Consider the following 288,358-nt stretch of genomic DNA (forward strand, 5'->3'; position numbering starts at 1 on the left):
CTTCCTTTGCACAAGAATGCTAAATTGGGCGAGTTGGTGCAGTCGCATTTTAGGAAACGTAGCGCAAAGAAGACAAGGACGAAAAAGAAATATTTTAAACATCTGTCCTCATTTTAGGAATTATTCGCTGTCATAAAAAAATGTATTTTTTTTTTCGTTCTGTTGAAACTAAGTTCATTTCCTTTCATTTATTTGTCCCTTAAAGGCCCGGATGCGTTACATAAGGGGTTGGGGGGGGGGGGGGGGGGGTACATATAGGTAAAGAGTAATGCAAGGGAGTGCTTCAAACATATTGCAATCTATGCCGCCACCTTGTGGAAACTGCTGAAGCTTGTGCACACATCCGTGTTTTCAAACTGGCTTTCTGTCCCTTAATTGGCAGACCAACCGTGATCGTCTGTAAGGTTCCGTCATTGAACTTACGTGCTTTGACAGGAGCAGGAAGATAGTGTGCCACTAAGCGCTATAACGAGTAACAAGTTCCGTCTCAGAAATATAAAAATGAGAACAGCGCCTTCAGAATGCGGAACTTTGGTGACATAAGGACGGGTCTGCCAACAAGCATATTAGTACTGATTTCGAAGGGGCAGGAATATTATTCCTCCCTGGCAAAAAAAAAAAAAAAAGAAATATGCGTATATAGTAATAGAAATATTATTTGTACGGCGAGTTTGCAGTGAATAAGTATACAATTATTTGCGCAGAATAATCCAAATAAATATAGATTTGTACCGCCCGCGGCATACACATCAAAAAGCAATGAAACACGTTTGCTTTGCAGTTAGTGGTTTCTAGAGTTCCAACTCCAGGTACTATTACCTGGCCCACTCAATGACTTCTGTGCTTATAATTACTTTTTATGATTTATAATGCAAATTCAACTGGCATGCCATGTTTTCCCCAACAAGTATACAAGAATTTATTACCTGCCTCTATAAAAGAAGTACCTACCACGCATTTTCAAGTTTAGTTAGGAAGCAATTTTTCATCTACCCTGCTCCGTGCATCCAAGGCCAGCATTTTAGCGAGACCTATTTTTTTATTCATAATAAACACAACATTAGCATCCTCGCCGAATACGCGTCATTTTTCTAAGCAAACAGCATCGCGCACTGAAAGCGTGAGTCAAAAACATATAATCTTCATTTTGCATTGTGGTGCTGCCCCGTTGTTTGCGCTGCTTATGCTTCAAGAATTTCAAAACACCCCTGTTCTATCGATCCCGTAATGCAACGCATACTGCACCATTTGCTACCATTACACCGAAGAAAGGTTTGGACGTTTTCGGGCTACACCATATTTGTGTTTACTTCAGTGTTGGGTGTTCAGTAGCGGATTAAAATCAGAAAAATTAGTTTTCGCACGATTTATTATTATTTGCTGCAAGTCATAAGTGGCTCTCTATATAGGCGCTCGATGGTGGCGCTGCCCAACGCCCTCAATGATGAGTTACACACGCTATATAATACGGACAAAATGAGAAGAGCCAAAAACTGCTGTTGTGTACCGGTTGAGAGACTAAAGCAACCATGTGACATGCCAGAGATCATGGGTTCGGACCAGCAATGGGCTGGAGGTTGTTTCTGACGCGACAGCATGGTGAATTCAAAATGGAGACAATGCCTCTGGCACGTCATGGTTCATAAGTTACATGGCCGCGCACTAATTGTTCCGCCGGATATGTCAGCTCATGAAAACACATGACATGGCCCAGTTAGCAGGAGCATGCCACACGTTGGACAGCTCCTTTGATATAGGAGGGTGAGATGGGGATTTAGCCATCATGCTTCTTATGATTCCCAGTTACACAAGCTGCTCCTGGACAAATGAACAAGGGTTGAGGGGAAGCCTCAGTTAGTAAGCCAAGCCAACGTTTTGAAATGAGCACTTGTGTTCGTCTAGGCCCGGACGCAGACAAAGGCCCTTCTCGAAACGTTGGCTTGGCTTGCGAACTTGGGCTCCCCCTCAACCCTTGTTCGATTCTCTTTCATACTGTGCAGCCATCTTCATCTCCTCGTCCTACCCTGGAGCAACTCCTAGGCCAGGAAGAAGTTCGTAGGGCATGAAAGCGGGGCCTTTGTGTCTATGCCTTGCGGTCTTGCACATAATGTGGCAGCTTACGATTAGTTTTGAAGGAGTATGTCCCAAATTAAAGTGGCACGAACTAAAGGGTTATTCACTAAGCGAGTAGCACATTGTATATACTCGAATGAGGATCCACAAGATGGTTCCCTTTAAGCTGTCGTACTATTCCCTAAAGTGAAGGCATTAAGGCTCCCCAAATGACTAATTCGGTAGCATTAGAGTCACATTAAGCGCAAACGCCGGCGCCGTCATGTGTCATGAAAGTGCCCTTAGTGTGTAGCTAACTTCCGTGATTCGTCTAAAGAGGTTACGGGGTCTAGTGACTGAAAAATTCAGCTATCCATTAAGCGCTTGGGAAAGTCACCTGACACTGCAACGTCATCCCCTCTCCTAATCAGGGCACTTCTTAGTCAAGCTGTAGGAGTTCAGGCAAATGAAGTATGCCTCCCGAAAAAAAAAAATGCAGCAGTGCCATCTTGTGTCATGAAATTCCTTCATTGCTCGAGAGAGCTCACACTATCTCAAGATGTTACACACTTCATCGTCCAAACAGCTCTCGGCTAAGTCACGTGAACTTGTGGCACCGCCAAGCTCTCACCTAATCAGGGAATTTTCCCTATACTTTTCTCGGTCTCTGTAACTGTCGGGATTAATCCCACTGGTATGCAGCGAAAATGCTTTGCACGTTAAGGGCTCGGGATCTGTAGCGTTTGCATGCGTTATCTCCCCAGTTATGCCTCCTCTATGTCAAGCAACACCATAAAACAAATTATGCGCATGCGTAAATTATTATTTGCCAAAACAACACATTTTACACAAATTAATGTATTATTTAGACGATTCCGATTTCTCCAAAGGCATTCTTTCGTAATATGTCGAATGATGAATTTCGAAGCAATGAAGGCTGGAAGCGGATGGATGCTGATTCCGCTTTGATTAAAGCGAGCTGTATACCTGCATGTTTGTAAAGGCGCGTCCCCAAGTCGTCAAAGTGTCTCTACATTCCACGATGCTGAGTTCTGAAGTAAAGGTGTAGGTTAGAATTACCAATATGGTGCATTGAATACTTCGAGAGACAAAGGCTCTCTAAGGTGCATAACCACCTCGAAGGCAAACTCACTAGAAAAAGGTTGTGTTTATTTTATCTTAACTGGCCATGTCATGAATGGGAACCTGGATTTCTATGAAGTGGTCATAAACGTTTTCCGCATCCACAAGTATTTAGATCAATTTCAGGAAGAGTTAAATCAGTTTATTTGTTCGATGGAACTTGCATCAAGGGATGTCATACGATGTATGCTAACAATTTTCGATCCAGAATGACTGATTATGAGAATTGGCAGTCTCCGGCGTAGAGTGCCACCGGGAATCCAAATATTCCAAGTTTGAGCACAACACTGAATGCACCGCGACAGCTCGCGCTTTGCTAAGCCAAGAAGTGGTTTTGAGTCAGATCGAGGCACACTTGTCCGCCTCTTTTAGAAGACTATGCGGGAGCTACACTAGCCCTTCGACCTTGCTCACAAGCAAACACATCGGAGTGTACACAGCGACGAATAGCTAATTCCTTTGGAATTATGCAGCGGAATTGTTTGAAACAATGCCTTCGTTTGCTTCCGTAAGGAGAAATACAACTATGCAAAACACATGCCGCTCTTAGTCAGCCCGCCAACAAAGTTGCTAGTTTTCTTCTAGAAGGAAACAGCATAGAAGCTTGAAAAACAAATAATTACGAGGCATGTCTTCATTTTGCTCCTGCTGAGCAGTCTCCACCGTCGGTGCCCGCATACAAGGAATTGTTCTGCATTCCTCGGGAATGTGGCATTCCTGCGCACTCACTTTCATTTTTCCATAACCTCGCCGTTTCGTTACTTCCACGCAATGCCAGCCAAAAGCGGTCCGCCGAATTTCGCTTTACGCACGCTCCTCAGCAGACATAAAGCCAGAAACATTTTCCACTTACAAACGTGCCTTTGTTGCCGGTTTCTTTCTCTCTTCCACCTCCATCCATCCTCCTTTCCCCCTGCCCGTCAGCGCCTCCATCGGTCACAAAACCGCAAGGTTGAAGCGCAATGGCTGTCGGCCTGTTCGGCACGCAGGGTACACTCCACTCAAGCTCCTCGGTGGCTGCGGCGGCGCGACCATCCATGCGCCTTGACACTGACGGATGCGGTCAGAGGTGCCTTAAGAGCCGGGCCGGTTACCGCACTCCTCGGCCGATACTTAAATTGCGTCCGCGACCGTTTGCATGACTGCTCGCCTGTCCCTGCTGCATGTGCGACTCTGGTGCGTGCGGATGAGAGTCAGGATGCGCAGCCGTGTTTTCCCCCGTGCGCGCAGTGCGAAGGCGAGGCAATTACGAAGCGCACGCAATGAGACGAGGGCACTGCTGGCCAGTGTGCGTGCCAGGGCGGCTCAGCGATGCTTTCATTTCAGTGTTTTTATTTCCGAGCGAGCCGTGGTCTTTTACCAGGCTATGTTTGCAATGCGGTGTCTAGAGCTGTATTTATTCTCATAAAGGGTGTAGCCAAATGTAAAACATTTCCTCGTCGCCATGTCCGGAGACCGACTTCTACAGAACTATAAGTATTCTTAAAAGGGGTGTGAGCAAATGTAAAACAGTTGGCTGTCTCGAGGGCGCTGACTTCTTTCGTTCGGCTGAAGATCTGCACCTTTTGACTGGGGCACTTGTCGTTAGGGGATATTTGTCGCTTCCGTGTCTGCATAAAACGTAGTAGTATGAGAATCGTTTCCTTATTAAGCGAACTTTCATTCCTTCGTTTTTAATAAAGTCCAGCTTTATTCGACAACGCATGAAACTAGCAGGGAGCTGTGGCATATTATAAGATAGTGTTAGAGATTCATTCATGAATGTATCTGCTCTCCCAACAACTAAAAAAAGTCTTGCTTTTAGTCTTGTCCCGCAGTTGCACCGAGTAGCTGAGGCTGCCATAGAAAAGCAATGGGGCACGTTTTTACAATAAATGGCGCGAAACAAAAAGCGTCCCAACAGGGCCTTCGCGGCATATATTGGTTGCTGCGATGCAATCCAATAAAACGCGAAACGATATGTTCGTAAACAGCTTCCCTTGAAACACTCGCTCGTCCAGAATTTATCGGTATGTATTTGTCGCGCTGGACGCAATTTAGTAGCTCTAATCTTTCTATCATGGCTCCGCCGGGGTGGTGCAGTGGTTATGGGCTCTCGACTACTGTGTCCAAGGACGCGGGATCGAATCCCGGTCTTGGCTGCCGCTTTTCAATGGAGGCGAAAAGCTAGGCGCCCGTGTGCTGTGCGATGTCAGTGCACGTTAAAGAACCCCAGGTGGTCGAAATGTCCGGAGACCTCCACTACGGCGTCTCTCATAGCCTGAGTCACTTTGGGACGTTAAACCCCCAAAACCAAACCAAACCTTTCCACCAAGTTCTGATATACTTCCACTCATTCCAAACGTCCAGTCAGAACTGAGGTCCCAATGGAGTCAGGTGTTAAACTAACTTGTCCATAGCTTGTCGCCGCAAAACTTTCAGTCTCGCGTTAAGGTGCTTCATCGTTCATAATTGCGCATTCAACTCACATGGGCTCTAAACCATTCTTCAGCTCCAACAAGCTCATGCTTACAAGCCGGTTATACCAGCCTACTAAGTTCAAGCCTTCTATCAATTGCATTTACATAATGCATAAGCAAAGTGGAATCTCTTTTCGAAACCAACCGCATATCCCCCCCTACACACACACACACACACACACACACACACACACACACACACACACACACACACACACACACACACACACACACACACACACACACACACACACACACACACGCACACGCACACGCACACGCACACACACACACACACACACACACACACACACACACACACACACACACACACACACACACACACACACACACACACAACGTGAGTAGAACTGTTTGTCACTGTTATAATGCAAACATTTCTCACCCCTTTCAATCCCTTCGCTCTTTTTTTTTTAATCCCTGTAGCGAATATTTTCCTGAATAGCTAAGAACCGAAGGGCACACAAATAAAAAAAAATGCTATATAGCAATGGAATGCGATTTTTTGTGCGCGGTCTCATAAATAGTATACCACGGTGCCTTACAATCAAGCTCTGGCGCCAACCACTCAAGACCACTACTACCAAGAGGTCTAGACGGTCGCTTGTCAGAGAAGGAAGGACGCCTCGAAGACCGCGACGACGTGGTCTGACATCGGCGCTCGGCCCGTCCGTCACTTCGCACGCCGTGTCCTCACAGAGTCCGAGGAACGGCTCGAGCCGAGCAGAAATCTTTGACGCGCACGGCCCAGCTCGCATCGTCTTGCCGGCGACTCACGTGCGCGCGTCGGGCGGCGAACGCCGTCAGACTCTTGAAAAGAGCGGAGAGAGATATGGAAAGATGATGGATGGTGGCCCTTTGTGACGGCGACCGTTGTTGCCGCTTGGATGGTCGCCTCTGCTCCTCAGGCAGAGGCGCTTTGGGCGCTTGGCTTCTTGAGGCGCCTTCCGAGTGCGTCGTCTCCTTGTCGGTTTCCTTTCTTTTTTTTTTTTTTTTGCTTCTCTCATCCGTTGTTTTCTCTTTGTCTCTTCGTGCCATCACTGCCGGTTCGCTCGATTATTTCTTCCCATCATATCGTGGCCCAAGTGCTGCGCGGATTCCAGCCCGATAAGAAGAGACCCTGGTGGTCCCCCTCTCTCTCTCCCCTGTTTTGGTTCCGAGCTTCGCAAGAAGTAATTATTCTCCTCCAAGAGCAGCGCACGGGGCTGAGAGCGAGGTGGAAAAGAGGGTGATGGTGGTGGTTGGTCGGGAGGGGTGGATTTGCGGCGCGCTTCCCTTGCAAGCATGATACGCTTCATTTTGCGAAGATTATCGCGCGTCGACTGGGCGGCCGCTGTTCGCTCGGCCCACCACTTCCCTTCGTATGGAGTGCGTGCAGCCGCTCTTCTCGGCACACACAGGCGCACGGAGGCCATGGCGTTCTCGCAGCGCTGCCAGCAAAGGGCGATGGCGCGCAATGAAGTGTCACGCATCAGATGGTCTCGGTCAGTTCTATACACTGCTGGCGCGAGCAAGGCGGCTTAAGACCGTTTTTGCAATTGCCGACCATTCTCCTTCTCCTCCTCACATTTTTCATCCGAGCTGTTCGTCTATTGGGCATTGCTTTTCTTGCTGTCCAGACCTAGTATTCGAATACATCGAGCTATTCGATGTCAAGTGAACATTATGTCCGTCCCGTATACATTCGCGAGCAGAAGAATATGCTCCGGAAAATAAGTAATTCTGACGTGGTACCGAGCCTAACACATTGGATATTTGATACGAACGAATGTAATATTCCTTTTTACACTTTCCCACAAAAATCAGCAAACATATTTATTTCGGTTACGCATCGCGACAACAGAGTTTGGATTATGAAGCGTGGTGTATCAATTCCAATACACATATAGAGCAGCAAAAGACGAGGACACAAGAGACGAGAGACAAACACCACGAGCGCTACTTGACGGGTAAGTGTGCTGTATTGCAGGACGAACTTGTGTCAAGCACAGTATATAACCTTTGTCTTTTATGTACGTCATTTGGAAGCAATGGCATTCGTACTCATTTATTCGCTGACTCGCGTGAAACCTTCCTTTCGTTTCTTGCATATAACACCAGGGCTGAAGTAATATACGTCGTTACTATAGCGGTGTTTACAGTTTAAGTCAACCAAGAGAATCTTCATTTTGTTCAAATTTATATGAACGTGTATTTTGTGAACATGACAATGACACCGGATACTCCTTTCCTCCATAAGGTAAGTAGTCAGAATGGGGCCGAAGACATATTCGAAGCTCAATAAATCACGACTGCCACGCATATTACCCAATATTCGGAACATAATGCACATGCCAAATAATTACAAATAGAGAACAACTTTTACACTAAGTACTCAATACTCTAAAGAAAAAGCATTGAGGAAGCAATAATTAACTACGTAACAATACGGTCCTTATCACAGACATATTAAGGAAATAGGCAGAATTAATTTTTCAGACACTGCAACCATCGCAGTCATAAACCTGTATTGCAAATATAGCAAATCTAAGGCAGACAAGAGATTTAGTGAAACAGACTTTTAGAATCTATAATCTAGTAATTTTATCACCATCTAGGAAATGCCAATCACGAAACATTACTGGAGTTACATTGCTCTAATTCCATAACAGTAATCAATTAGCCTCTGCATATTTATAGCGTAAACTTTTATTCGCGAGAATATTTCGAGAGTAGTGGTAATTAACTGCTGTCGAGATTACTGCTATGAAGAATGCGTTCCTGCTCTTTGTTCCAGCAAAGGTTTGACTGCTCTTTTTCCATATCGATAGCCTGCAAAGCAGAAGCAACGCGCGGAAATCATGGACCAATAAGTTCAAAATGGCATAAGTGGGCTAGTGGCGAATGAGCGAGCAGCCGTCACATTTAAACTGGAGAAAGAAAAAGCTCCGACACATGATTTTATTTTATCTTTATTCAAGGTAGAGAAAAGTTTTATCACACACCGAGACGTACGTGTTACCCTAACATACATTAGTAGAACTGCTATTCAATATAGTGAAGGGCGTCCTATGCTTGCAATGGTAATAAATAATTACGAGACACTTTGGCGACTAAAAAGTTGAGAGGCGAATGCTTTTGCTTGGCATGCTGCTAAGCATTGCGAGTGATTGCTTACTGTTTGCGAGTGCTGGATTGCGAATAAAGTACGCAACAACTATTTCTGAGTGTGCTAATGCCTTATTGAAACGCATGTGTTAATAAGGCGCTGAAGGCCCCTGCTCTTTGGTGACTATGAAGCTCTAGAAACGACCATATGCCTGGTACTACACATTGGTACTGTGATAGCGCGTGTGCATGACGCGCCACTTGCGAACTGATAGCAGCAGCGGATAAGTAACCGCGCTGGCTATATAGGCGCGTCAAAGAACGAATAAACGTCATTCCTTATCCTGCACCTGGTCTGGGCTGTTTCTTCGAATACGGCCAGCTCGGCTGCCGCCGCTACTACAGGTACTGTACAATTTTGGTGCTAACAAATTAGTGATAATTGGTGTTAATTAGTATTCAGTCAGTGCTAACTAATTAACGTTGATTATTAAACAATTAGTGCTAGCAAATTAGTTTTAATTGTAAACAAATAGTTATAATCACCGTGGTGATGGCTAATTAGTGGTGGCTGGCACTCAATTAGAGTAATTCGCGTAAACTTGTACCAAATTAGCGTTAGCTGATTAATGTTATTAATGCCCAATTAGTGCTAATCACTTAGCGTTAATAAGTAATTCGTGTAACTAAGAAGTGTTGTGGTTACCCAAGTAAATAGTAACTGATAGCTAGTCAATGTTTAAGGCCACTTTTTGGCTCGCTGCCAAGGGCGTGAGAACCTCTACGAACGGACGACAGTAAACCATTAAAGGCTTTTCGCCTTAATATCGAGAGCCGCTTTTAAGCTCAGCTCCTCTTACGATGCAGCAAATTGGGAAAACTTATATAAATTTAGGATCTGCGTGCCGCATACTTCATATGAGTGAGCGCTTAACGCTGGTGAATCTACCTCTCTTTCTTTATATCTCGGTGAGCTGAGACCACCTGAGAACAAGCTAAGAACACAAGAACAGTGCGGAACCGAGAAAAGCAACGAACTAATATTATATAATTGTATCAATAAACATTTACCGTAAACATAAGTTCCATAAGAAAGGAATTCTAAGCTTTCCCCGTAAATAACAAAAATCAACCAAACTACACGCCGCTTGGCCACACCCTCCCCCACCCCCCACCCTGCCCTCTCAGCTGTGGATTCGCCGATGGTAGAAAACACTTTTTTTTTTCTTTTATTAACGTCTCCTCCTCATTTTCTTATATAATTATTTACGGGTTTAAGCCTGTTGTGTTAGCCGGTGGTTTGGGCTGCATGGGCACCTAATTTTCCCATCCACTCTAAATATTCCCCTCTTTCTCCCTGTCTCTCGCAGTTTGGTTCGGATGACATCTTTTCGCTCTTACCAACACACAACGCTTTCAAACTCTGTCCAAAGGTCAGCAGTGGGAACATTGCGTTGGGCTTGCCTTGCCAGTGTGTTTGCCTCAGCACATTCCAGGGCATTTAGAACACATTACTGTTCGGAGAGAGGTAGGTACGTATTAAGCTTTGCCTCCTATAGAGATCTCATGGGCGACATTTCTGGGCATTGAGATTAGACTCCATAGCAGTAGAACCCACTAACCCACTGCATGACTGCTTCAGATGGCACTGATACACCTAGGCTCTAGGGGCTGAAAAGTTTTATAGCGATCGCTAGATTGTGAACGGAAGTGCAGGCTCCACGAAGTCCTAGCTCGTCGTAAAGCCAAGACGGAGAGGGCAAATGTCAGCGCAGCGAGGTCATGGATGAAGCCGTGAGGAAGCGCCGGTGCGCTGTTCATGCACGTTTGTGCAGGGGCCTCAATGGATCACGGACGTGCTTGCAATGCTGGCCGCAAATGCGCGACGTACGACGCGACAAAGTCTCCCACAATTCGTGGTTCATGTGCCCATTGCTTCGTCGAATTACACTTTCGAAAATTCAAAAAATAGTTAGTTTGAAATAGAACAAAAAAATGCTTTCAGAAACCAACTCTAATGAGGGGAGGACACAGCGTGGTGATAAACTATTCCAATAATCCAGCTAATTGATTAAAAATCTCGCTAATTCAGTTTTAATTACTGAGTTTGAGTGGTTAGTCGGGGAGTTCCAAAGTGTGAACAAAGCGAAGCTATAATCATTCTTGAAACGAAGAAAAACTCGTTTTTGAAATGACGCTTTTTATTTATTTATTTATTTATTTATTTATTTATTTATTTATTTATTTATTTATTTATTTATTTATTTATTTATTTATTTATTTATTTATTTATTTATTTATTTATTTATTTATTTATTTATTTATTTATTTATTTATTTATTTATTTATTTATTTATTTATTTATTTATTTATTTATTTATTTATTTATTTATTACAGGTTCCTGCAGCACCCGAAGGCATTGTTGCAGGGGGGGAGATGACAAGTAATCTTGCTAGGAACACCAGTGATAAAATACATAAAAATGAAGAAAATAACACGACACAAGTGATAATGCAGAATGAGAAGCATGCATCTAAAGGGGGCAACTGCGCGACGAACAAAGTGATGAAAATACTCAGAAACAAAGTAATGAAGGAAACACACGCAAGAGAACTGGGCGCCACGTCACACATCCGCTAAAAAAGCCCGAAATAAATTTTCAGTGCAACACTCAGTGATGCCAGCTGGCAGCCGGTTCCACTCATTGATCGTCAGTGGAAAAAACGAGGTTTTATACACATCTGTCCGGCATTTTATTTCGCGGATCTTCCACTGATGATCAAGTCGTCTAGACAAAAAGTGAGGTTGAAGCAGGTACCGGTCTTTGTCAATGCTGAACTTTCCGAAATAAATGCGATACATGATCTGTAGTCTGAAATGTTTTCTGCGGTGAGCTAAAGATTCCCACCCAAGATGATGTTTAATAGACGTGACACTAAATGAAAAATTATAATTGTTAGACACAAATCTGGCAGCATTATTTTGGACGCGTTCGAGCATGTCTGATAAGTAAATAAACTGGGGATCCCATACAGGGCATGCATATTCAAGAATTGGCCTTATGTAAGTGAAATACAGGAGCTGCTTGACATTTGACTGCGCTTTGCTGAAATTACGCTTTAAAAAATTAAACATTCTGCAGGCTTTCGATGTAATATGCTCAACTTGTCTCGGCCACGTAAGGTTAGATGTGAAATATACGCCGAGATACTTATATTCAGAAACTTTTTGCAGGGGAACATTATTTATTGAGTAGCAGGTCGGTAGAGGGGAACGCTTACGAGTGAACGAGACAAGTTTGCATTCTGAAATGTTCAAAGACATTTGCCATTTTGAGCACCAGTACTGTATAAAATTTAAGTCTCGCTGAAGTTTTAATGCGTCAGAAGAACTTTCCACAACATGGTAAAGCACACAGTCGTCAGCATATAGCCGAACTTGGCAGGTGAGGTCAAGAACAATATCATTAATAAAAATTAGAAAAAGAAGGGGTCCAAGGACAGACCCCTGGGGCACACCTGAGGAGACGTTTACGGAATCGGAGTGATAGGTACAGGAAAAACCCATTCTAAAGCCATGCTGAACTGGCGTAAAGAAGTCATGAGAGTCAAGGTGTTTCATGACTGCACTGTAAATAATATGTTCCAATGTTTTACAACACACGCTAGTCAGAGAAATGGGTCGGTAATTAACAACAGACATTTTCGAACCGCTTTTATGCACTGGGACAACATTAGCATTTTTCCTGTCATTTGGCAAACATGCCAAGTTAAGCGATGTTTGGAACAATGTGACTAAATAATGAGCAATTTCATTCGCACATGATTTTAAAACAAAGGTAAGTACACCATCTGGGCCGCTGGCGGAGGCGGCCCTGATGTTATTAAGCAGTTTTAAAACACCCTGGTAAGTTAAAACAATTTCAGGCATGGTTTCGGTAATAGATTCACGAGTGTTCGGAAGTTCTCCGATGTACGCTGGCACAAAGGCACACTGAAAATATGCATTAAAGCGGCAAGCTTTGTCACCATTAGTACTAACAAGGTCACCATCGACGTCTAAGTTTGGGATTCCGACTGGTTCGCGTCCGTTGTGTTTCAGAAACGTCCACAATTCCTTGGGATTACTACGCAGTTTAGAACCCAGATTATTAAAGAAGTTATCCTTATGAGCTTTAATTTCAGTTTTTAGTGTACTGCCAAGGGCCCGAATTAACTGCAATACAGCAGGGCAACGATTCTTTTTATACGATCGTAATAATAAAGCGATCGTCGTAATAAAGCAAAACTGAGCGGGAGAAAAGCACGGGAAGCTTCGTACAGACGCGACATCCGGTGCGCGTCTGTACGACGCGCACCGGATGCAGTCACTACGGAGCCAAATTCAAACTGCCTGTTCTGCTAGGACCGTATCACGACTTTATTTCTTTCCGTCTCTGTCATAAGAAATGATCGTGCGTTTGGCAATAGCTCGCCTTTACCTTGCACCTGGCTGCGAGATAAAAACTGTACCTCGCGTGGCACAATGCCGGTTGCAGTTAGAAGTAGAGCGCCATTGTCGCTGCTGACGTCATCACCTGACGCAACTTCAGTACCGACATTTCCGCGCGTCCCTTTCGCTTGGCTTCGGTTTCGAAGAGAAAAAAAGCGTCAGAATTACTCGCGCTGCAGAGCTTTAAAAAACGCAGTTTCCAAAACTTATATAGCATCGTCTTTTCACAGCTTTGAGCTACCCATTGGGAATAACCACCCAACTGCGACAATTTAAAAGTTAATTAGAGGCTTCAATAGTTAGGTGAATAATTAGAAAAGTCCACCACGGCCGAGGGTTAATTTCTGCGAATAGACTTTTTTTTTTTTCTCTCTTTTTGAGCTCCCTATTTTGGCGACTTTTTAAACCTATCCGCTGAAACATCCGGTATATAAATGCAGTCAAAAATGTCCGGGCCAATTGGCCTGCATTTGAGCCGTGTAGTGGAATACACAGAGCACGCTCAAAGAGCAAACTGACTTGAAATGTTATGACAATATTTCTCACTTCACAGTGAGTTACAGCTTGACGGGCGGCTTTAATGGTTCGTTACGAGGCTGAAAGGCAAACCTCATAGGAAAGGCACCATGGTCGGAAGTGTTTTTATACCAGAGCCATTGGCACTGAAGGGAAAGATGTAGCCGGGAACATAGAGCACCACTTGTCGCCGATGGTATCACCGGAATTAGCACGGCAGGTCGCAACCCACGCAAACGTTTTCAGCTATCCTTTAGAAGCAGACTTAAACCTAACGCGTTTTCATGTGACTTAATATTTTGCATTAGCGGTGCAGTTTTAAAGCTCGAGAAATCGTGTGTGGCGGCGCAGCGATCATCTTACATTTAAGGTGACGGACATTCCACTATTCACGGCAGAACTTCAAAGGTAATAGAGAGATTTAGCTTACCGTGATCCGCGATCCGCCACCGTGACCCGCTACCGTGTGTGGGCGGGGCGCACAAGCTTATTGGTCCCGACGCGGCAGGTCTATGTGCCGGGTGGATGGAAGGATGGAATATAGGAGCGTCCCCTTTGCAACGGGGTGGTAGCAGTAGCTGCCATGCTCATTTTTCTCCCTATATCTTAATTATTGACTTAGATTTGTTAACTAAACCGTCATTCTATTTCTTAACTTTTTTGTTTCTACATTACTAACAATATGTCACTTCTCTGCTTTTAAGCCACCAATCTTCCAGTCGTTTTTTTGCTAGTTTCCACCGCCGGTTAATTCACCCGGCCACTGGTATCTCTAAACCCCAGAGCTTCAGGAACAGTTACTGCGCCTGCATCCACTTCCGGGTGGATACCATTACATTCGAGTAAATTGTTTCACTGGAGTTACCACATACAGCACATGCGTCATCTTCATTGTTAAATTTCTTTTTGTAGCTGCGTGTTCTAAGGCACCCTGATCTAGCTTCAAAACGTAGGGCACTGCCTCTTGAGTTATCAAAGAAAGCTTCCTTCCTGATCTGCATTTTCCACTTTCGGTATAATTCCACACTCTGTTTCTTCTCCATCGAATTTATCCAATTTTTACCTTCTGTGTTTTTCACCTGTTGCTTAATTCTCTTTATTTCTCCGTCCTTGTGACTAGCATACTTACTAGTTAGTTTCCTAGTTCTTTTCCTTTATTTTGAGTCAACGCTTTTTAAGTACAGGTATTTAAATACTTTAGCTGCCCATCTGTTATTGTCCAGTTTTCTCAGGCGTTCCTCATATAATATTTTACTCTCAGCTTCCCGTACTTCGAAAGATGCCCAGCCCATATCTCCCTGTACCGCCTCATTTGTGGTTTTGACGTGGGCACCTAGTGCTAATCGTCCAACGGCTCTCTGATTTATTTCTAATGTCGACTGTACCTCTGACTTTAGGCACAAAACCGCATTTCCGAAAGTCCGGGCACCATAATTCCTTTCCAAGTACCCCTCAAAACTTCATACCTGTTGTATCCCCACAATGCCCTATGCTTCATTATCCCGGCATTCCTTCGTCCTTTGGCCTTAAGTGATTGCGCATGCTTTCCAATGTATGCCAATCCTTGGTTTACCCAAACCCCAAGATATTTCTATTCTGCTACTCTGGGTATTTCATGGCCTTGTATTTTAAGACCCTGAACAGTTGAGCCATTGAAAATCATCAGACCCGACTTAACTGCGCTAAAACTGAAGCCTAGAGCGTCCCCTCCGTCTCCGCAATACTTAACTAGAGTTTGTAATTCTTCCAGACTCAGCTAGCAGCACAATATCGTCTGCATACATCAAACCGGGGAGGCGCTGCTCTATCGCCTCTCCACCTAATCAATATGACAGGTTAAAACCTAGGTTACGGTCTTGTATCCTCCGTTCCAGGTTTATCATATAAAGCATGCACAGCAGCGGTGATAGAGGACAGCCTTGTCTTAATCCTTTGCATACTTTGACATCTTCCGTACTTCTTATCCCTTCCCATGTAATTCCTACTGTGTTATTCCGGTATATTTCCTGTAGGAACTCTATTATCTCATAACCGATACCTTCTTCTTTTAATATGTTCCACAGGAGTTCCCTGTTTACGTTGTCGTACGCCCCGTTTATGTCCAGGAAGGCCAAATACAAAGGTCTATTTTCCACTCTAGATAATTCGATGAATTGGGTAAGCACGAACAGGCTATCATCTAAGCGCCTACCATTTCTAAAGCCGTTCTGAAGTTCTCCGAGTATCTTGTTACTTTCTACCCATGATTGCACCTTTAATTTCACCGCCTGCATGGCCAAACTGTACATAACAGATGTTATGGTAATCGGCCTGTAGGATTTTATGTGCATCCTTTCTCCTTTCCCTTTATAAATCAAATTCATTTTACTCGTCCGCCAGCTGTCCGGAATTTGCTTATTCGTTATGACTGTTTCCAGAGCTTTTAACAACGTTTCTTAATTTTGGACCAAGTTCATTAATCAGCTTGATCGGAATTCCATCTATTTCTGTAGATGTGTTTTTAGGAATATTTTTTTCTGCCTTTTTCCAGTTTGATTGGTCAGTTCTAAGCTGCTTTGTATTCTGCTACCTTGTGTTGCTTCCTGATTTGCGGAGATTACCCTATCGTCGCTTTTAAATGACTAGACTATAACTGATGTAATGTAGTTCACTTCGTTGTCCCCCTTTAAACAGTTTCCCTCGTTATCTTGAATCCGATCTTGCTTTCTTTGATTCCTTTTCTCTAGCCAGCTTATATGGTTCCAGAATTTTCTTGCTCCGCCTCTAGAGGCATCGTGTATGTCAGCCATCCAGCGATCAGTGGACTGTTTTATTTTACTTTGGACAAGGGCCTGTACCTCAAGTTTCTTTTGTCGATATGATTCCCATTTTTGGTCGATTTTCTCCTGAGATACCTGTGCTTTCTTTCCACTTGATGTTACCTTGAAGCAGTCCGTCGTTGTTCAATAGCTTCCCTGATTTCCTTATTCCACCAGCTCTGTAGCTTCCTCTTTCCATTCCAGCGGTTTGCTACTTTAACCTCCTGAATTTTCCTCCTTATGAGTTGGTTGGTTGGTTGGTTTGTGGGGTTTAACGTCCCAAAGCGACTCAGGCTATGAGAGACGCCGTAGTGGAGGACTCCGGAAATTTCGACCACCTGGGGTTCTTTAACGTGCACTGACATCGCACAGCACACGGGCGCCTTGCTTTTCGCCTCCACCGAAAAGCGGCCGCCGAGGCCGGGATTCGATCCCGCGTCCTTGGGCACAGTAGTCGAGCGCCGTAACCACTGCGCCACCCCGGCGGGGCTCCTTATGAGTAGTTCTACCTGTTCATAATCCCAGTCTTCCATGGGGCTTTTCTGTATTGCTTCCTCTATGTCTGCTGCTATCTGCGCTATTTGATCGTCGTTTAATTTTGCGTTTACTTTTTGTCTAAGTTCAATTTCTCTTTTCATCAAGGGTCCCATCTGCAGACTAATACGTTTATGATCACTTCCCAGACTACACTCCCCTTCTTCGTCTATTTCCATTTTTGTGACCTTGCTATAAATTTCTTGCGACATTAGACAGTAGTCAATGGTCGTCTGCCTGTTGCGGAATTCCCACGTGATTTGGCCTTCACATTTTGATTCTCTATTTACTATAACTAGATCGTGTCGCTCACAGAAATCTAGCATTAGCTTCCCGTTACAATCCGTGTATCCGTCCAGATCGTCGATGTGGCCGTTCATGTCCCCCAGCAGAATAATATTGGCCAAGTCTCCAAACTGGCTTATATCGTCATTGAGACATTCAACAAGATCTATGTTTTCTTGCCTGCATTGGTGTCCTGTTCTTAAATAAATTATCCCAAGCCATGTCGTTATGCCGGCAATTGTTCCTGACACCCAGATATGTTCTTTACAAGATGATTTAATTCTTTGCCAGTTTGTTCCCTGGTGTATCAACATACCTACCCCTCCACCCTTTTTTTCCGTTCTCGTTCTGTTGCACCCTTCCCAGACGTAGCCTTCTATAAACGGCGGATCTTCTAGATCCCTGAGATGAGTCTCGCAAAGAGCGTACACACCTATTTTGTCATCCTTCAACTGCTGTTCTATATCTCTAGCCATTTCGCTCTTTTTCTACCTCCTTGCATGTTTATGTACCTGATCCTAATGCTAAATTTCTTTTTTGTACTTTTCTTTCTCGACCTCCTCCTTGTCATTTTTGGGGCTCAGCCTCCGTTATTACACTTTCTTCTGCTTCACTTCTAACTACCTCTGTGCACGGAGTCATCGCGGTCCCCCTAAAAAAGCTACAGCCCTGCCTGCCAGGCGCCAGCCGATCTCTGCTCCCACCCTTCTGTTAAAATGAATGCCATCTCGCTGAAAAGCCCTACCAAAACCCCCTTTATGTACCTCCCTGTTTACCTCAACCACTTCGAAAATCTTCTCCAGGCTTAACTTTCTTATGTCCTGATTAACTGTCACCACGTCCTTTTCCAGCTTTCCGTTCAATCCTAGCACCTCCGGTATTGTGCATACAACTATCTGCGTTTGCTCTGCTATCTCCCTGATATCGTCAACTCCCTTAGCTAAACTTTCCACCACTCCTGCAGCTTCACCATTTAGGACATCGTTTAGCCCCGCGGCTACTATCACCATACTGCGCTCTGCGGAATTTTTAGGCAGCCTATTTTTACTCTCTTTCAGCACTGCCCTCATTGTGCTCCCTGGGAAGGCTCCAACTAACACTCTCTTATCACCCTTTACACGTTCCAAGATATCTCGCTTGCACCTGCTCATGTTAGAATTTCCGGCGATAAGCACCTGGGCCTTCTGTCTCCCTCTCCCAACTGTTGGCTCCTGCTTTCGGTTATCTGTGTCCTTATCTCTGGGATTTTCATTCTTCCTTACTTCCTTTTTTTCCAGCTTCTTAGTAGCTGCTTCTAAATAACTCTGTCGGTTCGGATCCGCCTGACCTACTTTGTTTATGCCTTCCATGCCAGTGCTGGTCCCAGCCACGTGGCCCGCACTGGAATGTTCGTCCTTGTTGGTTCCGAGATCCAGTATGTGGCGCCATCTATCGGCGTCAAGGTATCTATGCATGCGCAGTGGAACGCGCGGTGGCGGATCACGCTAGCGGATCGCGGATCACGGTAAGCTAAAACTCTCTAATAACTCGGTTCTTCTCTTGCCGCTGACACGTGGAGATAATTGGGTCGACAACTTGAGGTTCTTCGATGCCCAATAACTTTCATTTAATGTTCGTGCTTCGAAGGGTCGCTACGAACATCGACATTCAAAGTATTTTAAGGAAAGAATGAAAATGTTTTGAAAAACTGACACAACTGCCACCCCAGCGCAGTTAAAGTAGTTAAGAGATAACTGTAGCGCATGTGGGCGTCAACGTAAAATCGGCCGTCATGTTAAGATATACCTGTCTGTCCAAACAGATGGCGCGAGGTGTACTCAGGTTCCTCTTTAAGAATTGCCAAAGCGTGAAGATGTACAGCGCCTGCATGCGCATGTTTTCTTATGAGTCATTTCACCGGCGTCGTCATGGTGTGACAGGCGGTATATGTTGTCAACACGTCTCAACGTTTATTTATATGTTTGTTTGTTTGTTTTTCAGTTTTGTGGAGTTTTACGTCCCAAAGCGACTAGGCTTATGAGAGACGTGCATATCAATGGGGCCAAACTAAAAGTTTGTATGCTTCCCAGAATTTAGGCAGCGGATCACGTTGGTTCTGTATTCAGATTACTTCTAAGAGTAAAATGACATTCAGCTTTTCTCGGATAAGCCGTCTTATTATCCTTATAAGCCAAAAATCGAATGATATAACGCGAACAATCAATTCCCCCTCTCAAAAGGAGAACGGAAAGGCTAGACAATGACTAAAACGTAATTCGCAGCAACTCACCAAACGGGCAACATATGGTATACCTTTTAAACCAACGTTTAGGGGATTCCCAAAGTGCAGCAATATATAATAATCAAGCAATTACTGATTATCATTCACCCAGAAGCAGCCGTACGGGTGCAACGGAATATGCAGCCTTCACGGAGCCTTCGCAGCCGAAGAAAACATCCGGCACCTCCCTGGGCAGTCGCCCTACCAATTATGCTAACCGAAAGTGTTACCAGATGGTAGGGCGAGAGCGAATTGATTAACAACTCCGTGTGGAAACGTCCGGAGTCCAATGCTAGGGAATTCCCCCAAAATAAAGTAGTTTTTTGATAAAGCATAACTATTCTTGGCCATGCATCCAAGCGCAGCCATACGGCGACAAGGGAAACCTATACAGCTTTCACGGAGACTTCATAGTTTCGGAAGAATCCTTCCTGTTTCGAGGGTCGATCAAAGACCGCTACATGTTCGGGGCATTTGCCTAACTATGCAGCTTTGCTTGGGTGGATGATAATAAGTGATTATTCCATTATTGCAAATCTGCTTCCTCACGGGGGTTCCCCTAAAAGATGGACGAACAGAAATCCTGCTCCGAGTTCTCCATGAATTTGCTCTTGTTCACAATTCTAGGAGGAATTCCAGGAGCAAGGCTTTTTTAACCATATAGATTTATGTCGTAAATATGTACATTTGATTGAATGCGAGTGTTCAGTTACTCACATATTGCAATATCTTAAAATGGTATACCTCAACAGTCGATGAGTTAATCGAATTTACGCACAAAAACATCGGCGGTCGCATCACGACTGCAACCATGTTAGCCGTCGGTCTTTTGAAACGTTTTTAACAGTTGATACAAAAGGAACAGCTAAAACATAGAAGTTGTGGTAAACATCTGGAAGAGAAAAATATCGTCATGGAGCGAAGACGACGTTGTCGGAGAACAGAACATTGGAAAGGGCAACAAGGGAAAGTTGAGGCGGCTGAACGGCATCAGAAGCTGACTGTACGCCTTGCGCGAAGCGGCCTTCAGTAAATATTTTGCGCCCGTAGAAACTTGGTGGAGGCTTGCTGGGTACGTCCAAATCAACAAGTAATCGTTAGCCTGAGCTTCGCCGAATTCGACGTCATGCCGACAGCCGGCCTACCACCTCACGCGCCCAAGATGTCGGTCGACGGGGAAGCCACCCTTAGGCCTACGCCCAGCAGTTCGTGGCCGCATTTCCGAGAGCCCCGCTCCTTCGCTGGAGCAGCTGATGAGGACGTGCACGAGTGGCTCAGTCATTACGAACGAGTGAGCCGCTATAACAAGTAGGATTCAAACGACGAGTTGAATAACATCGTTTTCTCGCTCACAGATACGGTCCTAATATATTTAAAAATCATGAAAATACCTTGTCGTTCCGGTCACGCTTTGTGGACGAAGTTACCAAGTGATTTGGCGACTCCTACGCGAAGAAGAAGGCGGCCGAGCAGGCACTAACTCATTAGGCTCAGCTTCTCGGCGAGACTTTGACAGAATACATAAGGCTGTACTCCTGGTATGTCCGACGAGAACAAAGTCGGCCACTTGCTTAAGGACTTTGCAGAAGAAATCTATGCCTTTGTTATCAGCAGAGAAAGCCCGAACACCGTCACCGATGTGGTGCGGCACTGCCAAACATTTGTGAATTTGAAGATGCATCGATTAACACCAAAGTTCGGTCCGTTGGACACAGTCGCAACGTCTGCTGCAATTGACACGGCTTTCGGAAGTGATCTGGCCTCCACTATCAGCCAGATAGTTCGAGAGGAATTGTCTCGCTACCATGCACCCACTTGTGACCACACGTTCACGTCTTTGCAGAGGTCATAGGAGTCTTTCAATCAACACAAAGGTTGACACCAGTGCAACAGTTTCTTTGTGCAGTAGGAGAATTAAGCGCTTGCTAGGACGAAAAGTTATGCTCAAAGTTATGCTTACACCATAATACTTGAACGTTTTGTGGCGTGAGTGATAAGCCGTTGACAGTGTGTAATCTGGAAATTCAATTGGGTAGTGCTGATTTTCAAGTTGAATTCGTCGTCATTCCGACCTCTACCCATGACGTCATTTCAGGAGTGGGCTTTTTGAAGCTGTGCTAATCTACAGTCGACTGCGCAAGTCGCGAGGTGAGTTTTGAGCATATGAATGTGTCCAGCCTCTTGAAAAGTTCCTGCGATGCTAGAATGATATTTTGTGTATCTGGATATACTGTCGTGCCATCATGGGCTGGGTCAGTGTGCGTTCCGGTGTTTGTTGTCCCTAATAACTGCGAACTGTTTCAGGTGCTAGTGGAACCAGTGCATTAGACCTGCTTAAAGAGCAATATCATAGTGCCACACTGCCTGATATCCGTGGGTAACGGCAGCGCGTGGTTGTGGGTAATTCATAATCTCAACTCGCATGTGTGAACTCAATGCTGAAGCTTGCCCCGCTGAACTCGTCCAGTATAGTCCAGCGCTGAACGCACAATTCTTGGAATGGTGAACAAAACGCTGAGCACCACTCAACGCTGCTCGCTTGTACGCGTTCTGCAGCAGTACTAGGCTGTTTTAGACTTCTACCAACCTCGTGCACTCTCTTCCATTTCCACGTCTCGTAGCCGCCACAATATCCATATCGGTTCGTCTCGCTCTATACGTCAGCAGGCATATCGTGTTTCGCCATCGGAGCGCAAAGTAATTCACGAGCAAGTCGAAGAGATGATTGAGAAGGGGGCCATTCAGGAGTCGTCCAGCCCTTGGGCTCCTCCTGGGATTCTTGTCCCCAAAAAAGACGGCACGTGACGATGTTGTGTGGATTTCCGCCGGTGAAATGTCATCATCGAAAAGGATGCATGCATACCCTTTATCTTGCATTGATGACGTCATAGAATGGCGCTTCTTACATTTCCAGCGTATATCTGTGGTCAGGTAATAGAAAATTCCGATGCATGCGGCAAACAAACAAAGAATGGTGTTTGTAACGCCGGATGCCTTTTCGAATTTAATGTGAGGCTGTTTGACTTTGAAATGTGCCTGCGACTTTCGAGAGCTTTATGGACACAGTATTGCGCGGCATGAAATGGCCGATATATGTCTGTGTTATTTTGATGACGTAATTTTTGGCAAAGCATTCGGTGAGCATAACGACCCTTAGCTCCTGTGTAAGAATGCTTACATAAAGCAGGACTAGTCCTCACTTGGAAGAAGTGCAGCTTTTGCGAGCGTCAAGCGTTGGGCTCGGCCATCTCGTCGATGAACAGGGTGTGAGAACCAATCCTCAGAAAATGCGGAATCATCACAAGCACCACGGACAGTCAAAGAAGCCCGCAGTTCCATGGGGTTATGTTTCTATGCGCGATATTTTATTCACTCGTTTGCCGACATTACCTACCCACTGACGTGCCTTCTGCATTAAAGAGCTTTGTTTGAATGGACGCCCGAGTGCGATGCATTACTCCGCCATCTGAAGTTTATCTTGATATCACATCCCATCCCCCGGCATTTGATCCCTCCTCACCAATAGAAATTCATACCGATGCTTGTGGTGTCGGCATCGGCGCAGTTATGATTCAACGCAAAGATCACCGGGAGCCCATTTTACCCATTTTATTTGTCCTCTCGAACAATTAAATAAACATGAAAAAGGAGAGGGAGCCCGGACGACCAAAAGCTTTGCCGAGCTTGAAGCCAATTGAAAATTATTAAAAGAACAGTGAAATAAAAATATTCATAATAGCATTAAAAAAACAAGGTCCGAGACGCAAGGTGGTCCACGCTGGCGTAAAGAAGAAAAAAGGCAAAAAAAAAAAAAAAGAACCATCAGAAGGTAGCATCCAGACCTGCAAACAATACAAAAAAAGGAACAGAACCGGAAAAGAAGACAGCAGCAAAACAATAGATTTACAAAAAAAAATGGCAAAGAGCGGGCGGTGAGATAGACAGATGTACAGAACACAAAAAAAGAACATAGGGAAAAGGGAAGACTGGAGTAAAATAGTAAGCAGGATTGTCCACAACAAATATAAATGAAATAAAATAGGGTGGAAATAGAGATTCGTAGAACGTAACTATACACTGTCACCGAACAAGAATATCTTGCTGTGGTCTTAGCCGTGCAGAGGTTCCGATCTTACTTTTATGGTCACCCATTTACTATGGTGACTGACCATCACCCCATCTGCTAGCTTGTCAACCTTCAACATACATGCGGTCGCCTCGCGCGCTGGGCCCTCCGTCTGCAGGATTCTGACTTCAGTGCCATTACAAGAGCGGGCGGCGACACACCGATGCAGACTGTCTCTCGCGAATGCCGGTTTTCTGCAGAGTTTGGTATCGACAGTTTCGATCATTACATCTCAGCCATCATCCCAAAGTTTCTCGACGTTGAGTGTTCAAAACTGAGCAACGTGAAGATCTGGCTCACAGCCGTTCTTTCCTGCTGCACGGAACCAAGGAGTTGAAGGTTCTTTTTCTATCCGGGACGGTCTTTTGTAGAAAACAAACTACTCTCCTGTGGATGCACGATACCTGCTAGTTGTTCCAACGGCTTTAATAGCTCCTTCATTCTGTGTGTGACGCATGACGACCCCGCTTTCGAAGATGTGGGAACGGCTCGCACGCTCCATCGACGTCAAGAGCCGTTTTACGTCGACGAGAATGCTTTCTACGACGCCCACAGAACAATATATGAGCACTTGCACGCAGTGTCAGTGCCACAAACGCTCTACCTCCGCTCCACCTGGCCTGCTTCATCCGGTGACCCTCCCAGCAGTCCATTTGAGCAGGTCGGAATTGATCATGCTTGGTCCTTTCCATACTCTTCAAATGGCAGTCGGTGGATCTTGATATGAGCAGACAACCTTACTCGATACTGTGAAACAGCTGCCCTACCACCGGGTATCGCGCATCAAATGTCACTGCCCCTTCTGAACTCTGTCCTTTTGACCAGCACGAGTGGTAATCAGTGACCGAGGCCACCTTCACGGCCGATATTGTTAAGGAGCTACACAGAAACATACGTGCACTCAACGCCACATCAACCAGAAAAAAATAAAACGTTTTGACGGAACGCATAAACAGGACAATCATCAACATGCTTGCCATGTATATGGACTCTGAGCATGAGAACGGGACACCGTACTGACATACATCTCTTAGGCCCTCAATAGCGCTACCCATGAAACCGCCGGCTATATATACTCCATTTTACTTCTTGTGCGCTCTTCCGCCGCCCTACAGCCCGGACACACTCTTCCCATTTTTTACTAGTGACAACCTGTGTACCATTGAGGTACCATCCTTGGTGAAGAAGCTCGTCGGATTGGCCGCCTGTGATCCATTGCTTCACAAGAGCGTGTCAACGACCTCCACGATGCCCACCGCCGACATGTCTGCGCTTCGGGCGATATGGCCTGGCTTGGCGCCGAGGATTGTATCAGAAGCTACTGGCCCACAATGGTCCCTACATGATTGTGGCCAGAATTATTGATATCACGTATCAAATTGCAAGCGTCAACGCAACTGGGAACCGTTCCGTGAAAACTGAACTCTCAAAGGTCACTCGTCATAGGCTTTGCTACTCTCGGGGAACAACATAACTCTCCGGGTGGGCTTCAACTGCGCAGGGGAAGTATGTCACGGAGCGAAGATGACGTAGCCAAAGAACAGAAGGTTGGAAACTGAGTCGGCTTAACGGTATCGGAAGCTGACTATGCACTCCATGCGCGAATCAGCCTTGAGTAAAGAATTTGTCTGCGATCGTAACAATATTAAGGCGCGTGCAACTTTTAACAAAACTTTCTTTCACACTGAAATACTCATAGAATATAGCCCCGTAGCTCATATCGTATGAGCGTCAAAGTGTGACACGCAAGAACTCTGTTTTACCATGTTTGGACGAACTTCAAGCCTCTCTTCCAGTGCATGAACTGTACTTAAGAAAGAAAGACTTCTATTATAACTGTTTCTGGTATGATAGAGCAAAACATAATACTGCATAATTCGCAAATTATATCACTATAGTCCAACAGCAGTCTGCTGCTTTGAGTACAGCACGCAGGGCTAGGAATCATAGCAGATCAAATCACAAAAGATAAATTAGCAGCCGAAAACCCAGACGTGAGTAAAGAGATGTGATACAACTCGCTCAACAAACCACTTTGTGATACTGCAGTTTATCGCACTTACCATTAAGCTATGCTGTCAGCACTTCGCATGCAAACATTTTCTGTCGGTCGCTGTTTGACAGCGCCGAAGCATCAACCTCTATAGGCAGTCAATGAACTTTCCATTTCCATACATTTCCCACGTTTGCGAAAGCAGCTGGTTGAATTTCTTATTACGATGCTGGCTTCCTTGCCCCTCGCGAGACGCGGGATGATAGTCGAGATTTGTTGTGTAGAAATAAATCCTAGTTCCAAGGTCCCATTAATAAACTTTTTCACAAAGGTTATAAGCTATTTCGCTTCGTATTATGTTTAGACCTGTTTCAAATTCCAACAGACTTATGCTCCTGTAGAACCATAACCTTTTCTTCAATTATGATTAAAGCGAAGAGAGAAACTCTACAGCAAGATAGTCAGCACTGTGATGTAGGAAGTTGACAACCCTTTAGAGAAACGATACTCGACCATTTTAGTACCCTGTGGAGTGTGTCCAACAGGCCATGGTGACCAAGGGACTGAGAAAACATCAGACCACTCTACTACATCGAATTCGCACGGGCTCTGCTCGTACTCCTGCCTGGACGCATAAGACGGGCAAGGCATTGTCTGCGCTATGTTCTATATGTGGTGTGTGCGGGGATATAGAACATTATATTATGTGCTGTACAACTGTACAGCACATAGCATAATTCACAATTGTACAGGGAGATCCAAATGAAAAAAGCCGCATCCAGCAGGGCCCTTCAAAGTACCCACTGCCTTCTTCAGCCTCTACAGGCCTCCCTCAAGTTTTAGCCAGGGCTTCTTCCATCCTTCCTTGTCGACATTTCAAGGCGATGCGGGCAGCTGCACGACTCTCATGAGCTTGCTATGACAGTAACTGATGTCTAGTCATCACAGATCTAAGCCTTGAAAGGCAAAAAAGACGGAAATAAATATGGCGAAAGTACATTCTCTTGAGCTTGAGCATGTGAGCCGCGTCTATGGGGACGCCAGCGAGTATACGCCGATCGTTAATTCAGTCAGTAGAAATAAGGACCATACTCTATTGCATTTGTGGTGCCCGACCTAAGTATATCGAGGGGTGGTTGGATTCAAAGAGCAATGCCCTGTCCTGTGTAGTACATGCGATCATTGCAATACCACCTAAGCACCTCTAATAAGAAAAGCACCAAGTGCCGTCACTTTCCAATATTAGGTGTCACCGTCCAAAGTTTATGTGGCCTGTGATGTCACTTTGACTAGACCTCGTGCAAAGCGCGACCCTATCGGACTAACTATATGGTTCCGGTCAGTGACCTGGCTGAGCAACCTCCAGCGTAAAGTACAGGCGGCCGTCCAAAAAAGAGGATAATTTCATAAAGAAGCTAGACCCAGTACACCATATTTTTCACTTCTTCCGCCTCTGTATGCATCTCCCACGTATCGCAAGAGCAAGTGCCTGTCTGTTATCACCGATGCATTCAGTACAGTTTTTCGCGGCGAGCACCTTAAAGGGGTCACTGCAGAAACTGCTGTGGGAGAATGCGAAAGCATTAGCGCTGCTGCGACATTGTTGACTCCAATGACTTCCTGCGCCTTCCGATTCTGCCAACTGACAATGTGAAATTTTTTCGAGTCAGACGTCAATGTATCGCGGCATTCAGGGCAGAGTTTGACACGGCCTTCTGATAACTGGTTGCGTGACGTCAAACCACCAACGCCACTAGCAGGTGCATCACATACATTTGACGCTATCGACTTTTGACTTCACATGACTCATGACTTGTGGCGATGAAAAAGTGATGTCATTAAAACATTGACGTCACATGACCCATGACGCCACATGACTCATACTTATAACTAATTTATTTTTTGAGGGATGGGCATGACAGTTACGAGATGATGGCTCCGATCTTTTTCCTGAATTGGATGGGGTTGATTAGGTGCACTGCTTCCATTTGGAGATTGTTGCAGTCTCTACATTATTTGACAAAATATGATCGTAGATGTGCAGAGGTTCTACGCAGGGAGTGTATAGTTTGTCATGTGAAGATCAATCCTACTGTAAAGACGATGGGCTGGTGACATGACTGATGCTCCTAAAGATGAATGACAAAACTTATGAAACAGGCATAATCAAAACACTTTCCATCGTGACTAAGATTAGGTAAGCATGCTAGCAAATTTAAGGCAGGTGCGCTGGAATACTATGAGTAATCGGTGTGTATAAAGAGCGCATCGCGATTTTGAATTCTTTTAGGATTAGAGAAAGCTTTGACAGGTGAGGTTCCCATGCGGCTAAAGCGGACTCTAACTTAGGTAGGACAAAAGATAAATATGCTCACAATGCAATATAAGTAGCAAAACGAAGAATTTAACGTATGAAGCCCAGGGTACGGTTAGCCTCATCAGCGATGCCCATTATATGTGATGACCATGTTAAGCCATGATTAAGGGTAACGCCCAAATATTTACAGGTTGAGACGGTATGAAAAAGAACATATTGTCACATTAGGCGGTGCATACGCATAAGGAAAGAAGACGAAGACTCTCGTGAGTTTGAGAGAAGACGACGTTCAACAGCGTCGGCTGGTGCCTGCAGAAAACGTCTGTTTGAAAGCCTTGTCTTCCGTGTCCGCCCTCTGCTACAAGCTGAACTACCCCGTAACACCTTCGTGGAGGTACTTTCGATTCCCCTTGCCACAGCTCCTCGTACGTTCGCGCCAGAAACCTGGATTTGCGCAATGGACGTCATCTCATTGAGCTCACCCCACCGACTACCCCAGTAAGCATGGCATCCCAAGACGCATCACCCGCTACGGAAACTCCAGCTGCCCCCATGGTTTTAAAGGTGTTACGGGGTAGTTCAGCTTGTAGCAGAGGGCGGACACGGAAGACAAGGCTTTCAAACAGACGTTTCCTGCAGGCACCAGCCGACGCTGTTGAACGTCGTCTTCTCTCAAACTCACGAGAGTCTTCTTCTTTCCTTATGCGTATGCACCGCCTAATGTGACAATATTGATGGTGAGTGTATGATTGCCTGCGATGAGAAGTAACCGAATATGTTTAGCAATATTAATTGAGATTACCTAAACTTTGAGCACTGGAAATACGGGGATTGTAGTTGGTCTAGCGCAGGAAATGCTAGGCCGCTATACAACACGATTGTTCAACAGGTACAAGAGAACATGGGCGCGATGAGTAGTGTACTTGAAACCATCAAGCAAACACGTGGGCACGATCAGGGCAGAGCTCATTATTCAGGCGATCATGTTACACAAATGGAACGTTATCGTTGCGAGCCACCACCAACAGCTGGGTCAGGCTTCGATCATAGTACTGCCTCGAACCAGACTGGCGCGAGGGTAAACAACAATTGTAAGAATGTTTAAACTACGACTGTGACAGCACAGAGTGACTATCGGTTGTCAACAGCAGTGTGTCGATTGAGCTGTAGATATCAAACATTAGAAAGCTGCCGTGTAGCAATACGTGGAGTTTTTGGGCATTCGACCGGACACTAACTAGACTCGGCGTATCGCCCCCAAATTCGGTCGTCTTTCCAACGTCCCAACTATTGCCAGTGTCGAGAGGTACAGCCGTGATGGCATGTCGTGTTTCACCCGGCGTTTTGTCCAAGAAGAACTGGCCGAGAAGTATCAACAACGTATACCTCCCACACTGTTTCCCATGAATGTGCGCTCCAGCCGCCGAGTTTTGAATCACCGCTCTCCTGGGCCGGACCGAACTACAATCGTCCACGGCGTAGTAGCGGCAGCGATCCTGCCGCTGATCCCCTCCAGGGCCCGTTTTCAAGCCGTTTTGTGGGCGACCAAGTACCAGGGCCGCGAAGCTACTACCGCCCTTCAAACGACTTCGACGTAATTGAATCTCGCCGCTACTACCATCCCAACAGTGACTTTCCCGGACCAGCAACTCATCATGCGGCTTCGGTGTGTTACCTTTGTGGTCGTCGTGGGCACACTTCCGGGTACTGCCAGCGTAGGGAGAAACATGACCAACATCCACGTGCGTATGCAAGTCCTTCTGGCCACCCTTCGAAGGCATTCATGATTACCAGCCCTGGAACTAACCTTTTTCCCGGCCGCTGCGACAAGGAACACTCCGTAACGACTCACTCGCTTCCGATCGCGTTCCATGCCGCCTAATCAGTGACGCCGTTCACCGTCGCCACGCCGCCGCTGTGTACCGCCCCTTCTTGAAAACCAACTGCAGCGGTCGATGGAAGTGACTCCGCGGAACGGTCAGCGAACGGTAAGGTCCTAAGCCTGCTTGACTCCACGCTTCCACATCATCTTCATCCCACTGCTTCTGGGCGAAACGTATATATATATATATATATATATATATATATATATATATATATATATATATATATATATATATATATATATATATATATATATATATATATATATATAAAACGAGAGGCACGGGGATCGACACCCAGCACTTCCACTAAATTGTCACGTAGTTCTCTAAGACAGTCACACAGTCCTCGGAGAGGGACGGTCCAATACCTGGATCCAGGCAAGAGAGATGGCTCGTCCTGGCCTTGATGGGGCTGCGAAAGCTAGGTCAACGCCGCTTGCGGCAGGGGCTAGCCTGCCATCGAATTTTTATCTGTTGTAGGCCGTCATTGCGCCCGCCACCGCTTAGGTGGTGGACGACGGCTGTTGCGGCGCGCGTCTTTTTCTCCCTCTTCTTTTTCTTTCTTCTCGTTTCCCTCTTCTGTCCGCACGAGGCAGCGGAGGTGGCTCAGCTACAGAGCCTGTAGCATGCCCGTGCATTTTCTTTTCCTTCTTCCTACAGCCACAACAACAACAGTCAGCAAACGCGGCCAGAGAACGCTAGCACGAGTTATATATATATATACTCGCATCCACACTCGCATCCTATATATATATATATATATATATATATATATATATATATATATATATATATATATATATATATATATATATATAGAATGCGAGAACATTTAGCGTACTTGGCCGCTTAAAAATTATAGAGCGATGTGTACGCTTCATTTAAAGAAATATTTTATTGGACTCGACGTTTCGACCAGAAGCTGGCCTTTATCAGGAGTGCGAATGCAAGCGATGCAGGTAGGTTCTATAGGCGAAGAGCGGAAAAAGAAACAGGTGGCGCAGAGGCGTACAATGGCATTGCAGTGGTGGGTGGGGTAAAAAGCAGGTACAGGCGGGGAGTGAAAAAAAGGGCAGGTGGGGAGTGCGAGAAAAACAAATGCAGGTGGGGAGTACGAGAAAAAAATAATAATGACGGCACATGGAAGGAAGCACAGTAATAGGTATGGCCACAGGCGACGAAATCAGGAATTGTGTGACCTTCATTGTGTGTATGGTGGAGGAGGCTGACATTCCTTTGGTCTACTGGCAGTAAGCTTGACTTGGCAGTTTGGGTGAGTTTGCGGCAGGAATTCAGGGGGTAACTGCACTTTGAAGGGGAGAAAGAATACCAGGGCTCTCATTTATACCGGCCTGCAGGGCATTAAATTTAAATATAAAGTACGATGCTCGTTGTTCCCGTTCGCGGTTGCTATGGAAGCCGCTCTGGATCAGGAAAACTTCAAGTTGATCGAATTCGTGACTTTTATGTTGCAGGTGTTTGGACAAGGGAAGGTGGGGGAGAGATTTGGTGTGTGCGCGACGGTTGTTGAATCGAATTCGGAAGGGGTTCTCGGTCTGCCCTATGTATTGCATTTGACACTCGCCACACTCGAGCATATATACCACGTTCCTGGAGTCACGATTCAAGTTTCCGCGGATGGAGTGTTTAAAATCAGAGTATGTCCTCTTTGCCGGGGTCGTTGTTTGCATGTGTTTGCAAACTTGGCATCTATTCTTTCCGCACGGCATATAACCCACAAGATCTGCTTTATCGACAGTATAGTGTACCACATAATTTTGTAAATTTTTTGGTCGTCTGTATGTAACCCGCGGAACCGCAAAAAAAGCTTTTGGAGAGGCGATCACTTTGTTCGATGATGTTAAAGGTTTTTTTTAGTATTTTGTTGATGTTCGGAAGGTTGTTTGCAAAAGTTAAGATCTGATTTGAGTGGTGTTCATTTTGTGCTGCCGGCCGACCTTCCCCAAATGTTTCATTGCGATCAATTAATCCCGCTTTTCGGATGGCATCATCAATAATAGTTGGCGGATAGTGCTGGTGTTTCAGAATCTCCCGCATGCGGTTGGAATTTTCCTCAAAATCTTCCGAGCGTGAGCAGATTCGTTTGAGTTTAATTGCCTGAGAGTATGGAATTGATGTTTTGCAGTGGCGCGGGTGGCAGCTTTTAAAATGAAGGTATTGTTGTCTGTCCGTGGGTTTTCTGTAGACATTGGTGATTGGTGCCCCGTCTTCAAATTGAATTAATACGTCCGGGAAGTTCATTTTAGTGGAGGAGTAGGTCTTTGTGAAGGAGATGTTGGGATGTATGTTGTTAAATGAGGTAATGAATTGGATGACTTCATGCTTGTTTTCTATCCATATGATAAATATATCGTCAAGCAATCGTTTATAAAAAGCTGGGTTTTGGGGGTATGAGCGTAGTAAGTCAGATTCAATGTGATCCATGAATATGTTGGCATAGTTTGGCCCCATTTTCGTTCCCATGGCTGTACCACTGGTTTGTAGGTAATACGAGTTGTTGAATTCGAAGGAATTGAGTTTTAGAACCAGATTAGCGAGTGACGCGATGGCGGTTGGGCTAGGGGAGCTTGGGGCTTTGTGTTTTTTATATGATGTGATCTTGGATCCCATCCTCGTGCGGAATGTTCGTGTAAGGGGACACCACGTCAAGGGTCACTAAAAGGGCACCTTTGGGGACCGTAAATTTAACCAACTCTTTCAGGAAGTGATTAGTGTCGCGTATGTAAGATGTATGTTTGGGAGGGATATGTTTGATGAGGGAATCGATGTAGTTAGATATTGGTTCTGTGAGCGTGCCAATGCCGAATACGATTGGTCGACCGGGATGATTTTCTTTGTGCACTTTCGGGAGCATGTAGAAACGCCCTGGGGACGGATCTATTAATTGCTTCTAGTGCCTTATTTACTCGCGGTAGTACTTCCCATTTCTCGGTGAGTTGCTTTAGAGTTTGTGTTATAATTTCCTGGTGTTCGGCCGTGGGATCTGATGGGAGTAATTTATAGAAATTTGAGTTGTTGTGTTGGCGATATCCCTCGTTAATGTAATCGTCTTTGTTTAAAATTACTATACCACTTCAATTATCGGCAGGTTTCATGACGATTTCCGTTCACTGGCTAAGTGATGTTAAGGCGTTACGTTCTTTTTTCGAAATGTTAGAGGGTCCGGGCTTGTAGGTCTCGAAAGCGCGATGGATGTCCCGCTGTACAGCTTTTACCTTCAAGTCCAGATATTTTTTCCCTCCCAGATCTAGGGGTCCACTGTTCCTGAGACCGGGGAAGTGAGGCAGAATTACTGTTAGGTTTTTCGAAAAATTATTCCTGTAATCTTAGGGTTCGTGAAAAGTTGTCTGGATCCTTAAGTAATTTGTATTCGTCATATCGTCCCATATTTGGGCAGAATTTCAATCCACGGGATAGGAGTGCTGTTCCTTCCGGGGTAAGTGTTGCGTTTGAGAAGTTAAGAATGTTCTGCTGAAAATGTGGTCTATCCGGTGTTTGGTTAGAAGGGTTTAGGTGGGTTCTTGAATCGCTTGCTTTATGATTAGACTGATTTTAAAAATTACTCGGTTGTAGTGTCGCGCCATGCTCAAGGTTTATATAGGAAGGGACGTTATCTTATTGAAATATTTTACAATTCTTAGTCCAAATTTCTGTAGTTCTCCTGCACTGGAAGGCCTCAAGCTCGTTGCCCTCTGTTGTTGATAGTATCATGTTGTGACGAATGATAGTGTCATGTTGTTCTCGCACTTCCCACCTGCATTTTTTTTTCTCGCACTCCCCACCTGCACGTTTTTTCACTCCCCGCCTGCACCTGCTTTTTACCCCACCCACCACTACAATGCCAATTGTACGCCTCTGCGCCACCTGTTTCTTTTTCCGCGTCTTCGCCTATAGAACCTCCTCCTGCATTCGCACTCCTGATGAAGGCCAGCTTCTGGTCGAAACGTCGAGTCCAATATAAATGAAGCGTACACTTTGCTCTCTCTCTCTCTCTCTCTCTATATATATACATATATATATATATATATATATATATATATATATATATATATATATATATATATATATATATATATATATATGTGTGTGTGTGTGTGTGTGTGTGTGTGTGTGTGTGTGTGTGTGTGTGTGTGTGTGTGTGTGTGTGTGTGTGTGTGTGTGTGTGTGTGTGTGTGTGTGTGTGTGTGTGTGTGTGTGTGTGTGTGTGTGTGTGTGTGTGTGTGTGTGTGTGTGTGTGTGTGTGTGTGTGTGTGTGTGTGTGTGTGTGTGTGTGTGTGTGTGTGTGTGTGTGTGTGTGTGTGTGTGTGTGTGTGTGTGTGTGTGTGTGTGTGTGTGTGTGTGTGTGTGTGTGTGTGTGTGTGTGTGTGTGTGTGTGTGTGTGTGTGTGTGTGTGTGTGTGTGTGTGTGTGTGTGTGTGTGTGTGTGTGTGTGTGTGTGTGTGTGTGTGTGTGTGTGTGTGTGTATGTGTGTGTGTGTGTGTGTGTGTGTGTGTGTGTGTGTGTGTGTGTGTGTGTGTGTGTGTGTGTGTGTGTGTGTGTGTGTGTGTGTGTGTGTGTGTGTCAGTCAAAAAGAACTACGGGAGATTTTCTCTGTCACAACAGAATTGCTGTGCGGTTTTTGACAGTGAACCTGTTGTGAGAACAGAAATTTCTGTCGTTACGACAGAGAGGTACAACAGAAGTAACTTCAGACCTAAAGAAAAGTACTAAAGAACTACAGAAACTCCTGACGTTTACGACGGAACTACAGAATATTTTGTCGTATTTTTGACACAGTTATGGATTTTTCTTACTGGGATTTATTATCAATACATCGGACGTGTCCCAGAACGTTTAATTATTTTTGTACAGCAGACCTCTAAGCAAGTTCAAGAGGGAAAGTAAAGAATTGTTTAGAAACTCATATTAAGCTTTCAGCATATGCGGGGCCTAATTGACCAAGGCAAGACTTCGAGCTGTGCCGACGACAAGTGGCACTCCAGGAGAGGATTTAGACAAAGAGGAAGAAATATAGGGACTAGTCTCGGCGGCTGGGCAGAAGAAGGGGCGTTATATTTCTCGAATATAGAGCAAGGGAGATGAAAGAGAAAGGGTAAAAAGGCAAAAGAAAGTGGATTGTTGGGGAGGAATAATTAGAGCATTTGTTTGAATCATGCGTAGTATATGTGGTCGGGCAACCTTGAGACGTCGAGAGGAGCTGTGCACACCTAATTATGACGTTTCCAGTTGACTGAAGAGTTTCAAAATTATTGCGTTTATGGGTCTTTGTCACGTCCAACTTCGGAGGTCCTCACCAGGAGATTACAGGTGGCTGAAAGTTAAAATCGCAGGATAGCTGATGAGCCCTCTCTTATCCTAAGATCCCTGCTTGGTCAGGGATATATCGCGTACTAACCAAAGATGGAACTAAGCAGTACAGGGCGTCGATTTGTTGTGCTTTTAGGTCGGAAGTAAGGTGAAAGGCCGTCATGTGGTTGGTGTAAATGGTGCAGTGAACTGCGAGGAACCTTAGAGAAGGACATGATATCAGGAATGTTGGGTACAATGACTAAAGTACGCTATAGGAGGGGGATTTTTTGTATGAACAAGATGTATGAAGAGATGGGTCTGCTTGCCAAGCTGCGCAGATCACATAAGCCGCCGCACCTATGTGTCGACATCAGTGTATGCTTCAGTGTGCGCGAATAAGGAAGTTTTCCCAGCAACAATTATTCACACCAGGAAAAACATGACGGAGTAGAGTGAAGAAGTGCATGGTGGCGCGAAGAGGTGAAAATACAACGAAGTGGGTTGATACAAGACAGATTTCTATCGCCTATATGAGCCAACAATCCTACACAATGACGGACAGTTGAGACAGCTGTCCCTGTGAAGAGTAATGTGGGCTGAGAGCCCTGCCGTAGAGCCTCAGGATTGAAGTGTGGACATTGATGTTAAGGGTGGTTTAGCGAGACTATTTTGCTCCGACAAAGCGTTTTAATTTGCTGTTGTGTGAACTCAAAATATGGAAAACATAAAATTTTGTCTAGTACTATGTCGTGAAATAACTTAAAGCTTGGTTCTGTTGTAATTCGGCTTAGCATTACCAACAGACTTAACCTGGTAAGTGATGAAGCATCACGTGCAGAATTAACATTCAATTAGTGAGATTGGTGAGACCTTGCCTTAATGTGAAGGCTTGATGACCCTGCCAAGAAGGTGAAGAAATCAGTTGGAGCCCATCTGATTATGGCGGTATCATCAACGCGCAGAGTCGCGTGAGTATAGACCAGGGAACTTCGAAAGGAAAAAGCCATTCTGGAAGACGCAGAGGTGCAGACGCGAATCGGTAACAACATCTGCTGGGACACCAACCCTGGCGTGGCGCTGGTTAAATAGCAAGGCACAGAATGTGACAGAATACACGGCAGTGATCACGGCATAATCGAAATCTGAACAAGATGCAACATGAGTATAAAGAAGGCGGTTAACACAAATATCATTGACTGGACCAAATTAAGGGTGAACACAGCGAAGAAAAACTGCAGTCGACTCTTACGAAGGTTGGGGCCAAGGATCTCTAGGATGTGATGAAGTGTTTCTCTATTGCATGACTGACTGGCGAAAGGTATGGGACTCCTTTAAGGAAAACCTGGGGGTCGACAAGGCGTGGAGCTTTTTCACATGCATTTAGACCCCGTGATAACGCTGGTGAGGAATGAAGCAATCTCAGATGTGAGCTGCATGCCTCAAAGGCATGGAGAAAGAGATGGTGAAGGAATCGGCAATAATGCCAGGCGGGGAAAGCACTTGAAACCTATGAGAAGTAGGCAAGAGATATTAATATGCACAAGGATGGAGACTGCGCCCAAAGAAGTCAAAGCAGCGGTACAAGAAGACAAGAAACGTTGTATCGAGGCAAGACGGAATGAGAGCTCAAGATGATGGCCAACCTCGACGCTGGATCGTTAAAAGAAATCGTGGAAGGAAATCGTGACTTCCAGTGGGGACCTCTGCTTACAGCGAATGCTATATAGTGATATAAAGAGCCATATCATCGGTCTGATGTTGCCTCCCTACTCATCCTTCCCTCCCTTTCCTACGTCGACAGAGTAACACATCTTGCTTGTACATTTCCCTGCCCCACTGCTCCTCGTCACAGCTACGGTGTATTTCCCTCATTTTCAAATCTGCACACAGATGCGCCTCTCAAGCATGATAGTCAATTCGATTCCATTTGTCAGAGGTGAACATAAATATGTAGCCAGGAGGTAACACACACATGCGCAGACAAAGTAACCAATCAAAGAGCACCCACGGCGTCATCGGTGGTTTCCAGAGGGCGCCCGCGGCATTCCTTCTCACGCCCCGCGTGGCCGCAGCATCTGTGGGCAGCGCTCCGAGCTTTTGCTGTCAGCGGAGCGTCAGGGAGGCCGAGCCCCTCGTCGTACAGGGAACCCGCGTTACGCACTCTCGGTAGCCCGTCGCTGCCATATAAATGGCCGGCGCCACTTAGCACCCCTGTGCCCGGTGCGCCGCCGCCGCCGCTGATGCCCGACGCGGCCACACCTCGGCGACGGCGGCGGGTTGAGGTGGCGCCGCTACAATTTTCTTTTCGTTTGTTCTCTTTCACCTTTGTTTCGTTACTTCCCATCCATGATTTCCCTTCACTTCTTCTTCTTGTTCTTCTGCTGTCCCGCTGAAGCTGTGGCTGCCGCCACCGAACGGCCTGCGCCGATCTGGGCCACAGCTTCCGCGTGCGTTCAGTCTCGGGGACGAGACGCATGGTTTGGTACCGGAAAAAGAACCAACTGCTGGCGAGGAAGGTTTAATGAAAAGTATACAACCTTTCTGTAACAAAACTTATTTAGATTACACACACCTCTATTTTCGCGTTTTTGTTTCTTGCTTCCAATGCCAAGGGCAGGTATGTCCGCAGATTTCTTTAAGAGCCTGATTCGCAGCAAGCATTTGCCTAAAATTTTTCCTGCACTCCCAGCGAGCAGTTAAAACTGCCGTAGGAAACACTGCATTTTTTAAAACAATTATGCGGTAAGTGTGAAAAACTTTAAAAAAATTGTTAGAGGAATTTTATACATCTTAAGTGCGGTGAGGGGAAAGCCCTTATGACATTCTTTTACTCTTTGCCGCACTGTACTCATTTGTTTCCTCTCTGTTCGCGTTCATTTCATTTGTGGTCATTTTCTTTATCATTTCCATTTTCGATCGTTATACAGTTCGACATGAATCCGATGTTCTTACTCATTTTCAGAGATCTAAGACTGCCTGTACTACTTTCCACCGCGTCCATTTATTTCTGCCTGGCATAGACATGTAGACACAGGAGCTACAGAAAAGCTGTGAGACACCGCATGACGAAGCTGTAGCTCCCTTTCACTTCGCAGCGGCTATGCCGCACAATGGCAGGTCCTTTGATGATCTTAAATACTTATTGCTCGTGATTACACGTTCTTAATTTATTCTGAGACTAATATGCCGTTTATAACCCAATTTTGACGTTTTCTGTACTATTTTGACGTACGAGCTGTTTTCATGTCCTGTGACTGTATCGACATCAGGCGCTATTTCGACGCAAATTCGACATGTGTGGCTGTAATTAGTTACCTAATTACTTTACGGTCATCCAATTTGGCTTCTAGGTTCAATGTTTCATCCGTTATCTATAAAATTATTTTTTTTCTCCTATCTTTATTTGTTCAAGCTCTAGCAGAGATGGACGCCTCCCGTGGACGCACACTTTCTGCGCACACCTACGAGCCTACACCTTAATAGCATTTCATGAACGTGTTCATAGAGATGGCATAAGCTTCCCATGCGTAGATAAATTTTCGTGATTGAAGTTTCTTCTGTGCTCATAAAAAAATAAGAATCCATAGAAGACAATTGGGATGCCTTTCTGATAATTATTAATAAAATCCAGAAGCCTGCCGACTGAAGATCTGGATTTATATTGATTGTTATCGTAAAGTTTGCTGTGAGTGAAGAAAGAACTCTCCAAAAATGTCCAAAGAAAAAACAAATATGCCCAGGTATAACTTTTTCAATGCGCCTTGGAATCTGTGGTATCACTGTTTCCCGGCAGCTTTTGTGTTTTGCGTGATTTTCTTTAAGACCCGTAAAAGAAATGGCAGTAAAATGTTACTCATTTTTACACGCCTTTGCGGGCTTTTTCTTATGAGGTCTCCAACATTCCCGACTCCAATATTTAAGCTAAGCTATTCTTCATCATCAAACTGACTGCGCGACCTGCAAGGCAGTAGAATCACAGCAACCATAGACTACAATCAGCCGAACGACCTGACTGGCAATAGTAAAGGCTCATACTAGATTATATTTGCACAGTCGTCCAGGGTTAAGGCGAATGCGCAGAATATAACCCGCCACTATATATACCCTTCAGAGATTACGAGAAGGCCCTCGATTGAACCTAACTTCAGCAGTCATGCAGGTATTACGAATTCAGACTGTTGTGAGAAGACCATATTGAAAAATCCCGTTCGTGCCCAGCCGATCCTTCAGTTCCGGAAACCTGAAGGTTTATACCAAACCGATATAACGCTCGAACTGGGCAGACCAGTCCGGTATCGAGAAGAACACATTGCAGAAAATATGTCCGGTACACAGCTTATGCCGAAAAGACCATGCCTGGTATACATGGATCTTAAACTGGACGGGTCGGAGCAAATACCGGACAGGCCATATCCGGTATACATCTCAACTCGGACAGGCCTGTTGTGTAAAGATCTGAAACGGACGAACTCACCTGTATGGTGATCATATACCGGACAGACCATGCCCGGTGCGGAACTCAAACCGGTGTCCAACTGATACCGAACACGAACAGAGTATTTTCGTTCCAACTCAAACTGTACTGATTGTTGAAGTTCATCCTCTTTTATAGATACCTATGCCCGCCATCTCTTCCCCAAACACTGACCCTTCTTCATTATTTCTGCTCCCACAATGCTACATGCATAGTCTCCTTTTATCGTTGTATTGGCTTTGTATCTAATATGTGCAATAACAAATTATTGCCTTGTTCAGTAGAACGTACTCTTATTGTGTTGCTATAGGCAGAAGCAGGAACTACTCTGGCCTTTACACTCCTTGCATTATGTTTACTTTCTTTCCAAATAAAATATTCATTGACAAAATAAATAGCGTGTGCAAACGCCGAATGGTTGTTTGCCAATCTGATTTTTACATCAGACCTCTCCGAGAGTATTCCGAGAGGATTCCGTCCTAGAGGTAATTGATGTTTTTAAAGCTCATTCTTGTGTGCCTGAGTTTATCAATGTATTAAAAGAGTTGTCAATTTGACCTTTTTTATACTTATATGAATTGCATGCAAACTGGCTCAGTTTTAAAAAATTGGCCAGCCTGTAGTTTTTGTGAAATAACGGCAATACAGACAAAAAAACTACTCCCCGTGGAGTAGTCGTCGCGTACACACAATTTTTTTCTTTCAGCTTTTCTTTCTTTTTTTTTTTCAAATGTAATTTTGTTATTTTATTGCTCTACACTCCTTCTCCAGCCCGGGACCGCTTTTTTGTGCAGAAACGAGGGCTACCGACCCATACTCGAAAGTCCGAAAACCGGCCCGGCCCGGTTTAAACCTGGTCCAACGTTTACAATAAACCGGTATACCGAATCCCCGTATGAAATCGAAAACGAATTTTAGGGAAGCCGTATATAAAAGTTTCTGGAACATAGCTTCTGCGGCTGCGTAGCAACCGCAGCCCTCCACAGAGAAAGTAATAGAATTCTAATGACGAAAAGTGTCACGCATGGAGACAGGTGGTTCATCATGCAACGATCTGATTTGGAGAGAGTTGGGGATATAATAAGGCAGAACACCTAGTAACCTGCGCTTCACTGAATGTATTGTCATGCCAAGCAATTCAAGAGACAAACTACAAAGCACGGTCAAATCAGAGCAGTGGGTATGGAAAGTTATATCCAAAAATTAAAAGTAGTGCGTAGCAAACTTGGGAAGGGAGCATCATACAGTTTACATATACGGTACGCAGCAAAGCCCTCGAAGTGGAAAAGGAATTACAGTTGGGCCTCCCTAATTGGGACACAGTGGCTCCTAAGGAATTTTATTCATAAAGTAACTTGTCCATAATATTGCAATCTGAAAGAACCTCCGAAAATAAGCTGATTGTTGCGGAAACGATGACGCTGGTTGTCGCTGTACTGCGGAAGCATTCGTCACGATATTCATTCTTTTGGCGCCTCTCATAGTCTGAGTTGCTTTCGGACGTTAAGCCCCATAACCCAAAGCCTCCATTCGTTATGAAGCTTGTTATGAATACTAAGACTGAAATTTCTAATGCACTATAGTTTATTCACCCATAATTATAGCCATTGGCCACAGCAACAATCGTTGCTGTTGCTTTGATATTGGCACGCTGCCGCGCTTGGTAAGCTCGGCAACAAGTTAGTTTGGCTTCTCGTTGTTTAACGGTCTCGGCAGCATATCTGGCCCACCTGCGTCCTCTGTCCTTAGCGAAGGTGGCCTCCTCTACACTATGAAGCCTCTTTTTGTCACACCTCCCTGTGGAGTCGCCGGATACTACGCTCGGGGACCTCGCCCGCACTAGCCCAAATGGCGTATGTGTATAGCGTACTTGCCTGGGTTAAATGAAGGAGAGGCGTAGATGCAACCCAATCAAAACGGCAATGTTCACTGCACAGCGAGAGAGTGTTGCAGCTGGAACTTGGTGAAGCTAGCGTTGCTTACTGCACAGTGCGAAATTGTTGCAGTTTGACACGAGACGTGATTGGCTGCGGCGATAGCATAGTGCTCTCGTGCCTGGGCCAGGGAGGCGGATCTGTTCTTTCTGGCACGGGTTCGAACCCGGTCGCGCTAAAGTTTCTCGCACCACAGCTGAGACGAGGCGCAGATGAAACTGGTGCATGCGCAGTAATTAGCTTGTTCATCTTAAAGGATGGTAGCAGTAGAGCTTTCGCTCTCAAATTCCCTCTTTGAGTTGCCGGAGAAGCATCCAAGCATATAAGGCCAGCGCACGGATTGCAAAGCATTGCAGTGTCGCAGTGCTGGTTATGATGAAGAAGCACCTCCTTACGACGCCAGGAGACGTGAGGGGGAATGATGCCGTACGAGCAATGCATTTCTCGTAATTTTTGCCGGAAAATTCGAAATCGGTGAATACTTAAATTTCTGGCTTAAGGGGCGAGAAACGGGGAGAATGTGCCCCCTCCTTATATATTCCTCTCGGTATGCTGAGATTCGAAAAATATGCTACAGTAACCGGCGGCCAGGAGATCGCATCGTTCAACTCAACGGCGCCGCAGACTATAAACATTTACAAGAGGGAATTCACCTTTTTCAAAAGTGAACAGTCTGCAGAATTTCTAGCGCTATTACGGCTTCCCTAAAGGTAATAAAAGTAATCAGCAGTCAGCGATTCCCCTAACCTTATGGAAGTTTAGAAGCTGAGGAGTTACAGAGCGCTGTATACAGCAGCCCTGACAAACAAACCGTTTATCGTGGTTACTGGTACACAGGTGCCAAATGTCACGAAATATTGGGTGCTTATTTTTTCCCCTAAACACTTTTTTCATAGGGTGAATGATAGGTTCTCTCTGGCAACAACTTGCAACTGACTCTTGAGGAATAAATGAACTGAACCGAACGGCTTTATACAGGAATGTACATATTTACAACAGGGGAAACGACAAGTACGATAACATGGAACTGGCTAAACTCGCCGGCATGCCGAAGAGTCGAGGGATCAATATCTAGCTCAGAACAATTTTTGCAGGCCGCGGGCCCGGTTTTACCACCTTCAGGGCCCGGCCCACATTTTTCATCACCCAATCACAACAATCTCACACATGATTGGTTCACAAACACGTTGGCATGTCTTTCCATTTCCGTAGGGTTAATCTCCCTCTCTCTAAAACAGACAATGCAAAAAGGACAACAAATTCGTTTTACAACAAACAGAATTTAGAGAAAGAACCTTGGAATGACTGGCTCACTAGGTCAAATGCCACGCCTCACGCTTCCAGAGTGTTACACAAACTCTCTCTCCCCTAGGAAAAAAAAAAGAAAACACAGTAAAGCACATCAAAGCGCAGTCCCACGTGCGCTACCGTCGCCCAAAGCTTGCGTCCTTGGAGGCTCCTTTTACAGGGCAATTACCGACGTCCAAGCCAGCACCATTGCAGACCACGCCAGATGAGCCGAACCGCGTCCTCACATTCCGCATCTTAACCGTCACTGTTAAACATGCGCCCAGATGTCCGTTCAGCGCCGCCGTCTCCCACCATTCTTGGCATCCAAGGTCAGAATCGTCCCATATACCCACTCAGTGCACCTGTTTCAACTAATTGTCATTTTTATGTGCGCCCCGTCAAGGATGAGGGCATTACACCATTCAGCTTGGCAGCGTTTGATCTTTGAACGCTATGCCGCCCATCCAAAAGTAACACTCGTTCAAAAACTGCGCTGCCTCCGGGCTATGGGTTCAGTCGGCGTATACGGGGTCGGCGATGTAAACAGTTCGTAACGCTCTTTTAAAAAAAAATTGCCCACGATTACGTTACTTCCTAATGCGAAATTTGAGCTCAGCTTATCAGATATTCCATCTTTTCGATAGATTGAGGCAAAGATTTCGAGCAAGACACGTATGTACAATTACAGACAACTTCTTTTAATTTTTCACACGTATTCAATCAAGAAACACTCCACTACCAGTTCTTGGCAGTCATGAAAGAAGTTTTGTGGTCTGAGAAATGAAGAGAGCAATTGAGTTATCGGAAGAATGTGGGAAGCAGCGTGTGGGCCCAAAGGAACTTTGCGCGATGAACAGATAGCAGCGACTGACTGATGCCGCTGACGCCGCTAGCGAGTGAAGTGAGTGAGAACGGGATGCACGCACCGTGATCCGCTGATAGCGAGCCGGCGTTTCGGCAGCCGGAGAGCACCCTGGCCGCCATGCAGGAAGAGGAGGGACCCCCTCCCCCTCTTTCTGCATGGCGGTGACGATGTTTTATGCAGTCACGTTGTCTTGACTCGCTAGCGGCGGCAGCGGCATCAGTCAGTCGCTGCTAGCCCTGCCTCTGGCGAACCCCCTCCCCCCCCCCCCTCTCCTTTCCTCATGTTCTCCGGTTGCTGCGCGCGCTCCTGCCCCCATCGTTTGCCGCTGAGTGCGCTGAGCGGTTCGCGCGCTCTCCCCCCCCCCCCCCCCCTCCACTCCTCCCGTCTTCCTGCGAGGCTCCGGTTGCCGAAGCGCCGGCTCGAACTGGGGAGATGAAAGGGGGCGGAGCTGGTTACAAGGCCGACGCGGCCGACGCAGCCGACGCCGACGCTAAACCCAGGAACGGGCACCAAAGAGCTGCGCTCTAAAAAGAGCCCTCCGCACGAAGCGGCGGGGAGAACAAAACGCCTGTCCTCGCGTCTTCGAGCGCTACTGCAAAGTTCTCGGAAGAAGGGACTGCTTTTCCCCTGCCTACATTTTCCGTCGAGCGCTCCTTCTCGACTCCTGCCCGAGGGTAAGTGGGAGAGGGCCGCAGCTGGACGTTGAACAAGTGACCCTCAAAAAGAGCGGACGGTCTTAATGGCGCCGCTCATATATCCCACCCCTTACACATAGTATAATGTTTGGTTGCTGGTTGCATGGTAATCCATTGAGACAGCGCTGTGCTTGTCTCGTTCCCTCCGCCCGGGTCTGTCTGCGCTACTGCTGCTTATTTCACGATAGGCTTTTGGGAGGAGCTGATTTAGAGTCAGTGAATATCAACAGTCTTCCATATGTTCGCACCGCGACCTACATTCATTATAGCGTACAGATCTGCCAATGTGAGGCGCATCGTCCGCTGAATGTGAAAGGGCCCACAGAAACAGCACGGGGACATTAATGAGCCTTCTGGAAAAGTTTATGTATCTTGCATGTACCTTCAGCTCATAATGGCTTGAAGTATCGCAGACTGTGGCGTGCGGTCTTTCCCGTTGTTACCGGGTGTAAATAGTTTTACTTGTAGACGCGAGGGCGTATCGGGAGAGAACAAAGAAGGCTGTAGCTTTTTGTGTGTAGTAAGAAGCCTACAATAAAGGCGTGGCCCAGCTTGCCCAAAGCCGGGATTGCTGTAGATTATCTGAATGCGATGAAAGTTGTGTTCTTACTTTGGAGCAGATGCTGGAGATGAACGCACTGCATTATGCGCTGGTAGGTGATGGATGACCTCTAATGGAAGACACCTGGCTTCCGCTGTAATTTCTTTGCAAGGAAACTCTTTCGGAAGGCAAGATAAACTTGATTTCAGATCTGCCCAGCTATTTCTAATGCGTTCTTGTTTGCGTGAGATACTTGTTACATAACCGGCAAAGGAAAGGACAGCGCTCCTCCGTGTTCAGCGCTTGTAAAACGCTTTCTTATGAAAAGTGTTGCACTCGGAAGTGCTCAGTTACAGTTAAAAGGCCATCATCTTGCTCGTAAGCGTGTAATGATTTCCAGATAACTGCAGTACATGCTAGGTACGTCGCAAAAAAGAACAGCATATGACGAAAGTTAAGTGACAAAGAAATAAAAATAAAGAAGACACAATCACGTCTGCTTCTGGCGCTATCCGCCGAAGCGTCCTCTTTTCGACAGATAGTTTCACGCGCCATGAGCGCGTACCATCCAGCCGCGGCTCTTACTCCGGCTGGATAAACGCAAATGGCCGAAGCAGACTCCAGCAAATAATACCCAGTCCTCGTAAACGTAGCCAAGTCCAATTAAAGCCGCCGTGTGTATACGCACAGGTATGCCAAAACTAGAAAGGAGGGGAGAGGGGAGGATAGGCGAGAAGGATGGATGCTCGTTAGGGCTCTCGCATCCAACACGCGATGATTGTGCCATGCATAGGTGGTCCAGAGCAATCCCCTTCTCGTCGGCTCCGGCCAAAGTCTTTACGGCCGGGACTCACGCTCATTGTTCCCTCGCCCTTGTTACCTGCTGCTGTCGTCGTTGGAGCAGCCCTTCGGAAACGGACTACGGCTCCCCCAAGCGTCGGCAAGGTTCCCTTCCCTACAATGCACTCCGCGCGGTCGGTCCCCGGTGGCCAACGATGCTATCTCGCGCGCGAACAACATACGATACCACGGCGGGCTCGGAGAGTAATTGAACATTTTCGGCCGCATCTTCTATCGGACTCGCATCGAGTCACGCACTACTCCTGGCACCCTCGCCGGTTATCGGCTCGAAGGCCTACCTGGCACGACTTCCCGCCGCCAGGCAGCCTCTCTCCCTTGTCCACCTCTCCAAATGTGCCCGGCACCACGGGTGCTCAAGCGCGCGCGCGCGGTCGGTCGTTCATACACCTCGGGACGCAGCGGCGACGGCAGCACCGTATCTTCGGCCAGCAGCAAGCGCTCTTTGTGCTGAGCGCATTAAATTTCCAAACGAGTTCATTCGCCGTCACCCGCTGGCTTGCTTCCTTGCTTGCTCTTCGAGCATCGCTGCACACTCGCTTCATTGAACGGGCATGCGTGAGCGACTCTTGTATTCGCAACCAACCCCTCCTCCTCCCCTTCCACCACAGGGTCCTCCCTTCTGCCTGGCCAGGGCCTTGTTTACCGGCAGTTTTATTTCTTCTTGTCATTTGTTTCAAGGCTTCTCCGCGCGCCTCTTACGAAAGATTCCGACTGCTCTGCTTCCATCATTGGAGACCGGCTGTGCACGCCATATCTTCCAGTAGCTCCTCTTGATCACGAGGCTGGCCTGCTGTATCGACGGGGTAACGCTTCGCGCCAGGCAGAAAATAATCATAAGGCCACTCGCAGTCTATGATTTCGCTCGACTTTGTGTGTCTGCTTTTTGTTCAGTCGTAGTAACAAGTTCGTTTTTGTTTTATCTTTTTTGTGTGCGTGTGTTTTTGCTTTTTTTTTTTCTCTCTGGAGCTGACGGCTATCGCGAGCCCCTGCGTGAGTTCGAAGGCATCTTTTTAACACGCTCGGCGAGAACAGCATATAAACTTGGAACGCGTTGCGGTGGGGCTCCGCTATTGCGGCTTGTTATACTGCCGCAGCGTACGAAAAATGGGAGCGAACAGTAATATTGGAGTAGGGCACGCCCGACATATCGGTATTATATCATACACTTTGGTCGCGAAGACAAAACGCGGGCGTACAAGTGAACTTCAGAACTGTGGTTCGTGCGAAGTGCGCGCTCTGTTTAAATTAATAAGACGTCTTTATTGTATGCAACCCAGCTGCCCTATGCACGAGACGGCTCGAACTTTGTTCGTTTTTTTTTTTCGTTTTTTTTTTTTACTATTTCCCGTCTCTGAATCTTAACGAAAAACGATAACTGCGCGTTCATCCCCGGAGAACTTGGTATATACACCGTAGCAAGAATGCACCATCGCCGATTTTCCCAACGCGGTTATCATAGTCTCTACAGCAAAGATAGCTGCATGATATCTCAGTCGAAGCTATCTTCTTGTGCTCACACTTCTTCCTCTTTCACATTTCCACCTTAGTAAGATGAAGACCAACTTCTAACCTAACTTAATTAGCAACTATGAACTGTAGCTATTGCGAAGTGCCAGTCCGCGAATCGTAGCCCAGTCGCACCAAATAAGGGGGCTTTCAGGCTTCGATGAGTTTGGCTTCATTGATAAGAGAAATGACCGGAACATTCGCTACACATAGCAAACAAACCAAGCCTAAGTAGTAAAACAATCGCTCATACCAAAGGGTGCGCGACATGTTCGGGGTAAAGCTCCCAGGTAGAAATCCTCTGGTTGCCGTTCCTCTCTCTCGAGTAGTTTAAGTGCACAATCAAGCTCTCAGTATAGGAGTGTAGGCTTCTCGGCTCATTGCAGGAAGCCAATCAGGCGCGCGAACTTAACTGTGGCCAACAGCAAGTCACACCGCATGGAGATGAAATCATTCAGAGTATCGGGTGCTGGTTCCAGATATTGGCACGCGAGAAATCTGTGAAGCCGGCTACGCGACACCTTCCCTCTGTGAAAAAAAAAAAAAAAAAGTATTCCACTCGATCACAATTTCGTCTATACTAAACTAACGCACAGTGTAAAGAAAACCACTCATTACAAAGTACAACGCCCCGCCGGGATGGTGCAGTGGTAAGACGTCTGACTACTGTGCAGGGGTACCCGGGTTCGAACCCGACCTCGGCGGCTGCGTTTCGATCGAGGCGAAACGAAGTGGCGTCCGTGGTCTGTGCGATGTCAGTGCATGTTAAAGAATCCCAGGTGGTTGAAATTTCCGGAGACCTCCACTACGGCGTCTCTCATAGCCTTAGTCGCTTTGGGACGTTAAACCCCACCAACCAAACCATTACAATGTACAAAGGGGGTTATAAGTCCGTTGTTAATTACTGAACAAGAATACGCGCAACAAGTCAGTGCAACATTCGTATAACAATAACACATCAAGGCACGAAAGCACAAATAATTAGATGGCATGGTAATGTAAACCGCGGACAAGAAGATGGGAGAGAATCGGGAGGTTCCTGTCCGAATCTTCTTGCGCGTGCAAGAAGTTGGCTACTTTATAAACCCCGAAACCTTTGAATTTGCGTCCCAATTAATTATTTCACAGTAGTTAACAACTTATGGCCGCATGCTGCCCCATTTGTACCCAAAGTAGGTATAAAGCTCCGCTTTAACCAAGCCCTTCATGGCTGCTTTGAGGCCTAGGAGAAGCATGTTTTGACTGCATTCAGTGGTACCGTGGGTTGATTTCCGAGCATTAATTGGCAGCTCCTGCTAAGGTGGTGCAGCGCTGGTTACAACCTGCCAGCCAGAAGCATATGCGCATGACTTTTCTCTCACAACACCGACTACGCCAACTCCAGATTTTCATGGAAAACGATGTGTTTGCCCCGCCGCGGTGGTGCAGTTGTAAGACGCCCGACTACTGTGCCGGAGTACCCGGGTTCGATCCCGACCGCGGCGGCTGCGTTTCGATGGAGGCGAAACGAAGTGGCGTCCGTGTGCTGTGCGATGTCAGCGCACGTTGAAGATCCCCAGATGATCAAAATTACTCCGTAGCCCTCCTCTACGGCTCCTTTTTTCTCACTTTCGCTGCCACCTTTCTCTCTTCCCTTACGGCGCGATTCAGGTGTCCACATGGTTCACAGGAAGGGAACAGCACAGTAATGATTGGTTCACAGGAAGGGAAAGGCGCAGTATCTGTCACACTTGTGTCTGTGGACACCTGAACCGCGCCGTAAGGGAAGGGAGGAAGATGGGAGTTAAAGTGGAAAGAGAGAAAGAGGAGCCGTAGAGGAGGGCTACGGAGTAATTTCGACAACCTGGGGATCTTTAACGTGCGCTGACATCGTACAGCACACGAAGAGGCGTCCGTGTGCTGTACGATGTCAGCGCACGTTAAAGATCCCCAGGTGGTCGAAATTACTCCGTAGCCCTCCTCTACTGCTCCTCTTTCTCTCTTTCCACTTTAACTCCCATCTTCCTCCCTTCCCTTACGGCGCGGTTCAGGTGTCCACAGACACAAGTGTGACAGATACTGCGCCTTTCCCTTCCTGTGAACCAATCATTACTGTGCTGTTCCCTTCCTGTGAACCAATTATTATTTGGCTTGGTTTGGTTTTGGGGTTTAATGCCCCAAGCGACTCAGGCTATGAGAGACGCCGTAGTGGAAGACTCCGGAAATTTCGACCACCGGGGTTCTTTAACGTGCACTGACATCGCACAGCACACGGGCGCCTAGCTTTTCGCCTCCATCGAAAAGCGGCCGCCGAGGCCGGGATTGTTATTATCATTAACGGTGCCCGTAACTCTGTCGGATTAATATCGCAAGCATAAAAAAATGCCACTGCAGTCAAAGCCTAATGTGACACACTCAAAATGTTCACATAGACACTCGGGCGCAAAAAAAAAAAAAAAAAAAAACTGTCAGCGCGTATCGCAGCAACAGGTAACTCAATCCACACTTTTGTACGGCTGTAGCGGGCCTCAGTTTCACTGTCGTAACCCGTCGTCACTGCGTTGGGATCGATGTGATTACCTTTGTGACTACACAGCATGAAATGATGACTAAGTGACGAAGTAACGGAAGCTTCAGATCCCTTTTTTTTCCTGCACCTGCTCTTAATCGACTTCGTGGCAAGAATCCTGTGCGCAAGCTCATGAACACCATCACCGTAATGTTCACTTTTTGCTGACTCTTCATCAACGTCCTCATTGCGACTCAGACGGAAGTGGCAGTGCATCAGACGAACGACGTCGACGACGTCGCGTCTGCTGCTGGTGCTAAGGACCACATCCCATTTATGGGGCACCCGTCGAACTAGACGCAATGGCTCGTAGATTACGTCTGCAGTGTAGCAGTTGGTGGTTCTCCTTTTCGATCGAGAAGGCGTCCACAGGTGCCGTCTCCCGGATAGGAAAACGTATCGCGCTGTCTGGATTCGTATGCTTTTTTTGCTTTTGGTGCTGTTTTTCGCGTTGTATACGACCAGCTTTCGTTCCTGGCGAATATGTATTACAACTTTGTGAGTATCCATTCCGACGTCTTCAGTTTGTATGTATCCCAGGGCCACGTCAACCAGAAGTTTTGGCTCGCGTCCATGGAGAACGACAAAAGCCCGTTTCACACGCTGCGACGCGCACGGCAAAATTCGGCCGGTCACACTGTCGTTGCGACGGCAATCGCAGCAGCCCGTTTCACATGCTTGACAGCGCCCTGCGATTTATGTCGGTGCGACGCCAACGGCCGATGATCCCGAATAAATTATTTTCAGAATATATGTCAAATATGATGTATTGTGTCTATTTTATTGTATGATATCTTAATTTATATATAACCTACATTTAGGCAAGAAACTATTTTCAAAACTTTCGTCGGCTTCGACGGCTTCCGCTCCGTCGTTTCCTTTAACTTATGGTTCGGAATCCTATTGGCTGACGGCTGGCCTCGTCGCAGCGGTCGCACCGGCCGTGCGGCAATGCAGTGAACTCGTTGGAAGCCCGTCGCAGTGGCTCTGCGACGAGAGCGGCAAGCATTTCTGTCGCTGTACGGCTGAAATCGCACTCTGCTGCGGCAAGAATCGCATCATGTGATACGGGCTAAATAGAGGGAAACGTATCGTCTCGCTCTGACACGAATAGAAAAAAAAAAAAACAAAAAAAACGTAGGAATTTGTCCAAGTGCCGGTAATGAAAGGAGACATAGTTCCTGAGCATGTAGGTTAGCTTAAGGCTAAAGCGTTCGCACAAGCGCGATTTTGGGTGCCTGGTACGCTGGTAAAGGCGTGATCAGTACCCATGGTTGTAAATATATCCTTAATTAAGCGGTTGCTAATGATGCGGTCCGGTGCTCCGTAGCTTCAGCAGATGAGGCCGCCGGTGACGCTACTGTTTAAACCCACTTCGTATCAAAACCTGTCTCAACTTATCTGGCTCGAAATGACGCAGAACTCGCGCATGCGGTCAGTTTGTCTTTGAGCGCTTGTAAGCTGCCTTTCCTGCCATGTCCTACTCAAAAGCAATAATTCTTCTTGACAAGTTAGTCAAAGGTTCGGAAATTTGGATCTCCGTTAATAACCGCAGATGCCTCTAAGTGGCTTTAAACTCCTCAGTCTTGTTTTCTGAGCTGAGAGCATCTCAACCCCGGCCGTTATCTCCGGCCAAGTCTAATGTTCTCGCTACTCCTCATGTGGCTCAGATATATCTAATTTCTTGATGTGAGGAGTTGCATTTCTTAGGCTTCAAACGCAAGTTGGCTTCATCGAGGGCACACAAAACTTTATCCGAGTCCTCCATAGGTGCGTTTTATTTTCGAGAAAACGGCAATGTCATCCGTGTATAAGATAGACACATCCTCCATATAATACCGTTTGAAATTTTATTGATCACTCCCTTTAATTTGGAGGGAGTATTACAAAAGCCCGAAGGGACAACATTGAAGTCATATAGATAGGACCCGCATGCAAATACTGTCGTCGAGTTGTCCCCTTCGCGGGCTTCAACCTGCTAATAATCTAAGGTGAGGTCGGCCGACTTGAAAAATATGGACGCTTAGAACGCATAGAAAACGTAGATCCATGGCAGTAAGTGTGCGTTTCTCTTGGGAACCGCGTTTAGACTTCTGAAATCAACGTAAAAACGCCAATCTTCATCTCCCTGCAGATTTTCCTCGAGAACGACAGGCGATGACCATGGGCTATGCGCCTCTCTGATTAGTCCGTCACAAATCATTTCTCATACATGGGTCTCAATGACTTCTCTTTCGAAAGGTGAGTGCCGAGGCAGTTGCTGATGAGTGGGCAGTGTCTATATATAGCAGGCTTCGTTACCTAAGTTGAATCGGATTGTGCATGCCGATTAACAGGTGACGGTACTTATGGGTGAGCGACAGGAACTTGCTTTTCTCTAAAGCCATGAGAGGTGGCCAACTGTGGAAGTCGAAGTCCTCTGTCGCGAATGAGTCGTGGCACGGCGAGTGCGAGCTTCGTCTCATGGAGCAATGTAGCCCAGCGGATCTTCTTGGTGCGATGAACCACTATCGAGCAGTCAAGATTAGCAACATACGAACGATTCCGCTTCCACCGATCACATTCAAGAATGTCCGCGCCACCTGCAGGTCATTCATTGACTTTCGTTCGGCTCGACGAGGGGTATTCCATCTCACGGAACCAGTACCTTCAGAATGGCTTCCGTACGATGCTTAATGCGAACTTTCTCCTGAGTTCGGGCCGTAACCTTGTTTTCCTGTTGTTGCGCACCTGCAGGGACAGGACACATTTGAGTTCTTTCCGGTCGACTTCACTGAGCAAGATTTGCAGTTCGGCAAAATATACGCCCACTCAGCAACTCGTGAGGGTTGTCCTTGAGGAAACTCAATATTATGCTAAGTCTGATTGATCTGAATTGAAGGAATTCAGCTGGTCCCATGGGTGTCCGCATAATTCCTTTCATAAAGGCGGTGAGTTCACTTTGTTTCACTTGGGAACAAATTTTATCCCTGAAACCACAAGAAATTGTTTACTGAAGCTCCTGTATCAATCTGTCCGGACTGGGACTGTGATTAGCTGGGTGTGGCACAGCTCTAACATGGATAGTTTTTGCTGACCTCGACCAGTGACCAACTATTCGTTTCATGAGTTGGAAGCTTGCTCCCCGTACTTTATCTATTTGCTCGCTTTCTTCGTCTATGCATAGATGGCGGAAGCTTCGTCATATGAGGCTGTTTCTGTACAACGCGGTCGTCCGTCCTCGGCACATGACTTTCACTGGGACTATAGCGCCCAGCACAAAATTGTTCTTCAGCCTTGTTTAAGCGCCCTGGTAAGGATTCCGAAGACGTAGCAATCTCCTTAACTTTTCCCTACCTGCGAGCCCGTGTTCCTGAAGGTGGATCAGATTCATACAGGTGGTCAGTACCAGTACGTGGGTTTGACCAGTCACAAGCAAAATCAGAGGACCAGGTTCGATGTAACACCTCCGGATGCTGCAGGGACGGATCAACCCCAAGCGGCATCCATTGTGGTGTTCGCCTGGATCAGAAACACCCTAGCACCAAGCCCCATCATTGGGGCCTGACTAGGGCGTTGGAGGATCGCCAAGTCAGCGCAAATGGTTGGGTCGGAGATAATTGTTTTCTCAGTAGGCGCAGGTTGGAGGTCTCAGACTAGATAATGCAACAAGTCTTCTTTCGGCATCTTGGAGTCGACCCTAGGTAACAGCTGTGGCTTATCATATTGCCGCGAACCATTCAAAGCTCCATTTGTTTGTTTTTTTAGCAGTCGCCGGCATGTGGCCTTTCCACTGTTATTGTAGTGCGTGGATCGAATGTGTATTCTTTGTTTGTTCATAATCGTAGTCGCGAAACGCGGCTTTATCATTTCCTTTGTTGCGGAAGATGCTTCGAGATGTGTCTCCATACGCTCGCTTGTGTTTCTGCAATATTCCAGGTTGTGCTAGTCACCGTTTGCGGCTTACGTAGATGTTCTTCGCTGGCATGAAATTGAGCGCTGACGGGTGAAACGGGCAATTCTTTGTTCGATGACCGACGAGCACATTTAGTGCTATCGCCACCGCCGAGTTGCTCAATTCTTTTGAGGGCGCAAGTCAGCCCAATAAAGAGTTGATTTCAGTATTATTACGCCTAACGTTTGTTTTGCGCCTGCGGCCTTGTCACTACCACAGTGACAATATAAATATTGCTCACAAGTTTCCGAGGGTAGCTGCATGCGCTTCTTTAGTCGGGAATATGCGATTTCCGCACGTGGTGAATGCTGAAGCAGGTCTCAAGCCTTATCAGTGCCGTTTTTCCACGAACCTGATGCATAGATGAGCATTTGCGTCGAGTGCATTTCGTTGGCGTCGTCTTCAGGCGCAAGAGAAAGCAAAATACAGAAATTTAACCTTGATGTCGTTGTTCCGAGAATTAAATGATGTAAAGTGTTTGTCATGTGTCATTCATCCCTCCATGGACTCTTCCCGAGTTCCTATCAGAAATAGTTGCGGTGACCAATGATCTCATTCGAAAGCCCGTCATTGTAGCCAGGTCGGCCAACGCTGCCATGCCTGAGATTGAAGTGCATGCTTAGCTGGGCAGTGTCGTCGCTACCCCGCATCTGAGCCACTATGTTTATAACGAAGTGTCTTTCTGCACATTGTGGCTCCGTCGCATCGAAATGGACCGACAGGCTTTGATGAGTAGCATTAATTTGACTTGGTTCATTGGCTAGTTAATCGAAAAATTTGTTAAACTGAGCAAAAGCAAAGGTAAAACAATCAGTCCTATCAAGCGGCGCGCGGGGTATTTGCAGCATATCTCGCGTGTAGAACCTTGATGACGGTCGTTCCCCTCTCCAGCCCTTTACAACAAAGAAAACAACAAAGCCCATCTCATAGGGGTGCGCGCTTCCCGGCTGTTTGAAGGGAGTCAAGAAACAAGTTCAGCAAGCTTGCTCAATGCAGGTGAACAGTCAGTCACACAACTTGAACAAGAAACCATCCCTCGGCTCCAGTGTTGAATCAAAAACTGGCCCCTTTAAGAAAAAAAGTGTCTCAATAGATCCAAATTCTCCCTCTACGAACCTAACGCATGCACAGTGCGAAGACGTTCGCTCAATACAGTGTAAAAGGGGAATTCAGTCGCTGGTCGGGACCGTAAAACAATACTCATACATGTTCTCCAAGTTCGAGTGGCGATACAGAACTCACGCTAGTTCAGGAAGCCCTCTCCAGTTCTCCGATTTTAATAGATTGTTAACCTAGCTCTCTGCCCTGGCATATGGCTGTAGATTATTCGCTGCCAGAATCAGCAGCAAAACGTGATTGTCCTTGCGCAAATCATAACGGCCATCAAGTCAATACACGGAATGAATGTTAAGATATGTGTTAAGATATAGCTATAACTGCATGCACAAGTTGCAACGATGTATACCGCGCCGCCGCCGCTGGCGCTTCATGTTTTTACAAGATTCTTCTATGTTTACCAATATTCGATCAAGTAGCATACATCTGAAAAATATTTGATTCGTATTCAAATAGTTTGGTTTGGTTTGGTTTGTGGGGTTTAACGTCCCAAAGCAACTAAGGCTATGAGAGACGCCGTAGTGGAGAACTCCGGAAATTTCGACCACCTGGGGTTCTTTAACGTGCACTGACATCGCACAGCACGCGGGCGCCTCCATCGCCTCCATCGAAAAGCGACCACCGAGGCCGGGATTCGATCCCGCGTCCTTGGGAACAGTAGTCGAGCACCGTAACCACCCCGCCACCCCGGCGGGTATTCAAATAGGTTCCTTCAATATTGTCAATTCATATTCGACACGAGTTCTCAAATATATTATTCGCATACGTACTTGAACTTAATTTTATCCAGCTAAGCTCTCTAGAGTGGACGCGATGTTGAGTCTGTAGAAATCTCGCGTGCAAAACCATAGAGTCCTACTTATTTATTTATTTATGTTAAAAAGCACCGCTTTGGATCGGCACTACAAAGACAGACAGATATCCGCAATTTTCTTTTTTTTGTGTGTGTTTCTTCGATTCCGCGGGAATGCGTGACGTGTCTCCCGGTAAAGAGAGGCTTCATCCCACGAACAGGATTAACGAAAGTCTAAAATGGTGTTGCAGTAATAAATGCAATAGTGAGAGCTAACTCAGGGGTACACTGCACATCAACATTGTACAGCACACTTGACGTGCAGCGAATGTATCCAGCATGCCATTATATGCACCCCGCCGCGGTTGGCCGGTGTTCCATCTCAATCTCGGCGGCCGCATTTCGACGGAGGCGAAACGCAGACTGCTCGTGTAACTGTGCGACGTCAGTAAATTTTATTGCGAAAGCAATACTACTCCCACTTTCAAGCCTTCGCGTGAGCCGGCCGCAGTTAAGTCTTACTCACGTGACGCTGTGACGTCGCACCCCACGTGACACACGGGCTGGCAGGAGCTGCCAACTTGGATTTCTCGTTTCACATGAGACGGTTATGTCAGAATCAGCCTGCTAGGACCCTGGCATTCACATTACCCCTATAGGCCACTAAGGCACTTTCATATGGGTTGGTTAAAACAGGGCTTTATATGTGGGCTGAGGAAGAAGAAAAAGAGAAGAAGAAGAACGCTCGGTCACCCGCAGGAAATGCTTTCGCTCCATATTTGGTTCAGCAGTGTTGAACCCTTGTAATTTTCTTTAAAAACCACGCATGGTCAAAATTATTGGCAGCCCTCCACCACGGGGTCCCTCATAACCATGTCAAGGGCGGCGCGTTAAGTCCCGCATAAACCATAAACCAACCAAACCAATATACATGCGCGCGTGCCCATAGAGCATGTCGACCTGCATCGCTAATATGCTTTAGTGCTCTGTGTTCCATCCTTTGGCTGCCATCCTTCACGCCAACGTTTCCAGATGGATGAGGTTTAACGTTATTTGAAACTATACACGCATTCTGAAGGGCTGTTCATCAAAGCAAAAGCAGCGCGTTTCAATGTATTAGTATTATTTTCTGCCAAGCTTGATCACGATTTGTCATGCCTTGTGGAGGCGTGTGAACGTGACCTTCTATATAGGCGACGGCAGTTCAATTTAATTTGCTCCCCAGGGGCTATACGGCGTATAAGGTCGCAAGATCGTCCCGCTAAGGGAAACGGAAATACCTCGGACAGCATGTTCAGCGCTCCCTAGCTGTGCAGAAAGCAGAAATAAGGTTCGTGCAACGAATGCCATACAAGAAAAAAATAGAGCCCCGGATGCCGGATCCAACAGGTAGCTTCCTGGCGTGCGCAATTACCTCACCGCCCGTATTAGCCGCCCGCACACTGCTAGCAGGGCGAGCGAAGAGACGATGGATGCCCCCACAAGGGGGAGATCCGATGCTCCCCTTTCTTTTTGTGCTCTTCTCCCGAGTGTTTTTCTTTGTTTCGCTTTCTCCGCTTCGCTTAGTTGTTCACAAAAGGCCGAGCAGAAAAAGATTAGAAAAGCGAAGACGTGAAACAAAAATAAAAGGGCCGCGCACCTTACCGTGAACTCGGCGCAGAGCAACCTCTTCGTTGATGGGCCTCGGCTCTCCACGGCGCGCGCGCGCTCATGGGAGCAGCGCAGCAGCAGGCCCGGAGGTCACGGATCACCGGGTTGGTCCAATTATCTCATTCACTTGCTCCGGACTGCTCGCACAAAGGAACACACTGCCCCCGGGGCAAAGCACGTGTGCTGCTCCTTCCGCTGCGCACACCACCGCCCGAGAAAGGGCAGGAGATATATGAAACCTTGGGGGACGCTGGGACGGCTCCGTATTCTGTGCAAAACGTGGCAGACTGTTCCTTTACTTTTCTCTTTTTTATAATTATTTTCCCTCGTAGTGCTTTTCCGTTTTTCTCACGCCGTGAGAAGGGTGCGTAGGACGGCGCTATGCACCGTGAGTGCGCATGTACGCTAAGGCGTGATCGTCTCGGCCCCTCCGATGCGGGGCTACCGCACTCTGCGCTCGCCAAGTTCCAGAAGCCCATGAGCCGTACGCGCTTCTTGGAACATTACCGGCATAGGCCGCTCTTGACAGCCAAATTCATCACACTTTTGTTTCTCTCCGTCTCTCCTGCCCATGCCATGGTTGGGCTGCCGCTGAAAGCGTGCGCGGATGGCGGGGGAACGCCGCTTGGAGAGAGGAGGATGATTGGAAGGCTTGGCTCTGGGCCTTGGCGCGCCTAGGTCGAACGGTGCTGCCGGTGCTGCGCCTCAATTCGTGCTATTCGATTTCCTTTCTCGACTTCTTTTTTTTTTTACTCATCAGCGTTTAAATGCCTCAAGGACGTGGCTGTCACTAGCGGTTAGTCCCCGGGAAGGAGAGGTTTCATTGCGGCGCTAAGTTCTTTTATCTTCTTTTTTTTCTGGAGTCATGAATAAGAAAATGGGTTTTCAGCTGTCCAGAATAGATCTCTTGGACTCGGCGCAGAAGGACAACGCAAAGTAACGCGACATCAGCGGGTTGGTCAACAGAGGAAACAGCCTCCTTTTGGGGACATTTTGAGTCCAAGACGACGTACCGTAAGAACGAGAATCAGCGAGGCATGACGGTGCAAATGAAATTTAACTATCAAATAGCGATGAAAGGTTTAAATAGAATACAGGTTTATGTCAGCTAAGTTGAAACATTCAATCGTATTGCCTTTTCCGGTTACCTTAAAGTGTTTAAGCAGCAAAGAACAAATGTATTGAGGAAGGCAAATAGAACGCTTTTTTTTTTTATTCGCCCTATTTAAACTCATGAGAGGAAAAACGAGAATAAGCACCCCTAACAATCATTCCAAGCAAACAGTAATGTAACCTAATGTAAGAAATTAGCGCTAATTAACTGCTTGACGCCACCGTTGTTTCACTGCGTAAATTGCCCGGGTTGCTGACACGTGTATTTCCCTTTAGTCTTTAAGTCCAATATTCTAGCTATACAGATCCATTTCAATTTGTCGTCAGTTTTCCTTTAAGGGCTCTCTCGTAAATTTTGGCTCGTAAAGCTATTATCCTGCCACTATGCTCACTTACCACGTCAGGGAATGAGCGCCAATGTAATCAACCAGTTCTTGGGAAAAGGCAACAAAGAAATGGTAGGGTTTTAACAGGGTTAAACAGGGCAGGACGTGGATAGCTTTTGCGAAAAGCGAATGACGATGTGTCAATGCGCCGCGCGACAGTGTATCGCAGTTAAACCGCGGGCCAATCGGCTATGGTTTCGCACGCGGGAATTCCTGGTTCCGTATGACGGCGCTCCGACGGTCTCTTTTCCCATTTAAAGCTCGTAGCTTAAGTCAAGAAACCGCCGTTGCGGCGACAACTAAGCTGGGCCACAAGATCATTGCAAAATGGCTTGCTTGTGGTCGGAATGCTATAGGTGAGTGCTTTCGCAATAACATATCATTGTGAAATGTTGCGGGAAACAGCGTTTAATAATAATAACAACAGTATTTGATTTTGTCCGAATATGTACGGCACCACGCTCTTTTAGGCAGAACACTTTCCACCCTTTGCGTGTGGTTTCATTTTCTGTAGGAACATCAAAACATACAAGCAGTCACCAATTCTCTACTGGAGACAAGTGGCAAATCTATAGCATCCGGTCAAAATCAACTCGATCGATACCTTGCCAGTTTCTCCGTCACTTTCGAAAGTAGCACGCTGCACACATAAGGGGCCACGGAACACGTGCTTCCATTTCGGCGTCGATTTCAAACGGACAGTTCCCGCGACCTGTCTGGTGTATAGGCGACGCATGCGCACGGCAGCGCATGCAGCTTCCATACTACCAGCAGGTTTTCTTCCGCAACCGGCAGGCGTAACGACAGCGTCTATACGGGGGACCCCGCGATAGTATCGGCGCGGATGGTGCACCATATGGCCAACGGCGGTAGCGAACTGTATAAGAGGTGGTATTTTCTTTCTGCCTGCGCACCAGGTCCAGGTCGTGCTCGAATCGCCCGCGCAGTTCACAACACTCGCTCGTTTTGGCCCCAGCGACCGTCTGTCGACACTCGGCGGCTGAGATGCTATCGGTCGGTCGCATTGCCGATTCGGGCGGCCATAATCGGGGGCTTCTTTGGAGTTGCGCGGCGTATATAAGCAGAGCGCGCCTGCGGCTCGATCTCGTGTGTGTCACATTCTGTCCCTCCCTGACTGCTGGCTTCATTAATCACAATTATCATCCCGGTGAATTCTCAATCGTCTCGAGCGGAGATGCGGGTCTGGCCACTTTTGAAACCCGCCACGGGGTATGCCTTTCCATCATGCGCGAGGAGCTGTACCAAACGTTATCGCGCTGAGGAATATAAATCGCTAAAATCCTGCCTACGCTTCGAGCAGCTTGCTTTTATCGCTTTTTGATTTCATTTAGTGCGAGCGTCGTGGCAAGTTTCCGTCGTATGCTGGTTCCTGAGTGAGTCGTACGCTCTAAATAATCCAGATGTTTGCTTTTCTGAGGAGTCAAGAATGTTTCAAGGCAGATTAATGAGCGCAACAGGCCTCGATTAATTATCAGTGCGCTTATAGAGCCACTACAAACATTGCGCTCTGTGGGCATAGATTTTTATTTCTGCGCTTGCATGCTCATGAGTATCATCGCCTCCACCTTTCAGGCAGCAATTCTGACAACATATGTGTCCGAAGTAAGAGATATATTATCTAGGGGAATCCTTTAACCAGAAGTGAGCGATGAAAGAGCAAGCGGACTCTGCTACGATTAGCGAGCGTTTTTGCTTCGTAAAGCTTCCTACCACCTTGTCAACCGGTCAGATGAGAACACACTGATATACAACTAAGAGTGGCAGTTAATTTCAATCCCTTCTAGTCTCAAAGAGATCGAGTATAATGTTAAGCTTGACTACGCACGCTCACTCGTTCGTGGCCTTATTTTCTGCCGCTCATTGATTCACCGCCTGCAGTTCGTTAGTTCATTCTTCTACTTAGTGTAGCGTGGTAAGTTCGTTAACTTGCCGCGACGACCAGAATGCGAGAAAACGCAGAAGCGTTCTTAAAATAAGGTTTATTTTGATGTTGGCTCGAAGGAGCCCAAAGTAAGAAGTTTGGGAAGGTTTGAGCATGGGTTAACCAATGGTCAAGAGAAAGCGGTGCGGCGTTTTGGTTGTGCAGCGAGTTTAACCTGCTTTAAATAATCAGCCTCTAGCCTCGATGCATTTTCTTCTGGAGTTTCAGGAGCTCGTGCCATCTTCTGCGTCTCATGTTTTATTTTAAGCTTTTCTTGTTACATTGCAATATCTTCGAAATCTATAAACTCCGAATGAGGGTCTCGCTTGACGCTCTAGCGTTCAGATACTGTCACGGAGCTTGAAAAAATGTTCAATATCTTTACTTCAGGGCACACAATTAGGTTTATATACTCCGTTGCGTTCAAATTTTTATACAAAAGAGATCAAATCTGGTGTCATAACAGGATCCTTTAGCGATGTCGCACGACGAAAGACATGAAAGTATAGTAGGAGAAGGAGAACTGCCACGGAGGTATACACCTGTTGCGCCTACCGTCCTCCTATCTAGCCGCTTTGGTGGCACAACAACGGCTGGCATCACCGTTGCTATGACGACAAGGCACGGAGGCATCACACAAACTCGAGGAGAAGGATGCGTAACTAAGTGTTTTCCCTTTAAGATAATTTGGATATCTCATCTTATTTTTAGTTCTGATTGACAGTTACGCTAGCGCCTTTCCTTCTCGTCCACGCTTAAGGGACAGGCCACAGTTGGATAACGTAACCAAACACGCAGCATCCTCACTTCTCAGAAGGAGGAATATGGCAGTGCTCTTGTTACGACCAAGCATCCGCATTTGCGCGCTCTATTGTTCGCCTGTGGGCATGGAAAAGTTTTGTGAATATGTGGTGATGGTCCATTGGCTCTAAGTGAGCCTGTTTCCAGGAATCCTGTTTTGTAAGCATGTTTTGCTTTGTGGACAACCTGCAAATGCCAAATTGGCCCTGTCAAGAGAACGTCTGGAAAAACACAAAGAAACGTCCCCCTGCGGGAAATAGCAGGAAGTGCTTTCTTTTGTTCACCCTTCCAGTCGAGAAGTGCTATCCTCCAGTGATGAATGCCTCCTATCCAAAGGAGACGACAGAGTGACATGTCCGCTGACGTGCAGGACAAGAGAAGAGCATGACTCATACGGCCATTAAGTGATTTCCCGGGAATGCAGGAAAGATTTGCAATTGTCGAAAAGGGACCATGTTGGGAGCCCTATGCGGCGCCACGTGCACTCGGGTTTCTGAGAAGTAAAACCCCCAGAACCAGCCTGTGGTTTCTTTGCTGAAGAATAGAAATGTACCTCCTCTCCTCGCCGTTCCCAAGCTTTTCCCGCCAACAAGTGATCACGCCCAACGAATGAATGCCGGACCAGTCAGTGCTTCAGACCATCAGTGCAGTGATGTGTTCGATTGGATGCCGATACCTGAGGGGCGTGCCCTGGATTTGGTTGGTCAGCATCTTCAGAGAGGGGCTGGACATAGGGGGTTTTTAAGGACGCTGCAGAGCACGAAATGTCGCTCTGGGCCCTGGGTAAACGGCTCATCCAGTCGCTTCTCGCTATGAACTTTTAACGCTTGCCATTTTGCTGATGTACCCTTCTTTTTCGTGTAAATATTGTAAATAAGTTTTCTCAAAGTGCCATTAAACCTGCTTGTACATATTTCACCAACTTAGAAGATTCAGTCCTTCTTCAACCCCGAGTCTCTGCACGCTACCAAGTGAAGGCCGGGTCGACGTAGCCCCAGCGTCACGACAACTGGTGACCAGCGTTGGGATCTGAATCTACAAGCCACAACATCTGGTGATTGGAGGTGGATCTGAAGCTACAAGCCACAACACCTTGTGATCGGAGGTGGCATCTCAAGCAACAAGCAGGAGCAACAATCGGCCAACAAGAGGGCAGCTCGGAACATCGATCGCATGTGTGGGTGAGTGCTTGGCTTTTCTTCTGATGTGGACCAGGTTCTAGAACAGGGTTAGATTTTAGAACTGGTAAAGAGAGTGTGGAAACGCCTTTAGGTTTGGTAGTTTGCACTGTTGTTTTGGAAGTAGCCGACACTCGGAGCGATCATGGACCTACAAAAGCTGCAGAAACCGGAACTGTTGCAATTGTGTGAGGAATTGGGAATTGATACAAGTGGTTTGGCACGAAAACCTTTGATTATAAAGGCAATCACAGATTTGGGAGCCGATGATGAGGAGCTCAGTGAAGCATGGAACCTCATCGGTCAAAAAAAGGAACAGCTCAGACAGCAGAAGGAGCGGGAAAAAGAGCAGAAAGAGCGGGAAAAAGAGGAAAAGAGGCGTGAGCGTGAACTTGAGAGGGAAAAAGAGGAAAGGGAGCGCGAACGTGAGTGGGAAAAAGAGGAAAAGAAGCGTGAAAGAGAAGCAAAAAAGCTGGACCAAGAAATTGAGCTCCGGAAATTAGAACTAGAGTTGAGCAAGAGGTCGGGCAATTGTCCCCAGCTAGCGGTACCTCTTCTCAACAAGGAGGCAGATTTCAAGATGTCAAAGTACATGCAGCCATATGTGATATCAGGGGATATCGGTCTGTATCTGGCTAACTTTGAGCGAACCTGCGAAAAACTGTCCTTCCAGCGAGACACTTGGTCTCAGAGATTATTGACGGTTCTGCCCTGCGAGGCAGCGGAGGTTGTCGCGCGGCTAAGCAAGGAGGACGCGGACAACTACGAGAAGGTCAAAGCTTGCCTTCTGAGAAAGTATAGGCTTAGCGCCGAGGCGTTCAGACAACGTTTTCGGAAAGCTACTAAGTCCAGGGACGAGAGTTACCCTGAATTCCTGTACAATTTAAGAGTTAATTTGGGCGAGTGGCTAAAGAGCACAGATTCCTACAGTGATAGGGACGCTGTAGTCGAGCAAATTCTTTTGGAGCAGTTTTATAACTGCCTCCCAGAAAAAGAAAGAAATTGGTTACAGGACCGAGGCGAAATTAAGTCGGCAACTGAAGCTGCCGAACTTATTGAGGAGTATGCTTCGCGCCGACAATTCAGCAACCCAGCAGTGGATAGGCCCCGCAATCCCAAGTTCAGTATGAAAAACCGTCAGGAAAGGCACTTTGCTAGAGTTGGAAACGAAGAAATGAAGGTTTCTTCAGGCAAATTCCCTAGAAAGGACGGCAGTGAGAAAAGTGGGGAAGTGACCAACGTGCAGAACACAAAGAATAAGCTTGAGGCTAGGAAGCCGCTCACATGCTTTAGGTGTAATGAGCAGGGTCACATTGCCGTCAACTGCCGGAAAGAAAAGATTGCTTTCTCGTATGTCAGGGACTGCGATGAAAATATGCAGCTTTTAGAACCCTACCTGCATGACCTAGTAGTCAACGGGAAGCCTTGCAAGGTACTGCGCGATTCGGCCGCAACGATGGATGTTGTCCATCCGGCGTATGTATCGCCTTCCGACTATACAGGACAGTGTGCATGGATCCGACAGGTAGTTGAGGAACAGAGTGTGTGCTTGCCGATCGCGAACGTGGTCATCGAGGGCCCTTTCGGCGAATTAACAACCGAGGCTGCCGTTTCAGGAAAGCTTCCTAAGTGCTATCCGTATTTGTTCTCCAACAAATCGGACATGCTGCTGCGAAAGAGGGGCATCCTTTTCGGAGACAGAGTTGTGCAAGCCTTAACACGTTCAAAGGCGCGAGAACTAGCTACACTGCTCATTCCAGAAAAATCCACAGCGGAGGAAACGGCAGTTAAAACAATGGTAAATGCGGAAGATAGCAGGTCAGAAAACTTTGAGAGCGAGGCATCTCAGATAAGTCAACTTGAAAGTGAGCTTGATGAGACGCGGAATGAGGACGTTCTTGAGAGTAACCTCTTGCCGCCAGTGTCTAGTAATCTCACGAGACTTTTAAGTGGAACCCGAGAGGACTTAGCTATAGAGCAAGCCAATGATCCCAATATACAGGAGATAAGGGAGCGCCACCGCGCCACTAAGACAGCAAACAATATTTCTTTCGAGATGAGAAAGGGAGTGCTGTATCGCTTATTCAAGGATAAGCGCGGAGTAGAGCGGGACCAATTAGTCGTTCCCCAAAAGTACCGCGGAGACTTACTGCGACTTTCCCATGGCAGCTCGTGGTCATGTCACCTTGGAATAAAGAAAACAAAGCAGAGGCTGTTGCAAGAATACTATTGGCCTGGATGTTTTAAGGACACGGAAAATTTTGTACGGTCATGCGACACGTGCCAGCGGGTTGGAAAGGCGCAAGATAAGTGGAAAGCTCCGATGGTGTTAGTACCAATCATTACCGAGCCGTTTCACCGGTTAGTAATAGATATAGTTGGGCCACTTCCTGTTACCGAGTCAGGGTACCGTTATATCCTCACTATGTTATGCCCAGCCACAAAGTTTCCGGAGGCTGTTCCGCTGCGCGAGGTGACGTCCGAGAGTGTAGTGGATTCGCTGCTGTCAGTGTTTGCACGAGTTGGATTCCCTTCCGAGGTACAAAGTGATCAGGGTAGCGTTTTCACGAGTGTCCTCACCACCTCATTTCTCGAGCGATGCGGCATTAAGGTAGTGCATAGCTCGATCCATCATCCGCAGAGCAACAGCGTAGAAAGATGGCACTCTGTTCTCAAACGAGTCCTGAGGGGACTGTGCTATGAAAACAAGCGCGAATGGGATACCTGCCTGCCTGCAGCGCTTTTCGCTTTGCGGTCAGTGCCGCACGAATCCACTGGATTTAGCCCAGCCGAGTTGGTGTACGGAAGGTCACTGCGCTCACCTTTGCGAATGGTGCGCGAAGCCTGGGAGGGGCGCGGAGAAGACCCAACAGTAGTAGAATTCATTCTGAACCTCTTGAATCGCTTACATAACACTAAGGAACTCGTTGAGGCCAGCATGAAGTCAGCCCAGGCTCGTTCCAAGGTGTACTATGATAAGTCAGCCCGTCAAAGGACGTTTTGTATCGGGGACCAGGTGATGTTGCTGAGAAGTTCAAGGCAGAATAAGCTCGAAGTACAGTGGGAAGGACCGGCTGAAGTCGTTGCAAAGCTTTCTAACACTAACTACGCAGTGAAAATTCCCGGTAGGCGTAAAGAAGTGCGCATTTATCATTGCAATCTTATGAAGCCTTATGTGCAGAGGGAAGCCGTGGTAAATCTAACGTTAAACCTTCCCGAGGAGATGGGGGACAACTTGATTTGCCTCAGCGGAAAAGGAAGCAACGCTCAGGAGCTTCTCAAAAAGACGGAGCAGAGAGGAGAACTAAAGAAATCCCAGCTGTCCGATCTGGGCGAGATAATAACAGAGTTTGAGGCCTGCTTCGTGGACAGGCCAGGCAGAACTGATTTGACTGAGCACGATATTGAGCTGACTTCAGACGTGCCAGTGCGATCAAGGTGCTACCGATTTTCTCCAAGGCAAAGAGAAATTCTGGATAGGGAAGTAACTCGCATGCTGGAATTGGGAGTAATAAAACCCTCGGAAAGCGATTATGCTTCGCCTATGATCTTAGTAGAAGCTCCAGGTAAAGACCCTAGGCCTGTGGTAGACTACCGAAAGCTAAATTCTCTCACCAGGGATCAAGTGTATCCTATTCCGAATATTGAGGAGAGAGTAGAACAGGTCAGTAGAGCGGCATATGTGACTACGCTGGACCTTACTCGAGGATACTGGCAAGTACCGCTCACTGAACGCGCCAGCAGATACGCGGCTTTCGTCACTCCGACGGGCAGCTACCAGCCAACAATGATGAGTTTCGGGCTCAAAAATGCTCCATTTTGTTTTTCCCGACTCATGGATAGGGTTTTAAAGGGGTGTGAAACATTCGCGGTGCCTTATTTAGACGACATTGCGGTTTTTTCCGACTCATGGGCGGACCATATGGTACATCTAAGAGCTGTACTGAGCCTTTTGCGTCAAGCTGGACTAACCGTAAAGGCCGAGAAATGTTGCCTGGCAAGGGCGACCGTGGACTACTTGGGTCACAATGTAGGTCAAGGTTTCAGGAAACCCAGCGAGATTAAGATTTCTGCGGTAGCAGACTACCCGCGGCCGAGCACGAAGACGGAAATTCGAGCATTCCTGGGTCTGACTGGGTACTACAATCACTACATCCCTAACTATTCAGCTTTGGCTAGCCCTCTGACCGACGCTCTCCGCAAGACAGAACCGACAAATGTAGTCTGGGACGAACAAAAGGAAGCCTCCTTCGTAAACCTGAAGGCTGTGCTGATTAGCCGTCCGGTATTGCGAGCTCCAGACTATGGCCGAGAATTCACGGTCCAGTGTGATGCCAGTGATCGAGGGTTAGGTGCTGTTCTCTGCCAGAGAGATGACGACGGTAATGAGCACCCCGTGCTCTACTTGAGCAGAAAACTGAGTTCTAGAGAGAGGGCTTATTGCGCGTCAGAGAAGGAATGCGCTTGCATTGTATGGGCCATTCAAAAATTGCAGTGCTATCTTGGAGGGGCCAAATTCACCGTAGAGACGGACCATTGTCCCCTGGCTTGGCTGCAAACTGCGACATCGAAGAACAGTCGCCTTCTTAGGTGGAGCTTGATTTTACAGCAGTACAATTTTGAAATAAGATACAAAAAGGGGAAGTTAAATGGGAATGCGGACGCGCTTAGCCGCTCTTTCTAAGCGGTCCGAGATGTTCCTCACCATGTATCCAAATTGATAATCAGGTTTTTTTTTTTTTTTTTTTTGTGCGCTTGAATATAGATGACTATGTAAAGCAGCACGTTTGGTTTTCGAGGCATACGTGGGTCCTGAACGTCTTGAGAGTGGGCTTTTCTCGAACAACAATGGCAGTTTTCTTTTGACCTGGTCTCTTCAGACGGGAGCCGAGTGCTTGCTTCGACATGTGGTTGAGTTTCAGATAGCTCAAGCAATTTGGCCTACAACAATCAAGACAACGCGACATGCAACAGCGAGCTTCAAGCGTTCACGTGCAGGCCATTAAGTCGTCTCTTCATGCAGCAGCTGCGGCTGCTGCCCTCCGAGTCTCTTCTGGCGGGGGAGGAGGCTGTTACGACCAAGCATCCGCATTTGCGCGCTCTATTGTTCGCCTGTGGGCATGGAAAAGTTTTGTGAATATGTGGTGATGGTCCATTGGCTCTAAGTGAGCCTGTTTCCAGGAATCCTGTTTTGTAAGCATGTTTTGCTTTGTGGACAACCTGCAAATGCCAAATTGGCCCTGTCAAGAGAACGTCTGGAAAAACACAAAGAAACGTCCCCCTGCGGGAAATAGCAGGAAGTGCTTTCTTTTGTTCACCCTTCCAGTCGAGAAGTGCTATCCTCCAGTGATGAATGCCTCCTATCCAAAGGAGACGACAGAGTGACATGTCCGCTGACGTGCAGGACAAGAGAAGAGCATGACTCATACGGCCATTAAGTGATTTCCCGGGAATGCAGGAAAGATTTGCAATTGTCGAAAAGGGACCATGTTGGGAGCCCTATGCGGCGCCACGTGCACTCGGGTTTCTGAGAAGTAAAACCCCCAGAACCAGCCTGTGGTTTCTTTGCTGAAGAATAGAAATGTACCTCCTCTCCTCGCCGTTCCCAAGCTTTTCCCGCCAACAAGTGATCACGCCCAACGAATGAATGCCGGACCAGTCAGTGCTTCAGACCATCAGTGCAGTGATGTGTTCGATTGGATGCCGATACCTGAGGGGCGTGCCCTGGATTTGGTTGGTCAGCATCTTCAGAGAGGGGCTGGACATAGGGGGTTTTTAAGGACGCTGCAGAGCACGAAATGTCGCTCTGGGCCCTGGGTAAACGGCTCATCCAGTCGCTTCTCGCTATGAACTTTTAACGCTTGCCATTTTGCTGATGTACCCTTCTTTTTCGTGTAAATATTGTAAATAAGTTTTCTCAAAGTGCCATTAAACCTGCTTGTACATATTTCACCAACTTAGAAGATTCAGTCCTTCTTCAACCCCGAGTCTCTGCACGCTACCAAGTGAAGGCCGGGTCGACGTAGCCCCAGCGTCACGACACTCTCTTCTGATTAGTCAGAAGGTTAGCACGTGATTCAGCAGCGATAACATCATTGCGTTTTTATTGCGAAAGCAATACACGTCAGGTCGAACCGCTCGTCGCTGTGTGCCGTGGCCGTGTCCGTGGCCGTGGTCCCCTGGCAGGAGCTACCAACTTGGGTCTCTCGTTTCACATGGGACGGTTATGTCACACTCAGGCTGCTAGGACCCTGGCATTCTCGTTACACCTATAGGCCACTAAGGCACGTTCATACGGCTTGGTTAAGGCGGGCTTTATATGTGGGCTGAAGAAGAAGAAGAAGAAGAAGAAGAAGAAAAAGAAGGAGGAACGCTCGCAGCTAATGCTTTCAGCAGCGTTGAGCCCTTCTAATTTTTTTATCTCCAACAGACTATGTCGAAAACGACGAGAGAGGACGGCGCAGTCAACTTCGCAACACCTGACGCAGGCACGGCTTAAAAAAAAGAAGAGTTCTTTCGTTTGCTCGTATTTTCCGCACTTGAGTCTTGTAAGCAGGTTTACTGGCCACTTGCGTACAATATTCAGTTCCTGTAATCGCTTTTCATCCGGCTTATTGTGCTCATCGTGTGCCCCTCTTCACAGCTCTCGCGCCAGTGAAATCCCCGTGTCGCCAATACACGCACAACAGCAATCAGGTTTCGAAGGCATGTCCCCAAACAATCGCTTTCGCTTGGGAACAGCATCGGCAGTGTGCTAAGAAAGGGGGTCTGCCCATGACGCACGTTAAGGCGATTATGAACGCTCAACGATAGCGACAGCAACGGTGGCAGTGGTTCAAACTGATCGCGCTTGCAAATCTCGACCGAAAGAGCCGCGAGCACAACTCGCGTGGGAAACCACGGGACCCTATACGTAGTGGCGCGACGCTGTTGACACAGTCGCCGGAGCCACTTCCTCAATGAATGCCGCCGCGCTGTGCTCGCTGTGGGAAGCCACTCGCGGCCACGGCGGTCTAATTGCACAGCGCCTATAACGCGGTGCTAACTTGTGGCGCATAGATTGTCGTTCGCAATTTTCTTCTTGAAGGGTCTCTCCTCACGAGCTCTATGCCTGCGCGAGTCGCGTGGGAAAAACCGAAGCTGCTACCTCGTTCCTCGCTGTTGTGATTGCCATCGGTGGGGCAGTTATTGTTGCCAATAGGAGCTGTTTTCGAGGAAGCATCATCGAAGACGCCTGCGGTTGTTTCTTGCTGCCTTCGCTTTCTTCTGGGCTGTTCCTCGTTTATATATTTCACTTTGCTTGTACTGTTAAACCGTAAACACTCCCTTTCGAGACCGGCCACTAATGCTATTGATAAACGCAGCAGAAACCGTCGAAGGATGCATAACGAAAAACAAATCCTTTAGTCATACGCCATCTGAACGGGCAATCAATTTTGCGAAGTTAAAAATTGTGTGTTTGTGTGTGTGTGTGTGGGGGGGGGGGGGGGGGTACTATTACTATTATGTGAAGATCTCGTCAGCGTTAGGTCTGCATCTTGCTCTTAATTGTTACTTTAATTTCGCTGAGTTTTTCTTTGTCACTTTCTTTGTTGCATAGCCATCATTTGTTATTATTAATTATTATTATTTCACAAAATCATTTCTGTCCTCGCATTTTCTTTTTTTTTTTCTCGGGTGGAATTCCTAAAGTGGACGATATGCTCAGGTCTCTGCCTCCTCTCACACAGTAAAGAGGAAGATCTTTCTCTCGCGCCTTGCAACTTGACAACAGAGGCAGGTGGCAGGTCGCTAAGAAGTGCTTGGGACTGGGCTAGTTGGAACATCTTCTCAATAATGCTGCGCTGCTTAGTTGTACACGGACAAAGGAACTGGACAAACGCTAAGGTTAAGCGCAAGTTGCTGTACACAATGCTTTGTCAAGATTCCGGACAAGCCATGTCGGCTTTTCTTCAGGCTGTGGCTTCTACTACTAACACATTAATAATTCTTGCTCACAGGAGGTTGTCGCTCTGGTACACCTGTTACGGGGTTAAGTCGACCGTCGTTAACATGAACCCAGTTGAGTTTTAGAACTGATGTTGAAATGAACGGAAGTAGGTGGCAGTTAGGGAGCGCGTTCCCCGTGGAACCCAATTCACATATGGCTCACGTGTAAATCACGTGTGGCAGTCTTTAGCTGATTTCTGGCTTGATTGATCACTAATTCCATGCTTTATTTCACGCCTAAAATACATTTTCTTCCCAAGTTTTTTGTTTTGCGTGTGGTGGAGCTCCGTGTCTTTTGCATCCAAGGGACAGTCATCATCATCATCATTTTCATTAGCCAGATTATACCCACTGCAGGGCGAAGGCATCTCCCATATTTCTCCACTTAACCCGGTTCTGTGCTAGCTGCATCCACTTGACCACAGCGAACTTCTTAACCTCATCCGCCCACCTTTCTGCCGCCCCTTGCTACGCTTTCCTACCCTTGGAATCCAGTTTGTTACCCTAAGCGACCATCGGTTGTCCTCTCTTCGCACTACATGTCCTGCCCATGTTCATTTCTTCTTAATTTCCACTAGAATGTCGGTAACCAAGAGACAGCAGTGGCCGTGTGTACGGTTTCATCGCTGGCCCACCGTTTTCTTTTTTTTTTTTTTACACATCGCCGCACGTGCTTGAGTGTCATTCGGTTAGGGAAAAAGGCTGATAGGACAGGGAGAACAACGTTACCCGTTATAAGAGAACAAGTGACAGCTGAAATTGCCGCCGACTCAGAGTGTGTGGTGAGGGGGTCGACCATGATGTCAGTTGACCGGTTCATGAGTCTGCTGGCTTCCAAACTGCAGTTGGAAATGACCGGGCAAAAGCGGCATCCGAAGGTCTATAGCTCCAGTATAAGAAAGTCAGACAAATAGCAAGACTGTGATTATCGCCTCTGCCGATTGTTCTGCCTCTATAACCTTAATTGAATCATATCACGCACTGGCCGGGAATACAAATTATGGCTTCTTTACTTGTAGCTCTAGTAGAAGATGCTATAAAAACTACTTTTTCGATGTGCGAGTATGTTCAGCATTGGGCCATGAATAGTAGCATGAGGTTACACATCAATATTTTAAGACTGCTTATCCGCCATTTCAGTTCTTTGGTAACGGGTTCATTAATAACCACCATGAAATGGGTGGCAGAGGAAGTGAATCAGCTGTATGCTAACTTTCAGGTTTTAAAGCGTTGTTGTATCTTTTTTTCTTTTTTTCTGTCGATTGGTTCGAATATTCAATATATCTCATTACAGCCAGGTTAATGCTTCAAATGCGTTCGTAGTCACAAAATGTCCACAGTGCATTCGCACTTTCTACATGTATTCGAGGTTCGTCAAGGGACCTGGGACAGAATTTATGCTTCCCGACGCCCCCCCCCCCCCCCCCCCCTTACACACACACAAAAAAAAAAAAAAAAACAGATTAGTATCGTAGAAAAGCTAAATTTCAAAATACTGATTGAGCTCGGTTTGTAACTGCTAGTTGTGTCAGGTGCACAGTATCGTTAATTCTAAAGGTGTACCCGTGTGGCCAGATTTAAAAACTTGTTAACAAAATATTTGCTTACGTTTTTTTGTATTATCTGCTATTTCCAAACAAATATAGGTCACAATGAATACATTACAATTAATATATCAAGCCATTTAGAGAAAGTGGAAGTTCCGGGTAATGTGGCCCAAAGTTTCAAACAGAATACTTATCCATTCTTTCAAAATTGGGTTGAATTTAGCTAAGATTGGTCTGAAGTACGAGCTGCTATTTTTGTCTGGTTGAATAATTAGTCGATATTAGCTAATTGACGTTTTAGTTATCTATCAAACAATCACCTGTGAATAGAGGTGCTGAACACCGCCAAAATTATCCGACCCGGGTGTTTCCGACGAGGTAGCGCCAACGTAGTCCTTTCTGTTCGGCAAAAATTGAAGTCCGCAGAGCTTTAAGATAGATAGCACGTAGCAACGCTTTCTGTGCGCCCGAATGCAACGCGATTGCAGTCTCCTCGCCACCCCCCCCCCCCCCCCAGACTTGTTCACCATCATCACCATCATCATCAGCCGGACTATACCCACTACAGGGCGAAGGCCTCTCCCATACTCCTGAAATTAGCCCAGTCCATGTGCTAGCTGCATCCACTTCACCCCTACGAACTTCTTAACCTAATCCGTCCACCTAACTTTCTGCCGCCCCCTACTACGCTTTCCTTTCCTTGCAATACAGTTTGTTACCTTATAAGCGACCATCGGTTATCCTCTCTTCGCTCTACATTCCCTGTCCATGCCCATTTGTTCTTCTTGATTTCCACTAGAATGTCAGTAGCTTGAGTTATTACTCTGACACAATCTATAGACGCCTCTTATATCTTAACGTTACCCCTACCATTTTTCGTTCCATAACCCTCTGCGTTGTCCTCAACTTAACTTGGTAAACGCTACCAAATTCACCCCTTCTGCGCTGCTCGTGGTAGAGCTTAGCTTTGTGGCCAGTTGCGAGGCAAGCAGCATCGGCTGTAGCGCTGGAGCCAGCGGCGACATGCATGAGCGCACTTTCTGAGTCGTGCATGAGCGCGCTTTAATCTCGGCAAGTTAGGGCATCTTAGCACATTCTGGCGCGCGGAATACTGTCACATAGTAGTTATTTCCTTTTCATGGTCCTGATCTGCGGTTACTATCCTGTTCTAAGTAGACATACTAGCCTACCACTTCCAGCGCTTCGCTACATCGTATAACAGTTTCTTCAGCTCTGTCTTTATCCCAAGACCTGATATAATAATGCCAACACTGATTGTAATAAGGACCAAAACATTCATATCTGTCCCGAAAGGAGGAGCGTTGTATTTGTTACTAAGGATGGACCCGAAAAAGTCGGCAGGTCGATCTGATACCTAATGATTTTCTCAGGCGTTATTACGAATGGGTCTCAAAGTTCTTGGTGAAGATTTTTACTTATATCTCTGCGTGAATGTTCTGTTCCGAGCGATTGGCTGCTCGCAAGGGTTACTACAGTTTATAATTCGGGTAAAACGGTTAACATAGAAAATTATCGTCCCACATCTATTATCTCTACTTCGTGCAAACTACTTGAACATGTTATAGCTAAACATTTAATGGACTTTCTTAAAAATAACAATCTGTTTTATCCCAGGCGACATGGTTTTCGACGTCGCTTATCGATATTAACTCAACTTTTTGAAATTGTTCATACCTTCGCCGCAGCCATCAACTCCAAGAAACAGATTGATGTTATCGCATTAGACCTACGTAAAGCATTTGACAAAATGTGTCATGTTAAACTTCTTAAAAAAAGATATATGCATATGGCATTGATTTGCAGATTATTAACTGAGTTCGCGCTTACCTTTCCGAGAGGAAACAATTTGTCGAAATAGGCGGCAAACGTTCATCGTTCATCCACCTCTCATGTAACATCCGGTGTGCCACAAGGTTCTGCTTGAGGTCCATCGTTATATTTAATATACATTAACGACATTGCTGAAGATATAGACTGCCATGTGGAAGTGCGGCTGTTCGCAGACGATTGTATCTTGTTTTGCCACATAAGGAACTGACGATGACAAAATGTTGCTGAATCAGTGTTCAAAAAGTCTATGATTGGTGTATGAAATGGGATATGCAAATCAACCCAATTAAATCTGTTGCCATGACCATAACCAGCATGAAATCTCCCCTGCTTTTTACCTATGGTATTAACAGCATTCCGATCCAAAGGTGTAACAAATTAACATACTTAGGCGTTGCAATTACTGAAACTTTAAATTAGGGCGTACACATTGATCAGGTATGTGGTTCAGCTCAACGAAAACTTGGCTTCTTAAAACGTAAACTGAAACATTCAACTCTTGATGTTAAACTTCAAGCATTTAAAGATGTGGTCCGACCTAAATGAAAGTATGCAGACATTATATGGGACCCACATTGCCAATACCAGATCAATAAACTCAAAAGGGTACAAAGATTAGCCTTAAGATTTATATTTTCCGCTTACCGCAAAACACAGTCAGTTACTGCTCTACGCATCCAAGCTCAAGTACCTCAACTAGCCACACGTAGAAAAATAGCGCGCCTCAAGTTTCTTTATATGCTCCGTTAAAATAAGTTTACCTTAGACTCTACTCTGTATATCCGACCCCCAGGAAGCCCGCAGTAGCCACTCATTCGCCATTATGCCGTACACACCTAGAACTGACCTGTTTCTTCGTTTCTTCCGAAAACCATTGTTGTATTTATTAACCGGAACCCCCACATTTTTCATAACACCAGCTATGCTAAGGCTTTCGAGAAAAAATGAATTGTATTTCTTGTACTAATTTGTATCCCTTCTGTATTTTCTCTTTATTTCCCACCCTGTAACATCCCCGTAAGGGCCTACAATATTGTAAATAAAAGACTTTTAACCGCTGTTTCTTTCCCAGGCTGTTCAATATTACCTTAGCCTTCTGCATATTCATTTTTAGGGGCATACCTTTCGGCGTTTGCCTGTCTAGGTCATCAATCATTCTTCGCGATTGATTTCCGGAGTAACTTAGCAAGGCAATGCATAAGTGTTGTCAATTAGATAATGTCGACTAATTATTCAGGGTGGGCGGAACGAAAAAAATTGGATAGGTTTAAGGTGGGTAAACCTAGTAGGGCATGTGAAAGCACTGTTTTTTTTTTGTTTTTGTTTTTTTTTTTTGTGCCGCTTGGGGAGGCCTATCTCTATCTCCAACAACTGCCACAAAATTAGGGGCCCGCTATCACTCAGAAGCAGACCGAATTCGCCATACTCATCACGGGAGTTCATGCGGTTAAACCAGTTGACACATACTTCACTGCTGATGTCACACACGTTTAATGTAAGCTAAACGAACGCAAGTAACTTTAAGACAGGCGACGTCACAGAAACCGCCGACCAATCAGCGCCCTGCCTTGCCGCCTGTCAGCCATCACCTACTAAAGGCACCTAAAATATAAAAAACAAGGCTTCAGACCACCTGCTTTTACGATTTACCCGTGATTTCTCACTGAAATGCTAGTGCGTACTTTATATGATTCTTAGCAGCACTCACTTTGCTTGAACTATAGAAGAGCGCGTATATTATATTATATCTTTGTCATCTATATCTAAGATGTCCTTTATAAATATCAACATGAACACCTCTACATCTACGCTAAAGGTTCTTTTTATTGATCATCACATACAAGAAGTGCGGCTTCTTGCACCCACTATACCTCTATCCTGCTGCCAAACTTTCCGAATGGATTGGATTGGCTTTTACCTCACATATGACTGTCTGGCCCCTATCGAAAATTGGCGCCTCACTCATGTTCTGTAAATAATTTTTTTTCTCCCTCTGTGACGCTTTCCTCAAACCTTAATCAAAGACGACTGCTTTTCTTCCGTATTCGAAGATAAGCGCTTACCCAACGGGGCGAAATGCTTTTCGACGTGTTCATGGTTTCTTGAACAAGTGATCCGCTTGGGTGCCATTGATAACTATAAAAATACGAACACAGCTATGAAGAGTTCTAGGCAGAAACGTGTGATGTGTGTGTAGGCATCGCGGATAGATGTCCACAAATGCAAAGTAATCTGAAGATCTCGTAGTCTCCGCTTGACTCAAAACACCAGGGAAATAAACGCGTCCAAACAAGCTGCGTGACACTGGCCGCCTGTGTAGATGTTTACCGGCCGGAGAGCCCCCCGAAAACTGACGTCAATTCATTTCAGACCTCACTGGCAACGCGACTGTAAACGATGCTGAGGGTGACAATGATATCAGTGAACTATGTTAGCCATAGACCATGTTAAACGATGTTAATTTCGGCTTGACGTATACACAACGTTGTCATATGAATCATCTGAACGCGAGCAGCTGCTTTTTTTTATTGGGCGCATGACTTTCTATGTGATGTTGAAACGTTACCGTATATTTGCAAACATAAGTAAGTTGTGCATTTTACCAGGGAAAGTTTTAACTCGAGGTTTTTAATCCATCTGCGCCACACAGCCACTTTCGAACACCGTGATTGGGACATTGTATAGACATACATGTGGGCAATAAGAACAAAAGACAAGATTAATGTAGGAGAGTGATAAAAGAATGAACCCTCCGCCACTTTGAAGGAGTCCGGTGGCATGTCTGGTGTCGGGGTAGCGCATGCCCGCACGGCGCCTTTTTAACCAGCGGCGATCGTCGTCACACCACGCTGATGTTGCTGCTTCGGGCGCCGCCTGGCAATGCTCCCGGCTTCTCCAATTTGGCGTCGTCGCCAGCGCTTCCCGTTCGCCCAGGGATCCTCCTTCTATTATCCGATCGGAGGACCTGCCGCATTTTCCAGCTACTGACTGATAAAGTACGCATAATTGCGTGCGCGTGAGGTGACCAGCCCCCCTCTCGATGCCCTCGGGCTGCCGGGATCGAACGACGCGCCGACCATCGCGCGCGTTTGTGTCCGCCACTTCTTTTAGTTTTCTTCTATTCTCTCGATCCCGTCCATGCTTTTTTTTTTCCTTTATTTTACATCTATTCGCCCATGCCCGCTGTGTATAACCCTGCGCGCACGTATCTCGACGGCGTTGTGCGCGGCGCGCAAAGGAACCATGCATCAACTTCGGACATCGGAGGCTTTTATAAGCGCAAGCAACTTCGGCGTGGCTTCGCCTCCTTCGGCCTCTCTTTCTGGGGAGCTGCGAAGGCGCTTTGACGCGCCACCACGTCCCATCTATATAGCAGCCCTGCGTGCAGTGCCAAATCACGCACACATTGCTGGGTTAAAAGGACCGGCCTGGGAGACAACGCCACCACGCGAGAGCTCTGAAAGCAGCGTCCCGCAAAAGGCGATGCTGAGAACCGCGCGCTCAAATTTGGCAGGCATCGCTGCAGTGTCTTTCTTCTCTCTCCGTGTATATCGCCACGCACGAAGTCGTTGCCGTCTCTCTCCTTCCGTCTACCTTATGGCGGTAAGCCTACATGCGGTCATGCATGAACTGTCATTGAAAATGGCGGAGGAAACGAACATCGCCAGTTCAGCCCAAGCAAGTACCAGTCGTCGATTTCACCGGGACAGAGTCAAAAAGGAAAACGGTGCGGCCTTGAGCTGGAGTGCAAGAGAGAGATTTGCTTCCAACTATGTATACTAATTGCTTTATGACAGATGGTTAATGCCGAAAGCGAAATTGCGCCTAAAAATGGCGAGAAGCAGCGAAAATGTCGCTCCCGCATGCATTTACCGGCGTTATATACGCAGTTTTGCTGTTATCTCACGTGGAAATGCGCGCCTAATAGTTTCTCGAACGCTGGAAGGCTTCAGCGGAAACCAATTTTCCCCTCAGGGCATACGCAACGTGCCAACACCAAAGTGCGCGGCGGCGGCGGTATAGCAAGGCAGTAGCATATACTCCATGCACAGGCTCGTGGCGAATGCGTGGGACAACGTTTTTGACCGAATGACACTATCTCGTCGAATAATCTTAATAGAAAGCAAGAACACGACCGGTGCGGCGACGAAATCCCACCGCGCATTCGTACATTTAGCTACTCGGCTGATAGCGAAGGACAGTTCTTTCAGCACGCCTGTATATGCGTCACGCTCGCGCGCTCACAGCACGCGGTAAACCCGGTCGCCGCATTTTCACAGGCTGGCGACGAAGCTAAAGCAGGGAGAGATATGCGCTTAACAAGGCGGTCTGCTGACTCTGATATACTGTATTGTCAAGGGCGGGGCGAGTATACGCCGCTCTTTTGAACGTAAAGTACGTGTCCATGAGGTTGTGTAATACAGGCAGAAAACTTTGCGCGCGGTCACACGGTTTAATTCGCCGTCGTCGGGCGTTGCAGTGCGGCACGGATCTAATCTAATACCTTGGCACATTGAAGAAATGAGTCTTATTCGCGTTGCGGATGCTTATAGTGCCTGCATGCCCAGCGCAACAACGGTCTGCCGCATAGGTATACGCCGTGTAAAGCAGTTATGCCCGAGTGCGCCCGGCTTCCGGAAATGTCTTGTTTACAAGTCTGGCAGCTAGTAGCACCCTCCCGAGTGAGGCGCTTTTTTTTTTTATCTCTCTCTCTCTCGGCAGTCGGCGATTACGCAGTTTGGACATTTCCATAATGGCTGTCCAAATTGGCGTATTGTCATGAGCGCCTTTTCTGATTGCGTTTTTACCTGGCAAACACTTCTCGCCGTACCTCATCGCGCAATGAGCGTATAGCGTTGTCTTCTTTCGTGTACCTACCTTGTTTTCCAGCGCGTTGGCCCTGCCTGCCACAAGGGTTCTCTCAATGGCTAGTTTTTTTTCTTTGTCCAGGATATAAAAATGACACTTTTACTTGATTTTCGTTTTAAACACAAAGGAAAACGAAGATTTTTATGGTCTCGCAGAAAGAACAGGCTAGACATTGGCATCGACTGCACTCACGTACAAAAGCATCGGGGTCAAAAGGATGCTTGTTAGCTTTTATTGTTGCAATCACTGTGTACAGAAGAAGCAAGCAGCGTCTGCAGCGGGGGCAGCGAGGCTACTTTGGTTTTATTGGCTTGGCATGAATGTTATCTACGATCAGTATATCTTCTTTCGTTAACGATATTTTCTGTAGAGAGCGTTGAAATATTTTTGCTGGCAGCCATAGCCTACTAAATTGGGCATCTTTTTCGTGTCTTGTGTAGTTTGGTTACGATGAAAAGGTTGCTTGGCATGAATGTTATCTACGATCAGTATACATCTTCTTTCGTTTAACGATATTTTCTGTAGAGAGCGTTGAAATATTCTTGCTGGGAGCCATAGCCTACTAAATTGGGCATCTTTTTCGTGTCTTGTGTAGTTTGGTTACGATGAAAAGGTTGTCTAGAAAGTAAAAAATTAGCAACAGCCCAATGGAAGCCATTGCCGAAATATCGCAACACAGTTGCAAGACCATTCGCAATAGCGATATCTGCATTCATTAAAATGCCTCTCTCTTTCTCCCTCATTCTTTCTCATTCCCAGTCGTATGCGGAGTCAGAAGAGGCTGCCAAACCTCGACAAAAAGAATCTTCGTAATAGCACCACTGCTGAAGGAATTATTGCGCTAGATCCAAACATACCCAAAGTCACGCGATTCTCTGCGCCCTTTGCGGAATTATACCATTCGATTATTTTTTCTCGGACCGCTGGTCGTTAGTATGACACCACTAGACTTGTTTCGTAAGCAAACAGTAGGTTGCAGATCTCTGAAGCTAGGCTACTCTACCGTTCACTTCCAGACTGGGAACACTCAGGAAAATTTTTAAACCTATTTTTTACAACTTACAGCTGAAAGAAAATGGAACGTTCGCTGTAAGGAATTTCCTGTGCTTGATGCCGATGAAAGGACGCTGTGCTACTCTTTGAACTGATTCAATCCAGGCCCTGGTCCTCCCCACATCCCTCTGTTTGCCCTCTACGCCCTCTTTTCCCTTTCTCTCCATTGGTTAACCTATATACCTCTTTTTCTTTATGCAAATAAAAGCCAATTTCCCTGTCATACAAACACAAAAAAACAACCAAAAGAATAAGTTAGTTTTCGTTTGTCTTTGGTCACACAATACGTCTGGACAAGATAAGACGTAGAAACCGACGCAGCGTGCTTCCTGAAGATGGTTATACTCCAGTAGGCTCGTCAAAACTGTGGAAGTTAAGCAATGATGCAGAAAATGGTTATATTAACACCGAAAAAAAAAACGGCATTCGAATTGATTGCACGCACAGCAGGTGGTAAATACAAAGGTGCAGAGAAATACAACATCAATGTAATTGTAAACAGTAATAACAGAACTGAAATAATTTGGCCAAAATAAAATTAGTTTGGTTATTGACAAAAAATATTTGCTGATGGTTTAGATTAATTAAACCTAGTTTGTAAGCGAAAGCTTCATAACTACTGGTTACATGCGGTAAAGGTCTTTATTTACAGAATAAGCCCTCCAAGATAATTTGGAAGACGCTAAGAAGAAGAAGGAAAGGAGAAGAATAAGGAAAAAAGAAGATTCGGAAGGCGTCAAGATGAAGAAGAAGACGGGGAGAAAAAAGATTTGGAATGCGCCAAGAAGAAGAAGAAGGAGGCAGGAAAAGGAAGGAGAAGGCGGGGCGCATGCGCATTTGTGGTCTGCACCTGGAGTGGTAACCTTCGCTTTGCATGGCTTAGTGATGTTCTCGCTTCAAAACTGTATACCACGAAAAAGTAACCTGAATCTTTTCTTAAGGAGGAGAACACGTGAGTCTAATATTGTCAACTGTTGCTAAAAACAGCTGCGCATTATCGGATTTCGTAATACTCCCCACATCTTAGTGGATAGAGAAACCTTACGTAAACTCCCGCCTATAACATGCATTCCTAGAAAGATATATGTTACAGGACAACCACATTACTGTTTAATATAAAAGAAAATATCAGCTGCTGAAGCCAGCAGAATAAAAAAAACGCTAAGATCAAACAGTCAGGAAAATATTTTTTCTTCGGCGCCCGTTTTTGCAGGGTTCTCTTCTAAAAAAAAAACAAAAAACAAAATCAATTTATGCGAATCCATATTACTGCAGACACACCTTACCAACTTAAAGTACACGATATATAGCAGTGCACAAGAGCAAATTATACGATGCATTTAAGGGCCACAAAATCGATTGTTTCTCCGAACACTATATTCATCCATTTATTCTCACTGTTATCTTAAACTGAGCTCAAATCTCGGCATTTAAGCATTTCATCTCTCTTAAATAAGATGTTCCGATCTCTGCTAGTCTTTAACACCAACAGAAGATCAAATCCTTACCATTTTTATTTTCTCTTTTTCTTCCACAATAGCCATAATTTTGCTGTTTAGTATTGACCTAATTACAAAATAGATGATTCCAGTACTCCGCCGTCAGAGTAGCAATGACTGTGAAGACATCACAATAGTACTTCGACTGGGTGCCGTAAGAATATATTAAAAAATGTCCCCCGTTTCTGACAACCTTCACAATCTGTCTCATGCTGGCAAATATTGTGCACTAGTCGCAATAGCGTGGTCGCGTAATAATAAAGGAAAACAATTCCCGGATTAGTCGATTACCGGAAGGTGGGCAAGTAAATGCGACCAACGCACGGTATGGCGCATGTGGCATTCTTTTATGCTGATCACGAAGCCGCGCGTTCCACAGCCTTTCACCGTGGCAAATGCATTTTGTTGGTGACAATGCGAGACAAATTAGGAAAATGAACTTTACAGTCTGAGGTTTCGGTGCATATAGTAGGACCGTTGGAAGTCGGAGCTTATCAGGTGCTCCCCGCGCAAGATCCCGTTTATAAAATAAAGGTGTGTTTACATAAAAGCTACGTTATAGCAGCACTCAAATACCTACCAATTTTTTCAGAGCACAGCCTGGAAAGAACGCGCAAAACAATGTCTCTCTTCCCGTCTCGCTGCAGAACAAACACGCTGGTATAGTCTCGCACAAAACGTTTTTTTTTTTTTTTGCAAGGAATTAATCTCGACGACAAAACGCGCTTGTTCGGAGATCGGCAGATGGGGGCACTTCTAAGAATCATTAGACATTCATAGTTTAAGGTTTTGTTGTTTTTGTTTTCGTGGGGAGGGCGTGGTTAATTTGAATTTTGTAAGTATAGAAAAAAAAGTCGAACTTTGGTTCAAGTCGCATTTATACGGGCGTGTTACAATGACTACAAGGAGAGCACCAGCTCGCTTATTTAATGACCGGGAGGTTAAAGTGGAAAGGTACGTAGCCCTTTGTTTTTCGTTTTTTTTTTTCTTTTTCTTTTTTGTGGCCAGTTCCTTCCTGACTCACTCACTCACTCATTTTCGCTGTGTTTCTTTTTTTGTCGTTATTGTTATTATTTTGCTCCAGGCGGAAATGCAATGATGCGTAAAGGCCTTGTTCCTGCCCCCTCCCTGTGTTCTGCTTATCGTGTAAACCAATTCAGTACGACTTGATTAACCGTGCCGACTGGTCGAGAGCGCCTATAAGTTTAATCGGTGCTGAGTAACAATAATCGGGGCTAGGTAACAACCTTCCACAGGCAAGACAACGAAACGAGGAACTAGGCCCGGTTAACGCACTCACGATCAATCAATGCGTGCAGTCGAACGCCGTTAACTGGTTATTACGTCTGCACCTGGGTGCTTGTCAGACGCCAAAGCGAGCAATCATTTCTTTCTCCTGAGGGTCTCGAGCATGTGTTATGGTGGAATGCTGCTACTCGCTTTGATCCGAACCGAGATCGCGAATGTGATTGAACAGATCATCTTGTTTCGCGCTTCGCACCACGCTGTTGTGTGGAGTGCGTACATGACGTGAAAGCAAAACGGCTGCTTTATAATGTAACCCATTTACCAAATCTAACCAAACAACGGAATTTGTTTCTGAAGCGTGCAGTGGAGCACGTGGCACTCCTTAAGCTCTAAACATTTACGAATTAAAGAGAACCCATGTGCTCATGATTCGAGTCATTTCAGTTTTCAGAGGATTCGCAAGATGAGCTCCTCGATATGGCTGACAATACCTATCGCTTGCTTACGTTTGGTGAAGGCGGTGCATATCCTAAGGTTCCCGCTTGATATGAGAACTATTGCACTCGAGGTATACTCCTGAATTTCACCTTTCCTTCCTTCCCTAATTCTTTTGTTTCCGCTTTATATGTTCTATGTTCTTTGTTGACTCCTTTATCATTTCACCATTTGCTTTTCGGCTTGAGCATTCAGGAATCAAAGACTTCCCAATGACGAGGAATTTGTCCCTGGTGCCTTTAGTTCCTATTTAGGTTAGAGCATTAGCCTCGCGCAGATTTACCTTCGAACGACTCAGAGTGGTTATCGGCTGTATCCGCGGGATCCTTTCGAAAAACAGTGACTCCGCTTCCTCCAGAGAGTTCTGCTGTAATTATGCACCGGAGAATAAAGTTCAACACTACTCACTTCATAAATATTTTGTTATCTTTTTTTAAGACGACAGTACATGTTTCCTGGGCTCAGGTTGCCACGGGAACGAATGACGCGCGCAGTTCTCACACGAAACACGTATTATTCTTCGCATTCCATCACAGCTATGGTCTCGTGGCGTTCTAAACTGGTTCAAGCCATCACAGTACGACAGATAACAAACAACGTTCATTTACACATTGAATTCCCCAGCGCTTCTGGCATATGGCATGCTCCTATTTACTTTGTACCTATGATCACTTCTTCAGATAAGAACGGTGATCAAGATCCCGTGACTATTTTTTTTTTCGGCATAAAGCTTGTTTATTTGTTGAGCAAATGTTTCGACAAAAAGAAAAGAATCTTAACTTTGCTAGATACGGTGCAGTTTTTTTTTTTTTTTTCGGAAAGAAAATAGGGTACTTCTAGATATGGAAAACGCCGCTTTTGCCATTTCAAAAACTTGCACGTTTGGAGACTTGCTGCTTCCGCACTAAGATTTTGACATCATTTCTTTTTACTGACTAAATTTATGTAACCTTTACTTTTACAAAAACTATTAAAAACCCGTTTTGTTGTTGCAGTCGATTTACTAAAAGGTCGTAAAATTTGCTTCAAGAGCGACGCGCTTGCAAAAAAAGTTCATTATCAACGTTGCCTACTAGTATGATGACATACGTTGATTGCACTAACTGTTTTTCTCTTTATGTTGCAGGTTGGCATTCTAAATATCACGCAAAATTTGGAGCTCTAGATTGCTAGGTGTGTTCCCTACAAGGCATCAAAATCGCCCGAAATTTGAAAACAGCAAAAAAGGGGGCAATTTTGATTCCAGTTTAGAAAGTCACATCACCTTCGATTATTATTGAAATCCCTCTCAAGAATCCTCATTGCCTCACAAATATTAAGGACAAAAAAAAAAGGTTTGCATTATATTATTTAAAGTTCTAAAAATAAATATAAGTCCTAAGGCTGGTCCTAAAAATTGTCAATATACAGCCCTACATTATGGCACGACTCAATAAATTGTTGCCACTAAAACTTTTTGTTGTTATATCCAGGCCCTGTTCTTTATTTATATAGACGTCAAACTTTGGACTTAATAGTTGCTGAATTTAGTTACGTTTCAGTTAATGCAATATCCAAAGCCATCTCAATGCTTATAAAGCGGTTCCCTGCATTTTACAGGGCTGATGATAGCTTGAAATGGAATAAATTCGTTTTTTTTTTTCCCCTGGAATTTTATGGGAGAACGCGAGTGACGTTCAAACTTTTTCTCTATCCTGTAGTCTCTTTTATATTGTGGGGTGCAGTGCTATTCAGTCCAGTTCTTTAATACTATGTTATTTCTCGCTTATGATAAAAATTAACAATACTACATTCCTAAAACTATTTTTCAAATATGCACCTCTGTAAGTACAATCATGAGACAAAAAACTTTGCAGCATGACAGTTTGGCTAGACTTAGATATTGATTTATAGAATCAGCACGAATGAGTAGATATGATGAGTATTCTGGTCGACAGAGCTATCTATACCAGAAAAAAAAAAAAAAAAAAAGGGCGAGCCAGCACGGAGTGAACCCACCGTCCACGTAACCTGCAAAGCGTAAATTTCAGGTTAAGTGGAGAGCGGGTCTACTTCGTATTGGCTTGCATTTTCTATGAGACAGCTCTATCGACAAGAATACTCGTTATCTCAGCTCATTCATGCTGCTACCACAAACAAATATAAAATTTCGCCAAAACCATGATGCTGTAAGCGCTTTGCTTATGATTGTACTTGTGTGCACATTCAAAGAATGGTCTTTACAATTAGGGTATTGTTAATATTTTTCATAACCAAGGAATGAAATAATATATTTAAAAACTAGATTAGATACCGCTGCACCTCGCAATAAAAAAAAATGTACAGGATGTAGAAAAATTTCAACCCTCACATGCATTCTTTCATGAAATCGCCAGAAATAGCAAACTTATTCCATTTTAGCTATCATCAACCGTGTCAACCAGCAGAAAACGACTTTAAAAGCATCAACATGGCTTTGGATACTGTATAAGATAAAATGTAACATAATAACCAAATACTAAGTCTCGACTTTGACGCCTACTCCTTGAAGCCCTGATCACTTCCATGGAATAAAAAATTGCGGTCAGTTTCATATTGTCATATTTAGTCTACATAATGCAATACTCTTTAGTACCTGATATTTATAAGGTGCTTAGGATTGATTTTAGTTGTTTTCGACAAATATTGAGGTCGAAGTAGATTCTAATCAAAGTTGTTCATTTTTGATATTCTTGAATTTTGGCAGTTTTAAAAATATGTTGAAAGAACAGACAGCTTTAAAGCTCAACGTTTCCAAGAAAAAAGGAAAAAAGCCGGGATAATAGATGCAAAATGTTTCAGTGGCAACAATTTATTGAGTCGTGCCAGAATGTATTGCTGAATATTGACAATTTCCAAGACAAGCGCCAGGTTTTATATTTATTTTTAGAACTTTAAACAATATAATACAAAATTGTTTTAGTCCTTAATACTTCTAAAGTGCTTAAGATATTTGAGGGGAAATTTAATAATAATCGAATATCATTTTTTTAACTGCAATCAAAATTGCTCCTTTTTAGCTTTTTTTCAAATTTTGGACGATTTTGATGCCTTGTGGAGAACACACCCAGCAGTCTAGAGCTCCAAATTTTTTTGTGTGGATTAAGGAACATCACGCATAATAAATCGAAAACGTGTTAGTGCAAACAACATAAGTCATCATGCCAGTATGTAAGGTTGAAAATTAACTTTCTTGCAGCGCGTCATTCCTGAAGCAAATTTTATAATTTTTACTAAATCAACTGCAACAACAAAACGAGTTACGAATTATTTTTATAAAGTAAACGTTACATAGATTTAGTGCGCAAAAATTAATAGATGGCCAGAGTTCAGCGCTAAAGCAGCAAGTCTCCAAACGTGCACCTTTTTGAAAAGGAAAAAACTGAGTTTTTCACTTCTAGTGGTACACGATTTTTTTTTTTTTTCGAGAAACCTACGCTGCACCTTGCAAAACTAAGGATCGTTTTTTTTTTCTGTCGAGATATTTGCCCACCAAATATAAAACTGTTATAGCAAACAAATAATGGTCACGGGACCTCGATTACCGTTCTTATCTGAACACATCCACTGCCATAATCAAAAGCAACTGTTGCATGTAGTGGGGATATAAGAGTAGAATTGTAGCTTATTTTTCCCCACAGTCATGATTTTTAACACGCCAGTAAACCGGGCGGAACAATAAAGAAGACTACAGCACGAAGAAAATAAACCCAGCAAAGAGTTTATCCATAAAAATCAGGATTTGTGTCTCCTAACATTTTTTTATGAGCGAGAGTTAACAAATTAGTGAAATAACATTCTCACCATGCAGTAAGATATCATATGCAAGGAATATCTGCAACGTTTTTGTGGGATATTCGTACTTTGGGCTTCGCGCTTCAAACTAAGTTGCGAGTAAGTTGCAGAAACCCTGAAGAGGAATGCTCAGGATTAATTTCAACCACCTCTGATTAACGTGCGCTAACATCCCAGAACAGACGGCCACCCTTCGCATTTAAGCTTCTGGACTCTAGGAGGAAATTAGATTATCATTGAATTATCATTTCTTTTTTCTGAGATTGCTCCAAACTTGTGCAGAAATGCAGACATTAATTTTAACTCTGTGGCAATTTGCAATCTTTTTCAGGAGTTAAGAGCCCAGAGCAGTCTGCTTATAAGACGTTTAGTGGCGGTCCTTAAGCGTATACGTTCAATTCGTTTCCATTGGAGAGGGTAGCACGAAAAACTCCTACCTGAAGGAGATTCCTAACAATGGGAATGTAATACGAGCCACACCGAGTGGCTCATTTTTCATTAATAAGGACGTGGACCGTTTCTGCGCGCCTTCATTCGAAGTTACCCCGGCTTCAAGTTCCGTCGCGTTCCTTTCGTGCATGGTGTACCACGCGCGTAACGGAATGACTCCGCACCTGGTGGCTGCTCAAGTTTGAAAAGATGTATAGAAATATTAATTGTTTTTGAAGCATTGCCTCTCTAACTGAATCCTGCTGAGCCAGTTGCCAGTTGGCCTCTCTCCTACCTCACCTCTCCTTCTCTTCTTCGCTGCATGCATATAGTAAATGGCAAGAACACCTCAAATCGCCGCCTCAATGGAAAGCTCGCGTCTTCAAGGTGTTTTGTTTGTTATGCTTCTGCGGCAACCCTGGACGCGTCCGTCCGTTCTTATCGGCTCTCGAAAGCGCGGAAGCTGACCGGGGTGTGGCCAATGTCTCTGTTGTCCTGTGGTCATCCTCCCCTTGCAGACTGCCCCGTCCTGTCGACGTACGAGACCAAGAAAACGTGACCGGCATGCAGGTTCGTTCCCGAGAAGCTGGACCGCCGGGTCGGCTACGCCGAGGAAACGGGATGCCAATGCTGCCACGGAACGGCAGTGCCGACGTGTGCGCTGCAGGGGGCTATACCTCGCGTGCTTGGATGGTGCAGGGAAAAGCGCCGAAACAGTGTCACGTTTCACCCTGTCTCCTCCACCCGTTGTATTCTGCTATGAACAAGAAGCAGACGCCATTTAACGGACGTATTTATTTAACGGGATATTTAACGAGGTTTTTAACGGGGAATTTATTTATATTGGGCACCCATTTTCGTCATTAGCTTAACCATGCACCACTACCCTCAAGACTACCGCCTGCGTTATTTTGGTACATTCGCCTATCCCACTGTTACCATCTCAAATATTACTTGTAATAAAATAAACTTTTTCTTCCTTCTATCTCCCTTACTCCCTTTTGTATTCTTCTTTATGTGCTTCCGCCCTTCTATCTTTTTCTTCCCTTCTTTCCTTAGTTGCTAGGCGGCGAACCAGTCATTACTCGTGCTCAGTCCTTTCTTAAGTGAGCTGTGGCCATCCATGGACCATCGCCTTTCTCTGTCACGATCGACTGAGTATGCCATTACTTCGTGGTGACTGAAAGGAATCGTAAAATATGCTATCCTTTATTCTCCCTCATTCTCGGTGTAGTTAGTTAGTTTATGGGGTTTTATGGCGGATTAGCAACTGCAGCTATGATGCGCCAAACACAAAGTTAGACATTCTCGATATTGGTTCGCTATCAGCCACGTGGGGATTGGAGAAGCACGATGAACAAAAAAGTTGTCACCGTTATACATTCTTTCCCGTCATCCCTGTGTGCTCAATTACGTAAAATAAATATTTGTACGAGAAAAGGTTTGTGCGGGAGGTAATTTCAAGATTACCAGACGCTTTTTCTACGTAAGGTCAATTTCATTGCCGCTGACGCACTGAGTCACTCACTGATAGTGATCAATTAAGTGAGGCTCACGGTTAGTCCAGCCGCGGCTATTGTTATAGTTATGGCCATGAGCGTTATGGTGTATACTTGCGGATTCGGGTGGCCGCCATCATGAGGACCTCGCCAGCGCTCGCGTAACGAGTCCTTCCCACAATGCTTACAGAGAAATTTCCAGGCTCATGTTTTTTCGAAATTCATTCCCGTTACCAACGCTGACATATTAGCAGCCAAATTAGTTAAATATTTATCGCTTCCCCAGAAAATCCGTCAGCTAATATCATCACTCGCGGCGCTGCATCTAATGCAACGGCATGCAGTCTATAGCGTTGCTCGCGACCTCTACAACGTTACCTTTATCCCCAATTGTACAGTCCGCAATGAGCACTTAAATGTAACGACTTAAATCACTAGTACAAGTCTACTGCTACTCCACTTGAAAACGTGCTTCCCGTCTTCGCGGCTGCGATCAACATGCTGAAAGCGCCTACGTTTTTAACGACACTCTCGACCGTCGCACACACTAGCCTGCCGTACAGCGATGATTAAACGGCTCTCACAGAACGACGACGACGACTAGAAAGAAAGAGAGAAAGCAAGAAAGAGGCGAAAAGAGCAAGAAATTTTCCGCACATGTCTCGCGTCCAGCATGCCGGCACGGAGGGGAGACACGACAACGAACGCCGAGCAGCTGATGTTGTTGACGCCTATCTCGCGACGACGCTTACCCTGGTCATGGACAGCGATGGCTGCAGCATGCAGCTCACAGAATCATTCGCTGATAGGAGGCATCACTGAAGAGTTACGATGACGCAAATTCCTAAAGAGTTACGGGCTCAAGAACGCTTCCGTCGGCCCTTCCTGCACTGCGGAATGACAGAAGGCGACAGAGGGAGGGGTGAGAGATAACAAATTTGCTTCGTGATTGCTGGCACATCATTCCTATATGCATCCCTTTTTTATTTCACTGCGTCCTCCCGGGACCAAAACACACCCTTTCGAACGATCTCTGCACCAAAAACTATAAAACGTCACGGAAGTAGCGAGAGACTTGCCAGCACTGTTTCTATTACCTATCGTATATCTCCCCACATTAGCGCGGACACTTCAACGGAGTATGATTGCTGGCGCTGGCACTGATAATACACATTTCTTGCACCCGTTCTCCGCCGCTTTTCTTAAACAAGGCACCGGAAAGTGCTCTGCTCGAAGGGCTTTTTAAGCGCGTCCAACGGCAGGGGCCACCGCGAGAATTATCGGCCGCATATACGTCCTTTTGTTGCCAATAATCGCCCTCCGCACACTTGTCGTGCTTCCGTCCAAGCGAGGCTTCTATACGCTGCTTGCTCCCCTTCAGTTAACAAATGGGATCGGAAACAACGTGGTCACGACTCAATAGATTGGCTCTTGTAAATAATTAATCGGTTTCACGCCGCGCCTAGGCATCAGAGCCACCAGTGGCCCGCGGTCGTAGCGCAGAAATTTATTGCTCCGATTCGCTCGAGGCGTCTAGTAATTCTTCGCGCCTTTCGCACTGCCACGGTTGACGCGCGCCTCATCTGGTACGCGCTACGGGCCGGTTTCCGTTCGGTATAGCCGTTCCCATGGGCAAGTTCGTGTACGTTCTCAGTATTTTTAGATTCCTGTAGTCTCATTTAATTTGACTTTCGCGCGTTTGTCACGGGTGTTTTTAAATAACATGCAAATAATCATTTGAGGCAAGACAAATTATTCAATAAAGAAACTGAGTAGCAAGCATCCTTGCCGCCTTTGGTTCCTGAAGCGGCGTATGAGGAGGTAGATGAGATTGGACTCTGTGGGAATTGGCACCGCGTCGAACGTGTATAATAGCTTGTTTCTAAGACTTAATGCTCGAGCGGTTTAATTTGTGGCGACTGCAGTGCTCGCGGCACTGTTTGCACATAACTCAGCTATTTTCTCTTTGACAACGGTAATTACCAATCAGCCTGGGATGAATGGGCGGCCGGTCACGCTAGATTTTACTCATTGTCAGCTACTATGGAAATTTTTATTGAGGGTTCAGGGTATGCAGATAGGCACAACGTAAAAGAAGACTACTCCTAGACTCAAGGCATCTGAAAATCAAAATCTGCCCCTGGCTTGCACTTTCTTTGGGGCGGACTACTCCCCAAATAAGAGATTAAATTGATGTGAAAGTTTAACTTAGTACGAGAAATATTTTATTGCATTGCTGAAGAAATATCTCAGGAGTGGCTACAAAACGATATCGATGTCAATGCCAGTTTAAGCGGAGTTTCGTAAATGAGACATTTTGAACTGTCAAACAAAACCTCCTAGCGCAGGGGCTTAGGTCGTTCAGCTCATTTGGGTCGCCGATATTTGAATGATGGGATCAAAGGAACCACAATACTTACAGCATCCGGGCTGATTATAATCAGCCCGGATGCTGTAAGTATTGTGGAAGCTGAGGGGTTGCAAGTACACTTTTTAATATGAAAACCTGCTGGCCCGTTCTCGTGCATGACCTTTGCGAATCGCATGCATCATTTAAATAGACCGCAGAGTTGCTGCATTCTTGATGGACCTGCTAAAAAACGTCTATATTTCTTGGGAGGAGTTGATGACTGCATGTTCAGGAATATATATCACTCTTGCAGTGTAGTAGCTTCTTTTTGACCGGTAATGGGGTGTTCTGGAAGAAGTTTTTTCATTCACTTAAGATGCGTAATTCCACAATACAATGAATAGGTTTAAGTCGTATGAGCTTTTATGTTTTAGCTCGTACTAGCTCTAGCTCTTACCCTAGTTTTGCAGCGTGATTTTCGTTGGCGAACGCACCGCATGAGCGGACAACCCCGGATTCTAAAGGTCAGCATGCAATGACGTCACATATGACAGCACTCCAAAACCTAATGACAGCACGGAGACGAAAAGAAACTCCTGGTGCACTATCTACCTCCATACTACACCCTGCATATCCTCGAAATGAAACCCCTTTTTCGAAAATTTTATCCTTTCCCTTAGTCCATGTAACGCCCATTCACGCGGTAGACTCCTAACAAAGGGATGCGGATTATCACTTTTTTCATCCTGTGAAGTTTTTTGGCTCTTCCAATCGTGTCTAATGGTTCCGTAGCCCAATACACAACGTACCATCCCTTTCTAATACAAATATGCAGTACGGGCCTCCATACCTTCATTTACTCCTGGCAGAAATTACTGCTGTTTTCTGCACCACCGATATTTATGGTAGCGTGTGCGACACGTTAATTGTACTCGTGAACGTTCCTGGAAGCGTGAACTTTCCTGGCCAAATGACGTTGAATATTTTTTTCTTGAATCTAACCTAATATTGAGCACAAATACGTATATCACATATACGCTAGAAAGATTTTGATGCGGCGTTCACGGAAAGCGTACGAAGTCTAATAGCAATATCCGTAATCATCAAGAGTGTAGGATGTGTAAGCAAATCCTTTCTTTTGAAAAAATATGCCTTATTCTTCCGATAACAAAACGAATGACGAATGACCAGTCGTGGAAATTTGCCGTTGAGTAGCACAGGCGTATCTCGTTTGGTTATCTTATACGCATTGTGTGTGTGTGTGTGTGTGTGTGTGTGTGTGTGTGTGTGTGTGTGTGTGTGTGTGTGTGTGTGTGTGTGTGTGTGTGTGTGTGTGTGTGTGTGTGTGTGTGTGTGTGTGTGTGTGTGTGTGTGTGTGTGTGTGTGTGTGTGTGTGTGTGTGTGTGTGTGTGTGTGTGTGTGTGTGTGTGTGTGTGTGTGTGTGTGTGTGTGTGTGTGTGTGTGTGTGTGTGTGTGTGTGTGTGTGTGTGTGTGTGTGTGTGTGTGTGTGTGTGTGTGTGTGTGTGTGTGTGTGTGTGTGTGTGTGTGTGTGTGTGTGTGTGTGTGTGTGTGTGTGTGTGTGTGTGTGTGTGTGTGTGTGTGTGTGTGTGTGTGTGTGTGTGTGTGTGTGTGTGTGTGTGTGTGTGTGTGTGTGTGTGTGTGTGTGTGTGTGTGTGTGTGTGTGTGTGTGTGTGTGTGTGTGTGTGTGTGTGTGTGTGTGTGTGTGTGTGTGTGTGTGTGTGTGTGTGTGTGTGTGTGTGTGTGTGTGTGTGTGTGTGTGTGTGTGTGTGTGTGTGTGTGTGTGTGTGTGTGTGTGTGTGTGTGTGTGTGTGCGCGTGCGTGCGCGCGCGCGCGCGCGCGCGCCTACGTTGGCAGTACCAGCTGACATCAATACCTCCGACGCAGCTTCACGGGCGGATAGTAGCAGTATGTGTACTGCAGAGCTGAGGGAAAAGTCCTGGAGTATTTCGCCTGGAGTACCCAATAAAACAAATTTTTGAGCACTTTCGGTGACCGACCCCGTGAAAGCCTTCAGTCTGCATGGCTCTCCGCACGAAGTGCACGTAACTCTCAAGCTTATACTCCCATCACGTTACCACAGATGGCCTATCTTCAAAAAAAAACCTCCCTGTTATGGCTCAGGTAAAATATTACATATGCGGTCGCATTTTGTACCGCTTGGTTTCGCTTCCGTTTTGTGTGTTCTTGTCCCATTGGTTGCTGCTAGAGGTGAGGTCACGATGTTAATGGCATAAACTCACCTCACGACCATGCCGTACTTCTATAGTCAAAGTATAAACACTTGGCGGACTGGCAGCAACACCAATATGGGTGCATTCGATTATCAGTCCCGGACTGTCCGGGTCTACATACTGACTGCTCGCCGGCGTTCGATTTTTCTCCGGCAGCCCACAAGCCCGCCCACCAGTAAAGCCTTTCGTGTCAGGCTATATCGTGCGCTAAATAACGACACTATCTCTTTAAGCAGCTGTGAGACGTTTGAATCTTGCGTCCTCGCTTTCGTTTTGAATTTCACTACACACAGAAGCGACCAGAGCCCCGAGTACGAACTGTCTGTTAGTACTGCCCAGAAGTTCTTCATCTGTTTTAGATCTGTAAGCGTTGCAAGCGAGCCACAGCTGTATGCTAGAGCAGGTAACGCTTATTGTAATTGCTTTTTCAAACGTTTTCATCTGCATTTGAATGCAGTGGGCTCTTGGAAGAACTACGCGAGCAATAAGGGCAAGCAAACACCGCCAAACTGAGTTGTGTAAAACACTTCGCATTCAGGCATGTCAGGCTCCATTCGCGAACAGCCCCGATTGATTTGAGCCTCTGCTCGATCTTTAGTATTACGCGTTCGCCAAAAGACAAACATGCGCGCGGCGTCACTGCGAAAGAACTGGGTCGTGATGACTGATGGTTGGCATCGTAGTCCGGGACTACTTGCTTACAGATGTCCAGCGTTCGATTTTCCTCGGGCTGCCCAGAAACCTCGCCCATCAGTAAACCTCTTGGGCTGGCGGTCATATTGAGTAAGACTCCGAGAGCATTCTGAGTACTTTTAGAGTTCCTGCACACGATATCATGCGCTAAGTAATGATACAAGTTCGAGCTTTGAATTTTCGCTTTCTTGTCTTAATTTCTCTACGGATGGAATCGTCCGGAGCCGCAAACACGAATTGTTTGTCCGTGCTGTCAAGTTGATCCTCACCTGTTTCGCAATTTTTTCAGCGCTAAGGTCTAAAAGCATCGCAAGCGAAACGCTATGTACTGAAGCAGCTATAGGCTTATTATAAATGTCTTTCAAACCCTTTCGTTAGCTTTTGAATGCAGTGAGCTGGGCCCTTGGAAGAACTTCGCTAGCAGCAACGGCAAACGAACCCTGCACTGAGTCTCTAAAACGTTTCTCATTCAGGCATGTTACGCTCCCTTTGCAAAAAGCACCGATTGACTGGCGCCTCTGTTAACTATTTTTAGTGCTACCCGCACGCCAAAAGATAAACGTGCGTGCGGCGTCAATGCGAATTAACTGAGTCGTGCTGACATGATGGTGGGCATCGTCTGCTGAAAGCAAACGATGTAATGAGCTTACAAGATCATGTGACCATAACGCTGCCTCCTGTCAGAGCGGAAGCCGATACCTGTCAGCAAGTAGTCCGAGACTGGAAAATCGAATGTACCCAATAATGGACCTATAGCACGGCCGGAGCACTTCCACGTCTCGGGAACAAAACTTTTCCGTATACCATGCACAGCGAAGCAGCGCAACATCTGCGATTGCTCTGACACAGCAGGAATGAATGCGGCACAAGCTGGGAGGATCGCGACAGCGCCGCACCTAGACCAGCAGGGACTGTGATCAGTCGTTTTATGACCCACCTCCTGTTGGTTGCGTCAGTACTAACGTCACGACAAAATGAGCCGAAAGTAGAATGAAAGGTTCCGAGAGAAAATGGCCAGTGTTTTCATGGACTATCCGGTAGACGCGGGGTGTTCATTTACCACGCCCTACACGGTACGCAGTGCCATTTATTACGGAGAAACTCTTTCATTCAGTTATCATCTCGAAGGTTCGGGCCACTCATCAGGCTGCTGTTATGCCCCCCTGACGGAGCTGAGCGTTTAACAAGTCCCGCTGTAGGCTTCATTACATGGCCCCTACCACGTAGTCAAGAGTGCAATGGATTTTTTTCTGGAGAAGTATCAGACCGAAGATTTCATGTCACTGGCCAAGCTCAAGAAGCGTTGATTTGACTGAACGCTATTACGGCCATATTGATTATTTGATGCCCGTGTGTGCTCGATTTCGATAGTCATGCCATTTCCGAAGCATTAATCCATTGTATTTGATTCGGTCAGTGTCTGCAATTTTTCATTTTCATTATCGGTTCAAACGTGCATTAATGATGAAGTTCGGAGAATAACCTTGGACACTCACACGCATTCTCGAGCAATTTCATGTAGGAGAATCTCGAACTGCAAGCTTTCAGCCACAGTGCTAACTCTGCGTCCCAGTGCTGTTACGAATATGCTGTTCTGCTTCGTCTTTTCTCACTGCAGGGCTTGTGCGCACCAACTACTGCAAAACGAAACAAAAAAAAAAAAATCCTAACACATAAAACTAATGCTTGGCGTGTACACTGTTCGATGCAAGTGCGAGAAATACTGTGGGCTAGGGTATGCCATCTTGGATGCAATTAAGGTTTTCGCGTTCGCTTCATCTCCTGACGTTGGCCATTGCCGGAGTTTTGCGCCACCCGAAGGTCCCTCAGGATAGTAAGCAAAGAAGCTAAATCAAATTCTACCACTATTACTTTGACCTCGAAATGGTACCGTATGAATTGTTTCCATTCATAGAGAAAGGAAAAGTTATGCTATAGCAGCGCCTTGGTTCTTTTCTTTTCATAATTTTACTTGATACGGGAGCTTTTATTAGTGGAGATATGCTCCCTTCTTGTGTATTCTCCAGGGCTACCGTCGGCTACAGACTGGCAAATAAGTGCGAGACATAGGGAAGATTGATATCCGACTTTACACGGTAAACTTCGTGGAAGACACGAGGAAAGCAGGTGGTAAACCTGAGTACATTCACGAAATAGACCTGTGTGCGTAAAGCTGTGGCTTTTTCTCATGCTTTCTCCGTCTAGCTCGCAGCAGTGCGCGGCAGTAATGTCCCACATAGCCAGAATTTAATGGTCAAGCACGCAAACCGAGACAACGTGCTTCGACCGAAAACGAACGCTTTATTCTGCAGTTGTTTTTTTTATTTGATTTTTGTGTTTGGTGAACGGAGAGGGGCCTCCCAAGCTCCATCAGAATGCACGGTGTACATACAGCGCGTCTCTTGCGCGCCACAGAACGCGTCCCGCTTTACGACCGAGTTGTAAAAATGGGGAGAAAGGAAAAGGAGCGCGAACAGATAAGGAAGGCGCTGGTCCCGGCGGAACAAGATGAACAGGCGCCACAAAAAGTGGAACACGCCTCCGCCACCGCCGCCGCAGCGGTGACGGTGAATTTGTAGAACACGACGGGCCGTTTCTCAGTCTCAGTTTCTTCACGATTCGCCAGTAAATCATCGAGGCAACAAGGTGAAGCCGACTACAAAGTGCGCCGACGCCGCTTTCGACGACGAAGCGACCAAGAAAGAAGGGGGGTGGGAGAGTTGCCATATACGTGCTCTTTGCTGGACCCACCCGCTGTCGTGGACACACACATACACACAGAGAGTCCGCGTGACACACGCGTCGGTTTCTGTGGCTTATCTCTACGACGCCGCAGCGGCCAGTACCGGCCCTGGCTTTGGGAGTCCTCGCGCGGCACTTACCGCGCGACGAAGCAGACCCTGTTTAATGGCCACATCTGACACTCTTTGCCGGGAATACCAAGTAGCGCCGGTTGTGGTGGTCGTGGTCACCTGTGGCTTCGAGCTGTGGGCTCGCTGGCTTAGGATACCGTGGCGGCGCAGTACAGGCTATGGCTTTCTTTCTTCTCCTTCTTTCTGCTTTCATTTAGGGGCGTTATTCGTCTCTTCTGCCTCCTCCACGAAGCCGCACAGAGAGATAAGGAACAGAGCAGAGCAGCTCAGTCCCGTCGTGTAGTTGAGCATGACGCCGGCAAGACGCCCATATGGCATCCTAGGACCTTTCTTTAAAGCGAATGCTCAGGATGCCTTGTGTCTTTTGGGAGGCTACGACCGCGCTTGGCTGTCATGGCTTGAATCACAGCGATGCCGATCTTTGTCAGTGTACGGTGCTACCACTCCAGTTGATCCCCTCTGGGTTAGTGCCCGAATACCTCGTTTGGTTTACGAGTTCTTGGAGGCTCACATGAACTATATCTCTGGGGGGGAGTTCTAGATTCCAGGAAACTCATATTAGCTTACTTATTGTTTGGAAAATCCTGTACTGCTACTTTCAAGCGCCAAACACGCACTTTTCCTTGTTGACATTTCGCATGAAGCATCAGCACCCTTCGAACGTCAGCTAATCACACAGAGATGCCTTTGTTCGCGGACCACCTAGAGCCATTTCTTTTCGGTTTTCTTTTTGTTTTTAATGATTGACTTCATCTATAGCCAAAAACGGAGAGATGTGATATAGACCTACCGCTGTAATTCTTCGGGCAGTATGTTCTGCAACCCATAAGTAGAAAGGGGGGGGGGGGGGGAGAAACAGAATGATTGAAAACGCAGGGAGTTTAGCTCATTAATGTTCTTTGTGCTCTCCTATTCCTGGGGAAGAGAGTGAGGGGAGCGCGAAAGAATTAGCCAATATGAAGATCACAGCGCCACATGTAAATCGTCCGCGGTTGCATTGCACCGAGAGAACATAGCATGCAGACAAAGAGTCAAAGGCTCATTATGCAGCCAGTCAGTCATATACGAAGAGCTATAAAAAGTAATCTTTCAACAAAGAGCTGCAGTAATATATATATATATATATATATATATATATATATATATATATATATATATATATATATATATATATATATATATATATATATATATATATATATAGTGAGAGGGGGAGGGGACCATAACACTTTTGCTTTATTTCGTTCTACAAACATGTTGGTCAAAATGAACGAGTCCAATGCAGACGTAGCTCATTGTGCCTCTGCATTAGGCTGCACCATTTGCGAATCAAGAGCATCGTATTTAGGCTCGAACGACGTGGCAGCCTTCAAGAGTCTCTCTGTTAAATTTTCTTCCACAAGGCTAGCACGTTGTTCTGACATCATCACTTTGATTAAGAAGAAGAGTGGATCATTACTGCACTCTTGTCCAAACACTGACAGAAGTGTCTGGTTGCTTGGCATGGCAATATATTGCTTCTCACATTTGCTGCCATAATTTAGCAGTATGTGCAGGTCGCAGGATCATATTCGGTTCATGGTATTCTTGATACTCCAGGCGCTACACTTCGAATGCTGCAACATCATTCACAAAGCTTTCTTAGAAAGCTTTCAGGGACATAACACATCGATCAAGAAAGAATTTGTTATAAACACAAAATATGGCGAGTTATTTAAAATGACTAATCTTAACTTGGAGGCCATTCACAAGTTTCTATAGGTTGACGCAGTATTCACTAACATTAGCTTAGAAATATAACAGAGATGGCGTAGGGGGGTACTAGATATAGTTCGACCGCCGTTCGACCCACGAGGAGCCGCACTTTGGCACCCATTGGTCTATGGCCTGGTGTTTAAGCCAATCTCCTTCAAGTATTCCTATACCGCATTAATGCTTTTCTTCGCGTAAAAAGGTTGGGACCCAGAGCCCACAACAATGCATCCAGGTTGGGGACGAGAATTCAGCGGCCAGAATGCTGTATCAGGGCTAAGCACAAGCTGTTAAACTGAGGGCAGGCGCAGAGTACGCAATGGTCTCTTCGCACCCGCAGTTCTCATTTGCTGAAGAGTCTGCCATACTGATGAGATGGAAGTAAACATTTTTAGACGAACTTCCAGACAAAGGAGACTCAACAGTGTTATATCGTAGCGAGGAAAAAAGTGGACAGAAGTTGCAGTTGCAGCAAAAGGTTGGGATTGTGTAAGTAGCGCCTCGGCCTCTGTGACATCCACACGCTTCCACAGACACTTCGAGCAATGAGCACATGAAGGCTTTCAATAAAGTACGTGTTTCAATCTACACCAGGGCAAACTCTATGCACTTAAGGTCGGGTTCCAAGCAAGCGCTCATAGATACCGTACAGCGCATCGCCTCGCGCCGCTGAAATTGGGACAAGCGAGGGTTACATGTGTGGCCAACCTCTCTCGTAGATATTGCCATTAGCATAGGGCACAGCGACAAAAATGTCCGAGCTGTATACGTGGGCTTCTCGAGCAACGCTGTAAGAGAATTCGTTGCCCAAGATATGAATTTGTTCAGTAGCTAATGGAAAATAATAGCAGGACCTTCTCCCAGCAGGTGGTATCTAATTTAAACTATCTCTAGCAATAGTGGCTCTTGCCATAGTAAATATAGGGAGTCCTATGATGAAGGTTTTACTTCCCTTATGCCGGCCTGGTCAGTGACTGCCGGGGAGTAAAAGTTGTCGACTCTCGGAAGGCTTCATTCGCACCAGAGGTTCCCGGTTATAGACGTGGTTTTGCGATTTGCGATGTCAACTGATGAATTATGTCTTAAATCTTCACTTACAGAAATTTATGCTACGTTAAGTTTAAGCTCTTTGAGACATTACCATAGCAACGAACTACTACGAAACCTCACAAAGATGTGCAGCGCCCAGGAAACGAGGACGACAATACACAAGGAAAACAGGACTAGCGCTGTTTGTCTTGTGTCTTCTCGTGTCCCTGTTTCCTTTGCGCTGCAGCTCTCCATAATGCCTCACCGAAGGCTCCACACGAAGGTACTAATGCATGCTACGAAACAAGCATAAAACTGGCTCGCTATTGCCGAATATGCATTGCCGCTGAGCGTAGCCCAGGACACTTTTTCATACTTGGCGGTCCGCTTTTAAATACCTAAGAGTCCGGCCCTCAACCTATTTATTACATGGTTCATTTGCCAGATGATTGATTGAACAATGATGTTGCACGCCTTCCCTAAATATTGTGCAGCTCAACGATTCGTAAGGTACGTACATAACATTTTCCCTAAAGTACAGAATGCGAGAACATTAAATTTGTTCCTAAAATATTTTTTATTGCATAGATCATAAGCTGATTGGCCAGCTAGGTTGCGTACCAAGCTCGACAGCATTCCCTGCGTTCCAGTAACTCTATTCACTACGACACAAGCAGAACATATGCAGACAAGCCGAACCATTCTCACATTTCAGTCGGTTTTCCCAAATTTGTCGACCTTAGTTTCCCTCTGAATTAGGGCAGTTATCAGAGCGGCAAGTCGCCGTCGTACAAGAATAGCCGTTGTCTCATCTGCTCGGTAGTGTTTCACGATCTATACATGCCCCTTTCCTAAGAAATATTACCGTTGGTGTCTTCAGCCGTTAACATCGCACGGCTCTTGTGACGTTTCTGTTCCTCATCCTTATTAAAAAAATTGATATATGGAACCTATTCATACCTGATTATTGGATATATATATTGTAGAATATAGGAATTGTAGGATGTGGTCAGCAGCCTTCGTTCCGGAGAAAATGCTGTTCCCGGCTAAAAAAAACGTTCAAATGTATACAATAGCGTAGATAATTTTTTTTTAAAAACTAACAATGAAAAAAATTACGGTCCGTGTCCGGAGTCGCACCAGGATCCTGTCACACGTCGACCTAGTACGGTAACCACACTACACCGACTTTTATTTTTCTTTTTTCATCTTCATTGCCTTCATAGGCCAAGCTGGTCGATTTTTCACATGTGAGTCGGCTTGCGTGGAATATCTGTAATGATAAAACGCTCAAAGTGATCACTTTTTCCATTACATTGACACACTCAGGTAAACACGATAAAGTTTCCAAAATATCAATTATCTGGCATATAGGATCACCAAAATACTCTCGGGTGCGCGGGTTTTATATGAAGATTAGCATGGCGAACAGCTATTCAGCGTTTCCATATGCTATGCAAGTCTAATAGCATTATCATATCATACGAAATAGCGCCCTCATTTTGTACAGCTAAGAACCTAATTTCATTGGGGTTTAACGGGAGATATTTATGCGAAGTATGCTGTAGGGGATCCCAAAAGAGAATCCCGTCCCAACAATCTACAAACACGTGTACAATAGTGTCCGGCTTTCTACACAAAATACAGTTCACACCCCATGGCACAAAGATTTCTTTCTTGGTCATCCATGTCTTCACAGGTAGAACCCCTACATGCAATTTAAAAAAGAACGTTTTCACACCAGGGTGTACAGGCATCCTTTTACACTTTTACACGTATCAGTACATGAACATTTATTTTTGGGCGAGTCGGTTACGCGTTTGTGTCTCGTCGGTCGTCTATTTTTTATGGTTGTGTGTGTTAGAGCTGTTTCAACTTTTTTTATAGACGTTTCTGTACATTTGTCCCGGCCCAAAAATGTATATTGACCGGTATGCAGGAACGGGCAAGGTCATTTCAGTAAGTATTTTATACAGCCTTTTTTTGGCAACATTTGAAAATATTCAATTGAAAAACGAGTACATAAAAACCGTGTTGCTTGAATAATTTCATGAAAATAACAACTAGTTCCACCAACGACGTGGCAAGCAGTGGAAATGACGAGCATTTGCAAAGCTCTTGTCAAGCTTAATTGACGAATGGTCCGCAGAAAAGGGTCCTTTACATCTCGTAAGAATACGAAACGTTTTACAACTTGACGCAAAAATACGTTCGACAAAGACAGTCCATCATATCCTACACAGCGAAAAATGTAGGTTCGACTTAATTTCTCGTAAGTTGAAGCCCAAATAAAAGCTGCTAAGACCCTGTGTATCTTTTGTATATTTATCTTTGAACAGTGCAACTAAACCTGCATAAAAAACTATACTTTGCTGACAAAAATTAAATTGCATGTGGTCGCGTGAGCACGCAGTTGACAGTCTGAAGCATGGCTACGACACCATTCATACAACCACAGCCCTCCAGTATATTCCTGGCTACTTGGATGAACCTTTTATTCCGCATGTCTGATGGGAGCCCACAATATATTTAATTACGGTTGCAACTGTGCAGAAAGTATTTTAAGGCGATAGCCTCTAATGGCACATGCTCGCGGATCGTGTCCGTCCGTCCGCCCGTCCGTAACGCTTTCGTTACGTGAGAGGCGGTAGCTGGCAGCTGACATGGCCGAGCACTAACTGGATGTAGGACTTCCTGACATTACGTTTGGCAGGAGCTGTCAACTCGAGCCTCTGCTTTCATATGGGAGGATGATATCACAATCAGCCTGGCAAGACCGTTGCATTCACGTTATCCCTAGGCTATGCAGACACGTTCCTACGGCTCGGTTAAAGCGGGGCTTTATATGTTGGCTGGTAGCTTATGCGCCATCGCGAAGGTGAGAGTGAAAACAGAGAGAAAGAGGTGCCGCAGTGAAGGGCTTCGGACCACCGCGCGGTAGAGGCTTTTGCCTCATCACAGTTTAATTATCCAAAGTGCCCCCTAGAAATTTTCATTATTATTTTATAATCTATATTTGCTAAACTAATTGGATGGTACCCGAAATCTGTTTCAGTTTTACGCAATCATCAGTCTTCGGTATCAGTATTGTGCGTGAACACGTGAAAGATGGGTGCATGTCAAAGGACGTTTAGATTTCATTAAAAATGCTATTCTTTCGTTTGGTTTCGAAGGTGCGTAAATACAGACAATTAGCCTCTCCTGCAGCATTTGCAATACAGTCACATACAATAAACCATTACGGCGACCAATTGCTACAATGTTTATGTTCGTCTTTTTCTAGCGTTACTTTGCTGTTTCGCACTTTGTATCTTTTCCTCAAGTGCGGTCGTCCTTCGGCTATTTCCCTGTAAACACGCTGAATCATTTTCTTTTTCTATCACTAGAGATAGTAGCTATACCATCCATCATTCTAAAGTATCGGATTTCGGCAGGTACATCTCAGAATACCCAATATGTCATATGCTGGCTATTTTTTCGCCGCCTAAGAACGCATGTTTTTCCTCTTGCTACAGAAATATTTCGTACAATCCTGCATGCTATTATGCATTTTTTAGCTTCACATCCTGCCAGCGGAGCAGAAGCGACAAGGTATACATGCCACTTCCCACTACGCTTTTTCGAATCCTCAAATAAACATCGCGGTTGATAGGCAGCTATCGATGAATAGTTCGGCGGGTGGCAACGTGTTTCAGTTGTGCTCGAGCATACTTACTAAGTTCTTGTTGAAAGGGCAGTTTATTTCCTGAACTTTTGTGTTGCAGGCTCCTCATCAGCGGCAGATATGAATGTGGTCGGGCGACGTACAGCGATTGTTGCTTGTAATTAACGCATGCGCTCACAGGAGCCCCTGCAGATATCGATAATGGAAAATATGCTATCATGTTGAGTGAGCAAGGGAGCAGCTGCAAGATGCAAACGCATCTAAAGCGTCTCCTCTTTTTCGTGCAGGCTTTTGTTGCGTGCGGCGGTCCTTTCCATGAAGGCACCGCTGAGCCAGAGTCACCGTGCACCTACCACCGTGGACTGCGTGTGCCTGTATTGCCCATCGTCGATCGTAAAAGCTCAGCGTCAAGTTCCAGTGATGTGAACTTATTGGAACTTTTCCGTGCGCGTCCCGGTCATGCCAGAGCGACATCGACATCATTGGACGCATCGACCCCCCCTCCCCATGCGTTCTTCGCCAGTGAGCAAGGGAGCAGCTGCAAGATGCAGACGCATCTAAACCGTCTCCTCTTTTTCGCTCAGGTCAGTAATAAAAAATGTCCTGAATTTAAGAGTCACTCGATCGTTATGTTTTGTTGTGCTCCCTTGCTCAGAGGTGCTATGTGATTATGTGGCGAGTTCTTTTGACTCATTTTGCCTCCTGGTGATTTTGCTAAGTGGAGACGTAGAGACCAATCCAGGCCCATTGAATGTATCTGAACAGCTGGAAACCATCATCTAAAATCGGAAAGTGCCATCTAGTGAGCTAAAATGTATCAGGGAGAAGTTAGAGTGGCTGGCCATATATCAGAGTCGAACCGAAGGCTGGCTGCCATTGAAGAAAAAATAGAATCATTTGCATCTCAGTATCAGTGTATAAAAATAGAATCCTTTGCATGCTCAGTATCGGTGTATAAAAATAAGTTAAACAGATTAAAAAGTGAGAAAACATCGTCCGTGTGTGTGTGAAAGTTATCGCGTCTAACTTTTAACGGCGGAGCTTACGTGTCGCCCAAGGTTTCTCGTTTGAATATTAATGCGCCATAGGCCCTGTGCACGGACAAGGAAATCAGCACTAGCAGAGACTGAAGGGCGAGTTGGTATGCCGTTATACGTCTGTGCAGGTGCGCTGCCATAAGCTATAAACAAAAGCAGGTGATGGCGAACAATCTTTGCCAGAAGGCGTTATAAAGTAGAAAGCTGCAGGGATCAGAAATAACATAAACAAGCGTGTTCACAAGTTTGGTGCACTTAGCGCACAAGTTGTGACCAGAGGTATTCGTCGTTATTCATAAGTGGAAATAGGAATCGTCTGTTAGAAAATCCGTGTGCGCAGTGTGTATGTACTGGCAGGGAGAGCTCCGTAAGGGTGCCGCACATAACTTTCTACTAGTTTCACTTCCTATAGTTAAAGAAGGTTTAATCATTCTCGTTTTATTTTTTGTGTCTTCTTATTGTAGCATTGTAATTGAGTTCGAGAGAAATCTAGACTATATTTATCACTGTGCGGAAATGTTCAGCGTTGTTCTAGCTTGCACACTGGGAGCGGCACGATCAACCGAACGACTGCATGAGCATGAGGGCGGCGGATGTGTCAAATGCACATGACTTGGAAGTTGGAGTATACGATCCTTTTGGAAGGTCTTAGGCTCTGCCCTCTCACTTTTGTATCAATAAATGTTGTTCATCATCATCATTGTGCAGAATGGCGCATGTGATAGGCGATATTACACAATCAGCGGGCAACTGTACTAAGGAGAGTCAGAAACCACTTTCACATCACTTTTCAGAAAGTGGAAACCTCCAAATATCAAAATGCCATGAATTGAAGTTGATTTTGTGTCGGGAGAGGGTAGATAATATTTTCCTATATAATCCTATGTAAGCGCCAGCTGACCCTTTTTTTTTTACCTTTTGACTTGTCGGAAGTAGATAGGTAGTACCCACAATCAAGTAGCTGCAGAGAATCCGAGGGGCGGACAGAAAGCGAAAAATTATTCATTGCAAGGCTTTGTAAATCCTTTCCATATTTCCTGCTTATCAATAATTTTTCTTTGTCTCTCTCAAATATCTTTCCCAAAAACCCGCAAAGCGAAGAAACAAGACAATGGCAAACAAGCTCCCATCTTCAGTGAAAGTACCGGGGTTTTGTGAGGGCGTTTTGTTTCACCGCTTTTCCGTGCATTTGTCCTGAAATGACAGCAGAAAGCGATTTTAAATTTATTGAGGCAGACGCAAACCGATGATGCGTTTTGACTCTGTCAACGTTTATTTCCATCCCAAAAGTACTAAATACAATGCAACAAGAAGACAAGGCACGTAGGTGAATAGACTAGATAATCGTAAACAACTTCTTCGATCTCCGCTTTTGAGCTATGCACACCATTGAACGCTGAAAGGCTTCGTACAGGACTTGAAGCGCACAGGCATCTTCTACATGTAACTGATGGAACACCGTACAACAACACAGGCGCTACCTTGAAGATGGCAAAGCACACATCCACTGCATACTGTATTTCGTCAATTCAATATGCATTCTGTTCTTTGTATAAGGCATTTTCTTCTACGCTTGCTGCTAACAACGGAGGCTAAAAATATGTTACAAAGTACTTTCACCACACCACATGTTGTCTCTCAGCACACTCATCGCCATTCCAAACGCGCCGCTTGACTCGAAGCACATTTGAGGTGATGAGAGATCGTAAGCCGGCAAGCACTATGCCACACAATTCAAAGTGTTGTTAATTGGCGTCCTTGCGTAGGCGCCGTCGTTTTTAAAGATGGCAGGCTATGATTGAGGCTACTGCGCAGCTACACTACAGGTCTGGTTGTACTTTATGCACTCTAAATTGTCGAAAGGTGTCCTCAACGTTTTCGTGCGTTTGGAGTGCCTGCATCTGCTCAGGAACACTAGTACACCATAAAGAAGCCGAATTTTGTGTCCTGAGAAATATATAATTATATATATATATATATATATATATATAATTTAAAGGAGCGAGCAGTCGACGAGTGCAAGGCAAACGTTGATTTTTTCATGTTTATACTGTTGGCATTTACAGGAATTTGTCTTGTGGTGACTATGGGATAAAGGAAATTAAATGCAAAGCGGAAGGAAAAATAACGCGCCGATGGTGGGTAACATCTAGATCAAAAGTATCTTGCATAAGCCACTCTGTGGCAATTTCTCAGGCACCTGTCATTACATTGTTTCAGGGAACGGCCTAGGCTCCTATAACAAATGCATGTTAACAGGCGAGTCTTAAGTACATAAGGCAAAGATAGCCAGAACATGCCTGCATCGCGAACGTTCGATCTCACACTACGGCAATCAGGTGTTACAACTGTCGATGCTAAAATATAAACTGTGGCTTCTGGGCACTGCGTCAGGCGTGTTATACAGTCGCCGCGATTCGCGCATTCCTCCCCTGGTTAACACGTGTTCACGCCGCATGCAGTAAGGCAACTAGGTGACAGGGTGTATCACAGGAGCTCTGCATATAGGAATTGTTAACACATGTACAGTTGGGATGCCTTAATAAGTGCTAAAAAAAACTGCGTGGCGCGCTTCCGGCATAAAGGCACATTGCGCGACAAGGCATTGGCACTGTTATTGAACACTGGCGAAATGGGTAGCCCGGTGTAGATTATTTGCTTCCGCACTCACTGCGTCAAGCGGGCATGCCAGACATCGAATCAATGCCTCTTCGAAGTATAGTTAGTGCGCCCTTAGATTATACATATATATATATTTGTTTTACAACAGACGCCGAACATAGTCTCTCGGCGAGAAAGACTTTGTCCGCAATAAATACAGGAAATGTAAGGCATTGTAGCACACACCGTGTCAAGCTTGCTCGCACTAGCACAACTGCTATTATCTACACTTCTTTCCCTCCTTCCATTAACTAAAGGAAAGAGTTCATGCAGACTGTGCAGACCCACCGCACATACCTATTTTCCAGAACAATTCGCTCCTCTGTGTACAAACGTTAGTGTGCTTAAACCACAACATGTGATCTGTGTCACATTCACTGTACAGCCACATGCAGAATACGCTTGTACAAATAAGATAGTATTTGCATGCTTAAGGCACGGAATGAGGCACTGACGGGTAAAAGATTGACACACATAGTTCTGGACAGTAAACACCATACAAACATAAGGCACCGGAGAAAACTACGAAACTTTACACCAAGGATGTCGCACACTTTGACACAGCTCACTTCTACAGTCGGAACCGATGGGGAAAAAAAATTCCACCTTTTCTCCATTCGTTTGCCTTTTCTTAACTGTGTATAAGGATTTCATTAGTCTAGATGAAATACCTTTGCATTTCGCACTTGGTAGCTTCTAGGAGAAAAGCTAATTTGTTCATAACAAGTGCATACTGCCTTCGCAGGGAGAACGCGAAGCGTGAAGGCGAACGAACCACTTGGCGCAACAGTTTATATTACAAGCCACCGGGAACGCTTAACACCGAAAATTCATTCCACCAGGTGAGCGGCGCAGCACTCCTAAGGCACGAAAATAATGCAAATGTTAAAGACAAGAGGAATTACTTTTATAATTTCTTTTTTAGTCCGGATTCAACTTTAAACTCTTTCATTTTATACTGCTGAGATATCGCTACAAAGAAAAAAAAAAAGGCTTTCTTACTTTTTTACGCAGTTTGGTTCTGCCAGCCGTTTAGTTGTACCACTAACACCACCTTCTATTTCAAAACAGACACTGCGCTAAGAAAATGCAAATAAGCTGCGTACTTGTATACGGATAAACGCTTGTCGCCACGTAAACTTAATCTTGCTTGAGCTCGCTTCGTGTTATTCAGACGCAAAACTCAATCGCCATTTCAAGTTCATTTCACTCAATTCACCAGATTGCAGGCTAACGGCGTCCAAATTGTACGGATGGTTGGCGCCAGCTCCACTCCGAGGGAGATATGTACAGTACAAACTCGACACCAAAATCATCCCAGTTCTCCGGGTCGTGATGGTGCGATGGCGTCAGCCCGCACTGCGCGCTTGGAAAAATGTCTGAGATCACGCCGTCTTCCATCCACTTCTACGCCTTCGAGGACCACTCCAGCCGAGCAGACTTTCAAGGCACGCGCACACAAGAGTCCCCCACGTGTCGGGTCCGCACCGCCGGGTCCGAGGCGTGTCGTCAGGGCGTGAGCATAGAAGCGCCCTCGAGAAACTTCATGGTAGACAGGGAGGGCGGCAGAAAAGCCTGCGCAGACTGGCGATAGCGCATCATCATCTGGTCCAGGACGCCGAAGAGCAGCCGCGGAGGAGGAGGCGGCGTGGTCGGAGACACGGCGAGGTCCGGGTTGGAGCGCGAGCTGCCCTTGCTGTCCTCGTTGGAGTCGAGCGGCGGGGACTTGGGAGGCTCTGATTCGTAGTGACCAGTCTTAGAAGACAGCCCGTTTCCCGCGAGCGTCCCCAGGCAGGCCGGGCAGTATCGGCTCAGGAGGCGTCCGCCGCTGGTCGAGTAGGACTTGCCGCAGCCAGCGCACTTCTCTTGGTGCTCACCTGAAGAATAAAAGAGGAAAAGAAAGAAGGGATCATTTCATACACGCTCTCTAGACATTGACTGCTAATGTCGGTGATCGATGTGGCATTGCTCGAAAATCAACAGGGAGTTGTAAAGCAATGAGAGAGAGAGAGAGGCAGCCCTCGGCACTCGATCTTTGCGCAGGGAGCACAATAAGCCAAAAAAAAAAAAAAAAATAGACAAAACGTTTTCTTCCCTCCTTCATTCATTCCGCGACAGATAGCACTTGCCCACGAAAATGCCGTCTGTTATCTGCCCTCAGCGTGTGAGCCCGAAGGCTTGATTGCCGTTGCCAATTTTGCTCTTCAAAACTGCGGTGCGCTTTTGGGCTCCTATAGAAAATTAGGTACAACAGAAAGATACTGCGGATTCTCGGTAGGTTTGTATACCGAGACAAAAATAACAACCGTGTCTGTCTGCTCTCAGATTGCGTGAACCCCGAATTTATTAATCAACAGGATTATGCCCGATATTGTCTTTGAGTAAATTCAAAAAGATTTGATCAAATCGCGCAGCTCATATTTTGTTTTGGCTTTTTTTTTTTGCGAGCATGTAGTAAACACTCTTCTAAAATCTATCCAGATAATCCTTTTGTTTGGATAGTAGAATGTACAAGTAAACGCGCCTATACACAAGAAATAAATATTCGGCCCTCGATCCTTTTCTCAGCGTTATAGGAATGAGGAAGCTATTGATGCGTAAAGTGATGCAGATGCGACAAAAAGATGCAGTTATTGGTTAGGCTATTGTTAATGACATCTGTGCGCTAAAGCTCCGCTGAGCAGTTTGAGGTATGCCGTATACTGATGGTCTCTCGACGGGCTTCGACCGCCTGGAGTTCTTTAGCGGCAAATATTATGTGGATACAAAGAAACGATCAAGATATATATACCTCAGTACTGCCATAAAACCGAAAATTTGTGACACAAAAGAAGTAAGTATATGTTGCTCTTTTTCGGGTCACAGTACGAACACGTGAAGAGCTTCTTATGAGTTCAGCTTGATTTTTATCGTCAGCCTGCTAGGTCACTTGACAGCTTTGTTGTTTTTATGCTGAGTGCGCGTTCAGCGCCAAACGCAGTTAACCTCGCACAAAAAGAAAAATAGCAGAGCAAAACTTTTCTTAAATGGCCGAACAAAGCCGCCGGCGCCTGCGGACGCGCCGCAGACAATGAATGACTTTGAACCAAGCCGGTGGCGATAGCATCAAGAAGTCTGCAGCCCACGAGAGGCAGCCGTAACTAAAGTAACCATCGGTCAAGGTAACCGCTTGGATAGCTTCCCCTGCGCGCATTCGTTTCCCACATGAACCAGTATGCGTCGTCTAATGGCTCCTAACTGGCCATCTTGCAACCACGCCATTACCGGCGGTGCTCAGTAAAACGGAGTTAACTGTGCCACTCGTGAAGCGAGGTACCGCGTGCACGAATATGATAATTAAACCGTATTATGAAAATTAATTGCCACCCTCTGATGCGATAAAGCTGTAGTGCCGTGCGCGTTTTATTTCTCACTGTTCCGTAGTAGTAGTCAGTCGCAGTTCGCGCTTCATTCTTCCTGCGTGTTAGTAGCAGTCAGGAGTTAGACGAATCTTCTGAGTTATCGCTCGCGGGGTCCATTCATACCCGTTAACACAGCGGCGTATCAGAAATCTCCTTTGTGTGATACCTAGTCATTAAACTACAACCCTTGCTGGGATAATATGCTATATATTTTTGACTCCAGCCGCGCGCATTCCGTTCTTACTGCTTCACACGGCGCAATTTCCTCTGCGCCTTCCGCAGTCATTTTTCAGCGTTAAAAAGAGCACAGATTAATATCGCACTATCTATTCCTAAATCTGTTCCATGCAATACAGGCAGGCCAATGAAACGAACGAAATGTGCTCACGCTAAAAAGTGTAGTCCAGCCTATACGAAGTCCTCTCAAACTATGAGTTCCACCTTTTGAATCTGTTACTTAACTGGGAAGTATTAAATTTTCATTATATCTTTGAGAGACGCGATTCTCTCATACCTCTCAACATTTGACCGACCGCAGTCGCCTGAGGTTATATATAGTTCTCGGCACGTATAACAAGACAACAGAAATAACGCGAGAACGAAGACCTCGCTAAGGCATACGGAGCACACCCCACGAGGCGAAAGCAAAGGCACGCAGAGCGTTTCTGCATGTATCAAGACGAGCTCGCCCTCTTTTACAAGAACGGAGGGGCGTTTGCGCTGTTTCGAAATCGCGTATTTATTTTTTTTCTTTGCGGTAGGTTCACACAGCGTTGTGTGTACATACACACGATTCCCGCTTAGTCACAACAAGAAAATAGAAAGCCGGGCATACACCATAAGGACTAGAATGCGACGACGGCTTGGGCGTACGCTCGTGCGTTACAGCGCAGAAGCCAACCATTAAGCACGCCGCAGCCACGCGCAACTCCCCCTCCTCCAACTCCCTTAGCGCGCAGAGATGCCTTGAACAAGAGTAACGACTCAAAGAGCGCAGAGAAGGAATCGCCCTAAGATGCGATGCCGCATCAGCGACGGACGACGACCAACACCCACGCATTTTGCGCGTGTGCAATCGACCGCCCCCGGACCTCTCTTCGCGGAGCGGAGTCTCCGAACAAACCGCCATGCCTTCGCCGAGGATAGCGCAGAGCGAGAGAGAGGGAGAGAAAAAAGGGAAGCATGTGAACGCGGGAGATGCATGAGAGAAAGTATTGTTAGAGCAGGTGCACGAACTAGCCGCGTGAGGCGAATGAAAACGAAGGCGCCGGAAAACATTGTGCCATCCGAGTTAACTGCAGTTAAGAAGGTGTATGGCGGTTGCAAAAAGGTTTATATGCAAATACACACAGGTATAGATCGAAGCTATGCCCTCTTTTGCATACGTCCTCGCATATTTGGCCTATCACATGGCATACCCGATGTATTCATCGACATCAAAGTGACCGCCATCTCGTTGTGCTTGAGGTGGGTGCAGCCTAAAGGCAGCGTGGCAAGTCTGCTCGGCTTATTGCCGTCTCCCTGGCCTGCACCACTTAAGTTACACCAAATTTCCATCTGTGTCGTCGCATGAGTACTTTCTTCTCCTCTTCTCTACCCTCATTTTCTCTGCACGAAGAAAGTGCACGTCTTAAATTAATTTTGCAAATGAGTGCATAGTGTTCACAGCACTACATTTCAATTGTTATCTGGCAAACTCAGCACACGACGCAGCACACTGTCACACAATGCACGTCGTGGTTGTCTCATCGGATTACCAGTCATACGTTGTACATTGTAGGACAAGGGGAGCTAAATGACGACCTAAGAACAAAAGGTGACCCGAGTGGGTGACAAAGAGAACATGAGCTATGCAGTCTTAGCATATAAATCTGCCTAGGTGCAGCTCACGGTGGTGACCTCTCCGCGTCGTTTCTTCGTTGTATCACGGGGCGTTGTTGAAAGCGAACAAACGCGCCGCTTGCGACTCGTCTGTCGCGGAGGAGCATTGCACGACCCCTGATGAGTTCAGCCTCATCCAGTGAGGACGAGGGAGGCACTCTAGGCAAAAAGATGAGCGCCGAGTCATCCGTAAGGAATCAAAAGAACGAAAAGCTCGAAACAAAGGCTCGCTACCAGGGAAGTAGCGACAGCAGGGAATAACGTACGCAGTGTGGTGCACAACATGGCGAAGAAAAATAACAAGGCGCGGCACCGCGCGCCGGCTTACACACACGAAGCGAAGAAATGAGCCTGCGCGAGTGCAGCCCAACGGGGCGCGCGCGCGGTTCGCGTTTTCCATGAGCCTCCAGAGCACGCGCGCTTTCTTGACAGGGCGTGCTAGGGAGTGTCGCGAACTGCCGAGTCGGGCGCGTGCGCTCTCGCTCGCCCGACCACGGTACGGCACGTTTCTCTAGCGGCTGCGGTTACACCCGCGTCCAAATGGCGAGGCAAGACCAGAAAACGGCTCGGCGGGAGACCAGAAAGACGCGAAACTAAAAAGAAAAAGACAAATGCGAACAAGAGATGGCGAGACTTCGGGATGCAGGGAGAATCGGAGGAAACGCGAAAAAGATGCAATAAGAACAGAATGAGAGGCATTCAGCCGCCCTGCCGACTCCGCCGCTGCATCGTTCAAGGCTCGAGTACCACCGGTGTCGGCACGCGTGCCCGTACGCACTGTCGTTGGCAGTGCGCCCTTTTGTGTCCCGCTTGCGGCGTGGTTCACGACGTGCGCGATCCCCCCCCCCCCCCCCCCCTTCTCTGCATCGTCAGTCGCGTTAGTCGCGTGTGTCGTGCGCGCTCTCTCTCGACGAGCTTTAGTACACGCACGCCCTCTCAATTTGTAATCCTCGCGCGCGCCCGCCTTGCGCGGCCCGCCGGCCGTTCTGCGTGCCTTATCGCTTAGTAAGGTGTACGTGCAGTACTACACGCCGCAGAGTGCGGCGATCTGCAGTCGCGCACTCGCGCCAACGAAACGTGCATGAATTCTCGGGAGATCCGATCTGGAGACAAGCGTGAAATGGTGAACGCGGGTCTGTGTGTATCGATTCTTCTTCTTCCTCTTCTCAGCTCGGAGATGACTCTATCTTGGAGGAAGAGGAGGAGGATGGGCAGAGATAGCGGATGAGGCGAGCTTTAAACGTCCGAATGAGCCGTTAATCGTAAATTTAGAAGATAAGAGCAATGTAGAACCTCGTAAGGTACGTGCAGAAGCGACGTATACGATCGTGGCGAGGTATGGAGGCGGCAAACGGACTCTGTGCAGATCGAGCTCTCCATCGCGCTTGGTTTAAACAGTGTATCTGTTCCTGCACAATCAACGACCGGCGGCCGCACGGAAATAATATGAGGAAGAAATATTCGGCGCGCACCAGGCGCCCACAAAATTTTACGGCGCTGAAACATGTTCGTTCTCGCGAGCAAAGCGGTCGAGCATGCATCTTTGAAAGCTACATCTAAAGATTCCTGATATGAAATCTACCAAACGTTTCTGTGCAAATTTATGTACTACGCAGGTGCTTGCAGTTGTTCACTGTTTATTTTCAAAACCGAATGCAGATGACTTTTCGTGGCAGTCATATAGCTCTTCAGTGTAGAGAGCAGAACAAACATTCAAAGCGAAATTAATCAACTCATCGCCAGGTTAGACAGTTCGGATTAATATATTCATAACATTATATTACAATAACTTGCTGCTAGCAAGCACTTAAAAGTGATATGCGGGAGCTGGGCTTACTGGTTTACATATCACATGTGGCATATAACCATACACCATTCGGGAGAAGGTCTTCTCGTCTACTTGCACTTTCTAATCAAAGCAAACTACTATACATCACTTGTCAGCGTATGCATAGTTTGCGAATTAGTAATCAATCCAGATCAGAGATAAACTATACATTCCGTGCTTCAGTGCATATCGCTGGGTACGTGGCGGAGTAGGCGACCATGAGCTGCACGGCGGTGGCTTGCAAATAGCTCGGCTTTACCAAGCTGACAGATTGAGAATTCACTGACCTTGGTGAAATATTACACCGAACGGAGGGGTCAGACCACAGATCAGGGGACCCGCAATAAATAGCCGGATGGGCTAGGGTGGGGGCTCCAGAAGATATCGAGAAATGAGTTAGGGAGAATTATAAATTGCTGCCTGATTCCAGATTCATCCTAATCTTTGACGATGAAGTCACTGTTCAGGGGCCGCGGAGTTAATTTCTGCTCTCTAATCTGACTGCTGCCCCGTGGTTCTAAAATCCGAGACGTTATGTCCTTCCGGGAGACTGTTCAGCGCCGATCCATTAGTACAATCATACCAAGACGAACCAGTTGCGCCTCGAAGTGTTCATTTCTCTTCATATCATTGATATCAGCGTCAAGCCTCCATAGTGAACACGGCGGGGCTACCAAGAGCGACAACATCAACAACAAATGTATGAAATACAAGGCAGCAATATCTTCAACCAACGCAGCATATCTGGGGATCCCGACGTTCGATCCGGGCTGCGGCGAACGAAGACAGCCGAGTCGGCCACCGCCTTGCAATAACGAATGGCGTTTGTCTACCGTTAGGGCTTTGATGGCCGCTCGGGTTCCGCGTGTCGTAAGAGCTCGCTGCCGGCCAGCAGCTACTCGATTGCGGCGAGTGGGACGACGCGCCGACAAGTCTCGCATGCAGTCGGGCCGGAAAAACCAGAAGACAAAGAGGCGAGCGGCACAAATGCAAATTTCGCTATACGAGAACCGATGCCAGCAGCAGCGGTCACCGAGGAGTAAGTGCAAGCTCCCTCCTCCCCCTTCTTTCTATTTCTTCGTCCGCACCCCTTGTTATCGCTTTCAAAGCCGGCGCGACCGCAGTTCACAAAGCGCGTGTGTGTGTCTCCGTACTCGACAGCGGGACGCGTATACTATATAAACGCGTATAGACAGAGAGGTGTATACCACCGTACCGACAGGGTTGGTGAGAGGCGCACCTCCACGAGGAATACAAATCACTCGCTTCGGTTCGGAAATGACGGTGTCTTACCAGTGCGGCAGATTCAGTCGCGAGACAGACGAAGAAAAAGTGGCCACTAAGACACCGCATACTGGAAGAAGCAAGCACTTGTCTAGCCGCGGAATCGAAGTCTCGTTCCGTCAAGACACATGCCGACGCTGGCGGTGCGGTTTTGGTGGCACTGCACAAACGAGCTCTCAGTCGCTCACCGCCTTCTTCGTCGGGCAGTAACTAAAAGGGCTGTTTTCGCAGGCCCGACGCGGGAAAGACCCGCGAAAGGAGTCTTGAACTCGCACGCCGCCACGGGCACTTCGTGCGTATGCATGAGCAGGAAACAAACGGCGGCCGAACCGAACGGGTTGTAGATCGTTCCTCGCGGCAATTAGCCGAGCGGCAAGCAAAAGTGCTTTCCTGTGTTTCCTGCCCAGGGGGGCAGATTTGTTTCTTTTTCCACGTCTCTGTTTTGTGCTCCTCCGAGGGGTGATTTCGTGCGCTGTGTAGCTTGCTCTGTAGTCGTCCCTTTGTGAGAGCACGCTATGAATTGGATGGGACGGGTGTGAGCCGCGTTGCGTTTCGTCGTTTCTCTTACAAAGCCAAGCCTGTGAGCGGTCGGTGTTTTTTGTGACTCGTGCTCAAACCTGCATCTTTACGGCCAAGGCCCCTCTTGATCCGCCGCTTCAGTATATTCAAGGCCAATACTGCTTGCTCATTCACATTTACATATTTAGTAGATATTGTTGTATTCCGGGGCCAATTAAGGGTCTGGTGCCCATTCTTTAAACTGGTCGAATTCGGTTTCCCAAACACACTCATTCCATCTGCCTGCTTCTTGTGCCACTTGTGTTGCAATATGGAATAGTTCGTTTTTATGCACGCACAGTTTCCTGAGGTTGCAACATTCGCAACCTTGAATATCTCGCAATATTTTGTAGGAATCTGGGAAAAAGCGTGCCCTCGTCCCAGCACCTTTCTCCCAAGACGGGAAGAAGCATGCACGTATTCAAATTAAGCCGGCAGCAGAACATTAATTCGAACCTTTTCATGGCCTCATATACTGAAGGCGCTGCTCCAGAACAAAACTTCGCCACTCTTAAAATATATAGATCCTCGAAGGAGCGCTCCTTTATGAAGGCTGAATCGCTACTCCTCTTCACAAACAGGCAGAACAGGAGACGGCCGAAACGCGTTAACTGGTTATTTCCAAGAGCTGTCGGTTTGAAACAAAGCCCTCGCGGAAGGTCGTGGACAGAGACGAAGATGGGGCGGAAGGCGTGTCCCGAAAACGCCGCGCTCAGGCGGAAAACGATTACCTCGCACACCAGGCGAGACTTGGCTGTGAAGGATCATCGGTGCCTGTTTCCCACGCAGACAGAAACGGCTCCAGTCCAGCTAGCTGCACATATAACTAGCTATAGTTACCTTTCGGGAAGGACCCAGCACAGCTCCGCAACAACCCGAGAGCGCAGCTCCACGCATGCTGAATGCGGTGTGACGGCAAAGCAATCGTGCGGCCGGGTGCGGACTCGAGTACGCACATTTCTAGCGTGCCGCAAGAGTGATTTTCGTGAACCGCTGCGGGAGTCCGGCATTAAGAAGGCGCCGGTAGGTATACTACATACATGCGGGGAATCGGTGAGCCACGGAGCGAGAACGCTGATATTGGAAGGTGAACAGCAAGCAGTAGCTCTGATAGAGTCTTTCTTACGAAATCTGATCGATCACTGGCATCTATCTCTCTCTCTTTCTCCTCTCCACGGGTGGCGGCCTTAGTGCGACGTAGCCTCCTTAAGCTTAGGGACCGCGCATAAAGTGACTGCTCCTCTCCTGGAAGCGAGAGGCCAAAGCCCGCAAGAGATGGCGGCGAGCGGCAACCCAAGATGGGCGTGTCCGCGTGGACACGGTCGCCCGCGGGATGACGGCAGCTCCTGGTGCGTGAAGTGACCGACGCCGCACGCGCTCTGCGGAGGCCGTATTTATGGCCTACTTTCGAGCCTATCTATGCACGGCTCCTCGCACGGACCGTGGAAACTAGCCTCAGCAAACTGCTTCCCTTCTTTTGCGCGCCTCTTATCAATCCTCGTCGCCCGCGAGAGGAACATCCTGTCCTGCTTTTTTACAGCTGCTGAAAAGTGGAAGCGGGTGAGGTTACAGTCTCGGGCCGTCGTCGTGTGCCGAGCCGGCTCCGATGGGGACAATGACCGTTTCATTTGGCGGTAGTTTCGAAATTGGTCGCTATTTATATGGCGTTCCTCGTTAAGGAGATGTAAGGCGACCAGTGGCATTTCAAAACAAGAAAAAACGCGGTAATGAATTTGAAGTCTAAAATATTGCATTGCTGAAAAATGACGTAGGAGTAGCGATGGTGAAGCTACGTATTCCATCGAAAGGGCGAAGTGTAGGCAAAACGAAAATTCGCAAGCATTGAGGTGTGATAGCTGGGAGAGTGACAAATACGAATGAAAAAATCATCATTGAGGAAAATAAGTGGACTTGTACTACTTCATGCCCCGTTGCGGTGGTACAGTGGTAAAACGCCCGACTATACTGCTCAGGAGCACTCGGGTTCGATCCCGATCGCTGGCGGCTGCATTTCGATGAAAGCGAGATGAAGTGGCGTCCGTGTGCTGTGCAATAATAATAATAAATTGGTTCACAGGAAGGGAAAGGCGCAGTAACTGTCACACTTGCTCTGTGGACACCCGAACCGCGCCGTAAGGGAAGGGAGGAAGGTGGGAATGAAAGTGGAAAGAGAGAACGAGGAGCCGTAGTGGAGGGCTACGGAGTAATTTCGACCACCTGGGGATCTTTAACGTGCGCTGACATCGCACAGCACACGGACGCCACTTCGTTTCGCCTCCATCGAAACGCAGCCGCCGCGGTCGGGTTCGAACCCGGGAACTCCGGCACAGCAGTCGGGCGTCTTACCACTGCACCACCCCGGCGGGGGTGTGCTGTGCGATGTCAATGCAAGATCCCCAGGTGGTAGAAATTACTCCAGAGCCCTCCGCTACGACACCCTTTCTCTCTTTCCGCTTTCACTACCACCTTCGCCCCTTCCCTTACGGGTATAGAAAACTGACCGAGTTGGATTGGATTCATCCTAAAGCAGCGCGAAAACACAAGACTTTTCACAGGAGACGACACAGTCGTCTCCTGTTCCTTTTAGTCTTGTTTTTTCGCGCTGCTTTAAGATGATTCCCTTACGGCGCGGTTCAGGTGTCCACAGAACAAGTGTGACAGATACTGCGCCTTTCCGTTCCTGTGAACAAATTATTATTATTATTATTATTATTATTATTATTATTATTATTATTATTATTATTATTATTATTATTATTATTATTATTATTATTATTTCATAAATTTCTGTACGGCAAACTTCGACTAAACATTCCGAATTTCCTTCTGCAAGCTAGAACAAGGCGCACTACACAGCACACACTAGCTCCAATTATTGCAAATGCAAACCCTTATAAGAACGAGATTTTTTTTTTTTTCCAAAGCAGTAAAGGAATGGAAGGAACTCCTAGCCAGGAAATATTTTTCAGTCAAAAGACTTCATAAAAGAACAAATGCGCTTTGAGGTGCACTGAGTTCTTGAATTTGCCTTTTTTGGTTTTAGAATAATTTTGTAATCTTTAATATTTTTGATGGAATGCCTCTCCCGCCAGACCAAACCGTCGGCCTGCGGCATGGCTAGATGAAAATAAAATATGACTATTTACGAGGAAATTAAACATGAAGAAACAGTCTCTCTCGCAGTAAGAACACGAACCACGTAGAGACGAAAGGACACCGTGAAAAGAGGGAGAACGGAGTATGAAGAGCTACCGTTACGGAGGGCCGCGGATTAATTTCATTGATCTGGATCAACTGCCGTCAACATGCAATTACACTGCATAGCACAAGGCAGTCGTTTGCGTATTTTATTCGACCAGAATATGCCCGCCGCGGTCAGCATCATAACACGATCTGATGTTCAAGAGCTGAACACCATAATCGCTGAGTCATTGTGCACACTAGGTTGAAGATCTTGGCAAAAGAAGAACCGGCACGCGAAAAGAATAAATAAAATAAAAATAAAACGAATAGGGCAACGTATCGCATCGATTCTAAATATATATAGGGTCTGTTGCGCATACTTGTCACTTCATACATTGAATACTAAAGGAACTGCAGACGTCACTTCCGTTCCATGGCCTCTGTTTATACCGATTGCGACGCACTTAATGAGCTCTTCATGGGATAAACTTGTGATGCAGCGGGTAGAGTACAATCTTCGTGCACCACCAAATCGATAGCCATGTTGCATAAGCAAATTGCGACCTATCGGAAACGACAGAAAGCAAGCAATTACTACCGCGCGAGTAATAACGAAGAAATAAGTGTACCAAATGCACTTTTTTTCTTTTTTTAACTACATACGAATCTAAGCACCGAGCTTCAGGTTTGGGGTGACGCAAATAAGGAAAAGCAATTATGTTGCCCCACACAGCTTCACGAGGCGACTCAAGCGATAGGAGCCTCCGGGCTTCTGTTGTTTCGGTTGTTGCTGATTGTAACTTGGTTTGACGCAAACAAAAGTTGCGTACATATTACTCTCGCATCTAGACGTAAACAATCAGGCACGCCAAGGACATCTGGTTGGGGCTACTGGACTTGTTAGCTATTCTGGTTGTGTAATATATGCTCCTTTGTCTCCTTTTCCTTGTTAATCTTTAATATAGTCTTCATTCTACAGATATACACACTGTCCATGAAATTGCATAGGTGAAACTGTCGTGACGCTGGGGCTACGTCGACCCGGCCTTCACTTGGTAGCGTGCAGAGACTCCGGGTTGAAGAAGGACTGAATCTTCGAAGTTGGTAAAATATGTACAAGCAGGTTTACTGGCACTTTGAGAAAACGTATTTACAAGAATATTTACATGAAGAAGAAGGGTACATCAGCAAAATGACAAGCGTTAAGAGTTCATAGCGAGAAGCGACTGGATGAGCCGTTTACCCAGGGCCCAGAGCGACATTTCGTGCTCTGCAGCGTCCTTAAAACCCCCCTATGTCCAGCCCCTCTCTGAAGATGCTGACCAACCAAATCCAGGGCACGCCCCTCAGGTATCGGCATCCAATCGAACACATCACTGCACTGATGGTCTGAAGCACTGACTGGTCCGGCATTCATTCGTTGGGCGTGATCACTTGTTGGCGGGAAAAGCTTGGGAACGGCGAGGAGAGGAGGTACATTTCTATTCTTCAGCAAAGAAACCACAGGCTGGTTCTGACAAGGGGTTTTACTTCTCAGAAACCCGAGTGCACGTGGCGCCGCATAGGGCTCCCAACATGGTCCCTTTTCGACAATTGCAAATCTTTCCTGCATTCCCGGGAAATCACTTAATGGCCGTATGAGTCATGCTCCTTTCTTGTCCTGCACGTCAGCGGACATGTCACTCTGTCGTCTCCTTTGGATAGGAGGCATTCATCACTGGAAGATAGCACTTCTCGACTGGAAGGGTGAACAAAAGAAAGCACTTCCTGCTATTTCACGCAGGGGGACGTTTCTTTGTGTTTTTCCAGACGTTCTCTTGACAGGGCCAATTTGGCATTTGCAGGTTGTCCACAAAGCAAAACATGCTTACAAAACAGGATTCCTGGAAACAGGCTCACTTAGAGCCATTGGACCATCACCACATTTTCACAAAACTTATCCATGCCCACAGGCGAACAATAGAGCGCGCAAATGCGGATGCTTGGTCGTAACAGCCTCCTCCCCCGCCAGAAGAGACTCGGAGGGCAGCAGCCGCAGCTGCTGCATGAAGAGACGACTTAATGGCCTGCACGTGAACGCTTGAAGCTCGCTGTTGCTTGTCGCGTTGTCTTGATTGTTGTAGGCCAAATTGCTCGAGCTGTCTGAAACTCAACCACATGTCTAAACAAGCACTCGGCTCCCGTCTGAAGAGACCAGGTTAAAGAAAACTGCCATTGTTGTTCGAGAAAAGCCCACTCTCAAGACGTTCAGGACCCACGTATTCCTAGAAAACCAAACGTGCTGCTTTACATAGCCACACATATACAAGCGCACGAAAAAAAAAAAAAAAAAACCTGATTATCAATTTGGATACATGGTGAGGAACATCTCGGACCGCTTAGAAAGATCGGCTAAGCGCGTCCGCATTCCCATTTAACTTCCCCTTTTTGTATCTTATTTCAAAATTGTACTGCTGTAAAATCAAGCTCCACCTAAGAAGGCGACTGTTCTTCGATGTCGCAGTTTGCAGCCAAGCCAGGGGACAATGGTCCGTCTCTACGGTGAATTTGGCCCCTCCAAGATAGCACTGCAATTTTTGAATGGCCCATACAATGCAAGCGCATTCTTTCTCTGACGCGCAATAAGCCCTCTCTCTAATACTCAGTTTTCTGCTCAAGTAGAGCACGGGGTGCTCATTACCGTCGTCATCTCTCTGGCAGAGAACAGCACCTAACCCTCGATCACTGGCATCACACTGGACCGTGAATTCTCGGCCATAGTCTGGAGCTCGCAATACCGGACGGTTAATCAGCACAGCCTTCAGGTTTACGAAGGAGGCTTCCTTTTGTTCGTCCCAGACTACATTTGTCGGTTCTGTCTTGCGGAGAGCGTCGGTCAGAGGGCTAGCCAAAGCTGAATAGTTAGGGATGTAGTGATTGTAGTACCCAGTCAGACCCAGGAATGCTCGAATTTCCGTCTTCGTGCTCGGCCGCGGGTAGTCTGCTACCGCAGAAATCTTAATCTCGCTGGGTTTCCTGAAACCTTGACCTACATTGTGACCCAAGTAGTCCACGGTCGCCCTTGCCGGGCAACATTTCTCGGCCTTTACGGTTAGTCCAGCTTGACGCAAAAGGCTCAGTACAGCTCTTAGATGTACCATATGGTTCGCCCATGAGTCGGAAAAAACCGCAATGTCGTCTAAATAAGGCACCGCGAATGTTTCACACCCCTTTAAAACCCTATCCATGAGTCGGGAAAAACAAAATGGAGCATTTTTGAGCCCGAAACTCATCATTGTTGGCTGATAGCTGCCCGTCGGAGTGACGAAAGCCGCGTATCTGCTGGCGCGTTCAGTGAGCGGTACTTGCCAGTATCCTCGAGTAAGGTCCAGCGTAGTCACATATGCCGCTCTACTGACCTGTTCTACTCTCTCCTCAATATTCGGAATAGGATACACTTGATCCCTGGTGAGAGAATTTAGCTTTCGGTAGTCTACCACAGGCCTAGGGTCTTTACCTGGAGCTTCTACTAAGATCATAGGCGAAGCATAATCGCTTTCCGAGGGTTTCATTACTCCTAATTCCAGCATGCGAGTTACTTCCCTATCCAGAATTTCTCTTTGCCTTGGAGAAAATCGGTAGCACCTTGATCGCACTGGCACGTCTGAAGTCAGCTCAATATCGTGCTCAGTCAAATCAGTCCTGCCTGGCCTGTCCACGAAGCAGGCCTCAAACTCTGTTATTAGCTCGCCCAGATCGGACAGCTGAGATTTCTTTAGTTCTCCTATCTGCTCCGTCTTTTTGAGAAGCTCCTGTATCTTAGGATCATTGGCTTGCTCCATAGCTAAGTCCTCTCGGGTTCCACTTAAAAGTCTCGTGAGATTACTAGACACTGGCGGCAAGAGGTTACTCCCAAGGACGTCCTCATTCCGTGTCTCATCAAGCTCACTTTCAAGTTGACTTATTTGAGATGCCTTGCTCTCAAAGTTTTCTGACCCACTGTCTTCCGCATCGACCACTGTTTTAGCTGTCGTTTCCTCCACGGTGGATTTTTCTGGAATTAGCAGTGTAGCTAGTTCTCGCGCCTTTGAACGTGTTAAGGCTGGCACAACTCTGTCTCCGAAAAGGATGCCCCTCTTTCGCAGTAGCATATCCGATTTGTTGGAGAACAAATACGGATAGCACTTAGGAAGCTTTCCTGAAACGGCAGCCTCGGTTGTCAACTTGCCGAAAGGGCCCTCGATGACCACGTTCGCGATTGGCAAGCACACACTCTGTTCCTCCACTACCTGGCGGATCCACGCACACTGTCCTGTATAGTCGGAAGGCGACACATACACCGGATGGACAACATCCATCGTTGCGGCCGAATCGCGCAGTACCTTGCAAGGCTTCCCGTTGACTACTAGGTCATGCATGTAAGGTTCCAAAAGCTGCATATTTTCATCGCAGTCACTGACATACGAGAAAACAAACTTTTCTTTCCGGCAGTTGACGGCAATGTGACCCTGCTCATTACACCTAAAGCATGTGAGCGGCTTCCTAGCCCCAAGCTTGATCTTTGTGTTCTGCGCGTTGGTCACTTCCCCACTTTTCTCACTGCCGTCCTTTCTAGGGCGTTTGCCTGAAGAAGCCTTCCTTTCTTCGTTTGCAAATCTAGCAAAGTGCCTTTTCTGACGGTTATTTACACTCAACTTGGGATTGCGGAGCCTATCCACTGCTGGGTTGCTGAATTGTCGGCGCGAAGCGTACTCCTCAATGACTTCGGCAGCTTCAGTTGCCGACTTAATGTCGCCTCGGTCCTGTAACCAATTTCTTTCTTTTTCTGGGAGGCAGCTATAAAACTGCTCCAAAAGAATTCGCTCGACTACAGCGTCCCTATCACTGTAGGAATCAGTGCTCTTTAGCCACTCGCCCAAATTAACTCTTAAATTGTATAGGAATTCAGGGTAACTCTCGTCTCTGGACTTAGTAGCGTTCCGAAAACGTTGTCTGAACGCCTCGGCGCTAAGCCTATACTTTCTCAGAAGGCAAGCTTTGACCTTCTCGTAGTTGTCCGCGTCCTCCTTGCTTAGCCGCGCGACAACCTCCGCTGCCTCGCAGGGCAGAACCGTCAATAATCTCTGAGACCAAGTGTCTCTCTGGAAGGACAGTTTTTCGCAGGTTCGCTCAAAGTTAGCCAGATACAGACCGATATCCCCTGATATCACATATGGCTGCATGTACTTTGACATCTTGAAATCTGCCTCCTTGTTGAGAAGAGGCACCGCTAGCTGGGGACCATTGCCCGACCTCTTGCTCAACTCTAAGTCTAATTTCCGGAGCTCAATTTCTTGGTCCAGCTTTTTTGCTTCTCTTTCACGCTTCTTTTCCTCTTTTTCCCACTCTTTCTGCTGTCTGAGCTGTTCCTTTTTTTGACCGACGAGGTTCCATGCTTCACTGAGCTCCTCATCATCGGTTCCCAGATCAGTGATTGCCTTTATAATCAAGGGTTTTCGTGCCAAACCACTTGTATCAATTCCCAATTCCTCACACAATAGCAACAGGTCCGGTTTCTGCAGCTTTTGTAGGTCCATGATCGCTCCGAGTGCCGGCTACTTCCAAAACAACAGTGCAAACTACCAACCTAAAGGCGTTTCCACACTCTCTTTACCAGTTCTAAAATCTAACCCTGTTCTAGAACCTGGTCCACATCAGAAGAAAAGCCAAGCACTCACCCACACATGCGATCGATGTTCCGAGCTGCCCTCTTGGCCGATTGTTGCTCCTGCTTGTTGCTTGAGATGCCACCTCCGATCACAAGGTGTTGTGGCTTGTAGCTTCAGATCCACCTCCAATCACCAGATGTTGTGGCTTGTAGATTCAGATCCCAACGCTGGTCACCAGTGTTGGGGCTTGTAGATCCAGATCCCACCGCTGCCACCAGTCGTTGTGCTTGCAGATTCAGATCCCACCGCTGCCACCAGTTGTCGTGACGCTGGGGCTACGTCGACCCGGCCTTCACTTGGTAGCGTGCAGAGACTCCGGGTTGAAGAAGGACTGAATCTTCGAAGTTGGTAAAATATGTACAAGCAGGTTTACTGGCACTTTGAGAAAACGTATTTACAAGAATATTTACATGAAGAAGAAGGGTACATCAGCAAAATGACAAGCGTTAAGAGTTCATAGCGAGAAGCGACTGGATGAGCCGTTTACCCAGGGCCCAGAGCGACATTTCGTGCTCTGCAGCGTCCTTAAAACCCCCCTATGTCCAGCCCCTCTCTGAAGATGCTGACCAACCAAATCCAGGGCACGCCCCTCAGGTATCGGCATCCAATCGAACACATCACTGCACTGATGGTCTGAAGCACTGACTGGTCCGGCATTCATTCGTTGGGCGTGATCACTTGTTGGCGGGAAAAGCTTGGGAACGGCGAGGAGAGGAGGTACATTTCTATTCTTCAGCAAAGAAACCACAGGCTGGTTCTGACAAGGGGTTTTACTTCTCAGAAACCCGAGTGCACGTGGCGCCGCATAGGGCTCCCAACATGGTCCCTTTTCGACAATTGCAAATCTTTCCTGCATTCCCGGGAAATCACTTAATGGCCGTATGAGTCATGCTCCTTTCTTGTCCTGCACGTCAGCGGACATGTCACTCTGTCGTCTCCTTTGGATAGGAGGCATTCATCACTGGAAGATAGCACTTCTCGACTGGAAGGGTGAACAAAAGAAAGCACTTCCTGCTATTTCCCGCAGGGGGACGTTTCTTTGTGTTTTTCCAGACGTTCTCTTGACAGGGCCAATTTGGCATTTGCAGGTTGTCCACAAAGCAAAACATGCTTACAAAACAGGATTCCTGGAAACAGGCTCACTTAGAGCCATTGGACCATCACCACATTTTCACAAAACTTATCCATGCCCACAGGCGAACAATAGAGCGCGCAAATGCGGATGCTTGGTCGTAACAGAAACGAAGAGGTGTCCGAGTGCTGTGCGATGTCAGTGCACGTTAAAGGTTCCCAGGTGGTCGAACTCGTAGTCCTCCACTACGGCTCCTCTTTCTCCCTTTCCACTTTCACTTCCACCTTCCTCCCTTCCCTTACGGCGCGGTGCAGGTGTCCACAGAAAGAAGTGTGACAGATACTGCGCATTTCCCTTCCTGTGAACCGATTATATATTTATATATACTCACAACACAGCAGTCTTCGCCTTTATGTTGCAGAGAGCCAGTAACATGTAAGCGAGATTATGGCGATTTACTTGTTTAGGGCAGAGCTGTTCCTCTCGTACCCTCGGGGTCATATAAGTAACAGCAGAGTCAAGACACGCAACACGTATACGCTCTACAAGCTCGACCCTTGAAACGAGAACAGCCCTTCCCCCCCCCCCCCCCCCCCACACTCTCAATTGGTCGCCGTGCTCTGCGGAAGTTTTGCGACCAGTACCGGATACGCGAGAGGCGGTCATTACGGACAGCGTGTATGCATCCGCCGTCGTGGAATGCAGGCCGGCATAAAGGTGCAACAGCATGGCCTAAATAAGTGATGACCATCGCCGTGCGCGACGACCTTCCGAGAAACGATCTTCGTGGCCTGTCTCCTGTATTAGACCTACATCGCCGCGAGCAGACAGTGTCGACATTCTAAAATATCCCCTATAAAGGTCATCAGTGAGCTTCCCCATGCAAACCATGGGCAGCTGTTCATCTTGGTCAAGAAGCCCAAAACTGCCTCATGGCTATTTAAACAATTTCGCCATTGCTTCATAACATATCGGTACTTTAATTGGAATGGTTCAGTGCGAATATTTATTACGGCTACCGCGTTGCAAACATTTCGTATTGGGGTCTCCTCACTCGCTGATACGCTTGATCAAATTTTGTACGAGGCAGCAATCACCCAGCTCAAATGACTGCCTTCTTTACGCGTTCCTTTTCTTTCATGCATAAGTGCGCATCAACAACAGGTTCGCCACCAAACCGGTGCTGAAGTTCTTTGAATTCAAACTTCCCGCTTTGCGTCCGTGTTCGGGGATGGTCAGGATGAAGCCTGTCAATTTTTTCCAACATGTAATTTCTGGCCTCTAGAGCACTGTGAAAGTCACTCCCATTTAGGTACGTGGTCCCGTAAAGTACGACAAGTGAAGACTCATATCAACTACGAGACGTACACGCGAGCAATCAAAACCATATAGATACCTGTATACCCAATGCAGCTATGTTATGACAGCGAATGCGTTACGGCGAAGCTTGAATATAGAGGCGTTTATCGCGCCCCCAATCGAGTCGTAATTGAGTTTTTCACTGGCACCCTATAAAGCACGGCAACTCGGCGTGCAAAGAAGACGCCGCGCCTAATAGAGGGCACATCGCCGCGTCGCGCTCGCAATTAACACTTGGCGCTAATGAAACGCGATAATAGCAGCAGAAGGAAAACCGCGCACCGTACAGCGCACCGAGCATACGCCGTTAACCGCCCACTGTCCTCCCTCGTAGATAAGCTTCCCACATCACGAGGAAGTATAGAGCTCAAAAAGCTCTAATGCGAGCGAAGGAACTGCTCCGAGTTGCCTCTGCGGCCAGGGAATGCACATGTATACGCGTATATGATGCCTGAGGGGGGCGCTTGTAAGCCGTCGCGGTATTGTAGCCTATATATTAGCTATATAGGCTTCAGCAAACGCGGTTCGTAGGTATTGTGGGCTTGCGCCTGAGGCGCACACCCTTTGCTTGTTGCAGTGTTTCGCTCGGAGTCCCCGAGCCTAATTACCCGCGGGCACGAAAGGCTACTGCTTCTAGACTGAATTACATGCACTGCCATGGTGTTTCGTCGACTCCGCTGCCGCCTTGCACGGCGATCTCGGGCAGCTATATAGGGTTCGCATTATGTGATTAGAGGCAAGCAGCGCGGGCGACGAGGGCTGTGAGAATCGCCGTCGATGACAACTCCGCTAATAGCTTTGTTGGCCGTCGAGAGGAGAAAATGAAGAATACGATACCAGTCGATTCACCGCTAGGAGCAAAGTGCGAAGGCCTCTCGCGTAATAACCGTCCCGAACACGGATGCGCGAAGCGCACACAAATCTGTCATTGCGGTCCTTGGACGTCTTCATTTGCCAGGAGTCTTCTCGCGAGCTTCACCAATGGGCTCAGTGTAAGCGTTTGTTCGCTCTATAGCTAGACACGTAATGATGGTCTAAGGGGACCTTCCAACACCATGCAGAGGACAGCTTGCTTGGCCCTCGGTTTGCTCCTAACTGCGCATGGCAGGCTGGGAGATTACCGGTGACGTGCACGGAGCTCTGAGTCAGTGTATTTTCGTAGCAGCAGATCCTGCTAGGAATGCGTTCAGCCTCGTTTACTAACGTGAAGCTGTTGGCTTGCGTGAGAAGCTGGAAGTCGTATTCATCGGTGGCTTTTCTTTTGCTTCTTGCAGTAAAGAGCTTGTCCACACCTCACTCTTTATTCAGTATCGCCTGTTTGTTGCAATGTCAACAGGAAAAGGGAGCAGTTCTGAGTATTCAAGCCTATGTACTATGCATGAGCTTTAACGTCTTCACTCCACTCGTACATTTTTTTTTTCTTTTTATCTGATAAGCTGATTACTAGTGCAACATTTTCAGTTCGGTGGGTTCGGGCGTCAGATTCTGACATATCTACTCAGAAAGGACGGTTTTCTAGCACTGAAACTCATACGTACTACATCATGTATGGTGCGCATTATGTGCCTCAGACATCGCTGACCCGTTTATCCGAAAAGCAGGTGTCGTATCGCTCCTAGTGGCAGTTACAAGAATCTCTTCTTCCTGTGTCCGACTTTTGTCTGCACAGGGCTAATAAAGGTACCCACAAATTTGCGGCATATCGCCGAGAGCTCTGCGTTATCCCACGTTCTTGTCTTGGAATGTTTCTATAAAAGAAGACAAAAAAAAAATAGAAGGGGCGGCATGTAATGTCACGGAGTTGCCAAAGTGGAATTGCACGCTTGTCAGGCAGATAGTCCCAAGGGACCAGAAAGCCCCAAGCTTCCTCACACACAAAAAAAAAAAACCTTGCTTCCTGGGAAGACAATTTGCGACGCGCTACTCCTAAGGAAGGACGTCACCTTAACAGCACTCGATGAGTCGTCGCGCTGCGTACAGGCGTGGCCAAGTGAGATAAAAACTCGCGCAATGCCGAGAAGTAAAGTATGTGACCATGACGCAAAACGCCCTTGAGAGAGGCCTCACCTCGAGCCTTACAGCTGCGGTGGCAGCTGCAACGACACACGGTGCGTTTATGGCCGCATATATGATTCTTCTTATTCCCCTGGTGAGGACATTCCAAATTGGCTGCAACGACACGTCGAGCTAAAAAAAAAAATATAAAAAGAGCAGAAGAGCGAAGGCTCAAAATCTTCCAGGCCTGTCGTCGGCCAGGCCGCTGGTCATTTTTATCATCGACTTCTCATCGCCGATTCAAGGCCTTCATTAGACGTGATACACGGACCGCACACCTCCCGCGCTCGTCTCTCGCGAGCTTCCTCCTCGGGACACTCAGCTATATTGCGTCGCCGCGCCCGTCCGATAGGTGCTCGCTGTCGCCAGCACGCGTTTCGCCCGGGAATCCTCTCGGGGTGTCCCTACGGTGTGCTCGAGACATTCGCGTGGGTTGGGTCCCCGATCTTATCGACGCTTTCCCAAGGCGACGCTGGCGACGACTACAGCTACGCTGCTGCCGACTACCTCGGCGTCGCTCACGCTACACACTCGATGTTGCCTCGCCCGGCAGTCGTACAGCGCGGAAAGATGGAGAGGAAGAGCGAGGGTGACAGCTATTTGGACGCGTATACGCTATGGTCAGCAGCAACCTCCCCCCCCCCCCCCCCCCCCCTCCTCCTTTTCGCGCTTGAGCGGGCACAAGTGCGGTCTCCTCCGTTCCCTCGCCAGTAATTGAGCGCCGCATCTATTGGGCCGCGATGGAAGAACGAGATAGACGGAGGCGCACACAGCTCCGCTCACGCACTCAATACGACTGGGTTTCCACGCGCCGCGAGCAGGGTTGTCTATATAAATGTGCAAACACCAGCCAGCGACATCACCACCACAGTGCCTGGGAGCGAGTCAGCGAAAGATGTAACGCGGGAACTGCGGCTATGGTCACTTAATGTACACGCGAGTCCAGTATATTCCGTATTCTCTCTGGTGAAGAACACATTCATATGAGGCTGTGAGACTCTTGGCTCGAATCTGCCGCTGCTTGTGCTTTAGTAAAGAGCCGGTTGGATAGCGTGAACTCAATGCAGGAAGCACCTGTGCGCGTAATATAGGGGCCCAGCAAATGAATGTGTCGCCTCCGTGTCTTGAATCACGCGTTCCGAGTCGCAAAAACGTAGGTAGTCAGCTTTCTTGCTTTCGGTAAAGGCCTTTGTCTTGAATGAGCAAGTCTGGCCTATCGATATGCCCAAGCCTTCCGTCCTTCAAGGTTGCCGCTTTGGAGTTTAGGATAAGTTGAAATACACTAACTGCTGCATGATGCCTATCCATTCTCCAGCGCTAAAGGGGTTTAGAAACCATGTACTGGGGGGAATCAGCAGCGCAGCCGGGAACATTGAGTGCGCTGACACCCTAAGTAAACATTAAAGCACAGTGAAATGGTCAACACGGACTGATCAGTTAGAGCTTGTTTGGAACGAGACGTCTGAAGCAGTCCCGCCGTGGTTGTGCAGTGGTATAGGGCGCTCGGCTGCATGCTGCACCCAACGATACGGGATCAAATCCCGGCCGCGGCGGCCGTTTTTCGATGAAGGCGAAAAGCAAGGCGCCCGTTGGCTGTGCGATGTCAGTGCACGTTTAAAAGAACCCAAAGTGGTCGAAATTTCCGGAGCCCTCCACTACGGCGTCTTTCATAGCCTGAGTCGTTTTAGGACGTTAAACCCCACAGCCAAACCAGACACGTCTGAAACCTATAGCAGCCCGCAAGCAAGTCCATTTGTTGAGACGGCCTTTGAGTCTCTGTGTTATATATGCGCGATATACACGGAACTACCAATTATAATCAATAGCGAAATCTGTCTGATAGGCAAATGAATTCTGCGCAGTCACAGCTCCTCAGAGTCGGCTGGTTTGGCTACCACGCATGAAAATCACTCGGTGCCCATAACTACACATCCTTGAGAAAAGCCCCTCCCCCCTTCTGCATACCTATCTGCATCCTATCTGTTTTCTTATTCGCGCAAGAAGGACGGAATCGAGAAACGAACATTGGAGCAATTAGTTCCCTTGGAGAGAATCCAAGTCGCAATGGCGTGCTTCCGGAGAAAACGAGCTTTCCCGTAGAAGGGAATCTAAATTTTATTCCGCGCGGCACGGCAGAGAATATTAGACGTTGCCAAACGCAAAAGCCGTGAATCGTTTGGCTTTATCGTTCTCGTGGATACGAACAAACTGGCGCCTCTTGTCGGCATTAGCTCTTTTTTTTTTCCTCGAATATTCCGCAAACGTTCACCGGTATAGCAATTTACATTCGTTTTCGTATATTGCTACTGATTACTTGTGATTTGCGGTTAGGTGATAAGTGTGAAAAAATCGCTATGAAAACAATGATCATTAAGGAAGAATGCGCTCAGTCGCGCTTATGAAAAATACATCTCGGTAGGCACCCTTCCTCGATAAATTAGTGGAACAAACGCTTCATGCTTCCTTCTTTCAGCCCCTTCACTGTGCTCTTCAAACCTTATAATTAGGGCAGCAAAATCGAGGAAGCGGGTGTACTGTAGAAAGGCAGCGAGGCAGAGCTGGTTAATAATGATAGCAATCGAAGCCTTCGTTTATTTCCGCGTAAAGCGTGAGGAGAAAAAGCCAATTGGATGCACTGGGATGACAAGTTCTGACACAGTCTTTTTTTTTTTTTCTTGAGCCCTTTCACATTTATAGTAAATATCTTGCCAGCGTCGCTGAAATATGCCTACAGTCTGCACAGCTTCCACATTTATCCTATACCATCTTTTTCGACACGTTGTTGTGAACTCCGCCCAAACGGAATCTCCCGTTGTCCTTGTCCCTATCGTCGTTTATATGCGCCGTCGCCACATGTTGCGCATTTCATGGAAAGCGGATCGCGCAACTAATTTAACGAGATACTCGCATGTACGTCCAACTTCGCTGTTAGCTCTTAGCGGCATTAAGTGAGCGCGATAGACAGAAGAGAAAGCTGAGGAGAAAACGGAATTAACGGAGAGATTGAGGGAATAATGGAAGCGCGGGCAAAAAAAAAAAAAAAAAAAAAAAAAAAGAGAGAGAGAAGAGAAGAGAAAGTGCTGCGCCAGCTACACGAAACGGTCGCCAGCGCGTCGATCGCTCGCGGACTGACAGGAAAAACGGCGAAATGTGCCCCAAAGTGAGGCTAACTGGCGTTGGCTCTCGCGACGCCGATCGACTGGCAATCTGGTACGGCGAGGCGAGCAGCTCGACAGGGCGATGTGCCCCACCCTTGCTTTTAGCCCATCTGGATTTAGGCCGACCGGCGGCGGGAGCAGCCGAGATACGGGTCGCGTGGCCGAACGCTTTGCTGCGTATGCTGACCGCGCGTCGCTCGGAGGCACGGAGTCTGCGCTAACGCTTTGCACTGCACCAAGCAGAGCGCGATGGTGGGAACGGCCCTGTCGCGCCTCTGACCGCGCGGGAAACCGAGCGGTTGGAGAAGTGGCGGTGCGAGTACGGTGTTTGTCGCTCCGGGGGTTGATATGCGCATACATACAAACACGTATATACACTATGCTCATCGGGACGCGCGCTGGAGAGGGGACAGGGGCGTGCATACGTGCTATGTAGGAAAGGACGACAACGAGTCGCTGTGTATGCGGTTGCTGCAGTGCTGCTGGACGCCGTTTATTGCTGTCCGCTTTCACGACACCTTCCCCTCCGGTCCATCGAACCCTTTCAAACCCCGCGGACACTATACAACTTGTATATTTGGGTGTCCATTCTCGCGAGTCGGTCCTGCCCCGGGCGACGCGATTCTACGAAGCCGATTAGGAGAACTGTGTCATTGACTAGGTTTCGTGATGTCTTGCCATGAAACATGCCGTTCTTGTTTGAGGCGATGATAAAAAGGCTAGTGGTAGTAAATGAAGAATCCCTTAAGAAGGGAATAGAATGACTCGCTCTCTTGGGAGTATTAGGCCAACAGGAAATGAGCGACTGTAAAGAGTAGTATGCCAACAGGAAAATAACGACAGCGCTTAACGAAAGTGTATAATGAGGACGGCGTATTTCGATGATGGCGTGGCCAGGTCATTGGCATACCAAGACTAATTTCGGGATGCTACTCTATTGACTGACGCGTTTTATTTTTAAACAATGGCCAGTAGATTGGCGCAACAGAAATTAAGTCATTGAGGCAGGCGTTCAGACGAAGCTTTATCTCTAGAACTCAGCAAGGGCCGAGAAACAACTATTATCGTCGCGAGTTCCGCGTTCAGAAGAAGACTCGAAACCTACGAACAGCACAGGCTAGCTCCTCTCAACCTAGGCGTCCGGAAGGCAGAAGGGTATAGCCCACACTGCAGGATATGCCATCACTACTCGATGTCGGACGCCGCAGAGAAAGCCCACAGGACCTACCCACGCGGAACGATGTGGGCGACCCATGAATGTCAGCCCTCTATAGCTATGAAACGCACCCCTGCGATAATACCAAGTAAGGCGGCATAATAAAAACGCTCTTAACACCCGGAACATCCTCACTACACCTTCTCGTCTCCGTTCCGTGACGACCCTCCGGCACAGAGAAAGCAAAAGCGAGGGCCGTGTAACTTCAGGCCGTGCATGCGCTCGGCCACATTTAAGCCCAGCTCTCCGCGCGGCGCCGTAAATGTCAGCGGTAGGTCTCCGGAGCGACCGCGTGCCAACGCATGGCAAGGAGCAGAAGCATTTCTCGGCATGTGTTGTCTCTTTCGTTTTTTGGCTCGACGGCGCCACCGGCGGCGTGGGTCCTGCTTATTTTCGGTTCCGATAGACTGCGTACACTATAGATCCTTATTTATTTTTCTCGCTTCGGCCGACCTTTGCTATGCACTCGTAAAACCCGGGGGAAGCGTCAGGTGAACTACCTTTCCGCGCTTGGAAGGGTCGTTGTCTCGAGCCTGGACTGACCACTGGGATACCGAGACGGGCTTGAGGGCAAGAAAACTAAATAGAGTGAAGAAGATGACTTTCGCCCGCGCCTCGGCAATGCGCCTGGGGAAGCCGGTGAAGCGTGAAAACAGGGCGCCTTCGGAAACGGCTGGGATTATGGAGCAATTTTATATTTATTCTTCCTTTTGAAGCTGATTTCTTTTCTTTTTTTTTTCCATGCCTGTGCATGCTTGGCGTTGACCTCACGCACCGAGGATCGAAACTGGATTGCACCGGAAAAGCGATCGAGTGGTATACAGCTCAGGCGCACCCATGTCTGTTGGGTGTATACAGTGCTTCCTTGCCTGGCTCAGCTGTATTTCACTGACGTGAAAAGGCGAGACGCTAGCAAAACAATGCTCTAATTGTGTGAGAGAAAGCGAAAGTAAGTTTTGTTCATTTTTCACTGTTCGTCTTTTTTACGACATTTAGGAGCTCGCTTACGCGCGAGACGAGACAAATGAGCAGCGAGTCTTCTTTATTTTGCGGTTCATCTGTTAAGCAGTTATAATGCATGTAATGCAAAAGTACTTTCCTTTCACATTTCTAGCCTTTTGATTCGTAACACCAACTTTAAATATGTATGCAAATGAAAGCGTTGTGCACTTTAAGAGTCAGTTTTTACACCTTTCGAGGAAACTGAGATGGTGATTTAAGCCGCCCGAGGTAGCGAGGCCGGAGCCAAAGTGTAGGACACAACAGTGAACAACTGTTTTCCAATTCTCTCCCTTCTTCCATTTTCTGAAGTAATATGCTCTGAATGGCTAGTTGGTTCATACTAATTGAACGCGTAAAACAGCACGAAAAAGACGGGACGTAAGAAACACACAGACACAAACAAGGCGCCTTTTTTGTGTCTTTGTGTTTCTTACGTCCAGTCTTTTTTTCCGCAGTTTTACTCGTTCCATTTTCTCTTGTTCTTGCGCTGCTCACTCGGATAATATAAAGAATCCGCTGTTAGCGCACGTACGCTGAACGCGAGCCGAAACAAAAAAGGACGAAAGCAGTACCTTGTCACGCACGAGACTCTAATGAGGAATTAAGAAGTGCGCATTAAAAAAGGGAGTGATTCGAAGGCGGCCGGGGTAGTATAGCAGCCTACGTGCAGGTATATACGTTCCATCTGCCCACTCTAGATGAGATTCCAACCGTTCACCACCGACGTGTGACAGCGGTGTGACGCGGGCGTGACACAAGCGTGGTCCCCGACGGCAGCCTCATACTCCTTACCTTCGTGGGTTTTCAGATGCGCTCGCAGATTACAGGCCAAGGCGAACCTCTTTTGGCAGTACTCGCATATGTGGGGCTTATCCCCTGCGTGAGAAAAGAAAAAAAGGAGGAAAGAAGGCTCAGTATCGGCGAACCCAGCTCAATTCGCGTTTATTTTTTTAACCATATTGTGTAAAGACAACTCGCGCAGTGTAACGATTTATCAAGAGAATTCGAAGAAAGTTGGTATATTAGATAAACAGATGCTCGAGCTCAGGGGGGCGGTATGTATCATGGTAACTTCAGCATATACTCTACTCGTTATTCGCTGCTGCGCTGGCAGCTTTCGACTTCTATTATTATATTGAAAAGAAACCCTTTGGTACTCCTTCCATCATGGTCACGACGTCGCCTGGTATTGAGTCGCACCACTGGTCATCCCATCGTATTTGTTATCAAAATACAACCAAGTCGCCATTTTAGCCATGCAAATTAATTCTATTAGTCATCTATCACGACCTCAGCTCGATACATTTTCACACAAGTCATGAAAGTATAAGGATGCGTTCAACACGAACATTATGTTCGTGTCGTGTCGTGTTCGATTGGCTGCAAAAGTTACCGATTCGTGATAGCTCATTTGACTTTGCTTAACTGATCGCAATCAAATGTCTCTGCAAAAGGCCGTACAGCTGGTAAACATTAGGCGTCGCCGCGGGCTGCTATATCACAACTGCATTACTTTGGGCATAGGTATTCGGTACTCGGTGCTAAATCGTTAAAAGATAAGGAAAGTTTCCAGCTCCTAGTATAGCTCGATTCGATTTACGTCGATAGCTCAAAATGCACCTGGGCGCAACTTTGCGTAGATAAGACAGTCCACAAGCGTCGACACTCCCAGCGCGAAGTATAATAGAGCTTTTATTGAAATGCACGGTGCATACGCACGCTTATGAAAAACAAAGGAAACGAGGGAGGCAATTTGTGCATAATCAAAAGTAGGAGAAGCGGAACGCTTCGCTGCGTTAACCACCACGGTTATTACCACTTCAGCAGTGGTAGAACATGGCTCGCCGACAGCGCGAACGCTTCCGCTGACAAGAAGAATAACAAGCACCGCCCCGATTCGCCCAAAGCGCAAGCGGCGCGCAATGCGCGCGTCGACCTGTGCAAACGAATGGCGCGTGCCTCCGCCGCGCGTGGGAGGAAAAGGAAGAGGCCATGCGCACGCACGCACATACACCCTCGCGCCCTCTTTGCGTGGTTTCGTCTCTTTCGAGTAGCACTAATGCTGTCGCTTCCTCGGACACGATGAGAGAGGCGAGAGAGGGCAGCACCAGTCAGATGGTTGTTTGATGGCTACGCAGTGATGATGTAAAAAACCGAGAGAAAAAGGGGGGTTGAAGGACGCGTGGCCGCAGCTCTGACTTCTATCATTCCACGCCTGAAAAGAGCGGCGAACGACGCCCCCGTGGTAGTGCGGAACGCCACGAATGACGCGCCGTCGGCAGAAACAAAGCCCACAGCTCCCAGAGAAACCGACGGCAGATGGGCGATTTAACCCGTGACGAGGACGCGCTGCTTCAGGTTGATGCGAGGCGCGCGCGCGCTCCACTTCCGGGGATGGGCAGCAGCCGCAGCCGGGCGACCTCGGGAGCACGCGCGCGTGCCAAGCTTGCGCCGAGCCGGCGCGTCGTCTACTTTGCGTAAGGAGACATACAGTGAGGCAGGCATGTGTAGCGTTCGTGCAGAACATCGATGATATAGGGGCTGCCGCACTACCTGAGTGCTCGTTTTCTTTTTTCGCTGATAGCTGCTCTGCTGCAACCACGAAACGAGTTTTACGACTTGTATCCTCCGCATTTTGTTTCTCTGAAGTCCTCCCATAATCTTGTGTATTTAATATGCAAGAATGAATGAGTAACAGTGAGAAGGCTAGCAATAAATTGCTCGCAACTATTCTAAAGTTCAACAGGATGAGGAGTATTATGAAGGTTTTTTTTTTTTTTCTATTTTTAAAAGAAATTTTCAATTTTGAACCGAGTCGCGTGAAGGTAACAGAATAAAATAACCAAGACGCCGTTCAGCAAGGATTATGTCGACTCGAAAGTGGTCTTCCCTACATAGGGAGAAGAGAGAGCGGTAGAAACCCTTTAATGAAAAAAAAAAAACGAGAATTTGGCCCGCGTTTAGAAATCGCTGGCATGCTACTCTGCGCGGGAAATGGGAATTGGGAAGATAAATGAGGAAGAAGAGCAAAGGTAAAACAAAAGGAATAACAAACTAAATCTCCCCCAACAGGTGTCAATGACCAAGACCCTCCACGGTACGCTTTTAGCCGCCACTAATGGTACAGTTCCTCCTGCATATTAAAAAGAAAAGCACGCGCTTCCTATACGCTAGTTTTGCACGTTCTATTACGTTGACCTTCATTTACTGATAGGCTATAACGAACACATGGATGACCGTCTTTGCTTCACTTTCGTACTGTGGTGTAAGGTTCTGATGAATTAAGCGGCAAAAAAAAAAAAAAAAAAAAAAAAGTGAAATGTTGCTTGTTATATTGTTTCGTAAAGCCCGCGGTTTCTGTGCTTGTTACTATAACTTAATTGTCTTTTTATATTTAGCGTTTTTCAATTCATTTTTCCTGCACCCGACAACCAAATGTTACGACCAAGCATCCGCATTTGCGCGCTCTATTGTTCGCCTGTGGGCATGGAAAAGTATTGTGAATATGTGGTGATGGTCCAATGGCTCTAAGTGAGCCTGTTTCCAGGAATCCTGTTTTGTAAGCCTGTTTTGCTTTGTGGACAACCTGCAAATGCCAAATTGACCTTGTCAAGAGAACGTCTGGAAAAACACAAAGAAACGTCCCCCTGCGGGAAATGCAGGAAGTGCTTTCTTTCTTTTGTTCACCCTTCCAGTCGAGAAGCCCTATCGTCCAGTGAGGAATGTCTACTTTCCAAAGGAGACGACAGAGTGACATGTCCGCTGACGTGCAGGACAAGAAAGGAGCATGACGCATACAGCCATTAAGTGATTTCCCAGGAATGCAGGAAAGATTTGCAATTGTCGAAAACGGACAATGCTGGGAGCGGATGCGGCGCCACGTGCACTCGGGTTTCTGAGAAGTAAAACCACTTGTCAGAACCAGCCTGTGGTTTCTTTGCTGAAGAATAGAAATGTACCTCCTCTCCTCGCCGTTCCCAAGCTTTTCCCGCCAACAAGTTATTACGCCCAACGAATTAATGCCGGACCAGTCAGTGCCTCAGACCATCAGTGCAGTGATGTGTTCGATTGGATGCCGATATCTGAGGGGCGTGCCCTGGAACTGATTGGTCAGCATCTTCAGAGAGGGGGCTGGGCATAGGGGGTTTTAAGGACAGTGCAGAGCCCGAAAAAAGGGCTCTGAGCCCTGGGTAAACGGCTCATCCAGTCGCTTCTCGCTATGAACTCTTAACGCTTGCCATTTTGCTGATGTACCCTTCTTTTTCGTGTAAATAATCATGTAAATAAGTTTTCTCAAAGTGCCAGTAAACCTGCTTGTACATATTTCACCAACCTCGAAGATTCAGTCCTTCTTCAACCCCGAGTCTCTGCACGCTACCAAGTGAAGGCCGGGTCGACATAGCCCCAGCGTCACGACACAAAGGCAATCCTTTTTGCACGTTTGCAGTTAAAACGTCAGCATCCATACGGGCCCGATCCGTCCCCGCGGTACCTGCTGTGACACTGACCAGTGCTAACCACATGCTGTAATGATGCGCGAAGAACAGATAACCGCACCGTAGCCGCTCATATACGCCCGCAAGTCTCCGCTACTAACAAAGGTCGATGCTGACCGGCGGCCAGCACCCGCGCCCAACCGCGCTGATGCGCCGGAGCGCGAGCGTCCACCGGTGAAGCCGTCCACGCTGCATGCCCCACAACCGTTGGAGCGGAACGACGCCTGGTCGGCCTGGCTACTGCCGCAGACGTTCCAACAGAGCGCTCCCGAGAGCAGAGAAACCCGTAGAAACCCGCTCTGCATCGGCCGAGAGAGCAGCCGTGGGCAGTAGCTGCAAACGGTGGAGCACGCGAGCGCCTCATTTATTGTAATCGAGGGGAAGCGCCGAGAGGTATGGCAGTAGTCGCCGTCGTGGTGTAGGCCTTTTGGGAGGCCGAGGAGGAAGGGAGGAGGAAAAATTGCCCCGCCGGCAGCGACAGCCTCACGGCGAGAACATGCGCGCTGGAGAGCGACACGCCGGAGCCACCCGTGTTACACAAACGCGAGCACACGCACGCACACAGCCGTAAGGTGGGCAGGGAGGTTGTGGCCGGCCAGGCGACGCGCCGGTGGAAATTTAGACCGCCTCGAGTAGTAGTAGTACTACGTGCTGCTTGTGCGTCTCTGCGCGGCGGCCGCCGCTATCGAGGCGACATCTCGGCGACGACCGTGCGTTCCCCCTTTCCTTCTTAAGTCTGGTCCCGAAAATCGCCGTCGATCATCATCGAGGAGCAGGAGGCGCGCACGCGGGCAGCGTCGCGCGGTCGGCCAAGCCCCGAGACACAGCGGCGTCGTCGTCGTCGTCGTCCCTCTCCTGACCGGAGTCGTCGGTGTCGCATCCTCGCGCTCTTGCTCTCGCTACTGCGGCACGTCGCTCGCGGCGCTTTTGGGAGTCGCGGCAATTAACCGGAGTCGGAGAGTACCCGAGAGCAACAAGAACGAGAAGAGGAAAGAGTCGAGGACAGAGCCCGAGGCAGGGGTGGGACGGAGAGGTGAGGGGACACATTTGGCCGGGGCTCTATGGTTATGTCGCGGCGGCCGCGCCCCCTCATCAGGGATGCGCTGCGGAGAGAAAGAGAAGAGGGGGGGGGGGGGGGGTCTGACTGTTGCTCTCTCTCAACGTGGTGTGCGCTTACGCGCGCGCCAGTGTCCAGGGGGGTTCGGAGGCTCAATTTTCGTGGCCCCTCTTTGAGCAGCAGCGCGACCCGCCACGGTGACGCCCAGAGTTCGCAGGCCCGACTGGCGCCGACGCGTGCGCGTTGAGAGAAGGGGAAGTGGAAAGGGGAGATGGAGGCCCACGCGTGTCTACTCAGCTCGTACCGGTGCTTTGGAGATAAGGCACGTTCAACGGTGAAGAACAGCGGTGTTAACGTGCATGAAGGCCTGTGTTGAACGGGTTATAAAGGGGTCCACGAGTAGAGGTACCATAATTCGGCGACTGTAAATCACTTTGTAACTTTAACTTTAGCCTCACAATCAAGGCTGCCACACGAGACTAGTCTCAGCGGTGTGCTACGAGTTTTAACAAGGCGTTGCGCCTAGCTACTGGCACAAGGCTGCTCAATTATGGAGTTTATGAGGAGGCAAACATGACGCAAGGGAGTAGACGATTATGTCCAGGAGTTCTCACTAAAATAACACTTTGCTTCTTCGTTGTCATAGAAGTGCTCTTACATTAGTACTTTATCCGGGCCTAAAATTTTGCCTCCTCAAGACGCGAGTAGTAGCTGATATGTCGCTGTCATGATGCCAATTCGACATTACCTGCGCGATAATGTAGCGAGGTAACAGCATAAACAAGGGCTGTGGGGTTGGGGGGAACTGGACGGCAGAAATTATAGGGGCATGTTGGTTCAAACTGCTTTTGAATGATGTTACGCACTGGGACATTGGACAGGTATAGCAAATTTTTGCTTTTAGTCCTTTCATAAAAGGTACACAAGTTAGTATTCCGTTTTCGTTTTTCCTGTGCCCTGTTAAAGATCTCCCGTTCTGGTCAGCAGCGCTATGGTCGTAGCATTGGACTTCTAGCCGCCGATAATATAGTCAAACTCCACATCACTGTGGTGCGTATATACGACTCCAAAACAACAGAAGAAAAAAATGGAATGCAATCAAAACGACGTTCACAGAATCTATGCGGTAGTTGCTCTAATCCACAGCAAAAACTTGAAGCTCGCGTCATGAAGAACCCCACGAAGAAGACGGTGTATACCCGCACTGGACATGACGCTGCCCGGAGACAGTGTGCCTTTCTTGCTGAATACACGGGTGCTGTTGTATGAAGTGACGGGCAGGCCGCAACCAAAATGGCCACGCACACATACACAAAAGGCACTCGATATCGAGACACGGCGAGAATGTCTCCCTAATGCCAGGTTATGAAGAACACTAGCGTCATTCCTGCCCCACGGGCGGCGCCGGCTGGTCTCACTGCGTATATAAGGTCCCCCTTCTCCGCCTATAGTTCTACACCACCTGCACGGACCGAGGACGAGGAGAAACCACCTGCGTATTTTGGCGGCCGAGTACAGTGAGGCTCAGTTTTCGTTCTCTACGAAGAGAGTGCTGCATTGCGGTGATACTCGGGCTTCGCCAATGTGCGGACCCTGCAATTTGGACCCTGCCTGCCCCGCACCCGCCGCGAGCGGCGCACGCTCTCACCTACTCTATGCATCTCCAGGGAGCGCTGCGCCAAACGTTGACGACGATGTCGACAACGAAGGACTCTCCATGACATCAGTATAGTAGCTGGCGACGCGGTGTGCGCGCGGGTTGTGGGACGCCTACTTGGCCTCGCGTTGACCGATCGGGCACCCATTTTGGTCGCGCTTGAAGAGATGTTGCATGTTATCTTTGCATTTTTCCATTTTTTTTTCTTTGCCATCCGTACTCCAAGGCTGTCTACTCTCGCTGTCCGCGCATATCAGCCTGTCAGCTTAGTGTGAAACGCCGTGGTTTCCTTGCCTTCATGTAACACCTATTCGAAAGGGAACAACATATCCGCCCACAAGAATGCTGTGTTGGAGAGCCAGCAACTATCGATGCGTCCTATTCTTATATATCAATGACTCTCTCTCTCTCTCTATCCCTCAGTGCGTGTGTGTGTGTGTGTGTGTGTGTGTGTGTGTGTGTGTGTGTGTGTGTGTGTGTGTGTGTGTGTGTGTGTGTGTGTGTGTGTGTGTGTGTGTGTGTGTGTGTGTGTGTGTGTGTGTGTGTGTGCGTGCGTGTGTGTGTGTGTGTGTGTGTGTGTGTGTGTGTGTGTGTGTGTGTGTGTGTGTGTGTGTGTGTGTGTGTGTGTGTGTGTGTGTGTGTGTGTGTGTGTGTGTGTGTGTGTGTGTGTGTGTGTGTGTGTGTGTGTTATTTTGTTCCCGGTCGATGAAAATCCCTGGGGCTGTTCGCTGTATTCATGTGACTCTCCGCATCCAAAATCTCCCACGCGTATAGGCTTTTTTCAGTTTCATTGCTTTCTCTATAAAAGCATACACAGTATAGAATTATGTGGCCATTGCCTTCGCTTTGACCATTACGCACTTTTTCGCTTACTTGGAAGACCTGATACTACATGTCGTGATCTCATAAGCCAAAAATCATGCAGCCTAAGTAACTCAGGCGAGGATGCATGCATGTATATCGCAAGGATAGCCTATGACTGGTCAAGCACCAGACCGAGCCAAGATCTGCTCAAATGCCGCCCTCGCTAAACTATATCTTGCAAAAACGTATACGAATAGGCAGGGCGTAATTGCTTCCTATAGACACCAAAGGGTCTTGAGTGTTGTAAGAGTCCAACTAAGTATACCCACGTGTCCCATGAAATTAGGGGCTCCTAAGGATAAGGTACCGGCCATTGGAAGCTGTCCAATTAGCGCTCACAAAGCGTCGTATGCTCACAAAGACAGCGAAAGTGGAGGAGTGCGAGAGAGAGGGACAGGTCTCCGGCTTTCGGCCCAGCCTTCTTCAGCCCCCATTCTCTCCATCCCGACCTTTGCCGGGTGCATAGGACCTGTCCTGGAGCATTTCTCAACACGGCACGGCTCCGCGGAAGGAAACAATGTATAGGCACTACCACTCAGCCACCGAGGACTCCGACTTTTTTTCATAACGGAGAGTACAAGCAAACAAACCAAGGACGAATAGCATAAAAGACGAAAACAAAAAAAAACGTGAAGCGAAAACGAAAGGTTGAAGTGCAACCACGCGCGAGCCAACGAGCGCGCGCACGTGCGCCAGCGTACACTGGCAAGCACGAGCAAAATTGCCGCATGCCGGGAACAGAAAAAGAAAATGTATATAAGCAAAATAATAGAGAACGTGCTTCGCTCGCTTGATGCCGAAGCGGCGCGTGTAATGCTATTCACGCCGAATCGCGCGCGAGCGCAGCTCCGCAACAAGTTCCTTCTCTTCAGAGGCGGCAGCAGTTCTCCCTCTCTGCAGACAGTGGGCGCACAAAGCACTCTCTGACCCAATGAGACAGGCACGTATTCCTAAGGGCGCAGGGGACGAAGAGGAAGCAGGACCGGGTCCTTGCGAGAGTCGCGCAGGTAATTGTGAGTGCCTCCAGCACGCGGTGTTATGTATACGCACTTAACTTGTCACCCTTCACAATATAATGCGTTTCCAGACGGCACTGGCATTACGGCGTTCCGACGCCAGCAGCAGCGTTCAGTGGCGCAGTGCGCGACAGCGCGCTGTTGTTCCGTTTCAAAACGGCGGCGACTCACTCTTGTATAGCTTTGACTTTGTGGTGCTGCCTTACGTGCGTTTGTGTAAGTGGCCGTTCTTCAAGAGGTTGCCGATACAGGCCGCTGTCCAGGTGAAGAATGAGGAGTTACGTGGTGTTTCGACGTGGCAAAGGCCCTTCATTTCAAACTCCATGTCCTAAACTACGCTGCGGGACAAGTTGGAGCTCGACCCTGTCTGAATTCCAGGAGCCACTGTATTGCCAATGACAGCATCAGACATCGATGGCATTCCAGCTGTTATGCTAGTCATGAGAGATACCCTGCAAAATGTGCATGCCTGCCGCATTATGCGGCGGCTTGCGCAAAACTTGCAACTCAAGACAACAAGCCCAACATTAACAGCTATATCAACGCACCGCTCTAGTGCGGTTTTTGCGACGTCCTTGTGGTTTTGGAATGCTCTATTCGGAAGACCGAAAAAAATGGATCCTTAGTTTCAATCCTTGCTTCTCGGTAGTTGTCCGGCACTCCCGCTTGTGAACAGGCTTGGGTGCCAAGATACATGAAAACTGTGCGCAGAGCTTTACTGCGCGGCAAAACTTTATCAGCGCGGTCTGCCTTGTTAACTCCACTACTGCCACCGCTGCTCCAGACTTCTTAAAGTTTGCCCAAAGCACAAAAGTCTGCGAATAATGGACTCTTGCGGGTACTCCATACTGCCCTCAAAACGCTGCTTGCCTTGTGATCAAGATAGGCTGCCTAGAATATGCACGTTTTTTGGATGTGGTTTCTGTCGATTTCACTCTGCAGCCTGTCTCTTGCTTATGGAGCGCTGACACTTTTGTCAGCTTCAGCCTATCTTGTTGAACATTGCCTCCACTGATGCACGATCAATAAGTTTACCGCCCATCCACGAGCGGGCTTCTCCGCATAACTTGGCAGAACGAGTGGGAAGAATGTTGAGTTCGTGGTCTTTCTGAGAAAAATTCAAGAGCAAGATTGCGCTGTAAAAAGGAGGACAACCTTGTAATTAGCTGTACACATGCGCGAGCACTGAATTGTGGAGTATAATTCCGTCAAGACCAGGGTAATTGTGTCGGCGGCGTCACCAAGCGCTAAGTGCTATGTGGCAAAGCCACCTCGCAAACTTTCCCGAGAGGTATGAGTCTGAGAGGGGAAAACACTGCCCAGTTTGCAATGACGTCACGTAAATAAGCTCTATAGTGGCTTGACGCCACAGAATTAACACGCGGCATAAGTTGGAGAGAAAACGCACATATCAGTCGGCATCTCTGAATCGCTACTGCCACCCAAGTAAGCACTGATCATTACTTCTCCGGCATTAAGATTCACATCGCGTCTCCAGCGGGTCGCCAACCACGTGCGAGCATTTTTATCAGAAACACCGTTCTGTTCCGCCCGAATACTGCGTTACAAATCCTTCTAGCCCAGAGAAACCTGCAGCGGAAGCTCGAAAAAAGAGCGCAACCGCACGTGTCGCCCACGCAGCTCAGTCGGCACGCGGCGTGGCGACTCAGCCCTTCTCGTGACAAAAACTAGAGAAAAGAGTCGCCCACCCGCCGACGACGAGACGACAACGAGCAACCGCCTTCATTTCGGAAATAAGAAAAAGGAAAGAAAAACAACACGCCATCTTGCTGCCGCTGGCTTCTCGGCGGTGGCGGCGAGCATAAAGCAATTAGTGCCGCCGGGAATTGCCCGCTTTTCTTCTACTCAGCAGCGGGCGTTTCACGCGCGCGCGGTAACGCATCGTCGCCTCCATCAGCTCGCAATGCGCGCCCGCGCGCACAAGTGCTCACGCCGCGCTTGTGAGATAAGGATCCACCGTCCTCCCTCGCCGCCCGTCTGTACGGCGCATACGCGCTACTCTCAAGAACACGCTCGCTCGCATGAAGCCATCAGGCCCCTCGCGGTGGAGCAGCTGCTCTGCAGCGATCTTCCGACGGTTCAGCGGCGCCGAGCCCGACGTTCCGATCAGAAGTGGCGAACGCGCGAGGTCAGGCCACGAAGCCTCATGACGGCGACACACTGGCGACAGACGTCGCAATTGGCTAAATCCCTTTTATTATATGCTCGCACGTATGACGGACCCGGAGCTACCTACCGCTAACAGGACCACGAGGGCCTAGAAGCCATACACGACGCGACGAATGGAGGGGAGGGGACGGTCGCAAACAGGAAGGACCTCAGCATAGGGGGTACTAGTATGGACAGGAGAGGGCAGAGGGAGAAGAGAAGGAGCCGGCAGTCGCGGCAGCCTATCTTCAGATTGCGTCTAATTGCTGCCAATGGGCCCCTGTACTATATTTGAGTGTTTGGAACGGTAAACTGCCGCGCCGTGCAGACGCGGGTTCCTGCTGATACGGCCGAAGAGACACCCGTGCCCGCGGCAAGGCGGCGACGGCGGAGAAGCTTTTAAGCCGCACAGAGAACGAAGACAATTACACGATGGCTGGGATAGCTGCCGCCGTTATCGCCGAACAATCCACACACTCTAGTTTACAGTCCGTACAGCGTCGTCGACTGTAGGTTCGCGAGCTACTTCGTCCTCCCCCTCGGGGCCCTTCCTTTATACATGGTTTACGAGCCGGGATTAACGAGACGAGACACTCGAGGACTGCACTGGCGAAGTGCTGAGCTTCCCCGAACAACGGCTGAGTCTGGCACGCAGCTAGTGCCAGTTGCGTCAGCACCTTTTAGGGGCTCTTTATAGTGCGGCGCGCAGAGGAAAATGCTGTGCCGCGCTAACTCGAAGCAAATTAGCGGCTTCGCGTTTTGCTGCTGTTTGCGCGGATTGTTAGAGTGCGCGAGCAACAATGACCTGTCGGCCGCTGGTTAGAGCTGAGTATGTGGAACTACGGAAACGTCAAAAACATGTTATAACACTGGAAATGTTTAAGATTCGCGTTTACAGAGTTATGCAGGAGTTACTTTCATATCACGTCTCCCCTACCTCACCGCGCGTTAGTCCGAGCTAATGCTAATATGGGTAACAATTAAGTTAATCCTCGCGCGCGCGAAGTGGTTGAGATTTTTTGCAACAATCATCACTGACGTAATGCCTGTTAGAGATGGACATTTAAGAACGCACCGTATGGCAGGTGGAAAACAAGAAATAGAAGAGACGTTTACCCAGCAAAGACAAAAATATGCAAAACGCACTGTGTATTTTTACTCATCCAATGACTGCAGTAGATGTTATAACGATATATGAAATCCTCTTGGGATGAACAGTGCATGCGGCAAAAAGTGAGCCGATGTACTTTCGCGAGATCGTATATACACGCCCGTGCAGAACGTGTGCTTCAGGACCTTCTACTGCCGGCGTTTGGGACAGATGCCGGCTCTTGTTAGGCTGTCGAGAAGCCACGAGAAGCTTGGCTGTCGAGGACGTAGAAGGCGTTCCCACGCCAAGTTTCGAAGCAGATACGCATACGACACTGCCTCCTCGTCCGTCTCGACCTCAGGGAGCAGGTGAAAGGTACGTCAGGAAGACCAGCTATTATCTCTCGTCACTGCTCGCCCCTAGATCTTAACCACTGTTTTCGCTTCGGATGAACAGTGGGGGAACAACGGTATACGCCTTGTCGACTTCCTGAGGTCGCGTGATTCAGCGAGCATCAGTGTTGAGGCTGAGAGCGACGCGCCTGCTAGTGCCCTCTACGTATACGAGAGCCGTTGTTTTTACTTTATTTATAAAGTTAATGTCAGTGCACCAGTGTGTGGAAAGAGAGAAAGGCATCACTTATTTAATGTGAAATGCGGCAGCTGGAGCACACACCATGACCCAATATTGTACGGTTTCGGTCCTACACAAGACCAGTGTATACCGCCAGCATGCATACTATAATATTGAGCCAATTATTTGTGCTCTCCGGGTGCTTCCCTTCGTGCATACATAACAGCTATTTACGGCGTGCCGTGAGCTTCAGGCTTTAGAATTTAGTATTTGTCGTACGACTGTTTTACGGCGTCGTGGTCTAGCACGTCCACACCTTAAACTTCCGCGTTCTCCGGGAGACAACTAAGATGTGATGCAGATTAACGGAGACGGGGGATGGAGTCATGCAGAATGCTTCCATGAAATTCAGCCGGATTTGGCGAATGTTTGAATATCGTTGAATGCTCTAACAAAAACTAAGTCCGTTACATCGGTCGTATTATTTTCCTTCCTCTCGCTGGGGGAAGCAAAACATTGCGAACATCCCACTTCGTCATCCCCAAATACGGGTCACGTAAGTGACAGTGACAATCAGCTGGGGGAATAATCACTTGAAGTATCTGAATAAAACCAGTTTGAAAAGTCGGTTATCTATCATGAGTACGAGATGACTGAACATGCCAAGTAATAGTCCGGTATTGTAGTCGTGCACGTTCTTTCAAATCAATGCCGATGAAACAAATTCTGCACTGGCGCGATAAACACAGAATGTATATTTGAACGTGGTAAATTGCGACGGAATTAATGTCACCATGCCATGATTCATTCAGGGGAATCCAAGATGGATTGCTTACCGCTAAATGAAGACTGCACAAATCTCCATACCTAAAAAAAAAACAAAAAAGAAAAGCTTCCCGCTTTTCTCCGAGTCAGCGGCGTTCCCTTCCTTGCCTTCTTTTCTCCTAGTCCCCCTATACTCGGAGTATCCTTCATATCGCAGCCCCAAGTGAATACGGCTTCCTCCTCGGTATTCATCTTCACTAACTGATTTTCACGTCCAAAGGCAGTGCATGCCAATCTGCGCATTGTGCAAGAGACGTTCCACAACTTATTGTTTATTTAATTTTTTTTTTCATTGTTTTACGCGGTTCACGTAACTCGCACAGGCTCCTCGCGTTTTTGAACAACTGTCACAAGTAGTTTTCCGATGCAGTGATCCCGAAAACTGCACGTGAGCGCGTCGCCACGACGGGCGAACAAGTGCGCGCACACGTAGCGAGCGAGCGAGAGAGAAGGAGAGATGGGTTTATCCGTAACCGCGTGTGTTCGCTGCCTGCGCAGCCGAGCAGTCTGAGGTGTGGTTTCGTACGGCAGCAGCGGTGGAGCACTAGAATGCTAATAGGGCGAGGCCCCAAGCCGATCTCGACGCGACCGCACCGCCGCCGCGGCAAAGGTGTGTCGTTATTAAAGCGGCCGGCTCCCGCGTAAGGCAGGTAGCGGTTCGAAACAGCAGCGGCCCCACACCGGCGCCGGCCGCAGCAGGATAAGGCACTTGGTCATCGAGAAGAAAAAAAAAAAATTCCCCGCCGTTCTTCATCGGGCACTCCGCGTGGCGCTGCCTCCTCTTTTCGACTCACGCTGATTCCACGCGCGTCCTTCTACCGCTGCACGCTGCTCTCTTTCACTTATATATTTTTTTATTTCTTTGTCTTTGACACCACCTCGTTTATATACTGCTGCTCCTGCTGGTACTGCCTCTCCCTGGAAGCTGCTCCATCAGAACACGTCCTCGCGGAGGGCAAACGAGTGCGCACGAGTCGCGGCTACTGGAAATGCACCGTATAGGAAGATTGGTGACGCCCCATTCTGGAGAGACGCATGGATGGAAGCGACAGTGGGATTTGCGGTTATTTCATATCTCTACGCGTGGCGTGCATGAATGTGTTTCTGTTTGCACGCATTGCACTGGGGCTCTGATTGCGACTACCTTGACTATCATAGCGCACCCGTGATTGTACACCTCATGACAGCAGCAGCCCGTTAGATTACCTAATAAATGTCTCGTCACTGTTGCCACCAGATGCGTAGCCACTTATTCTCGTCTCACTAGTCGCAAAATCAAATGTGCGAGAGGGTAATGAGCGTGAGGACTCAAATGTTAGCCACATTGCTTCTCAGGGCGGAAACCTCCGTTGCTTCGAGCAGTGCATCCCCACAGGAAAAGCGACTATATATGCGCGCATAAACGTAAATGCGGCTGCTTCTGGAGTTCGCTCGCGTGAGGACACGCATCCCGGAGAATTCTCGCACCTTCTCGCTGCCAGAGCTGACTCCCGTGCCCGCAGTCGCGAAATAGCGTAACAAAGGAAATGACAACGGACAGGCAAACTGAAACAAATCAAGCTCGATTGAGGAAAAGCGCTCTGTATCGTATGCACACCTATGGCTGCACGTTCATTTTTTTTTTCCCCGCCACGTTCCACGCAACCCTCACGTCATAAAAGGCAGCGATCCGGTGGACGCGCAGACCATAAACGGAGCAGGTGGCTGTTGTACCTAGTAAAAAAAAAAAGAAAGAAAAAAAAAGTACAGGTGGAGGGGGCTGGAGGAGGCTGTGAAACTGAGGCGGCGTCGTGAGTTCCTTTGTTGGTCTATTTATCCCTTTCAAAAGTGAGGCGATGTTAATTCTGGTGGAACACATGGCGTGCGGCACGCATGCCGTCTTAAGTAGAACTGCCATCTCGCACGCATGTACACATAATATGCACAGACATGCATGCCCGTAAACTAAAGCACTTATGAGACGTGCGTTGCTGTATATATACGCAACCCTATATACGAGAGGAGACACATCTCCTCTCTCGCTTTATGCGGCTTCTTTCACGTTCGGCCGGCCCATGTCTCGTCATTTTTCACATTTATCAGTGTCACCACACTCTCGTCGGTGGACCAGCGAACATTCTAACATTTAAAGCGGGCCGAGTTTTAAGATTGTAGGGCGTGTGCACAAAAATTCTTAAAGCGGTTCGTTTTAGGGTAATGTATATGACATCTACCGCAAATGCCCACACTGATCCCAAGGGCAAGAGAAGTGAATTGCCAGGAACTAGTGCCCTGTAACATAGCATAGCATCTTAGTAATCCCTAACTAACCTAGCAACAATCCTCCATTACATTACTGTTCAGAGAAATCTCCGTTGCAACCGTGTGCACCCGCGGCGTGTATGCGCGGCAAACACGGTACACCTCCTCCGATCTGACCGAGTAATTAGTTTTTTTGCCGGCCAGCGTATAGTATAGTACACACATATATAACGACGGCTCCACGCAGTTGCAAAACAACCAGCCTCGAACGAAAGCCCACGTTCGCGTCAAATTTACGTGACACTATTGGAGAATGTCCAGCCGCTTGACATATGGAAGCGAAGGCGCAATAAGCGCGGGCGCTCTCGCCGTGGACGCCGCAGGTGTGGCATATTATCGCTTCTCCCCAAGGCTGCCCTTCGCAATCGACTATATAGGCGCGCCTATGAACGCGTACAGGGGCCGAAGCGCGTTGCGAGGAAGCACATAGACAGCGAGCCGCGAGTGTTGTCCTATCAAAGACCCCCAGGCAGCGACGAAGTATTGAGCGAGCACGCCTGCGTAGATGCCGATTTCGCTTGGCTTAAAAGGATTGTGGCGAAGGAGACTGCGCGCGTGTCCGAACACGCGCCGGAAAATATTTACGGCAATAGACGTTCGATCTCTTCGGGGCAGGCATTGCAACGTAAATTGATCGGAGCGGCCGCGGTAATGTGCGTATATACGCCAGTAGCGGCCACCCGTGTAATACGGGATTCGATATCAGACCGCTACGCGCTGCTGAACAAATATGCAAGCGCCGCACGCTATCGCGTGGTCGTGAACGTGTTGAGCTGCGCGGCGTAGTTTTTATCGGCGAAAACCTGCAATCGAGAGCACCCCCCCCCCCCCCCCCCCCCAATGTGCACAGTGCACATGTTGCTTAACTAAAGCCCCCAAAGCCAATGTGCTAGAAAGGCCACTGTAATATAATACTGCGGCTGTTCGCTTTGCCTGACGTCTTGATACCATCGGTTTTGCTTTATTGGTCAAGCTCTGGGTACTTAACTGTGTATAAAGCGAGTGCTCTTCTCTGGACTGACAAAGTCAGCAGCATAGCTTTGTCATTCTGCTCCTGCTAACTATGGGTTAAAGAGGTGAATATTTTAATTTTGTGCGCAAGTAGCGAAACATTTAGTATTAAGATTTTTTTTTTTCTCCTCTTTTAAACTTCGCGAGTCGCACGGTTGAAGACATGCTTACGTGGGTGCCCTGAGCAGTACAGTGCAGTACGCCCGTCTGTGCCCTCGCGTCACAGTCTCGGGGACACGCGCCAGCGACCCACCCCACCCTGTGTCGCATCGCGTTCAGGCAAAAGATTATAGCGACGGGGATAGCCGAGGGCAGCCGAGCGTTTCCGCGTCGTCGCGCCCCTGCAACTCTCAGCGACACACAGACCCAGACCCGGCGCCGTCGGCTGCGCGCCGGCCAGCTTGGGCGAGTGACCGGTGGCACGGGGCGATTAGCGCGAGGCGGCCCTATGGAGCAGAGTCCACCTCTGACCCGCGGGGGTCGTCCGGCAGCAGCTACCATCCTCTCTCTCATTCCTGTAACGCAAAACTGTCCGCCTCGATCAGCTACCGGTCATGCCCGCTTCGCGCACCTCGGCGGCCCCTAGTTGAGCGAACCGGCCCGGCCGAACTGCGTCGTGCAGGCATCGTCGGCCAGCTGAACAGCAGCAGCCTCGGGCGACGTCCAAATGGAAAGGTTTCTGCCGCGCGGAATCTGCGCGGCCAAACTGCCCGCTGCAGTGGTGACTGCCGGAGAACGAGCTTCCTCCGTCGTCGGCCGCGAGGAAGAGAAGATGGAGCCTGGAGGAGCGGGCCAGTCTCAATTTTAGTTTTACCCTGGTTGTGTTTGCGTGTCCACGGCGCAGGCAGGGGCGCCGGCGTGGCGTCGGCGCGCGGATAATAGACGAGAGGTGTGGCGATCTCTCTCTGGGCCCCGGAGGGAGGGGGGGGGGGGGTTAGGGTAGAGGGGGAAGGGGGGCGTCCGATGGCCCGCGCACGATCCTCCCGGGGCGATCGCGGGGCAATTTGGCTCGGCAACTCTGCCGCCGCCGCTGCTCTTGCTGCGGTCCGGCCACGACTCCCGTCGCTCACCTTCGCGAGGGCCGCCGGGGTCAACTTTGAAGAGGCGAAACCGCTCCTTGTACTACACGCCGCTGCACTGACTACGCGCTCTCCTTAGCCGCCGCCTACTTCTTTTGTTTCTCGCGGCTTCAGCGCTGAGAGTGAGATGAGCAGAGAAGGGAGAGAGCGTGGCAGTGCCTTCTTTTCCAGCTCCTCCACCTTTCCACGCCATTTCTCGTTGATTTCGCTCGTGCACACAGCTCCTACGGATTTTGTACCGAGAAATCGTTCTCTTTTTTCTTTCTTTTTTTTTTGTTTTTTTTTTTTTTTGCGATCGCCGCCGGCGCGCTCGGGAAAATTTTCTCGGACTACCGAGCTACTGTGCACTCGGTAGTCAGGGGCTTGTCGTGACACCATTTCGCTTGTACTGCCTTTCACACGGTGTTTTCAGTACTCCGGAAGGTGATGTCTACCAAATTCTTACACCGCGGTCGACAGAAGCGCAGCGAAGTTGCGTCATACTGATTAGCCTAGGCCGCTTTTACCTTTAGCAGTGCTGCAAACAGCTTATGAAACGGAGTATACGTAAAGGCACGGCTCCGTGCATTTTTATCTACCGTGGGATGCACTCTGCGCCGGTAGGTGCGAAGACGGCACCTGGTGAGAGTGAGCTTACTCTGATTCACCAAAGTTGCCTCACGTTTGCGTTGAAGAAGCTTCACGGCGAACCGAATTTTGGTGGCTCGGCTTGAAAGAGCACGGAACTGCACGGTTAATTACCGAACCGTGATGCTCGGTTCTCGTTAGCGCACCAAAGTTTCACATCGGTTTTGAAAATTAGTACATTTCTACGAAATACGCGTGTGAAAAAAAATTCCAAAAGAACCTTGATCAACAATATTCTACTCTACATTAGTGCAAAAAGAAATAAAAAAAAATCGTTTATGTCGAGCAAAACAAATAAAGAAAGAAGATTCAAATCAAATCATCGTCGCATCAAATTAACAACAAAACAAAAAGAATATGCTTTGGCTGCATTCTTATAAACCTCATTTGGCACAAAGTTAATTGACTTCCCGCCTAGTACCCGCTTCACGGTAGCGAGCTGCGGTGTGAGAACCGGAGCGGCGGTCAGTGTATAGCCCGGAGGAAGCAGGACGGCGATGCGACCGGAGAAAACTGCGCTCGGGGTAAACAGTTCCGGCCTCCCTTGCCTGGCGTATAGAGCGCTCTTGGTTCCCTTTCCACCACAGAGGAACGCCGCAGTTTGGGTGCTGGACCTGTTATTTCGCTAATGAATTTGGGCGTCCCTCGACTTCCTTTTCTGAAGCCGTGGAATTTCTATTACACGGTGCGCGCGTGGGGCTACTGTTCTGCAGCTAACAGCCTTTTTGCCGTACATATCCGAAACACAATTGGTCACGGCGGCACCGACGTTACCTCAACGACTGTTTGGCATCTTCGGCATCTTCGGGGTGCCTTTTTTTTTCTTTTTTTTTTCTTTTTCTAGCACACCGTTAGTGGGAATCTCAGCTGGTTCCTAGGAAGGGCGTGTGTTTCACTCCCGTGTGGTCAATGTTGTAGCTCTCATTATTTGATAAGAAGCGTCTTATTCGCGACGCATTTTTAGGCACGGTTTAGGCTGGTAATTATAACTTAGTGATGTGAGAATTATCGACTGCTTCGTGGGAGAAAATGCCGCTCAGCATGGCAGCTCGCCTGCTCAGTCACTCATATATTTACGTCACTCACTGTAGCGTGCAGTCGTTTACTTCAGCTGCTTTCCTTTGAGATATAAGCACGCGATGTGCAATGTGTACATGATAGGCGACTTCAAACTACTAAGATGTTTGAAACAGATGATAATTTTACTCCAGCTCCCACCAAGGGGTTCGCAACAAGATATATATATAGAAAGAGAGAGTCAACGAACACCGATGAAGCAAAATTTTAGCATCAACGAATTATTTCCCATGCTCTGTCACGTTGCCACAGAATGTAACCATGAGCAAATTTTTCGCGACAAACAGTTTCGGAAGTGCGTTTTCGCTTGAACCAAATTTTTACTGGGTGACGATGCATTTGAAAAACATCGCAGTGGTTCAGCCTCGGTTAAACCTATAGTGTGTCGTGAAAGCTTGTATGCACAATTGTATGTAGTAAAGCTCTTTATTGTTGCAGTTTGTTTATCCTCTGTTTATCGCTCTTTTAGGTAAGACGTATACTGCAATTACTCCAGATCTGGGCTTCCTGGTCTCGTTGTCGACTCGCCTTATACCGCGCCGTAACTTTACGATCCGTCGACCTGGCTTCCCGTAGTTGCCGTTGATGTCGCTCGCTTCATCCATCGTTCATCTGAAAGAGGAACGCTTCTCACCCTCTTTTTATAAGTGACCGAGTAATGACGCACCTGTTGCTCGGCGCAGCGAAGCTGCGGTATATGCATGCGCAGTGGCGGCTCTGGCTCCACACGGCGTCTTTGGTGTAAATGGGGTACCGAAGCTTTCGCTTCAAAATGCTTTTCGTAATATATATATATATATATATATATATATATATATATATATATATATATATATATATATATATATATATATATATATATATATATATATATATATATACACACACACACACACACACACATATCGCCACCAGTATGTGCACTTTTGTAGGTCCACACTGCTTTCACTTGAGTCGATTCTTCATGAAGACTGTCATTGTTTGGTGGCGATGATATTGCCCCGCCGTGGTGGTTCACTGGTAAGACGCCCCGCCCCGCTACTGTGCCGGAGTACCCGGGTTCGATCCCGACCGCAGCGGCACCGTTTCGATGGAGGCGAAACGGAGAGGCGTCCGTGTGCTGTACGATGTCAGCGCACGTTAAATATCCCCAGATGGTCGAAATAACTCCGCTGCCCTCCACTACGGCTCCTCTTTCTCTCCACTTTCACTCTCACCTTCTTCCCTTCCCTTATGGCATGGTGCAGGTGTCCACAGAAACAAGTATGACAGATAATGCGCCTTTCCCTTCCTGTGAACAATTATTATTATTTATCGATAGTGGCGATGAGGATTAGGTTAGCTGCCTCGGGACAAGGCGCAGTTGTAACTGAGCTGCCGGTTTCTTCCGAGCCATGCACAGCCTCAATATATACATATCTTTTAGGGCCACTATCTGCTAAAAATGTGATGAAGACATTTGGTGTGCTCCGAAATTTCATTCTTACCCACGACGATCCCATTGCGATGTAATTGCTCATTGAATATGATATTCGAACAACGGCGCTCATGGCAAAATAAAAGCAGAAGGAACTCCCCGACAACTTGAGAAATAAATGGCGTTTTTCGACTGTGCAGTATACAATCTAGCGGTGTTTTGAGGCTGATTTACTACAACGAAATTTTTCAAGCGCCCTGTCAGCTACGTCGCTATATATATATATATATATATATATATATATATATATATATATATATATATATATATATATATATATATATATATATATATATATTCCTGCTGCTTCGATCTCGAAACATTGAAATGAAAGTAGTTGCCTGTGTCAGCGACGTCCTCAAGCTTTCAAGTATCGGCACGCGGACCGCTGTGATAGCGACATTATCAGCGATCCACTTCTTACACGTTGTACATAAAAATGGCTGTTTACATGCGCACTAACCCTACAGGCGACGCACTGAGAACAGATTTTGGCGCTGAAGCACTGCGTATGTATACAGACAGAGAAGAAGGTAGCCTTGGAAGAGGACGCTCTCGTGGCCCCGGCGGCGGAAAGAAGCATCGCGTGACTATATCGAGCGGCGGTGCGAAGCCGACTGCGTGTGAAATGACCGAAGGGTATACAAGCCCGCATCTCTAAGCGCGCGGCGAAGAAGGCCCGCCATGTGTTCCCGGTATACACCCCGCGATATTAATCCGATGACAGACAGCCACCGAGTGTGCGCACGCGCTCGCGCACACAGACACACACACACAGCGAGCACGCACATATATGAGAACACAGCAGCGGTGAAATGCCGTCGACACAAAACGTAAGGCCATGGCGTTACCTGCGTATGTGCACAGGAGACAAAGCGTGCCGCTCACACCGGACACACATGCGGAGGTGCGGCAGCGCCGCTCGAGGGGCATAATTCACCTGCGCCTCTCAATGCGAAGCGCACCTCGGAGAAAACGCAACGCCCTTAGCGCACGTTATGTTTGTGCGCGTCTGCCGCCGCCTCGTGTCCGTGTTGTGGAGACGAGCTGCAAGCTGACGTGTTTCTCGAGATGGTAGTAAGCTAGGAGCAAGCGAGGATGGGGAAAAGCAAAGCGCATCCCCCCCCCCCTTTGTCTTCCCCCGCTTACCCCACGCCGCAATGCGCATTCCCCCTCTTCCGAGCCGCAACCCAGCCGTGATTCTTTTGTGTGTGCGTTAGGGTATGCGCGCACATCATACCGCGCAGAAGAGGGCAAGCCTGCAGAGTAGTCCGAGAGCATCGCGTGTCTACATCCCATAGGTATCGCCGAAACGTCGCCGCGCCCGCCAGAGCCGCCGTCTCCCATAATGACCGCAGCGATTCGCGCCGGGTCGGGCCCGCACGCGAGGGGCCTGAAGCCGCCGCCGCTGTCGGGATGCGGCCCGGAGCCGCCTACCTCTGCCTTGATGCGGTGCCACACGGGCGCCTCAGGCGAGCCGAGCGGCGCCTCTCAGCCTGCCCAGAGACGGCAGTGAGCTAAGGCTGTCTTCTGAGCAATGCAGCAAATACGGCGTGCGTCGACAGGCAATAGGCGGTCTATGGCCTCGAAGGACAGGTACTGACGGCCGGGAGTGGCATTCAGAGCCATTTTCTGGGCCTATACTAGCCGGGAAGATTTTTGACAATAATTGTTAGAAAATATATAGCTTTCATGACCCCTACCAACACTAAAACAATATATATATATATATATATATATACATATATATATATATATATATATATATATATATATGTATATATATATATGTATATATATATATATATATATATATATATATATATATATATATATATATATATATATATATATTCAATGTATCATGCGTTTGGATGGAGGCGAAACGAAGTGGCGCCCGTGTGCTGTGCGATGTCAGTGCACGTTAAAGGACCCCAGGTGGTCGAAATTTCCGGAGCCGTCCACTACGGCGTCTCTCATAGCCTGAGTAGCTTTGGGACGTTAAACCCCACAAATCAAACCAAACCAAGTAGCAGCTATTCTATGTATAGGTTCTGAGGCTCTCCCTTCGTTCATATGCCTGTAAATACGCGTGAGGACGCAAAATTCACTGCTAAAAGTGCGACGCATCAGCGTTGCTCGACGTGCTGTTCATTACGTGAATCTGTACGCAGAATAATAATGAAAGGACTATACTAAGCTTTTTGAGGGCTCTATCCATCGTGCCCAGTTGGCCGCAACTATTTTCCAAATACGCTCTGGGAGCTCACCTGGTTAACGCGTAAACGCCAGTCACGTCTATAACATAGTGGGCACTATGCATTCTCATGCGCAGTGTGCACAGCATGCATTTATGTTGCCCATAATATTCCGGTGAACTTGGAAGAAAATGAACAGTGTTGCTGGCGAAGACAACTTCGACATAACACGCGATCTTCTACGGGTAACCTCTATAACAATGGTATTTTGTAGCGCTTGGATACAAAAGTTTGTGGTTTTATTCACACATCTTATTATGAAATTCATAATCGAGCGCAAGGTCAGCACCAATGATTCATCAACGAAGCGATACTATTAGAACACAATGATATCAACATTCTCTCCAGCACTTACTGCGGCGATCTCGGGGAAGCACAGGCTCATATTAATGCTCTCTCGAATTCCCCGTAGACACAGTTTTCGAACGCCTGGTGCCCTTTGTACCGCGGGTTAACTTGTTGCTCAATATGTGTTGCAATATTAAACTACCAGACACCCTCATTTCAACTATATTTCATATATGTTCGTTTTCACTATATACTGCTATCCTGAATTCTCCAGCCTTCCCTTTTCTTTTCTTAAGCGCCTGAGAACATGGTGCCGCTGAAAGATCGCATAGTTATCGCCAGCGATATTGCAATCCTAACAGCGCGCTGCAAAGCTATCTTGTGCGAATCTGCAAGGCTTCATCTAAGTGCCTTCAGCATTGTTTTTGTTTTCCCTACACAATTCCTCGTCCATACAAGCGACTCTCTAGGTGCCTCGTAGTTCAGCTGCATGCGTGAGATGCGAGCATTTCTTCCTGGAATCTGAATTTCCTGCAGAGAAGTAGACCAGTGATACGCGCCTTCTCTCCAGTGCCGCTTTATTCCTGCCGTTCACGCGCGTTCCTCCGCATAGGCGAGCTTCATCAAAGTTCCTTCAACTCGCCCGCAAGCCGCCCCTTTGTTTGTTTGTTTTTTTTTTTCTTTTTTTTTTTCCCCCCTGCGCTCTGTCATTTCCCCGAACAAAAACAAGTCGCACGCGAACGAGTGTACATGCTGCAAGCGGGCGATATTTGCCGCGCCCGTCCCTCCCTTATATATAGCTTTATATTGGTCATTTCACTCTCTATCTCCCTTTCTGCATATTTCTGCTGCTTTTCTCGCTTCTCGCCTAAGCAAACGCTTTAGCGTGTTCTGATTAGGAGTGCTTTTGTGAAGGAAAGCGCCCCGAGGAAAGGCGATAATTGAGCCAAGTGTGGCCTCCTTCATTCTCCATAGGATGAGCACGAGGAGTAAAAGAGAGTCGCGCCGAGACCTACAAGACACGCGCCTGGCGTCTACTCTCTGACTAATTCGAAACCATATCGCGGCGAGGCGGCGGAGAGCATTTAGTCGGTCACTGAGATAGCGAGGCCGCGCTCGGAGCCTCGAACGGACCAATTTGCCGACACGGTGCGTGCGCTTAGCGCGCGCAGTTTCTGATGTACCGGATGGCTATACTTGCATGCGGCGGTATTTTTGCCTGAAGAGTCTATATATAACGGTACCACGCGACTGCCTTTCTTTTGTCTTTTGCGAGATTGCCACTTTTACTTGGTTGTGCTTTTAACAATCGCGTGAGCAGCTCTTCGCTTTTCCGTCTGCATTATCTTACTAGACTTGATCTAACCGAATTCGCCGCAGTGATCATGAGGGTTCGTGAAATCGCTTTGGCGCCTTTTGGCTGCGACAGAGTTGTCTTGTTTAATAACAGCTACTAATGCTTGCGTCGCGTTTAATTGCTCACAGTAACGCAAATACTTCACTCTATCACACCTAATCACACCCCGCCGTCCAACGAATTATACCGCCTGTGTGTGCGGTACGTGCCTTTTCACAATGCCTTTTGGCCTATATATGGACGCGTATATGCCAAGAGGCAGCATTTTACAGTGGGGTTGCTTAAATAGTCGTGACACGTAACACTGAGACTCTGTTTTTGTTTCTGTGCTCGTTGGTGCCACGTTATATGAATCTTGTTTCCATTTACAAAATAACAAGGTAGCGATTTCCACCATGTTTCGGCTTTTCTTAGCAACATCGTTCTCGAAACTTCGCCGCAGAGCCCGCTCTTCTTGAGGTAACCTTTGCTGAACAGTATCAATGGCACTAATGCTCTCTCGGCCCAAGTTATATCCTTTAATGCAGCTTTTACCTTTGGCTGCGCTAGTACTGACCCGATCATTGGCAACGATGAAGAGTGGACCGAGTTTTGGATTCAAAAGAGCATTCCACGTATCCCACTCCCGCGAACTATATAGCTTTTAGTATCTACAGCAAAATATACGAAATGATATGAAGCAAGGTCACTGCGTTTCTTTAAGCTCTCTAAACAACCAAAAGCGGAGTTCTTTTTTCCAAGGTACGCAAAAAAAAGAAAAAAAAGCAATAAATGCAAAACAACCATGCTACTAATTTAACAGCTCTTTTCCAACGAGGTCCCCCTGTTACTTCACTTGGCTCTCTTGCTTTTCGCAGAGGCGCCTCGTTAGAAGCGTAGCCAAGCCTTGGTGCCAGGTTTAAATGGCCCCAGCCTTAAGTGCCTACTAAACGCTACCGAAAAGTGGCATCATTTTCGCGAAGCCAATTCACGGTCTGCGTTCGCGCGCACATTTCAATCTCTGCTCAGCCAAACCTCTGCACGGCCATTTCCGCTGTCTTCCTCGGCAGGTAACTACATTCAGCTATATATACGGCTCGCATAAGGCACGCCATGAGGGAACTCGGATACCCAGACGAGCGAGGCGCGACGACGACATTGCTTGGAAAAAACAAAACAAAAAAAAAATCATCCCGCCGCACCCATCGCAGGCGCCGGCGTGATTCAAGAGCGACCGCGCACAGCAGCCAACGAGCCGGGCTTTACACGGGTCCCAGCAGCAACGCTCAGGGGTCCATATGGCGCTCCAGCAGCGGAAACGCAAAATGGGAAAACTCGAAGACAACACCTGTCCGCCCTTGCGGAGGGTACACGCTCGAGTGCGTGCCCGCTCCCAGCAGCGAGCATGCACCGGCGGTGGGCCGCAACGCTGTCGGTCAGCGCTCACCGGATAGCCAGCCGAGCGCGGGCAGAGAGGGCCAAGGAGGAGGGAGGAGAAGTGGGGAAGGGGGGGGGGGGGTAACAGAGCTGGGAACCTTCCCCGTACAGCGCACCGCCACCAGTTGTTTAAGAGAGTAATTACCCATCTTCTTCCCCGTAAAGCACGCCACTCCGCGGGAGTACGCTTCTTTCACTTCACATGCTTGCATCCATAGTTGCACTTCTGGCCTGGAGCTATTTTGCACTTTGACTCGGGTTCTCATCTTCTGGTCGTTTCTTATCTCTTTTTTTCCTTTATTTAACAAAGGAGTGTTTTCGGTGTAGAGGAGGAAGTGGCATTATGTGAAGGTTAGCTCTTTATAAACTGCGCGAATCGGCGGCTTTGGAATTGCCCCGTGTCGGCGTCTGCATGAAGTGTCCTTATAATCAAGGTGCTCGCCCCTCGAATAGCTCGACGGTAATAGATTAAACTGAACCGCGTACGTGTCGCATAATGCGGCAAGGTTTTAAGTGTGACGGATTAGGACGTTAGTGGAAATTGGTTCCCTCGCGGAATTAGCGCTCATCTGCTCGTGCAAAAGAACGCGCGCAAGCAAAATGAGATATTTAGGAAGATGGCGGGACAAGAACAAAATGAAAATGGCTCATGCTTTGTCGCAGCGGGCGGCGCGAACGCGAATTTTTCCCTTCGAAGCTAGCGAAGCAACCATGGTTTCTTGGCAAGTTCTGTGTTGTTCATTCTTGCCAGCCCACAGTATCGAACCTGGCATTTCGCTTGCACGACCGTCTGTACAACCGGTCGTGCGCACAGTCCGGCTCACGTCATCCAAAGAAAAATAGAGAGAGGCAAAGCGAAATAAATAGAAAGGGTGGAGGAGATGAAACAGGCATAAAATTCTGTCGCTCACCGGTGTGTAGGAACAGGTGGTTCTTGAGGTTTGTCTGCTTGCTGAAGCCCCGGTTGCAGATGTGGCACTTGAAGGGCCACGAGCCGCTGTGGACGTACATGTGGCTCTTGAGGTCGCCGGGCGTCGGGAATGACTTGGAGCACAACGTGCACTTGTGGGGCTTCTCCTGTACACACGCGAGACAAAAGGCGAAGAGGCTCCGTGTCAGCTGCCGTTTGGAAAAGTCAAGATGGAAGTAGAGGCATGTATATACAGGGCGGAGAGTGAATGACGTGCACTCAGTACGCGGGTAAGAGTTTGCTACGTTGTTGGCTAGCCGAATAATGCCTCGAAGAATACCAGACGTAATAGGTTGGCTACATGGTTTTACTATTATGGCACAGGCGCATTAAATAACGAACTGCAGGCAGTTTTGTTTTTTCCATCACTATCTCCTGCAACATTCATGCAACATTATAGTTTGTCGACTGTAACGTACTCTCCGTTACGACATCCTATGGCTACAACACGTATTGCTGCCGCTGAGACCACGTGCGCTTAGCAGCGGATGACGGTATAATTGCTGAACAGCTGCACATGTGAATTTACTGAATTAAAAAAACGAACTTCTACACCTTTCGTACGGGTTAATTCGTATCAGTTATGTGGCAAATACATTGTTACGCTTATGAGCCCGCAGTACAGAATACCGAGAAGTCTCACCTTACAGCAATTGCGCTGCGCCATTTGCCAAGCCCCTAAATAGCAGCATGCATTGTGCCCCATCCCGCTGCTGATGGGAGGACGCTATGCTAGCCGCTAGCCCAACCGACCAGCTGGAGCTGGTCGACCGGGCCACCAGAATGGTCCTGCACTGCTATAAGGGCCCTCACGTGTACTACAGATCAACCATAATTTAAATCGAGCATTTACCTCCTGCCCGGCTTTCCAGATTGTACAGCAAGGAATTACTCGTGAATTCTGCTTCTTGTTTTTAGCATTACGCTGGTAGACTTCTTCAAAATTACAAAAGAAAAAGTTAAAAATGAGACATTTGTGGACGACTACGTTGCTCATTAATGCTGTTGTATGCTTTTGTGGTTCATAATTGGAGATTTTTGATTGTGGCAGGGTATTTCGTCTTCCTTTAAGTCACTCCCGCGCTGAAATTACGGTGCAGTCACCATAATCACGGTTTGGGGTTACGGGGCCGGCGCGGTCACGTCTAATGCTCATTGGGTGACGTCATGGCGCTGGTCATGTGACCAGCCAGTATGTTATGTTATGACTGCCAGGCCAACGTCGCTTGATGTGTGCTACTCCAACAACTGTTTTGTACATTACTAGGTTTTGGCGCGAGGACACTGGTGTTGTGAAACGGTCCCTGGGGTACATTAACGCGAATTTTTAAGTCTAGAGTAGAGAAGACATTTTGTTAGTAGAACTGCATAATAACTATATATTAATTATCACAGCTAACACGGCTATACGAGCATGGGCCGAGCTCACATCTCCGATATTTTGTAGCCAGCAGATGACAAGAAGAAAGAAAAATGAGCTACATCCCATGATACGCCTTTTTTTTTACCTCCGATTCTGCCATATTCGTCCTTAGTCTAGTCCCCTTCTGTGCCTCGTTAAATACACTCGCAAATAGCGCGAAACTAGGCGATGAGCAAACGAGTTAACGGCTAGGCGCAGTATACGCCCCGTCGCAGAACTTCCTCGATCGCTGTTTCGATGAGACTCACCGCCTGCCCACCACCCGAGGCTCATTACGATCATTACCTCTTCCGCGTCTCCAGTGTCCCACGGACGAGATCGCCGCATACAGAAGAAATTTACGAGCGCAGAAACGAATAAAAAACGCAAACATTTTCCAGGCCGTGTACTTAGTCTCTTCATCTTCGTCACGGCTTTAGTCCGGCTCATTGGGCGCGAAGCCAGCCCAAGCGTCGTCCGCGCGCGCGCTCACACGCACGCTCGTTCCAACGCAACGCGCGGCAGCATCCATCAAACGCCGCTCGCTGGCGCGCACAGGCGCACGCTCCAGGCACGTCGGGTGGAGCGACGCGCCAGCGTCAACGGAGGCGGGTACGTGGTGGCAAGGCCGGCTGACATTAGCGGTTAAGCGTCCGTGCGGTCAACGGCCAAGCGCGTAGTCGTCCTCCTCGTCTTCGGACAGCGCTCAAGAAAAGCATTCCGACCGAAGCGGGCTTCTGCTACTGAGGCAGCTTTTTACCGCTATGCACTAGAGTGCGCGCTTCTCATAGTTATGTGGTTTGGCGTCGTCCGCCCCCCATCCCTTTTTGTTCTTGCTGCCTGGCTGGTGGCGACCGCGAAGAGAGGAGATAGATAAGAAACTACTAATTGTATGTCAGGGATCAGAGAAAACTGCGCTCGCCCGCGCGCCGCCCCCTTCTTGGCGGCCCGCGCAGCCGACGTGTCCGCGCCGCCGCTGGCTCCCAGCGGGAAAGCACACGTTTTCAATCGCTCCGCCTCCTTCGAAGTCCTTCCTGGAAACGGGTGCCAGCCGTCGTTCCACGCCAGCCTTGCTCCCCCCTTCTCTGTTCTTCTTTTCATATTGCTCTTATTCTTGGCCCCTGCTATTCTCACGCGTGCGTACTTTATCAGCCGACCACTCACCCTAGGAATGTCGTGCGAACCACTTTCGATCTGCTCCTGCTGCCGTCTGCGCGTACTCCGCGTCGGCATGTAATATCGATCACGCGTGCGTCCTCCCCGGGCACTGCGCTTCGATCACGATTTTGATGATGATGACGTCGGCGATGCCGCTGTCTTCCCGTGGTCACCCCCCCCCCCCCCCCCCTCTCCCGAACCTCTTCACGCGGCGAGTCCCTCACATGTGGCGCCGCGAATCCTGAGGGGGGGGGGGGGGCTGGAAGGGGGGAAGGGTAGGCGGTACCAACAGCAGCGACGTTGTCTGTCTGCCACCGCTGACCGCCGACGCCGGCCGCCGCTGGGTCGTGGCCTGCCGAAGGCGCCTCACCAATTTGAGCTATATAGCTCTCTGATGGGACGGCTACGGCACGCTCTATAAAGGACAGCCGCTCGAAGAGGGATTAAAAGGGAAGAGGGGGTTTGGGTGAGGGAGAGACGGTAACTCTAGGTAGGGGGACAGGAGCGAGGCTGAGTGGCTGCTGCGCTTTTCCTGGCCAGGCACACGGACCGATAGGCAATTAAGTTCTCTCTTTGCTACTGTGAGAGTTCCAGTTAGGAAAGGATTGAAAGAAAGCATAAAAAAAACCCCGAAAAGTCTGTATATATATGCAGGGCCGAACAGACAGTTTTACGATTGCGCCATACTGCATGCTCTCCAGCTGTCATGTCGTCGCGCCCAACTGGTTTGCAGCAGCCGCCGGCCCGGGAACAGATCCTCTTAGCCAATATTTTGTCGCGTCGGTATAGGACCCGTTTGTCTGTATGCAAGCTTCGTACCGCGGCCTAGTCATGGTGATGTTAAGAAGTCAGATGACCACTAAGCTGCTGTAAATTGCGAACTACGTGCAAAACGATTCGCAGAAAATGAATTACTCACCCATATGCGCACTGCCTCAAACGTACGCGATGCGGCAGTTGCACTGGCAGTGGAATACAAAGACTATCACAACAGCTTGGGTCGCTTTAGCCCTTCGTATAGGGATAATAACTGGAACCGCATGGGGATACGCAGCAAACAATCACTGGCTCCATTCAACGCCGACAGATATACTGCGGCAAATGGGAGGGGGAGCTTCTTAGTCTTCAGAAACCATCCCGGCTTATCCGCTAGGGCAACAACGCATGGGCATTGCCCTCGAAGAAGTAAATATACACTTTGCTTGCCTAGATGTATGCTATGTGTTAGTATGTAGATTATCTGTGAACTATGTGTACAAATCACTTTCTCGTCTCAGTCGAACATGCATCTATACTGTACTGACATGTAGAAACTGCAGCCTATTTCGCATACGCAAAGCTCGGCTACTGCATTGTATGGAGACTGAACATGTGTCACTGAAAGACTTATTCTAATAGAAAATGTCAGTGAAAATTTGGCATGGGTTCAAGGAGTCTTCCATGAGGAACGGAATCGGATATATATATATATATATATATATATATATATATATATATATATATATATATATATATATATATATATATATATATATATATATATATATATATATATATATATATACACCAGAGCAGCGAGCTTTTCCTTCTGCAGGCAATCACGACTACACCGTATCATGCAAAAAGCTTAACATCCACGTTATTTTGAATTGCACTCTTTCGGGGAGCCCCTTAGCTCACAGGAAGCGCACAATTCTCAGCTGCCGAGGTTAAGCAACACCTGCTACCAGCCCCAAGTTGTTTCACGCTCTCATTTATATCGGGGGGAAAAACCAGACGTCGGTCCGAAACAACTTGAGTCATCTTTCATTTGCGTGAGCGTCGACTATAGGACGCCAGATGGCACTTAGGTGGTCCGGCAGCGCCTCCTGAACTCCAAGCCACCATCTTTTTCCTTTCTCTCTCTCCCTCTCTCTCTCTCTCTCTCTCTTTGTAGCTCTCTTGGCGCACAAGATCGCCGGCGGCATACTTATTCTGGCCATGGAACTTAAAATTAAGGGCATTTCAAGGCATAAATATAGTGGGAAAGAAATTGCTTTGGATGTCTAGAAACCGCCGCATTGGAATTAGGCACAGTACGATTTCAGGTGCGCGGTTTGAGTTGCATTTCCTTTTCTGGAGTCCAAAGCCGGCGACACGTGAAGTGCAATAAATATCGCGTAATTATACCCATGTTCGATCTTATATAGAGGAACATATAAGCGCTAGTACAATCTATGCAAGAATAATTTAGGACACTAATCTCGCATCTCGTCTCTTCTCACTCATATATGGGCGATCATGTGTAAGATTATTGCATCGTTCGAATGGCTCTCACCTTGGAATGTGTCATGCGATGATAGTAGAGGTTGGAGGATGCTGTGAACCGTTTCCCGCACACGTGGCATTGATGGGGTTTTTCTCCCGAATGGATTCTCCGATGGGTGTTGAGGGAGCTCGATGTACTGAAGCCTTTTCCGCAGACGTCACACACGTGAGGTTTTTCCCCTGTTTCATGAGAAGACAAGGAAGAGAAAAACAAACATAAGGGCTGCAATCAAAGGCGTTAATTGCAGTGGCCATGCAGATGCGCGCGCTTTATAGATGAAATAGTGCAACAAGTCAGCTTCGGAGTGCAATTTTTTATTATCCCTGCCTCTGCACAAGAATCGCATTTAAGGCAGATAACTATTCAATAATTAGGTTCTTCCAAATGTACTCACTATCACCGTCATCATCAGCCGGGCTATACGCACTGCAGGGTGAAATATTCCTCGAATTAACCCGGTCCTGTGCTATAGCTTACGCCCACTTGAACCCAGCGAACTTCTTAAGCTCAACCGCCCACCTACCTTTCTGCTTCACCCTGCTAAGCTCTCCTTCCCTTGGAATCCAATATGTTGCCCTTCACGTCCATCCCTTATCCTCTCTTCGCACTGCATGGCCTGCCAATGTCTATTTCTTATTTCGATTTCCACTACAATGTCATTAACTCGAGTTATTTCTTTGACCCACTTATGCACGCTTCCTATCTCTTAACGTTACATCCACCATTTTGCACTCCATAGCTATCTGCGCTGTCCTCAGCTTAAGTAGAACCCTTTTCGTTAGCCTCCACGTTTCAGCCAAATACGTTAGTAGAGGTAAGACGCAACAACACCTTTTGAGTGATACCGGTAAGCTGCTAGTCATAATCCCCACTATACCCACTATAGTCGGGTGAAAAGATGAGCTCTTCGACGTAGCTCATAGCCAGGCATGAAACAATGCGTCTGATGGCGGCACAAAAATTGCGACATACTCTTATGCTACTAATCATGTTTGCAGGCTGCATATTATCGTTGAAGATATTTTAGGCTTCTAAAACCATCCATTAATACGCCCGTATTCATTCACTCACCTCGTTTACTCTTTTTACATCATGGCTGTGTGTGTGTGTGTGTGTGTGTGTGTGTGTGTGTGTGTGTGTGTGTGTGTGTGTGTGTGTGTGTGTGTGTGTGTGTGTGTGTGTGTGTGTGTGTGTGTGTGTGTGTGTGTGTGTGTGTGTGTGTGTGTGTGTGTGTGTGTGTGTGTGTGTGTGTGTGTGCGTGTGTGTGTGTGTGTGTGTGTGTGTGTGTGTGTGTGTGTGTGTGTGTGTGTGTGTGTGTGTGTGTGTGTGTGTGTGTGTGTGTGTGTGTGTGTGTGTGTGTGTGTGTGTGTGTGTGTGTGTGTGTGTGTGTGTGTGTGTGTGTGTGTGTGTGTGTGTGTGTGTGTGTGTGTGAGAGAGAGAGAGAGAGAGAGAGAGAGAGAGAGAGAGAGCAGTATATATAAGACCGGCGGAGCGAGAAACGCAATCATTTAGCTGCCACTCAAAGCAACCAGGATTAAATCCCTTTTTAGACTTCCCCTGCGTCTTGCGTCGTCGACACGCGTCCACTGATTTGCTGTATATGTGTGTAGCTAATATCGTCGCGCGTTGCAGGCTGTACGCTTTGAACGCGACTGTGCTTGAGCAAGGTAACAATGAGGGCTTTAAATTATTTTCACAGCTATCCTCGAGCGTTATTGTGTCTCTCATGAGCTGGCACGTCACAGATGTCCATTCCTCGCGCTCGTATCGATGCCAACCCCCAGTTGTGTACGCCTCGTATAGGCGATTTCTCAGATGAAGGACTCATACGGGAAAAGGAAAAATAATAGAAGCGCGATTGTTAAGAATAAAACCAATTAAGTTTCGCAGAAAAAAACGCCCGTATCTATACCTCTGAGCCAAAGGATGCCGAAGTGCTTCCCCGAAGCTCCATGCACAGTGAGATAATATCTTCGGGAGCTTTTTACTCATTATTCTCCGTGCCCTGGCGTTCTGTGTACAGGTTTTTTGTCGAACCATGTGTTGAAATGCAAATTCCGGGTACGAAAAGGGAAAAGAGAAAGAAGAGAGAAAAAAAGATAACTTTATGCCCGATGGCAGCTGCAATAGCGACGGCCACGGAAGCGTCTGACTGTCCAGCGTGGTGAGGCAACAAAATGCTTTTAACCGAACCGTCATGTGGGGCGATAATGCTTTCTGCTCCGCCGGCCCCTCTCAGGGTCCCACTCATTTGCTGCGACCTCCCTTGGATCAGCATATAGATTACTATTATGAAGCACTCGTCGTCCGCGTACGCCGGATTAGCATATGGGCTTTCTCACGTTGCGCGGAGGACATGTTTTACCGCTGTAAAGATGTGCGAGCGAGATGTCGCTCTATAGCAAACACACGCACATATATTTATACACACAGACAGCTTACGTGAACCATACAGGCGTACTGGTATATAGCACTATAGGTGTGTATGCGTGTGCGGGTTTTGTGTTTGTGGGCGAGCTGACCTTGCCTAACGCCATAAAGAGCAGCTGAAATCTTGACCGCGAGAACCTTCTTAAGCGGGGCAAAACCAAAAGACATGCAACTACCATAGCGTTTCCGTTTCAGTTTCCCGCGGTGTTGTTAAACTTCTGTTTTTCATTAGTGCTCAAGATAAGATCAAGATGCCGGTTCGGTGTCAGCAATATTCCGTTGAGCTCTTGCCCATTAAACACGAATCCACCTAAACCAAAGTAAATGGCTTGTCCTCTAACGTCCTCCCTAAACAAGGTTCGATTTAGAACGCTAGATTTGAGGTAAAAATATACCCCAAGAAAAATGGAGCATATGGATGCGGGAGTTCATGGGGTAGATTTTCACGCTCCAAAAACGGAGTAATTATACAGCACGCAGCGGGAGCTGATATGGGGCAGATTTTCACTCCGAAATATACGGAGCATTTACGGTTGGTATAGGGAGCAGATGCTGACTGCAAAAAATACGTTCATTTGCGGTTAATATGAGACGTTTTTACCGCAGTCTTTACCAATGTTTTTATGTTCAATTCAATTTCGCAGTTATGGAGCGCGCACCACCGCCACATGTAACGGTAAGGGATACGCTCTGCCGAGTAAGGGATACTGTGCACGCATGGTAGCGGCTTTGTATATGCAGCTGTGACGTGAGCATAAGTGAGAGGTATATTTCCTCGACGATGGCAAAGGGAAGGTAGCCACGATACGAAAGCTCGACCCAATTTAACACACGCATGACCACATGCCCTCGTGGACCAAATGGGCATATTATTAACTGAGTAAGCATCACAACTTGTGCTGGCATTCTCCACCAGAAAACGTGTATGCGACTGTAACCCATTAGTCAATATGTGCTCATACCCAACTTTGCAACCATATATTTTGCTGCTTCAATCCGGTGGTGCACTAAGGAATGCGACATTCCAAGCAGTAGACAAGTTTTATAGTGTGGCTCTATTGCCAATCAGCTATTGTTACCCTTATTGGTTCGTAATGGTGAAATTCAGCCTTTAAACCTCCCTGTATCATACTGTTCCAGCTTTGCTGTTTCCATCCACGCATGTAGTAAGACTAATAACAGCAATAAATACAAACAAGAACTTCACTTTAACAGCGCTGTTTATGCGAGAGTTGCCTGAAAACCATGTTTACTTTCGAAGGTGTATATATAGGATTAAGGGTAAAAATGCGCCAGTGCATCCGAACGTGAGTAAAAGAAGGTGAAGGGAGTGGCACTAAAAGGGAGGCGATCGCGTAACCACCCAGTGCATCAACAATGCGCCTCGCGTCAACATTTCCCAGAGCGAACCAACCAAAACGAGACTCGTATCTGCCCGCCGGTCTCCAATGAACGATCACGATCTAAACTTTCAGCATATTAGTATTGGCGGCCCTATATATAAGTGTGTTGCTATTTCCTTTAACATAATAGATATATTAGAGAGTCACCGCAATTAAAGAGTGCATGCTTTTAGCTCTGCTCGTTTGACGAAATAAACTTGCACAAACTGCAGCCATGTAGCCTTCAATTTCTTTCATATGCACCAGAATTTTTCGAGAGTGGACCAATGAGTACCGGGCCATATGTCACCTGCCGGCTACAACCTGTAAGGGCCACGCCCGAGCTCACGGCGCCGAAAACGCCAGTTTGTCACAGAACGAGTCATTTACCTAGATCGCGTTAAACTTCTTTTCCAGACTGATGTGAGTAGATCGAATATGACTGAATAAAAGTTGAATAAAATTGACACTATCATTAGTCTTTTACTTTGCATGCCACAACGCCTCAATCTACACAGTGTGTACACTAAAGCCTGAGATGATAATGAAGATAATGTGAAAAATGTCTGGTTTACTTGGTAATTTTAGTCATCATCGTAAAATGACGTATATTCAAAACGAGAGTGCATGTTCCTTTTGCATGCGGCATGATATTTGGTTTGGTTTTTGGGGTTTAACGTCCCAAAGCGACTCACGCTATGAGAGACGCCGTAGTGGAAGGGCTCGGGAAATTTCGACAACCTGGGGTTCTTTAACGTGCACTGACATCGCACAGCACACGAGCGCCTTGCTTTTCGCCTCCATCGAAAAGCGTCCGCATGAGATTTGTACGCCACACGTTTTCGTCATCGTGATCATGCATTATTATTTATTTTAGCCTTACATGCAGGAAAACGTCACTGCATAAAGAATATGTATGCAGTATGATGTGACGATCTGTACTGAGAAGCGCGACATTCCTCTCCGTATGCTCATTTCCCACTAATTAGCTCGAATCTTTCGCCTCGTGCCATTGCTCTTAGTGGCCGGTTTAATTCACAGTGGCGAATAATCCTCAGCCAATATCATCACCAGCAGCAACAATAGACCAGCCGCCGCCTATAATTTCGCTATACTTACGGACAAATCCCGCTCCTATATAAGTCAAATTCACTAGTCCTGTCCTGTGCCAGCTGCGCCCATTTGATCCCTGTAAACTTCTTAACCTCATCCTCCAATCTAGCTCACTGCCGCCCCCTGCTACACTCTCCTTCCCTTCGAATCCAATTTGTTACCCTTGCCACCCATCGGTTATCTTGCCTTCGCATTACATACCCTGCCTGTGTCAATTTCTTTTTGGTTTAACCTCGGATATCATTAACTCGGATTTGTTCCCTGGCCTGGCATGCACCCTGGAGTGCCCTCTTCCCGTCTCTCAACGTTACAAATGTCCATTTTCTTTACAGTTTTCATTATAAGCTTCAATTTCCTGCCCCCTAGGTGAGCACTGAGAGCGCGTATAAATAAACAACCGTTAGATACTTTCCCTATCAGGGATAAATTTAGATGAACAGGAATCTACGACCTAATAGTACACGTCATGTGCACTACACTATCCTCTTCATCATTATAATTTCGTACTCCAGATCTGCGGTCACTAGCTGCCGTAAATAAATGCATTCCTTTATTCTAGCAGCGCGCTACACCTATCCTGATCTGACGTTCCCTTCAATGACGCTTGATTCCTTCAGTTCTTTTTTTTAGTGATGTGCCATGGCTTGCTGTGAAGTGTATATAGGGGCCGCCAGCCCTGTCAAGCTGTCCTGTGTGGCAGCTTTTACTGCCGGCCTCCCGTGTCATGTCATGTAGCGCAAATAAAGGGTTATTATTATTATTATTATTATTATTATTATTATTATTATTATTATTATTATTATTATTATTATTATTATTATATTATTATTATTATTATTATTATTATTATTATTATTATTATTATTATTATTATTATTATTATTATTATTATTATTATTATTATTATTATACTTGAGCTTCCAGAACATTAATTGTAAGTTGAATACTTCTGCCTCGCTCGTCTAATGCACTGATCACACTTCGCAATTCGTTTCCTAAGCTTCTTAGCAATTCGATGTCATCTGCGAATCGCACATTATGCAAGCATTCTCTTTTAACTATTACTGTCAATATTTTTTAGTCATGATGAAAACTCCCCACAGAATACTTCGTTCGCCTTATCTTAAATATCACATGTGTCTCTGTTTATATGCTCAGTACTTTTCATTATTGGGCTCTCACAAATACATGGATGTTTCACTGCTTCGAACCGTGCGGAAGCTTTCCTTTTTTTTTTTTTTTTTTAAACCGATGCTCCCCCAAAATTATAAAACCATCTTTCATCGCGATTTCACCGCTTTTCTTTAAAAGCCAGAGATTCTGCATACGTGCGGTGGATGCCGAACACGTCAATTTGCATATCCTTGCAAAGAAGACGAAAAACTTCCTCCTAAGAAAAGGCGATTCTGCACAGGCAGTGCGAAACGAACCTTGTACGCAAACACCCGATACGACCAGCACCGAGTGGAACCATTAATTCAGCCTTATCATCACATGGCGCGCAGCGTGAACGTATACATGTACAGATTCGCGAGGGCACCACGCGGGAAGAGCACAGAGCTCGCAACAGTGCGAAAGAAACGTGCGCATACCTGTGTGCGTGCGCATGTGCCTGCGTAACAGCGACGGCCGGTCGAAGGCTTTTCCACACACTTCACAAGGAAGAAGAGTCCGCTCTCGACCTTTCTTGACCATCATATGCCGGGAGGTTTCCATTGGTACGCTTGATGACTGCGACTAGAAAAAAAAAAGACAAAAAAAAAAAAAAAAGAACGACGCACGGGAATAAGAGGCACTTCTATAACAGGCGCCGTGAAGCGTGAACCATTGTGATTCTTTGCGTAGTCTGGAGCGCAATCTGCTCCACCACAAGAGCCTCGCGGAAGGGAGAATCACGTCACAACGCGTGATTTTTGGCATAAGTGGTAGGTATAACTGGTAGCCTGAGGTGGGCTATTTGAGGCGGGCTTAAATTAGCCGGAAGCCTAGGCGAAAGGCCGGTATGTTATGACATAAGGGCGGCAGCCTGATGGGACTAAGACATTCATTCGTTTTCATCACTCTGAAAGAAATCTGATATTATTCTTTCAATCTTACACTCAAAGGGGGGCCGTAGTGGAGGGCTCCCGAGTAATTCCGACCACTCCAGAAATTACTCCAGAGCCTTCCACACGGCACCCCTTTCTCTCTTTAGCTTTCACTCCCACCTTCCTTCCTTCTCTTACGGTGCGGTTCAGGTGTCCACAGATACAAGTTTGACAGATACTGCACCTTTCCTTTCCTGTGAACCAATTATTATTATTATTATTATTATTATTATTAATATTATTATTATTAGCACGAATACCATATGGTTGTTCCTGCGCACATTAAATAAATAATGATTGATTGATTGATTATTACGCGCGCCGCCCGAAGATCAAAGCGTGTCTTACCTCTTCCGTCGCAGTTCCTTCGCTAGACACCGATCGCCTTTCTTCGGGTTCGGACGGTGGCGTCATGAGGACACGGGGTAGTTGAGGGGTGATGGGTGATGACGGGGACACTGGAGGGGCTATTAAGGACTGTGACAAGTCCAAGGGCGTGTCTGCAAATAGAAAAAAAAAAAGTGATGCGTTGCCTGAGAAAAAGTGAGAGAAAGTGCGCTGCTGCAGACGTTTTTACTGATCTTGTAAAAGTATCATTTTAGGAGCTGAAGAAGGCTCACAGATAGAATACTTTTCAAATAATTCTTACGATCGCTACCAGCAAACCGACTTCGCACGCCGTGTGTGCAAAATAGATTGTTGCGGGGTCGTATCCCGCGGGATAACCTATATAGTATCAAGTCTTTGGCGGCTGAATTTTGATTGTACATTGAGAAATGCAAAAAATGCATGTGTCCTGTGCGTTGTGAGCATGCGTAAAGGTGGTCTAATTTAACCCCCCCCCCCCCCCCCCCTCCCTTCCAAACAAACACATACAAGCGTCGCTCATGGCCAGTTGTTGCTTTGGGACATTAAAACCCAAAATTTTTAGTCTGCAAACCTGCTCTACGAAACCAAACGACAAAAATATCTAGTAGTTCATCGATCGAGATTATTGTGAATTTGTGAAGTATTCTCGGCCCAAGAGGAAGCGTTTTTCTTAGGACAAGAAGCGCCGAGAACGGTCAAGCAAACGAATTTGGAAAATCTTTGCATGCCGTATCTATGCTGCCTAAAAACAAAAACAGATCGGGGACTCTGAACGCGTCCAGTTGTCGGCGTCCCACTGGACGAGTGAGATTAGCTCACCACAAGTCAAAGTTTACGAAGGAAATAGTAAATGCAATGCCGTATCTATGCTGCCTAAAAACAAAAACAGATCGGGGACTCTGAATGCGTCCAGTTGTCGGCGTCCCACTGAACGAGTGAGATTAGCTCACCACAAGTCTAAGTTTACGAAGGAAATAGTAAATGCAGCCACTGATCAACATTTGTACCCTTATGTGCTTCCTACAAGCCTGTATACAATTTGCAGACTCTTTGTCGCCTTCACGGGCTCACGACCACTATGGTAACAAAACAGAAAAAAAAAAAAAATTCTTTTGCCGTCAGCGAATGGCGACAATCTTTGTCAACGTCTCGGACCTTGAATTTGAGGAGCTTTGTCCGCTCTTGACGCAGCGCGGAATGCGAGCGGTATTTCGCCTTGAGGCGGACAGGCCATCAATCCTGGCCATAGCTTCCTCCGCGGCCGCCGCTGAAAATTATGCCAATTTCAACAGCACTTCATCTCTTGCGACAATAACACAGTCTAGCACACAAAGAGGCGCCTCTCGCGAACAATTTACTTTCTTTTTCAAAGGCACGGCGACCATACCAACGGCTTCCTCTATACGTGCACAGCCTTACAATGGGCGTCAGGTCTGCAGCTGCTCTTCAAGCAAGGATATCCTTCCTTCACTCCTTCTTCTTTCTTTTTTTTTTTTAAGCAGGCGTGGAAGCTCATTCCTTCACTTTATTCCTTTTTTTAAAGCAGGCGTGGAAGTTCATTCCGTACCCGCATTAAATCATCTGTACCTTTGTTCCGATGCCCACTGCGAACGCGAGGCGAATGATCACTGCAGCCGTCTCATACTCGCTCTTCAGTTCGAAGCCGTACAAGAAAGAAGTGCACTCTCGCGTCCTGACGGAGATAAGATCTGAGGACCTTGACTGAATGTCTGCAGTGCGCGAACTTCGCTGCCGCCTTTGCGTAACGGTGTGCTTTCAAAGCTGCGCCGTCGCGCGGCCACGACGTGGCGTTGACGGTTGCAAGGACTCGATGCATTCCAGACGTTGACACGTCTGCCCGGTGTAATCAACATGTCAGCTCGCCTTTCGGTATCGCCTGCCTCACGAAGTGATGACCGGGTTTATAATTAACGGTATCGGGAGCAGCGACGCAAAAGAGCCCTTTTTCTTCGCTTTACCTTCGGCTTTGAATCTTTTCCCTCTGGCCGTAAAAACGAACAAAGCGATGAAGCCTATACAAGAGGCCACGTGGGCAAATGCGCATGCTGTCGTGTGGAAATGAGGACTCGCGCTCGCCTTATTTTGTCGGGCGGACGGCTGCTTAGCGGATATGCTGCCCGTCCGAAGGATTTCTGATATTGCTGTTGTCGTTGGTTTCGCATGATAAAGGCCCTGTGTAGAGCGGAAGGTGTCTCATTACCAATGCCCCCGTTTTAAGTGGACCAAGAGGCCTTCATGTAAAGCTGACGGTACGCCGCTTTTTCTTATGAATGATTAGAGGCTCTCGATGGCTGCCCGCTTGCTAGTACGCGTGCGCCTAATGACTTCTGTTCGTTTCCAAAGGCCGGTTGTGGGGCATTGCTACATTTCGTCGTTGGCCACACTTTTTCCCTTACGTACACGCCCACCGCATGCGTGATACCTTGCGCGCGTGCGTCCCAAGGTGGCGTTCCAACAAGCTAGAGAGTGAAACTGGCGTAGAAAGTAAATGGCGGAAAATAAGGTACATTTGCTACGTATGCGTTCAGTAATACGCGACAACCAATATATTTAACAAGAAAAAGCTGAAGTTCATCTGCAGCACGACCATGTACCAAAGCGGCGCTATTAGATAAAATATTTTTGGCTCAGAATAGGGGCTGGGTTCGGACGCAGCGAGGGAAGAGCTGGGAGGATCGCCGTTCGAAAAGGGGCTTCGTGAAGCTTTTATTCCTCCAGTGCACACCCCCTTTGCAATTCCCCTGCAAGTAAGACATCTCGCCTTGGGTCGTATTTGTTTATTCGTACAAGACATTCAAATTGTACAGCGCAGAGCATTTCTTCTTTATTCTCTCTCTGTCTCTTTTAAGCTTGCAAATGATGATAAACGGGAAGTGAAATAGAGACAGAAGAGTTCGTCCCTTACTTCGGTGCCATTGGCTTATTAGTAAGAAATCCTGTCACTCTATACCTCTCTTCGTGGTCACGCGCCATACACGAACCACGAATTCGTCCGCTATACATCACGTGCAAGCTCAGCAGCGTCAGCCATGACGAAAGCTGACAAGCCTAATCTTACAATCTCTCCTTTCAGGCGCGTGACCCGACCTGTCCGCGGAGAAGGCGCGTCTTGAGCAATCCTCGGTGACGCATGTAATGTTATTCTAAAATGCGCAAACAAAGCCCAGTCCCGAAGTTTTCAGTCGCGTCATGACGAAAGCTTGCCTGCAAATATTCATTTCTTTTTTGTCTTTCCGAAAGAAAGCAGAAACAATGCAAGCTTAGGGCAGCATTGTTTGAGGTGTTATTTCATCGCTCGCCTCAAGGGTGTTTGTCAGTCCTCTAGATTCCTTTCTAACCGCGAAGAGTTTCGCCGCCCACGAACGATACAATTTCAGATTCGCTGCTCCCAGGCTCGTGTTTGCGATATCCTGTCTCTTCTACACGGAAGCAACTATCAATGCTCCAATTGGGCCAGCGTGTGGGATTGCAATAAAACTTTGGTTGGGCTTAGTTGGTACTTGATTTTCTACGGAACTGACGAGCGCAAACAGAAGACAATCGACAGATAAGAAGAAGAGAACACAAGGACAGGCGCTATTGGGATTGCAGATGGCAGGGACGCTAGACAAGAACTAATCTCGTAGAATCTCGCTAGTGCAAATTCAGAATGGTGGATATCGCCTCGGTACACCCTCCGCATGCGCGCACATCATTGCATCTTTATTCGTCTCTCTCTCTCTCTTTCTCTCTCTCTTTTTTTTTTCCCACTTACAGCGAAGGACCGGAAAATGACGCCAGAAGTTGTACACCACTCCAAATCGATCAATTTCAAAAGTGCCATCAAAAACACCCTTTTGTGAAGCCGCCCACCCCTCGTAAAGAACACCTACACAGGAGCATTTGAGGTATGAATAAATAAATAAGCTAATCTGTTGCCTCATGCGCTCTCTTTGTTCTTCGTACACGTATCATTTGCAGCATTAACGATCTATCTGAACTTGCCCAGCTTTCATGCTCGAATGTAGTACGTCTTCCCGAGGCTGCCTGCACGCCTCATTTCTACAATGTGTCGAACCAAAATGTTGTGTTTTTTGTTTTTTGTTTTTTTTTTTTTTCAACAAGAACGCCGTGCTGCGAACAAAACGCACCTTTCAGGATGCCTCCCGAACAAGAGAACATATTTTAACCAGAAGCCACGCCCTGTTTGTCGAAATAAACTACGCTGGTCTCGTGACTAGGCTTGACTGAGGAACATATGCTTGAACTATTTCAAAGAGGAGTTTTTAGTTCACGACATCGCAGGTTTCAATTGGTTAGCTGACTGACTGATTCTTATATTTTGCATATATGAAAGTAATAATCAAATGTTCAAAGCGCGAGGACTTAATGAACTAAGAAATAACACTGAGAGGACGCTTTGAAAAATAATAGGCGGCCACATATAGTGCACGGTTTGATATTGCGGTGTTTTTGAAACAATAGATAGCATGAACTTGTGCCAAGAAGGCGTGCTTTAACTTTGGCGTGTGCATATTGTGAAAGAAGGCCAGGTCGAGACGCCAAAGTCGTGACGGCAAGGCAAGGTACGCCGTGTCAGCGTTTTAATCTGATGGAGAACCCAGGCGCGTGCTGGAGCCGGCGCCGCGGGACGATGACGATGGTATGTACAAAAGAAAGAAGAAGATTATGGTATGTACAAATGAAAGAAGATCCGTGGAAGGCTTACAATATATAGAGCAACACGCACTATAGTGCGCGCTATTTCATTGATCTACGTCTATGCTGTCAGAAATTTAAAAAAGAAATAAAGAAAACAACAGTAATCTGCGCTCAGGATATTTACTGGGCGCAGATTGATTCAGCAGCACTTTACCTTGGCATTTCAGCGTTCTAGCCACGCACAGGCTCAAGCAGTAATCTGTGATTCAATATTTTGCAGCAATAATTGAGGCATTTAAATGTCATCTATTTAGCACCTGCTTCGGAGACAACTAAGTGGTTTTGCTTAGTTATAATATATAGTCGCCGTAACATACTTTACGGAGGGAACGAGACGCATTATACAATGTCTATGCGGTTATACCATTTATTATTTTCCCACTGGATTTCAACTAATCCAGGTCAACTAATAAAGATTACAAAAAAAAAAAAAAGACCCGTCTGAAAGCTTCTGACAACCGATCTCTGCCCTATTACTACATACGTCGGCGTATATGAGTGGTCCTCTTCCATCATTCACATTTATTGGATCCTGGGAAACTCTTGAAGCACAAGTCAAGCGGCGGGAAGGTGGGTAGAACAAAAGAAAGCGTCGCTAAGCTAACGCTCTAATTGTTTCGTAAAGAGAGGACCGACCCAAACTTTCATTATTTCTTGCTCGCGCAGTGTATACACGAGAAGCCAATTTGCTCGCTAGTCTCAGCGCTTATCGCCGCCTCTCCCACTGCGGCCTGTCCGGGCTGTCTATTGCCAAAAATACGAGGGAAACACGGGAAACAAACGCAAGTTTACCCGGCCTGCGGGTAATTTTTATGCCTCCTCTCCCGACAGCACCCACACAGTCGTCGACGGGTCCGAAACACGAGCTAAGAAAAGTCCCTAACCGCACCGACGCCCAAGCGTGTGTGAGTGCGCGTCTTCAGGTGCGTTGACTGTTAATACAATGAGCGGCAAAATAATTACGAACGGTCATCATTCAAACCGGACCACTGACGGTCTCGACAGCTCCGCGGTGCGGCAGCACGCAAGCTAGAGATCCCTCAGGACTTCCGCGATGGCTATTGCAGGATGCCGTATCGACAAGACGCCGCGGAAGCCGATTGGGTGAACCACTTTTGAAAAGCTGTTTCAGAGCAGCTCGCTCGCGGACGACTGATAGAAAGGCGGCATCGCGAGGCTCAGCAACTAAGCAAGAGAAAGATCAATCACTCTACCGCGCGCGCGTGTATGAGGTCAAAAGAGGGGACCGCCGGCCACCACGCGGCTACTACACAGCTCTAACAATGGGAGCACAGCGTCATCGTCCCTCCGAGCGCTTTCTCTTTTTGGTTGTCCACGTGGCCCGGGCGCCAAGAGCCTTTTGGCTTCGTGGAACCGCCGCTCCGCCAAGGTGGGTGGAGTCGAGCGCGCGCTCTGAGACGAGTGGTGTGTGACGTCTTTTACTTCCGTTATCCTCCCCCTTTTCTCTTCCTTTACCTGTTGCTTGTCTCCACCTCTTGTGTTTCTCGTGGGGAACGGCGCACGCACATCTTGCAATGCTGCTGCTATAAGAGCACTGGAACAGGGGCCATTACGGTGTAAAAGCGAGGCTGTTTCACTGTGATGAGTCGACGTACTGTTTCTAAAATGTGCTTTTCCGTACGACAAAATTAGTTTTACCGCTTAGATTAAATGCATCTGTGCGTTCGATTAAGCAGAATATTGAGAGATGAGATGCGTGAGCCGTCGGTATACCTGATCCTGACTCCACGAGGTGAGTCCACGACGTCAGTGATTCACAATGTCCATTTCGTCATTGTACAGGTTTTGCATCGCATTTTCAACCTGCCCAGCTTTCTTCCGGTATGACTAATATGGACTAGCTCACAGCTGTGAACGCCACAGCTCGTGCGATAAAACAACTTTTTTATTTAAATTAGTCGAATTTCCGAGGGAAAGAAATGAGTAACTACGACCCCCTGAAACCTGACGAGAATAGCTTATGTTAAACATGCAGCAAGACCATATAGCTATTCTTAACCAGTACTGTTCGACAGATTTGTGGTTTTGTTCGAAACATTCGATGTATATGATCGAAAATATCAGAAGGCTTTGATCAGAGCTATTTGGTACTTTTTCTGAATCAAAGGGCTTCGACTCAAACCCACGAATAATATGACATCTTATGCTGCACAGGAAACAATCCTGTACAGTCCTGCCCGCACTTTGCTTTTAGGCTTCGAGAGAGACAACAAATGGCCGCTCACCTTCCAGGATCATGCCCATGGCACTGCGGTACTGCGCTAGGGAGAGGTCCCTTGCCACGACCAGCGTGAGAGGCGTCCGCTCGACGTCCTCGTCGGGGTCCTCGTAGAAGACCACCAGCTCCGTGTTGGAGGCGACCGTGCGGATGGTCTCGTACACGGGCTCCCCCTTCACCAGCGAGCCCAGCAGGTTCACCTCGGCGCTGAACTGTGGCGAATGGCGCACGAAGCGAACCCAATTGCAGTGGCGAACCTGCTTCGACTTCTCCAGCTGGATCTCGTCGTAGCAGCCGAACCGGTGCCGGATCTGCGCAAAACAACGACAGAGACAGACATGAGTCTTCTGGCTGTGCGACATCAGTGCAAGTTAAAGAACCGCATGTGGTCGAAGTTTCCGGTGTCCTCCACTACGGCTTCTCTCATAGCAGGAGTCGCCTTGAGAACCCCATAAACCAAACCAAACCAAACCATAAGTCTTCTGGTTAACCTATTAGCAATGCTGCTGTTTACTTACTGAAGTTGCATTCGTCCAAACCGTGAAGAGCTCAGCATTTTGATCTTGCTTACATAATCATGCGTTGGGATGCATTCAAACGCTGATATGCTTAAATGCACCCAATGCAGTCGGCGCATGCTATTGAAAGAACCACTTGCTGAAAACGAAAATGCTATAACGTCAATATAAAGAGCCAAGGCTGGCGAGAGTGCATGAGCTGTAAACCTTTTTGCCTTGTTTTTCAAAAGCAATAGGTATAATAGCATAAGCATGCATTGAAGAGTGTGTGGTACATTTCAATCACAGTCAACGCTTTGGGTAAGTTAAATAGAAGCGATCAGCACATATTAATGACGGCTTCTTTGCATTGTCGGGAAATTGTGCGGCTTTCTGGGTCCTGCGTAACACGAATTTCGCGGAGGTCTCATTGCATGCGACGATTCATTTAATGGCGTTCGAATACCAGCCACATTTTCTCCTTGAACTGACGAGAAACAAGCCGCCTGAACATTTTGAATGTAGACCCAAAATGCAGAACACAAGATGGTTACTTTTTTTTTTTTTTTTTTGTATACAATGAACACTGGTAAGAAGTAAGGAAATTATTCCAGAGAAACGGTCCATCACATGATATCGATGATTGTGGGTTTGCCCCCCACCCCACCACCGATACGTGTCAAGCTTTACTGAAGTGCCGTGGTATCTGCACGCGTTCATATAACGCAGAATAAAACCACGCGTCGCTATCCGCCTACAAACAATCCTCTTGCAGCGGCGCTCGCTCACTCGAGATTGAAACAATTGTCCACGGCCATTATTTATATGTTCCTTCCGAGGATACCGATCCGACACAACAGATTCGGAAGGCCAGCTGAGAGAACTCTACTGGGAGCATCGTATGACCGAGTGCAATCCCAGCCCATACACTCCACTGATGGGGTGTTCACTTTCTCCACCATCCTTATCGGGTTGCCTGGGACGAACCATTTCACAGAGAACAATGGGAATAGAATTCTTCGCAAGCCGACGCCTCCCTCTACCACCATGGCTTTCCATCTCGGTCTACCCACGGAGCTAGGCGTCCGTCGCTCCAGCCTCATCCAGCTGTAACCAGTTAACTAGCGGCGCCACCGACTGTCAGGCCCCTCTACGCTCGAGATAACAACGAACAGTATCAGCATATACACTAGAGGTATGGAAACGCAGACATTCTTGGGAAGACCCACGGTGGCCAGACAAGCGCTGCTCTCGTAGTACATGCACAAACTGCTCCCATAGGCGCACGATTCACACTGTCTCGCATCGGAGGCGTCCATTGTAATATCGGCCCGTCTCGAGCGAGCTACCGTGCGCGCGCCCCAAGAAGATATCGCTCACGACGCGCACGCGGCCACGTCGTCTCGCTTCGTGCCGACACTCTCTCGCTCTCTCTCTCTCTCTCTCTCTCTAGCTCTATCCTGCAGCAGCGCTTTGTTCGCACATTGGTACCGCGGTCGCATAGGAACCCACGGAAGCTCCGCCGAGGGCCATCCTGATCCGACCGAAAACGCCGCAAACAAAGGGTACCGAGACGACCCGTCGGGCCGCATTAAGCGCTGCAGAGTCTGTATGTATATATACACCGTGATCTCGACGTGTCCGTGTACAACAGAACCGCGCGTCCGAGGTCGTGCAGAATAAAATTTGGCTACCGAAAAAAAAAAAAAAAAAGCCAAGTGGCGCAAGCGTACACGGCTTCTCCGGGCAACGAAGAGAAGCTATAGAAAATGTAGAGCTCGGAAGAGCGGGGAGGGGTTGGAGGGAAAACGTGTGCCACCGTGGATGCGAGAGTCGTGAGGGATCGGTCTGCGCCGATCATATGCCATATTGGGCCGCCGCTATCCGCTTTGGGATCGACTTTATGCGACTAAGAGTGTGGTCACGCACACCACACGGAAGGCCCTCTTCCTCCGCGTCGTGCTCCCGCGCGTGCAACCGTCGAAGAACGGCGGCGTGCGATGCTTGCTGCACGCTCGCCGGCAATGTAGAACGCCAGGAGGAGTTTATAGCATCGCCCAGACACGATGATGCCAGTACGAATGACTGTTACGATGTGTTCGCGAAAACCGAATTGCCCGATTTTGTTCTTTATGGACTGATTTTCTCTCTTTTTTTCTCTCTCTCTCTCCGTGAATGTGTGAGCTGAGTCTGCGTGGCTTTGGACACCGGCACGAATTGAACCTTACGCACCGTGGGAATCGCGGCACCCCACCGGTATCTCAATAAAAAAATAAATAAATAAAGATTTTACGTTTTCGAGCTCATGCTTTGGGTAATGCTGGCGCCATGAGCTGACTGGTATTAGTAAGGAAATCAATGTGCAGAGTATAAAGTATTCTGCTTTGTTGACAAATATATGGATATTTTCCACGCGACTCGGCGAATGTTTAGCAGTGACAACGATAAAAAAAAAAAAAAAGGCTTTTTGGCGATGCGTTGCAAACCTGTCCATTGCAAATTCATTAGTAACTGCCAATGGCTATCCGAAGGATCTCTCTAGTGGAAAAAGCTCTGAGTAACAATAACCTCATATAAATTTTCTCATACAAACTTATGCAAATGTCATAAAATGTCATATATCTCTCATACTTTGAACGATATTTATGTGTGACGAGATTTGTTTGCTTTAAGTACGAGAAATTTTGTATGAGTTTATTAAGGTCTGGAAGCTTTCTCACAGCTTTTTCCGTAACCCAGTTTTAATCGCGATGCTGCTATACAAAATATTGTACTCCATATTTCTACGCATCGAAAATGAACGCATAATATTGCATTTTTCTTCCATTTTCGGCGGCTGCATTTTGGCTATGGGGACAAAATTTTGGTTGTCCACCTTCAGTTATTACTTCGTCCGGTACATTTCACAATTTTACAGAATGATGCAAAGAAGCGTGCTGCCTACGTTGCAATGAGTCAATGCACAGGATAACCTTCACTGTTTGACAACGTGCTTCGCTTGGGCGTCAGTTGTCACTGTGCGATAGCTACCACTGTTTCACATTGTATCCCGCATAGATGCCAGTCGCTACTTGCAGCCGTAGAAGCCAAATGACTTGAGAAAAAAAACGAAAACGTTTTCGCAAGGCGAGGTGCTGATCTCACAGGCAGGTGCTGATTTCGGCGTGGAATACGAGAGCGTGCTAATGAAGAAATATCCAATCTTCGGCGTGTAATTGCTGGGGTATCGAGATACTGACAGATTGACTGACAACCCGACCACATTCGTCCTTGAAACGCTCTCTTGGGAACGGTCAGAAAAGAAAGCGTTACGAAGCTAGTGCGTTAATTGGGATTCACAGGTTGCGGCGTGACCTGCATGTGATATCTCTGACGCCGCTACGGCGCCGCACCCTCGTCACCAAACGACGCCACGGCGCTGCTCTCCCATACTTCTTCATTAGCTTGCACTGAGCACTTGGTGACAAGCGGTCAGAGAAGATTCAAGGACTCCCAGGCAGGGGCGTAGAGGTGGAAGGGAGGGGGGGGGGGGGGGAAGAAAAGATTGGAGGGTTCGGTGTCAGAACACCCCCGAAATTGTCTGATCACTGCGTTCTTTCCCACCTTCCGGATCTTTTTTTTTTTTTTTTTGCCATTTTTTCATTAACCAGCGACGTATTCACATCCCGAAAAATATTTCTGGCTGTGCCACTGCTCCCAGGCCATTTAATATCAAAGTAGCTCTCTCCAGAATGTGGAAGAATCTTCGGTACGGCTCTCTTTTTAAGCGATCGATTTTTAAAAATGCAAATGCACGCACACATACGGACGCACAAAACGCTCGAAACCGACAGGCACTGTTCGTGCGGATAAGATAATGCCCGTGCCCCTAAGAGCATAGCCAATTGTTTTATTGAAAAGCATAACTGCATGGGGCTAGTCGGTGGTTCACAGTTATCTTTCCCACAGACATGAACAGAATTTGCTAAGACGACGCGAACATTCAGGCGCTACGTATTTGAAACCTGGAATATACTGCGGAACGTAACTAGTCATTTATAACTCTTCGTTTTTTTTTTTTTTTTTCTCGAGTTTATTCCTATTAGAGAAATCTCTCTTCCTGCTCAGTCAAGCTGACAAAACAGCAGCGGACGCTTGCTCTCTTTACTTTCTGTCTCTCTTTTAAAGGCAAGTAACCGAGGCTGCTAGCACAAAGAAGTAGCCTATTTATGGATCCTGTGTATAAGATAAACCTCGATATTCCTCATAAAGTGCTGGTGAGGGGGGGGGGGGGGGGGGGGTACTTGATCGCTTTTCCATGGCAATGACACACCTTCAATGGTGCATAAAGGCGTCAGCAGAATCACGCTTACAAGCAGTGACATGTCTGCATAGAACCGAGGACGTCTCCTCTTTCAGCTATATTGAGATGAAAATCTTGTGCCATGCACAAAAAAAAGAATAGGTAGAAGAAAGGAAGCCACAAAAAGACAGTCGCGGGACCGGGCGCCGCACGTCACCCGATGATTTACATCCTGAGAAAGGGCAACCTAGCTCCCCCGACCTGCGCATCACTGATCGGATAAGCGCGAAGCTGGTCGCCTCGAACAAAAAGCAGGGCTCGCTGGGAACATGACATGTATACCGAAAGAGAGCTGTTGGCTGTTGGAGAGCCAGTGGCGATGCGACGCACGCAACATATACTACAGAGTTATCGAGAGCGCGTCCAGAGCTGCCTGCGAAGAAAACAAAAAACAAAAAGAAAACGATACTACCTCACCTTTTCTTGGAAAAGATTTGGAAAAAGAAACCCGCACACGACCTCGAAAGTAAAGCGAGAGAGGCGGTAGTAAGCCGCGCATATAACTTTGGCGAAAAAGACAAGACATCCGGTCAGCGCATTAGCGGACTATATTCTAAATATACGAACTGAAAAGGCACTGCGACGCGTCCCCGCACTTTCTGTATATACAACATCGACGGCATTGGTGTTATGGGATGCACCTCCGGCATATATAGGCTGCCAGTAAGTATACCGTAACGAAAAAAAGAAGGAGAAAGAAAGAGGCCATTATCGGAAGGAGAGAGTCGGCGGCAAGCCGCCACGCGGCCTTGCTCGCCCGCTTTCCATAAATCATAGCCGTCGTCGCCGACCATGCTTGCCGCGGCCGCGCGTACAGTCGGTCTGGCGCAAGCGAGGCACGATGACCCGGGTTTTAGGGTCTCCGGGTACCATCGACAAGGGGCCCCCTTTTTCTGCCCATTCCTCCTCCTCTTCTGCCTCGCGAGCTTCAACACCGAACAAGTTTGGTAGGTGCACACACACTGGTCCCTTAAAACGGTGCAGCGTCGTTTAAGGCAGGCGGAGTGCCGGAGAAAGTATGGTACCCAATGTGAACAGCTATTTAGTGCCTGCTCAACCTCAGCAAAATTCAGGAAACCAAGCACCCATGCAGCCCGTGCAGTGTCTATATACCCGCGGCTTTGTTTGTGATGAAGTCCACGACACCGGGCTCAGGTTCATGAAAGACTTCGTACGCGAGTGCGCTTCTTTATAAGACCATTTGTTTAACCTACACCAGCTACACCAGTGTAGGAAATCTCCATACCTATGATGGATTTTTGCTGCACTGGTGTAGCTGGTATAGATTAAAAAAATGGCCCTGATATATATACTCCTGTCATTGAATTTCATCCCGAAACACAAGTTCTGGTCATTCATGACTTACGAAGGCTCAAAGACATGCAGAGATGACTTGAGTCTTCATTACGTCCAAAACAAGCGACGCATGCTTGGTATATTATATGTGTATATTCTACCAAGACGCGCAAGTATTCTTGCAACACGACGTAGTACAACATCTGCATGATACAATTTAGCATTTCATGGAGCAGACCCCGGGGCTCTGTAAGAGAAACCAGAGTGCTCTTATAAATGTTTCCTCCCCTGCTCCACACAGACGCGCTGGTACTCCTGATACACGTTAAGCTATATAGCCCTCCTTAGTCCTGAGTCCTGACTGCCCGGTGCTATATAGTGCCTGCAGTTGAGGGTGACCGCGGCTCCGCTGAGTCAAGCAAAGGACGTCACATTCGAGGCAAAGGCGTGCGCCTCGCCGATAGAGCTTTATGGTTCCGGCTGGCACTGCCATAAGCCTCGCGGTGGATTGGCTTCGGAAGAGCGGGCTGAGCGTGCGCCCGGGTTTGGGCAGCGATTAGCGATAAGCGAGATCCGCGCGCTGTACGGCTACACGCCGGGGCAAACAGTAGGCGCGCTGTAAACGGAGCGAATAACGCACTCGTTCTCCACCTTCCCTCTTAACCTCGGCTGTGGACACGCGTGTCCTGTTTTTTGAGCGATTGTCACCAGCCGATTGCCCCTCCAACTCTCGCACTGATAAGATGCCGGAGCCCTCGTGGCTGCGGTGAACAACGAGACGGGCGAAGAGATTGCCTGATGAGCGTCTATAGCGTAGACAGCGTTATGACGCGAGGTATACCGGTAAACCGTACAGGCTTGCGTCAAGACTGAGGTGCGTTGCAGAGAAACTGTCGAGAAGTGACGAAATTTGGGCGGATGGCTGAGTATATATTGCGCCACTATTAAAACCGTGTAGACGTTCCTAGTGCAAGTATAGCTTATGAATACGGTCAGATAATTAGGTCGACGTTGGATATTGCGCATTAAAAATTGGTATCAAGAACAAGGATGTTTACATGCCCTTTTTCCTGTGATAATGTAGATAACGCGATCAGATAAATGACGCCGTAACCTCGCAAATTGACCTATACCTGAGTTTCATGCGTTCTGCGGTATACATAAGTCCTTCAGGAAATGCTCTTTTTCGCTCCAGATTCAGGTGGTAGTGCAGCCAATAAAAAAGGGTAGGAAGAAAATAGCGATGAAAGAAAAACCACAGAAACATACCAGTGAACTCGTTAATTGGCTTTCTGAGCAATTGGGCCTACGTGAGCACAAAGTGGGGCAATTTAACGACATGCCGCGAGCTGATTAGACTCCGCGGGGAGGCAGTGACGATGCTGGCAGTATACACACGACGCCACTCGGCGCCGCCGTGTATATGAGCCTCCATAGCACGCACGCACCCCATGCACGTATGTGCTCTCGAGGCTGTGGGCCATAGCGAGCGAGCGGCTCGGCCCAGTTCCACGAACTATTCGACAGCTTGCCTACACGTTCGCACCGCTCCCTGCAGTTTCGCGGAAACTCGCTAAAACCGCCTAGGAATGCGAACGCGCGCAGCGCACGCATCCGCACTGGCAGTTCTGCATTGCCTAGCCTTTGTTTAAAGGCTTGGTAGCGTCTTTTCGGCGATACACAACGTCAAGGCGTGGCAAGGAGTGTCATCGATGAATTCAGCCCTCCACTGCCGCGAACACTTGTTTAATTTTCCTCTTTTCTTTTAGTGCACCACATTGTGTGCTTACATCCCGTGGAAGGCAAGTGGGAAATTGCTTTGGCAGCCTAATCAAGCCGTACAATGGTATACCTGAAGGTGCGGCCACAATCGCAATCATTTGGAGCTGTATTTTTCGTGTGCCGAAGCTTATTACCAATTACTCATCCTCAACAGGACAAAACCATCGGCTACGAGTTTAAGACAAAACCCTACAGCTGTATTTTGAAAGACTCCACTGCAGACAATACCCGAGAAAAATAAAAAAAATCTTCTCAAAGCCGGCGGAGCCGTCCACTTCTCGGTAGCAGAGAGCGCGGTCACAACAGGAGTGCCTTTGACACATAGGCACGCGCGCGCGCTCGCGTCCGTTTGTTAATCCTTGCATCGTCTTCTTCCAACCTGCTGACTTCCACGGCAGAACTCGAAACTGCGGACACAGGCGTGCGGGCGAGGTCGGAGGGAGGTGCGGCTGATCGAATGCGTGCGCACGCTTCTGAGACCCCTCACGAACACGCGAACGAACTTACCAAAACACGAGGGAGGGTTGATAGGGGGGAAGGAAATCGGAGAGGGGGCGTGCTGTATAATAATGACGCGCACAAAAGGACCATTACGAGGTGAGCGAGCAAGCGGGCGCCGACGGTGTCCGATTCGTTAATCACGTTTCAGCGGCTCGGCTTCGAGTCGCATAGGCTGTATATCTAACACTGGCGCGCGGTCGAAGGATGCGCTGCCGTCGTCTTGAGGGATGCGTCTCTGACGGGCCGGCTTGATCGCGGCAACCTGACGCCGTAGCCGCTGTGGCCGGGGGGTTCCTCTATACTTAACGTTCCAAGCAGGGTGAGAGAAACGCCGTTCGGTCGTTTTCGTCATCTCCATACGCGACCGGTCATCCGGAGAGAAGTGCGCGCAGCGGAAAATGAAAGATTTTTCCGCTCTGAAAAAGAATGAAAAAGAACGCTTGAGGCGACCAGCGTCTTGTTCTCGTTACTCGACGCCGCGGCGACAGCCAGTCTGATATCCCTGTCACACGGCCGACTCGGAACTACCTTGAACTTCCTTGGTCTAAAGGAGCGCAAGGGAGTCGCAGGGAGTTTCGCCTTAAAGGAGTTGTCCCCGTGTCACACGGCTTGCAATGAGCTTATCAGAGCAGCCAACAGGGGGCCATTAGGCGCTGTTTATTTTGCACAAAGATATAAAAATAATGTCCAAAACAAACTGAAATATTTTTTATACTACTATTTTCCTCGCAAAATGCAATTAGCTTTAGTCATATCAATATAAAAGAACACACATTTGCTGAAAACAACGACCATGCTCTAAACATAGCCATTTTTTTCCGCTCTGCTGGACACCATGCGCGGCGTTGTGCAATACGTGGTGCAGTGTCGCGACAACTAAACGCAACTAACCGAGTTAGAATACAATTTTATGCAATAAAAACTAATATATTTAGGAGTAAAAATTACATTATTGAAGAAATATGTTATTTAATGACTCGGAAGCAAAGCACATTGGAAACGAGAGTACTCCCTTCGCCCATCAATGGAGATCGTCGATCTCCTTTGCTTCAAAACTCCATTTAACTTCCTTCCATAATGGACTGCCGTGTGACACGGCACGTATCTCCCTCGAGGTAATGCCTACCTTGGTTGAAGGGAGTTGAAAGGAGTTCAGCCCTGTCCGTGTGACAGAGGTATGACTCCACTGTGCGGCTGGAGGATGCCTGAGGGGATGATGAGGGACAAGCATGAACTGTCGCCCGCATTTCGCCTTCCGGAGCCTGTTTATGTATCTGACAGCGAGGTGCATTAATTAAGTGACTCAGCAGTCGAAACGCGTTCCTGAAATGTTCTTCGTCAATATTCTCTTCGCAAGCGGAAGCACCTGACCCATCGTCAGCCCCATCTGATGTTGCTTGCTGGCCATGTTTCTGTCTAAACATGTATAGAAGCTTGCATTAGGTATTGAACACAATAAATTTTGAAGATAGAAATAGCAGGGTCCTCGCATTTCACCCGAGTGCCGCAGGCTAATAGTTCCAAGTAGTCCATAACTGGCACGGGATGCGAGTAAAATAGTTTCCCACCGTGAGGAAATGGCCCCATCAGATCTATCGTTGTTAAAATAGTAAATACGAAATTCCGAGGTGGCTGTGCACAATTTCTTGCTGACTTAAGAAGACTTAAAATAAATAACTATTAGCCTCTCCCGAGTCTCTTCATAGAAACTGCTGTTAGTTTGCCTGTTATGCCTGTTTCTAATAGCGCTGCGTATTGGCCTCTCTTGTAAAGCAGGCCTGTATACACATGTATATTTATATTTTCTCGGTGCTAGAGATGGTCACAGCTGCATCACACTTTCGCCGTTCATCTCAAGATTTCTATTTCTATCTTGCTGCAGGTCACGACGTGCACTTCCCTGTTTCTTTCTCTGGCTATGTCGGTTTAACAAAATCAATACGTTATTTTGTAAGCCCGCATGTGTGCGGCGTTTACTGCAAGCTCAGCTCGCGCAGCTGAGTTCCAGACCGCCAAAGACAGAAAAGGGCTTTCATATTATGCCCGCGCTTTGTTCCTATAAGAATTTCACGAAAAGCTCGCATAAAACGCCCACGGAATCCTTCCAAGACTGCGCCTTATTGTATGTAGAATGTAAACTGTGGAGGTTTAACGATCCGAAAAGGTATACACGGGAACCACGAGAGTGTGCAGCGCTCCTAAGTTCGGATTAATTTCGAAAGGGCAATTTTTGACGTGAGCTGGCATCGCAGGACATACAGGACCCTTTCGCACTTCGTCTGTATAGAAATACTGGCGCCGTGGACTGGGCTTACGCTTAAACTACCATAAAAGCCATATGGCCAACCGCATTGCTTGCAAACCGCGCAGGTGGGGTAAAGTACGTCTGCCATCACTTCATTGTCTACGAGGAAACCACCACACGTTGTAGAATGCTCTCTCTCTCTCTTTCTTGGAATGACCTGTATTCGAGTCGTTGATTCGCACGCTCGAATGTATCTTGCCCAGGAGAGGAGTCGAGGAGGATGAGAAAGAAAGAGGGCCACAGAAGAAATAAACGGGACGAGGCATGATGCCGGGGATAATTGTCCTCTCCTTCTGACGTCACTGACGGAGAGGCGTCTCGAAGAAACGAGGCGTGACCTATGGCTGCTTCGCGATGAAATAGCTCTCAATGGCTTCATCAACCACAAAGAGCCCTGGAGCGTTTCCCGCCACCTTTAGCGCTTAGCGTTCCACGTTAAACTGAATTAAGCCCGAAATCTCTCACCTTAGCCAATGAGCCATGTCATGAGCGTTGCTGGCCCTCTTCGGTCTTAGTTAGTTTTGTTTCTCTTTACGCAGGTAGATTAGGTGTTACACAAATTACTTCCTCTATTATTAAGGCGAACTATAGCCTTACTTGGCTATGGTTGCGAAATCTTGTACGCAGTAAGTGGAAGCAAAATGTAAAGTGATATGACGTCACAATAAGATGAGGCTGGTAGTCATAAATGTTTATGTAATGACAATTGGTATATTTATTGATTGATTTTATTTACTCATAATGTCGGCGTATGCCTAGACAGGATTTGACTAGTCATGTTACGGGAGTCATTATAGTTTAGTCATGAGTCAGATCGGAGATCCTGTCCATAAATACTGAGTCCATGACTTGTGCAAGTCAATCAAACTCATTACCATCACTAGTGTCTATAGTCATGACTCTCAAAAGTGCTGAGTCATGACACTCTATGAGATATACTAAAGAGCAGCCAACGCACATGCTTTTGCAAGTACCCAATGCAGATCTCTGCAGTGCTGTCAAATTTTTGCTCAGTGCGTATACGTTCCTGTCGTGTTAATGTCGTAGATGCTACTGGGTTGAAAATTACGCGAGTTGGTTTGTTGTATCGAGATGGTAACGCCGGGAGAGGCGTCTTATGATCTATATATGGCGTGTTCGCTTATATAGCCTCGTATTTTAGGTCTTGCTACTGAGCACGTACTACATGCATGCTCCTAATTTATTTATTTATTTATTTATTTTTTTTTTTGAAGGGAGCGAGGGGGATCTATCTGGGTGAGGCGATGGAGGAAAGAAGGAACGCTCACTGTGTAGACTGTTTATTTGGCTAAAGTTCCGCCGAAGGCAGCTTCCATAATGATCTGTCACACGAGTCTACGAAGAAGAAATAAACACTCTATAGAGTAGATACTTTCAGGGTCCAGAGCTATTTTATCTCAACCGTGGAGATATTACGCCCATACATGCACGCATAAGCATTTCAGGCTGCGCCTGTTTACATCTCGAGCGTGAACGTCATCCGATAAAAGCGCACTTGGGAAACTAAGCGAGTAATTATACAATCATTGCATTACGTCATTATGGGTAATTTGAAGACCGACCGTCGTGTTCCTTCTCTCTCTCTCTTTCCAGTAATTTACGTGTCATGCTCTATGGGAGACTTGGGTTTGTGGCCTCCGAGGGTAATACTTCCCTCCGATGCGTATCTCATCTCGCAGCTAGTCCAAGCGCGTTTGCTCGATCGTAAAGATAAGGCGCTTCTCGGGTAACGTCTCAATCCGCCAAATGTGGGTGGCAGGACTGGTTGCCACCTGCCCGCGGCAAGCAAAAACTCACTGCAACCCGTACATTTGCAGAGGAGGGCAGTAGCCCTGTGTCATGCGTTTACCTCATTTTGGCGCCAAATATAAATATCCTATACAAACGCCCCATATATATATTACCACTATAGAGGATCTGATTAGACTCTTGCAGAAAAGGATTCAGACTCTCGCAGAATAAGACAATCAGGAAACGAAAAAAAAAAAAAAAACGTGCACCACAGGTCGTGCCAGGTATTCGAGACGTGCAGATTGAACTTAAGACTTTATCAGAGCCCCCTGTTGAATAAACCCTTTAGCCCCTCCACAATAAAGGCTGTTCATATGCGACGAAGGTTATTCAGGTTTATTTGTAATCTGCGACCACAGCTCACTGGTAACAGTCACGGCCACTACTGTGTAGTGTATATAACCTCCTTGTTTCCTTGCTGCCCTGCCAGCTTGCGTCAGGTCGACGCCTGTGCAATGGCTGTGCAGTATGCATTTCGCTAGTATGGCTAAAAAGAAAACGAAACCAAATATTTTGTGTCGTAAATGATTGATACCGCGTAGATAGAACCATCGGGGATTCCGCATAGGCAAGCTTCGAGCAGCTACAGGATAAAAAGTAAATTCTCCATAAGGCATGTCTATAGTGCTGCTAGAATATATAAATAGATATACACATATGCATATATCTAGTCACTCCCTTATTTCCTCGAAACTGTGTCCACCGTGGAGCAATTAGTATACCAGACATTTCGATATTTCCGCCCGGCTAAACGGGCGTGGCCCAATACGTGTCCGCGGTGGTTCTGGTTCGCAAACCACCCCACACGCATGGAGCCGCATTAGCCCGCAAGGACAGTTGTGTCGGCATTCCTCTTTCCGGTATCGAACCACTTCATACCCGGAGAGATGCAATCGTCCACGCGAGTTCTTCTGCTGCCTATATAGCGCCTCGGGCGTCCGCGAACGCCGCCGCTGTGTGGAAGGACCTACTAACGAGGGCGCGGCGAAGAATATAAATAGGAAAGGAAAACGAAACGTTTCTTGATGTGGTGAAGTATACACACATATGCTCTCTATCTAGCGTGCATTAGGGTGACCCCACTGCCACACCTCCTTCTCCGTCCATCTCGTTCTGGATATTGCTTTTGACTTCGTGTCTTGGTGCAGTGCCCACGGCGTCTGAACTGGATCAGTGGAAATTACGGAGCCAGCGGCAGACGGGGTGCATGTAGGCATATCCTCATACTTCGCACGCATTGTCATGGTTATTTTGGAAATGCTTTGTTTTTTTGTTTGTTTGTTTGTTCTCAAGAAACAAATCCCTCAAGACGCGCAGTAAAGATTCATGCTCATATAGCGCACTGTCCTAAGAAGAAGACATACAAAAGTTGATGGAACCGCTAAAGCTTAAAAACAGGCATCTGAATATATATATATATATATGTTATAAGAAGACAAAAGCGACCATTATTGCATGCCACGCTGAACGCGCGAAGAAGAGATTTCACTCCGCAACATTCAGGAACGACAGAATAAGGCGAAACAAGGGAAAGTGGTGTCTGTGCGAATCTAATTCCAGAGTGATTCGGACGGTAATGCCGTTAATGCATGAAGTGCGTATACTGTACGCTGGATGATGCTGCCTGAGCGCGAATCACCTGAACCTGGGAAACTCGCATCCGTATTGTTCGACAAACATGCCTAACGCTCGTGCGTTCTTTCTTTCTTTCTTTCTTTCTTTCTTTCTTTCTTTCTTTCTTTCTTTCTTTCTTTCTTTCTTTCTTTCTTTCTTTCTTTCTTTCTTTCTTTCTTTCTTTCTCCGCTGCTACCTCAATCCGCAGTAATAAATGCAAACAAAGTTTGTTAACGCCCGCACGCCGTCATGTCGTAAGACAGGCACCAAACGAGCTTGCAGATTGGGAGCTCCGGTTACGCCCTAAATAAATGTCCTCACGCTAGGAGAAGCTATAAGGAAACGAGTGGCAACAGCAGAGGGCGGTGAATCTCTGATGGCGCTCTTCGATACACGGGGGCGACTCTTTGCGAAGCGCAGAAGCGCGGGCATAATAAAACTGCGCGCCCGACAAGTACCGCGAAGGTGCGCAATGATTCTTTGCGCGGAGATATGTTTACTGCCGTACCGGATAAGCCGCGAACAACTTTGAGAGCTTATACGTCACGAGTCTGGGCGAGATATAACGAGCACCTCTGAGATCGGAACTAGTTTGTAGCTGTAGTGCTCTGGATGCTGCAATGCAAGGCTCTCGCGTCGCACTCCGGCAACAATTGCGGTCGACACCAACGCTTAGCAATGGATGAAGTGCGGAGATATGGCGCCTCTCGAGTTTCAACGTCGATTCTATCCTAGTGCTTTTTTTTTTTTTTTGCTTTAGAGTGCCTTCGTCCTCTTTTGCATAAGAAAGCATGCATGCAGGAAACAAAAATAAAATAGTAAAACAAAGTGCCAACACAGATCTTTTGAATAGGGCTCGTTTCTTTTGTCGGCAAAAGCCTACAGCCACCGGTTGCTCAAGTAAGCGACCTCCCGGGATTATAGGAAAACTCAGGTAGGAAGCTCTATTCTTTTCATTTTGCTTGTAAGTTCAAGCATTCCTAACAGAGCCCCTATTGATTACTTGGCTTAAATAATCGGCTGCTTCCAACACACATAGTTAGTCAACCGCAGGTATTCTGAACTAACCCCTCATAAAGACATCCGAGAACAAGTGTCCGTGCAAAACACGCAAGCAAAAATACGTGTAGGAACAGCGGAAGAACTCTGTTGGCTCACCATAGCAAAAGGATGTGCGTAGCAGTGTACAAGGGGCAACCTCTTGAGGAACGTTCTCCGAGTAGCTGACGCTAAGCCAGCTCTTCGTCAACTCGCCCGCTCAGTCGCACTTCAAACGTCTGACGCTTCGTATGTCTCGCTTCGGGACGCTTCGTATGTCTCGCTTCGGAAACAAGCGCTCGAGTGTTCTCTCCGTCGCTTTGGATCGAAGAACAACAATCGCCCTTCGCGAGGACGGGAGAAGCGACGGCGCGGCCGGTGCCAGGCGGTGAATACATATACACGCGTGCCGACGGGGTTCATTTTACAGCGGGTATAGACGGGCTTGCAATAACACACGTACTGCCCTGGTTGACGGTCGTCGTGCGTCTGGGCACGTAACGCCTGTAACCTTACTGTTCGAGGTCGCCAGCGCTACGCCAAGAATAACATCTCGCTAGTGGGCGTCCCCCGCCGAGCTTCGAGCTTGTATTCGTACAAGCTTCTGTCGTCAATACAAACGATTGTCATAAGTATTCTATACAAATACGTTTGGCCGGAGTATCAATACGTAACAGAGTTAATATTTTTTAGACTCAAGAGTAAATTAAGCGGTGGAATCACATCCAAGAAGCATTGCTCAAAAAGAAAAAGAAAATTGTAAACCCGTAATCGTAAATCGCGAAACACCGCCTGGTCAAAGTGACCAGCCATGAGCAGATTTTCATATCGTCGTCTGGGTATTTCCGAAACACATCATCCAACTCTCTCCGCATCAGGCTTCAAAATTGACGTTCTCTGTACATGCGGCCGCCACTTTGGACTTCCTCTGCTGCAAGCTTAGCAGCTACGGAGCCGACAGAGGGACACGAAGAGAGAAGAAATTATGAGGATGGAGGTGAGACGTGAAGGGGAGAGGGAGTTGAGCAGGATGGTGAGCTGGAGGTGTAGTGCGCCCTCGACAAGGTGGTCACCTACGCGGGGGCATATTTGCACACGTACCCCACATGGAGGAGGAAGAGGAGGTCACCACCTCCGACGGAAGGTGGCGGCCGCGCCGCAAACACCGCCACAAAGCGCGCGGGTACCTGCACAAACACCGCACGATGTGCCACGCCGCTGCCCCTCAAGCACGCGCGGGGCCGCCGACAAGCGAACAAGCAAGAAGCAGGCAAGCAAACACGATCACCGCCTCCCCTCCACCCCCTTCCGAATATTTCCCCGACGCCAGCCGTCTTCTCAACCACGAAAAGGCGCGAGCACGGTGCCTTCGAATTAGTCGGCTGACTCTACTGCAAGAACTGCAGGCACGGGTATTTCATCGCGAGGCTTGTCAAGCTGGCGGCGGGACTGCCGCGATTGTCGGCTCTCCTTTCTCCGAGCCTCGGCTCGTGGAACGGTACGGGAGCGTGGATGATTTAAGATTGCCGTCTTTTCCCCAGCGGCTCTGAGGAGCCATCCGTTCTTCCATCCTCCCTCTACGTCCTTCGCACGGGCATTGTGAGCCTTGCATACAATCCGGCCAGGAGAAGCAATGAGTTACCGAAACGAAAGCACGCGATTCCAAGTGCCATACCAAGAAAAGGCGAAGTTTTCCAACTCGAGTGCCCCCTAGTCACTGGTGCACGCTGCACGTTCTGTATTTCCAAAGCATTCTTTTTTTTTTTTTTTTCACTTTCTATGATTATATAATGATTGTTCTGTCGGTGCCCAGTGCATTTTGTATGAAATGTTTCCATAGACGTGGACTCTCGGAAACTCGAATGCTTATGTCAGGCGTAAGCTTGAACAGACAACTCGCTGCCAATTTGAACACACATTATATTTTAATATACGCATACGTGAAAGTGATGCAAAGTGCTCCTCCGTTATATAAAGCTCGCAAACTCGCCTATACTATAAATACGCAAAACATCGAAGAGCGATTTGTTTCAATTCTTCCCTCCATATAGTCGTCGATTGACTCGGAAATAAATGCTCGGTCACTTCGAGTCTTCAAGGCCAGTCGTGGTTAGTGCGAATACTCTATGCGCCCATATCGTTTGTCTCCCACCGCTGGGGGCACTATTGGTTTCCGCTGCGTTCAGAAACGGCGTTCATGTTTTTTTGTTTTGTTTTTCTCCTTCGTCTTCCCCGCTGGCCTCGTCCGGTTTCAACGAGTCTCGCATTCACTCTTTCCCTCGTGCTTTCTCAGAAGCTCGTCTCTCATTTCCCGCGCCCTCTGAATTGCTCAGCGAGCGGCCGGAAAAGAAATCATTGTGTCCGATTCTTTGGTTCACATATAGATGCTGGCGGCCCACCTTTCGGCTGGGAGCGGTGTTTTGTTTCGAGCTCTATAGCTCCAGAAAAAGAAAGAGAAATAAAGCGGGCATTATTTTCGCCCCACCGCAGTGAGTGGCCCTGCTTCTACAGATGCCTTCAGCGCCAGCGCTGCAACGGACAGGGCATCGAACACGTAACCTCCACCCCACTCCCCTCTTGTTCCTACACCGCAGTGGTCTCCGACGCTCACTTTCCAGCGCGTGCGCACCCACAAATGCCGTGTGTAGACACAACCACGCTGGGCAGCGCGTGCACGTACTTTTTGAAATGTGGTTTCTCATTGAAACGAGAAAGTGGTTGGCGACCACCATAAGGAGCTGCTCTGGAAGCTTATATATCCGTGGACATGCATTGGGGCGTGTACCGGGACGGAGACTCGCCCGCGGGAGACGTATGTATACCTTAGCCGCATGGGTTTGTAATTGCTTTGCGCGCGCGGAATCGAGAACCTCTGTTACCGCTTAGAGCGAGACAGCCGAGGGTGTACAGGCAAGAGAAAGAATGCCGCGCGCATTTGGTCGGTCCTTATGGCGAGCTCTGTAAAGAAATATGGCTCCTTCTTAATTGGGAACTATGGGGAGCGCCACGCTCTATGCGTAGTTGGCCTCAGCGTGACCGTCTGTCTATACGTTCTCCACGGTGGAGGCTCTTCCGAAGAGAACCAATTGTAATTGACTTTTCCTTTTTCCATTTGCAGCGTGCCGTGCTCTCTTTATGTGAGAAATGACACTGGCGCAGCTTGTTTTCCCGCGTACCGCCGTTCGCTCGAAGACCACTATATACACCTTTCTCGGAGCTCACTTCGATATAACCGGAGCTGGCTGGCTGGAGCGTATAGCCCACGGAAAGCTTGATAATTGTTTGGGTCAATGTGTGGCTCTGTACTTCAAAGACAAATAAAATGACGAACGGTTTGACATATGCTACTTTTATGCCGCTCGAGCATTGCCTTTTCATTTAATCTATAGTCTAGTTGTTCCAACTATCCAGTATTGACTGCCGACACTGCGTTCAGCCGGACTACATCCCTAAGCCACTGCATATTATACTCATTTGCCTTCCGTGGCTCTTGCAGGGCACCCGGCTTGTTACGTCGTTGTTCGGCTTAAAGTCCTGCGTGGGGGTTCATGCCACGCACGGAACAACGCAACAACTTAACGTTTTGTGGGTTTAAATCTCTTCGGTGTGCATCTCACACCCAGGGACTTTGTCGCGGTCTTCTGATGATATGGATCCAGACAGAATAATATTATACTTAGTTTGTGTTATGTAAAAGGACGAAACACACACACACACACACACACACACACACACACACACACACACACACACACACACACACACACACACACACACACACACACACACACACACACACACACACACACACACACACACACACACACACACACACACACACACACACACACACACACACACACACACACACACACACACACACACACACACACACACACACACACACACAAACGCGCACGCACGCACGCACGCACGCACATCCGAGCATTCACTCCATCTGAACTTATGGAGCACGTTGGACGTATACCAATGCGTATAGAGACAGTAAACTCTACAAGCGTATCGTTCGTCGCGACATGTACAGCAAAGCACGAAGCCTTGAAGGGGCAGCGACGTTGCATACCACGATGCATAGCGCCAGATCGCTATACGAAGCATTCGAAGGCACCGGAGCGGATGAGTCCGAGACGCGCAGGTGCAGTTTGTATCATGACACGCGTAGTCGGACTCCTGGCAGGGATCCGTCAAGAACGCGTGCTTCCACCGTCTTCTCTGCAACTGCGTTCCCCGCTGTTTCGTCATTGTTCTTCCCATTCTTCTCCTCGTTCACCCGAGGATACGCTCCCGCGCGTTCGATGCCATACCTGTCGTCACCTCGGCACAGAGCGAGAGCGCAAGCCCGCAGCAACAACAGCATTCCGAGCATCCCCCGGGGGCGGAAGGAATTAAAAAAAGGAATAAGAATAAGCGAGGCAAACAATAGACGCTCGCGGAGAGAGAGGCACTCGAGGCTATCCGACCAGAAAGTAGCGAGCGGATGACAGGAAAGACCCATCGACGTCAGCTGTGCATATTCATCACTGCACGAGCGCCCGGCCGGGAGAACACTACTGAATTCTCCCGCGGGGGTCTATGGATGAGCGACAGGTGACACTCGGCATACATGCCATCCGCGCTTGAGGAGAGAGCGGCCATATGTACGCGCGGAATGCTGTCGAAGTATGATAACGCCACGTTATTGTGGTTTTCGTTTTTCATTTCAACGTCGCAAACGGTGACACAGACGACATGTCGAACAAGTACCTTCAACGAATTGCCCTGTTCAAACGGTTGTTTGTAGATAGAGTGAAGAAAAGCGTCATTCATCTTTTTCTCTTCTCTTTTTGTTTGTTGTTGCAGTGGGCGAGGAGCGCATTAAGATGCTGCTTGGATGCATCGGTGGTGTGTGTGTGTGTGTGTGTGTGTGTGTGTGTGTGTGTGTGTGTGTGTGTGTGTGTGTGTGTGTGTGTGTGTGTGTGTGTGTGTGTGTGTGTGTGTGTGTGTGTGTGTGTGTGTGTGTGTGTGTGTGTGTGTGTGTGTGTGTGTGTGTGTGTGTGTGTGTGTGTGTGTGTGTGTGTGTGTGTGTGTGTGTGTGTGTGTGTGTGTGTGTGTGTGTGTGTGTGTGTGTGTGTGTGTGTGTGTGTGTGTGTGTGTGTGTGTGTGTGTGTGTGTGTGTGTGTGTGTGTGTGTGTGTGTGTGTGTGTGTGTGTGTGTGTGTGTGTGTGTGTGTGTGTGTGTGTGTGTGTGTGTGTGTGTGTGTGTGTGTGTGTGTGTGTGTGTGTGTGTGTGTGTGTGTGTGTGTGTGTGTGTGTGTGTGTGTGTGTGTGTGTGTGTGTGTGTGTGTGTGTGTGTGTGTGTGTGTGTGTGTGTGTGTGTGTGTGTGTGTGTGTGTGTGTGTGTGTGTGTGTGTGTGTGTGTGTGTGTGTGTGTGTGTGTGTGTGTGTGTGTGTGTGTGTGTGTGTGTGTGTGTGTGTGTGTGTGTGTGTGTGTGTGTGTGTGTGTGTGTGTGTGTGTGTGTGTGTGTGTGTGTGTGTGTGTGTGTGTGTGTGTGTGTGTGTGTGTGTGTGTGTGTGTGTGTGTGTGTGTGTGTGTGTGTGTGTGTGTGTGTGTGTGTGTGTGTGTGTGTGTGTGTGTGTGTGTGTGTGTGTGTGTGTGTGTAACGCGTTCCCAAATCACTTGCGTTACCAGCGGAATCCCGTCGTGCGTGCATCTATACATATGTCTCGTGCAGCCCATATGCCTCACATTCTACCACTTCGCTCTCTGTCTTTAAGGTTCGCTCGCAGGGAAGGAAGGAACGAAGGCATAAAATGAGACAACCAGTGCAATCGATCAAGCGACAGTGAGTGGTGAATATTCGACGTCGCACTTAATGTCCTGTGCGAGTTTATGTTCGCTCTCAGCGCCATATAGGCGGCTATACAAATCCGCCTGTAGACATTCCTCATTCAACGACCCGACTGCAGGTGAGGAGTAATGGTTGGATCGATACGAGTCACGAGCCACCTCTTCTGACCTGCCTTTGTCAATTGTGTCCATTTCGGCGATTAACCCTTGACTCGGTCCGGCGCCACACAACACTCATTGCATGGGCGACTCAGATCTGTACACTTCTCAGACTTCACGCTCTATAAGCTAGTGCGGACATGTTCGGTCAAATGAACATGCAGGCAGTCGTACAGAGAAGAAGCGCGCTACGAAAAGAATCTTCGAGGGTGAAGAAACGGCAGAAATAAGAAAGGAGTTGTTTGGAGCAATCGTGGAACGAACAGTGCCCGGTGACACGAGAAATGTTTACTCAAGGGAGAACATCTGATTCGGGCCGGCACCGTCTGCAAATTCTGCGCGTGCATGCCCGCACGCGCTGCATGGTTGATAGAATCACGTACAAGAAGAGGTGCCTCAAACTACAGGTCGCTGTTGCGTGCGGCCGAGCGCGCGTCTTCGACCCTGAAGGAGCTCCGCAAACATGATCCGGCGGCGCGCACCAAATGGCTGGACTCGTTGCAATCTCTTCTTTCGCACTCGGTGCATGCCGGCCGCCTGACAGCGCGGCGGCAGACCCGACGACCCGACACCTTTCGGCGTCCGACGCGTGTGTATGCTGGCCGCTGGCTCCGAGTGCAGAGGAGCTATTGAACGCGCTCGCGCGCCTGAGCACACAAAGGGTCCCGCAAAACGCCCAGAGCGGCCGGCGCAATTCCGGCGCACTACATGTAAACGCCGTCTTCCTCTGCTGGCTCTGTCTCTGCTCTTGCACTTCTCTCTATGCATTCAGGCTTTCTCCTTGTTCACTTTTTTTTTTCTTTTTTTCTTTTTTCTTGATCCAGAGACCAGCGGCGGCAGAATGCCTCCACATACCTGTACCATCACACACGCAGGTGCCGATAATTCCCTCATGCGTGCGAGGATTCACAGCGCGCGCTTCAGCGTCAGCGCTGAACTGCGTTCCCTCACTCTCTTCTGAGGGGACCTCTCGGCGGCGCGTCAACAGCCCTCAGCCTGACGTCGTCACTTCTACTCAGTACGTGGGCGCGGGGGACTTGCAGAGCATCGGCCGGCCAGTTACCCATATTGGCTATTGTGTACTCCAGCGGCTTATTTCCGCAAGCGCGCACTACAAGAAAAGAAAATAGCGGGAAGAAGAAAGGAAGAAAGGACCTGGAGCAGTTTGACCGGAGAAAGAAGCAATCGGCACAGCGGGGCAGCGCGGCCAGCCGCGAGCTCTTGGCGTAGCGTGCGCGTGTGCACATATATATGTGTGTATGCTTTGCACGCGCCGAGCTGCGGCGACGCGACAAGCAACGCCGGCTTCTTGCGTAGGCACAGAGAACGCGTAAGGCTTGTTCACATCCCTAGTACACACAAAGAAGAAATAAAGGGAAGGGAGGAAGGCAGGAGACCGCGAATATATCCAATCGGGCCCCGCGGCTCGCGACGAGTGTGGGCGAACTGCGGGGAGTTATGTGTTCGCTTTCACAACGGGTGGTGATGGCTGCGGTGCTGCTCGCAGTTTCTTATGCTGGCGGTTGCGTCTCTTCCTATATGCAACGTGTTCAGGCCAAGCCACTTTTCTTTCTCTCTATAGGTTCTCTGTCGCTCAATAGGCCTTTCTTGGTAGGTAGCGTTCGCTCTCGGCTCGCTCGCCCGCCGAGACCAGCCGTCATCGGCGCCCGCTGAGGCATCGGTTTGTTTTTCCCTCTCCTCCCCCCCCCCCCCCTCCTTCCTTCCCTCAATGCACCAAGTTTGCTTTTTGGTCTCCTCGCAGTGCCGTCTTCGCACTTGATTGGGTGACCGGCAATTTTTCAGCTGAGCCCATTCGCCGCCGTTTCTTGCACAAGAGCTTAGCCATTACGTGTACCCTTATAGCACACGGGCGTTTTCGCAGCCATTCTCCAACCTGGGCTGCAACCCTCGAGGCACAAGGAGAATGAATGAATCCCAGGACCATGCATGTACACCTCACAGTACAAGGCTTCAATATCCGCGGTGGTAGATTCCCGGTTAGGAGTTCCTATCCGTATGTTTTGTGCCCGGGTCAAGTAATAAAATTATAGAAGGTCGGCTGTTCAGGCGTCCCGGGTTTCACTCACTCTCTCAGTAGTGATTATTTTTGTGTTTATCACGACGTTCGTACCCCTTTTTTGTCCTTTCCACACATTTTTTGCACTGTGTAAGGCCGTCGCCGGTAATCTCATCACTTCGAAACCTCTCACAACTCGCCTGTTTAAATCATCGTGTCGAGCTATGGAACAAAAACAGACAGATTTGAATAGAAACACCAGACATGGGGCTAATTCGACCAATGCAGGCAGCACAAAGAAAATGACAGGAGTAATACTTTCGCCCAGAAAGAAACAAGCATCATCCGGGAAGCAAACGGGATTTGGGAATTACATAGTTAATATTAATAGGCGGAAATAGACATGAAGCCATTATCATTTTGTGGTGAGCGACAGCCTGTGATCGACGAGAGCATCAGGGCGGATGCATGACAAGAAAGGGGATTCATGGTCGGTAGCCCACTACAGAGCGAGAAAAAATTATATACAGTGTTTAGAAACTTTTGAATAACCAAGGCCTGGCTAGAGAGTGAAATAGGAACACTAATTGGAGTTTGGTGTCAGAAATTTGTGCTTCGCAAATGAAGTCCGGAGTATGTCGAAGGGGTAGGAAGTTCATTTACGCTAAGATGTTATATTTCCATGCATGCTTTGGTAATCATTCGCTTGGTGATAGGAACCGCTGCATCGGAGCCTTCAGTAAATAACTTCGCTTGGACGGTGCAAATTCGCGGCCTTAAATAGGCAGAAATATTTTAATATTTTGATACGATGGTTGGACAATCAAAGAACCGAGAGGAGATCGCGTCTGCTCTTTTCCGTCGGTTAGATACAATCTGTGCATACGTTTGAAGGGAAAATAGGTAACATTCACAGAATATAGCATGATTACATGACAGGAAAGAAGTGTATCAGGCTTATGTACAGTATAACAGTGAACCATTCATCTGGTCTCTAGATGGACAGTATTCTTTCGAGGACTGTACGATGCTCGGTTGGGTTGACTGGCACTCGGTGCCAGTGGACATTCACTTTGTCTTCCATGATGTGTTAATCTCTCTGAACATTTATACAACGCGACATCCTTGTCCTTCCCAAGCACTATATATACATTTTATATATATATATATATATATATATATATATATATATATATATATGAAGGAAAGAAGCCAACAGTCGGCGAGGCCAAGGAGAGCGTTGGGGACGGTACTTTATGTCTTTTTTTTTTAATGTTTACTTGGATAATCACAGAAATTAGTAATGTGATCTGTTTAGGGGAAAGATAATTAAACACAAAGTAGAAGAAAAAACAACGTGCCGATGGTGGGAACCGAACCCACGACCTCCGAATATCGCGTCCGTGGGTTCGGTTCCCACCATCGGCACGTTGTTTTTTCTTCTACTTTGTGTTTAATTATCTTTCCCCTAAACAGATCACATTACTAATTTCTGTGATTATCCAAGTAAACATTAAAAAAAAAAGACATAAAGTACCGTCCCCAACGCTTTCCTTGGCCTCGCCGACTGTTGGCTTCTTTCCTTCATGTTTATAACGAGCACCCTCATTTCCCCTTAATTGATCTGCTTATATATATATATATATATATATATATATATATATATATATATATATATATATATATATATATATATACAATTGCTATAGAGTCATGGCATCGTAAATAAGCGATTATGTTGGTTTAATGTGGAAGAACACGACAGCGCCTGCGTTAATCCCATATCTACGACAGGATGCGAAAATAAATAAAAAATAATCGCTGTTTGGAGTATCTGGTTCCAGTATATTCTAGAAAACAGAAAACAAGTCGAAAACAAACATAGACCAGAGCAAGAACTTTCTTCTAAAAGAGCCTGGCTGCATTATCTCCGATAGAAACCTTACCCGTGCGCGGTTTTTCCGCGAGCACACATTTTTCCTTGCTTTTACTTGATGCATGCATGCACTAACAGGCGTAAATTAATCGCCGGTATATATCTGCAATGCTCATGCGCACTCTCTGAGTAGGTAAGTACTCTAAACTAGACGCCTGCAATATGACACGCAAGACACCGTGATTGCGGTTATGGCAGCAGTGCACTAAAAACAAAAAATAAAAAGAACTTGATTTGTGTTTCAACTGTACCATAACACGACGCTGCCGAAGACAAGCCAAGGAGGTGCATTTTCCAAACCCCGCTCTTTAAAGTATGTTCTCCCGCCACGCTAGTATATAAAACATTAAAGAGGTCACCCGCACTTGTATACTGACCACCAAAGCAAAACCCCGAACAAGTACATGCCCTATGCATTCAATACATCTTTCTCAAATACTCGCTAATCTTCGAAAACTTCATCTAAGAAAGACTGCGTAAACTGATGCACTGGGTTGACGACGTGTTAGACATGTTTGCATGTCGTGGTATAACGTTCAGAACGAAGCATTGGCTACAAGAAGAAGAAGAAAAAAAAGACAGACATATGACACGAGTATCGTGTGTTGAGCACGCTTTTGCAGCAGAAACCTCTAGTAGTGTTTATTGGTAAATCTTTCATGTATGCATAGCTCCAGGTATCCACATGCAGCTCTCACCCAATTTTCTGAAGTCCACGCCCCCACGCGGAATCCCCCACAAAACGTAAAACACAGTAATCAGATAAGCATTCTCAATCCTGATGAAAATGCTGGCACTTTCGTCTCGAGCGCTTGTTCTTGTGGCCTGCAGTATCGCACGTGCAGTTATCGAACGTTATACGAGCACAGCATGCCACAAGACTTCATTAAAGTTTGTTCGTAATTCAAGAAAATGATGCAGGCCAGTGTACTATATATATACAGACGCTTTGTTCTTGAGCTTAAGGACCGATAGGGTGCTGTCAATAAATTGAGGGAGTGCAGCTTCCACAGCTGTGCAGCTTAAAAATAATCAAACATATAAGACCATAATGTACGAATTGCCTATTCTTACAAAGCTTGCGTACAATTTGATGAAGCTTGTATAGACCTGGGGTGCTGAAGGCATTTTTCTCAGAAAGTTCTTCGGTTTCGCTTCTATAGAGCTATATTCCTTTATCCTCAGCTTCCGACAAGTACGCACGTGTAGCCTATCAAGTCTTCAACTCCGGAATTTTTCGCTTTCTTTACATCTCGGTGACAAAGGTGTCACTTACCCTTGTGAACCGCCGATACGGGTTTATCGCAACACAATCACGTCATTTTCTGAACACATACGGAAGAGTTATACACACGCTATACGGACGAATACCAGAGGCCCCCCTATAAGGCGGTATACATACGCGAGGAGCGCGCCCTTGATTTCTTTGTCTTTTTGCCCGAGTTTGCATGCGTAAGCATGACGTATATGCGCCCCGCGCATCAAGGCCGAAAGACGAAACACGCCGCCCCTCTCGCGCAATCAAGCCAAGAAAACGCGGTTCGGAAATTGCCCCCGCATAGATAACTATCCGGCGCCTCGGATTCGGGCCGGAGAAGTAGCAAGTGTATATGCAAGTGATAACAATAGCGCCCAGCTGCTCGTGCAAAGGGTGCAACAAAGGAGGGGTTGCCGCGAGCTGCAGGTATACGAAGCGGCGAAACAACCGAGGAGAAAGAAAAAAGAAAAATAGAAATTACAAGCGCGCGGCTTCCGAAATGTGGCAGTGGCGATTATGGACGCCGGAGGACGCGTGACTTGTTCGGAGCGACGGAGCAGATACACACACGCGGCTAGTGCAGAACAGGCGGGATCTCGTGCGCGCGTTCGGGTATTGAGCTGTCAAGCGGCGTGATTAGGTTGACACCCTCTGCGGAGTGCATTATGCCGGCGTCACGAGAAATGACACCTGCAGCGGGCCGGACCAGAGTCGTACGCAGTGGAGCGAGAAAGAGTGCGCAAGCCGGCAATTCAACCTCCCTGTGCAAGATTTTCGGTTTGTGCATACTTTCGTTTTGACTGAACGCACGATCGGAGCGAGGCGAGCGACTCAAAAGAAAGGGACGATCGGGATACGAACAATTCAACGGACCGAAGATTGTGAGCTTCTGTTGTTGAGAGAAAGTACGTCATTCAAAGGTGATACAGACTTTGCTTGAGATGAGTATGCGTTGCGCGGGGTCAAACGTAATAACGGAAATGTACTCTAAACTATTTTTACTGGTCCCCGATACTATGGATTTCGGTTTTGTTCCAAGTTATTCGCTTCTCCGCGCTGAATATATAGGCATATACAACAGGGGGCGCGTCTGGTCAGTCATGCAAAGGTGTGGGCTTCACTTATCTTCATTAACAGCAAAAATACCTTAATGCAAAATTTGCGTACCTGTTAATAAAATACGGCCACAGGCGCCGGTCAAGAAGCATATAGTTTTTGAAACAGACGAACATCTTCACGATCCTGTCTTCAATTGAAGGATGGAAAGACTCCCTTCAAAAGGGTAAATACCACCAAAAGTCGCCAGATGGTTGAGTTTTTTCTTAGAGAAGTTGTTGCATATTGTTTAGTGACGTCTTTAAATTCAGGCCATTTGAATTCCAGTGCCAATGGGAAACTGCAGGCGTACATGCAGGCAAATGCTGTTCGGGAGCGAAGTTCGATATGCACACCCTATATGCTTAATAATTAAATAATTAAATAAATAAATAAATATGTGCAGCTAATTCTAAAGGGAAGAGGCCTCAAAGTAGAGCGATGACCCTTTGCGTTAATTCGTATTTGTTCATCATCTCTAGGCGAAATAAAGCAAGGAAAAGTTCACATAGCACATTATACAAAGCCCCAACTATATCACTCCTGAAACGAAAGCAGCCTTTTCATACGAACCGAACGCAGTGAGCCCGGCAAAGTCCGAAGGAGAACCATCACGCACAGAAAAGAGTGATGGAAAAAGAAAGAGGTGTGTAAGTGGGGAGAGAAAGATAGCTGAAGAAGAAAGGCCACAAGAGAACCTGCGTGGGCGCCATAACGTAAACCTAGGGAGCAAATTTCGGTTTCCTCCTAAGGATGGCTCATTCGTCATAGTCTTTTTTCATTATTTTTTTTCTCCTGCATTTTGCACCGCAGCATCGGGCACAGCTGCTGGGCCATCTTCCTCCCCCTTGATTCCCTTTCTCTCAACATCCCAACCGGAGGGATGAGTTCTCTAATGCGCCGTCTTGGCAGCGACAACAGCAGCAGCAGCAGCATCTCTATGGGCGAGAGTTCGTCGGCGGCATTAACCCTGTCACTGCTCCCTGCCTTATTCACCGCGGTTCCCAGCTCGGTCGGAATAGCAGTCAGAAAGATGGTCGAGAGCGAGGGAAGGCCACATACAGAAGCCCACGAAGACAAGTGAAAGAAAGGCTGGAGAGAGAAGAGAAAGACGAGGAGAAAAAAAACAAAACAATAAACGAGAGCCACGGAGCGGTGAACGGGAGAGAGGGGGCCCAGAAAGTCTGGCAGAGGTGGGAGCACCGTCTCCGCCCATCGCCGGCTCGGATAATTAGTTGCGGGACAGGCAGCAGACGGGTGGCAAACGGCTCCCTGAGCTGCCTCCTTTGTGAGCTACCGAACGCTAGGCCTGCGGTTTTCTCGCTCGCCTCTTTCGTGCACACGGCAGTTCTCACAGAATGCCGCGCACCCTTGTAATGGAAAAGGAGAACAGAAACACGGGAAAATGAACCCACCCGGACGAAAAACAATCAAGCGGAGGTTGTTCTCTCCTGCCCGCTCACTCGCTCGCTTGCAACAGTCGGTCTATTATGTTTTGAGACCCTTCGTATAGGCCGCACAACTGCGGAGGACATGGCCGAAGCTGGAGTTCAGCTCTCTCTCACACACAAACACGCGCATATATACACCAAACATACGCGCTGCAGCTCGTTCGTTTTCGAGCGCGGAGTCGCGTGGGATGGTTTTGTACTTGTTTTCTTTAAATTATCTCAGTGACAGAGGTATGCGAGTTTTCATAGCTGCTCATATGCACCTTGAAACATGGGCACCCGTGGGAAGACGACAAAAGGTATATACGGCCTATTGTTCCGGTGCCTGGGGCTATTAATCATGGAAATTAGTCGCGCGAACCGCATGACGGGATGCAACTGCGTATAGGACCCAGATGCGAAGCGGTTTGATGTATACCGGACAATGTACCATGCTCTCCTTCAGGAAATTTTGTGAAGTTGTCTCTCCTTGCAATAAACTTGTTGCAGGCAGTGTCATGTATAGTTAGCGAGGTATAAGGTCTGTATCGTGTTTTGAAATTCGTAAACCCCGAAGTCAAGCGTAATGTGGAGCGTAAAAAAAAAATCCTTCCAGAAATATTTCGGAATCACGATGTTGAGAAAAGTTTGTGGAAAGAACACTGTGTATACGGTAGAGTTGAAATAGACTTCTATTTCCAGTATACCTCTCTGTGGAGGTTTATATAAAAAGGAGAAAAAGCCGCTCAGTTACGTATAGAGCCATTTGTGAAACGATGAAAGCAGTCACTGGTCCAATAGCACCCAAGCGCTTTTGGACCATTCAAATATTTGAGTGCATAAGAACAGTGTCGTCTGTGGCTCTTCTACCGTGCCTAAACGATCCCTTCAGCCTTGAGGCTGTATAGCTGGAAGCTGGCCTTATATAGTGATAACCTCCGGCTATATCTAGTCTCACAAGATATCTGCAGCACTGCGAAAGGCAGAGGAGCCCTTGCAATTGTGCTCCTACTGTCACCCCTGCCAATTTGGGGGGCGAGAGGCGCGTAGGAGCACAATTGCCTATTGTATACTGTGCATTATCCTGAATGGACAGGGGTGCCTCTGCATTTCGTAGTGCTGCAAACATTTTGTGAGGCGAAGTATAGTCAACCCCTCTGGAATGAGAGAAAAAAAAAAAAGAGCTTTTCATGGCTTTTTTTTTACTTACTGGCTTAGTTTATAATGCAAGAGCATGATGATAGAGTGTCATGAATGCGAAAACGGTCAGTGCGCTGTTTAGAGGGATATCTTTACCTGCGCTATACCACAATTGGCAGGTTGAAAGTGGAGAGAGTGAAATTACTCTCGCCACATTTACGAAAGAGGAGGGTGAGGCCGGGCTGAGAAGTAGTGAGCAGAACTGGATGAAAGAAGTGATTATAGGAACACCGAGAAATATAGGTCTGCGAACGAAAGACAGTTGAATCAGAATTGGAATGGACTGGCGAATGTCACGTAAATTACATCGCATTTTCTCCGCATCTGGCCAAAGGAGACAACATATGTAGGAGGTTAATTGGTATATTCAAAGCAATATAGATTATTCTAAAATTGCGTGTATGCGCGCGCGCGCGCGCGTGTGTGTGTGTATCTGTGTTTGTCGGCAGCTGCTTATCCTGTTGTCTGGCGCTTTACAACTGCCAGTGAAGGTAATTTCTCTCTTCTTTTTATAGCCATTTTCAGCCACCTGAAGTTATGCTAAGCTCAGTGTCCACATTTGTTACACTCCAAAGTTCGAAAGCAGTAAAATCTGTCACGTGGGTAACACATGTCCTAACAAGCAACTATAGATATGTACGGAGCAACACATGCGAATGATATATCCCATTCTGTTGAAGCCACCTGTTCTGCCGTATCAGTCTGCTTATATTGAATCCGCTACCACGCGAAAATAAACCCCACTAACGGCAAATTTAATTTCTAGATCTCATTGAATTTGTAACGATGACTTTGACACGCGCATGTGTGGTTATGTACAGGGATGAATAGGTCAGAGGGCTTTTCTGCACCATCGCATCATTTGCACCTGATTTTCTGCATCAGTGGCTTCTTGTATGGCCTCTTTCGTGTCATAAACACGTCGATTTTCTCAAGCGTGGCTGTACATTGTTTCCTGGCCAGATCTTTAATAATTTTTTTTCTCAACATATCGTGGTAATTTGCGCAGCTGACCAGTTAAATGACCTTCGAAAAGTCGCCCTTTGTGAAGTTTCATTTTCATAATAACCATGGAAAAGGATGCTGGAAATGATGCTGCATTGATATTCCACTCCAAGAGTGAGTGAGTACCATAAGAGAAGTGCCTGAAGGCCGCCTAAGCTGTGTGAAGTACGCAGTTAAGGAACGCATAAACAAACTATACTGTTAACTTTTCGGCGACGCAGGTGTAATACCTCTGTTTCTTGGGCACCTGGATAGAAAACTTAACAGCTGTGCTGCCACATATTCTCGAATTATACACATGTTGCTGTTATGCTCCCTATAGGCGGCCGAAGCTACTCCACCAACTATAGTGTATCACTCACACCTTGTAGCCTCAACTTATTCCATTATCTTGCATTTTCTTAAAATGACACAGTGGAGACAAGAATATAAACGGCCTCTTGTTAGTGCTCGTGAAAATTTCAAATACTGTTGGGTAGTCCTGACTGATGAGGCTTGATCTTGCGGATCATGAACGAATATACGCTTCAGAGCGTCGTTTCACGTTTGGAGCGTGCTGGACTCGACCCGAAGGTCGCCATGGCGCCCACCAAGCCACTGCTCAGCTATCATCGAAGGTGCAATACAGGCTCCGTTTCCAAGTGACATTCACCCTGGGAAGTATTCATGTTCCCAATTCAAAAAATCGGTGGGCATCAAAAATCACCCGTTGTGATTTTATACAGGTTTCAGCAGGTATGCCACTGGAAAACTGTGGGCTCCCTTGTCTGTATTGCTGCTTGAAGTTGTCGGCGTAATAAACGTGAAGGACATAGTGGACAAGAAGGACGTAGTGGACAAGACAACGCTCCAATAAATTATTCTGCATAAAAAAAAATCGTGACTGAAAGGCAAGAGAGAACAACAAGGGTTGGATATTGTCCTTCGTCACATTATCAGCATGCAGTGCTGGTCTGCGCAGCGAAAAACGCATAAGAATGTCTTTCGAGACATTGATCGCATACATTTCGCCAACTGCGCGTGAGAATTTCCATGCCCCGTCCGTTCCTTGATCATCGCGCAAGAATAATAAAGAAAAAACAACGAAAAGGTTCTGAACACCAATATTTTGACTGCACTTGAATTCGTCAGAGCATGTTATGCATATGGTACCTTTCGTTACGAAGATTCGCATCGATATCTCGCGACACAACGGTGCACTTTTGTTAGCTCTCCGTCACCAAAGTCAAAGAAAAACCGCCCAAAAATAATATGGGGCTAAATAACGTTTTTCCTTCCTTCCTTCCATTCTAGCAAAAGCGTAGCGCAAAAAAAAAAAAGAAGAAAAAAGAACTCTTTTTCAAAAATCGCTTTGTATACGCAACGATCAAGCTGAGTATACTTTATTTTTACGTCATTATTTCTGCAGTAACGGTTATCTATAGAACAAAGTAGGCAGTAAAGATATCGAATGGGCAGAGATTGTTGTATAGCGCCATTCACAGAAGATATGGGTCGCATGAATGCGGCTCACTTACGTCGAAATAACGTGTTCCAATAAAGTAATTCATTTGCGCTCACAATGCAAAGCACTACGAATTTGTTCTCCCAAACAGCTATATGTCACAAGCAGTAAGCGAACCTTGCTTTCACAGAAAGACTGTCATGTGGAGTGGATACAGGTGTAGTTTTCCAATCAAAGCTAAACCTATATATGGCTCATTTCAGCGGAACTAAAACTGTAACGCGTATTGCTGCAGCTTTTTGCACAACCATGCATGCAGTTCATGGGCTTCGGCGAGCTATTGTGGCAGAAATTTCCTCCGGTTACTTTCTGCTTAATTGCACGCTGTGTACGAATACGGAAGAGATAATTCCATGACCGGGAGCAACTGTTTTGTGGAACGCATATACGAAGCTCTGTATGCAATACATGGCCAAGTATTCGACTGAAAAGATAAAGTATACAAAGGATACGTTCACGGCAGCACTGTAACAATGATGCTTATGTATCGTTTCCATGCAAAGACTAATTTAAGGCGCTTTAAAATGACCTGGAAATCATCTTAAAAAATAAAGCGTCAGGTAACCATAAAAACTCGTTTGAATACCATAAAGGGGCTATGAAAAGAAATGTAAAACTATGCCAACCATTATACTCTATAGACGGTCTGACACAACAATGCCTTTTTTTTTTTTTTTTTTCTGTATCGAAAGGTGCCTATGTGTCGTTCAGAAGATAATGAAATTCCCGATAGCCTCTCACATACACCTGTGTAATTTCCGTGGCATTGATATAGCTAACGCTTCATTGTAGAAGCGCGCACTTTCCGAGGGGGAACGCCCCTTAGAGCTTTCGGTTGTGAACTTAAATGCTGCACGCTTTCGTGCAGCGAACACGCAGGCTGAGACCCCTGAATACGAGACGAAGATCGCAGAGCTCTTGTTTTTGCCTGTTCATTGTCTGGTTTGCTAAACTTTAATTATTTCACTCCTTAAATAGTTGGCACAATTGGCTGATCCTCCCATATTTTGACAGTTTCCACTGAGTGAGGGGTAATATTGCATGAGAAAAAGAAGTAGGTAAAGAATGCACGTACAGCGTCGACGCGTGTAATTCAAACTGGATGGTTATCAAAGTTGTTTCCATTAAATATAATGTATTCACCATTCTGTGACACGAACTATCAGTAAAGCTTGACTTACTGTGTATATTTATGGTCGTATTAAATGTGTAGCCCTTTAATTTACCGACACAATAGGCGCAACCGCACCTCCTTCAGGTGCATAGAATAAGGAACCTTTCCATTCTATAGCGAACGTATTGCCTGTTGCAGCTGCGTTTTGTTACGCTGTGTGTCTCCATAGCTTTTTTCTTCTCCGGCAAAGAAGAAGCTAGTGTCATTTTGAGGCACTAACCTTTATATTTTTCTTGTAATTAAAAACTAAACAAAGATACAAAAGCCAGTGATTGCACTTTTGCGCTGATTGTCTGACCTGTTGGTTAAGATTAACCTATCAAAAATAAGTTTACTTTGAAGGCACTTATGTAGTGTAGTGGATTCCGGCGCTGTATGAATGGGTACGATAATCAGGAAACTTGTACGGTGCTGAGCGTTAATTTGTACCAAAAATATTCACCATTTCATTTGGAAGCTTCAAACTGATTATCGAAAATAGATACTTCACTGTTCCCTCGAATAATCTGTCTCCTTGTGTGTACAGGCGTCGAGCCGTTATTCACCTTAACGCGACTGTGCGGCATCGGGCATAATTACGCATAATTTTTCCTCAATCTCTAGAAGGCACATTGCTTGTAAATGAAGACAAAGACAACCGTACAAAATCTGTTTCGCTACAACGCATGCTACGTTAAACCGGAAACCACCTTTCAAAAACTTTACAACCGAATTTACAAGGACAGGTAGTCACCACATTTGGTTAACAAAACTTTTTCAGTGAACCAAGAAAAAATAAGAAAAAAAGTTCGCCGAGTTTAATATGCATACTCGTATCAATTAAGCTGTAAATTATTTTCCAATCATGCAGCCTTCGATCGGATGACAATAGCTTCGCAGCAGCACGCGCCTGGACGTCTTACTTCACGAACCGCTCAGTGCCGCTTCTTCGATTGCAATCCCTTTGTTCTATTCTGCTATACATCGAATATATCTGACGCATATCAAGGCTCCAAACACCCACTTTTCTGCCGCATTCCTTTTTTTTTTTTTTTCATCCCCTGTAGCTGCCTCGCACGCCTGTAACAATCACGCGAACCGCATCAGGTGCGTTCAATTCGCCTGCATCATTTCTCCATGAAGGTCGTCATCAGCGCCGGTCACTTCTCGGACACTCGAAACCCGCACCTCCGAAGTCGCGGCGGGGGTGCGGCGACGGCGCGACAACGCGTCGCCACCACCAAGCGTTCACCCGAACCCTCCTCCCCAGGTTCGCGGTGCTGACATTTCTCGACGTGTCCATAGGCACGACGACGCGGCTTGTCACCCGCGGGAGACGCGAAACTGCTGCTGCCGTTGCATGCATGCCACGCCTTTTTCTCTGGGGACTCTGCATGTGGCTCGCGCGTTGGAGCGGCCCTCATTTGCCCATTGCGTGCCGAGACATGGGGTGCGCGAAGAGATCCCGCTGTTGCTGCCGGTTGCGAGCGCCTTTCCGCGCCGCGGAAGGCTCGGCCTGCGCGAAATGGCCTTCCGCGCAACGGCCGACCCACGCGCGCGCCTTTGTCACTTTGCCGGATTGCTTGATTAACGGTGGCGGCGCCGCGCGCACACTCTTGCGCTATAGCTGCCGCCCGGTTAGCTGGTCAATGCGCCTTCCAAAGAGTATACCGGTATAGAGAACGACATGGGGAGATTTGATTTTGCTGGCTTCGGAGTAACCTGATCGCATTTTCACGCGTTCCGCGGGCGCAAACAAAAAGAAACGCTAAAACAGGATAACCGTTCGAATCTGTACAGCGCTGAAGTGCCTGGGAACTCATTCGCCCCTGTATTTCCGCTAAAAAAGGAAAAACAGAAAATATCCATTTTAGTGCACTATTACACGGCCTTGGTCAAGTTTATCAGTAATCTTCAACTTTTTCTAATATGCTGTATAGACCAGGTGTTGATAACGGCACGCTTCTGTTTGAAATTAGCAGCGAGCGGTGCGGGTGTGCCTTTTCCGAATCGATGTGGCCTTACAGTTTGTTATCGGGATGGCTTGCACGTGGCAGCAGTGCACTGCATCAGCTAGTACTTTGGTTGGACAGGTTCAGAAAATTGCCTTTATATAAAAAACAGAGGGATGTTAAGATATGTTTCAAGGCGGCAACTTTAAAGCACTGCAGTTGAAGAAGAAAAGTATAGCTCGGAGAAACGCGCCTTGTGCGTGTGCTGCAGAAAAGCAGCATATGCGTTCGTTAGCATTTATCGCCAACTGCCACCTGGAAGTGATAATTTTAGAATAGCAGATTTTTTAAGAAATAAAGTAAATTGAAATTTTGCATGAGCTAATGCTGATGTGAATTATTTTAATTTATGTGGTAAAAATACATACGCATCCGGTGACGCATCATCGTATTATAAAGAAGCTTTTATTCGAGCCTGTTATCTGTTCGTATCTTATTAATGAGCCACGATAGCAATTTTGTCCAGGATAATCATGAAAAAGCTGCAAATCATTCCGAAATGAGACAGCACCTGCAAAAAAAGCGTACAAAGCGCTGTTTTCAATTCGTGCACTGCAGAATGTGTCGACACCAATGTTACTTTCGTGGGCCCAAGCGAGAAGTCCGTGCTGTCGAAATTAACTAATTATTACCTAATTTTCATTAATTTGAGCAACCAAAATAATATTTTGATGTGATTATTGCACCAATCGCTGGAAAAGAACCTAACAAGCACAGAGGTATGCGTGGTAAATAGTTCGTGAAATATTGAGCGGCTGTATATAATGTGTAGAATGATGTGACGAATAAAGCTGCCTATATATCTGCCTTCGTTCGGCGCAATAATAATTGTGAGCTGAAAGCCCTTGTTCATCAAATACACAAGATGCCAAGCAGATCTCTGTTAACCATGAGGCGCAGAATACTTCCGTGTAAACAATACGCTGCAGCTATGATTCGTATTGTGTCTTTCCCGTGTCTGTCTGCATGCACTGTATTTATGCAGCTCTGTTCATTCTTTAACAGTGATCCCCCTTTCTTCTCTGTGACCAATTCAGACTCTGCTTCAGGTTTTATCGACAGTCATAACCTCTAAACGGGGCCATCACCTCTGCTTTGAGAATCCGGTACCGCAATTTCGTGCAGAGATCTTAGGCAAACGAACGCATTACAGGGAAACGTCAATGCAAGTTGTGAATATTGTGCATGTTGGTCTTTATGAACCGTTAGTCCTGCTGCATGCAAAGCATGCTGGTGTCGTGAACATCATTAATCTTCAATATATATCTAGGGGTGACCTTACGCCTCTCTGTCATTAAATTTATCTAATAACGAATGAAAACGTTGGAACTTCCTCTCTTATGTAAATACACTTAGTATTTTCAGTTCAAGACAACCAACTCATGCCTACCTGTTTGCAATGTCATATTCACTTGTGCTTGCTGCCCTTTGTAAACACGCCGCCTTTTACAAATTATACAACTAGCTGACCTGCTCATAGCATTTGTGTTATTTGTTATCTGTATACATATTAATACGCAATCCCGTTTCTTTGAGAAGATTTCCTGTATCCGGCGCTCTTATTTTTGGGCCTGAAAATATAGTCTCCGACTAGGGGTGAAGTACTCTTTTGTATATTGTTTATGCATAATAATAACAATTATAAAACACTGGTAGTTTGATTGAAAGTGCGGCAAAAGTGAATTACAACTTCTGTTCGCTTTTAGATTTACTGGCATCGAATTAAAGTTCACTCGAGCAGTTGCAGTGGTTGACAGTACTGCTTAGTATACTTTGCATGTTGTTTTCAAAATAGATTTGCATACATCGATATACATTTACATTTACGAAATACAAAGCTGTCCTGCAATCAAAATTATTCAGGCTCGCTGCATTTCTTGGTGCCAACTGCATATTTTTATTACGTCACTATGAAAAAAATTGTTTTATACTTTAGGAGCTATTACGATCTTGCCTGCTCGAAATATTTGCATGATAGTCAAAATATAATTATGAAAGATAATATAGGGGCTCTTCGTCGTAAGGAACGTCATTTGTGCCTTTCAGCGTGAGTTCTTGCTGTTGATGAAATCCATGCAATATTGTTGGTCTATATATGCATGCAGCGAGCCGCAAGGGCGTAATATGTCTCACGGTAGTAGTTGTGGCAAGAATTTAAATCGCATTGGTTAGAGTGAAGCTGTATTGTAATCACACACATAGGCCTATGCAGTCAGACCGCCAACTACACATTTATATTACTGAGATATACCTGTAACGCGGAGTTCGCTAACTGCAAGCTTAGGCCATGCAGCAAAGAGCATGTGCCTCGGTTCAATAGGGAAAACTTTTTAGATATCCTGACTCATGCTTTCAAACGCCACTCTTCCTTGGTTCTGTTTTAAACCTTTATACTTCGTATAAAACTACTGAGACAACGAAAGTCAAGCACAACTATACCAGAGTTGATCCATGATGAAAACTGACGCCGTTACTGAAGCAGAAAGTTTTGTAACTCATTTTAGCCAGCTCAAATTCTATCGGCTGAAATATCAGACATCTGTTGAATCGTTAAACTTCTGCCAAGTCGAATTAGCCCCATTTTCTTCGATACAGCTTGAAAAACAATCGAAGTTCACACCACTCAGGAGCACAGAGATAATAGCTTTTGAATGAGGCGCAAACAGATAAACCAATATGGGGCCTATTTCAATTCACAACACTAATAACAGGACCTTAAAATTATTGAATACGCCCCAAACATGGTTCGCGTTATTTAAAATGCAAGGCAAGAATATATTATATTCTTATACTGTGAGGTTATAATGTCATTGCCTTTTTTGCTTGGACGTAACATAAATAGAAATAGCTGCTCTCATGAACTATAGCACAATGCAGAGGAGTGTATAGCATGATTTAACAATGCAGCCCATGTTTTGTCAAACGTGAAGTGACCTTGATCAGCGGTGAATACTTGTGTCGCCTAATGTTTCCATGATCGGTAAATAGTGATGCAATGAAGGCAGCATATACACTTCTGCGTCTCATTTTGTACAAACCTTCCAGATGACCTGCGGGCCATCATATTCATGGTTAACAAGTATATAATAGAGCAATTCCATCTATGAATCATCACGACATGTTAAGAAATTTATATTTCAACTATAGCAATTGAGATCGAGCTTGCAGAGCATGGTTGGTTTGCACCCCGCAGATGATACCTTAGTGAGTGCGTCTTGCTTGTGGTGGTTTAAGATGGTGAGCGTACACATAAGCCTTTGTGAAAAAAAAAAAAAGAAAAAAAAAAGACTGTTGGAGATGCTGCATGGGTTGCTCGTCTCTGAACATACTGTGGTTAGTACAAAGAAAATATACCTGCAACGGAGGGAGGAGATTTACACGCGTTTTCAGGCAAGTTCCGAGTCGTTGCAACGTTTGCAATTCATCAGTGTTATTCCGCATATATGGCCAGAAACATAGCAACAAATTCGATGCTTGTCGCAAATTTGTCCTGTGATGTATACACTATAGAATTACTGTATGGCTGTGTTGAGGGTCGTTTAGGCAAGGTGCAGTATACTGCGCATAAAAAGGACCACATGAGACCGCAAAGCTTGCGACCCTATAAATGGGCTTCGAGTATTACAAGTAACAGCCAAGAGTCCCCGCTTGCCCTGAATTATATTCGTAAGCAACATAACGAGAGCAGCATTTGAAGAGAATCGGTTAAACTTGCCACTCAAAAAGCTGAGCCTCAAGGCTGAGCAGGCATATCTCAATTTTTGTAAAAAAGAAAAAATTCTCTTTGCTCAGAACTTGCCATGCATATTTGTGTTTCCTGTGCGGGTATTTGCTTGCGAGTGCCCGGTTAGTAAAAAAAAAAAAAGCATATGTCAGGTATACGCTCACCCAAACAGTGTATGCCTGTATAGACCATTCAGCTAAATTCGCACCATGCATTAATTAAGGGGAAGCTTTAAATCAAGAAAAGAGAAGCCTAATCCAAGGAATTTATAATCACACCTCATCTCAGGTAAAAGGGGTACAGGGATACACAACCCATCACCATGTAGACCACGTGATACAAAGAAAAATAAGAAATTGGAAAAGAAAAGCCAGTTCAGCTGGCTCAAACGCTGTCTATGCTACCGAGCCATTCCAACTGATACATATTCTCGTTTTTCTGTCTTTAAGGACGACGCGATAAAAGCTATAAGCTCAGATACAGCCTTCAAGAAAAACGTAGGAGAAAAGAATTAAAATTAATAAAAGGAGCGCAGAAGCAGTTTTGAAGGCCATCATGCGTGTACAGTCATCCAGTGTTAAACGAGCCGTCAAAAGGCTGACTTAAGTTCATTAAAAATTTTCCTCTTTGGGTTCTCGAGTCTTCATTAGAACTGATTATCACGCAAAGCACTTTAAGGTTTTGATCTTAGAACGCCTCCATGGGTAACGATTGCCAAGAATGAATTCACACACCATGGAGCGCGTAGGATTCTGAAATATGTGCCAGTTTATCAAAACAAAAATTACATGTGCACTATATATCTATATATATAATTTTCATACTATATTGTGCACTGTATTATATACACAGCACGTGTAATAAATGTTTGAAACTTTGGGGAGTGCTGACATGTGCGTCCGTCGGTGATGTCAGCTTCTTCGAATTGATCAGCAATCTTTCTGGAGGTGTTTTCGCAACTTCTCGGCCATCTATATGACATTTTACAACGTTGGGGTATATATATCATAACACAGTCTATCCTCAGTGCTCCTGAAGCCTGTTGTTATTGGCCCTGTTTTCGGTTAGAAAGTCGTTCGCACTGCATGCATGATATTCGCTGCAAACATTGCTGTCTGGAAAATAAACGGCCATTTTCTGGTTGCATCGCGCGTGAGACGGTTCATACACAAACAAGCCTTGCGAACCGTTCAATGGCGTAGTTTGTGGGCGGTGAAAATAATGAACCTTGTGCCGAATTCATTGTACAACGCAGCTTTATGCATCCTTAGCTGGCTTAAGCCGCACCTTCACGCTGAAGTGTCGTTCTTTAAAACCGGACTGTACAGCATGCATGCATGACCAGACTGCAAGCACATAACGCCCCCACCGCGCTGCTCTAGAAGTGAACGCACTGCGTCGAGCTATTCGCGCTACGATGAGTCCGACATCGGCAGATCAATCAACTCCTTAGCTTCGAAGCGCGCCATGGTTCATAACATGAGCGGCAAGAGAAGCCATGCTTATAGTTGAAACCGGCAGTGAGCCGAAGTTGTATATACTATAACTAGCCGATTAAACACCGACTTGTAAGAGAACTCAAAGGAAGCTGCGCGTTGAACGCCGGCGCCAAACCACGTGCCGCGCATTAGCGTCGGTGATCGACGGGAAGGAGGAAGGGAGGGCAGGCACACTCACGTCCTTCTGATCGAGCGTCCCGAAGACCTCGAGCTTGTCCAGGCGCACAGTTCCTTGAAAGGGCAGGAACCTCGTGCCGCGGGATATGCGGCTGTTGCTCCACACGGCGGCCGTCACTTCCTTGGCCGACGTCGTCGATGTCGAGTCAGTCGTCGTAGACGCCGTGCGGTCACTGAGCACCAAGCTGAGCTCCTTCGGTATGAGCACGAACGTCTCCATCGTTGCGCGCGCGCACTCTGTTGCTGCCGGCGCCGTCTCTCCTCTCCCCCACCGAAGCGAAGTTCACGACGACGGACACAAACACCCGCGACAAACGGTCCAGCACCTCACGGAGACGACACCGACGAGAAGCAGCAGAAGCGGGGAAGCGCCGGCGGATTCATCACGACGAGGGAAAAAGCGCCGGGATGGAGGAGGACGACACCACCGCTCGTAATCCTGCCCGGTGTCTCATGCCGGTCCCGACGGCGTGCTGTCTAGCTCGAGTGAAAGTTGGCGTGTCTCGACTGCCAAAGACAGGTGGCAACGGTAAGGAACTCGCGGGGAGGGGAAGGACCGGCCCTGCAAGGAGGAGGCGTCCGGGCGGTGCCCGAAGGTCGTTAAAGGTGCGCCGGCCCACCTGTGCCGGCGCTCCATTGGCCCACCGCGCGGCGACGCCGGCGAATCAATGGCCGCGCCAGGTGCGCCGCGTCGTCCGGCGCGCCACGCTGCCGCCATTGGCCTCAGCTGCCACACCGGGTGCTATTGGGGGAGCCTGGGGATGAAGGAACTAAACAAAGAGAAAAAGAGAGTTCGCCGGCCGCACGAGCCACGATTTGTTTTTCCGGGCTCGTCAACCGGTGGTTGACATGCGACGACGGCGGCGGCGGAGGCAGAAGCATGTTGCGCCGCGTCGTATGGCAACCTCCCTAGGAGTTCTCCTTCTCCCATGCAACGGACGGCAGCCTCCGCTTGCTTCATTGCGGAAATCTGAGGCTAACGCCGCGTTAGCTGTACCGCTTCCTGGCTCTTGACGTGGAGCTGAGTAAGCGCGCCACTGTACGAAGCGACTCCGGAGGAAAACGAAACTCGTACGTAACGGAGCGTGCGCCATTCGTGGCAACGCGCCCGTGTAGACACAAAAGTCCCCGAATGGGAAGCCATCCGTCTAAAAACAAAACAAAAAAGAAAGACGTTGCTGCGGGCTCCCATGCGCACGATGCGTTTGTAAACCCAAAATTTCGCAGTGCTGAACGCAAATTATACTTTGTCACACAGCGTAAATGAAAAAAAAAAAAAAAAAAAACACGAAAAGAAATTCTGCAGTTGAAGGATTTATCCGTCTCGATAACGCCTAACCGCTCGGTTATTGTGCGCCGAGCTATAGCTTGAGCAGATGGAGAGTGGCTCCATGAAAACGTTACAAGAGCTCTCTAAATGGCGTACGAATCAGGATATGCGCGTGCGTGCAATAAGACGCGAAAGACACACTCAAGCACACGCTTAGTCAAGTGGAAAATTCTGAACCCCTGAGGGTTTTGTGTCGACAACGAGGCTACGTAAATATTCAATACAGCGGTACTACTGCTGGTTTGTCTTGTCGTCGGTAATGAGCTTCCTTCTACATAGGTCAGAGGGAGAGTGAAAAGAACTCTCGCGCGCGACTAATCTATATATACTCTTTACCTTTTCCATGGAAACTTTCGAGGCGCGTAAATGCGCAGAATAACTCCCCTCTAGATGAGAGTTTCCAACAGATAATGGAGGCAGCAGCTTGGTCACAACAGAAAGCCGGTTCAAGTGCGTATGGCCTCTTATGCATATTGCGTGACGTTGCGTTTGCGTTATAAACCAGTGGTACTTTTTTTTTTGTTGCTTTTCATTAACAGATTCTTAATGTGTGCATCATCCGACAGACCGAATTCCACGCAACACTATCCGTGCTGCGATATCCTGAATCTGCTTCTCTTTTTTATGGCGGCTTTCCAACGAGTATGTACATGTGTAATTGAGAATTCATCCACAAATTCATGCTTTTTGTTGCAATTAAAGTCGATTCGGGGATAAAATTGAATGACAAAAAAAAAAAAACGCGTATGCACGCGATATTGAATGAAGATCGCAAGACTGGACAGGCCGACAGACGACAAACAGCGAGAAGATAGCGGCGTGTCTGGCCCACAAAACAATACTATAATTTTCATGGCAACCATTTTCTTATTTGTGTGAGAAACATGTATGTATATATGTGTGGTTTATTGCTGCTCACTGAGTAGAGAGAGAGAAAGGAAGGAAGGAAAAGGGAAGGTTAAACATTATGGACCGGTGTTTTGAGTGTATGATAGCCATGGCTACATGAAAGAGAAAGCAAGAAGGGACGATGGGCACGGGCGTACGTTTTCACACAAGATGCTCTCAGTTATCAAAGCAGCGAAGTGTATACGCCTTGTTGATGCGACTACGATGGGTCTTATCTATACTTTAAGCCAGAGGGCGTAGGTCGAGGCTGTCCAGGGCAAATACAGCGTATGTCCTTCACTGTTGTATAAAATACTCGCACTGCAGATGCACACTTATTGTCTCCTTACACTCTCATTTGTCACAAACAACGCTGCCAGTCGATCAATATTGGTTGGTAACAGCAGCACTGAACCATGTATATATGACGACCCTCTGCGTTCAGTGAGTGTATATGCATGCGTGTAAGGAGCTGCGCAAAGTATGCCCATGCGTTTTGTTGTTTGTATATATAGTGTATGGAATATACAGCAGCTCTGTTCCGGTCCTAACACCGCTAAGAAGCTCAGTGTGTATTGAAATTGTATCCATGATTAACACACATCTTATACCTAATGGACCACTAGATACTAGCGGTTGGGGTCCTCAGCAATTAATAATCGGTCCGCTTTAATTAGCGTGCATGAGCACGATTGATATGTAGTGGCGATGGATTTGTATTGCAATTCTTCTTTTAATTTCCAGGCTATAATAAACTCGACACTGGGTCGAGAGCAGTCATGGCAGTATCATAATAAATTACTGTTTTTAATTACATTTTTGGTAATTTGTTATGTAATGAATCACTTTTTTGGTTTGGTAATTTAGTAATGTAATGAATTATTTTTGTTAGTAATTTTGCAGCAAGAAATTAGTTCATTTCGAAATTACTTTCACTAAAGTGCGCCACTACTTCTTCAATAGACAACGAAGTAGAGTGCCGCGAAAGCAGGAATGACGTGCGGCAACCCGAAACCAGCTTAAGGGATCGGCAAAAGAAGACAGAATTGAGCAGAACAGTGCGCCTGAGACTTTGTGTGTAGCAGGGTCACTTAGTGCGGCTATCCCATGGCAGCCATTCTCCAAGCAGTAGAATACAAGGCGTCAAGGGAATTCCGAATGGAGAAATGGGGCAAGAAGGCTGGCTGAAAACTAGTTGGGAGCGCGGCGCAGTGACACTCCCTGGTGCGTCGGCTAGGGCACAGTGCTACATGGTTACACGTACTCGCCACCACGGGGCGAGGGAGAATTGAGGTTGGGGGAGATAGGCGGAAGGTTCTTGGCGTGAGCCACCGTGGCTTGAGCATTACTGAGCAAAGGTGGCGATGTTGATTCTTGGGACTATGAAAGAAATAAATAACCTAGCTTCTTTGGGCCCTTTAAATGGCGGAGACAGCTCCGGGCCAGCAAGACGCGGGGTTCGCCAGTCATTCCACGATAGTTCGACCATGCTTCTGATTTTGTTGTTGTTTTTTTCCTGTTGTCTTGTTTTTGTAATGGCAAGCTTGCTGTAGGAAAGAGGGAAGGAATAGCTCTCTGGGGCGAAATTCGGCGGGAAGACGAAAGAATGTGTGTGCTTCGCGTCTGGAGAACAAGTTGTTGTTTTGTTTACTAGCTTTACTTATATAGCTTTTGCATGGATGGAAACTAGGAAGTAATTTAGGAGTAATTTAATTACTCAGTAGAAGTTTTGTAATGTAATTTCATTCTTTTTTTGGAGCAGTAAAAGTAATGTAATTTGATTACTTTTCTGCGATTTTAAGCAAAGTCGTTGTCATTGATTGTGACCAATTTAGGCGCATTTTTAACGTGACAACGTTAAGACAGCTTTTCAGTGGAGGCACTGGAGATTCCGGCAGCGTGCAGAGAAAATTCTGATTCGTCGTAAATGATTGACGTCACATGAGGTACGGGGGACTTGCAAAGTGATTACAACATTATATTGATATTACAAGGGTAACATGACCAAAATGTTACACAGCTACAAAGATATGCAAGCATCGATAATAAATGACCTGAAACGAAAATTTAGGGCAAGATTAGGTCCTGGGAATTGCAACATTAATTAACCAGGGTAACAAACCGTCTCCTAAATTATTGATTCCAAGGAACAATAGTATAATGCGAAATTGAAGGCTATGAACATGAAACGTTGGTCCTGTTGTTAAGTTTCCCTAATCGGCAGTGGTCACGATCGCTTTCTGGCATTACATATTCAAACAATGACATCTAATATGCTTTCTTGTGCGTCAGATTGAAACATACTTCCATGCGCATAACGACGTCTCTGTATAATTACAGGATGCATGGAAGCCAACTAAACGAGCTTTCAAATGTGCATTTTGGCATTCTATATTTCGAAAACCCTCCTGATGATATCAGTTACCTTTGAAATTAGAGGTCTTCATTTTCGTAATATAATATTGCCTCTTAATGTCAATAATAGAGAAGTTAAATAGCTACTTTTAGTTAATCGTCTAGTCATTACTCTGTGTCAAGTAAATAATACCAACCTGACTTTAAAAACATCTGAAGAAAGCGCACAAATGTATTGTTCAGTTTTTAGAATACTAGAGAAAAACCGTGTAAGAAATCATCCTATATGCGCTTGCATCTTGCATCGCAAACCTTAATTCATCATCTCCGATGAATTGACTTCGACCCTGACATGAATTGACCTCTCACACTCTGTGACTTCTCTGAGTGATATGACTTGACTTCTCTTCGACCGATGAATTGACTTCTCTTTGTGTACCGTACTTAATTCATCCAGAAATGGTCTGTACATGAAATATATAAATAAAAATGAGAACAATGATACCGAAATTTCGAAAAAGTTTATAATCGAAATTCAAAGTATCGCATACTTCGCGCCTGACTCGTTGCAAAGTGCAGTGGAAGGCTCACGGCACTGCGTGTGAATAGGCTCCTCTTTTCAAAGAAGCCCCAATCAGACTGACCTTGTTGAATCAGTGAAGTAAAATTATAAGCGTAATAGCGGATACTATAACAAGAGAGAAGGAAAAAAAAAAAGAACGTTAGAGATCCCTGCGGTACCTGCAGCATTGGAGAACTGCGTAAGCATTAATGGCATTCTGTAGCAAGCTGCGCATGCTATTTTATTTATTTTATTTTTCTTTGATTAAATAATACTTTACACATTTTCTAATCATCTTTCTCACTTCATTCCAGTTTTTTCCCAAACGCTCAACTTTCGGTCACGTGACACGCATGCAGACCGGTTGCACTTCCGGTAACATGACCCTCCCTACACGTCACGTGACTCTACCACACATTAAGTGACGGAAGGGTGACGTCACATCAGTACGTCGCTATTACTCTGCCTGGCTATTTCGACTTCTCATTGACTTTCTTGGCTATAAAAATTCGCCTAATTACTCAATTTTACCCATACGATTTCCCAGACGAGATTTCTTCATCCTGTATCTATACAATAGTTCCTTTTTTTTGGTAACTCGTTCGGTTACAGCTAAATTGTGTACGCACCTTCTGGGGACGCCAAACTTCAAACATACACCTAATGATTCCGCATTAAAACCTATTATGAACAGTTCAGAGCTCTGATTGCGCTATCTGTATCTCATGCTTCGTTATGCATGAGATATTGATTTAAATCGACCTGCGTCTGCTTTAGCGATGTAGAACCTTCTGTAAGGTATTCTGTGCTGCTCGTTCCACTGGGCGATACTTTGCAAAGTATATGCGCATTGTTTCCTTGTGTACTAACCTTGGTTGGTGCAAAAAGGAAAAGCTGTAGTATTGAACTGCATCAAGTGTGCTTGGCTGGGCAGAAATGCTTTAAATCTTCAGACGATTCTATTGGATATTGTTTCTTGACCATGTTGTATTACGTATGGCCAGACTGTCTTTGAATTTCCTGGATAAATAGTAGTGTCTGTGAAAACAGCGACATCAGTGCGCCTTACATACGTTCCATGAGACTCAGCATTGACCATGACACGCTCCAAGATAAATAACATGCAGCTGAATTTCACTCTGTTTTAATTAGGGTTAATTAAGTATCAGTCCTCAGGCAGGCTTTTATCTAAAAAGCGCCAGTATCTTTAGAACGTAGGTGCTTTTTTCTTCTTAATTCTTAAGGAGAAGCCACATTATAGTCAAAGTCCGAGGAAACGAACCGGCGCCCTTGGTCACAGCCGCAGGTATATGTCATAGCACTGACTCATGTGGATATTAAAATATAGAAAAGTTTGGTTGTCATTTGCAGTCCTTCACGCGAATGCAAAGATAAAGGAAAATTCCAGGGAAGATTATGGACAATGGGTTCCATATAGGACACCTCCAATCTCAAAGTCTGACTGAAGTAATTTGTTTCTCTTTCTGGGCTCCGTAGTTGCTGGTCTGCAAACATATGCTTTAAATTCATGCGAAATTTTACCTGGACAGTAAAGGTTCTCTTCCTATTTTTTTCTGTAATGATGATAACATGAATTCAGGAGGATAGACGGATGGTGGCATATCTTTCCAGCATTAGGATAAAAACAAACAGCGAATATGGGCCAGCTTGGAGTGCATAAAGCGTGCACGCCATGTCAGTATTTTACAGACTGAATAATATACCAACAGCAACCAAATATGTTTCCAGGCGTTCCCTTTTTTCGCAACATTTTCAAAGCAATGGTGGCCCAGAAAGGTGGGTAAGCGAGTCGATTGCACATGGCATGAACCGACTCGAAGATGATCAGTATGTTCAATGAACTACAACGAAAGATCATTAAATTTCAGGACCCCGATAAGCCACCACGAAGGAGTGCATGAGCACTTGGTCGAAACTCATCTACATACTCACAAGGAAAAGTGTCGTTCAAGCAGCAAACGGGACTTCTGCAATTCTCCATTCGCAAGTTTGCTCTTTTCCACCGTTTGGCGCAGCGCTCTATACGGTGAAGAGAAGGGGGCGCGGTGAACAAACAGAAAGGCGGCGTCCGAAAGTGGAAAGACCGAACCGTTCTCTTTTTATGATAGGAAGGAACGAGCGTTTTCTTCCCTCACCCCTTCCTCCATTGCCCGCATTAAATGGGCTGATAGCTGTGGGAGACCTCTCACACTGTATTTTTTCTAGCTCTCTCTTCAGGAGGGTTATCCTCGCCAATTAGGTCCAGCGCATCCCACGGAGCGACTGAATGATCGGTGTGCGGGAGTTTGTCGAGAATCTTACTCTTTTTAGTAAGTACAGAAATAGAGGATCCTGCTTATAGTTAGGAATATATGCGACAGGTGAAGCCATCAAGAATAAACACAAACACATCCAAAGATGCACTCAGACAGGCCGGTGCTGGATGTCCAATGTCGCGTCAGAATGTTTGCGTCCGCTTTCACCTTAGTGAAATTCGTTTGTGGACTATTTAGTGGAGTGCATCTGAGTGACGAAACCGTATACGGGCTCAGATTCAATCCACAAACTCGTCCAGCAAGCAAATCCTCTTTTGTTTGGAGTATCGTTTTCTTTCTTTTTTGTTTTGTTTTTTTCTGTCGGAATACCTGCATGCGTTTTGCAGTTGAACAAACGGAAATTCCAGATTATAATTTCAGGAGGGATCATCAGGAAAAATTGTATATTGGTGAATGTTGGTCTTATAATTTTCACATTCTCAGTCATTTTTAAGCATTTTTTCATCATATAAACTAGTAAAAAATGCTAGGGCTGGAGAAAGGCTACCAAATGACTGCATAGCTTGATGAGGATCGTATACCCCTTCGGCATCTTTCTGTAGACAACATATATGAGATTGCGCGTAAGGAATAAGCCGCCATGGGACGAGGAAGACAGGCGGAAATGTCTATGGCGTGAACATATTACTGTGCATAAGGTGCAGGTGGTCCGTTTCTGGGACCACGGAACTAATAAATAACTTGCTTCGTGGCTTCAAACAGTGTATACCGCTGAGCAGGAGGCAAGCAAGGCGTTAGGTTAGTCTTTCGTTTCAGTCTTGAGTGCACTGAAAATTAGGAACTTCTATTTTTCTTCCACTTTTAATTTTGTTGCGTTTGTGGCCGTTGTCTTATCTATATAATAAGTTAATAACGCATTTGGCAGCTACGGAAGAGGAAATAATTAGTTGTCTGGGACGTAAATTGACGCAGACGAAAGAATGTGTGCGCCCCGCCTGGAAACAGGTTGTTTTGTTTACTAGGCTTACTTCGCTTTGGTATGCATAAAAATCTAGAAAGCAATTTCAGAGTAATCGCATTAGTCTGCTGAAGCATTAAATTTTAGAAGCGGTAATAAGCCATGTAATTTATTTTCATTTCTGTGATTTTCAACAAAGTAATGAGTAACAATTATTTCCAAAGTAACTTTGTCATGTAGACATGTCCCAGCTGAAGTATGTATTAATGTATAAAAAAGACTCCGGAGATGTTAACACCATTATCGTAGGTGCTGGCAATTTATTTAGCGAGGTAAATTCTCAGAATAAGGGCGCCTATCGGTCGCGACTCGCGACGACACCAACGCAACGTGCAAGTAAGTGCCCAAATGACATGTGTGCCTCGATGCGCGGCGCGCATCGAGGCACCCTACAAATGACTGACGCGTGGCGCCATCTGGCGCCGTCACAGCGATTCTAGTCAGTCACCGTCCAACTGCATAGCATAGAGTATCGCGCACGCAATACAATACAAAAATCGACGGGACGAACATGAACGCTCTAAAAACGACCGGATGCTGCAGCTGTCAACGCGAAGTATTAAACCCCCTTCGCGCTCGATGGTGGATGCCGGTGTTCACTTCACATGCTCGCTAGAAGAGCACTGCACATTTCCATAGAGCGAAAAATAAGGTCTGGATTTCTGTCTAGCTCGCGGATAATTCAACAATAAATAGTAATATACATACAAAAAGAAAACGATGCGCTGAACCTTGTACAACCGGTTAACGAATTCGTGCATAAAAATACTGATATGAGGCTGTTTCTTAACAAGAGCACCCTATTGCTATCCACGCGAAGGTCTGGGCAGCTGCTTCAAGAAAGACTTGTATACCATCAAAGCGATCGGCAGCTGGGAATGCGGTTATGTGGGCGCTTCTTTTCGAATATAGCACGGACACTGCATGGCAGGTTTTTTCCACACTGTGATTGCATATCAACTCTGGCTAGACAAAGCCTGCAGTGTTGCAAGCTATTACTTTAAAATGCCGTCGATACAGTACAGAAACTCTGGCCGCACAGGAAGGCAGACCGAGCAAGTGTAGCGCGCGGAGTGCGTGGAGCGAGTACGTTCGCTGAACTCACCAAAAGACGAGTGCTTTTTTTCAGCTAATGTCAGCGATTACGATAATGTGTCTGAAGAAATGATATAGAAAACGAATAAACCGTATGGGAAATTTTATGGTGTGGGCGTTGGATAATGGTAAATTACTAGTGTAATGACTGATCAAAATGCCGCTATGTTTGGCCGTATAACACGAAAATTACACACCCGCGAAAGTTTAGCCCCTTCTGTAATTAGTTTTTGTCGAATGGAAGTTACAAACTTTAGTCGGTGCGAAGAGATCGTAAATAAATAAGCATGGGCGTGGTTTTCCTCGGGCAAGGAGCTGGGAGGCAATCATCTCTTCAGCACTGTAAATATCGAGCAATCACCTAGTTATGCAAAGAAAAACTACAGGATTCTTATCACAGCAGGGGTCGTATATAAAACAGCGTGAGAAAGAAGTGGATTCTCTACGCATCCTTGTGACTATCAAATATGTTTATCCTCGAAGTATAAACACGGTCAAGCAAGGAGCTACGAAAGGGAGATATTAAGCCCGTATGAAATATGGTGCTCTCAGAAGCAATGGGCTTGCGTGCAGCAATGCTTAGCCGAATAACTATTCATCAAAATGACAAGAGGAAGGCACTCGAAAAACTTGATCGCGCTTAGGGCAGAGAGGGGCCTGTCTATCTATATCAGGGCGGCAGCAGTGCTAAGGCCGGTTCATGCTTCAGCAGCTGTCGGAAACAGGAAGGACAGTATATAATTTCTGGGCGTTTGCATTAAGTTGTATGGACGTCGGTGGCCCGTTCGGTTTGTTTTGACACGGCGTCAAACGACATCGTCGCTGTGTTTGAGATGCCGTGGGACAAAAAACCTCAAGCGTCGAAGACTGACGGAAGATGCCAATTACAGAACGACCAACTCGATGATGACAATAATTGCTTCATTATACCGTCGAATGATAGCCTAGTCATGTTTCTGTCGTAAGAAGCAGACATGTACATAAGAGTGCACCAGAATTGCGAAACAAACATCAGACACCAAGCCATACGCGCGCACGTAAATACTGACGCGAGCGCGCATCCGCACTCCGCACTGAGTAGGTTTCGCCGCTCCGCCGTGAGGTGGCGACACTGCTCAATCTCGAAGCCAATACGTCGAATCACTTTCGCCGCTCTCAGAGACAGATTAGCGATAGGTTCGCAGTCCATGCGGTAGAGTGCAGCGGCATTTATGTTATACATAGAACACTAATGAAGCCCTCGAGTACCTGGTCGTGTTTCGGGGTTACGCAACTGAAGCCCGAGATGTTATCGAAGCAATCTCAGTCATCAGTGGACGGACCTCGTTGTGCAATTACGCTCACGTCTTATGAAGCAGAAAAGAGAACTAGCGATGAGATATCCTTCATTAAGATTTGTTTTTGCAGTTTGCCTCGTATATATGCTTGAAAGAAGTTTTGAACTCCTATAATCGTATTGCTATATCTTACAGCTCAAGGTAGAGATGAGAAAAACAAACCAGCTCGTGACCCTTATCCTTGTGCAGAACGATGGTAATGAATACCGTTTTGACGTCATCAGCTATGATTAGCTAGCTCATAGACTTAATTGCGCGTAGCGAAAATGCGACCGTGCGTTTCTTCCAGAATATGCCATTCATTTGCTGAAAACAAGAGGGAGGATTAAGAACAGTCTGCACACTCTTATCTGCAATAGACAAGCTACTTGCGGGAAACTTACATCATATATGCCGCATAAACACATTGGTTTACTGCGCACAAGTGTGATAGTTCCACAACAATGAATGTAAGCAGCGTCCCCTTTGAAACGGCCTATGGCGAGTGGTGCCATGACAGCGAAGTCGAGGCCTCGCCATTTGGTGTTTAAAAAATATGTATGGTGTTTAAATTATGTACTAATCTGAACAAAAGACCTCCGCGTGTGAAACCTGCGACGTACACCATTTGGGGGCAATAAACGTAACGAACGAGTGCCAGATGACAATAAAAAATGATGGGAGTTTCAGTAATACATATGTTCGCTTAACTGCATTTTTATGATGATGAACGAGGCAGTTGAGCATGCGTGAAGTTCGCAGCACCGCTGACCGAGCACACAAAGATGAACGAGTTGACCCACTCAAGTGCCACCCAAACGCCTGAAGGGAGATTGGTTCGCTTGCACGCCTATTGCTTCCGACGGCTTCAGTTTCACGGGTCAACACTTCCTGTTCCTCACGCCATAGCCTCAGGTTTACGGAGTTGGCTGTTAGGGCCTCAAGATACTGTCGCCGTTGGCCTGGCCGCTCCTCTTCGTAGGGGCTCAACTCCAGATCTCCGCAGTCATGAATGCTCGGGGCATGAAGTTCCATGAAGTTCGACAGAGTACTTCTTCGGTTGAACCATCCTCTCTGATAGTGCAGGGAGCATACATGGCAAAATTACTTTTGAAAAGGAATATAATTACATTACTAATTAGTAATTACTTTGCTGAAAGGTGCAAAAAGTAATTAAATTACATTACCCATTACTGCTCCCAGAAAGTGATGAAATTACATTACAATTACTTCGACTGAGTAATTCAATTACTTTTGAAATAAATTCTAGTTTCCGCCCATGCAAAAACTAAGCAAAGTTAGTAAACAAAACAGCAACTTGTTCTCGAGATGTGAAGCACACACATTCTTTCCTTTTCCCGGCAAATTCCATCCCAGAGAGTTATTCCTTTCCTCTTTCCTACAGCACTTCCAATTACCAAAACAAGACAACAACGACAACAACAGCAAAGCAGAAGCATGGTCGAACGATCGTGAAATGACCGTCTAATCCAGCGTCTTGCTTGCCCGGAGCTGTTTCCGCCATTTGAAGGCCCGAAGAAGCTGTTATTTATTGCCTCCGCAGTCCTAAGAATCGACGTCGGCATCTTGTGCTCACTGCTCAGTACTGCTCAAGACACGATGGCTCACGACATGGACCCTACCGCCTATCTCCCCAAACCCCAAACCTCCCTCGCCCCGTGGTGACGAGGGTAACCAAGCACCACTGTGCCCTAGCCGACGCAATAGGGAGTGCCACTGCGCCGCGCTCCCAACTAGTTCTCAACACCGGCCTTCTTGCACCATCTGTCCCTTCGGCATTCTCTTGGCGCCTTATACCTATACTGCTTGGAGAATTGTTGCCATGGGATAGCCGCCACCCTGCTACACACGATGTCTGGTTCTATTCAGTATGCATGCGGGTCTCTCCATACCAAAGGGAACAATGCCTAAACATTCACTTAATGATCCCTCCGTACTATAACGCGAAAGTAAATGTCCTTTTCTTCCGAAAATGCGGCGTCCGAGTCGAGGTTGCGACATTCTTCTGGCAGGTGGTATAGTTGGTATATATGTGACATGGCCGAGCCCCCATTTGTCGCCGGGTTTATGACGTATACGTCACGCAACCACAGGGCTTGGTTCGAGGTGGCAGGAGCTGCCAACTCGCGTAGATCGTTTGATATGGGATGGTGAGATAATAATCAAGATTATACTAATAATACTAATAACAAGAGTATATCACCAATTACCCCTAACGGTTCTGGAAACATTTTAGTGGTGATAAAAGCGATGCCTCTCATCTATCAGTCGAAGAGTGTTAAAACGGCAAATGCGCATAGTGATTTTTTTTCGCTCAATATTTAATGGCGATAACTACGCTATACCCAATATAGAATTATATACCGATGTTTCAAAAAATGATCCCATTGTCATTACCGACGCTGGCATTTTTAACCTTCTACTCGGGCTCGACGACAACAAAGCAACCAGTCCCGATAAAATTCCAAACGCATTTTCAAAACGATACGCCGAACCATGCAGCAAGTATAGGCCTTATCTATTGTAAATCTCTTAGTACTTGCAAACTGCCATGTGACTGGAAAATAACCAAGGTATTTCCGATTCATAATGAGGCAGCACTTCTTTATTATCGAATTTCAGACTGATATTACTGACTAGCACTGCATATAAATTGCTAGAACATATAATTTCAAACCATGTAACTGAGGTCTTAGAACACTTTAACTTATCATCACGTCATCAACATGGGTTTCGCCGTGGTTTATCAAACATTACTCAATTAACAGAATTAGTCCACGACCTCGCTTTAAGTATAGATAACTGCAGCCAGGCTGACATCATATTACTCGATTTCGCTAAAGCATTTGATTGCGTGCGTTATTCTAAACTAATTGCAAAGTTACGGGGTTTCATTGGTGATAGTGAAATATTGGCTTGGATAGAGGACGTTTTTATATCAGCGTTCACAATTCGTCTTTTACCACCACGTGAAATCCAGATCGGTATCAGTCACATTCGGAGTTCCTCAAGGTTCTGTTCTTGGACCCGTGTTATTTCTTATTGCACATGTCATGGCATGTGCTCACTAGCACTGGCCTGCAGGTATACCGATCAATCCTCAACCTGTACGTCCTGATATATTTTTAATGTCCCGAACAATACTGTCGTGTCCTTCATGATGGATTTCAAGCATGTTTTATACGTTGTCAGTGATATAGTAACAGTAAGAAGAGCATTTATTCAAGAAAAACGGCTTAGGCGGGTCAGGGCGGAGTTGGTATATGGTCCTTCCCCATTGCTCCGGTGGCTGAACCCCTGCCTGGGTAAGGCTTCATTTCTTGACAAACCCATGCCATGAGCTAAAGGCAGACATTCTTGAGACAAAACATTTAGAAGGCCCCGAAATGAATGATTGGGTGGCACTACCCGTGCACGCAAGGCATACCTCGTGCAATGTGCACGTCATAGTAATCGAGTCGGACGTGTGGCTTATGCCGTCTTCGAAGCGCTAAGAAATGCCCGACTCATGCGCTGTTCTGAACTGTGAAGAAGTTTAAGGTGGAACGGGGCAGCAGTTACAGACCCTACCGTTCTTTCTATACGCCTTAAGCGTGATGCGAGAGGTCACTCATGCGTCAAAATTTCAGGAATACTTCGTCGTCCCCTTCGATAAAATTGAAAAAAAAAAAAACAGACAAAAATTGTTTTTTTTTTCGAGCTGACCTAGCTGCCTACGTATAGAAACAAAATACGGCGCAGTATACAAGTATATATCCATTTCTGCAATCTGCAATATGGCAGTAAGACGTAGCATCTTCAAAACCATATATGCTATAGGCTGCCAGTCCGGCTTAATTCGTAGCGATGAGATTTTACATCCACATCTTGTATACCTCTGTACATGACTCGAAACAGATACATAAATACTTTATTTATGCACTATTTCATTTGCGTGGTGAAAGCAAGCTGAATATGATCAAGTGCTGGAAAACAGAGGTCGAAGAGAGTGCGCTAGTGAAGGCAAATGCTGCACTGTTTCGCCATGTTCGCTAGCTTACTCCGCAACTCGACGCCAGCACCGGCTCTATTGCTTTGTAGGTGGTCTAGTAAGCACAGAAAACGGGCTAGCTCTAGCATACTTTGTATTTTGATTTCCACCAGCCATAAGCTTGCACTTGATTCCTATATGCCGGCGTGCTCTGCTTTGAGTGCTTCAGCACGGAACGAATGATGAACAAATCCTTTAGGCGATTGATGCAGCATATTTCATATACAAAAGGTATACCCGCCCGCATAAAAAAAATAAAAACATTATTTTATATGCTTTGTCTACTTTAGCCTGGCAGAGAAAAAAAATATCTAGCTTTAATTTGGATGCTCTGGAATGAAGTATATTAATTCAATAGAATTACACGCTGCCTAACGTTTTACTACGAGTTGTGCATTTGTTGTGGAAGTTGTCTAACTAGTTCGGACTTAGCGCTTCCAGGTTAAGATTCCTATGAGAAAATATTGAAGAAGCTCGAAGCATAGCAACGCCACAATTGGGGACTGGAATTACGTGGCAATGAAATTTTTTGTGTTACAGAAACAAAAAAACACGATGCAATGAATGCGTGCTCACCACCAAAATATTTGTTATAAAATTATTGTTGCCTGGTCATGCTGCTGTTCAAGGAAATTATTTTTTGTCCGTATTTTTTGTCCAAAAGCAGTATAAGTGAGTGTATATCTCTCATGAGCTGCTTTCGAATATTTTTGCAAAATGCTTAACATCACGCGTTTAAACTTCTTCCTATGCAGTACTCTGGGAAGATTGCTCATGCTTTTATGGGATTAATATAAGAACATATGGCTAACAGACCGAACGTGTTTAAATCTAGAAAATACGTTTGTTCTCTCTAACAGTTTAGAACAAACGTCCACTCGTGAGTAAAAGTGGTATACTCCACGCGAGCAGCAACGATTGCATTTTTTTTTTTTTCTGCATAAAAAGACTTGCCAGACAAAATTGCTTGGACAAGATGGCAAGTATATCAAGGAGGGTACAAGCATATCTCGGAATTAACTGCTTCTCTGTCGGAAAAATCTGGCGGGCTGTTTTCTCGCAGTGCGTGCAGTATATCACTTTTGCTCAAGACTGTACGTTATCTCTAGCAATGTTAGACAGGCAGCTATTTTGCGACGCAGCGGCGCCATCCTTCACCGTGGCAGCGTACGCGTTCTTCGTTCCCACGCCTCAGCAGAGTGCTGTGAACGTCGGTGGAATTCGAACTTGCGGCGCCATATGAAACCACGCGGACACCACTGCCGCGCTCGCACGACAGGCGAGCTCTCGCTCTTTTCTCTTCCCTCTTCTCTCAAGCAGCGCTTTGCGGGTTGTCTGCCGCAGGCTCGCAGCTCCGCTTGCGCTCAGGCAATAGACAGTAGAACCACGACATGCCTCGTCCTGTCTCGCGGATCTTAGAACAGTCTGCAACTCAGTGTGAGTACCACTGACCCTTCATTTTAAGATGCATGTTCGTAACGCAGTAGGTTTTGGGGAGCATTTGTTGCTTTATTTGCCTGCCATGTTGTTACACGTCCCTGTAGGAGTAGACTCAGGATAACTGGGATGGACATTTTCATGCTAATTTCCTCTTCGGTTACTTCGGTTGACGCTGCATGCAAGGCTGTGCTAGACGACCGGTAAGATATCCATTGTTTATACATTGCAGCGTATTAACCGACAATTAATCATCTTGTCAGTCATTGACACCTGATATGATTAATAGAACGTGCATATGGGCTGTTTATGCACGCCGGGAGTAAGAAAAGCTTTTGCTTCAACTCTAATGTACCAAACAAAAAATATGCACACTTCATAAATTCCAATTTCAGCACACTGACTTGGACACACAAACTTTTGCAGCAGTGGTAAACTTTACGGCTCAGGAACAGTTTGCCGAAGTTGCACTGAAAAAATCATAATTCTGCATAATGTTAATCTGTCTCTAATTTTTGTTTTTGCTTGCAGATGTTCTGTGCGAAAGGGAAGATGGTGATATGCAAGCTGCTCAAGCATACATCGGCAAGGGCTGCTGAAAGCTGCTGTCCTTATAACCGAGAGCAAAAGGCGCATGCTAGAGATGCTGGCTTAGCAGACACCTGAAGCTGCCATTAATGCGGCGTCTTCAATAACCTGGGATCTACCGACACAATGGATCCAACCACAGGTGAAGTCCTGGAAGTCTGAAAGAATTCTGCCTAGAGTTCTTCTTACTATGTACCACATGCACACCTAATAAATATTGACGAAACAAACAATTGCGACTTTTTTGTGTGCATATATACTTTCAGAATGCTGTATATATATTGTTAGCTGCATGTGAACTACCTTCACAAAAGCAAACTCAACAAACGTGTTTGGCGCATGATTGCCTTAGCTGCCTCTGCTCCGTAACAGCAATCAAATAAAAAATAGCCACCAGACAAAAACACACATTCAACAATAATGGGATTACCTGAATGCCAATGATGCAAAGCCAGAGGACAAGCTCGGATGGGCTATGTTGGACTGCCGATGAGCATAGCTGGACAGCAGTTCTTAAAAGCCACTGAGTAAGCTTGGTTGCAACTATTGGATAGCCAGTGAGAGTGGCTGGATGTACGTTGTATGGGAGCCAGTGGGTATGCTTGAGGTGAAGATATTCGGTAGCCATTGAGTGAGGTTGCACGCCAATAAATAAGCTAGTCTACAATTGGAAAGCCAGTCTAGTAGATTGGATGAAATCTTCCCATTGAAATGCCAATAATGGCCCCAATATTGGTACCGGTTTCCCCAATATTAGGCTGATGGCGGGCCATTGACGGCGTGCTACTTGGGTCAGTAGTGTGCATGTACAGCGGGTTGATCAAGTGAGTGGATAATTTAGAGTTTTTCGTAAACACCAATAACATCTAAATAGGCAAATAAGAGTGTCACTGCGCGGTGCTGTGTCTGTAGCAGCCTAAATTACCTAATATAGAGTGAGAGAAATCGGCCCGCCGCTGCTACCTCAAACAATCGAACAGCACCGAACAGAAAACCAAATTTATCGAATAAAGAAACACAGCCTTCAGAAAGACGCCGTTGTGTGTTTGCAAAACTTGGTCAAGAGAGTCGACGAGTATTGCAGGACTACTGTAACTATTCGGGTTGTGTGGGCACAGTTCCGGTAGAATGGAAATTCTCTTCTCTGTTTCCGCTAGTAAAAGTTAGAAAATCCGCTCTTGGCCTCCTGCCATACCAACGAATTTCCTCGGATACCTACGTTGGTAAGCTCATGGAACGAATTGCTTACAAGAATAAATTGGCACCTGGAGTGCTACCAAATATATTCAGTTCTAATGTGCAGTTTCAAAGTCGACGTTCATCTATGGCAGCATGCCCGGCCTGGTGCAATGAGTTCAACACCAAGAGCATTAGAAGCACATGACCACGGCTTTGCTCCTGGAGATCACGAGACACATTACAACATAACTAGTCGTGCAATTTTTGGCGCATTGGAGTCTGCCGAGTTTTGGGGTCAAGTGTTCTACTGGATATGCAGTCACCTGTTCAAGAGACATGTAGCTCTTTAATCAGTCTGAGGACGGACGAACATCTTATTTCTTATTTCCATTCCCACGTAGTTTCACAGGGGGGAGGGCTAAGCCCATCGGTCATCAGTCTTGAACTTGTTGGCCTTATCGACGTACTATCAAAGTCGGTGAAAAAATCATTTTTTTAAGGACGAAATCTGCATCTGGGAATCTGGAGTTACATGACCAAAGGCAAGTCTCCTTACATTCAACGTACAGATTTAATGTGCCATCGTTGCCTTTACACGCAAGAACCTGTCTCACTACGCTGTTTGTATAAATGGTGCAGAAATACTCTATGCAACAAGCCATCGTTTCCTTGGAGCAATCATCGATCGTACTTTATCGTGGACCCCAATGTCAAGTGCATAAAAAATAGATGACAGTGATTATTATCCTCTTCTTTATCAAAGGAAGGTGAAGGTCGATGATACAAGTGTACGGAGCATTCCTTCGGTGAAGTATCCCTATTACTTGGAAACTTGAGGAAACATGCGATACCTACAGAGCATTTAAGATAGTCTTCGGGCGGGCTTGCGGAATTATTAAAATGCGCCTCCATAGAGCCTCAGCTCATTGCTCACGAGCACCAGGGTTCTCCTATACGAAAGTTAGCGTCACGAGAGCGCATATTCGTCATCCCTCTCTTTCTCACACACACAATGGTGCCATCTTCCCTATTACCAGTCCGCATACATCGTTCGCAAGGACCATTGATGCCTATCGTGATTTTCTGTCATTCCAGTTCGCACATGTAGCCTTTCTGCATTATGGAGTCTGCACCACCCTATTGCGATCTTATCCTTATCGGGCATAAATATGACTGTCTTCGCAGTCAGCACTAAAACAGATCACATTGCAATGTTTGCATCAGAAGCACGGACATCCGCTGCATGCCTCACCAACGGCTCCCTGAACCCGATCAGTTTTTCCGGCTGCGTGGTCATCCCCTTAAGGAACACAATACTAATGGTTGAGACATCCCGCAATCGTTCATCGACGACTGCAGGCCTTACCGCTCTTTGTGTTGACACTGCGTAATTTTGGAAGCTATTCACAAAGAATGGACACAAACACAAACAAGATAAAGTGCTCGTGCTTGTGCTCATTCCCTGTGAATAACTAGTGTTTTTGAAAATTACACAATGATGCCCCAACTATCTCCTACAGTTGCTCTTTTGTTGTTGCCCCCCATTGTTAAAATCCATCCTGAAATTTTGAAGCAATGGTCTACTTTCAGCAGCTTAAAATCAATGTTCAAGGACCTACAAAATGCTCTCCCTCGTGGCTCCCACGAATAACTCACCGCGGAAAGTCGCCAGGTACATTATTCTGCCATTACTACAGGGAATAACATATTTCTGTGGCAACCTGCACACAACGAGATCAGAGGTATTCCCCGCGCAAACGAGGCCGCGCGAACCACAAGGGCCTTTGTGCGTACAATCACACCTTTTTGAAGAGTATAGATGCAGTGAGTAAGAGTAGGTGATCAGGACTGCCTTTTGGGATTCCGGCCAATTTTCGAACCAATGTCCACGATACTTGGACCCTGACCTGAAGCACCTGAAGGAACTTTGCTGTTTCGCCTGTGGTTTGGCGTCGCCTTCACAAACACTACTCTTTCGTTACCTTCATATCATGGTAACGTGCGGCATCTGTTACACCGAGGAAACCACTTCACATATTATTTGTAAATGCCCTAAATAGAGTGCCAAAAAATAATGTCCATGCTATGCACTGGAGAATTAGCCTTGACCCAGCACCTTCTAACGAGATAAAGATCTTCGGACAGTGGCCGCGGCGATCATCTACGGAGAGGCCGGCCAAGAAATTCAGCTTTTCCTGACGGTGGTTTGCCTGTACTAGTTTTCAACATCCTGTACGCTGTTCATCTACTGACTACTCTGTTTTTTACTCTTTTTTTCACCTTTATGTCCCTTCATACCCTTTCCCCAAGTGCACGTATAGCACACCGATTTCATTTCCCTGTTAACCTGTCGCCTTTCTTTCATCTCCTCCTCTTTACTAGACATGGGCATCGCTGCTCCACAGATAGGATGCGAAGCTAAGGCACGCGTTATGACAAAAGCCGATGCTGCAGGTAGAGCTGTGTATCAATACAAACCAAACCAAAACTTATACATTCCCTTTAAATTCTTTGTCGGGTTTACGCCGTGTAGTGGCGGTCCAGAAATATCGACAACTGGAGGTTTTCGACGTACCTACACCATCACACTGTATACGAGCGCCTTGCATTTGCCTCTATTGAAAAGCAGCCATAGCGGCCGGGAGCAAACCCGCACGCCTTGGTGATCAACGGTCGAGCGCCCTAAACATTGTTTAGATCAAAGGCTCAGCTCGCGGCCGGATGTTCCACCGGAGAGGCGACGACGTGGCGGCGGCGGTTCCGTCCACGGCTAGCTCCTTTGTCGGCAAAACGCGGCGGTGTAAGACAATACTTCGGTATTTCGCCGCGTGCCAGACAACCACTTCTACGCGACTGCCGATCGGTACCTTGGTTCTCATGGCTTGGATCAAGGTCGGAGGCTGATGAGCTTGAGGTTAGGTTCTTGATGGGAGCAGGGGGGGGCGGGGGGCATAAGGAATGTGAAGAATTAAGGGCACAGCCCTATAACTGTCTCCTAGTAGAATTTAGGGACCTCCGCAACGGGGCTGTGCAGGGGAAGGGTAAGAAGAGATAAGGGATAAATAGTGGGGTTTGAGGAAGGGATGGGTAAGGGGCCGATAGGGGGGGGGGGGGGGGGGGGGGGTAGATGGCGTGGGGACGCCGGAAGGACACGACCACGGTGTTTAGAGGCGGGGGCGAAGGTGGGAGTCCTCCAGAAACACTAGAAGGAGCCTGAGGAGGCAGTTGAGCTGATGATGAACACGTATGGCATAAACGGCTCAGCGAAAGTTGCGTGGGCCGAGCTATATGGTTGTGCGGTGGGAACGCCGACTCGACGTCCGGTCGAGGAATTCCACTCGTATTGTATTGCAAACCAAGGTGGTGTTCTGCTGGACTCGCGTTCTCACGGTCGAGGCCAGGGACCGTGAATCCGATGCGCCCAGCCGGCGCCAAGTCTGAATTCCGGCCCGTGACTGCAAGAAACCACAAAATCCTCTTTGAGATCACCGACAGGGTCGAACATGCGACTCCTGGACAGGTGTGTACTCTACACCAACGGTGTGTGAGGATGTGTGATGAATCGCGTGGTGGGTGGAGCCTAAGAAATGGCTCGAAGGCTATTGGACGACCAGGAAGAGGTTGAAGTCCCCAACTCTGGATCTTGGTACGACGGACTGTATTTAAGCAGCCCACAGGCCTTTTCATTCTTCCTACAGTCGCAACCAACCAACCAATATCATCAATATGCTCTATTTTACGCTCCTAATATGCCTCTAATTTGACTTTCCTGTACCCCTGTAAATATGCAGATAAATCTCATGTAATGTCTTCTCTCCCGTAAGGCTCTGCCCATTCCTTCAAACCTCCTACTGCTCACCATCTCTTCAGAACGGAACCTGAGGAGATCGACCAGAGAGAGCCAAACCGAGGGTCTCACGTCTAACAGCTGGAAAGAGGTTGGATCGACCATGCGACACGGCGCTGCTTTTTTTCGGGTAGATGCGTTGACTTTGCATTCACCAGGCTTCAAAATTTTGAGGAAACAATTTTGAACTGCTGGTAATCAAAATAAGTTGTTCCGTGAGACGAGTGAGTTAATTTTCTCACGACAACAGTTAGTCAGCAAGGTCCAAGCTCACAAGCATGGCGCTAAAGAAGTTGCTAAGGGCAGATTTGTTGCTGTTGTGCGAAGAGGTTGGTGTTGAGGTACAGGGCAAAATGACTAAGCCGGAAATTTACAAGTCAGTTTTAGCTCATTTAGACTTGTAAACACCTTAAAGAGGAGGAAGCAAGGAGGAGGCAGCAGAAAATAAAGACAAAGAGAAAAGAAAGAAAAAGGAAGAGGAACTAGAGCAACAGCGGCTTCTAGCAGAGAAAGAGTTGCGGGAGCTGAAAACGTTGCAGCTCGACATAGATCAGAAGCAAATGAAATTGAGCTCAAAAGGAACGACGCCAGACGGAGCGAGAGCGACTGATTCAAATCCAGGCAAAACAATGCAGTCATACCAAATTTCTGAGGTCCTTGGTCTGTTTCTGGTGAATTTCGAGAGGACATGTGAGAAACAAGGCTACAGTAAGGGCTCTTACGTGACCTCAAAGGCTACTAACGGTGTTACCATGCGAAGCGGCCAAAAATTAAAGAGCACTGCAGAATCTGCATTAGAGTAATACGAAAGCATGGATGCTGCTGTTGGTTGCTTCTGGTTGCTTCTAGTTGCTTAATTCACTTGTTTACCTAGTTTAGTCACTGGTACTTTCAAATTTTGCGCCAATTCCTTCCTATGCCGTTTTTTGGCTCGACTTCAGGTTGCGTGACGTCACATCATTGACGTCACCTTGATTGATTTAATTAACTACTTTAGCATTTGATACATTAAAATGTGGCGCCAAGCCATTGGCTAATGAGACCAGTTTTGCCTTTACTTTTACATTTTTTCCTCTAATTGATTACCTAATTAACTCATTGGCCTAAATATGTTTTCGGACACAACATTACGTGAGCCTCTACCGATTGACACACTCGTTAATCTCTATCACTTCTAAATTACTAACAACTGCTGCGGACAACTTTACATTTTGTGCCTGTAATTAATTTCCTAATTAACTTATTGGCCTAATTATTTTTTCGGACACTGCATTACGTCACCTTCTATCGATTGACACCACTCCTTAATCTGTACCACTTCTCAACTAAAACTGCTGCGGACACAAGTTTGCTACACAGTCTGCGGACAGAAATCTGTGAACACAGCGAAGCAATGCTTTCGCATTAATATAGTTGCAAGACTTGATGCGACAGATGCCGATAACTACGAAAAAATGTCAAGGCGAGTCTGCTGAGAAAGTACCGCCTGTCTGCAGAGGAATTTCGTCAACGGTGCAGAGGCACGAGCAAGAAAAGTTGCGAGAGCTACGCTGACTTTGCATACTACTTGAAGGTGAACCTTAGTCAATACTTGAAGGGCGCGGATGCGTATGACAGTAGAGATAAGCTTCTTGAATGTATCGGCATGGAAAAATTCTACAACAGTATTCCTGAGGCACTTAAGCTATGGATTTAGGATAAAGAAAACTGAGCACGGTGGAGAAAGCCGCCGAGCTAGCAGACAAATATGCGACGCGGAGAAGGCTAAGCTTCGAGGTAGGCGAGCCCGAGAAAAAAGGTTTCGGGGTAAGAAAGCACTGATTGGGCCGCGGTATAAGCAACCGCAATCTGCCGAAACTGCCAAACTAGTCCTAGAAAAAACTGAGCATCGCACAAAGCAGGCTGAAAGTCAGAAACTGTTTGCCAAGGAGTTTGAAACCAGGAAGCCGTTTCGCTGCTACAACTGTCAGGAAACCGGGCACATTGCGGTAAGGTGTAGAAAATCACGAATAGCCTTCTCATATGCGAACGACAGCGATGAGAATTTGGAGCTTGTGCAGCCGTACATCCACGAGCTACGAGCTAGTACTGGAAGCTGAGAGTGTGTGCCTAGCGATGGCAAGAGTGGTGATTTCCGGCCCATTTGGTCTAAAGCGGTTTCATTTAAATATCCCTACCTATTTTCAAATAGGCCCGATAAGTCGTTGCGCAAGCGAGGTCAGAAACTGTCAGAAGGAAAAGTACAGGTCCTGATCAGGTCGAAAACCCGCAGACTTGCTTCTCAGCCTAACTATAGCGAGGGTTCAGAGACAGCAGAGAAGGGACAAGCGACTTCCGAGAGTCGGGAACGAAACAATGCTGAGGCAACCGAGATAGATGACGTTGAGCCCGAACCGGTTGTTAGCGATAGTGCGCCCGGTGACAGTCCAATCGAGCAATGCAATACAGGCTCCGTACTATCACCTGCCTCGCAAAGCATGGACCTCCTGTTGCGCGTCGACAGGGTCTCAGTGATGGTGGATCAGCAACAAGACCCTAGCCTCTTCATACTAGCGCCCAAGCGGGGATTGAGGCGTAATCATTACATTGTAAGGGAGGGTTGCTGTACCGGTACTAACGAGAGGAAGGACATTAGATCAGCTGGTTGTGCCAGCAAAGCACTGCGCCGACATTGTGAGCCTTTGCCATGGACATAATTGGTCCGGGCATCTAGGCGTCAACAAAACCAAGGAAAGGCTACTAGAAGGGTATTACGTAATGGCCAGGCTGCTTTCGAGATACAAAACGCTATGTGAAGTCGTGCGGCGCGTGTCAACGCTCGGGCAAGCCAGGTGAACAATGCAAGGCGCCGCTAAAGCTTCTTCCCTTAATTTCAGAACATTTCCGGCGTCTCGTTATCGACAACGTGGGGCCACTGCCCAGAACTAAGTCGGGGTATAAATATATACTGACGAGGATATGCCCAGCTACGAAGTTTCACGAAGCGGTGCCTCTGAAGGAGCTTATTTCGACGGAAATAGTTGACACCTTCCTGTCAGTTTTCTCCGAGCTGGGTTTACTACCGAAATTTAAGCTGATCAGGGGACAGTGTTCACGAGTGCCCTAACGACCACAGTCTTGCAGAGAAGTGGGGTGAAGTTAATACACAACTCCCTGTATCACCCTCAGTCGAACAGCGTCGAGAAGTGGCACTCAGTGTTTAAGAGAGTGTTACGGGCTTCATTCTACGAACAGATTGGGAGAGCTGTCTGCCGCCTACACTGTTTGCACTGAGAACGGTTCCGTACGAAGCCACCGGCTTTACCAATTCCGAGCATTGTGTATGAAAGAGCTCTTCGTTCTCCTCTTAGGATGCTAAGGGAGATATGGGAGGGGACAGGAGAGAGTCAGCCTGTAGTCGAGTATGTGCTACAGTTATTAGACAGAATGAGTTCCACGCGAGAATTGATGGATGGAAACCTGAAAATGATCCAAGAAACGGCTAAAGCTTATTACGACAAGAAAGCCAGACTGTGAACCTTCAAGGCAAGGGATTGCGTACTGATTCTCAGGCTCTCGCGGAAGAACAAACTAGAAATCCATTGGCATGGACCTGTAGAAGGTTTGGATCGGCTTTCAGAAACCAATTACGCTTTGAAAATGCCAGGAAGAAGCCAGCAGGGGAAAATCTACCATTGTAATTTATTGAAGCCTTACGTCGAGAGGAGCAGGGTCATCAACATGACAGTAAATAACCCCGAAAAGCTACCAAGTGAAATTCCTGAGTGGAAAGGAAACGTCAAAAACGTGGCTTGCAGTATAGAAGAAATCATAGCTCGATCCGCGAACGAAAATATACTAGAGCCAGAGCAGTTACAGGAACTGAGGCAACTGCTAAGCGAATTTCAGGAGAGCTTTATAGCGGCAGACCCAGAATAACCAACCTCATGACGCATGTGATAAAGTTGACATCGGCAGCGCCAGTAAGGTGCAAAGGCTACAGGGTGTCACCTAGGCAGAAGGAGATAATCGAGTCAGAGATAAAACGCATGCTCGAACTCAGTGTCATAGAGCCAGCAGAGAGCGATTATACCTCTCATTTTATACTCGTAGAGGCACCAGGCAAAGATTTGCTACCATACGTGGACTACAGAGAGCTTAATGCGATAACAAAATAGAATTTCTATCCTATTCCTAACATCGAGGAAAGGTTTGAGACAGTGCGGCCAGGTACATTTCCACGCTTGACATAGTGCGGGGGTACTGGCAGAATCCGCTGTCAGAGATCGCGAACAGATTTGCGGCATTTATTTCCCCCATCGGAGTCTACCGGCCCCTAGTGCTGAGTTTTGGGCTGAAGAATGCGCCCTTTAGCTTTTCAAAACTAATGGACATTGTTTTCAAAGACATGCAGGATTTCGCTCTCCCATGTCTTGATGATGTGGCAATTTTTTCTAACTCGTGGAAAGACCATCTTTCTCATCTCGGGAGAGTGTTGTCTAAATTGAGTGAAGCTGCATGGGTTCACCATTAAGGCAGATAAATGTAGTTTCTGCTGCTGGCATGTCACATACTTCGGACATGTTGTCGCTAGGGGGACCCGACGACCGTCAGACCTTAAAATTGCCCCAATCACTGATTTCCCGAAGCACCGGACTAAAGCCGACGTACGTTCATTTTTGGGGCTTGTCGGATACTGCCAAAGGCACATACCAAACATTTCCCAGCTAGCAAGTCCTTTAACGGACGCGCTTCGCAAAAGGATAACCAGATAGCCTAAGTTGGGATGCGGCTAAAGAGAACTCCTTTCAAACCCTCAAAAGCGTGCTGGCTTCACGGCCCGTGCTGCGCGCACCGGACCACAACAAAGAATTTGTTGTTCAGTGTGACGCACATGACAGAGGAATGGGGATTGGTTGGTTGGTTGGTTTGTGGGGTTTAACGTCCCAAAGCAACTCAGGCTATGAGAGACGCCGTAGTGGAGGACTCCGGAAATTTCGACCACCTGGGGTTCTTTAACGTGCACTGACATCGCACAGCACACGGGCGCCTTGCTTTTCGCCTCCATCGAAAAGCTGCCGCCGAGGCCGGGATTTGATCCCGCGTCCTTGGGAACAGTAGTCGAGCGCCGTAACCACTGCGCCACCCCGGCGGGGTAGAGGAATGGGGATTGTATTAAGTCAAATCGGAGATTACAATGAGGAGCACCCCATCCTCTACGCCAGCAGAAACGTAACCATAAGAGAGGAAGCATACAGTGCATCGGAGAAAGAATGTGCTTTCAAGTTTGGTTAGCAGAGTGGTGTGGTTAATTGTGTCAAATGCCTTTGAAAAATCGATGAAAATGCCTAGTGTCACTATGTTGGGCTCAAATGCATGTAGTATTAGTTCCCTTTATGCTAGTAGAGCTAACTTTACCGAGCGACCCCCTTTCGGAAACCGTACTGACAGTTAGTAATATTATTGTTCCTTTTTTTTTTCTTTTTTTTTGCAGAAAGCGGTCATTTTCAGAGTTATAATTTTTCTAATTATTTTGAAAATTCAGGCAAAATGGATATAGGTCTGTAGTTAGGTTGTTTTTATCCCCGGCTTTGAAGAACACTGTAACCCTGGCGAGCTGCATGTTCTTGGAAAATGTACTGTTTAAAAATCACAAATTATACACATGCCCAAGAACTGGGCGATCTAAAACGTACTTTACGGGGCGTATTTGCAGGTCATCAATATCGCAGCTTTAACTGTTTCGCAGAGCGAATAACGTGAGATAAATTTCTTCGGCGCTAGTTGGATGCAGAAAGCACTAACACAATTTCTGGAATTGAGGTACTCTGCGAAGCTGGATCATGCAAACTTTTCATAAGGGACACAAAATAATTATTAAAAGCGTTTGATAAATGTGCGCCTGATGAAAGTTCTCTATCAAGTATCAGTTCTCGCACGCCCTCTGAATGCTGACGTCCAATGTTAAGCACTGTGCTAAGGTTTCTCCAGTGGCGTCGCGAGGGAGGTGCGGGCGAGGGGTGCGGTCCGAACCGGGTGCAACGCACAGGGGGGTGCAGCTTGGCAGTGAGATCGAGGAAGGGGTGGGGGGCGAAATGAATTATTGTGCAAAGACGCGAAGAGGCGCTCACTGGTGCCGCTGAGACACCGACTAACAAGTGTGATCTTCTCGTAGAACGAATTTATCTGTTGTGAGCACTACTTGAAAACACATGCTTTAGTTTATGCCAGGGACTTCGCCATTTTAACGTTGAACCGGGCTTGTGTACGTACTTGTACCCTGGAAAAACCAGCATTAACCCGGTATTCGTTGGAAACGCCTGTACGAGAGACGATGTCGGCGGCCGACCCATCTGAAACCCCTCACACACGCAAGTAGTAGTAGTAGTAGTAGTAGTAGTAGTAGTAAGTAGTAGTAGTAGTAGTAGTAGTAGTAGTAGTAGTAGCAGTAGCAGTAGCAGTAGCAGTAGTAGTAGTAGTAGTAGTAGTAGTAGTAGTAGTAGTAGTAGTAGTAGTAGTAGTAGTAGTAGTAGTGGTGGTGGTAGTGGTAGTGGTAGTGGTCGTGGTAGTGGTAGTGGTAGTAGTAGTAGTAGTAGTAGTAGTAGTAGTGGTAGTGGTAGTGGTAGTGGTAGTGGTCGTGGTCGTGGTAGTAGTAGTAGTAGTAGTAGTAGTAGTAGTAGTAGTAGTAGTAGCAGCAGCGGCAGTAGCAGTAGTAGCGGCAGTAGCAGTAGTAGCGGCGGTAGCGGTAGTAGCGGTAGTGTTAGTAGCAGTAGTAGTAGTAGTGGTAGCAGTAGACAATTATTGACGAAGATGGAAGAGACAAAAGAGCATCAGGCAGCTACGTCTCCGCATAGCAGCCATCACAGAAGAAGCACAAGCCTATGCAACAGAACTAGCCCACAACAATTGGCAACCCTAGTGCGAATCTGGGTACCTCCAAAACATGAACCATCCTAAGGAACCTAGTCGACTCCGCCAAATCCAAATCAGAAGCAAACAGAACACTTAAACGCATCGCCCACAATTAACCGGGGGACGATGCAGCATTACTCATAACCCTAAAAGACAAATACATGGGAACAAGTGGAAATGCTACCCCACCCTGCACTCTACTGGCCGAGCCAACGCTGTATTGGATACTCCCATAACTGAATCCGAAATCTATTCAGCAGTACGCGCATGCACTAAGAACACCGCTGCCGGCGCTGACAAAGTCAACAATGCCATGATTCGAAACCTAAGCAAAGAGGCTCAAGAGCTCACTCAATACATTAAGACTCCCTATGGCTGGAAAACACCATGCCACAGGAGTGGAAGCACGCAGAGATCATTGTCATACCCAAGCCGGGGAAGCAGCCAACGATCGAAGCACTGCGGTCCATCTAACATAGTGCCTGGGAAAGCTCTACGAACGAGTGGTCCAGACTAGGCTCCAAAACTACCTAGAAGACAACGACCTCTTCCACCCATCTGTTGGATGGATGGATGGATGGATGGATGGATGGATGGATGGATGATAGTGGCTCTGCCCTTTGAATCGGGCGGCAGCTTGCGCCGCCTAGCCAAAATATTAAAAGAAATATATTTATCTCTTCCCCATTTTTAGCTTCTAATTCGCCCGTATCTGCCCCCCTCCCCTTTTTCCCTCTCTTTATTCTCTTGACTTTCTCCACCAATCCTCTAACCTCTCTTTTGTTATCAGAACGCGTTCCTCATCCATTCGTCCATCTTCCCCAGCAAATCCCAGCGCTCTCTCCAGATCTGCCGCTTTTTCCGCGGGAAGGGCAGGACGAAGCTTTTGGCACCTTAGAACAACATGTTAGAACAACAACAACGTGATTGCTTTTAGAACAGGGTTGCCTACACAGGGTTGCCTTCTTTTAAAAAAAGAAGCCCTTACCAACATACCAAGAGGCGAGGAGCACCTTATCATGGCACTCGACCTCAAAGGCGCCTTCGACAACGTATCGCATCAAGCAATACCAGAAGAGCTATCCAACATTAACTGCGGACAACGCACCTAGGCACGCAATGCCTGTTGCTCTGCCGAATGGCGAGTATGATCACTACGCGCTGACTAGAAGAAAAAAAAATGATTAGAAGGAGGGCACCTATAGCAAGGCCAGGTGCTTTAAAAGGGGAATTGAAAGTAAATGTACCCAAGGGTGCTTATGCGGTTCTTACTTTTTTTTTCTCTGAAAGAGGCAAAGACATTGTTAAAATGAAAAAGGCAACTGAAAGCGTTAAAAAAAAATGAGCATTGCAAATTAGCAGTTCAGCAAACACTTGTACAAGAGCTTGAGAACAGCGGCAGAAAAAAAAATTGGCTACAAATGATTGCACAAACCTGTGCATAAGATGCGCAGATTTAGCGAACCGGTCGGCACAGCCTCTGCTGCCAAGTGATGATCAGCTGTGCGGCGCAGTTCCTTTTGTAGTCGGCGCCTCTTAAACACAGCCAATTGTGCTCCACGACTCGCTGACGTCACTCTGGAGGCCCCTACAGATGAGCAGATAATAGATGCATGGCGCAAAATGTGATAGTCGAAGAGATTCGGCACGTGCAACGGTGATCCTACGCCGAAGATGCAGACCCAAAGCCACCAGAACGGAGTACGGAGGGCGGACGAGTATGCAGACCGGCCATAAGCCTGGATATCAGCCCGTCTCTTCCTGTCCAGCGGTAGTAAGCACTGGCCAGACGAGACTCTTCTGGGCCGCGGAGGAGCTGTATTCGAAGGCTCAGCTCCCTTCCACGTGACCGGATGTGCCACTCGGGAGGCGACGATGCGGCGGCGGCGGCGGCGGCGGCGCCTCTGTGCACTGCTAGCTCCTTTGTCGGTAAAGCGCGGCGGTGTAAGACAACACTTCGGCATTTCGCCGCCCGCCAGACAACCACTTCTACGCGACTGCCGTCGGTGCCTTGGTTCTCACGACTTGGATCAAGGCCGGAGGCTGATGCTGAACACGTATGGCGTGATCGGCTCAGCGAAGGTTGCATGGGCGAGCTGTATGGTTGTGTGGTGAGAACTGTCGAGGAATTCAGCTCGTGTTATATTGCAAACCAAGGTAGTGTTCTGCCTGACTCACTTTCTCACGGTCGAGGCCTGGGACTGTGAATCCGATGCGCCCAGCCAGGGCCAAGTCTGTATTGCGGCACGTGACTGCAAGAAGCCACAACATCCTCTGCGAGATCATCGACCGGGTGGAATATGCGACTTCTGGACAGGTGCGCGCTCTACACCAACGGTGTGCGAGGATGTGTGTGACGAATCACGTGGTGAGTGGAGCCTAAGAAGTGATATTGGATGATCAGGAAGCAGTTCAAGTCCCGAGCTCTAGGGATCTGGGGATGACGGACTAGCAGCCCACGGGCCGCTTTTAATATGGTCTATTTTATGTATAATTATGTATAATGTATAATTTATGAAATAAGCAATTTATGAAAGAGAGAAACGGGTGCCGTAGTGGATATGACGGCAAGGATGTTACGTCACGCAACCGGAAGTAGAGCCGAAAAAAAGGGCATAGGAAGGAATTTGCGCGCAGCTTGAAAGTACCACAGACTAAAAGGGGTAAACAAGAAGTGAATTAATGTGAGGTAGAAGATGTGACGTCACACAACCGGAAGTAGAGCCGAAAAAAGAAAGGGCATAGGAAGGGATTGGCGCGCAATTTGAAAATACCAAAGACTAAAGTGGGCAATCAAGAAGTGAATTAAGCCACTAGAAGCAACCAACAACAGCATCCGTGCTTTCGCATTGCGCCAATGTAGATTCTGCAGTGCTCTTTAAATTTTTTCGACTGGTCGCAATGACAGCTATCACCTCGTCTTCGCAGAAAGCCATTACTGTTGTCTTGTGCACTCCCACAACAGTCTGCGGAACGCAAAGAAACGTGATCCGCCGGAGTGGTGCAGTGGTAAGACGCCCAACTACTGTGCCGGAATACCCGGGTTCGAACCCGACCTCGGCGGCTGCGTTTCGATAGAGGCGAAACAAAGAGGCGTCCGTGTGCTGTGTGATGTCAGCGCACGTTAAAGATCCCCAGGTGGTCGAAATTACTTCGTAGCCCTCCACTACGGCTCCTCTTTCTCTCTTTCCACTTTCACTCCCCCTTACTGCCTTCCCTTACGGCGTGGTTGAGGTGTTCACAGAAAACAAGTGAGACAGTTACCGTGCCTTTCCCTTCCTATAAATCAATCAACGTGATCCGCCGGTAAAATTTACCGCTTCCCCGGCAAGAGGCGCAAAGCGTGCGGTCCGTAGAATCCAGGAAATGTCTCCTTTGCTGTAATGTCAATTTAATCCGTATCGTGTAGCAATACTAGTAATCACTATCGTGCTGCAAACTCATTCGAAGGTGGCTTTCTAAACGAAAGCCCGCATTCCCTACCTAAAAACCGACCCGCTCGCTACTTTTTACGCATTAGAAGACAACGCAGTTTCCCGGCAATGTTAAATGAATTTGACAGTGCCGCACGCAATAGGCAGGATAGAATTTCAGCTAATTTTTGTAATGCTTGCAGCTGCGATGATTCGGAAATTTGCAATTTACTAAGTGCAGTTAATTTACATTTCACAGTTTAAAAATAAATTGCACTAAACATACGTTAGACAAGCGCGCAAGTGTACTCGTGCGGACAAAAATAGAGCCCAGTCTTTACACCTGGGTGGCGCGTTTGCGCGTAATCTTCATTAGGAATCCATTCTGGGGGACCGTATCGGCGATGTTGCAGCGCGTGCACACATGAACTCGCGAGCTAGAATATCGTAGCGAGAGAGAGAGAGAAAACCTTTATTCCAAGTAGGAATTCAGGGCGCGCAGCCCCCTGTGTCCCCGCACGGTCCCACTGAAATTCAAGTGTTTATGTCCCTCAGTATCATAACACTGGCAGCCCGGCCGGTGGCGATGGTCTGCACGGCCGGGTCCTCCGAACGCAGCAGGGTCTCCCAGTCCTCCCAGGTCTTCAGTTGCTCTAGGCCCCGCGGGGGAGCGTCAGCCGGGCAGAGGGAGAGTGGAGGTAAAAGGCAAAGGGTTGGCGCGATGCTCTGGCACGATGCTCTGTAGACCTGCGTCAGCTCACTGAACGAGTGCATGTGTTCCTTCGTAAATCCCAGATTAGAGGCCACCTGAGCTCGGTTTAAAGAACCTCGAGCTAAAAGGTTGGCAGCCTCGTTTCCGGGATTCCCGGAGTGCGCAGGCACCCATATCAGCTCCACATGGCGGGGCGGGGGTGCATCGGGCAAGTCCAGTATGCTAAAAGCAGGGACATGGACTCGGCCTGGTGCAAAATTTAGAATTGCTGCTTTTGAATCGGTTAAAATGTACTGGGCTTCCATGCTGGTTATGGCTAATGCAATGGCAGCTTCCTCTGCGGCTTCTGGGGAGGTGTCTGGGGGGAGAGGTAATGTGATGAGAGAGGATGAGGAGGAATCCACTACGGCTGCGGTTGCTTCATCACCCGTGCATGCAGCGTCCACCCATAAGGTGTCCGACTCACCGCCATAATATCGGTGTAGCGGCTTTGCACGGGCTCTGCGGCGTTGATCATGGATAGATGCATATTTTTCGGGAGTGGCTTGATAAGTATAGTCCTTGAAGGATGTGTCGAAGGATGGAGAGAAGGGTTGGGTCGTTAGCCGGTATCCTGATTCCAAGGGAGTCTAGGATGTATACAGTCCAGTGGATGTTTGCGTGAGTCTGATGTATTGGGCCATTCGGTGGGCCTTCACGAGCTCCCCAATTGTGTTGTGTAGCAATTTATTTGTGGGTGTGTTGAGGAGAAAGTGAAGTGCGACCGTGTATGCCTTTCGGTTGTAGGCATCCGAAGCGTTTATGTCATGTTTGGACAGTTGTAGGTAAGGAGTAGTGTAAAGCACGCGGCTGAGGACGAAGGCATGGATGAGGCGACAAAGGTTGCGCTCCTTCATGCCCCTATGGTGGCCCGAAACTCTGCGGATGAGGTGCGATATCGCATCTGCAACCTGCCTGAGTTTCTTTAGCGTGGTGGTGTTTTTACTATTGCTCTGGATGTGTAGGCCCAATACGCGGAGGGTTTCAACGTCAGGTACTGGGCTCCCATTCAGTTCAATAGTAATAGGGGAGTTGGGGGAATGGCGGTTTTTGGGGCGGATGAGCAGCAGCTCGGACTTATCTGAGGATCAAGACAGTCCGATGCTCCTTGCGTAATTTTCGATCTGGGTGGCTGCGAGCGGAACCGCGCTTATATGCTCACGAGCCAAATGTAAACGAATGTAATAAAAAAAAAAAGAAGTCCTAAACCACATACGCGAGAAATGGGCTTTCACCTGTAGCGTGCACATCGCTTCGACAGAAATAATGCTGTCTTGTTGAACTTTTTCCATACTGTTGTAGATGTGGGTTTGTCACAGAAGGAAACTCCGGAAAACGTTTTACTTGGTTTTCCATACTGTTGTAGATGTGGGTTTGTCACAGAAGGAAACTCCGGAAAACGTTTTACTTGGCTACACCAACCCCGCCGGGGTGGTGCAGTGGTAAGACGCCCGACTACTGTGCCGGAGTTCCCGGGTTCGAACCCGACCGCGGCGGCTGCGTTTCGATGGAGGCGAAACGAAGAGGCGTCGTGTGCTGTGCGATGTCAGCGCACGTTAAAGATCCCCAGGTGGTCGAAATTACTCCGTAGCCCTCCACTACGGCTCCTCTTTCTCTCTGTCCACTTTCATTCCCACCTCCCTCCCTTCCCTTACGGCGCGGTTCGGGTGTCCACAGAGCAAGTGTGACAGTTACTGCGCCTTTCCCTTCCTGTGAACCAATTTAATTTAATTAATTGGCTACACCAATGAGGAACATTGTACGCACACCGACGACCGTTCGTTCGGCGTCTGCAAGCCACTGCGCCGAGTCGACGGTTACTCGACGCTTGGCCGTGTTTCACTCTCAAGGCCTTCCTTTGTTTACTTTTTCTTTTTGCTTCTTTCGTACTATAGTGAGACCCCCAGCTGGACTCTAGGAACCTGCCAGTCGCGGAGCCCATATGGTTCGGCGGCAGCAGTAACGGCAATCCTCACCGCCTTATCGGCGCCCGCTCAAGGCCCCTTGTCGTTTCGGATGTCAGGACAGTCTGGCGTCCGCATCGGGTTAGGCAGCTAGCGAGTGAACACACACAAGCACACAAACACAACGCACACTTGCTAGCGGCCGCTCGGCCGGCGTTCAGGGCGATGAAACCGCCGTCTCCCGACACCCCTTTCAATTTTACCGTTTTCATTTTTTGTTCCCGACACACTAACTACACGTTAGAAAGCAGCCTTTTCTATTTTCTAAGATTTCCGCACCGAAAACGTCCTTCAAGGTTGTGTATTTTTTAAAAGCCGCACTTTAGCGGGTACATTGCAAAATGCGCCTCAGCCGCCTGCCTCCCGCGTCATAAAATTCTCGCCGCAGAGAGCGCTGATCGCTTGCTCTGGGAGCGCCGCCTGGTCCAGGTTGGGAAGCTTATTGACAGTGACTCCAATGTAGCGACTAGGTTCAACCTGCTATAAGTCTTCCGAATATACGGAGTCCCTATAAGTTAAGTTGGAATGCTGCGTTTCGATGGAGGTGAAACGAAGAGCCGTTCATGTGTTGTGCGATGTCAGCACACGTTGAAGATCCCCAGGTTGTCGAAATTACTCCGTAGCCCTCCACTGCGCCTCCTCTTCCTCTCTTTCAACTTTAACTTCCGCCTTCTCCTCTTTCCTTACGGCGCGGTTAAGGTGTCTACAGAAACAAATGTGACATATAGTGCACCTTTCCCTTCCTGTGAACTAATTATTATTATTATTATTATTATTATTATTATTATTATTATTATTATTATTATTATTATCATCATTATTATTATTATTATTATTATTATTATTATTATTATTATTATTATTATTATTATTATTATTATTATTATTATTATTATTATTATCATTATTATTATTATTATTATTATTATTATTATTATTATTATTATTATTATTATTATTATTATTATTATTATTATTATTATTATTATTATTCATCCGTAAAACTTGCCCATAACTGCGCTTCTTAGTGTCCTTAGTGTCCTACTAACGCCCGACTGTTGTGCCGGAGTAACCGGATTCGATTCCGACCGCGGCGGCTGCGTTTCGACGGAGGCGAAACGAAGAGACGTCCGTGTTATAGTGCTCTAGAAGATTCTAGAGCACTATATCCGTGTGCTGTGCGATGTCAGTGCACGTTGAAGATCCCCAGGTGGTCGAAATTACTCCGCAGCCCTGCACAATCGCTCCTCTTTTTCTCTATTCACTTTCACTCCCACCTTTCTCCTGTCCCTTACGGTGCGGTTCATGTGTCCACAGAAACAAGTGTGACAGATACTGCGCCTTTCCCTTCCTTTGAACCATACATGGCAAAATTACTTTTGAAAAGAAATTAAATTATATTACTAATTATTTTGCGGAAAATTGCAGAAAAGTAATTAAATTACATTACTCATTACTGCTCCCTAAAAGTAATGAAATTACATTTTTAATTACTTCTACTCAATAATTCAATTACTTCTAATTACCCCCGCAGGGGGCACCTGTTAAAGCAGGTGTTTGCGTGTACTGTGCGACACCACGGACCCCAGCACCCACGCTTAGCCGTGCGTGGCATCGCCGTGTCTGGGGAAAAGGGGATCCTGGTGGTTGAGCCGATGCCGAGTGTTTGGACCTTTATGGCCCCTCGGCGGAGGCAACACACCACTTTGGCCCATGCTTCCCATAGACGGTACCCCCGGGCTGACCCACCCGGGGGAAATTGGCAGTCGCCTTTTGCTGTCCTCCACTTCATCTTGTGGGGTTTAAAAGGGGGAACGGTCTTCCGCCCCGCTCCTACTCCGCAGGTGCTGCGTCCTCGCTAGCGACCCGCGGAGGGAACAAAGGGGACAAAGGACGTGGAAGACACATAGTTAATATTCGAATGCTATTTATTGCACTTGCAAATAATACAGAGCATGCCGGCTAGCTATACATCAACAAGGTTTTCCTTGGAAGGGCAAGGCTACATAAGAAGGGCTTTTGACTCACCGGCTGGAGAATGGGGGTGCGATTTCGGCGGCGGACATTTGAACGCGCCGTGAATATGGCGGCCGGGATCTCCCGTGCGCGCCGCATTCTTCGGACGAAGCCATACCACGGCGTTTGCCGCGGGAGGCGGCGATAGCGTGCGGTATTTACCGGTCGCTTCGCCGTTGGGAACCAGAAGAAGGGCGGTCGTGCACAACGGGTCCTCCTGTGTGCGAAGCGTACTCCGTGCCCGCTATCCCCCGGCATTTGCCGGGAGAGGCGGCGGGAGCCGACAGCTCTCGTTGCCGGCTGGATCCAGAAGCTTCCTCTCGTCTTCTCGCGGGAACCCGCGTAGACGTCTTGGTGGCGCACCCATCGCTGGTCTCCTTCCCCCAAGGGGAGGTATTCACCTCCTCTCCCAGCCGGCGCTGCCATGAAGCTCGTAGGGGTGGTGGTGGTCGGTCGCGGCGAAGGGGGAGGAAACTGGTTTTCCACAATCTTTCACTTTCCTATCTCTTTTCTCAGCACTGTCCTGTCTCCTCCTCATTTCTTGTTTTTCCTTTTTTCTTGGCGGCGAGGGTTAACCTTGTGTGGAGTAGCTACCCTGAGTTGCCCATATTTGGTTATAGTAGCGGTGTACTGCTGGCGTGGGCAGGACTTCTTGCAAGTTCCTGTCCCGTCCCCTCGTTGGGCTCCATGGTGGGTGGCAGGCACAACTACCGAAAACACAAAGCCTTTCATGGATTCTTTCTCCCAAACAAATGATCGCCCTCCAAACAAACGAGGGCGGACCGATGCTACAAGCCATTTCTTTGTGAAAACAAAACAGACTTTCCCAAAGTTCCATGTCATACATAGCGAGGAGCTAGAAAAACCCGCTCGAAAAATCTCCCCTTTCATAGTGTCAAAGTGCCTCACTAAAGACCTGGGCCCTGGATACAAAGTATCAAAACTTGCAAATGGTGACCTCTTGCTAGAAGTACAAACCAAGTGCCAGTCCTCCAACCTGAAAAACATTGTGTCGCTTGGGGACATCCCCGTCGTCATCACTCTCCACCGATCCTTGAACATTGTAAAAGGAGTAATATCTGAGATAGACTTCATTGCTCTCACTGAAGATGAAATGGCAGAAGGACTAGCAGACCAAAACATCATAGCGGTTCACAGAATAAAAATCCGAAAGGATAACAAGGAGATCCCTACAAAACATCTGGTTCTGACTTTCAATAGCTGCACCCTCCCAGAGTCAATTGAAGTCGGATACATCAAAATAAACGTCCGACCGTACATCCCAAATCCGAGGAGATGCGTCAACTGCCAGAAATACGGCCATGGTTCGCAAAGTTGCCGCGGCCGCAGAACTTGTGCGAAATGTGCTGCGAACGACCACAACTCTGATAACTGCACCGCAGACCCACGCTGTGCAAACTGTGAGGGGGATCACCCCGCATACTCTCGATCCTGCCAAAAATGGAAAGAAGAAAAGCAGATCATAACACTAAAAACAACAAAGAACATCACATAAAAAAGGCACGTATACCAGTACAATAAAACCAAGAAGACATTTCAGTTCACAGCGAAACCAAACCAAATCTCGCCGATGTGGTGCGACAGGGCGGGGCACCACAACGGCCTTCGGCACCTACCCAGACCTCAAACGAGGCTGAGGTAGTGCCATCACCTGCCCCGGTGGAAGCAGCTCCCGCTGCTCCACCACCCCAAAAACAGGCTACGCGTCCCTCAGGGTCGGCGGGCCACAAGACCTCCGCCCACGAGGCAACGTCTAAAAAAAAGGAACACGTGCCTCTGGCACGTTCGTCCAGCACCTCGGACGAGGTAATGGACACAGGCCAGGACAGCTCTTTGCCGTCTTCGTCACAGAGACGGCGGAGCTCCTTGGAACGAACCAAAACAGACAAGGCCCGAATCACGGGCCCTGAAAAAAACCTAACTTAATTTCCAAGCTTTCAACAAAATAAGATGGCATTCCTGATACAGTGGAACTGTAGAGGACTTCTAAAGAATATTAATGACATAAAATAAATTCTAGATACAATCTCGCCAGTTGCACTGTGCGTACAGGAAACAAATTTAGGTTGCATGCACACGAATATACTGAAAAAATATCAAGTCTTCCGCCGAGATCGAGAGCAAGCAAGCAGGCTTTCGGGCGGTGCGGCCATCATATTCCAAAGTGGAGTTCCAGCTCAAGAACTGAAATTAAACACTCCCTTAGAAGCTGTAGCAGCCACAATAATTGCCTTTAAAACTCTTACTGTGTGTTCTGTCTATCTTGAACCAAATCTTAAAATAACACTCCATGATCTAGAAAACCTTGTTTGCCAACTACCAGAGCCCTACCTAGTAGTAGGAGATTTTAATGCACACTCTCCTTTGTGGGGAAGTGAAAAAAGTGATACACGTGGACAGCTTATCGAGGATTTTATTCTTAGTTCAGACATTTGCTTGTTGAACTCCTGTAAGCCCACGTACTGTTCACCAAGGTCAGGAAAAATGAGCTTTTTAGATTTGGCTTTTAGTTCACCTTCCCTTTTTAATGATTTTAAATGGGATGTTCTGAACAACCCGTATAGTAGCGACCACCTGCCAGCAATAATCAGCTTATCATCCTCACCATCAGTCATGCCGACCAAACCGAAACGGTGGAAACTTCACTTAGCAAATTGGGAGCTTTTTAAAGTAGAGGCGAATCTAGGAGGAGTTTTCTCAGATGCCCTTAGTGTCGACAGACTAAATGAGCTGTTCCCGACTTGCATTATCACTGCCGCTCACCTCGCCATTCCACAGTCCTTAGGTGTGGTGCGACAAAAACACAAGACGTGGTGGTCTCGGGAATGTAAGGAGGCCAAAAAGCGACAAAATAAAGTATGGGGTGTTTTCCGAAGGTACCCTACACACGAAAATCTTACAGCTTTTAAAAAGGCCAAAGCTAAAGCTCGATACATCCGTCGCAACTCTGAAAAAGAATCCTGGCAGAAGTATGTCACGTCAATAAATAGCTCAATGACGTCTAAGAAAATGTGGGAACAAGTTCGTAAACTCAGTGGAAACTTTTCTCCGTTTACAATTCCCATCCTCACAGCCCCTGGTGTTAAGACTAGCATAGAAGAACAGGCCAATATACTAGGCAAACATTTCACACACGTTTCAAGTTCGTCACACTACACAGAAACATTCTTAAAATACAAAAACATAGCTGAGAAACAAAAACTCCTAACAAGTGGTGGCAGAAATGAATCATATAATAGTTTTATTACACTCCAAGAAGTAAAGAACGTCCTTGCTGCTGGAAAACAGACTGTGCTTGGCCCTGACGAAATTCATTATGAAATGCTGGCTCATTTATCCGAATCCTCCGTAGAGGCACTTGTGGAATTCTTTAACAAAATTTGGACTCTGGGTAAACTCCCACAGGCTTGGAAACAAGCTGTTATTGTTCCGTTTCTGAAACCAGGAAAGCCGCCGACTTTAGCGGGCAGTTACAGACCCATAGCTCTGAGCAGCTGTTTAGCAAAATGTTTTGAAAGTGTTTTAAACATCCGACTAACTTTCATCTTAGAATCTCATAAACTTCTTAATGTTCATCAGTGTGGTTTTAAAAAAGGGTGCGCAACGACCGACCACTTAGTGCGTCTTGAAAATACTGTCAGGGAAGCGTTCATACATAAACAAAATTGCCTGGCCGTTTTCTTTGACATGGAAAAGGCATACGACACGACTTGGAGGTTCGGGATCCTACGCGATATAGCAGATTTGGGCATCCGAGGCCGGATGCTAAATGTTCTGAAGGACTTTCTATCAGGTCGTTCATTTCAAGTACGTCTCAGTACCACCTTCTCGAGGAACTTTATTCAAGAGAATGGGGTACCTCAGGGGTGCATTTTATGTACAACTTTGTTTATTGTAAAAATGAATTCTATTAGCAAGGTAATCCCAAAGTCCATTATGTTCTCGCTGTATGTCGACGACCTTCAAATAGCCTGCACATCCTCAAACATATCAATTTGTGAAAGACAAGTACAATTAACACTAAATAAACTAGACTCATGGGCTTTTAAAAAATGGGTTCAAATTTCCCCACAGAAAACAGTGGAGTAATGTTCTCGCTGAAACGAGGCATACAGATCAATCCCAAGCTGCACCTAAATGGGATTGAGTTGCCAGTAAAGAGCGAACATATATTTTTGGGTGTAACGTTTGACAGAAAACTAACATTCCTGCCTCACATAAACATCCTAAAGAGGAAAGCCATAAAATCTCTAAACATACTGAAGGTTCTCTCTCGGAAACACTGGGGGTCTGATAGGGCGTGTCTTCTACATATATATCGATCTGGTGTGCTGTCTAGCTTGGACTACGGGTCGATAGTCTACGGGTCATCTAGACCATCATACCTAAGGAAATTGAACCCGGTACATAACTTAGGTTTACGCCTTTCTTGTGGCGCTTACAGAACATCCCCTGTTGATAGTCTGTATGCAGAGACGAATGAGCCTCCGCTGAAAGATAGAAGGGCTTCACTCACATGTGCTTATGTCCTTAGAATAAGGTAACAGAAAAAACACCTCTGCTATCCAATAGTCTTAACATGCCGCTCACGAGTAATTTTCACAAATAAACCACAAGCAACGAGGCCACTGATAATGCGTTTCGAAGACATTTGCAGTGAGCTAGAAATTCTGGACACCTTACCCGACACTGCACCAAAAAACAGCCCCCTACCCCCATGGTACAAACTTCCAAAAGTCTGTGATCTCACTCTAACACACTTCAACAAAAGCCAAACTCCTAAAGAGCATATAATACAAGAATTTCGCACAATAAAAGAAAAGTACAGTAATTATACTGAGTTTTATACAGATGGATCAAAAACTTCTACTTACGTTGGCTGTGCCGTAGTTGAATATAACTGGGAACAAATAAATAGGCTTCCTCAGTGCGCATCAATCTTTACAGCTGAATCCTATGCTATCCTGATAGCTGTAGAAAAAATAGTGAATGAAGGCATTGGGAACCGTGTCATTTACACCGATTCGTTGAGTGTACTGATGGCTTTAAATCACAGAAATGCTGTCATGCCTCTAATCGGTGACATAATACATAATGTAAAAATGATCACGACACAAGGACATAACATAGTGTTCTGTTGGGTCCCTAGTCAAGGCATTGACGGCAATGAAAGAGCAGACAAATGTGCTGCACTTTCCCACAACAAATTGATTCAGAAAGTAAACATACCACATAGTGATTGCTTGAAATTAATAAAACATAAACAGATGAATAAATGGCAGTCCAGATGGAACAACCAAGAAAATAATAAGTTGCGCCTCATTAAGCCAGTAGTGATAGTATGCCGTCTTCGTATTGGACATACACATCTTACACATAACTTTCTGATAATGAAACATAACAAACCTGTGAAGAATGCGACGAGATACTCGCTGCAAACCACATTCTAATTACATGCTCAAAACTTGAGGCACTACGGAGAAAACATTTTACTATATTTTACAAACATACCATCCCATTCCATCCCACCTTGTTTTTAGGAGAAGGAGCACTTGTAAACCTAGCATCTGTTCTCAGTTTCCTAGAAGAAGGAAACTTTTTAAACAAACTATAGATTTAACATATCCATTTCCTCTTTTGCAACCAAAACATACATTAACCTTGCTCTTGGCGCATGATAGCCTTATTTGCTTATGCGCCATAAAACCCAACACAACACAACACACAACACTTCTAATTACTTTCTAGTTTCGATCCACGCAAAAACTAAGTAAAGCTAGTAAACAAAACAACTTGTTCTCCAGATTTTAAGCACACACATTCTTTCGTCTTCCGGCCAAATTCCGTCCCAGAGAGCAATTATTTCCCTCTTTCCTACAGCAGTTGCCATTACAAAAACAACACAACAGGAAAAAACAACAACAACAAAAGCAGAAGCATATGGTCGAACGATCTCGAAATGGCCGGCGAACCCAGCGTCTTGCTGGCCTGGAGCTGTCTCCGCCATTTAAAGGGCCCGAAGAAGCTAGGTGATTTATTGCTGCCGCAGTCCCCAAGAATCGAAGTCGGCACCTTGCTCTCACTGCTCAGTAATGCTTAAGCCACTGTGGCTCACGCCATGGACCTTTCCGCCCATCTCCCCAAACCCCAATCCTCCCTCGCCTCGTAGTGACGAGTGTACCAGACACCACTGTGCCCTAGCCGACGCAACAGGGAGTGCCAACGCCGCACTCATAACTATATTTTCAACCAGCCTTCTTTCACCGTCCCTCCGGTCGGCATTCCCTTGACGCCTTGCATCCTGCTGCTTGGAGAATGGTTGCCATAGAATATCCGCACTAAGTGCCTCTCGAGGTCTCAGACGCACTGTTCTGCTCAATTCTGTCTCCTTTTGCCTATCCGTTGCGCTGGCTTTGGCTTGCCGCACGTCGTTCCTGCTTTCGCAGCATTCTACTTTAATTGTTGTCTATTGAAGGAGTAGGGGCGCACTTTAGTAAAAGTAATTTCGAAAGAAATTATTTACTTTTGCAGCGAAATTACTAACAAAAAGTAAATAATTACATTACTAAATTGCCGAATCAAAAAGGTAATTCATTACATCACAAATTATCGGGAAAGTAATTAAATTACAGTAATTTCATTACTGTAACTCAATTACTGCCATGTTTGCTTTGAACCAATTATTATTATTATTAAAAAAGAAAGTCCAACTCCAACATTATTAATATTAGTGTCCTACTAAGTCCTGAATGAAACTATTGTTGCTTATACGCGTAGAGAGACCTTCACTTTTGCGTATAACATGACTTCATCCGAATCTCGCACCTTGATACCGTTCTTCCAAGATCAGTTTTTATAATTACTCCTTGTGGAAGGATCAAACCCCACTTTTGCTCAAGAATATGACTTAAAAAGTGATTTCTTCTTTGTGAGCAGAAAATCTCTGTGCCGCATGGAAACTAGAAGACATATTGTAGTTATTTTAAGCCGGGTTTTCACCTAATAGATTAAATTAGCCTATTTTAACGCATGCTTTCCATGATGTGTGCTGTGCTTATAGTTAAGTGTAGCAGCCTGTGAGCAGGTGAGATGTATTGACTGTGCATCACACCGAGGCCGATCGAGGAAGAGCTACCCAAAATATTGGTTTAGGTCCTCCTGTAGCTTTTGTTGGCGTCGCTGTGTCTCCGAGCAAATGTTCTTGCGGTGCGCAAAACCAGGCCATTCTTGCACAAACGAAGAAGTGTGTCAGGACGATAATAATCAATGCGCGCCGAGATAATTGCAACAAGTTAGAGAGAAAAAAGAAACATTCTTTTCGCACAGTTTCACGGTACAACCTTCCATTCCATAAATGCTTAGCAAGACATACACCCTTTTATGTATGCGAAAAAAAAAAAAAACTATACAAGCAGTGATAATAAAATATTTGTCGCAAAGAATTGCCGGAACGAATACTTTCGATTTATGGATCTTTCTACTGAATAATTAAATTTGCTCCAAATTTTAAAGTAAAAATATAAAGCCTGTTTCCACCCCATATATTCTGAAAATAAAATGTGAAAACGAAGGCATCTATCTATATAAGTTTAGGTACCATGACTAGTGTGCAGGGGCTCTGAAACTGAAATCTGTGTAGTACTTCATTCCTCCGGTGCCATTTTGCAACAACGTCTTCACCGCGTATCCCTATATAACTATCTACGGACTCTTTGTAGAGCTTTTATAGACTCCTTGTCATCTTTAACATATCGAATTTGTTTACAGATCAAATAGGCTAATATTCATACTCTTCATTTCTTTTCACCTGTAGACAATCTACAGACTGTTGAAAGACTAAAGTTCTTAACAGTCTTCCTTTCTTTTCCTCTATAGACAATCTACAAATACGACAGCGTGACAATCTACAATTGTCACGCTATACTGCCGACGATGAAGGATTGTGTGGCAGAAGAGGAGCAAGAAGCGTGACAATATAAAATATATTTGAAGAGTATAATTAATTTGTATATAAACAAGTCTGAGAAGTATGTACGCCCATAAATCTACAGATAGTCTATTCTGAGAGAATTATATAATCTACGGGCTTTCCGAATATATTTGCAAGGACGGGTACATATTTGTCATTTTCTTATTTTTATCGCACTATTAAAACATTACAATGCGAGTGTAATTCCATGTCACAAATGATTTAGCATCGTGCTATCATTGCTATATTTCACAAACTAACCAGGGTTCGGAAACAAGCACCTTCCTCACAGAATTAACCTGATTCCTGTCATTCAATCCTTTACTATGAGTCAGAGACTAGCGTCGTTTAGCATTTGTGTTAACTTCCCTCTGACAAGGTTCTTAATTTACTATAGAAATTAATGAATCGTTACTTCCTCCCAAGAATAACGAGGCTGGCACTTTGCAGGGAAAAGATGTTACGGATAACTCGCCTTTGCTTCTTTAGTAAACTTTGAAAGAGCGCAAACACACACGACCACTAAGGACAAGAGACGAGACACAAGCGCCGACTGTCAACTGATTTTTATTGGAGCAAAGGCAACACCTATATACACATCAGCTTACATAAGATAAGAAGTTTCAGTAACGCACGTGCGAGCAAGAGACACTGGGAAAAAACGAAAAGCCAAAAAAGCAAGATGCTCAAGGGGTGAACATATTAGTCGCATCTAAAAAACAGACCTCAGCGTTTAAGAGAGATATCGAAGGCTTGCTAATGCATCTGTTGCCATATTTCGTGATATGAAAGGCTTCCAAGCTGAGACGTGCTGTCTTATCAATGCTCTTGCCGAGAATCTTCGTCTCATTAAATCGGGCCATGCAAGCACTGCAATTACTGATATGCGCAACTAAATGTGCGTACTTGTCTTTAAAATTCTTAACATTTCTTGAATGGTCCCCTAATCGATCATTGATACAACGGCCAGTTTGGCAGACATACGCCTTCCCGCACGTCAAGGGAATAGCGTAGACCACTCCCGTGGAACAGGTCACAAACCGACGTTTATGATTAATTTGGCACCCACTCTTTTTCTGGCCACAGATGCGGGGGCATAGCCCTCCCAGCTTATTGGGTGCCGAAAACACAACCGGCACACCGTGCCTGTTGGCCACTTTTTTTAGGTTGTGAGTGGTCTTGTGAAGGTACGGCACAACCAAAGGTTTTTCGGCCTTTTCCCGATTACAGCCGCTCTTTCCTGTTCCATGTTTCAACTTCTGGAGGAGGGTCTCACATACAGAAATCAAGATCGAAGAGGGGAACCCCGCCGCTAAAAGTCGGCTTATCTGATTAAGGAAGCTATTTTGCATACGATGCGGGCACGATTTCTTGAGAGCAGATTCCATGCATTGCAATGCTATATCCCTCTCTTCGCAGTCTTGGAATGCGCCGAGTCATGTGGCAGCAGATCTTTTTTCGCTCGAGGGTAGTAAGACCAACAGACGTGTGTTGGTCTAACTAACATTCTGCAAAACACACGTCTGTTGGTCTTACTACCCTCGAGCGAAAAAAGATCTGCTGCCATATGACTCGGCGCATTCCAAGACTGTGAAGAGAGGGATAGCATTGCAATGCATGGAATCTGCTCTCAAGAAATCGTGCCCGCATCGAATGCAAAATAGCTTCCTTAATCAGATAAGCCGACTTTTAGCGGCGGGGTTCCCCTCTTCGATCTTGATTGCTGTATGTGAGACCCTCCTCCAGAAGTTGAAACATGGAACAGGAAAGAGCGGCTGTAATCGGGAAAAGGCCGAAAAACCTTTGGTTGTGCCGTACCTTCACAAGACCACTCACAACCTAAAAAAAGTGGCCAACAGGCACGGTGTGCCGGTTGTGTTTTCGGCACCCAATAAGCTGGGAGGGCTATGCCCCCGCATCTGTGGCCAGAAAAAGAGTGGGTGCCAAATTAATCATAAACGTCGGTTTGTGACCTGTTCCACGGGAGTGGTCTACGCTATTCCCTTGACGTGCGGGAAGGCGTATGTCTGCCAAACTGGCCGTTGTATCAATGATCGATTAGGGGACCATTCAAGAAATGTTAAGAATTTTAAAGACAAGTACGCACATTTAGTTGCGCATATCAGTAATTGCAATGCTTGCATGGCCCGATTTAATGAGACGAAGATTCTCGGCAAGAGCATTGATAAGACAGCACGTCTCAGCTTGGAAGCCTTTCATATCACGAAATATGGCAACAGATGCATTAGCAAGCCTTCGATATCTCTCTTAAACGCTGAGGTCTGTTTTTTAGATGCGACTAATATGTTCACCCCTTGAGCATCTTGCTTTTTTGGCTTTTCGTTTTTTCTCAGTGTCTCTTGCTCGCACGTGCGTTACTTAAACTTCTTATCTTATGTAAGCTGCTGTCTATATAGGTGTTGCCTTTGCTCCAATAAAAATCAGTTGACAGTCGGCGCTTGTGTCTCGTCTCTTGTCCTTAGTGGTCGTGTGTGTTTGCGCTCTTTCAAAGTTTTCCAAAAATGTACCAACTCGCCCAAAAAGAAGTGTTAATGTTGCTTCTTTAGCGTGCGCTGTAAGTTGATCTGGGGTGAGATTTGCAGCATAAAGGGGAGAAAATAAACAAGAGATGAAATTCACCTCTTGTACTTCGGGCCTTTTAAATATTTTCTACCAGGCTCCACGCGCCTGTTATTCTTTCCCAACGGAGCTCGGATTCTTTAGCCGGCTGCTGGCTTCCGCTACAAATGAGAAAAGTTTCAGCACTGATTTGCTCTCGGTGATTTGCTCTCTTATATCTTTGTTTGTGCTTCCTCACTTCTCAGTTTTGCGCTGGAATAATGCTCATGTATACCCACATATCCCGTACCCTTAATTACCTTAGTTTTGGCAGATGCTTTAAAAATATTCAAATGCTTCTCATTCAGTGTCACAGTTCAGTCAAGCATGGTTATAACGCAAATTTTGAAACCACGTCAAACGAATGCACTTCAGCGGGGAAAGGCGGTTTACTTTTTCAACTTCATTTAGTTGGCTTCATATTGAAGAGTGATCTTTCTGTTTTTGCGTAAATCGTTTATATATTTTGTTCTTCTAGTGCACTACAAATTAGTGTGCGCACCTATCACGGGTGAAAGCGAATGCGTAGGCGTAATTCTTTCCCCGGAAAGCACCACCAAGATTCACCACTGGGCGGTTGGTCATGTCTTTTCCACTGTCTTAACTGCCAAGAAGTGCTGTTTCCAGGTCATTTTGTGCGCTGTGCACATACACTTCATGCAGTGTGTGCTCTTCCCACTGTTCTAAAGCAGTCCTTAGCTCTCTATGTTTGCGCTATAGTTTCGTCCAATGCAGTACGGCGAACAGGCGAGCAGCGCAACCGGACAGAATTACCTCGCCGTATAGCAATCACCACGAGTCGGTCCGTCACCCGAGGCCTCTCGACTGTGTTGTCAAAGCCACGTTCGCAGTTGCCTCACTTTTGACCTCTTATTTAAAGACGTCAACTGCTGCGCCACTTCGACGACGAGTCGTGCATGACCTCCGAGGGTGACATCTTTCGGAATTAGCGCTAAGTAGGGCAAAATATACGCTCATCACCGAGCGAACCTCTGTCGCGCGTGAGCGCAAAAACGTGCTGACGATGGAGAGTCTAGAGCGCGACCGTATATGGGGGAGGCTTAGGCGAATCTTTGACAAACAGTCTAGGCCCTGTCGCGACCAGAGGCGTCGTGGCGCGCATCTCACTATGTTTGCCCAACCCGCAAGGGCACCGGACACCTCGGTTGGTCGGTGATAAACTGAGCGCAATGGAGGCGTTTACAGCCTGCCTTTCTTCTTTCTTCCGGCAGCGTTCCCGGCTTTCCGCGGCGCCACAACGACTTGTGACAAATCGCTGTGTCCCTTTGTTCGGCGGGGAGATTTACTTAAATGTTGCCCTGGGGTGCAATTGCGCAGTTCTGTCGTGGAGTGGCTGCCTTCGTACTTGGGAGATGATGGTTTTGACGATAGCACAGCTATAAAAATGCGGCCGCGTAAGCCGGTGTTGAGCTGCAGCGCTGTCCCCGAAACCGCTTTAGAAGCCATGAACACGACCGCGGCTGCAAGAGCGATTCACTTAACAGCCTGTTTGTGTCAATTGTTAAAATAAAGGAGGGAGTAAGGGAGGAAGAAAATTACTAGGAGGCCATTACTAATTAGTGTGCACTTGTGTGCACTTGTGTGCATCCGAGTACGAATGGGAGCTAGACATCTTCACCTGAATTTTCATTCGCACATGCAGAACTACGAAAGAGGTGAATTCTGATTGATGAATATTTATCAACTTGATTTGAAATTCACTGCACCATTCAGAACTATATCCAACGTACATTATGTCAACTTTCTACTTAGAATCACATTTATGTTGGATTAATGTTAATGAGTACACGGCGTCATAAAATGTAAACTTCTCTCTTGTTAAAGAAGTTACTCAACGAGAAAACTGTGCAGCAACCGAAATGTTGGTATATAGGTCTCAGTCAACTATATCGCACCAATTTCTGCATCTTCATTTCACCGATATACATATCTAATACACGAGAAGTCTAGATATGTGCTGTTGATAAAGTATTTCTCTCGTTTTCTGCATGCTCGCGAAGCAAAGTTGCCTTTTCACGTCATCGTAGTGGTCAGGGCTGTTTTTGCATACATTAAATGTTGTTGAGTGAGCCAGCAGTCATTACACCAGCCGAAACCGGAAAAGTGCAGCTGAAGTTGGCAAGTTTGCAATTTGGGCTCTTTGTACACTTGTAAATGAGCTGCAAGCAGCAGAACAAAAAACAAAAAAAGAAAAAGTGCTGCACAACTGTCTGATTAAGCACGGTGGTTTGAAGCAGGACTAAGGCGAAAGTCGTTACTCTTATCACGCTGCTCTGCTTAGCTCACGAACACCCCACCTCTGTCTTTTTAACTTTTGTTTTCAGGCGAACACCTAATGCCATATCATTTTCTCGGGAACGCGTTGACCGCACCCGAGGTCAGCGCCCCACCCAGGCTAGCCACTAAAGTTATAAAATGGCGCTCTTGCTTTGCACTTATCCATTTTCCTAACGAGTGTTAACGCCCCTTTCTGACAAGACACCGCTACACGTTCTAGTTTGCGGAATACTCAGCGCATATTGCAAGAAAGACTATCGGCGTTCAAAATAAGTATCTTGTTTCAAAATAGACAGCACCTATTCTTCTGCTCCCCTTTCTCTCCTGGATCTTCACATCGTTATCAACGCGTATTTTAGACCATCTTGACCGCGGGACACTGAAAACGCAAGCTAATGAATACGAGACATACAGAGAGAGCTACCCGAATGGAAAAGCACCCGTTTGCTTTCAAATAGGACAATTTCATTCACTCGAGGCCTGAGTATCCGCAGAGCAAAGCTGCTAACAAACCAGACAAAGTAGAAAAACGTGCGACTGAAACGGCAAACGAGCCGTGAGATTGCTATGAGTTCAAGATAGAAAGTGGCATGAGGGGAGGGGGGAGGGGTTGAAAGAGAAAGAAGAAAAGAAAGAGGGAAGGAGGGAGCAAAAAAAGCCTCCCGTAGAATACTGCAGCTCCCCTTGCTCCGTATATATCCGACGCCCATCGTCGTTTTTTCCGTTCCATATGTCGCCGATGATTTATCGCGTCCCCTACCTGCTTATGCAGCGAGCGGCTACTTAACGAGCCCGTCCGATGGCATGCCTGCATTCATCGAGGAGGACGACGAGTCGCGCGCTCACGCAGGGATCGCTCGGACTCGCAGCCGAGTAAAGTGGACGACGATGACGACGACGGGGACGCCGCCGAGATATGCAGCCCGCGTGAAGGCAGCAAGATATATTGCTGTCACCCCCGCTTCGCTGTTGTAAAGAGCCTAAGCTCGCAGTGCGCGCGAATATTATACGCTGGCAAGCGGGGACGAAAACCGCGGCGGAGAAAACAGTAGTGGGGTAGAAACCTTCCCAGGAGCCAAAGGTGCGGTGCGGCGAGAGAGGAAAAAAACAAAACAAAAACTTCCTAATTGCGTCAAATGAGACCTCTTTCCCTTTCCTCTCGCGTTAGCTTCTGTTGCACAGCGGCTACGCGACTTGCGCGCAGGGTGGTGTGCTGTTGAACGGTGCGGACTTCGCGACTAAAGCAAGCAGTATATACGGGAACAGCGGCTCGCTCCAGGAGAGTTCAGCCACCTGACAGATCGCATCATTAGTGGATCGCGCTGATGGATGATACGTCGTCGTCGTCGCGCCGCCATCGCTGCAAGCATTGCGCCCGCAGTCGTTGTGCCTCTATGTGCGTGTGTGCATGTCGCAGGGTATCGAGGTGCGCGCTCCGCTGCCCTGTGTGCCCTGTCCCCTCCTCGCTGCAGTGGCGATCTTGAAAGCTTGGCGACACTGTGGCTGTCTGCGCGAGCCCGCATGCGTAGCGTTAAAGCGGCTTCTTGAGGGTACGCGCATAATTTGAGATTGACCTCCCCCCGGCCAATGTCTCCATTCGCGGCGCCACCATTTTGGTGATGCGCTGCGATATGACTGCGGTAGATCTCGTGGTGAAATTGAGCGAGCTAAGACAGTCCTGCTGGCGCCGCCTCACACCCTCCCCCTTTAATGTTTTTGGCGATCGCTTATCAGGAATTCCGTGAAACGGATGAAAATGTACAGAACAGTTGTGTAAACGCTGGCACGTCAAGAGGAAAGACATCATTAAGGCGATTTATTGTGCAGCGCGGGGGATGAGTTGTCAATTAGCTGCGTGCCCGGTTATTTGGAATGCGTAAAGGAAATACTATCGCACGACCAGCGTATTCTCGCTGGCTGCTGACTAATGGATATCGTGGCAAGGACAACGCAACGTCGCTCTATGAAAGTGCTTTTGAATTGCTTTATTTTCTGAGGAAAGCTCGCCGTCTTGTCAAAGTGACCGAGGATCACCTTTCGTCGTAGACCTACTTACCGGCCGCATATTTAAATCTCACAGAAATGAGAGGATGGGTATTTATGAATGAAGCACTGGGACAGTCCACCGGCGCAGGGAAAATATTTGCCTCAAGTTTTAACTCGTTAGCGTTAAAGGGGTCGTGTCGCAGAAAGACGGTGTTGGCGTTATGGTTGGGACGCGAAAATCACAAGAAAGTAAAGGAACAATAAAAGTTTTGTAGAAACCCGCGGAGTCGGACACGGTTTCTTCGCAGTGCGAGGCGAGCACGCAACCACTCCGCCACAGAACCGCATTGCTTCTAACCAAATAAAGGTGGACCTAATGCATGCATTGCCTTACGACTGTCAGCTAATGTTTAGGTGCATCATTAGAAAAACAACTAATTACAAAAGTAATAATACCTACGAGAGTAACAAAGAAAATTTCTACTTTACTTACCTGCGATGCACCGCTCACTATAAAAATCCCATCGATTGTGCTGCTCTGGCGCAAAAGATCGCAGAGCTGCCGCCCGATTTAAAGCCTCCACCCATACACGTCTTCAAAGCACTGGTGTTTAGACGCTCTCGCGTTGAACTCTTAAAAACGAAGCTTAATAAGCGTCCTACAATTTTTTGCTGATCAATGCATGCAACAGAAAGGTGAAATATTGAATATCGTGAGCTGCCTGTCCCTCTTCAGTTAACGCGAGTTCGGCGTGCAGTATTGAACAAGGTTATTTAATTAAAGTCAAAGTCAAATTTTACTTCAGCGTCAACGTCCAGTGAACAGGTGTGATGCTGAAGGGGGCAAGCAAAAGGCCTATAAAATCTTGACAATGACATTCCCCACCGTTTGCAGGTAGCAGAGCGACGCAGAGCTAACACACAAGAAATGCATGCAAGTTTCCCCGAAGCAAGGAAAAAAAAAAAAAAAAAACCAAAAAGGATAACGCACATGGCAATAAAAAAAACAAAACGAAGTACAAATACATTGACATCAAGACAAGCATTAAAAATGAAAGCGAAAATGACAAAAAAAAAAAAAAGACACGAAAAGAGCGGGAAAAGAGCGGGAAAAGCTGGTTGCAGGGGGAGGCTAATACTATATGAAATTTTATGGGATTGGAAACTCGAGAAAAAGCGATACTATCCGTTCCTGTGAACCAATTATTATTATTATTATTATTATTATTATTATTATTATTATTATTATTATTATTATTATTATTATTATTATTATTATTATTATTATTATTATTATTATTATTATTATTATTATTATTATTATTATTATTATTATTATCACGAGTGGGCAATCCTACCCGTGATGAGCAGCTGTCTGTGCACGGCTACTCCGCCGCTCTTCATCGAGGGATGACTCCCGGCGATGTTACCTGTCCATCTCCTGGCTCTGCTCCTCCCCGTGCGGTTATCCCACCTAGTGTGATGAAGAAGCACCGAAGTCCAGCCATCACTGGCGCATCGAACGCATCCATCCTGAACTTTGCCATTTACCAAAAGAAGCGTCCGAAGACTATTTTCGTCTTGAAGCTCAGTCCCGAAACAACATCGGTAGACCTTACCAGCCATCTAAAGTCAACGAATGTTACCCCCATTTCCTGCTGGCAGCTGAAAGCAATGTATGACTACTCGTCCTCCATATTGAAGTTGATGAAGAATCCTACAGTAAGCTTGTCGAGCCTTCGATGTGGCCGATGGGCTGCATTTACAAGGACTTTCGTGGGAAGCTTCACGACGACATGCTGCATTCCTCCGAACTGACGCTAAATTGCAGGGGCCCCTAATTTGGACATCTGTTATCAAAACGCTCGTGGTCTTCGGACTAAGGGATCTGAATTCTTTTCTAGCGTTTTGGCCAGTTGTTACACCGCTGTTGTAGTTGCCGAAACCTGGCTGTCAAGCGATATCCCTTCCAGTGATTTCTTTCCTAATAATTACTCTGTTTTTAGAAGCGACCACCCTGAAACAGGACCCAAACAAAGAGGAGGGGGAGTGCTCATTGCTACTGACAGTTCTCTGCAGTGTGTTCGACGTTCCGATCTGGAAACTGTTGAAGAATGTGTGTGGCTTGAGCTCACTTTCAATCGACATGAAAAACTTTTACTTGCAGCTTTCTACATTCCTCCGAGTCTTCCTCCTCCAGCCTATGATGATGCTCTGCTCTCAATCGAACACGTTATAACTCGTCATAGCAAACACAAACTTCTCATTTTAGGCGATTTTAATACTCCAGGTATCAACTGGAACTCATTTATACTTCTTGTAATAATCATTATATATTAAGTAAATGTAGCATGCTACTTGATTTTGTAGCCTTTAATTCTTTGCAGCAACACAATTTCATTGAAAACTGCTGTAGTAATATTCTCGATATCTGTCTATCGAATTTAGAAAGTGTTCGCGTCTTGAATTCCGACATACCGCTTACTCGCTGTGACAAATTTCAGCCTCCACTTTTTGTGACTATACTTCTGTCTCTGCCTCACCCTCTACGGATTCAGATCGGATAGGGAATTCGCCCCGTTTCGCGTATGTACGTGGTGACTATGTCGGTCTCTTCAATTTCTTCTCTTCTGCCGACTGGTCCCTTTTAAATGACATTAGTGATACCGATGGACAAGTCAGTCGCTTCACTGAAATAGTTCTTGATGGTATGCATCAGTACATACATCTGCATACTGCTACTTGTAGGAAGTTTCCTGTCTGGTTTTCCAGAGAACTGAGAACGGCGTTAGAACTTAAGGAAAGCGAAACGGCCCGGGTTTGACAATTGGGCCGATGAGTTTCGCCGCTAGCGTTCGTTTTACAAACGCTTATACAAGCGGGACCATGACTCTTATCTTGAGTCTTTAAAGAGGAGTGCCACAAATCGTTTTAGTCAGTTCTGACGGTACGTTCGCAAGCGTTCCATTACATCGGATTCCATGTATCAACTTAGTTGATTCTCAGGGGTCGGAAATTCGGGATCTTACCGAAAGTTTTGCCAACATTTTTCCTCCGTATACAAACCTTTACACTGCGATTCCGTATATGCCTCCCATCTGGTGCACCATCTAGTTCCTTTCACTTTGACGAGGAGTTGATAACTGAGAGTCTTAAGCGTCTGAGACCATCTTTGTCTCCTGGACCTGATGGAATTCCAGCCGCCATAATAAAAGCCTTCAGTTGTATCTTTGTACCAGTACTGACTGCTATATTTAATAACTGTTTTACAAATGCTGCCTTTTCTCGCGTGTGGAAAATAGCACGCGTGTTTCCTGTCTTCAAGTCAGGAAACAAATCTCATGTCTCTAATTATCGTCCGATTTCTCTTCTATGTGCAACCTCTAAGCTTCTCGAATTAGCTTTGCACAATGTACTTTCCTTCCATCTCAAACATGTCATCATACCGAATCAACATGGCTTCATATCGGGTCGCTCTACTTCAACCAACCTAGTCACGTTTATGACATATGCCTCTGCAGCAGTCCTTGAGAGAGGTCAGGTTGACACTGTGTACTTGAGCAGAGCTTTCGAACGTTGTTACCCACTCATTACTACTTGAAACGCTTCTACTCTCTGGTATCGAAGTCTCAATCGTAGCCCTCCTACGTAACTATCTCTTTGATCGCTCCTGCTTTGTCAGTGTCAATCGACAGAATCCTTCATTTATCCTGCAACCAGTGGAGTTCCTCAAGGTTCTGTATTAGGCCCGCTTCTCTTCTCCGTTTTTATTAATGACGTTTCATCCGTCATCAAGAACTCCTCGTTTCTTCTTTATGCTGATGATATAAAAATATTCAAGGTCATACATTCTTGTCAATATTGCTTATTGTTGCAATCGGACATATCTGCTTTTTCTTATTGGTGGGCGAAGAATCGACTTACCCTCAATTCTTCCCAAACTATAGATTGTCTCATTTACTCGTAAAACGCACAGCTTTCTCTGCCATTATTTTGTGAATTCTGTGCTTTTGGACAGGGCTGATGAAATTAATTACCTTGGTGTACATTTTGACCGCACCCTCAGCTTCTCCTCTCATACTAACCGCATTGCTCAGCGGGCTATGCGGACACTTGGATTCGTCTGCAGACTTTTGAGAGAGTTCCGTACTCCACTTCCATTCCTATAAAGCTGAACCTGTCCATATGCTTACTGCTTTTGGAGCACGCGTCGGTTGTTTGGAGTGGCACTTGTAAATCGAACTGGAACAAGGTTGACAGAGTACAACAAAACTTTTTACGGGTATTTCGATATCGCTTTCCTTCCTCAACTTCCTCCTCTCGCTCCATCAAGGGTACCCCACTGAATCTTCCTTCTCTTAACTCGAAACGAAGAGGCGTCGTGTGCTGTGCGATGTCAGCGCACGTTAAAGATCCCCAGGTGGTCGAAATTACTCCGTAGCCCTCCACTACGGCTCCTCTTTCTCTCTTTCCACTTTCACTCCCATCTTCCTCCCTTCCCTTACGGCGTGGTTGCGGTGTCCACAGAAATCAAGTGAGACAGTTACCGCGCCTTTCTCTTCCTATAAATAAATCAGTTTCTCTTAACTGCCGTCGTGTCAGAGTAGATATAATTTTTCTGTACAAGGGGGGCTCCTCCATGGCCACATTATGTGCCCTCAGCTCTTAGTACATCCTTCTGTGCGTTCCGCGAAAGAGCATGAGGGAATTCAGATCGTTTCAAGTTTCTCCGTTTCTTCATTCCTGTAAGGTATCGCTATGCGCCCCCGGATTAGCGGCTATGTACTCAGCGCCTTGTGGTATAGTTTGCTTGTAGCATGAATTGATGCTAGCTCCGTGCAGACAAGTGGGCGCCGCGAATCACCGGATGAAGCAGGGAAAGCCATTAGAGTGACGAGCATCACCGGGCGGCTGACAGGCAATCGAGTCCCCAAAGGGGGAAGTTAAGCTCCTGTGTGCATACCTGCAGTATGCTTTTCATACGAGCCGACACGACACCGCCGTCGCGGTTGAAACGTCCTTTCACAGACACGCCTCGCCCAGACAGAAGGGTGACATTCGGCGCCGGTGGAAGAGTGATGGGGAACGTTGAACAAAGGGGAAGACGTCAGCGGGAGGACCGATTGACCGAGCGTCTTTTCTTCGCGCCGCCGCTAAGCCAGAGGTCACGGGCTTTGCAAGTTCTAGGAAGAGCGGGGGTGCGAGACGGCGGCGGTCCGCTATAGCGACGCTGCTCATTTGCTTTGATGATCTTAACGCGAGAACGCGGCAAGGTGTACAGTAGAATGTGGGCAGCATGTGCGATGTTGTGTTTTCTGTGTTTTTTCTTTCGTTGTCTGGAAAGGGTTTCACACACACTGCTGAAGTTGCACGTGGCCACGAACCAATCATGTTGAAGTTCGTGGCGATTGGACGGAATTGAAATGTGGTCTGGACACGGAGGGCTTACAACCAAGCCCGAGAGACCAGTATGATGCTCTGAGCTATGGCTTGATGTGTACATCTTCGGCTAGGCTGAACTAGCCAGATCCATGTATCTTTTGCCTAACCTTGCTGTAAATATTTCCAAGTTTTGTATATAAACTTCAGTTAACCTCTTTGTAACTCTCAAGTGTCGTTATCCATATTTCGTCATCTCTAGTCACCGCCTTAAACGGGGCGCACCTGCGGTGCAATTTCCCCAGTCTTCAAGTCACCATGAAGAACCTATTTCAAGAAGAGCAACGAAAATTCACTATTCCAGTTCCCCTCTTGACAGAATGCAGATGTTGTTTAACTCTTTTTGTCTTCACCTTGACATCTTCCAAAACTCGCTCTCTTCATTTATATTGGACGTTCGTAGCTTTGTATTCTAAGCTGTATTTATCACATATAACTTCAACTTTCTAGCCTAAGTATTGTATTTAATTTACTTCAGGTTTTGCTTTTTCTCCTGTTCAGTGCTGTTTAAAGTATCTTGTACTGCTTTTTATCCGTTTCTTATTTATATTTTAACTTTAAACTTTATTTTTAATCTGACTGTCCCGCGTTCAATTCTATTTTTTATTGTATTTCCCTGTATTACTAGCATGTGTTTTATTTACCACGCACTTGTTGCGCCTGGAATGGTTGTTTATTTTATATATATTTCTATTACTATAATCAATGTCAGTTATTTGTTTTTTTTTCTCTCTATCTAATGTTGTTGGTTTTTTTTCGTGATGTGCTCTACAATTCTCTGACTGTGTATATAGGACATGCTGATCATTGATTTCTTTCTTTCCGTGACACTTTTCGTCTCGGTTTCATTTCGTGTGCTATTTGTTTCTTCTTTTGTGTTCTATCTGCGTGTGTAAAACTTGTGCCCGCATTTTCATTTTTTTTTGTGCTTTAGCACGAAGACCACATGGTTGTTCCTGCGCACAATAAATAAAGATTATTATTATTATTATTATTATTATTATTATTATTATTATCATTATTATTATTATTATTATTATTATTATTATTATTATTATTATTATTATTATTATTATTATTATTATTATTATTATTATTATTATTATTATTATTATTATTATTATTGTGTAGTGGTTAAGATGCCCGACTGCGTAATTCCGTCTCCTCAACGGTATAGGGTCCCGCAACTTCTTTCTCGTCACTGGTTGCCTCTCAGCTGGTTGAACGGCGACCTACCGTTGAGAGAACGGAACCAAGCGTCATAGACACGAATTGCCATGTATTGCCATGCATGGGCAATTACCAGCAATAAGCTGGTTCTTTGATTTTACAAACTAAATCTCGAAAAGAGAAAAATGGCCCACCTCAAAAACGCCGCGAGTGGAGGCACGGAGGAGGAAGTAAAATAAGGAGAGTAGAAAGGTGCTGTTTTGGAGAACTCCGGTACAATTTGGATCCTCTTACATTCTTTAACGTGCAGCGAAATGCGCAGCACACATGACTGCAGTTTCAAGACTGCACATGTAGTGCAGCCAATGGCCATGAGACTCACCAAAATGTAAGATGTTTTGCTGATTCAGCATAACATTATGCCATTCAACAGTGACAGCTCTCAGTCCCTCAACTCTGGAGATTGCGTCGGAGTGGTCAATGATGCCTGAATAGATTTAGACAAAAATTGGCCGGAATTTCTCTCTGTTAAACTGTTACGAAAGGCCGAACTTTCTTCGTGTTGTTTTAACTCATGTAATTGTTGCTTTCACAGGGTATTATCGCCTCCCCGTCTACTCTCGTCTGCTCGAGTAAGCCGCCAGATCGGAAAGGCGATAGAGACGTTTGAAATTCTTCGTGAGAGCCACTATAGGGGCAGAGCGAAAGGCGTGTAATTTTCAAAATCAGCTGTCGCTGTATCTACGTGAGTATTTTTTTTTTCGCACATAGCATGCTCTTATTCGTCAACTGAATGTTCGAATTCCGCCATTTCGGGGGCTTCAGAACGCGGAAGTGCGTGTATACAGCGGTCGTATACAGTGGTCCTCGTAGCTCTGTCGCCTGTTCTCCAGATGAGCCTCTGAACGGTTAGAAAAGCAGTAAGGTAACTGCTCTGACAAGGTCATCGACACAGCCGCGTCTGTATGCAGTATTTCAAAACTAACACCCCCCCCCCCCCCCCCCCCCCCCCCAATTTTGACGCGCGCGACAGGAAGAAAAACGCTTTTTTCCTGTGCCACCTATCTGATCCACACTCACTCGCCGGGGAAATCCCGAGGTGAAACAAGTGCAGAGTTCACCACACTTACTGGGGCGGCACATTCGCGCAGAACTGACACTGTTTTCCCTTTATGGTCACTTTGCGCGTGTACGGCTCCAGCACGCTCATGTTTTCCGTGTCAAAAGTGGTGGGCGAAGAAACTACTTTCTCCCTTCAGCAGCCTTTCGCGATGTGCCCTGGTTCGTTACAGTAGAAACATACTACTGGTTTCTTTTTCTCAAATGCTTTAGAAGGTTCCGTTTTTTTCAACATGGTTTCTAACAGCTGCGCCGTTTTCGCGGCCCTACTCGCTTGTTCCTTTCTCTGCAGACGTGGCGGGTACTGGGTTCTCATTTCGTGATGGGCGCTTACAACATCCCTGTGGGATCTGCGATTACCCACATGCTCCTTTTTCATGTAAAAGGGCGCAAGTAAGACGCGAAAACACAGAGAGAACACAGGACAGACAAGAGCGCATTGATGTGTGCTGTTTTTACATATATCATCAAAATTTACCCAACTTTATACTTTACTGAGCTATCTTTTCCTGCGCCGCGCCTGACCTTAAACTCTGCTGTGAGCTCAGCGGTGGGTTTCGAGCTTTTCTTCTCAGGCCTATACTGCACCCACCACCGTATGCCTCATTCAGACTGTTAAAAACTCTTCTAGGCAGATTTCTTCTACAACTCTGTCCCTGTCATCATAGACCTCGGCGACTTTGAGCGATTGGTTCAATTTTGCTTTCAGAATATAAGCAAACTCCGCAAAGGACTCAGAAACGTTTCCACGGTCACAGTCACGAAAACGCTTTGAACAGAATACGCTTTTTTGTCTTTTTTTGTCGGCTTGAATTTATTTAGAACTGGTAAGTGAGCTTGTTGGCGAATCATTTGAACGACACAACGCAGGAAAAACACGGACGATCAAGGACGACGACACGGCCATCACAGAGATGATGACACTGAAGTGACTGCACTAATACCATAAAAAAGTACAACGAACTTGTGGCATAAAAGTCTCCGTGACTAGCGAAAAACAACTTTCGTTCATAACTGGCACGTTTGTTCGCTTGCTTTCTTTATAACCCGTCGAAACCCGAGAGTGAGACTTCTCTATCAACGCAAATGACCTCGAGTTTCCTGCTAATAATAAACTGCGAGTGACTCTGGGATTCCCATCTTAGCATCCTCTTTAAGGAAAAGTACATGTGCCCTCATTCTCCCGTGTACTTTTCCCTTCCCTCATAAGTTAACGAGATTGGAGGAGGTTTCCCATAGAAGGATACGATCTGGGGTGGCCCTTACCCCGTCGGTAACATGCCGATAGGAATTTCAAGAAAACATCGGACCCACCCCATGCCCGAAGTGTTCCACACCAGCTGCAGAAGTGGATGTTCGCCACCTGCTGTAGACTTGTGCAGGGACAAGGGCATCAAGGACACAGATTCTACAGGAAGGGGGACTCAGCCGCAACAAGGGAAGAGAACTTCTCCAAATGGCTCACCGACAACGTTAAGAGCGAGAGCCTTCTCCGGTTCCTTACGGAAAATAATTTACACGAGTTTTTGTAGTATGCCTTATGGCAAGCTTGCGTAAAAAAAAAAAAAAAATAAGACTCTGGGATTAAAATAGCACTTGTGAAGGAAGCGTGGATCAACGGCGCATCTGTGGCGCGCTTCGGTGTAATGAATTTCGAGGCTGCGAGAACTCTGAATAATTATGTGCTGTTGCACAATATGCTTAAGAGGTACTTTGGTTTGAGCTAGTTGGTTCATAGCCGTCCTGAGAATCAACATCGATCCTCAGGACGGCGCGAAAGGGACGAAGACAAAGAAGGAACACGAAAACAACAGGACAGGCTACTGTCCTGTCGTTTTCTTGTTCCTTCTTTGTCCTCGTCCCTTTCGTGCCGTCCTCAGAATCAACAATATGCTAACAACCACAATGTTTTTGTTTCATGTTGGTTTAATACAGCGGAGTTTCGTTATTGTAGGCATCAATCGTGAACACTGAGCCTGAAATGAGTGTCATATTTACAGAAAATTTATTTGTGCCCTCTGCGCTAAGCATTTTGTGCGATATTTGCGCCCGAACCGACTTTCCATATAACATGTGGCGGAAGATGAACTGTTTACTCCAAAAAATTTTAGCTTCATTGTGCTCTGCATCCTGAAGCTTACTGCGAAGGCAGATATGGCAGAGGTTTATCTACATTCTGTAAATTTAACTTCACATCTTTATTCACATGCATTAATCGGCTTGCCGCGCCGTAGGGATATCACAAGTCACACGAAGCATCGAATACAAGTATAGGGACACAATATGAAGCCAGTATTTTAACTCTATTAATCAGCATGGAAGACGTATCGGAAAATGACTTCTCTCTTCGTTCAAAACTTTTAAATTTTGGTTGCTCATAAATGCTTATGCATGTCCATCTCCTTCTCTACAAAATGGTTGTGTGCAAGTGTAACTTTAAAATTGGTTGAACAGTTGATGCTTCCAAAGCAATCCTTGTAGGAAACAGAACAATGATTATCAATGCTGTCCAGGAGTACTACGTACCTTGCTGCTTCATTCATGATGGCGATTTTTCCCGACCAATGTAATTATATAAATATCTACAGCTTACTCCTTTTAACCTCAAAAATGTGAATGGGAAGCAAGAAACAATTCAACAGTGCGGAAAGTAATTGAAAAAAGAGAAAAATCTTTATTCGCTTTATGCTCTTTACATTTTTCGTAATTAGAAAAGTAAGCGTCTTACTAGTGGATCTTTTTTTACCGCAAGATTCGCCTAGTTTGCTGTTTGCTAGCTTATAACCACTGATCCAATCATCCGCTAATGTAAATTCAAATATTCACGATACCGGATAGTAAGTGTTGAAACAGTGTATGATTTCCGTCTTATTTACTCATTTTTGCTTGCCAGCAATATGTCTAAAACATTTCTTGAATCCTTATCCAACTTAATAGTGTGTAGTGGTGACCACCGTACCAGCAGCTGTGATAAGTGGCTTATTCCTCACAGGCGCACTCACTACATGTTGCAGTCCGTAAAACACAGACTACTTTTTTACTAAATAAATTTTTAAACCAAGGTGTCCATTTTACGACTACTACCCGGAGACAAATACGCGAATTCTTTGTTACCAAACTGATGACGGCTGCTTTTTTGATACTGATTTGTTCATAGTGAAATTTTTTGGTGCTGACTTTTCTTTGTTACTTTTCCTTTTTAGCGATATTTGTGATCTGTGTATGTTTTGCTTGTAATCTTGACTTGCACACTGAAAAAGAAATGGTGATTTTTGTCTTAGATGCTAATGCTGCAGACATCCTTTGTATGCTGCTGCCTTGTACAAGCCCCAGGCACCATCAAGCTGTTTCTCAACAGCTTTTTCGTCTGGGGACCATCAGCGACATATTTGAAATAAACGATGATGATAATGATATTGTTCAGCAGAACCAAACCGGTTATAATAGAACGGCATAAATGCCAACTCCTGCATATTTCATTTCCGACCAGCGCTTCCCTCCGTTCATAATAAGGACGATTTCACACTATGCTATCTCCTTTCGTCTCTCAATATCAAATCCACTTCACATGCACCGGCGTTGCTCAGTCGTTTTTCGAATTGCTACTGATCACAAGGTGAATAGTGCAATTGCAGTTTCGATGGCTTGTGATGAATTCGAAACCAAAGCGCGTGTGCAGTGCTTCACGATATGAACGCAAATTAAAGAACTTTAACTGGTCTAAGTAAATCCTGAACTATCCGCTTTACCACCTCTAATAGCCCATGAGTGTATCTTAGACGTTAGACATATATATAGTTAAAAAAAAATAAAGCTTACATGTTACTGTAAGCAACCTCGGCCGATTTCGATTCAGAACGCTCTTCCTTGAGACCGGTTGTGAACCAACGTGCTTGATAAACTCCCTCTTTCAAATATAATGATGATGATGATGGTGGTGGTGGTGGGGATGATGATGATGATGACGTGGCTGTTCCCTTTGCATCGGGTGGGGCAAAAATGCACCCTAGCCGTTATGATGATGATGATGATGATTATTATTATGTGGCAATCCCTTTGCATCGGGGGGGGCGCACGATGTGCACCCTAGCCGTTTACATGACATAGGTCTTAGCATATACACACACACAGCCACACACAGACCACTTAAACACAGTCGGGGGGTGCGTTCGCTGGAGTCACCGAGTTCGCCTTCGGCTTGCGCTGCTGAGCCGACCCCCACCACTGTCGAAGTCGGCTTTTTGTTGCCGCCACCGCCGCGTGCGGAGTGTCACCGTCAGAGGCGGCGAAACCCAGCGCCTGCAGTAGGGTGGTGCCCTCTGGGTGTCGCGGTGCCAATTGCGGGCAGTGGAGGACCAGATGCTCTATGTTCTCCTGCTCCCCACCGCACGTTTGGCAGCGTCCCGCCTGAACCACCGGAGACGTGTCGAACCTCTGCCGGTACAACAGAGTGCGCAGCGCCCCAGTACGCGCCTCGAAGAAAAGGGCGCTCCCACTGCCGTTGTCATACAGCTTCTCCGGGGCCGGGGCGGTCCTGTGTGTGCGGTAGAGAAGCAGTGTTGACTTCGCGCACATTGCTGCGCGCCACTGCTCCGTCTCCTCTTTTCGGACGCGCTCCTGTACCTCCCTGGACCATTTCCGCTCGCTTGCCTCCTGCACTGGCTGCCTCAGGAGGCCAAACTTGCGGCTCAGCGTGTGTAGGCGCGCAGTCCAAGTTGTGCGGATACCTTTGAGATACAGGTAGCGGAATATTCGACGTGCCCACCTGCAGTCGGGCATAGTCCTCAGGCGGCCCTCATAGGCAAGCTTACTGCGCGCCTCGCGTGCCTCAAACGAAGACCAGCCGAGTTCGCCCTGTATGGCCTCGACTGCAACCCGGCCATGGCAGCCCAGTGCCACTCTGCCCACTTCACGCTGGCCACGTTCCAACCATGATCGGGTTTTGGCCGATAAGCAGAGAACAGCATTTGCAAAAGTTAATGCAGGCACATGAACAGCTTTCCATAGTTCGCGGACCAGCATATACCTATTGCAGCCCCACAGGCAGCGTCGGCGTGACATGTTGCCCGCCCTGCGGCTGGACTGCCGAACGTGTTCTTCGTGAGCCTCCAAAGGCACAGGCGCCGATCCGTTGAGTACACCTAGGTACCGGTACTCGGTAGCCCGGGGTATGGTGTCACCGTTGGGCAGGGTCACCTCAGCCCCACTGGGCGGGCTCGAGAATTGCAGCACTGCGGACTTCCTGGCGTTGAATTGCAGGCCCAGTCGGTGCACACAGGTGGCGGCCAGGGTGACCAGTTGCTGGAGGGTGTCCACATTCTCTGCCAGCAGCACCAGGTCGTCGGCGTATGCAAGGCCTGGCAGAACTCACACTTCCGGCATTCCCTCGTACATATGGGGAAACGGGAAGCCCAGCCCTGACTCAAGCAGGGTTTGCTCAAGGCTTGCAACATAAAGTGCATATAGGAGCGGTGAGAGTGGGCAGCCCTGTTTGAGGCCCCTCGTAACGGGCACGGGCTCCGAGCGGGCGCCACCAAAGCAGGCCAC

At 46.9% G+C, this 288,358-nt stretch overlaps 1 protein-coding gene and 1 pseudogene across 2 annotated transcripts; both read right to left on the bottom strand.

Annotated features, from left to right (window-relative positions):
- Positions 1-106,825: 106,825 nt before the first annotated feature.
- LOC146186235 (uncharacterized) lies at positions 106,826-230,392 on the bottom strand. 2 transcript variants are annotated; one of them, XM_084607107.1, is made up of 9 exons: positions 230,302-230,392; positions 223,215-223,968; positions 182,018-182,321; positions 175,029-175,180; positions 174,186-174,330; positions 167,678-167,847; positions 162,742-162,907; positions 135,985-136,068; positions 106,826-109,385 (listed from the first exon to the last, which is right to left on the bottom strand). In XM_084607107.1, exons 2-9 carry the CDS (start codon positions 223,431-223,433, stop codon positions 109,018-109,020), a joined length of 1,608 nt encoding a protein of 535 aa, XP_084463233.1. In that variant the 5' UTR covers positions 223,434-223,968; positions 230,302-230,392; the 3' UTR covers positions 106,826-109,017. The 2 variants fall into 2 exon arrangements, with proteins under 2 accessions (XP_084463233.1, XP_084463234.1); XM_084607108.1 differs by lacking the exon at positions 135,985-136,068.
- A 56,510-nt stretch (positions 230,393-286,902) lies between these two features.
- LOC146186236 (uncharacterized) overlaps positions 286,903-288,358 on the bottom strand; it is a 1,510-nt pseudogene continuing 54 nt past the window's right edge.

The sequence above is a fragment of the Amblyomma maculatum genome, chromosome 6, assembly GCF_055883805.1.
Source record: "Amblyomma maculatum isolate TAMU_Amacu chromosome 6, ASM5588380v1, whole genome shotgun sequence".
In the NCBI taxonomy this organism is placed as follows: domain Eukaryota; kingdom Metazoa; phylum Arthropoda; class Arachnida; order Ixodida; family Ixodidae; genus Amblyomma; species Amblyomma maculatum.

Excerpts from the sequence above, each read along its gene's own strand:
- LOC146186235 (XM_084607107.1), bottom strand. The coding sequence starts at position 223,433 with ATGGAGACGTTCGTGCTCATACCGAAGGAGCTCAGCTTGGTGCTCAGT. Across the intron at positions 174,331-175,028 it reads AAGGAACTGCGACGGAAGAG|TCGCAGTCATCAAGCGTACC; the intron begins GTAAGACACGCT and ends TTTTTTTTCTAG. Across the intron at positions 136,069-162,741 it reads CCACCTGTTCCTACACACCG|GGGATAAGCCCCACATATGC; the intron begins GTGAGCGACAGA and ends TTTCTCACGCAG.